The sequence below is a fragment of the Pholis gunnellus genome (assembly GCF_910591455.1).
Source record: "Pholis gunnellus genome assembly, chromosome: 9".
Classification (NCBI taxonomy): domain Eukaryota; kingdom Metazoa; phylum Chordata; class Actinopteri; order Perciformes; family Pholidae; genus Pholis; species Pholis gunnellus.
The window spans coordinates 821,471-1,109,828 of record NC_136535.1 but is presented as its reverse complement, the minus strand read 5'-3'; the positions used below and the strand labels follow the sequence as shown (position 1 = coordinate 1,109,828).

General features: G+C 41.8%; 2 protein-coding genes and 1 pseudogene across 4 annotated transcripts; 2 read left to right on the top strand and 1 right to left on the bottom strand.

Moving 5' to 3' along the window:
- Positions 1-83,610: 83,610 nt before the first annotated feature.
- Positions 83,611-206,004, top strand: fat3a (FAT atypical cadherin 3a; the record flags this gene model as incomplete). The annotated part of the gene is made up of 30 exons (XM_079166666.1): positions 83,611-86,920; positions 109,697-110,020; positions 130,722-130,783; positions 139,166-139,480; positions 140,045-140,255; positions 143,251-143,319; positions 145,255-145,394; positions 152,673-152,948; positions 153,481-153,691; positions 153,786-156,514; positions 156,635-158,006; positions 160,257-160,453; positions 160,624-160,777; positions 160,982-161,215; positions 162,911-163,303; positions 163,506-163,720; positions 167,794-167,931; positions 171,403-171,546; positions 172,202-172,399; positions 175,158-175,959; positions 189,686-189,820; positions 189,995-190,149; positions 190,759-190,998; positions 191,802-192,048; positions 196,018-196,171; positions 197,389-198,098; positions 199,076-199,189; positions 200,957-201,016; positions 202,284-202,319; positions 205,175-206,004. The coding sequence occupies 30 exons, from the start codon at positions 83,611-83,613 to the stop codon at positions 205,792-205,794; spliced, it is 13,965 nt and encodes a 4,654-aa protein (XP_079022792.1). The 3' UTR covers positions 205,795-206,004.
- A 23,460-nt stretch (positions 206,005-229,464) lies between these two features.
- On the bottom strand, positions 229,465-262,576 carry LOC306700866 (vascular endothelial zinc finger 1-like). 2 transcript variants are annotated; one of them, XM_079165997.1, is made up of 7 exons: positions 262,518-262,576; positions 245,752-246,506; positions 239,370-239,439; positions 238,954-239,122; positions 235,242-235,283; positions 234,542-234,607; positions 229,465-234,353 (listed from the first exon to the last, which is right to left on the bottom strand). In XM_079165997.1, the coding sequence occupies exons 1-7, from the start codon at positions 262,548-262,550 to the stop codon at positions 233,986-233,988; spliced, it is 1,503 nt and encodes a 500-aa protein (XP_079022123.1). In that variant the 5' UTR covers positions 262,551-262,576; the 3' UTR covers positions 229,465-233,985. The 2 variants fall into 2 exon arrangements, with proteins under 2 accessions (XP_079022123.1, XP_079022124.1); XM_079165998.1 differs by lacking the exon at positions 234,542-234,607.
- Positions 262,577-273,670: 11,094 nt separating this feature from the next.
- LOC306701459 (gap junction delta-2 protein-like) lies at positions 273,671-274,761 on the top strand (annotated as a pseudogene). The gene has a single exon. The product of its transcript is annotated as a gap junction delta-2 protein-like (transcript).
- The last annotated feature ends 13,597 nt before the right edge of the window (positions 274,762-288,358 follow it).

The window sequence follows — 288,358 nt, the reverse complement described above, 5'->3', positions numbered from 1 at the left end:
CCGCTATTTTAATTTTCAGCAGCCGCTGCATGAGTTTAGTCAGATCTTCCTCTCCGTTACTCCATCTTTTCCCCTCTTCTTTACTCTCTCTATGTCTTTCCTCTATCTGCAGTCGTAGATTTTTTCTGGCGCGTTCTTGTTTTCTTAATTCTTCTCCCTCTTCTTTACTATTCCTTTCATACCCTCTCTCTTCCTGCTCCACTATACTCAGCACGTCCGATAATGTCATTGCTTGTCTGTAGACACCATTGTTGTGCCTTGTGGTCTCTCTTTCTTCTTTTCTCTCTTTGCTCTGTCTATACACCTCCTTTTTCTCTCTCAGCACTTCCTGTCTTTGTCTTTCCAACACCCCTGCGGCCGAAGTTGATGTAAACATTATGCAGCCTAGGAGCGTTCCCTTACCTCTCAACTATCTCTATCCTATGGATCTCCTATTCTGTCTGTAGCCCTCACTGAGTGAAAAATCAAGTTTTTTCTCAAAATTAAAAAATTAAAATTCTGAATTAAATTAAATAAAAAATTCTGAATTAAAATAAAAAATTACAAATGTTGGAATCAAAGTCAAAATCAACTATGCAAGTTAAAACATTGAATCAAAGTTAACAAATATAGGATCAAATTGGATTAAAGCTGAAGTTAAAATATTGGATTAAAACCAAACTTACCATCTGAAGTTAAATTGTTGAATTTAAACTAATTACCAATCGAATTATCTACGGTAGTCTAAAATGCTATATTGATACTAAGCAACAATTGAAGTCACTATGCAAGTTAAAAGATTATAGAGTCACAAACAATGAATGCTGCAAGTTTATCACCGAAACACTTAATTGCAATTCATCTATCAATCCTCTAGATGGCGTACTTTCCTTCAACTATTTTCAGTTTCAAAACAATAGCTCATTCCAACCACTGGTGGCGTAGTTCTGCAGTTCTAAATCAACTTCGCCTCTGGGTAATGGAGTTTTCTGTAATTATCATGCAATTACTCATCCAAACCGCTAGATGGCGATGTTTACGGATTCTTCTTCTATGGTTTTTCAAAACATGTGTCTCGAACCAGCTCGCAGCTAGAGAACAATAGGCTAATGCTACAAGTTATGCTAACCGGCAACAACGTATCTCCAGCTTACGCACAAAGCACCGTATTTTAACTCTCTCAGCATGCTTGAGCATGAGTTCACACACATATTTCTGCTAGACCGTGCTTTGACTTCTCCACATGCACCGGTTATTTTATAATCTCCTCGTTTATCTAAATATCTATAGTAAGCTCCGGAGCAGGCCTTTAGCTCCCGGCTTCAAACAATTCATTCACACCGTACGTTACCCTTTCTTACAACACAACTTTCAACAACACTACAACATTTATCACAAAATACAGCTGTTACAAAACAAAATGCACAATTCGCCCCATTCATTACCTATTACCAACCCCCAAATTAGATTCCCCTGAACTCAGTCATACCAGCGTTTCGCGACAGCTAGCTTCCAACCAGTGGAGCTAACAAAAACGTGACCCGTTCTTTCGGCTTCTTAAGCTCGTATTCAATTTGTACCCTTCCCGTTAGAGTCGTCGTTTCACCGAAGATCACTCGACACTCAGAGCCGCTTATGCCACTCTATTAGCCCGTAGCTATATTAGCTTCTTCAAAGCTTGCGTTCTCTTGACGCTCCGTTCTTCTGGACGGACCGTACTTCTGGACGGACCTCACCGGTAGGATTTCGCAACAATATTTAGAGCCCGAAGCTCATAGAGTTAACAACACTAGTTAAATAAGTATTTCAGTTTGCAGATGCAATACATACAGTACTCTAAATTTGACTCCTCTCGTCTGGCTGTCCAAGGCGCCGGCCACGATACCTTCCCTAAGTTTTCCTATAACTACCTACACAGATTTTATTAAAAAGGTTCTGTTTACCTGTTTATATGTGGGCCCGGAAGGTATCGCCGTCAACGTCCTCGTTCAGTCCAGTCCAGGTCTGCTTGATGTCCTGCCGCGGTCGCCAAATTTGTTGAGGCTGGAACTTCACGAGAGGAGGTAGGCTGCAAACTTTCGCCGCTGCTGACTTCCAGCAACGGAGACTAATCAAAAACGAACTGGATCCACTTAAAAGTCAAAAATAGTATTTAATAAAAAGATAGCAGATACAACTGCAACCACGAAGGTAAACAATGCAAACTGATGCACTCAATTGCAACCTAATGTTTTACAAATGCAATCTGAAATACACCATGCATGGTAATGTTCTCGAGAACAGAGTCCACGTGCAATTTCACTCACAGGTCCGACCTGGCCGGGTTCTGAAAAACGAATATTGCCGAGAACTGAAACTTTCTCTCTCAAACATTCTTTTTATGTTCTTTGATGGGCGGAAAGCGTCCCACGCTGTCGCAAAACATAAAGGTCGTCATCCGGGGTCAGTGATTGGTTTCCGATTGATCTGACCCCTCCTCTATCGATCCGTTGCTCTTCTCAGTGGCTGGTTCCTTGTGACATCACCTCTGACATCACCTCTGACCTGGGACCGCATGGTTTTTCCCAGGAGTCCTCTCTGTTATATGGCCGTCTGCTTCCTCATCAGTTGTCTCCGGTTCTCCTCCTCCTTCCTTGGCCATTTGTCCAGCACCTCTGTGTCCCCTTTGATGTCTCTGAAAAGCCTTGCCTTGAATACCCTAACTTTCCCTGATGGCTATTCTTTACAGTGTTTAAATCCTCCAGTGTTTATGCATTCATGATTTCAATACGTCAATATACTGTAACATATAATATCCTTCATGTAAACATATTACAAACATAATTCATTCTTCAGCAAATATTTTGTGACTCTTACATATTTTACATTTTATTATTGTGACACTTCTATTCACCACTAAGGGTGCTACAAATTCTACTACTTCTTAATACTGTAATTCTCCACAGTACACGGTTAATTATTCACAAAAAAATCTCAGAATTATGATTATAAGGTACTTTTTTATTCTGATACCATAGTTCTCTCAGTCATAGTCTTGCAGTAGGTAACATATACATTGGAAAATTAAAGAAAGTACTTCTTTTACTGGAGTTATTTCAAGTGGGGGTCACCAATATTGCAAAAATGTAATTTCACAATTTATTTCAGGCAGATTCATGCCACCACTTAAGCTATATATTAGGGGTGTAACAATACACGTATTTGTATTGAACAATTCGTTTGAATAATACTAGTGCATTTGGAAAATGCAGAAGCTTAAATTGTGTTAAATATAATGTTCTCTCGGTGGAGCCACTGTGCTCAACATGGCAAACAACCCGACGTAACAAACACCGTGCTGTCTGACACTCCCACCAAGGAAGAACAACATTCTACTCTGGTGAGCCACATTTGTTCTGGGAGGCATGCTATGCTAAACTAGCTTAGTAGGAATACAAACTCCCTGTAGCGTTTAGGTAGCTGTTCCGTACTGCAGTGGTCCTCAACCTTTTTAAGTACCCCCTAACCAGCGCAAAGCATTTTGGGTTGAAAAAGAGATGCAATACACAGTGCTGTGCCATCAGTGTCTGATATATTAAACTGTCAACACTGAAGATTGCATTTTTTTTTTTTTGCATTTACATTTTAGTGAGAAACTTGTGCTTCACTGAGGATCTTTGTCAGTCTTGGTGGCAGGGAGGCAACTACTGTGATCAAGCTCTTCTCCAGGCACATTCTGTTTCTTTGCTTTATTTTGATCACAATCATTGCAGAGAAGAACAAAAATGTCCTCTCCTGTTGTTTTCCCCTCCAAAGTTTTGCAGAATAGTATGTGCTCATAAATGTCGTCAGTATCGATGTATCTCACAAAAGTAACAAGTTGTGCATTTCCACTGACATCTGTGGATTCATCCAGCCGGAGTGAAAAAGAGTCGCTAAGTTGTCCCACAACTTGCTCGACAATGTCTGTTCCCATTTTATCTACTCTGCGGCACACAGAGTCATTTGACAAAGGCACAATCTTTAATCTCTCCGCTGTGTTTGTGTCCAACATGGTCTCAGCCAGCACAACAGCGGCTAGAAGGAGCAGGTCTTCGGCTGTAGTGAATGGTTTCTTGGCTTTAGCTATGAGCAAAGACGCAGCATAAGAGGCCTCCAGGGCTTTGGCTGATGTCGTGGAGGCTTTCCGCATTGTGTCTTGAGATGACCTGAATTCAGAAAGTGTCCTCTTAAAAAACTCAGGTGGCTAACCAACATGACTTGAATGTTTTGTCTTGCAATGCCGCTGAAGATGTGCTGGCTTCATGCTACTGTTGGCTAATCTCTCCACACAGAAAAAACAAAGCCTTGGGTGGGTTGCAACTCGTGACATAAATCCCATTAAAACATATTCTTCTGAATACTGACGGCTCTGGTTTCACCTTCTTTGGCACTTGCCCCTCCATGTTTTCAGCAACATTGCTGCTACGCTTCAACCACGACTCCATTGTTTGAGTTTTCAAGGCAGCAGTGATTGACAGGTGATGACGGGTGGCGTGTGCCAGGTTGGGTCAAACCATCCTGGTATGGGGGAGACTCTGGGTTTTTAGGATAATGAAATTGAATAGCCTACTGAATATAAAATTCAGTTTATAAACTTACACTTATATTTTATTGAATATTTATTAAATAACTACTTCTAAAGGATTTTTCAATGGATGCTAATTTTAAATATATATTTTTTAAATCTCACGTACCCCCTGGAGTGCCTTCACGTACCCCCATTTGAGAACCACTGCTCTACTGATTCGAACAGCGATTGTTATATTTATAGCTGTGGATCTTCTCCACTGTGGCCTTCTTCTTCTCTGTTTTGAGAAACTTTTGAACATAACAAAAGCAGAGGCTGTACGAACATGCTTACTGTTATTGAGCCTCGTGACACTACTGCTTCACGAGCCCATTTCTCCAGACCACAATTCCTGCTTTGTAAGAAAACAAAAGCCTACACAAAGCTACCCGACTGTAACGACACATTATCTCATTACTGAATGGGAGATAAAGAGCTATGTTCTTCAGACACGCCCCCTTGAGAGTCTCACTAGCGAGGATTTGGCATTTTTGCTGTATTGAAAACATACCGAACCGTGGCACCACTGTGTCGTATTGAACTGAACCGAGAATTTTGTGAACCGTTACACCCCTAATATATATATATATATATGCAACGCATCACAAAACTCACGGTTCGGTTCAGATCACGGTTTTTGAATCACGGTTCGACGAAACATCAAAAGCTTCATAAACTGGCATTATGAACTTCTTACATATGTGTGGAACTAATTTGATGTTATTCTAATTTACCTACTAAGAGAAACAAGCCCCAATAGATGTTGTAATAGCTTTAGCCCGGTCTGATTCAGCCACAAACGCTTTCTTAAATGCCACGGTGATACCTTGTTGTTGATACCATCGCTGACAGACTGGGGTGGTGGTGCTTCAAACTGTATTGCCGTTGTCGTATGTCTTTCCTCTTGAGCCCGAGCGCCCCCATTTTTGGGGGCTCGTCGAAGAAAATGCACTTATCACGAACAAATATAATGGTATCGCACATCAAATTAAACATCAGAACCTGGGCTACAAGAATCTGTAGGCCGTTTGTACACGCTCCAAACACAACTCAAACACCAACTAAAAGAATTACCAAAATATCATATTCACATTTCGCCAGGAGTAAGCACACCCAGCACATTTCAGGATCTAGCGATCGAAGCTACATGCTAACAAAGAAACCGATATGACAGAAAGCAAGCAAATTCCTCACAGATTCCACACATATCCTCAATATCTCTCTCCGTCAAACCATCACCGAGATATGAGCCAACGAACACCAGCAACACAAATCGCTTTATCGCTTTACGATCAGCAAATGCTTCTTACCTTTGACGTTTTAATGAAGACAAAGCATTATTCCCGGCATTTTCATACAGATATCTGTTCAACGGATATCCTGTGTCTCACTGAAATCATTCAGTGGCTTCAGGGGGGCTATTCTGAGCAGGGGTGAGGATTTGACTTTCAGCGTATCGGATCGTACGCTTCACAATACACACAATACACAAAAGTGCCTTGTTGATTCTGACTGGCTAATTGTGCTGTCAGTCTTCTCCACGTGGGTATAGCTCAATTCTATTGTCTCTAACAATTCAAAAGAGGGATCATACACTGAAATCGACCAATGGGTTGCAGAGACATAGGCCTGCGTAATCACAGGGAGCTGAAATCCAGAAAAACTCCATTATGCAGAGACAGACAGGGCTCAGAGAGGTATAATCATCCTGTAAGGCAGGGGTCTCAAACTCAAGGCCCGCCACGTCACTTTATGTGGCCCGCGAATCCGCCAGCAAAAAAAAAAAAAAAGTAATAATAAAAAATTAAAAGTTAGACTTGATAATAAAAATATCCCCATAGTCGAAATTATGAGATAGAAAGTCAAATGAGATAGAAAGTCATAATTATGAGATAGAAAGTCAGAATTATGAGCTCTTTGGCTGGTTACTCTACATTTGAAATGGAAATGTATTGTGAGTACATTGAAGACGACTTTAAACGTGGCTTTACAACACATGAAATACTTCACGTAGGATTGTGCAAACGCACCCTTGAAAGGATTTTAAGCATTGAACAAAGTTATTGTAATAACTTGTGTTTGATATTTGTCTTTGCTATTTTCTTTAAAGTGTGATAGAGTAATGTGGGTTTCTTAACCCTAAATTAAAAGGATTTAAGTTATAACAGAAATGTGCTTAAATATATTTTTACATTTATATAACTGCATGTAGAATATTTTTACACTTGAATAAACAATAATCAAATGCAGAGACAGTTATTTATCAATATGTTAGGAGTAGTTATATTTACACAGTCTTACATTTACAACCGGCCCTTTGAGGGCGACCGTGATGCTGATGTGGCCCAGAGTGAAGATGAGTTTGAGACCCCTGCTGTAAGGGCTTTTTTTTTTTTTTTAGACAAACCTGAACATTTTTCATTTGTGCTGTGTGCCATCTTCATTTACTCTTAACCAGTAACATATATACTAATATTTACACATCTGAACAAATCTCACAAGTGTTCCCTTTATTATAACACCAACATTTTTCAAATAGACTTTGTGGTTGCAGAGATATACTCTTTTTAGTATGGGTATGCAATTTTCGAGCAGAGGCCTAAAAAATAGGTCCGTTTCAACGCCTACATACCGTAACGCTTGTGTCCACCACCCTCATCCTGTCATTATAAGTTACAGGGAACCCAAAATGCTCCCAAACTTGCTACTTAAATGATGCCAGGGGCTTCTGAAGTTCCTGCGCTCACCATGACTTTCACCGTTAAATGCTTTTAACACGCTCCGTTCACGTGCATCGATATTCGGGGACTTGTAAAACTTTATTACACACTATGATGAACTGAAAAAAAAAAAAAATAATATTCATGAGTGTGCCGAACCGTGAGGTGTGATCCGAACGGATCACAGATCGATCCGTGATCCGTTACACCACTAATATATATCTGTAGCAGGCATAATATACTGTATCTGACAGTGTACAGTATGATTGTCATGCTATGTGTTGGCTATGGTATGTGGTGTGGCGTGCATATGATTTAGCTACTTAGACGTCAAACCCTGACTAAACTGAGTGTAAAGCCTGTGTGTTATTATGGGACTTTTCTTAGCAGGTACAGATTCTAACTTGATCCATGCAAGATCAATGTCAAAGGAAAGGATACCAGATTAATATTTAACTAGCCTAAGGATAGCTAGCTTAGTAGTAGCTAAGGTTAGCGCTTGTTCTAGCAGACCTCTGCCAAACCAGCAGAACATCAGTTCAAAGTGACCTTTACCCAGCCTGGTTCTATGAGAGAAAATAACGGCAGAGTGAAACAGACATACTTGCTGTTCCAGGTAAACTGGTGGAAGCCATTGCCGTATGCTAGGTGTCCTCCAACCGCTCAACAGCCAGTACAACCAGTTACGTTTGTGAAGCAAAATTTTCACCTTCATGCTGCTTACAGGCTCTGCTATTTGCTAACAGTGGGTGTCTCATCATGCCCTGCTTTTATGCTTTTATTTTACACGTGGATTTTCAGAGGCTGAATTTGGGACCATTTTACAAAATTGCCCTTTCAAACAAGTATCCGTCCTTGTTTTTTTTGTCTTTCTGAGCAACCAGCAGTCCAAGCGGTCTGTACACTCAGTCCGTCATCTCTCCTACACCGCTGCTCACCTGACCATGCCAAACCTGGAAATGAAGCTCTGAATCCACCAGATCCAAATTAATTACTGCATCGGCCTTCAAAAGGAGCCCCTTTTTCTTTGGAAGCTGTCTAATCAGCCAGCAGAATAATTCAGAGTAAGCTCTTTGTCATGTTAAATCATGTCCACTGCAATTCATTTACTGTGTCAGATAAGCTGACATGGTGCCAGCAGTCCCTTCTTACGTCCACATGCACAGAAAGTTCTTGCCAGTGTGTGCAGAAAGCATCAATTAAACATTCCTTTCCCCCAAGCCACAGTGAATGCTGACACAACATTACTGCTGAATAATTGTACTTGTGTTATAATTGGAGAGTCATTATTGAAGCAGGCGTGTGTATTTGGAGACTGTAAGGTAACCTGTCCTTTCTCTGACGTGGAGGGCAGGACCCACAGCAGAGCTCCACCTGTCTTTATGTGTCTGATGTGAGCAGACAGCACAGCTCTTGTTCTGATCGCTCGCTATGCATGTGCATACAGCTAGAAGGCAGTTTAGGGATCCTGGAACCGGCCTGGAGGTGTCGAAAATTCAGCTGCAAGTCATCAATGAGCAGGAATGCGAGCTTACACGGTGTGAAGAGAAGTGGGGTCATACTGTCAAGTGGCCACATATTTTGACATTTTGAGCTTCTTGACTTTCCCCTCATTACCTAGTTATTTTTTACATGCCTTGCCACGTTTCACTAGCCACGTTTCACTAGTGTGACAGAGTGCAACGTGTTGCAGTGTGTACAGTGTGCCTTCATGCCCCTTTATGTCCCTTCATGTGGGCCGGGCACGGCCAGAGCAGATGGGTATTGAGCCCGTGGTTGGTGGGTTACTGTTAGCATGAGGGTCGGTAGAAATGGGAAGAGACGCCACACAAACAGCTGTTCACCGTTCGCTGCTGGCCTGTTGGCCGGCCGGTTCTCGTGTTAAAAATGTCTGCTTAATAATTTTTTTAAAACTGCGTTAATGCGCGATAAAATAATTGTCAGCATTAATTAATTAATGCAAGTTAACGCATTAACTTGCCCAGCACTAGTAAAAAGTTGAATAATATGATAATAATTTTATCGTCAGCCCTCTGCCTTTCCTACTATTTTGAGAGTGGTATGCTTTACTCTGAAATGATGCTGATATTCCAGTGAAATTAAAAAGTCCAGAAGGAAAAGCTGCATCTCAGTGGAGGAAGTCTCTCTGAGGCATCCTTTAGCGGCTAGCAGAGACTCTCATCACCCACTCAGTGAGATGCACGAAAACAGAGAGAGGGGCCTGCTAAATAAAATACAATTTCTACTATATACTATCTTTCTGCCTTCAGAAAAAGAGCTGTGGAGCAGAGCTGCTGCTAACAAACCGTGTGACATCGTGGGTCGGCTTGGTGATACAGTATGGGCCAAACTGCTTGTGAATTTGCCTCTTTTTCTTCTGAGCAGAGCTGTTTGTCAGCACCAACCGCCTAATCAATTTCTTCACCAATGGGCCGGCGCCTGCAGAGGCCCGATCCCTTCCTGCCTTTGATAGAGTCAGAGACCTTGTTGGCAGGAAATGGGAAAATTGCAATATTCTTATTCTTATCTGTGCAATATCCCCACCATAACCTTCTTCCACCTCTCAAAATGTGCAATATTCCCATAAACAGGTACTCATTCTCCATATTATGTTATTTATTATGTATAGTGTTTTTATACTTGTATATCCTTCTTCTATTTATAAAGTGTTTTTATCCTTACTTTTATCTTCACTATCTTCTAATGTTGATCCAGAGAGCTCTGCACAAATAATTCCAATGTACCTGGACTGTTGGTCTATGTGCAAATGGCAAATAAATAACCTTGAACCTTGAACCTTGAACCTTGAATTCTGTGTCAAAAGCGGAGCACAGTGGCGTTTTGTGGATCGATAGCTCATTAGGGAGCACTTGATGAGCTGGTATGGAAGGTAATTCAGATATGAACTGAGATATAAACTCTGTTGCTCCATTTGTCTTTTACTTCTTGACAAAATCAGAAAAAACAAACAATTTCAGTGATTGTTAAAGCATGTCTTCTCTTCACTCAACCATAGAGTTCATTGGTGTATGTGTGTGTGTGTGTCCAAACCTGAGGAGTAGAGATTGCCTAGTCAGCTCCTTTCACTCTTGAGTGTTGAGTTGGCTGGAGGTGTGTGTGAGAGAGATCAGTGACCTTTCATTGACTGTTTGATTGTCCATACTCCCCTCCCACGCTGGAATTCAGGTTTTAGACAGTGTCCCAACTAAAGAAAGGGAGCTAGGAGATCGGAAGCCTTTTGTCCCACACGTAACTCTTACCGTGCGCTGGGCTTTGGTGGGTGTTACTGAAGCTCTTTCATTTTGATCAGCATAAAAAAATATATAAATTAAAGAAAATTCAATTTAGAGATTCTGACATGTTACATTGAAACAGCTGATCATTTTCACAATAACTACAAAAGAGTGCAGCTGCAGCCTGATACCGGCTTGCAGAGAGCACAATAACCAGAAATCTTTGGTCATTGGTCAAGTTACCTGAGAAATGAACATTAATTATCCACAGCTGATATAATCTGGCTGGTGAGGTTTGTCATGTCAGTGTGCAGGAAAGGACGGAAAGGGCCATCTAAGAATAAGAAGCCTGCTACCTGAATGTTTTGCACAGTAGTCTTTGAGAGATTGATGGTTCAGCATATGCCATACACTGCTATGGGAACACAACCCGAGGAAGGGAGTAAGTGGTGGGTTTCTCTGTTTTTTTTAAAGACTTCATTGTATATAAAAACTAGAGCTCAGTTTTAGTCAGGAATCCTGTTATCAAACCAAGGGTCAAGTCCTACAGTCATGGTTCCTGGCTCACCACAAGCTCCTTCACAAGTTCTTTTTGGAGCAGGAACTATGTTACGTGGTAAACTGGCGTTTCTCTTGTTTTGACCAACTCTATTTATTTAAAACATGAGTTGCTTGTGTGTGGATGTTTGTAATGGGGGCAAATACTTACTTATATATATCTCTGTGCTGACGAGCACACACCAAATGATGACAAACAGGCATTAGTAAGCAGTAAGTAAGACGGATGGCACACACACAAACACACACATGCAGGCTCACATCCATCATGGCATTTGCAGTAATGGAAGTAAAAAGGGTTTAGCTTGACGTCCGATGGCCTTTATTGTTCAGTGGCCCGTCAGTTTTTTTCCTTCTTCTCTCTGTTTTTCAGAACAACCGGACCTCCTTTTTTATCTTTCTTTCCTCTCACTTCTTCCTCTCTCAGCCAGTCTGTATTTTGACTTTAGTTTGATATGACTTTGCACTTGTTATTGTTCTGCAGTGATTTGACTTTGTCTTTGTTTTGATTGTATTTCAATTTTATACGTTGTTCTACCTCACTCCTTCTTTTATGCGATATCGACTCTTTTCTAGCTGCTCACTGTTCTTGGTTTGGAACGTATGTGTATGAAAGAGCTAAAAAAAGGAATATGGTGAAAACAAGTTCAATTAATGCTGCAAGCAGCATTGATCGGGCCCTCACAACTTCACGCACGTCGAGGGTACTGGCATGACTGGTTGAATTAAACGGTATTTACTGGTACTGGTAGGACTCTGGGTGATGTGGCCATGCATTTCTGTGACCATCATACACTGCGTGCACGAGTTAGATGATATGAGCTATGAGCGCTACGGTCGGAGCTAGTTATCTTATGTGTATTGAGAGGGACCCCTAATCATGGTTATAACTTTATAACAACAATTAATAACCCACAACTAACGCTCTTTAACAGGGCAAAACACCACGACACAACAGTTTGTGACACATAAATCATTTGTAACACTAATAATTTTAATACGTTTAATAAAATTACACCACCGAACTGCATGCTGGATACAGTTCGCTAGCTAGCTAGCCCGCTAGCACAACAGTGCTAACAGCTGGGAGAGGCTCCGTCGCTACATTAACGAACAGAAAAGTGCGATGCAGGATGAACAAAGACAGACCGGAGATGCACCGATAGTAACGGTAACAGTAACGTTATTGCAAGTGAAACATATTGAAGCCAAAGGGTCAGACATCGCTTGAAGAGGCATTTGCTCGAGGCACTGCATATGACAAGAAAAGCAAGCGGTGGAGCAACATTACGAATGCAATAACGATCCAGCTCTGCAAGGACATGGTCCCGCTACAGTCGAGAAAGACAGGTTCAGAGCAATGATTTAAACACTGGACTCAAGGTACGTCTTACCGGGGCGACAATACTGCTATCCCAACATTATACGAACAAACGAGCAAACCCTATAGTAAGCAAAGCCTTTATACATGATGCCATTAAAATGTTTTTATATTCTATGAACTTCTGACAATAGAGTAAGTCACTATAAACCTATATAAAAACACAGTCACGGAAAAATTAAATACCGTGATATACCGTGAAACCGCCAGATTCTTAAAAAATACCGTGATACACATTTTTGGTCATACCGCCCAGCACTAGCATTCATTGTAACATTTAACCTGATTCTCATGTAGAAGCTCTGGACAGATCATTTATACTAATGCCCACTGACATGGTTTGAGAACCACTGTTATCTAACTTTTGCTCTCCAAGCATCTTAGTTTGCACATATTTAGATCAGAGAAGTCTTTTTCTCATGGTGTGCCCACAAACCCTTTTAAAGTGTTTGGACCGCTGTAATTATAGAATCCTGCTTACGTCCGTGGTTGCCAGTAGGTGGTGCTATGACTGAGTTAATATTGGCATGCTGAAAAATATTAAAATCATGACAGTAAGAAAGCATGTCAAGTTTGGGACAGTTTTGAGAAAGTACAGTTGAATTACAACAGAGGATGGCGAACTATGTAAAATGGCCGCCACACCAAGTCCATGTTGTTCAATGAAACCTCAAGCTTTTAGTAACTTGTAATCGCTAAGGTCTTTAGATTGTTCTGACCAAATTCTAAGCTGATCTGATTAGGAGGAGTTTGTTAAAGTAGAGCGCCTGGAAATTGTAAAAAATGACACTAGAAATTCATACAAAATTCAAAATGGCTGACTTCCGGTTGGGTTTAGAGCTTAGACCCCTAAGACCTTTTTTTAGTCTACATGTGATACACCTGCTTACCAAATTGTATACATCTAGGTGAAACGTACTGCGAGGGCTGCATCGTCGAAATATTGTAGGGAGCGCTATCGAGCCGATTTGCCACTCTGAAGCATTAAAATCACATTAGATAACTACATTCAGGATTTTAAATGTGTTTGACAAGTTTGGTTATGTTTTGAGCATTTCTAGCCCCTCAAAAACACTTTCGTTTTTCATGGCGAACAAAGCGTTGCCACGGCAACAGCTTTTCATGAAACAATAAGTTTTGAGTAACTTTTAATCACTTCGGTCTTTAGATTGTTCTGACCAAATTCTAAGCTGATCTGATTAATTCCCTAGGAAGAGTTCGTTAAAGTACAACATCTGGAAATGGGAAAAAGACCACGAGAAATTCGTACAAAATAAAAAATGGCTGCCTCCGGTTGGGTTTAGAGCATTACCTCAAGAGACTTTTTGTGTACGTTTACAATTTGATGTTGATCTGATTTACCTACTAAGAGAAACAAGCCAAAGGATAAAGACTTTAACTTACTGTTACCAGTAGGTGGCGCTATGACTATGATTCAAAATTGGCCTGCAGATGTCTTCAGGCCTGGAGTCTAATCAAACATGTGAAATCTGGTAAAGATCTGATGATGTGGAGTCGAGTTACATCAGTTTATTCGTTCATGGTGAAGCGAAGGATCGACATTCGCAGAGCCACCACGTCACCGCCCTTCGACAACTTCTTACAATCTTCACAATGAAGCATTATCAAGGTCTTAAGGCTTTTCTGACAACATTTGAGAGTTCCGGATGTTATGACATATGAGAGATTTGGAGCAGATTAGACAATGTACGGCAGAGTTACAACAACTTCCTTTTTCTTGGCGAATGGTGTTTTATTGCCGCCACGCCACGGATACATAGTACAATAACTTAAATTCTGGCTTGCGTGCCAAATTTCAAAAGTTTTCCAGTATCTAATTAGAATAACAATAGGTCCTCCGCTCCGACTGCGTCGGTGCTCGGGCCCTAATAAAAAACATTAGAATAACAATAGGTCCTCCCAGTGGTGGGCCGTGGATTTTATACCTGGGACTTCAGTGCTGTTCTACACTTCTAATAACCTCATGATGACGTCACAGCTATGGGTTATTATTTGTTTCGTGTAAAAGCCGCATATTCACATAACACTGCAACATTTGACAAATGAAATAAAATGTTACATGAAGTTCAACACCTAGCATACAAAACACAAAATGCAGAGTGCAGATACATGAATACGAGCATGACGGGACGCTGCGTCATTAACGGACAATATAGTCCAAATCAATGTAACACAATGACAAACTCACAAGAGCAGTCGCATATATTCGTATGACAACAAAGCAACAAATCAATCCAGCAGACCTGCAGCGGATCCACGCATTCCACCACACGAGCACGAGCCATTCAAATATTATTCATAAAAACGCCACGATAGACAAATGAACAGTAAACAAACGAACTTCACTTACCAAATGCTGTCTATCCTCCTTTCTTTGTTGACAAAGAGTTTAATCCCAGTACATCAGTTCCAGTAAGAAGTCCTTCTCGATTCAACCGGATCCGCCGCCGGTCAGTTGTCCGTGGTCCGCCGCTGTTCGGTCGTCGTCTTCGACCGACGTTCGGTTGTCCGTCTTCCGCGGCCGGTCGGTTGTCCGTTTTCCGCCGCCGTTCGGTCGTTGTCTTCGGCTGTGGACCGGCGAAGGGCGGGCAGCAGTTGTGGAGCTGTTTCCCTGCGAACGTGGTCGTTGAGTTGTAGATCCACTCGAGTCTCTCCAAAAGTACCGACGCTCAGTTAAAATGAAACACATTCACAGCCATAACATGTGCAACGCTTCTCCGACACTGCATACAAATCCTTTTTCTGGCTGGGTCAGGGCTGCTAGCTGTGGGGTCATTTCTTACTATGTCCAGTTTGTTCAGAAATGTCCTTCTTGAGAAAAGCGTTCCCAATAACTCCGCCACTAAATCCGTTTCTCCTCCTTCCGCCATTTCATATTAAAAAAACAAAGCTAGGTAAAATGTCTTTCAAATATTTCCACTTGAACTCTGTTTGCTACAACCAAAGCTCTGCTAGCAAGCATTATGTTTCGCGGGTACATAGTCACGTGCCCGCCCACTGACCAATCACAGCACACTCTGCACCTTACTGGCAGAGAGGCATCTGGACTCTGAGCTGCAGTAATGCTGACGTAACTGTAGGCCTGCAAACCGCTCTCGTGCGTCCATGAATCTCAAACTAAAGATCTGATTGGTTGAATCAACAATATCGTCCCCATTCAACTTAATCTGCACATGGAAGCACTGGTGAGTCTGCAGGCCTGGGGCCTCTCTTCTTACTAGAGACACAGAGGTGAAATCTGATTGGATAAAAGCTCTACTTAAAACAAGCTGCACTGGAAGCAGAGCAACTGAGGAGCACAGTAGCTGTGCAATGAGAAAATAAGATAATGGGAAAAATATTTTTATAAATTATAATACATATAAGAAAAAATTTAATGTATTTAAGAACAAATATTAAATTATAAAATAGCTATAACTTTGTGATTCTGTTTAGGCCAGCAGAGAAGGCTTTGCAGGCCCTGACGGCCCACCACTGGGTCCTCCACTCCGACTACATCGGTGCTCGGGCCCGAATAATAAAGTGAGTAGTTGGGGCAGTGTGGTGTGTGTGTGTGTGTGTGTGTGTGTGTGTGTGTGTGTGTGTGTGTGTGTGTGTGTGTGTGTGTGTGTGTGTGTGTGTGTGTGTGTGTGTGTGTGTGTGTGTGTGTGTGTGTGTGTGTGTGTGTGTGTGTGTGTGTGTGTGTCATGTGGATGGTACAGGTCTTGGTGGCTTTTCAAGACTAACTGAAAATGTAATTATTTTTTCTGAGATCAATATACAGTATACTATCTCCTTGGTGTTGGATTTGACCACAAGTCAAATACTTATTCGGTTGAGATTGTAGTTTGTAAAAATCACGGATTTTACAGTGACAGTGTTCTCTGTGAATGTTTCATCTGTCCTGTCATGAGGTGTGGACATGTTATAGATATTCTAGTTATGAAGTTGAATCAACAGCTGTTCAGTCCACTAACCAAAGAAGTTCCAGCTGTGGCTGCTGCTGGTGGAGATGGAAGGCTGCTGCCTGAGACTAGAGAGACCAGTGACTGAATTAGATGTGATCATTGCTTTCATTATTTTACACAGAAACAACCATAACTTATCTCAATGTGTGAAAGACACACAGCAAGTTTCCAACAAGTTTTCTTCAAACTACTTTCACCTGAAACGATGAGTGTGAAGAGACGCTCATTGTGTTTGTTTTCTAGAGTTTTGTGTGTTATCTGTTTTCCTTACTAGTGTTATTCAAGCATCAACATTTTTAAAATAGACCTTGTAGTTACAGAATTGTAGTCTCTTTTGTATGGGTTAAAATTTTCAAGAAGAGGCCTAAAAAAAGGCTTAGGGTCCAAGAGGTTTTAAACATTGTTCACATTTTAATTTTAAACACTGATTACATGTTTAAATTCAAACAATGTTTACATGTTTAAGTTTAAAGACTGTTCACATGTTGAAGTTGAAATGTTTAAAGACTGTTTTCATGTTTAAGTTTAAAGACTGTTTTCATGTTTAAGTTTAAAGACTGTTCACATGTTTAAGTTGAAATGTTTAAAGACTGTTTTCATGTTTAAGTTTAAAGACTGTTCACATGTTTAAGTTGAAATGTTTAAAGACTGTTTACATGTTTAAGTTTAAAGACTGTTTTCATGTTTAAGTTTAAAGACTGTTTTCATGTTTAAGTTTAAAGACTGTTCACATGTTTAAGTTGAAATGTTTAAAGACTGTTTACATGTTTAAGTTTAAAGACTGTTCACATGTTTAAGTTTAAAGACTGTTCACATATTTAAGTTGAAATGTTTAAAGACTGTTCACATGTTTAAGTTGAAATGTTTAAAGACTGTTTACATGTTTAAGTTTAAAGACTGTTTTCATGTTTAAGTTTAAAGACTGTTTTCATGTTTAAGTTTAAAGACTGTTCACATGTTTAAGTTGAAATGTTTAAAGACTGTTTACATGTTTAAGTTTAAAGACTGTTTTCATGTTTAAGTTTAAAGACTGTTCACATGTTTAAGTTGAAATGTTTAAAGACTGTTTACATGTTTAAGTTTAAAGACTGTTCACATGTTTAAGTTTAAACACTGTTTACATGTACTCTGCTGTGTTACAGAGAGCTAGTTATTCTAACAAGTACTGCTGGATTAGTATCTTTTACCACAGACATGCATCAGCGGAGTTGAAGGAATACTTTGCTTTATGTGAGCAGTTCGCACATGCTTTTGTTTTCCTCATGAATTTGGTTGCTTTTGTGTGTAAACTGTGAGTGAGTCATGAATCTGTGCAGCCCTGCAACCTGCCTCTGTGGCTGTGTAGCCTGAAGGCAGCTGCCCACAGATCAGAGAGGCTTGAGAGCAGGAGACCCAAGACCTGCCATTTTCTCTGTGTGTGTAGAGCTGTGTGAATGTGAAGCAGGGAGCTGGTTAATGTTAAAATGCCTGCTGGTCGTGTCTCAGTTTTCAGCTGCCTTGCATCAGTGCACCTCTCCTCAGTGTGTCCTCTTCCTTCTCATCCTTCTACAGACACAAGCAGCATGAGGTTTTCTATTGCTGCGCTACATCACTAGGTGTGATGGATTACGTGTGTGTGTGTGTGTGTGTGTGTGTGTGTGTGTGTGTGTGTGTGTGTGTGTGTGTGTGTGTGTGTGTGGGGGTGGGGGTGGGTGGGTGGGTGTGGGTGGGTGGATGAGACCCGATTGAAGCTGTAACCAGGCTATGTGACTTTTGCGTGGCTGGGCTCTGATAACGGTAATTACCCAGTGTTGGATTCTGTACATACTATGTGCTCGACTTCGCTATTGGCTGCTTCTGGACAACACAAACTCTCTCTCTTTCACACACGCACACACAGTATTAAGCTTTTTCTCCGACCCTTTTTCCATTTTCTACTCTGGCTGAAATAGGGCCAGCAGACCAAACCTTTAGATTTGTATAAAAACACTAATTGGTCTACAGTGACTGGGCCTGTCACAAAAATGAAATTGTCATTAGATTTAAAAGTGCTTAGGATCAGTGAAACTTTCCCATGTGGTTTATTGCGTTTAATATTAAAATGACACTGTATTGACAATTGACATATAAGAAGTGGACGTAGTCATCATGACGTCAACCATTGATTTGTGGACGTTTCGAAGCCTCAAATTCGGTTTTTGGCCGTCTCAATCTTGGATTTTTTTGCAACCACTGAACAGAAGTGACTGTACTTGGACGGTGGAGGAGTGAGGTGGAGACGCCTTATACAGATCTGGTAGTGGTAGAGACCTGTCTATCACAAGGTAGCCCCACCCTAAAGCATACCCTGCTTTATGGTCTGTTTGACTTTAAATGGACATCAGGCTGCCATAGTTTCATAATGAACTGAAAACTTTTTTAGCTACGGGTGGCCATCCACGAAGGGATTCAACTCGGCAGGTCAGGGACCTGATCCGTGAACTTAGTGCTCGCTGCGCCCTCTCTCCCTGCAGGGAGGAACAGGGCTCCTGTTGCGGCTGTCAGCTGGTTAGACTGTCCTCAGTGCAGGGGACTGCAGTAATGTCAGCAACTCACCCGACCCGTCTTGAAACACAGACCTCGTCTCATTTGCTTTTTGGGTGGGACTTTTTTGCCGTGTCTTCCCCAGTCGTATCCATACAACCAATGTGTTTATGATTAGATTGTTTACCAAAGCACAAAGTTCTTCATAGATCTAGCCTCTTCTAGACTTTCAGGGAACAGCTGGTTTCACGAAATTAGCAGACTTTATCTCTGTTGCATTCTTTAGCCATTATTACAGACAGACAGGTGTAGACACAGTATCTTCTGTGCCCCACATTCTGCAGAATGATCTTGTTGGAGGGCCATATAAATAGAACGCATAGCGGGCTGACTTCAGTATAAACTAAACCGACTTAGGATAAAACCTCCGCGACTTGCCCTAAGGACTAAAATCATTAGTGGAGCAGTAACATTACAAAGTGTAGAGAGCAGAGTAATTAGGTCAAATTGAACAACTTAATGTTTCATCCACATAATTGTGTCACAACGTGGGAAAGAATATTGATATCAGCAGATGAGTGACAACTTTATTCGGCTCATTTTATCTGTCTGTAAGCAGTGTAGCACTAAAGCATGGTGGAGTTAACTAGCGGAAGCTTAAATAGCTTGCTCACTAAAAAAAGAAGTATTTAATGCTACACTGGTTACAGAAAAGAGCTAAACAGCGGCAGTGCTGGTTCTAACGCTTCTTCAGCTCTGGAGACGGACAAGCTACCAAGCTAACTAGCCAGCCATCTGTCCCCGGAGCTGCGTCTGCTCTCTTCCCGGCGAGCAGCAACAGTGCTTTATGGCCCCACTGACATGGTTGTCACTTGTCACCATAACAACTAACAACAATCGCCATTTTCAATATACTAGTCCAGGGGTCGGCAACCTTTACTATCCAAAAAGCCATTTTGTCCTGTTTTCCACCAAATAAAATGTGTCTGGAGCCGCAAAGGCTATTTGATATTTTGATATCATAGCTTATAAAGTTTTGTATGTAGTTATATACAAAAACTATAGTTTGTTGTATTTATGAAATTATAGAACAAGAATAAAGACAATTATTTACATGTTATTGCTACTTTAGCTGTTATAACAATATCAAACTCTTATGAAGAGGAGAAATAAGTGTGTATTTTGGCCTACATTGAGGTCAATTAAACACAGAACTGTGCAGGCCTTGAGTCCTTCCCATATTAGTGGAAAATAACTGAATTAAATATAACTTATAGCTGCAGAAGTGAATCGAACACAGAACAATGCAGGTCTATTTGGGTCCTCCCCATGTTTGTGGAAAATATATTAAATAAAAAGTAGCCTACTTTGAAATAAATATAACATCTAGCTGCAGCCTAATATCTTAAAAAGAGTAAACGTAAAAAATAGGCCAGTTTGTATTTAAGTAAGACCAAAGTTCAGTGTGCTGCCATCCTCTTCTTTTTTTCCTCAGCCACCTACAGCCATCAACCGTCTCAGCTGAACATAAAAATACAACTACATCAGTTCAGGATCTAAAATAAATATTTCAATATAATTTTAAAAAATTTAATAAATAATAGCCTATTAAATGATAGTGTTCTCACCTGTTTAATGTGATTTTTGTTTCTGAACATCGCTGCAGAGTTTCTCTATTTCAGGGCTGTAAGATGTGACTTTGAGCTTCACACAGACTGCAGGCTGTCATCTGTGAGGCGGGAGCGATATTTCGATTTTATGTAGTTCATGCTTGAGAAAACCTGCTCGCATAAGTACATTGATCCACATTTGATGGACAGGACTCCAAATGCATACTTCTTCATGTTCATGTCAGGAATGGCATTCCAAGTTTGTCGGGTTTGAGGAGGTTTTCAATATCGCTCCATTTGTGCTCTCTAGCGAGGACGACCTTTTGACGGGTGACATCTTCGAGATCAGCTGTCAGGCTTTTGAACTTGGACACCCATAAGTCTTTATCAGCTATGTCCGCTAGTTCAATTTCCAGATCAGGTGGACTTACTCCCGGGAATGCGGACATGTTCAGCTGGGACGGGTTGATGTCCAGGGGTGTGACGGGGAAGGATAATGTGCTTTTTTTCCTCCCTGAACTCGCTGAATCTTTCCCCAAATGCAGCTTGCATTACGATAATTGCACGCTGTAAATACTCACAATTTATGTGATTTATTTTTTTCTCTGAACTCTCTCAGGGAGAGGAAGTGTGGCTCTTTTTACCTCTCTGGCAAACACTGTCATCTTGTGCTGAAATGTCAAAACATCCTCCAGCATCTGCAGAGGCGCGCCTCCCTTTCCCTGGAGACTTTTGTTCAGCATGTTTAAGTGACTTGTCATATCTACCACGAAGTGCAACAATCTGATCTCCCAGCGCATGCGTGCGCTGTCCAATTCTTCCAATAATGAACAGAACTGTCGGTGGTTTAACCCCTTTGACATTATTTTGTTCACTATCTGAATAACAAGGCTGATCACCTGCATACATTCCGGGGGAAATGTTTGAGCGCACAGTGCTTCCTGGTGTAAGATGCAGTGAAACAATATCAGCTTTCGATCCAGTGACTTCTGAAGTAAAGTCACAAATCCCTTCTGTGCTCCTCTCATACTGGGTGCCCCATCAGTAGCCACTGACACCATGCGGGTCATGTTTATTTCTTTAGCTTTTAAACAATTCACAACAGCCTCACAAATGCCCTCCCCCTGTGTTTGCCCTTTTAGCGGTATTAATTCAATGATTTCTTCCTGCGGCCCATCAGAGTTCATATATCTGCATAACAGTGCTGTCTGCTCAATGTCGTTTACATCTCTTGACTCATCACAGGTGATTGAGAATGCTGGAGCTGAATTGATCCCTGTCCTTAACGGACATATCTCTGATTTTGTTTTTGAAGTCTGAGAAAAGATGCTCAGATATTTTAATGAACGATTCTTTCATGTATTCTGTATTCTATTCTAGCAGCAGTAGTTGAGTTTGGAGACTTGATCCACTTCGTGAAAGTATATTAACTTTGCTCAGTGTTGAAGAAATCATTCAAGTCCAGTTCAGAAGTTGCTGTGGTGTTGTGAGTTGAATAAAGCATACTGGTGGTATACTGGTGACCTCACAGACACAGAGCAGATCTGAGCCGGTGAGTTGACCGAGAACAAATGAAGAAGAAGCATTTTATACAGGTAGCAGTGTTCAGACTGTATGTAAATACTGAAAGAAAAAAGTAAGGGGACTATGACCAGGCATAATGTGATTACAAGTGGAAACAAAGGAGAAGGGGGGGGGGGGGGGGGCATTAAAGGAAAGACACACAACAAAGGAGGAAGGGGGGGCATTCACATTAATACCTGCAAGAAGGACACACGGTGGCATTTTGTCAATTCAAGGGGCCGACACAGTAGGTGGCCTGAAGTAGCACCTAGGCGTCATTTGGTGAGGAGGTCTGGCCACCATGTGTATTCTTTTCACTCATCTCCAGCTTGATACTTTTCAGCAAATGCTGTGCTTGTTCTAGAAGTGTGTTTCAACATTACATTTTTTGTTGTTTGCTAATTTCTCGCCACATCAAGCATACAGGTAAGCCAGCATTGTTGGCAGTAAAACAAATGAATACGTCCACGCAGAACTAAACTCTCTATTTTCCTCCGTGACCTTTCTTTTTTTGGATTTATCCATTGACAGTTTACTGAGGGGGGAGGTCTGCAAATCATGAAAGGCGCTTGACAGCGACGTAATAGGATGTGATGCACATTTTAGTTGACAAATTCAAACATTTTTTGTATTCAATGACACAGTATCACCTCAAACTCCAAGATAAGTGGTGTTCGCTTTGAAAGATTATCCACTGTGCAAAAAATAAAATAAAAATCTTTTTAAGTTTATTTTTTTGTCAAAGCCTGAGGGAGCCGCAACAGAGGGGCTGAAGAGCCACATGCGTCTCCGGAGCCGCGGGTTGCCGACCCCTGCACTAGTCAAATGACCACGGACAACAGTTCAATGTCCGCTTTACTCGTAGTCTATTTCTATTGGGCAAACATTTGATGTTGGGCCCCTATTGACTCCAAACCTCCTATTTATTTTATATGCACCTTGTAGCTTCCAAGTTCCAACAAATTGTAGTGATAACTGCAGACTACTCGTGGCTTGATTATCTGCTCAGAGACAAGCCAGTACAGTGAACCAGTCAGTTTGTGGTCATTTGGTTCAACACAACTTTGCGCTACAGTTTTAAATTCAAAATAACCATACTTTATTTGGGGTAAATGAGTCTAATAAGAAAAAAATAATACTAGGTAAAGTTAACTCTGTATTGAGTCTGCATTAGGTCCCTCTGGCCTGTGTTACCTGGGTGTTATTCTAGCCTTCGGCCCCAAAAGAAAGTCAATGGTTCTTCGGTCTACAGAAAGAAAAAAAACATCTGGATTAGACAGATTGTCATGAAACTTGCTGCAGATATTATTGATTCACGGGATGAATTTGGTAACCTTGGAAACATATATTAAGCATATTAATACTTTTGGTTTATTAAATATTCAGTTTAAGACTGATACACTTTGTGATATTAGCACAATGACCCAATCTATGAAGAAACCCTTGAACCCGGGTTCTTAAGTGTCCTTAAGAGGACAATGAAACCTTTGCAGTTCTCTGCTTGTGCTCTGTATTTGTCCAGACCTCTGACCAGGAGAAAAGAGGATTTTCTTTTCTCTTTATATTCATCCATTTCTGTCTGTGCATTGGTGATTTTGAATGTCTTTGGAGAACAGAGATAAGGGCCGTCATACAGTCAAGGAAATGGAAATGAAAATAGTTTAGGGGCAATGACAGGCGGCGGAGACTTTTCAGTCTCACTACACCTTCAGATAGTAATATTTGACATATCATCTTTGTATTTTTCGAGATAGATGTGTGTGTGTGTGTGTGTGTGTGTGTGTGTGTGTGTGTAATTATATAAGGACTGTCATGTGAGCGCAGAGTATTTATCTTTAAATGCGGAGAAAGAGTAGCTACAGCTGAACAGGGTGATCAGCAGCTAAATCTTGGCATTCATCTTCATCTAATTTGCATAATGCCGGAAACACAACACATTTTTACTAAACGTATCCAACTGTTTCATCCTGTCAACCACAGCATCTTTAAATGAGACTCAAAGCTCTTGGGAACGACGGTGGTCTCGGTTGAATATTGAAAAGGGAAACCTGACATACAAGACAGGAGTTGTGACTTCTTTTCAAGATGAACTTCCATCTTTTCTTATCCTAGATCACTGCTCCTCCTCTCTTTTACAGTCATCACTGTTCCCTGTCAAGAAGCTGGTGTAGCGTTGCTCCCACTGATCCAGTTCAATTTGAAATCTGACAATAAATATTGTTCAATTGAACTTTCTTTATTTGATTTGACAGTCAGTTGTTGACTACATACCGATGTCTACTAGGCTACTTCAATAAATATGGCACTAAATCATAGTTACATTATTGTGATGTAAATGCTCTCTAACTGGACCTTGGTAATGTGTCCCTCTCATGATGAAGGTTGAGGTGACGTAGGTGCTGCTGCTTTCTTAGGTTCACGTCTTCCTCCATTTAGTCCAAACAAAGTGTGTGTTAGGGCTGCACGATTATGGCCAAAATCATAATCATGATTATTTTGATCAATATTGAGATCACGATTATTCATTAATTTTAGGGACAACATCTTTTTATTGCACTTTCACGTTTAAATGAACAAGAACACTGCTTCCACTTCCATTGTCGTGCTACATTCTGGCTAATGTACAAATCTGTGCATCAGACTGGTCCTTATCACAGTGCATCTCGTAGGAGGAAAATATAAATAAAATAGTATCAACACTTTTTACCCAAAATTAAATCAACAGAGCACTGCTTTCACTTCCATGTTGTGCTACATTCCAGCTAATGTACACGTCTTTGCATCAAAATAAAACTTATACGGTTCTGAAGAACCGTGTCTTGCTCCTGACATTTGATTTACTTTCACACGACACCCGTGACCGTCTGCTCTCTGTTCTGTTGTCTGTCTCTCCTCTTCTACTGATACCGGAGTCGACTGCAGACAGAACTTGTTTTGAGGCTGCTGCTGCAGGGTGCGCGCATGACACCTCCCACCTCGTTCTCCCCCTGGTGGTTGGCTGACTGTTAGTTGCAGAAGCGCTTGATTTGATATGTAGCAGAGCATTTTAAACATCAATATCGCTGACGATCATGCTCATTTAATCGGGGCAGCCAAAATCGTGATCGCGATTAAAATTCGATCTATTGTGCAGCCCTAATGTGTGTGTGTAGAAGTCTTCCTAGGAAAGAGCCCGCAGGCCGGGTGTGTCCTTCCTGTGTGATCGAACTAGGGCTGCAACTAACGATTATTTTAATAATCGATTAATCTGTCGATTATTTCTTCGATTAATTGATGAATCGGATAAAAAAACAAAGCATTAATTTCCAACCAAAAAAATCGCGTGATGCTGTGGCGCGATAGCCTATCAGCGTTGAGATGTTTCTCCTGTCATCACTGACGTCCTGCCGTTGTTGAATCAGGAAATTAATACTGTATCCGTCTGTGTTCACCCAGAGCTCTACGATCCCTCATATCAATAGAGACCGGACCAAACTATGTGTATAAATGTGTGTGTGTAAACCATATAGTGCAAACAATGAATAGACGCTGCCGTATTTACGTCTAGATGACGTTATCGTGAGTGTTGATGGAGCTGCTATAATGTTAGCATAGCCTAGCACCGATCGATCCGAGCTTCATTGATAAAACAAGTACAAATCGGCATCATTACGCAGTTATTTCGGAGTCCCTTTTTGTCGGTTTATTGCCGTTAAATCACAGCCAAATTAGTTTATTTTGTGTAGTAAACAGCCGATGTGTGGCTCGCTAGACACAGCGAGCTCGATGAAATCCACGGAGCTCCTCTGGACTATGTTATGAACCAGACATGACGGCGTTTAGTTCCCCGTGATATCTGGGACTTCCACAACACGTACTGAGCAGAAATAGAGGTTATTTTTCTACGGTTGATGGCGGACAGTTGAACGGCTTTCAGGCCCATAAGCCGCGCCCCCTCTCCGGCGAGTCCAGCGCGATTCACGCGAATGAACACAAATAGTCCCCGGCGGGGCGTCAAGCGCGCCTCGTTCATTGAGTTTGGTGTGAACACGGCATTATTGAGTGGCGTAATAATCGCGCGACACAACGAATCGATAATGAAATTCGTTGCCAACTCTTTTAATAATCGATTATTATTGATTTTATCAATTCGTTGTTGAACACACACAACACTAAGCTGCTGGGTCATCCGTGTCATTTATATTCAAATTGGAGTGCTTGACCCCTGAAGATCCCCCTGAAACAGCCCTCTCTCTGTGTCTCTGTGCCTCCATCTCTGTCTCTGTCTGAATGGATTCATCAAGCTGGAAGCTGTTTGTTCACATCCCACTGCCCTCATTAACATTTCACTGCCCCTCTCTCACTCCTTTTAGCGCAATTACACACTCATGCACACGCACACACATGCAGCCTGATGGTAACCATGGGCTGAGTGTCTGACAGGCAGTTGAACAACACTGCAGGGAGAGTTCCTGTCCTCCTCCTCTCTGTTTTACACTTGTCTACCACTAATCTCCACTGGAGCTGCTGGTAATGTCTGTACATTGCACTGTTGTTTATGCACAGCTAGTTATCTGTGACAATGACAAAACCATCTAGACAAAAAAAGTATTGTTCAGCACTCAAATTCATGTTTGATTGGACAACATCATGGATACATGACACAGCGATTTTTGATTTCAGTCCCAAAGAAACGTGTAGCCTGCAGGTCGTTCCCATCAGAGGCACATACAAATCACACTACCTAGCTAACAGGTAGGTCAGCAAGAATGATATCAAACAAGGAAAGTAATACAAGCAACAAACTGGGACCTTTGTAGTCATTCTAGCATGTAGAAGTAATGAGAACACAAAGTCTACATGGCTACGCTAGCTCCAAGCTAGGTGGTTGGACCCAGACACCAAGCCCCTTCGGAACAGGTAAAAGCATGTGAAAGCCTTTAGGACGAGTGGATGGTTTCCTTAGAGACATGTGGCCACCCGAACCTTACGTCGACATATGTGATTGTTGAACTTTTCATTCTGAAACCACGGGCATTCACTCACAATACCTTCGGGCCAAAAGAATGTAGTCCCTTTATTCAAACTAAAGACCTAAACAGCCAGAAGTAAAGAAATGGGCAGCGTTCACAGACTTTTACCCATGTAATGTATGTGGGACACACTATACAGTAAGATGTGTAAAGAGATCAGACAGAGAGCGTTTTAACAGATTTTTACATTTGTTTTCAATAAAAAAGCGCTTTGTGGGGCTTTTTTACTGAAGTGGCCTGAACCTCTCAAAATGAAAAACAATTCAACTCCGAGTGAAAAAGTACCCAACGTCATAAGCTTTTTTTTTTTCCTCATCGTGGGGAATTCTGCTGGATAAGCGGAGCCTCTGCTCTATGACTCTAATAAACCAGTTCCCCTAATCTTAACAGGAAACAGCAGGCCTGGAGGAAAACTAGAGCGCTACATTTATATTAGCTTTACCAGTAAGGCAATCAGGTAGCATACAGTTCATATGTTAAGCTAACGTTCGCACTCATTCAGTGGTTGCCTAACGACAATTTAAAGAAAAGACGCAGTAAACTGCAAAAAAAGCTGATGGGGCAACTAAAGGGCAGTGTGGTGCTGCCTTAGAGAGTTTAAGAGGCTGTTCACTCTGCCTGCAGGCTCAGATTCTTAGTTGTTAGTGCGGGGGAGTTTACAAGGAGGGACCAGGTCTGAAAATGTCCCCAAATAAGGACAAATGCCCACCTCAAGTTCTCAGAAGCAATGGGTGTTATCCTTCAAATTATTTGGCCCAAGATTTATCAGCATATGAGGAATGGAACCTATATATGAATTTCTAAAAAGAGCCCCTCCTCTTCTCGAAGATGGTTGGCTCCTCTACACACTCATCCAAACTCCCTGTGTTCCATTTTACTTCTGCACTGAGGAGGCTCTGTGTCCTTCAGTTTATTGCCCAGTTTACCAGGTGGTCCTCCATCTCTCTGTGGTGCTGCTTACATATTATCATGTGACGGTTAAACTCTCAAAGTTTGGCTTTTACATATATGTTCATCATCACTTCTAATTACTAACTAACTCCACCAGACTAACAGCTAACAGTTCTCTCTCTCCTCTCTCAACAGCAGCACAGTTCATCCTGATGAGCATCCACAGAGGGATGAAAAACCCTGCTGCTAGCTTACACACTATATCAGCAGTCACAGATGTGATTTGATCACATCAGAGTGTATTTTGTCAGTATGTTTCCCAGCATGCCGCTGCTAATTGGTTCTGACAGCCCACATCCACAGACTGCATGTAGAAGTCTGTTGGGAGGAAGGTCTGATGGCTGGTCTGAGGCTTTGGGTGCACATTCAGGAAGAGAAGAAGATAAATAGAAGATAAAGAGTGGGACTTGGTGGATTGGATAAATTGGCAATTTCTCAGCAGAGATTCTTGTGGAATAACAGAACAAAGTGAAGAACATATGTAGATAATAGAAAGAGAAGTCTATTTGGGCTCTTTTATTGGCTCCACAGTCCCAGCAGAGTAACACGGGTCTAGGCTACCATCTCTGTAGGAAACTTTGATTTGGAGATCGGATTTGCAGATTTAGGCTGTCACGTCTAGCTAATATGAAGGCTGAAGCGGCTGGCGACCACAGGGTAAGAGTCACAGGAAGAGGGGGGATACTGATAGGCCTGTTCTGGGTTAACACTCTATTTAGAGTGTGTCACTACCAATGCCCATTTAATTTCTCATTGGAAGCCTTGGTGTGTGGCTTGTTGGCCAAACAGTTTCACTGCTTCGTTAACAGTTAAACCTAAAAGCTTCTGTTTTCCTGACAAGGACCTTTTGTGAATAATGACTTTGAAATTAGCAACTATGGAAGTAGTGTGATGTTGTAGCACCTGCAGGACCTTTAAGGGAGGAGACGACTGCTTGAGTCCCATATCAACAGTGGTTTCTTTTTAACATAATTACAATGTTTCTCTAACATCAAGTGAGTAGTTTGACTAAAATTTCACCATATAGGTTGGAGATCAGAACATACTCATCATTTTTGCAATGCTCATATGCATTTTGGAAGGCATGTATCAACAATGTCACCCTTACTGTGAGGTTGCCTGATCAGACAACCCGTGTTGATTAGGTGGACAATGACAGAAGACCTGTTTTATTGTGCAGGTTGGGGGACCCCTGTTTCAGGGATCATGTGACTTACCAGATATCCAGCTCTAAATTGTGAGAATGTGAGTGCCATAAATACACGCTCTGAGAACGAAAATGCTTTATGAGGATACAGCAAGTTTTACAATCATGAAGTCATTTTCCCTGGTCCACTAACCCAGTTAAACACTCCACCGGAATTGTTACTCTTTACACTATCTTATATATTAATCTGGTACCTTTCTTCACATCGGCATAAAGGATTGTGCATTTGAACCGTTGACATGTGAATGGTACTGGAATCGTGAGGCCAGTGAAGATTCACACCTCTCATGTTCACTGCATACCAAATCAATCAGAGCTCACAAGGCCTTCTAAGTATCATATCACAGCTTACAGTATAGCAATTAAAAGTCTATTTTTCAAACAGTCTGGCGCACATGAAATGGACCGGGGCTTCATTACACCCCTTCCAGCTAGTTTCACGGAGAACAATAGCTCAGATAAAAACCCAGAATCCGCCAGCACGTTAGCGTGCCGTTCACTACCGAGCCTGTTTGTAACCGCTGCCAACCTTATCTTTACTTCACCTGTATGTCCTCTGCTCGGCTTTGTGTGGAAAGACTATGCCTGCACTCAGTGAAACACCAGAGGATATTAATGATGAGCAGGTGAAATTCAGCAGCAGTGCTTAGGAATGAATAACGGGCCGCATAATGTTTAAGTTATGACCTCTGACCTGCATACACCTCTGATGTGGACCTGTAGCCAATGAGAGAATCTCTGTGCGTGTGTGTGTAGTATTTAGGACTGTGATTGGGCTGTATGAAACAGAAGACATGGTGTGAGATTAGAAAGGACTCTGCCGTGTACCAGTGTGCGTGCAGCTCAGGAGTGCTAGCATCACTTGGCAGTGCTTTTATGTTTGGTCACATTGTAAATGTCGGCTCACTCAGCACTGCATGAATATTGACAGGGTGCTGCAGTGCGTCGCGGCTCTCCAGCTTGTCGTGGATGTTAAAACAGCCACTTAGCAACCGAGACGCTCCCAGCAGAGCAGGAGAGCCGGCTGACAGACACAGGCGGCCCGGCTGGGCCTCTCTCTAAAGCCTCACCACGCCACCAAACAGGAATGGATTAGCACCAGGGCCATGAATTATGCAGACAGAGGCCAAGTGAATGGGAGAAAGAGCGAGGAATGGTTTCAGTGTTGCCTAGTTCCTGATGCAAGCTAGTGTGGTAGATTGATTGATATTGCTTCTACATGAAAAAAATCACCAAGTATGCAGCTGTTTGTTGTTTGGGTCTTCCAGGACCCCTTTAAAAAAGTAATTTTATATTTATTGATAACAACGGCTGCTGTAAACCCTCTAAACTAACTACTATATGTCATTTCCATATAATTGTATATGGACAAGATGTATATAATTCAAAGTGGATGAAACCGTTTGATTACAGGTCACTGCGGTTACTTGGCTACCTGTCTGAATAGAACCCAGTGATGCATTCTGCTTTTCTTTTTCAGAGAGCATCTTTTTATGATCCAGACAGCCGCCAACATTTGTTTTTTTCTTCTCTGGCCAACTCACAGAATTTGCATTAATTGCTACAGTGCATTTGTGAGTGACTAACAGCTTGTTAGGACATTGATGATGCCAACTATAATTCATATTTCATCTTTTGAAAATGTCACTCTTTCAAATCATGATTTTGATAAAACCAATGGATTGTGTCTGTGTGGAGCAGTAGGACACAGTCTCTGTGCCCCCAACAAAGAAGAGAAAATAGTCCGTCTCAAGAAGCTGGTGTCATGTGTATCATTTGATCTCAAATAGGCTTTCAGATTGCTATAACAGTTGAGATATGGACAAAGGAAATATCAGGGTTTTAATGGAAAGAAAGCAGCAGAGCTAAACAGTGGACCTCATCAGATGAGGGTTCAGCTGCACTGTCCTCTGCAGAGAGTTCATCAGGCAGTGTGAGAAGCTGTCTGTCTGTTGGCTCATGTGGTGTGAATATTTACCCTGAGAGGCTGGCTGGACAAGCAAATTCGGTTTAGCCTCTCTATGGATCACATTCCCATAATGATCCAGTGCAGATATCATTCCATAATCTGCTGATCAAACTACATCTAGATGTCTGAAAAATGTCTCCAAAACCCTTGTTAATAGGCGTTGGAATGACTGTAGTTCACCGTGAAGCAGGTCCTATCTACACATCGAAGTACAGTTAATTATAAAACTATCTTTTAGATGTGTAAAACTACACATCTAAAACTCTCCGTTTTAACCAAATTTCACCACTTTTGACCTGCCTCATTAATCTAATGCTGTCATTTCTGAAATGTGTCTTCGAGAGATAGGCTGTGATTTCTGTAGTCTAGTGAGATGATAGTTTTCATTTCATTCTTCCATGTGTAACTGTTGTCTTGATGAATTTGTGAGCATGTCCATTTCCACAGCACTAGTTTCATCAGTACAGAGTCAACTCATATCTGCTGCTTTCACCTTCTCTATTGAGCACAAATGTCCATCATTTATGCTGATCTATTTTTCATCGCTGTTGAGATTCCAACAATGAGACGCAACACTTGCTGTGCAAATGTTTCACATTAAAAGTGAAACGTTTGAGAAACAATAGACTTCCTCCTTCCCTATCCTTGTTGTGTTCTGTATTTGTTACTAAGATAATTTCATGACTGTTTTATCTAAGAATTCATGGTACTTTGACAACCTTAGCTGACTGACTAGCAGTAGCTCATCTAGGTTTGCTACTATAAATTTGACACAACATACAGTACATACAGACAAGCTCTGTTTTGGCCTAACCTTCTACCAACCAGTGATCCCAACCGTCACCGGGTTCGGTTGAGATTGATTCTGAGCTGATGGCAGCAGATGAGGAGAAGTGCACCGCTGTGGACGAGTGGAGGGACACATTCTTCATGTAGAAGCTTCCTGCTCTTTGTTGAGACAAAGCGTGCAAACCAGCAGTACAGCAGCAGTGACTGTGGAATAAGAAGGAGCAGACACAGAGTGGGTGTGAGATATGAGCTGAAGCTACAGCCGTGTTCGTCCTTCAGCAGAGATCAGGGCCTGAAGGCTTTTTAGGATGCAAGCTCTGCAGTAGGACTGAGTGAGTGAATGGTGCTGAGCAGCGAGCTTTGATGTGAATCAACACTCTGCTACCGTGCCACAGTCAGGAGCGTGGCTGTGCATACTAAACACTGTCATCCTTCACTGCTGTCTGCGCACCACAGGTCACCTTTTCTCCAGTTAGGATCCTTACCAGGGTCTGCAGGAAAGCCAAAAGAAACTGCCTTCTCAATGGGGTTTGGAGGGAAAGACATTTTTGAAGATTGAAATGTGTGATTGATGTTGTCATTTGAAAAAAAATAATGTCTTGGTCTGGTTTAGTAAAACATCATGGTTTAACTCATGTTTTGATTTTAATAAGTTAAGAGTAAATTAAAATGAGTCAACGTCTCTTTAGTGAAAGTCCTGTGTTTGACACACACATCCACTCTGATGTAGTGCTGGGCGGTATGATATGAATTTTTCACACACCTTCATTCCGGGGTATAACTGCTGTGTGTCTTCAACAGGCAGCTAACTATACAGTCCACTGCTGTGGTTGGAGCTAGATGTCTTATGTGTATTGAGAGGGAGGGATCCCTAGTCATGGTCATAACTTTATAACACAACAATTAACAACCCACAACTAACGCTCTTTAACAGGGCAAAACACCACGACACAACAGACGCATAAACAATTTGTAACACTAATAACTATACAGTTATACAATTTCACCGGCGAACTGCATGCTGGGTACAGTTCACTAGCTAGCCTGCTAGCACAACAGTCTGCTAACAGCTGGGAGAGGCTCCGTCGCTCCAGTAACGTTACATTAAAGAACAGAACAGAGCGATGCAGGATGAACAAAGACAGACCGTAGATGCACCGATAGAGTCTGACACATATGCAACGCTGAGTACCGTAATATGTGTGGTATTTGTTATAAATGTACGTTGGTACATAGCGGGCGATAACAAGCTGTACTGGAGGGGCTTAGGACCCAGGGGAATGTAGGCGAAAACAGGAAAGAGATGGAAGACACCTCACACAAACAGCTGTTCACCGCTCGTCATGATCCTGTAGACCAGTGATTCTCAACTGGTGGGTCACCGCGGACCCGTTTTCAGTGGGTCGCAGGCCTTTGCCTTATGCAGCAGAGTTATTCGCGCTCCTTTCCAGTATTTACAGCACTTGTTCAGCGGTGCAGGAAAAACACAGACCAATGTGTTGTAAATCACGTCACATGATGCAGTTTAGCCAAACAAATAAGGGTATTCTGATACGTTTCCTGAGTCCAGTGCGATGTACCAACACCGTGACACAGGAGGGAGAGACAAGGAAAAACATCACAGAGCAGAATTCTTGTAATGTTAGATGTGAAAGTTAAATATCTGAATGAACTCTTCCAAGAATCAAATAGCTAAAAAGTTCAAAGTCCTTAACCTGTACTCTATAAACACTGTGTTAAAAATATCTGCTTAATAATTTAACGTGCAATAAAAAATACCATGAAACGCCTGATACATATTTTTGGTCATACCGCCCAGCACTACACACAATTAATCATAATGACCTATCCCCACCAAGTGTGTAGGTTGGCAGTCAGTGATTTGTTGGTGCTAAAACATGGTGTGGCTATTTCAGGCAAAGGACCAGAAGAATTGTTTTCAGTGTCAGTCAGCTCAGCCTCCATGCATCAGTAGGGAGACAGGATGAGCTCAGTAACATGTAGCTGAACATTCAGCCACAGATTTAGTGATTATCCGTGTGTTTCTCCTCTTCCAATGACTTCTGCTTTGCTTACTGCTGGCTGATTTCATTCGCAGCATTCTCTAATTTGACAGTAGCGAACAAGTCACTTTACAACCTTTAAGTCTTTAAAGTGTAATTTTTAGCAACTAAGAATGAAGAAAAAACATAATTTTTAGCTGGATGATCTATAACCTATTATTAAACAATCTTTTCGCACTAAATCATTATTAGAACTCTAGCAGTTTAAGTGCAAAGGATGAAACATATTTGGTACAAGATTATGAACAGAAGTTATAACAATTTGGTCAGATCACAATTATTGTACCAGGAATTTTGGAGTGCAGTTGTTTTTGTTATAAACCTTCATTTGAAGTGAAATGTAATCTTAATTCCAGTGTTGAACCTAAATCTAGAACTAAAGCTAAGGCCTTGAAGAAGTGCAGATGGAGAGTGTACTGAAGGGCTCAAATTCAAACTGGCTCTCACAGTGATCCCACACACACACACACACACACACACACTGTTGTTGACTCGTGTGAACTGGATGTGGAATGATGATGTCATTGCTAGACCGTTAACATGGTAAACGGGGGGGGTCCAGTCAGCCTTTGTCTGTTACTGACTGTTATTGCAGTTGGCAAGAGGGGTAGTGTTTGGATGCCGGAATGCTAGGCAGTGGTCTCTGGCCAAAAGGGTCCCGGGCATCCGCTGCCATGGTAACAACCACCCTCCCCCCCCTCGTCAGACCTCCATTTGTAGCTGTGGAAAGAAGGATAGAAGAGAAGGTGGAAAAAAGACAGGAGACTGATGAACAACTGATGGAGACAGAGGTAAAATAACGGTCTGTTTGTTAATCCTACTCAAACTGCACTGAGGCAGAGGTGTGTGTGTGTGTGTGCGCGGGGGGGGGGGGGGGGGGGGGGGGCGGGGGCATGGCAGTGTGAAGCTGTGTGGTAGCTCTAAATCTCAGGCAGTCTTTTTCTCAGCCACTGAACTGCCATTAATCTTGGATGTTTGCCTGTTTGTTTATAATGGATTATAAAGCGCTGGAACTAATGAGTTTTAGACCTGAACCCTGAGCTCACTCCAGCAAGGGAGTGGAGTGGGGGAGGAAGAGGAGGTGACCACAGACTGAGGGTCAGAAGCAGAGAGAGAGAGTGTACTAGGTGTGTAGTCGACTGTGTTTCTGCAGCTCTACACAGCAGAGGAGTGGAGGAGCTGCAGGTCTTCAGACAGGATGGAAAGAAGCACAGACATGAGAAGAGGAGGAGGACGCATTTGAACCAGCACAAGCCTGACTAAACAGGATTGCTCTGGATTTGCTGTGTGTATACCACACAGCCATTGTTTTGAATCAGAGCGTGACGGTTCAGTTGTTGCAACTCATTCACATCAACATTTATAAAGGACAAATCTCAAAATCTGTTTCAATCACAGCAGTCAGTGATTTCGCTCACATAGGTGAAGTACATTCATGCAGGGCTTTCGAGTTCAACCGTGGTAAACTTCTAACATTGATCATACATTTTCAGTAGCAAGTTAAGTGAGATAGCCCAGATGTCTGACTTCTTCCAACTCCACATGGGGGATCGTAAGGAAGCCCTGATGCAACACCAATTTGCAATTGATCAGTTGCAAGCTGCCTGGAAATTGTTGACCTTTCAGGGATCCAAAATGAGCAACTTAATCTTAGTGTCGTGGGACAACATGTATACATCACAGCTCCACCAGTATTCTAGCTCCACCCCATTGCGACATTCCGATGTTCCCCTCTGTGGTGTGACTAATATACATGCTTTTACCTAGAAAAGCACAGATTAAAATGATCTTGGCTGATTCCAATATCTGATTTTGCGTCAGATTGTATGGAAGTCTTTGAGAAAATGACTCTACTTCTCTCTTGATTTATTACCTGAGTAAACATTGTAAACATGAGTTTATGGTCTCAATCTCTAGTTTCAAGTCTTCTTCAATACAACATGATGTTCATTTAGTAAATGATGGTCCATTTAGAGTCAAATAGACCATAAAGCAGGATATGCTTTAGGGCGGGGCTGCTGTGATTGACAGGTCGTTGCCACTATGGCATCTCTACGTCACTCCTCCACATTCCAGATATGGTAACTTCCGTTCATCGGTTGGAAAAAAAAACATGGTCCATCCATCCATCCATTTTCCTCCGCTTATCCGGGGTCGGGTCGCGGTGGCAGCAGGCCAAGCAGGCTGACCCAGACTTCCCTCTCGCCCGCAACATTTTCCAGCTCATACTGGGGGATCGCTAGGCGTTCCCAGGCCAGCTGGGAGATATAATCCCTCCAGCGTGTTCTGGGTCTTCCCCGGGGTCTCCTCCCAGTTGGACGTGCCCGGAAAACCTCCAATGGGAGGCGTCCAGGAGGCATCCTAATTAGATGCCCGAACCACCTCAGCTGAATCCTTTCGATGCGAAGGAGTTCCCTCCTGATGTCCGAGCTCCTTACCCTATTTCTAAGGCTGAGCCCTGCCACCATACAGAGGAAACTCATTTCGGCCGCTTGTACCCGCGACCTTGTCCTTTCGGTCACGACCCAGAGTTCGTGACCATAGGTGAGGGTAGGAACGTAGACCGACCAGTAAATTGAGAGCTTTGCCTTCCGGCTCAGCTCTCTCTTCACCAAGACGGTCCGGTGCAGCGCCTGCTTTACTGTTGCAGCCGCACCGATCCGCCTGTCGATCTCCCGCTCCATCTTACCCTCACTCGTGAACAAGACCCCGAGATACTTAAACTCCTTCACTTGAGGTAGGCACTCCGTCCCCACCTGGAGGGAGCAATCCACCGGTTTCCGGCAGAGCACCATGGCCTCAGATTTGGAGGTGCTAACTCTCATCCCCGCCGCTTCACACTCGGCTGCAAACCGCCCCAGTGAATGCTGGAGGTCACGATCCGAGGAGGCCAACAGGACCACATCATCTGCAAACAGCAGAGAGGTGATCCCGAGACCCCCGAACCTGACGTTCTCCACCCCCCGGTTGCGCCGAGAAATCCTGTCCATGAAAGTCACGAACAGGACCGGTGACAAAGGGCAGCCCTGGCGGAGGCCAACACTCCACCAGGAACGTGTCTGACTTATTGCCGAGAATGCAGACACAGCTCTTACTGCAGTCGTACAGAGACCGCATTGCCCGTTGTAACGGGTCCGGCACCCCATACTCCCACAGCACCCCCCACAAGAACCCCCGAGGGACCCGGTCGAAAGCCTTCTCCAAGTCCACAAAACACATGTAGACTGATTGGGCAAACTCCCAGAACCCCCCCAGTAGTCTTGCGATGGTAAAGAGCTGGTCCGCTGTTCCACGGCCGGGACGGAATCCGCACTGCTCCTCTTGAATCCGAGGTTCGACAAACGGTCGGAGCCTCCTTTCCAGCACCCTGGCATAAGCTTTCCCCGGGAGGCTGAGTAGTGTGATACCCCGATAATTCAAGCTCTCCGGTCCCCCTTTCCGGTCCCCCTTTTTTTTTTTGGGAACCACCACCCCGGTCTGCCAGTCCATGGGCACTGATCCCGACCCCCATGCGACACTGAAGAGGCGTGTCAGCCAAGACAGCCCAACAGTGTCCAGCGCCTTCAGCATCTCAGGGCGGATCTCATCCACCCCCGGCGCCTTGCCACCAAGGAGCTTTTTGACTACCTTAGCGACCTCTGTCAGGGATATGGGTGAGCCCCCCAGGTCTTCAGGCGCTGCCTCCTCTGCAGAGGACATGTTGGTCGGGTTTAGGAGTTCCTCAAAGTGCTCTTTCCACCGCCCGACGATGTCCCCTGTCCGTGTCAACAGTTCCCCCCCCCCCCTGCTGAGAACAGCCTGGGGTAGGCCTTGCTTTCCCTTCCTGAGCCGTCGGATGGTTTGCCAGAACTTCCTTGAGGCCAACCGAAAGTCCTTCTCCATGGCCTCCCCGAACTCCTCCCATGCCCGAGTTTTAGCACCTGCGACCACCGCAGCTGCAGCCCTTCTAGCCTGCCGGTACCTCTCAGCTGCTTCAGGAGACCCCCGGGCCAGACAGGCCCTGAAGGCCTCCTTCTTCAGCTTGACGGCTTCCCTCACCTCCGGTGTCCACCACCGGGTTCTCGGGTTGCCGCCACGACAGGCACCGATGACCTTCCGGCCACAGTTCCTAGCGGCCGCGTCCACAATAGAGGCTTTGAACATGGTCCATTCGGATTCCATGTCCCCAACCTCCCTCGGAATGTGTGAGAAGTTCTTCCGGAGGTGGGAGTTAAAGACCTCCTGGACAGGGTCCTCCGCCAGATGTTCCCAGTTCACCCTCACTATACGTTTGGGCTTGCCGGGTCTTTCCAACCGGTTCCCCTTCCATCTGATCCAACTCACCACCAGATGGTGATCAGTTGACAGCTCTGCTCCTCTCTTCACCCGAGTGTCCAAGACATACGGCCGCAGATCAGATGATACGATTACAAAGTCGATCATTGATCTCCGGCCTAAGGTGTTCTGGCACCAGGTACACTTATGAGCCACCTTATGTTTGAACATGGTGTTCGTTATGGCCAAACCATGGCTAGCACAGAAGTCCAATAACAAGACACCACTCGGGTTCAGATCGGGCAAGCCGTTCCTCCCAATCACCCCCCGCCAGGTTTCTCCGTCATTGCCCACGTGAGCGTTGAAGTCCCCCAGGAGAACTATGGAGCCGGCAGGCGGCGCCCTTTCCAGGACCCCTCCCACCGACTCCAAGAAGGCCGGATACTCTGAACTGCTGTTTGGTGCATAAGCACAAACCACAGTCAGAGCCTTGCTCCCCGCAACCCGTAGGCGCATGGAGGCGACCCTCTCGTTCTCTGGGGAGAACTCCAACACAGCGGCGCTCAGCCGGGGGCTCGTGAGTATCCCCACTCCCGCCCGGCGCCTCTCACCTTGGGCAACTCCGGAAAAGGACAAAGTCCAACCCTTCTCCAGGAGCTTGCTTCCAGAGCCAGTACTGTGTGTGGAGGTGAGTCCAACTATATCTAGCTGGTATCGCTCCACCTCCTGCACCAGCTCCGGCTCTTTCCCCGCTAGCGAGGTGACGTTCCACGTCCCTGAAGCTAGTCTATGCTGCCGGCGATCGGCTCGCCCAGGCCTCCGGCCTGACCTACCGCCCGATTTGCATTGCACCCGACCCCGATGCTTGTCCCTGCGGGTGGTGGGTCCACAGGGTGGCTGCTCCATGTTGTTTCTTCAGCCTGAGCCCGACCGGGCCCCATGGGCGAAGGCCCGGCCACCAGACGCTCGCCGACGAGCTCCCGTCCTGGGTCTGGCTCTGGGAGGGTGCCCCGGTTTCCCTGGTCCGGGCGAGGTGGCTGAAGACCGTGGGCTGCTTATCATCAGGGTTCTTTTGAACCGCTCTTAATCTGGGCTCTCCCCTGAGACCTGTTTGCCTTGGGAGACCCTACCAGGGGCTACTGCCCCGGACAACATAGCTCCCAGGATCACTGAGCCACTCAAACTCCTCCACCACGTTAAGGTGGCGATTCGCGGAGGAGAATCATGGAAAAAAACATGGTGACCGCTATAATCCAAGATGGTGACGGCAAAATTGTCAAACCAATGAGAGACGTCAAGATGACTACGTCCACTTCTTATATACAAGCTATGGTTTCTTTCCCCACAAAAACTACATTTTCTGAGATTAAATTTGAGCACATCATGATGATCAGTGTTATAATTTACCTCTGATCAATACTTATTTTTAGAGTAGAGCTTGAAATTAACATAATCAAGTCATGCAACCTCTGTAGAGTTAGCTGTTAGCTCCATAACAAGCAGCCCTGTGCTAGGGAGAGACCATGCTTTGGCCACATGAGGTTGTGTTGAGGCCATTGAGGGTCTTCTGCATTTGGGCTACTGTCTGCGCTACAGGGACACAGAGCCGGTGTGTCATCCCGGTTAATGCTGCCTTGTGAAAAAAAGCTGGAGTCTATCGATAGATTCATTCATGGACTAATTGGAGAAATATGGGAGAATGAGTCATTAGTGGCAGCACTAGAGCTGTCAGAATATTGCTGGACCGCTCTGTTAAAACAGGTGAGCGCAACAGAAGAAACACTTTTTGACTGCAGTGAAAATAGCTTTTTAAAGTCTTAATGCCAACTAATCTTAAATAAAAATATGTGGGGAATTTTGGAAATGATTTCATCTTCACCTTTTGGGATTTTAATGCTACAACTGGGAAAGAAGGGCGACCCATGGAGCTCTGACCAGTAGCCAATGCATAACTGTGCTTAACAAGGCATCCAGAGAGGGAATAGTTATGAAACCATCTACATTTTTTACTTGCCTACTTGTGCTGTATAGAAAACACAAATTAATAAGTTATGAGCTAAGGATAAGTAAGACGTGTTCATAATAGCTGTAAGCAATTCAACAAAGCAAAGGTCAAAACGGCAGAGGAAGATTTCCTCAAATAAATTATTTGGCTCGGAGCTCTAACATCGACTCCTCTGCCACTCATCCATGCTCTTCAGCTCGTTTCCTGTTCTCCTCTCCGAAGTGCTTCTCAGCAACAAGAGCATGAACTAGGCTGGAAATTACCTCCCAGTTCCCAAAGTCTCCCCTGAAGGAAGACTATGGTCGCGAGCCATGAAACCATGATAGATCAACAGACATATACTGGTTCATTATTGTTCATCTCCATAGTGGGCATATATGATTCATGAAAGCCCTCCAAGAAGACAGTGACCACGGCAGATGGACACAGAGAAAAGCAGGACGTTCTGATAAAGATTGACACGGAAATCGTCCACCATTGTCAGGTGGTTGTAGGTTCATAATGAAAGCTACAGCAACTGGAGTGTTGCTTGCATGTCCTGTGGGAACATACTAGTGGACAAGGTTCCTTCTATGGATGATAGGATAATGATAAAACATTTCATATCCATGTTTTTATCCATGTTTACATTTGCATGCAACTTTACAGCTTTCAGAAAAATGTCAAACTCCTAGTAGTAAGTAATGAATAGCTGAACAGGAACAGGAAAGTAACTGACATGTGTCATGTACATATAACTCAAAGTCATGCCAATGTATCTAAAAAATTCCACTCAATAAAATGATAAGTATTATGACTGCAATGCACAATGAACACAATGTAAACCTCATTGTTAGGGAGAGAAATGTGATCCTTTAATAGAACATAAAGTCTTTGATCGAACCTCTAATCACCTCTATGTGAGTCACTTTGGATAAGAATATCTGCCAATGAATGAACAGTAATGTAGCTTTGGAAACGGGTGGATTTTCTTGACTTGACACACTGGAGGATCATTATCATAACCTCATTCTAAACAGCTCAGCTTTGATTAGACTCTCAGAGAAGTTATCAATGTGCTACATTTTCACAAAGTTTATTAACACTAGGAAGCTACAGCACGTATAACCCCAAATCCCTCATTTCATTAATTTACATTTTTCCTCACTGTTTAACAGTTTCACATATGGGCTCTGTGTGTTGCTGACATTAATGAAAGTATTCAAATCCAAGATGCCATTTTTGTTATGGCTGGACCGTTACAAATGGAAATATTCTAGAAGTCTGTTCACATTCCATAACATTGAGCCTGACATATTTGCTTTCTTTGGAAACTTTGAGATCTGGAGTTTCAACATTCTGCGGGTTTGAACAGTGCTCATCCGTGTTTGCTTTTGTGCTGATGGACCCCACTGGTGGATCCGGCATGGTCAAAGAGGTTACACAGAGAAAATCAAGGTTCAGGAATTTATGTTACTTCCAATTTGGTGTCCCCTACATATTTCCTCAGGCCACACTCTGTCAATCTCTTAACCAGTTAGAACGTATAGTATTTATGTGTAGTGAAAAGAGGCGGTCCTATCAGATGCCACTAGTCCTCTTCCTCTTTCTGCTCCAACCTGCTGGCTGCGTGAGAACAGCAGGGATTGATGGTGTTCTGGTTTTGTTGTATTGTGGTTGAGCGACTGAGGATTACCAAAGAGCCAATTCAATTCTTTGTGTCTTTGCTTCCAGGTTGCGTTCAGGTTTGAGAACAAAGAGAGTCTTTCTGATCTGGAATCTGTTTGTGTCATGTTACCTTGTTGCGGAGTGGGAAACATGATCTATGGGAGATGGAGGAGCCACATTGTTTGCAAATGACATGGATGCACACACACACACACACATACATGTACACACAGGGCACTTGAGATGGGGGTAAAAGTTTTTTTTTAACCTGCAGTGAAGTTCCTGTCCAGATGTTCCTGCTCAATTATCCTCTAAGAAAGCAGCTGTTTTTACAATTACAGTGTGTAAATGTATGCGTGCTAGTGCATATGCATGAATATAAGTTTTATTATTATGTCTGTACAACCTCAGGCGATTACTCAGAAACAGGAGCTTGGTCCTAACGATAGCAGACCTATAAATTCCTGCCTGATTCTGCTCGTGTTCCCTCTGTATCCTGCTCTCTCCCAATATCTTGTTCCTCTCTTCCCCTCCTGGCTTCTCACTCACTCCATCCATCTTACATCCAGTCAGTTGTCAGCTCGTCCCGGTTGGCCCCGTTCGTCTTGTCTCACCTTAACACATTGTGGCTGCTATGGCTTCAGGCTTCTCTTCTTCACCAAGTAGCCCAGTCAGAAATCCACCCACACTCAGGACTAAAATAGGCATTGAATACTCTCATGCTGTGGAGAGCAGCTGCAGTTTCTCAGTGAAGTCTGACAGTATTCAATACAGTACCTCTAAGTTCTAAAACACTACCGGCTTTCATGCTTTAATTCAGTGTTTGACATTAGAAATATGGGGATGTAGAGAGTATGTGCAAGCTCAGTGTTCGTCTGGGGACTCCAGCCAATCAGTGTTCTCCTCATGATCACAATAACCAGTCAATATTTTGCCATTTCCACTGCAACAATATACAGAAAGGTGACATTTGACTATTATTACAGGTTCCTTTTTTTTGTTTCTACTATTCCTCTTCGTTCCTGGAACTAAATGTGGGCACTGCTTAGGAGGTGATACTTAATGCAGTTCCATGTACTGTGAGGGATTGCCAGCAGGTCTTTGCATCACGATTATTCAAGCAAAATAAGCGCAAAACAAGGATGACTTCTTCCGCCATGCTGCATTCTTCCACCAAGCTTCATGAAGATCAGGCCAGTTTTTTCATGTGATCCTGCTGACAAACAGGCTAACAGATGAACAAACCAAACCCAAAACATAACCTCCTTGCCACTTTCAAACTGCTGGCTGGAGAAAAAATTGTAATATTCTTACTGTATTGGGAATGTTAACAATGATCAGAAATGCCATTATCAACCAGTATGTGTTTCTGCTCCAGCTACAAGGATATGCTCTCTCACAGTCTTCCCACTAGCTTCCAACTTGCAAACTGGCTGGCTGCACAGTGGTGGATGAGAGTCTTCCCTCAAATAGATGCACATTTTTGGCTCTGTAGTAATGACGGCATGCTCATCTTGTGCACATTGTAATCTGGTGACACCATGCTGTCTCCAATAAGCTATTGCCAGCTCATTAGGTAAAAGATTCACTAGTTGTCGTGAACATTGCTTGGCTAGTGAGTTTGCAAGTTGAGATAATGTTATTGAGCTTTCACTTGTTTTGTTGTTGCTGTTATATTGGAGAGACATATTTTGTAATTTAGTCATTTGGCAGGGCTCAACACTAACTTTAAAAAGTGTTTGCCAGGCCGGCAACCAGGCATCAGAAATATATTGAGGTAAAGAGATAAATCTATTTTAAGATTAGCATAGGAAATACATGAGTGGGTGTGTTCTTGTTTGTTGCTCAGTATGTGTCACTCATATCTGTTTATGTATGCGTGCAGTCTCCAATGCCTAAATTGATATCCATAGTGTTTGTGTTGTGTTTGTGAGGCATCTTAACAGCAGAGCGGCAAACTCCCAGAATGCATTATTCATGACATAAGATGGCACAAAGATGCAAATTAAGTCATGGAGAAATAAATCCTCTACCTACTTCAGCTAAGACTCAACACCTTTCTCTGCTCAATAATATTAGCCCTTCTGCTTTTCAAGGCCTTAACATGCAACACAGGAGGAGTCAAGGTTTAACACTTGACATGACATCTGATTCAAATGTGGTCAGATACACAAAGACATGTTGGGTCTAGATGGTAAAAACTCACTTGATTGACAGATGATGGACTGTCACCTTACAGTAAACAGATTTGTTGTTAAGAATAGAAGTCCTGCATCACAAGGTCTTCATGGCGTACAGAAGTCATTCTGAGATGTGTGCATTTCTGTTTGCTTTCGTACTAAAGTACTGAGTTCAGTTTAAATCTTGTCTAGAAACCTTTTTTGGTATTATGATGGACCGGGTTGGTTCCTGTAGGTGTTTTGATTCAGACTCGTCACAGTCTCAACCATCAGTTTTGCCTGTGATAGTCTTTGGTCTTGGCCTTTTGCTTTGCTGTCAGTTCACCATGCTTTAATCTCACAGCACTGTTCAGAGGGCTCAGCGGTAGAGCGGGTCATCCATGGTTCGACTCCTCCAGTCTACATGTCAAAATCAATTTTATAACATTTAACATTTACCATTCTAGTGTAACATACAAGTAAAGCTAGAGCTTATTTTCCATAGTAACATATATATAATGTAGGAATAGGGTTAGCAAAGGTGTATGTACTGCCATTGTACAAGTTCTCTGCTTCCCCAGATCCAGTATATTGCATCATTATGAACGTACACCACTGTGACCCGAACAAGCTCGCTCGGTTCCGAGATTCGGTTCCGAATGACGTAGAATGGACTTTTCATAAATAAATATTATTAATGCTACACACATGCTATATACCAAATTAACAAAGAAATTCTGAGCAACTTAATCATGTAAACCATTTTACACACTGCAAACACAATTATACACCATTATACTAACTATCTAAGAAGATTGTCCACAATATCACGTATTTTTCGCCATGAGTCGGCGAGCTTCGCACTCCGGAGAAGGCTACAAACAAAGAGCTAACAACTAGCATGGCCGCCCAATATGTCTAACAGCAAGAGAATTCGACCAAAAATCCAGAGATATCTTCATAATTTCTCTCCGTGAAACCTTTCTAGAGATACAAGCCAACAAGCACCTCAACACCAGCCCACTCAACAACAGAAACAACCGTGAAAGTTCCTTACTTTGAGAAGAATCTTGAAGAAAAAGGTCCATAATCCGTTCCCAGCTAAGCTACAGTGTTGCTATGCATGCCCTGTGTGTCTCTCTGTTTCCTGGTGAAAGGGGGGTCAACCTAACGTGTGGGACCCAGGGGAAGGAGGGCAGGCTTTTGGCGAATGGAATTTTACGCACGGGGTTGGAAGGCGTTTCTTCCATTTTTACGGGCTAACGACTCTGTCAATCAAAGTACAATGGAACAGCTGGAACACCTGGTTCCAAAATGATGACCTCACCTAAATTATCTGTACTGAAACCTCTCTAACTCTTTTATTCTTTACTTTATCAAAACCACGTTTTTTTTAGAGACTCCTGACCTGTTTTGCTATGATTTGGGAGAGTTTTTATGCTAGCCAGGGCCTCGTAAAAAAAAATATTAACAATAAAATTGCTTTTTTTTCAGGCAAACCTGACAATTTTCAATTTCAGCTGTGTGCCATCTTCATTTACTATTAACCAGTAACATATACACAATATTTACCCATCTGAACAAATCTCACAAGTGTTTCTGTTATTTAAAAAAAAAAAAGTATTCAAATAGATCTTGTAGTTAGAGATCTACACTCTCTTGTGTATGGGTATGCAATTTTCGAGCAGAGGCCTAAAAATAGGCTTAGGGTCCAACAAGTTAATCACATTTCAGTCTCACCATGAATAACAGGAAGAGACAGCATACAGAATATTGAAGGGCTATTGTCTTTCTGTCTCAAGCCTGGACTTGTCATAAATAGCTTGGATTCGACTGTTCTTGACTGCAGCTCTGGATATAATATGAACGTGAGAACACACACATATATGTGTAGATATAAACACATACAATGTCGTCACTGTGCTGTTGTTCTGGATAAGAATCAGAATCAGAACCGTTTATTGCCAAGTATGTTACACATACAAGGAATTTGACTTGGTGACTGGTGCATAACAATGATGATGACAATGAACAATGAACACAGTGCAATAATCAAGACATACGTTAAAAATAGAAAAATATTGAAATGTACCTGAATTTATTTCAGAAATGTTCTCCACTCCTCAGTCTGACCTGGGACATCCTGATCATCATGAAGCTTGTTTTATATTTTTGTCTGAGTACATTGATATTTCTCTTTGGCTAACGTCCAGATACAGTTGGGTTGTGGGAGTTGTCATCCAGTGGCGGGCCGTGCATTTTATACCTGGGCCTTCACTGCTGTCCTGCAGCTGAAACACAGCTACGGTTATTATTTGTTTCGTGCAAAAATGAAGCCAACACCTATAGATAGACTGCGTCTCCTCTCTTCTCTGACTGCAGCTGGGACTGCTGCGCGAGGCTTCTGTGAGAGTACCTGCCTGTGTGTGCTTTGGGGCGGCTCACAGCAGCACCCGCTGCTCGTTCACAAGAGTGCAGAACGTACGTGCTTTAACGTCAGAGTCTAAACACCACAAAAGTTTCCAACAACACCAGAACAAGTCGCTAGGTTTGTCGCTAGTAGCTTTTGACAAAAAAAGTCGCCATATTTAGTGAGAAAGTCGCCAAGTTGCCAACACTGGCACCGGCTAAATATGTCCCCAGAGCAACATTGAACATAACAATAGTTCCTATCACATATAAAACCAAACAAAAATCCATCTTCATAAAAGTTGTACAAATAATAATATTAAAGCTACTGCAGATGTAAAAACAAAAGCAGTTGACTTACCAGAGTTCACTATTTAGCTGCTGTTCCTCCTTTCTTTGTTAACAAAGAGTTTAATACCACGGTTGTTCAGTACATCCGTGCATTTTAGTTCCAGTAAGAAGTCCTTCTCGATTCATGGACGCCAGTGAAGACATTCGAGCCTCAGTTGTTTTTCTTGAATACGTTTTAATGTGTTTGAGGCTGAACATGTCGCTCCACAGAGGCAGCAGATATTGGGATTGTCACCGCCCAACATGACACGCTAGCCCACTGACCAATCACGTATGGCTAGGCCAGCTAGAAGGCTCTGACATGTCAAAGAATACGCTCAACATGTCAAACTAAAGATCTGATTGGTTGAAGACTATGACAATCAACAATATCGTCCCCATTCACTTAAACTGCACATGGATGCACTTGTGAGTCTGCAGGCCTGGGGCCTCTCTTCTTACCTAGAGACACAGAGGTGAAATCTGATTGGATAAAAGCTCTACTTAAAACAAGCTGCACTGGAAGCAGAGCAACTGAGGAGCACAGTAGCTGTGCAATGAGAAAATAAGATAATGGGGAAAATAATATATATAAATTATAATACATGTAGTGTATTTAAGAAAAATTATTAAATTATAAAATAGCTCTAACTTTGTGATTCTGTTTAGGCCAGCAGAGAAGGCCTTGCTGGCCCTGACGGCCCGCCACTGTTGTCATCAGACAAAATGATTTAGAGTGTGTTTATGCCATTAGTGTAAACTGTATTAATTTTACTGTGGACATGGTCTCCTGATCTGGCAGCAGCGCAGCTTCCATTCAGTCTCAAGCCTTAGCCTGTCCATGGAGTATCAGATTCAACACGTCTCGGCCAGCCTCTCCTGTTTTCATTGCCATGCTCTGGCAGAACAGATGAATTATTGAGGAACACATTGTTTATTGGCCTCAGGAAAAACAAAAGGCCTATCAGTGGAAACCCTGTAACTGATTACCCCAGTTTTAATTTCTAATCTGTCAATGCATGATGAGAGAAGTCATCTGGGTATGTGAGAGAGAAAGAAATATTTCTGTGCAGTTACAAAGGTCTATTGACTTTTTTTGTTTCTCTTTAAGAAAAAGCTGGTGAGCGTAAACCTGAGGTGACCGGTGGTGAGGTGGCCCTAAACGGTCCAAGAATTGTATATATTGGATATGACTGACCTCCTGAGACTCTTGTGGATCCAATGAGCCCCACTGTATTCACGTGTGATGATGTGAGTCCCCATAGTGGCCATTTCACATGGTCTTTCGTTTTTTTTAAACTTGTCCATCAATTTATTAAATGAGCTGCTGTGGCCTCTAGGATGATCACAGCCTCATGAAACTTTACAACCACAAACTTCAGACCGAGGGCATTCAGAGTATGTATGTCTTTCCTAGGTATAATAGAAGTTGAGCAGCTTCCAGAACAGAAGTGCTTGCCATCCAATCGTGGAAAAACGCTATTCTAGCAGAAATCTCCAAATCTGTAAAGTTTTTGATACCAAATCACAGCATGCCTTCTTCTATTGTGTTTCTCAAGGTCTTGTTGTCTAAATGTGGTATTTTGGAGGGACTTTTGATCATTTTAATCAATTCTCAAATGGTATTCATTGTTAAATTGATCACTAAATCTGTGGTCTTATGAAACATAAGTATGGCATCATATACTTCCATCATAATGTTCTAAACTGTTGAGGCTGAAGCTAGTGGAGGAATCGCAAGGCCGCTGCTGTGTTTACTTCTTTCTGCGCAGGCGCATCATAAAGTAACTCGATCCGGTCCAAATTCAAAACAGTATTTAATTAAACAATGACGACTGTAAACTGATGATGACAATTACAATCTATAATACACTATCGATAGTATGCATCTCGAGAGCAGAGACCACGTGCAACTCCCCTCACAGGCCCGACCAAGTCGGATCCTGCAAAGCGAACTACCATGGCCTGGCGCACGTCCTCGCAAACAGTCCTTTTATGTCCTTTGATGGTCGGAAAGTGTCCGAAATCTGTCGTAAAACACAAAGGCCGTCTTCTGGGGTCAGTGATTGGCTTCCAATCGCTCTGACGCCTCCTTCATCGATCCACTGCTCATCTCAATGGCTGGACCCCTTGTGACATCACCTCTGACATCACCTCTGACCTGCCCTCTGTCCTGCGGCCGCATGGTGTTTACCCAGGAGTCCTCTCTGTTATTTTATGGCCGTCTGCTTCCCTCCGTCGTCTCCGGTTCTCCTCCTCCTTCCTTGGCCATTTGTCCAGCACCTCTGTATCCCCTTTGATGTCTCTTCCTCATGGCTCAGAACTCCCTAACCTATGTGACTGTTCTTTGGTTCAACACTTCCAATGATTATGTTAAAAGACTCCTACAAGTAAACTTATTGCAAACATATAATATCTTCTATAAGTAAACATCCTGTAAACCTATAATACATTCCATAAGTAACTATATTGTGACTCTTAGCATAATTTACATTCTCATCATTGTGACAATTTCATTCACCACTAGGGGTGCTATAAATTCTACTAAATAATGCTTCTAATTCTTAAATTCTCCACAAAACCCTTTACACTTTCACAATTGATTTTAATAAATTAATAGATTTTTATTTATGACTAGAACCACTTGACACACAAAGCTGAGCTGTATCTCAAATTAATCTTCAGGTTCCCAGGTTTCGGATGTTCGCACTTTCTTTGGCATGCAACGTTAACCTGCTATCTCCCATTAAAGAGCCCCTGTCCCCCCTAATAAAGACAAAAAAGGGTCTCTCTTAGGGCTAATGTGCTTTCATGTTTACCAATATTATTCATTTATATGAGCTATTTTCTTCACATTAGTGAAGAGCAGGAGGCAACCTCCAATTCTGAAAAGTGAAGTCAATGCTGAAGTGTTAAAGCTGCATTCTCTCTAATGTCCATCAGGGGGCGACTCCTCTCACTTGATGAAAGGTTATTGTAGCATTTTGGTTGCATTAATTTCTACTTAGCTCCACCTTCTAGTGTCACTTCTGGTTGTAAAAAAACAACATGGCGACAGCTTAAAACCAAGATGATGACGTCCAAATTGCCGAACTCAAGGCTTCATAACATCTCTGGTAATTTACTGATGGCACTGATATCTTTTAAACAGAACACAGTATTATTTTTAGAAAATATTATTTGTTGCTGCCAATTTGATTTGTCTGAAGGTAAAGATACGGTTAATGTTTTTATTGGGTAGTTACAATAGCACTGCTAATTATTTAAATTAAAGCTAACAGGCAGTGTCGGGTATGACATCAAATTTGACTGAGTAAATACACAGGACAGTGAATATGACAGGTGTAAATCAGAGGAGAGGGATGCAGGCTGCTGAGGTGGCTATGCAGGCCAACACAGCACTGAGGTCATCCATTTGTGTGATTGGCTGCCTGCAGGGTTGCTGCAGCTTGTGATTGGTTGCTCATTTCCATGCTTGAGTCATCATCAGGATGGGAAATTTCAATGTCCTCACTATGTTAGCCTGCCTGTTCACTTCAACAGCTGCTTCTGCATAAGGCTCCTTATTATCATGCTTTTGCTCACTTTCTTGACATTTTTAGCATTAGGAATTATCCAACAGTGTATACAAAGTTTGGAACTTTCTCGGTTAACATAACCTTTGTCACTGCTTAATGTTTTCAAAATGAATTGCAGTTTGAGAGTGAACAGACACACACACACACACACACACACACACTGCAGCCTCGGTGGGTGTCGGTCATGATTTAATAAGTTTGCTGCCATTTTGGAATGTCAGCAAGAAGAATTTATTGCTAATTAGGTTGGAGGTGAACTTTTGACCTGCTAACCTCTGTGTGTGTGTGTGTATGCACAGCCAAAATGTCAGCTATACACAGGAGGAGGGAACACATGGTTCTATAAAGCAAACCAACGGCTGTTTAGCACCCCCAAACACACACACACACACCATTCATCTGAGCCCTGTAAAATGTAAATCCTGTGGTATGCCGTAGATATTGTGACCAGGCGTCTTGGGCGAGCTGTTATTAACGCTGCTCCCATCAGGAGTTTTGGAAGGGGGTCTATATACTGTATATCTAAGCCATTTCTCCACACTGGTCAACGTGTGTGTGTGTGTGTGTGTGTGTGTGTGTGTGTGTGTGTGTGTGTGTGTGTGTGTGTGTGTGTGTGTGTGTGTGTGTGTGTGTGTGTGTGTGTGTGTGTGTGTGTGTGTGTGTGTGTGTGTGTGTGTGTGTGTGTGTGTACCGGTCCACATGGGAGATATTCAAGTCAAATATTTTCTGTATTCATTGAGTTTAAGAACAATTGATTGGCAGGTTGAGAAAGAATGACATCATCATGAACGCTCAACATTTTATTTCCCTTTTGCTGGAGCCACGTCAGCAGCGGTCTTCAGTCTATATCAGTGTGTGTATCACCTGCTTGGCTTCAGAGGGGCTATACTTCAAACTTCATTCATAACATTGACATCCATGTGTAAATCAACACAGCAAGTCTACACAAATCAATGTTTCCCCTATATTCATTCTGCTGTGGTGTGTCACAGAGTGCACCGGGGCCGCAGCATAGACTCGCACAGAGTGCAGCAGAGCAGAGGGGAAGAAAACATTGTTGGTCAGATTGCAGTGCTTACTGCGTAGGATTATATCTGACTCCTGTAATCCAATTATTTCATTATTTTGTCCAAAAGTCAAAATTGATTTAAAAAAAGATGTAATCATTTACAAAATTCACAACATATTTAGATTGAATCCATATTTCTTGATATTTTGCCTAATAATATAAACATCACTGTGCTTGTGCTTCTGATACTTTGAGTGTGCACTCAAAAAGTTTCTTTTTATATTCATTTTGAATGTAGGACTTGGAGTGACTCTATAGTTACAGTGATGTATTGAATTGGTATTTCCGACTTAAGGATGGTATTAACGTTCCACCACTGCATACAGCCATGCTGACTTGGGTCATGACATGAATGCTCATGAATGCCCCCTCTATCATCCACGAGTCCTGTGAGCACTTTGTATTTCAAGAGAGGAACTTGACTAGTTTTGTTTTAGAGTATAGAGTATGGAGCCAGGATCCAGCGCCCATTTGAGGAAATGCAGGAACTTCAATCTTAAACTGTTCTTTTGTTCTGGCCTAAACACTTTATCAGACATCCCTCCTCCTCCTCCTCCTCCTCCTCCTCCTCCTCCTCCTCCTCCTCCTCCTCCTCCTCCTCATGTTTCACCTCCCCATCCTCCCCTTCTTGTTTTCTGTGTCTGCTGCCCAAGACCCCTGGGGACACTTGGAGGGACACGGTGGGGATAATGTTACACGGGGAGCCTAAAACTAATCCTTAACTGACACACACACACATAAGTCTTAAATGGATCAGAACTTCCAGAGCAGAACAAATGGGCCCGGTAGGAACAGAAGCAGAGGCGAGGGGAGGTCTGGAGCGAGCTGGAGCTCTCACGCTTATAGTGTATACTGCTCTGCTGGGACACACTCAAGCAGACGTACAGACACACACACACACGAGCCATAAGCACACACACCCACTGAAAAAAGGCCAGGTTGATTGGATTTAGTTTCCTATCGTGTGGGGTGGAGCAGAGGAACACACAACTGTTTTAGTGCTTGAGTTGAGGGCTCACACATACACACACATCCTCAAGCTGTCCCCCTGCCTTTCTTCTGAGCCACTGAAGTAAATGGTCTGTCAAAGTCAGTCTTATGCAATTATTTCTGCTTCTCTGCAATGCACCCACTCTGAAGTGTGTGGGTGTGGGTGTGTTAGATAAAGCGTATCTCCTCATATCGTAGCAGCACCCACGCCTCTCTGGTGAAAAATGAATCCTTTCTGCACCACTGAAACATAGCAAGTGTGAACCAAACCATGCACACAGACAGTAGCAGAGACAGTGTTTGTTAGAGGGAGCTGCAGAGCATGAATATGTATAAGGCTGAGCCAGATTCTCTCTGATTCAACACATGTATGGATCAGAACATTGCCTGAGTGTGTGTGGGATGCTGCTTATCCAGCTGCCAGATGACCGTGAGCACACATAGCACCTCTTCAGGCGGCGTCAAGGTCAAAGCTGCTATTTCACTCAGTCTGTGCATATGTGTGTGTGTGTCTATGTTTATATCACACAGTTAAATATGTGTGTGTGAGAGAGGGAGCTACTCATCTTATTAAGTATTAGGAGATAGCAGCGGTTGTCCTTGATGCTCAAGTATCTTGTCTCATAGAGCAAAGCCTTGGAGACACAGATATGGCTGCTCATTTGGTTTCATTCTGTGTATGTGTGTTTGATGAAGAAAGAGAGGAGGCCATCTCTCAGCTGTTATCTGTGAGGGGCTCTGCCGGAGGTGGTGTGTTGGAGCTACACCTCAGTCAAATAGTATTTTCTCTGAAAGAGTGTGTCAGAATCATTGCGGTGAATGCCGATCACATGAAAAAAGACAGTTCACCTTTGTTTTCAAATCCATGTCACAGGACAATTTGTCAACACTATCAACAGTCGCTATGACATATTTCTCAAGCATTCATACGTGTGTATTGGACCAGAGTTTCAAATCAAGTGTGTATACTGTATACACTAATCCCAGCCGGCCTACTCACATCAACATGATTGAGCTGCTCCTCCTGTCCAGATAACAACCTATCTTCTAAGTTTACAGCATTCTTTTCACCACGCTTCCCAAAGCAGCACTGACCAACTTCGTAATGTCAACTGCTCTGAGGATGAGGATGAACACATTTTTAGAAATTGGCATATTCAACTTTTTGTGAGATATATCAAAAACACATAAATCATAACTCATGAGTGTTTCAAACAACACAAAAAATAGGTGGTAATGTTAAGTATGAAAATCATGCTTTCAGTGAGCCACCCTTCATAATGTATGTCCCTGGGTGAAAGTAAGTTTTATTAATTCTGAAATCCAATGGTTCCCATTAGTTTCATAAATATGCACGACATCTAAATTTGTCATCATCTCTGTGTCAAACCTGCTGAATAAAAGCATTTATTTATACACACAATACACACCAGCAGTCTACCTGTCCAAGTGTCCCCTCATGACCTCTAAAGGCTGTGTCATCAGTGTGTGAATGTGTGTGGATGAGTGAATGTTGACATGTCGTGTGAAGCGATTTGAGTGGTTGCTAAGGCTTGAGAAGTGCTTTATAAACGCAGATAAAGATATTAGATTCGTTCATCTTCAGTCAATTCTCAGAGTGTCTTTAGTGTTTGGAAAACACTTTAGTTTAAGAAGGGCCTTAAGATGGATTTTATCTTCAGCTGAGTTTCAAGAAGCTTTTAGGAAATGAGACCTTGGTCAATATCCAACTGTAAACTAACTTCAACGACACACTGGGCTGGCTAAAACGTGTCTGGCTAGTGATTATCAAACTAACTTTCCAGTCTGGTGTTTGACTAGCAGCAAGCACGGCCAGAATCAAATGGTTCAAATGTCTGAAAAGTATTTGATGTTCTTAACAGAAGCTAAAACAAATGCAAACTGAATTAAAGCTGCAAGCAGCGATGTACGGGCCCTCGCATCCTCCCGCACGTCGGGGGTACTGGCGGGATGCCGGCAGAAGCGGCCATAAATATCTGCGACCATCAGACAGCGAGCCCACAAGTTCGACGTATTTTTAATGCTATTTTTATACTATCAAGTATAGACCACATCGTGTAAATCCAATTCAGTGTGTCACATAACGCTGTCTTCCTGTTGCCAGTAGGTGGCACTATGACTTTAAGTGGAAATTGGCTCATAGACATCCTCAGGCCATGACTATTATCAAGTATGGCAAGTTTGGGACAGATTTGAGCAAGTCCAGTGGAGTTACATCAGCTTGTTTAACGGTGAAGCACTTAAAATGGCCGCCATGCCACGGCTACGCCATTCCAGCAAACGTAAAACTTTTAGTAACTTTTGATTGCAACAGTCTTTAGATTATACTGACTAAATTTGAAGTGGATCTGACAAAGTCCCTAGGAGGAGTTTGTTACAGTATAGCGACTAGAAAGCATGGGAAAATTCACACAAAAATCAAAATGGCCAACTTTCCGTTAATTTTAGAGCATGGTCCCAAGACACTTTTTTTTAAATCTTCATGTGATACGTGCCTACCAAACTGCATACATGTAGGTCAAACGTAGCGCTGGGGCTGGGTTTTTGAATATTTGTAGGGGGCGCTATCGAGGCAATTTGAAAGGGTCAAGCCAAAAAGCCATATGAAATATTCATTTCCATCACCTATGACACCTGTGCAAAGTTCCAAGGCTTGTTGAGCATCCTAAGCCACAGAAAAATAAGCTTCATTTTTCATGGCGAATGACGCGTTGCCACGGCAGTAGCGTTTAACGACAACTCACAATATTCATGATGAAGCATCATCATGTCTTGCGGCTTACCTTACCAAATTTTAGACTGATCTGGGAAACTTCCTAGTCGGAATACATCAAAGTATAAAACTTGTCATTTCCTTTAAGCCAGTAGGTGGCGCTATGACGTTGTAAAAATGTTGGCATGGAGATGTGCTCAGGCCTGGACCAGCATCATGCAAAACAAGTTTGGGGCAGATTGAATAAAGTACCTTGTAGTTACAACAACTTCCTCTTTCATGGCGAACGGCACGAAATGTGCCTGACATGGGCGCCACATAAAACGAAGGTCGTTCAATGTCAGTACACCATTTCAGTAACTTTTCATCATTAATGTCTTTAGATCATCTTGACCAAATTTGAAGTTGATTGTATAAATTCTGTGGGGGGAGTTCGTTAAAGTACAATGCCTGAAAACAATGAAAAATGCCTAAAAATGCAAAGAAATGGGAGTATTACTGCATCGCCCCCTAGAGGTTGTATGGAATAAAAATGTGAAGGTATGTTACAGGACACAATGTGAACATATGCTACAGATTTCGTGATGATAAGCCACATGGTTTTGAAGTTATATATATTGCTGTAGAAGGCCAACTCCTCATGAAATTCATTGGTCCATATATTCTTAATGCAATAAGATATCAAGAAACTTCATAACTTTTGATGATATATATCCAATAATGATTCACAGCAAATTTGGTACCAATCAGACACGGGGTCTAGGAGAAGTGATTTTTTTTTTTTTTTACAAAATTAAAAATGGTGGAAAATTTTGGGAGGCGGAGCTTAGGGTCCCAAGAGGATTTTTTGTAGAGCTCATTCAGTTGCTCATGTCTGTAGAATCTTAAGTAATTTGGACATACGGGCTGTCGGGGCTTGCCTTTCCATTATCTAGGTGGCGCTAGCGAGTCATTTTGTATGCTCGAGCATTGGACCCATAAAATATCAAAATTTCCCGCAGTCCTGATATGCTCGCCAAATATGGGGAGGTTGGGGACATGTCACATACCCTTAAACGTTTTTTCATCATAGGGTATAATAATAATAATTCCTACAGATACAATAGGGACCTCACGGACCCGACGTTGTCGGTGCTCGGGCCCTAATTACACTATCGACAGCAAAACAAACATAATATTCCATGAAATATGAGGCCCCGTTCGGGCCACACGACAGACAGGGTATGGCTGCCCCATAGCCAGGAGGAGGTCTGAGGATCTTCTGCAATTCGAAGATCCTTTGTCCCGGCTGAGTCTCTCAAAAGTATCATGTTTCACATTTCTCAGCCAATCGATCAGCTCAGTGATTGGCCGAACCCTTTGGACTTCCGTCGGCCATCTTCTTGACCCATTCCTCCCTCCTTGAAGGCTGTGCTCAGAAACCTTTCAGTAACATCCCCCTCTCACTGATTTGTATTACTTTATGGCGGTGTCATGAATTCTCTGGTTTCTCTCACAGTGCACAATACATTCAGTAACTCCTTTTAGTTTAAACCTTCTACAAGTAAACATATTGTAACACATAATATCCATGCTAGGAGCTCTTTAAAACTTAAATCCCTCACAGTATGCCCCTTCTCTTTTCTCCGCATTGCACTGTTTCGATTATTATACTGTATAGTATTGCACCTACGTCTCAATGAACCCCTATCTGGACCCCACACCTCTTTGTATTTTTGTTTTGTGTATTGTTTTACTTACTTTGTTGTGTTCATGTTCCTATATGTTTGTTTTTCCCTGACTCAGTGTCTGCAGGTCCTGCTGTGGCATTTACACACACACACACATACACACACACAGACACACAGATGTTCAGTCTATATTAACACAATCAACATGTCATCTATCAAATTCTTAACCTGGAATATCCGTGGAATTGGTTCTCAGGCAAAAAAAATAAAAGTTCTGAATCATCTGGCTAAAGGCAGATATATGCTTACTACAAGAAACACACCTCTCAGAATCAGACCACAACACATTTAAATCACCACAATTCACTCACTCATTCTCGGCTCACTACAACACAAAACAAAGAGGAGTATGAATCAACAAAAAAGTTTGATTTATCCATAACTCCACTATCACCGATCCTGAAGGCCGTTTTATCATTATAAACATATCCATCAACAATAGTCCAGTCACAATCTGTAATGTTTATGGCCCTAACACTGATGACCCATCCTTTTTTCACAATTGTTTTTCATCCTTCTCAAACATTTGCAACTGCCCAGTCATAATAGGTGGCGATTTCAACACAGATATCGATCCATCAGTAGACAGATCTAAAATTTCAAATGATAAGCGTACCTGGTAATCCACATGAGCGATTTTGGTCTTGGCGATAGTTGGCGATTACAGCACCCAAACTCAAGAGAATACTCATTCTTCTCTCCAGTTCACCACTCATACTCACGCATTGACTTCTTCCTCAACAGCAATTCAATTATTCCTAATATTTCAGACTCAAAGATCCATCCCATCATTATCAGTGACCATGCTCCCATAACATTTATAAGGAACATAATTACCATACATAAACCTATCACTAGATGGCGCTTCAATACATCGCTTCTCAAAGACCCTCAGTTTGACAGTCTCATTAAAAAAGAGTGGGCGTCCTTCCTGGAAACAACTGATTCCCCAGAGTCATCACCAACCCTTCTGTGGCAAACATGGAAAGCAGTTTTAAGAGGAATAATCATCTCATTCTCCGTTTACAAAAAAAAGAAAGAAAAACAACAAGAAGCTGAACTAGAACAACAAATCAACCGACTCAATATTATTAATGCAAGTAATCCAACAGCAGAAACACAGAACGAATTAAAAAAGTACAAATTTCAGTTAAACAAAATTATAAATAATAAAACTCAATTCCTCATACACAGACTTAGACAAGAACATTTTCACCATAGCAATAAATCCGGTAAATATTTGGCAAATCAAATTAAATGAAATAAAGAAAAAGCAACAATCTCAATCATCAAGGACTCAGCAGGGAAGCCCACAAATTCACCTGATGAAATAAATAAAATCTTCAGAAGTTTTTATGCCAATCTATATTCATCTAAAAAGAAACCAAATCAAGAAGACATCAACTCATTTCTCAACAGCATTGATCTATCACAGCCTAATAAAGAACAAACCAACACACTTGATTCACCATTAACACAGGACAAACCTTTTACTGCCCTCAATCTTATGCCCAATAACAAAGCACCAGGTCCCGATGGCTTCCCCGCTGAGTTCTATAAACACTTCTGGTTCATTCTAGTCCACTCTTTAACAAAATGATAACTGAAATAAAACAAAATTTGCAATTTCCAGCTAACATGAACACAGCCAGTATATCACTCCTCCTCAAACCAAATAAAGATCCAACTCTTCCTTCTACTTACCGTCCCATTTCTCTCCTCAATGTAGATATTAAAATCATCACTAAGGCACTAACTCACAGATTACAAAAAGTCACTCCATCCATAATTCATCCAGATCAAACCGGCTTTATCAAAGGTAGACATTCATCCACACACACGCGCAGACTGTTTAATTTAATCAATTACTCATCATTACAACAAACTGGTACCATCATAGCCTCCTTAGATGCAGAAAAAGCCTTCGACAGAGTAAACTGGACATTTCTCATAAGCACATTACAAAAATTCTGTACACTTCACCTACAGCCACTGTCATCACCAATGGACAAACCTCACAAAGCTTCACACTGCACAGGGGGACCAGGCAAGGATGCCCACTCTCTCCCTCACTTTTCACCATTTTCATTGAACCGTTAGTTGCAGCCATTTGTCAGAACAGCTACATAAAAGGAATTCAAACACTCAACACCCATCACAAGATCAGCCTCTATGCAGATGATATATTGCTCTTCCTCCAAAACCCCTACTCATCACTACAGGAAACTATTAAAGTTATTGAATCATTCTCTAATATCTCTGACTACTCCATTAACTGGAACAAATCATCCATCCTTCCATTAGATAGTAACAGTTGGGATGGGGCAGCCCAAACACCACCTATCCCTTTTTGCACAGGTGTCATCACGTATTTAGGAATAAATATTTCCCCCAGGCTGTCAGAGCTGTTCACACTCAACTTCACTCCACTACTTAAAACAATAAATGACGACCTCCTCTGCTGGATGAAACTACCACTATCACTCATGGGCAGAATAGCTACAGTTAAAATGACCATAATTCCTAAAATAAATGACCTATTCACAATAATACCATCTCAACCCACCGACTCCTGGTTCAAATCTCTTGACTCAATCATTACTCAATTCTACTGGAAAAATAAGACACCAAGAATTAAACTGGCCACTTTCAACTTCAATACATCCTTAAATGGATCCACCCCAATCAACCAGACAACACATGGTTAGAGATAGAACAGACTTCTGATAGATTCAGATTTCAGACCTACCATTTTTCAGCCAATCTATCAAACGCCATCCTTGTTTCAAAACACCAACAATAGCAGAAATTGTCCTGTCCATCACTCCTGATGCTGACTTCTGGAACCAAATCTGCAATAACATCTACTTCATGACTACAAATGCCAATTTACAACTAATACAGTATAAAATACTTCACAGAATTCATTACACTGGGCAAAACATTTTTTTAATGGGACAAACCGCCGATTACTCCTCGTGGCCCTAACTATCGCCAAGAAAACTATCCTCATGAACTGGAAATCAAGGAATAACACACACATCACACACTGGAGAAACTTAATGATAGAATATATTTCAATGGAAAATCTAACCTCCTCCATCATATACAATACAACAGAACACCACTCCATCTGGTCATCCTTCACTACGTTTTTACAAACGTGACACCACCATCCTATTAATATTAAATCTGTATAGGTATATATATATATTTTTTAATGTATTTATTATTATTATTATTGCTTTTTGTTTCTGTTTTCTTGTTTTTCTTGCCTGACAACCAATTGAAACCCACCCACATGCACACGTACACGCACATACATATACAATGTATATGCACATACATATACAATTATATTTTAAATATATTATTTATAATGGGCCTGTTTTTGTTTTTTTCTATATACTATGAATCTATATAATAGCCTATTATATTTAATAGTAGTTACTATACAGGTGGAGCTGTTACCTTCATATTTATTCTGGTCTTCTATTTTTTTTTTCTGACGATGTTATATTATTTTTGTAATGTTGCTGTTATTACATATTATGATTATTATCACTATTATTATAATTGCTGTTATTATTATAAAAGAAGGGAAACAAATTATAATAAGAAGCTCTGTCGCTCTGACAACCTCTCAACCACTTTTTATTCTTTTTTTTATTGCTTTTTTCTTAATTAAATGAAAGAAATCAAAAATAAGAAATTTTTTTTATCATATTGTTTTAACCACAGCCTCCCCTGCGGTGTTCCGTCACGTCCCCAGCGGCTCGAGCTCAATCCGGGGCACTCAGATGGTTCCCTCTGGAATGGGTGGTATGGGGATGGAAGGCTGGGTCGCCGTTAATATATCACAAACATACACTACCGTTCAAAAGTTTGGGGTCACTTAGAAATGTCCTTATTTCTCAAAGAAAAGCACTGTTTCTTTCAATGAAGATAACATTAAATTAATCAGAAATACACTCTATACATTGTTAATGTGGTTAATGACTATTCTAGGTGGAAACATCTGGTTTTAAATGAAATATCTACATAGGAGTATAGAGGCCCATTTCCAGCAACTATCACTCCAGTGTTCTAATCGCCTTAGAAGACTAATTAATGATTAGAAAACCCTTGAAAACAGTTCTGCTGGTGAGAGAAGCTATAAAACTGGCCTTCCTTTGAGCTAGTTGAGTATCTGGAGCATCACATTTGTGGGTTGGATTATACTCTCAACATGGCCAGAAAAAGAGAACTTTCATGTGAAACTCGCCGTCTATTCTTGTTCTTAGAAATGAAGCTATTCCATGCGAGAAATTGCGAAGAAACTGAAAATTGACATGAAATTGTCTGGGTGACCCCAAACTTTTGAACGGTAGTGTGTATATATATATATACATATATATATATATATATATATAACTGACTGATAAGCCCCCTCAAAAGAACAGGCCCCCTCCCTAGGGTCTGGGAGCTGTTTCTTTAAAAGATAATAATAATTGGGCTCAAAACCGCATTGGGCCAGCCCCCTCATGAAAAGGTCTGGGGGCGACCAAAGCTGGACCGATCAGTCTTTAAACAAAAAGAGAAAAAATTAAAAAAAGAAGAAAATAATACAAACAATTCAATAACTACATAATATGTAGCTCGGCTGATCCTACTGTCCTGTTCTGCAGCTCCCTGACGGTGCCCTGGTGGTCGTGGTTTGCTGCCAGTGGGCGGGGCGATACTGTCCCTGACTTTGTTTACGTTAAAAGCACTTTCTTTTTCCGGACGTTATTATTTTATAATTTATGTAATTTTCCATCATTTATGTACTTTTTTATGGTTATTTCTTTCATCTCAAAAGGCTCAGGCACATGCATACACACACACACACACACCGTTCTCCCATACACTGACTATATGATTGCTGGCTTGACCAGCAAACATGTTGTTATGTTTATGTATTATCTCTTGACTTGCAATAAAAAATTATAAAAAATACAAAAACATGGCTTCTGCAGTAAAAGAAATACAACCAACCAAATATGTTTAGTATGAAAGCTAATTCTGGACTGAAAATGTTGCTCGTGAAGATAATCCAGTCTTTACTTCATAAGTCCTTTGATAGGATCTAGATCAGTGGTCACCAACCTTTTCAAGCCCAAGATCCCTGACCTCTGCCTTGGTGACCGGCAAGATCTACTTATTGAGGTGTTGAGAGAAAAAGACTGTCCAGACTGTACTTACAACTTGAGGCTTTTTATTTGGCCTAATTGTAATTGAATGAAATCAAACACTTTGGTCCAGCTTTCAAATTGATGTGACCAAGAACACACTAAATGACTTAATTTCAGTGCAACATACAAAGGAAATTATTTGTTAACCGCACACAATATAAACAAGAAAAAACACATCTGTCTGTGAGTGCCTTGTAGTTCAGCTCATAAGCACAGACAGCCAGTCTGAGGCAGTCTGTGAGGTGTCTGTCTCCTTACCTCCTTATCCCTCACTCCCTACCCTGGTGTTCTCATGTTTCCATACCTCCTCATCCCTCACTCCCTACATTGCTGTTCTCATGTTTCCTACCTCCTCATCCCTCACTCCCTAACTGTCCGTGCTGGATCTGTCCCCGTTGTTTTAAAAAGCTAAATAAGTTGTTAGCATGACATTCACAAACATATTGCTGGAGATCTAAAAGCCACATCTCATATATATTGTGGGGATTATGATTGTATAAGTGAGCACTACATCACAGCCACGTATAAAGAAATTCATTGAAGAAAATATATTTATGGAAAGATCGCAACAACCTGGATTCGAACCCTGTCGAGCAAAATAGTAATAGATTCAAAAACGGCCGCGCTACGCGATCCGCCACTTGCATCTTACATCGTGACGCGCATTTTCTTGTAAGTCATTGAGTATGTGCAGACCTCCACCCTCGGTAAACTATCGATGGATAAATCCAAAAGAAGAAAAGTCACGGAGGAAAATATAGTTTAATTCTGCGTGGACGTATTCATTTGCTTTCACTGCCAACGATGCTGGCTTACCTGAATGCTTGATATGTGGCGAGAAATTTGACATCAAATAGCTTTTGCGGCTCCAGACACATTTTATTTGGTGGAAAATAGGGCAAAATGGCTCTTTGGATAGTAACGGTTGCCGACCCCTGAGCTAGCCAAACCTGTCTGGTACTAGGTAGCTAGTAGAGAAGCTTCATGTTCTGCTTCCCTTTCCCGCTAGTCTGCTGTCTGATTGTGAGGTCAGGCTGATCTGGGATCAGCTCTTTAACTGCAGAATCTCCGCGAAACTTCTGCTCTCAAACGGGTCTTGGAGGAGCAGTGCTCGCCTGGCGCTCGCGCTTGCCTGTAGAGACTTCTCCTGACGAGAACGCGCAGCTTGGGGCCAAATCGTTTTGGCCCCACTCTGAATCTATTTGAGGACGCTGATTGGCTAAATTGTATGTCACTCATTTATATCTTTAATCAGCAATTGGCTAAACTGCTCCATAGACCCGCCTCGGTAGGGCCCACTAGCTGCGCGTTTTGAGACGTGAACACAAGCGGAGATGATGAGCAGACAAAATCCCCTTCAAAATAAAAGCACAGGATTTTCTTTTTCTTCTTTTTTTATTTTTTATTTTGGAGATCGACAGGGACCACTGATCTAGATGTATTTGTTGGAGTAACCATGACGTTTACTATAATAATACAGTATGTGGCTTTTCCACAACATTAGAAAAAAAGGTTTCCCATTATAGTGAAACCCCTATTAAGTTACTAAACTTTAACCGTTCAAACTGTAATCTGCAAAAGTAATCAACCACATGTTACATGTTACATGGTATAGAGTTTGCAGCTGTGGGCCTGCCTTTTCCTTCCCATTGAAAGCTGTTGTAGTTCCTGCCTTTTCCCACCAAGCCTCATGGTTTGATGGATGTCTGAGTCAGTAATTCACAAGGATGTTTTAATGTCGCAGGACATGAAAGCATGCAAATTGGAATATGTGGTCTACTTAGTAGGTCCATTATGTAGCAGTCAGTTAGCATTAGCTCCTTAAAGCTAATATGGCAGCCTGGTGGATCCAGTCTGACTCTGATTCTACTGTACAAAGGGAAACGTTAGAGCAGGATATTGATCAACTGAATACCTCACTTTATTTTCATTCAACTTTTCTTTTATCAGACTATTTCTGTTATAAATGGCTAGTCCTCTGATTTTACAAATTCAGATAAGTTTACCTGTCGTTAAAAGTACTACTCAGCCTGTGCAAACTAGAGAAGAAAGGTAACAGTTCTTGTAAAGAACTACAAAACTGTGTATTTCAGCAAGAATACAACCCAACATGCATGGTTGGACTACGACAAACAAATATCTTACCTGTCACTATCGATCGCACCACCATCTTCATGCTGCCCTGTGTTTATAGTACCAACATGCCTCTCCCTAAAAACACTAAAGCCATGTAGTTAGTATGAAATCAGGGATGATTAAGAGAGAGGAAACATAATCAATTGCACAATTGTATACGTCATTGTGATGAGCCAGTCTTTCCACAAGGAGACAGAGTTGTCCCAAAGTATCACGCCTAATGAGGATGTTTGATTTATCTAATATTTTTCTCTCTGCTCTCTACTCGGCAGGACACAACCTGTCAGCTGAGCTCACACACATTCATATAGAGCATGATACAGACCGACATATATCATACATCATATATCAGTGTCAGTTGAGAAAAAAAACTGAACCAACTGTTTTAAGGGCCAGTTGTGTCAGCCAGTCCAGCCCAGCCAACATGTAGGGAGAATACATTTTGGATGGAAGATAAAGAATGAATATTTACTCCATCCTTCTGCAATATCATTAGAATCAAATGGCATTGATCTTGACCCATAAAATAAAGCTTTCTATAATTAGTCATGCATAACAATGAACCCATGTTTACAGTAGTGTGTTCGGAGAGAGCAGGTTACCATCCTGTTGTAATATAGAGCTACAGGGCAGGAGAGACTGAGCAGACCTGCACTCTCTCTTTACATCTCCCCCTCCCAAAGCATTGTCCTCTGATCCGCCTCTCTCCCATCTCTCTCTCTGTCAGAGGGCTCTGCAGGGAAACAGGGGGGTTCTCATGTTCCACGGCAGCTGGATGGGGGAGGAGAGACAGTGTGTGCAACACTGCTTCATTCTCTGCTGCCATTTTGTCCTTGTAGCAGCACTATTAATATAGTGTGTGTGGGATTTCCCACATGATGCAGTGGTGTGGTTTGTGACTGCAGGGCTGACACACACCTCCTGGTAACCTCCTCTCTCTGGCTGGTAAACTGAACACTGGTTACCACAAAGACTGACGTACTTTTATGAATGGAAGATGATTCTACAATGCACAGTCAAATTATGATTGCATGGAACTTAAAGCACTCCATTTTCTATTCATCATTTGGTGAATGAATACAGAATTTGACATTTCTTTCTCAATTCCTGCTTTTTTAAGCAAAACGTTGCTTATTTATAGGATTCTCAGTTGCACAGAATTATTAAAAGAAAATGTATTCAGTATTTGGGCTATGTTTCCTAGAACCCGATGTAATGTCTTCAAGATATATTAAGTTACAGTGAGATAAAACAGAGAAAGTATGAACAAGCTGAAATGTTTGGCCATTGTGATTGATAAATCAGAATCATAAATCAGAATCAGCTTTATTGGCCATGTGTGTGTACGCATACAAGGAATTTGACTCCGTTTTTACATTGCTCTCAACGTACATACACAGCATATACAAATAAACAATAGAACGGAGGTTAGCATAAACATGTAACTACTATGTACAATGTACAATATCAATATATATCCAAAAGTATATATATGAACATAAAGAACAACAACAATGACAATGGAATTAAGGTAATAGTGCAAATGGAGGTAATAGTGCAGCATGACCGATGTTTCTGTTCATGAGAGTGACGGCCAGTGGAGAGAAGCTGTTCCTGTGTCTGGTGGTTTTGGCGTACAGAGCTCTGTAGCGCCTACCGGAGGGGAGGAGTTGGAACAGCTTGTGTCCAGGGTGTGAAGGGTCTGCAGTGATCTTTCCAGCCCGTTTCCTGACTCTGGAGGTGTACAAGTCCAGGATGGGGGGCAGGCTGGAACCAATGATTCCCTCTGCAGACCTGACAATCCGTTGTAGTCTGTTTCTGTCCTGTTTGGTGGCCGATCAAAACCACACAGTGATCGAGGAGCAGAGAACAGACTGGATGATGGTGGAGTAGAACAGAATCAGCAGCTCCTGAGGCAGGTTGTACTTCCTGAGCTGGCGCAGGAAGTACAACCTCTGCTGGGCCTTTTTCAAGATAGTGTCGATGTTGGAGGCCCACTTTAGATCCTGGGAGATTGTGGATCCCAGAAACCTGAAGGTCTCTACAGCAGACACAGTGCTGTTGAGTATGGTAAGGGGGGGGAGGGGATTTTGTAGGTGCTTGTTTGGTGTAAATTACTTAAACATTCATTTTCTAAATTGTAGAATTAAAATGTTGATTTGATAAACCAGTATTTTCATTGATATAACTCAGTTCTCGGACATCCTCTCTGTCTGATAGTTGATCATCAGCACCTCTGGTGTCCAGGTGTCAGACACAGGTCCATGTCCTTAATCTGCTTCTTCCTCTCTCTTGGCCGTCTGAGGCTGCGTTTACACCAGTGTGGTAGAAACATTCTGTTGGGTGCCTGTGCTGTGTGTGTAGCTGACCAGTCACTCTGGCTTTCTCTGGGATCATTTGAGATGTCCATACAGCTCATGAGCCATGACCATGCTGTGATTATAAAGTCATGATGAGGTCAGTTGGCTGTCTGTATGTCATGTTTCTTGTAGCAATACTGCCTTTTGGGTTGTTTCTAAAATATTTTCTTTGGTACTTTTGGTGTTCTGTGTTTCCTATGACATCACTGTGGACAGAGGTTTGTTGAAAAGTGGAAGCGCTGGTGTGGACACAAGTTGTTTTCATATGAAGACAGTGTAGACGAAGTGTGACTTTGTACCTGTCAGACCACACAAATGTCAAACTACCTTTGATAGAAACACATTGGTCAAAGAAATGAAAAGTTTGTATCCTGGTCATAGTTCAGTAATAAAATGCTAATATCCAGCAGAGTGTCTCACCTGTGCGGCTGCATGAAGTCACATTGGACAGCAGTTTGAGAAGCTGCTCCCTAACTGTTGATCATTTCAAGCACTCATTTGAGTTCAAATTAACAGGTTTTAATAATTGGTTTGTCTCAAAATTACATACATATTCTGCCAACCTCATTATAATGGTTAAGAGGAAGAAGGCTGCTTTTGAGAAAAATGCAGAGCCGTGTGACACAGTCCTCTAGTTGTTCCAGATATTCACAAAATCGGGCCAAAACTGGCCCATCAGATTTGACTTGGAACTGTCTGATTCAGCTACAGCCCCACAGAGAACAATGTTGTCATTACCTAAAGGAATAATGGCCAGATTGTATTGTTGAAACACCAGAATACTACCCTCTATTGGGTTCAGTGTACAGAGAATCAGTGTTAGATGTACAGTTTGTCAGTTGCAGTTCCAGTCCACACAGTTGTTTTGAGAGCAGCCGGATGGAAATGTGACCCTCCTCCTTTTCAACAATCCCATTGATTGTGTAAAGCCTCTAACGGCCCTCAATGGGGAGAGGGGGTGAGCTAACTCATGCTAATCAAGAACACACACAAACAACTAATTTCTGTGCCCCTCTGTAGGTCCTTAATATGTGTTTGTGTGTAGACGAGGATAAGAAGAAAAAAATACCCGGACGCCACACAGAGAGGAGCGAATGTGCGCAATGGCGAATGTACATAAATAACGTACCTCACTGGCTGCACACAACTGAGAGGGAAATGAGTCCACTTGAAACACGAAAGATGATCACTTGAAACTTGAAACTTACTTTACTGACTGACTGACTTATGACGCTTCGCGCCCTTCTGCTGTCACTGTGCCACGGTCAAACACGTCCCGGTACAACACAGCACGCAACAATAGTTCCCCCCCTTTTATACAAACAAAAAACCCATTCGCATTAAAAACATACCTTACAAATAACAACATGTAAACAAACATACTAAACAATGACATAAATAACCTTATGGCAGTTAATCGTGTGTTGACCACATTTATGGACCATGATCTAGTAAACCTTTACGTGTGAGTGTTGATTTTAAAGTGAATTTGATATGTGAGAGAGATAGAGAGCAAGACCTGCAGCGCTGTAACTAAGTCTGAAATATAAAACTTCTAAAACGTTCCACGAACTGTCTGTTTGAGTTTATAGAGGAAGATTTTAAGTATCAAACACGACCTTTCATTATTAAAGACTACTTTATTACTCTGTCATATTTTTTTTAACTAAGCAACCAATCTACTTCCTGTTTACATCGACACCCACACGCATGCCCAGTGTACGTGAAGAGTCACGTGATATTCGTTTTCAGGCCCTCTAGTCTGGACGGAGATCATTTCGAAAACGATGCTGAAATGCTGTGTGGACGGAGATTGTTTTCGTTTGATGTATGGATGTATCCTGAGTCTCCGAAATATATACTGCAGATAACACATACAAAGGCGTTGGAACAGAATCATTTACATAAAGTCTGGCATCGTTTGGTCCCGTTTCTTTGATCATTTGTTCTGTTAAGGGTCATTTTATCCTAATCTCGGAAGACGTCATGGTTGCAAATCAGTCTACGTAAATACTGACGTTCACAACAGAATTGCTATCGTCCCTTGACGCCAGGTCACAAGCAGATGCTAAGAAAAACAGCTGATATATCCATTAAGAAAGACAGCTAAGATACCTAATGAAAAACACAGCTGCGATAAAGGTTCACACAAAGACACAGACAATATAAAAGCAGCTGCCTAGATTTCAGTGGCTAAACAAAACATTATTTAAGTTTTTCCAACAGTAAAGAATAGAGACAAAAAACAGGAGCAAATGAAAGAAGATGAAAGGGAAAGACTGAGGAGGAAATACTAGATGGGAGGGAGGGGGAGGTGGAGCTTTGTGTGAGAAAAGGTAGGAGGAAGGATAAAGGAAGAAAAGAAAGAAGAAAGGAATGTGTGAGGAGCAGGGAGAAGTGATGGAACAAAGCTGACAATACAAGAGAGTAACGTGTGAGAGAGAGAGGGAGAGAGGGGGAGGGGGAGAGGGAGAGGAAGAGGAAGAATGTTGACAGAAGGAATTCTTCTTTTGTCTCTCTCACTGTACCAGCACTGACGAGCTGGCTGGCACCTCCCTATTGGAGAAAAAAACATTCCTGAATGTGATTGGTCAGCTGGGTCCAGCCCTCTCACAGATCTTCTCACATCCCAATATGAACCAGACTGTGTTGAATCTCTGCATTCTTTTTGACACAGTAGTCCAAGCAACAGAGAAAATGACACCAACAATTTCCCCTATTGCCTGAAAGTTGTTCTTGTGTAGCGGCTGCAGTGAGCATGGGTCTGTGGTTATTCACAGTGGTTCTGAATCGGATAATTTGATAAGGAAAAGAGCAGTTTTGTAGTTTGTGAGCACACTTACATTTTTGATGGGAGTTTCTCAGATGAATGAAGAGTGAATATCCAGACCGGTGTCTACTGTGCTGAGGACAACTATGTGATGGGAGGGAAGCTCTCCTCGCCTCACTGTTAATTGCTCATCCATTACTCAGAGCCAGATTACATACACACCATGGACACTGGAGAGCATTAACAGCTTAATGGATATGTGTGTGTGTGTGTGTGTGTGTGTGTGTGTGTGTGTGTGTGTGTGTGTGTGTGTGTGTGTGTGACATTTAATAATCATGGTGCAGGTCTGCATCCTGCTCTCTCATTTATTATATACAACCACTTGCTTTTGTCACTCTAGGGCTATATCCAGCTGATAGCACATTAGGCAGGAGCTGAGTGTGTGTTGCCCACTGCCAGTCTCATTAAGAAGGTGTCATTTACCTGAAACCACAGAGGCCAAAAGCCATTAAAACACGTAGTATCACATCCCTGAGCACACACTGTGTTAATACAAGGGCTGATTTTGCTACTCTGCTAAAATGGAGGAAGGGGGGCTCACTGTCACCCCTCACTCTGGTACCAAGCTAGCTCAGAAAGCATTAGAGCATTAATGAGGTACTGGAATTTTAGGACGATGCCAGTAGCGTTTATACATTTCTGATAATATCATATTGGTAATCGTTTTTAACATGAACACAATATGACAATACATTTTTTATAAGAATCTTAAAAGTAGTTATTAAATACTTTTTACATTTTACAGTTGGAATATGAACTTGTCAGTGCTCTCTGCTGGACAAGCTGTGTAATGAGGGGACTGTGGTAGAGCAGGGTCGTCCATCAATCAGAGGATCGGAGGTTCGACCCCTGGCAATCGGGATTGCCCCTTCACTTCTTCTTTGCTCTGTCTGCAGTTGCAGATTCTTTCTGGCGTCTTCCAGTTGTATTAATTCTTCTTCCTTTTTCTGTCTGCCCCTTTCATACTCTCTTTCTTCTTGCTCCACTATATTCAACACGTCCGATAATGTCATTGTTTGTCTGTAGACACCGTTGTTGTGCCTTGTGGTCTCTCTTTCTTCTTTTCAGTTTTTATTTTCTTCTTACTTTGTACAAGATTGCTTTGATTGAGGGTTTTTCCAAGGAGGGATTGGTTGTTCTTTGCTTCTTCTTCTCATACTGTGGGAGAAGGTCAGACTGCTCGTGTGTGTCTGTTGACAATGTTGGATAAACCGGTGTGTGGACAGGGTTGTCAGGTTCGGGAGTGGTGGTGGTCTTGTGGGGCCTGAAGTCTGTCACTCCTACTTTCAGGACCTCAGGGAGTCCCACAGTAGATGCAGGAGTGGTCGGGTCGACGGCCTTCCAGTAGGCGAGCAGCCGTTGAGTGTCTGCGCACCTCTTGTCTTCTCTGTTAAGGGCTGTTTTTCTGCCGTATCTGCTCATGCGACTGGCTCCTTCGTAATCTGCAGTGGCATCGTTTCTAGTCTTCACAGCCTCTCTCCACACTTTGTGTCTGTTTTCAGCTATGGGGGCCGTCACTGTTGGAAACCACTCATTCTTTTGCCATCTCTCCAGATATTTCTTCATTTTTTTCCATTCCTGTCCCCTGTCTTTGGGCTTCGTCTTATCCTCCATCCTTTCTCTTGGCTCTTCCCAGCATTTCTTGAGTGCTTAGTGTGATCATCATGCAGCCGAGGAGTGTTCACTGACCTCTCAGCTACCTCTATCCTATGGATCTCTATTCTGACTGTAGCTCTTTCAAACTTTGAACAAATCAATCAATAGTGAATTTCTAAAAAATCCAAACCCTAAATCAGGATTAAAAAAACTTGGAATTAAAACTATAATTAACTATTGTAGTTAAAATATTGGATCAAAACTAAACTTAACTGAAGTGTCGAATTGGAGATAAAATCAAGATTGAAGAAACACAATTAAAGCTATCAACGGAAGTCAAAAGCCCAATTAATATCAAACCAACACTGCCAATTAAAATGTTTAATCACAATCAACACCAACAATGAAAGTTAAAATACTGAATTAAAACTAAAACTACCAATCGAAGAAGCACAATTAATAAAATGATCTACGGTAGTCTAAAATGCTGAATTAAAACTAAAGTTAACAACTGAAGCTAAAATGTAGATCCAATTGATTATTGAGTCAAAAACAATGAATATTACAAGTTTATCACCAAAAACTCACTTTATTGTAATTGATCTACCAATCTACTGGGTGTCGTACTTTTATTTAACTATTTTGTAGTTCTAAAACAATTTCACCGCTAGGTTTTCTGGGTAGTGGAGTTTTCTGTAATTATCACGCAATTACTCATCCAACCACTAGGTGTGCGGAGTTCTCTTCTTCTTCTTCTATTGTTTTTAAACCAGATGTGGCCGGCAACAGCTTGTAGCTAATGCTAGCAGCTACCTCGTTCCGGCTTCTAACGCAACAAGCTAAGCTAACCGGCGAAAACGTCTCTTCAGTCAATTTACACAAAGCACCGTAGTTTTAACTCAATAGCATTTCACACACTTTATTAAACTAGTCCGGGCCGTGGCCTTCCACCACCGTACCGGATATTTTCTTTATTATCTACTCTTTTATTTAAAGCTAAACACCGGAGCTAACCTGTATGGCTCCGGCTCACCAGCATTCACGCCTTACTTCAACACAACGATCTTTCACAACGCTATTTTCAGCACTGCAACAATCATTTATCGCGAAGTACAACAGTTAATACAATGTACTATTATCCCTTTATTTCTTATTTATCCACCCCAGATTATAACCCCCTGAACTCAAGTCAATACCAGCACTTCGCGACAGCTAGCTGGACCTTTTCAGGGGAGAGCCGGGCTGCTGAACTTTCGCTGCTGCTAACTTTCTGCAGCGAAGTCACACCAAAAATGAACTGGATACGGCTTACAATCAAAAAGTATTTAATAAACAAGAGAAGCTAGAACAGTTGCAAACAGAATTACTCTATCGATATCAATATGTCCCGCGGGGCAGAGTCCTCACTTGCCCCACCTAATAGGCTAGCCCAGCTGGTCAACTACAGTGTGGTAACGGCGCGAACTGAAGCAAAAACCCTCTGGAACTATCCTATATTTAAAAGTCTCTCTCCAAAAGTTCAAATGTCCAGTATCAGCCTCTGTGATTGGCCGAAATTCAATAGCCCCCTCCTGGCTTTGGGAAGTTATCAGCTCATTGTTTGGTTGAAGTCGGCCAGACTCCTCCTGCTCTGTTGGTCATCTGTCCAACTCCTCTGTGTCCCCTTCCTGTCCATGGTGATGTCTCTGGTCCTCGACCTATTCCCTTATATGGTCGTGAAGAGCCTGTCCTCTGCATTCCTCACTCACCCTGTCTCCCCTGCTCTCTCTGCCTCATGGCTCAAAACCCCATCTACATTGAAGTAGATTGAACTTTGGTTCAATACTTCCAATGATTATGTTTAAGACTCCTTCAAGTAAACCTATTGTGAACATATAATATCTTCTATAAGTAAACATCCTGTAAACCTATAATACATTCCATAAGTAAATATATTGTGACTCTTAACATAATTTACATTCTTATCATTGTGACACTTTTATTCTACTAAATAATACTTTTAATACTTAAATTCTTCACACTAGACACTTGACCTCAAATTGCTCCTGTAGCTGTGCCTACGGTTTAAGAATGGGTATGAATGATAGAGTTCCGATGGGCAGGTGGCACCTTGCATGGTAGCCCTTGCCATCAGTGTATGAATGGGTGTGAATGGGTGAATGATGACATGTAGTGCTTGGCAACCGGTATACCGGTTTTAATTTCCCGTATGATATTCATTTTTTACACACCGTCATACCGTACATAGCCGCAACAACTCCTGTCACTCTTCAACAGGCAGCAGAATATATTGTTCGCCCCTGTGAGCGCTGTGGTCGGAGCTAGTTGTCTTATGTGTATTGAGAGGGACCCTAGTCATGGTTATAACTTTATAACACAATTAATAACACACAACTAACGCTCTTTAACAAAGCAAAACACCATGACACAACAGTTTGTGACACATAAACAATTTGTAACGCTAATAATTGTACATTTATAAAATTACACTGCCGAACGGCATGCTGGGTACAGCTTGCTAGCTAACCCGGTAGCACAACAGTCTGTTAACAGACGGGAGAGGCTCCGTTGCTACAGTTACATTACGATGCAGGATGAACAAAGAGAGACCGGAGATGCACCGATAGAGTCTGTGCCCAAGAGAAGAGCTGTACCGTCGGATCTGAGGCCATCAACCAGTAACGTTAGAGCGAGCGAAACAGTGAAGCCAAAGGGTCACACATCGCATGAAGAGGCATTTGCTCTTGGCACTGCATATGACAAGAAAAGTAAGCGGTGGAGCGACATTACAAACGCAATAACGATCCAGACAGTCGAGAAAGACGAGTTCAGAGCAATGACTAAAACACTGGATTCAAGGTACGTCTGACTGGGGCGACAATACTGCTATCCCAACATTATACGAACAAACGAGCAAACCCTCTAGTAAGCAAAGCCTTTATACATGATGCCATTAAAATGTTTTTATATTCTATGAACTTCTGACAGTAGAGTAAGCCACTATAAACCTATATAAAAACACAGTCAAGGAAAAAAAAAAATACTGTGATACAAATTTTTTGTCATACCGCCCAGCACTAATGACAAGTAGTGTGAAAGAGCTTTGAGTGGTCTGCAGACTAGAAAAACACTATACAAGTACAGTCCATTTACCATTTAATGACATTAGCGTTTCTAAATGCCCTCAAACTTTTGTCATTATAGTACTGCAGTTTGTCTTTACTTATGTGCCAGCATATACACTGATCTGTGACACTAATAATATTGGTCCTGTTCATGGAGTGGTCGGGCTAGGCCTTAGTTGACCATTCCAATTCATTAATTGTGTTTTATAAGATATCAAAGCCAAAGGAAAGAGGACAGGTTAACTTCAACAGTGTCTATACTGGCATTTGAAGAACAACTCCTCCTGTGCTTTATTGAGTGCCCTCTGGGCTTTGAAGTGATTTTTCTATCATCCTTTCACTCCTTCCACCAGACAAAAGACTAAAAGCCTTGTTTGCTCTGGGAGAACAGTGACCTCTTTGTGTTGTCTTCCATAATGTAACTTACAGTATATAGTGCATTTCAAGAGCAGAACAGCACACAGAATGGACTCCAGCTGACTGTGCTGTAGCAACAAAACTACTTGGTCATATTTATGCAGCAGAACTATGTGGTTAGATTTAGGCAACAAAGCCAGTGGTTAGGTTGAGGCAGCAAAACTATGTGGTTAGATTAAGGCAACAAAACTACTTAGTTAGGTTTAAGCAACAAAACTACTTGGTTAGGTTGAAGCAACAAAATTCATGGTTATGTTGAGGCAACAGAACTACTTTGTAAGTTTTAAACAAAAAAACTAACTGGTTGGGTTTAGGCAAAAAAATGACTTAATTAGGTTTAAGCAACACAACTACATGGTTAGGTTTAGGCAACGAAACGTATTGGTGAGATTTCAACAACAAAACTACTTTGTTAGGATTAGGCAACAAAAATATGTGGTTAGGTTAAGGCAACACAAGTATTTGGTTAGGTTTAGTTAATAACATCTTGGGCCCAAACGAGCCCCATTTGGGGTTCGCTCGGTTCCGAGCGAATGCATTTAGTGTCGTAGAATGTACTTTTCATCAATAAATATTATTAATGTTACACACATGCTATATACCGAATTAACGAAGAAATTCTGAGCAACTTAGTCATGTAAACCATTTTACACACTGCAAATACAATTATACACCATTATACTAACTAACTAAGAAGATTTTCCACAATATCACGTATTTTTCGCCATGAGTCGGCGAGCTTCGCACTCCGGAGAAGGCTACGAACAAAGAGCTAACAACTAGCATGGCCGTCCAATACGTCAAATACAAAGAGAATTCGACCACATATCCAGAGATATCTTCAGAATTTCTCTCTCCGTGAAAGCATTACAGAGATACAAGCCAACAAGCACCACAACACCAAGCCACTCAGCAGCAGAAAAATCGTGAAAGCTCCTTACTTTGAGAAGAATCATGAAGAAAAAGGTCCAATAATCCGCTCACCGCTAAACTACAGTGTCGCTATGTATATCCGGTGTTTTTTTAACTGTTTCCTGGTGAAAGGGGGGCTGAAACAGGCCTGGGGGACTGGCTAACGCTTCTGTAAATCAACAGCAGCTTACGCCTAGTGTCTCCCTGAGACTCTGACGTTTCGAAAACGGTGTCATAGTCTGAATTTGACCAATCATAGGCCCAGAAAGCACCACTCACACACATGAAGACTGCAGTCAGACGAGAATGGATCCATGGTTTACAGGCTTTGAGATGCCAAACTGCTGGATTTGGATGTTTGAACAATATTATTGATAAAACAAGTGAAATATATAGTTATATAGTATATAAAAGTACAATGGAACAGCTGGTTCCAAAATGATGACCTGGCCTAAATTCTCTGTACTGAAACCTCTCTCTCTAAATGTTTTGTTCTTTACTTTATCAAAGTAAAAATTTGCAGAGAGACTCCTGACCTGTCGTGCTATGATTTGGGAGAGTTTTTAGGCTAGCCAGGGCCTCAGGCGAACCTGACAATTTTCGATTTGAGCTGCCATCTTCATTTACTATTAACCAGAAACGTATACACAATATTTACCCATCTGAACAAATCTCACAAGTGTTTCTGTTATTAAAAAAACTAAAATTATTCAAATAGACCTTGTAGTTAGAGATCTACACTCTCTTGAGTATGAGTATGCAATTTTCCAGCAGAGGCCTAAAAATAGGCTTAGGGTTCAAGAGGGTGCTTGGTCGCCATGTGCCGAAGCAGTTTTGAAGGCTTCATTGCCTAATTTGTCGCCACATATTATGCAGAGCGGGCTTGGCGCATGAGAATTACCTGTCAGGATAAACCCATATTTTAAGTAGGAATCCTGATATTGTCTGTTAGATGAAGCTTGCTTTTTCTTGGAAGTTGTAGGCTCTTCTTCTGTCTCCTCAGTGGGCCTTTTCCCTTTTGCAAACAAGGTCTCTGAAGACATTTGTTTTTTACTCATTTTCGCTAGCTTTTGGACTTAATTCTTTAGGTAACGTATCACGTGACCGAGACAAGCGTCTTGACATGTGTCAAGAGGCACAGGCGCATGTCATTGGGAGAGAATCCGGTCATTTTTTTAAATAAAACATCTTTCAGACTCTGATAATCAATCAAATGAAAAAAATAAAAGTTATTTATTCTTTGCGACCCGGTATCAAATGACCCACGGAGCGGTACCGGTCTGCGGCCCGGTGGTTGGGGACCACTGCTGTAGATCATGAAAAGGCCAAAAAGGCCCAAAGTGATGCTCAGCCACCTGAACTAGCACCACTACTGTTATGCAGTGAATCACAGGGACTGCTTCCTGCCCTATTTGAATGCACTTATTAAAAGTGTGAAGGGGGCATTTTCAGGATAAAATGGTTGTCATCTGTCTTCAAAATTTGGCAGAGAATCCCAATTTTCTGAATCAGTCATTGGAAACAAAACAGTAGTTACAAAGTATTTAGTAAGGTCTTTACACAACACTATTGCAGCCATGGATTTGTGAATATATTTCCAACCAGGCAGTTTCAGCAAAGTCACCAGCATCACAATCTGCATGTAAGAGTGTAAGAGTGTATGATCTTGATGCAAGGTGTTGTTTGTTGTGGATTTATGAGCTTCCGTATAGTGTACAATATTTAAGCAAACAGTAACTTTTTTGGGATCGACTTTTTATAAATTAACAATTCCCAAATGGCCTTATCTTTAAACTGTGGGAAGAGCGAATTTGTGCATAAATGAACATTCCTGACAATCTATACTGCCATTTTCACATCACCTTATATTATCTTGAACAGGTCAACCAGACATACATCACTACTTTGTTTTATGCATTGGTTCTTGAAAACATACACACATGTTAAATACTTCTAAAATGAGACCAAATAAATGCATTTAGGAGTCAACAGGCTCTCTTTTTTCCTCTCATCCGGCAAACAAACAGAATGTGCGTTGGTGTTTCATATTCGATCAAATGTTTTAAGACTGTTACAATTATCAGAACAATACGAACATTCAGGCTCCCTCATGTGGCTCAAAGGTGAACTGTAAATATAAATGTTAAAGGAAAGACTATGGAAGAAGTTCTGCTAATTTATTTGGTGACCCTAATAAAATCTCCTGCGACCCACCGGTGGGAATGGCTACTATAGAGGACATTGTTTGGTTGTTAAAGAAGTATTTTCAGTACATTATTCTGTCAGCTCCACCCTATGTGTGTGTCCATGGGCTACTTTGTCAGTGTATGAGCAGGTAGCTAAGGCAAAATAGCTGTTCACCTATAGTTGTACATTTGCAGGGTCAGAGCCAGTGGCAGCTGTGGTGTGTCAGGGGTGTGGATGCTGCTGGTTGCTGTTTGCCACATAATTCAGGGCCAATCAGCCTGCAATGAAAAGCTAATGAGAGGGTGTTTAGAGCTGACAGTAAGTGGGGCTTCTCTGTGGAGAATGATAGTGTTTTTCTGTGTCGCTATCCCTTGTGGTGTGTGTGTGGCAAACATTTAGCAGACACAGGCTTGTGGGGTTTCCTTGTATATAAACAACATGACAATTATGCACTTAAGAAGAAGCATGAGAATTTAAATTATTTAAATTTCCTTTATTGTACAACAATACCAACACAGAGGCTCAAGACAAGACAAGACAGCCAACTGCATTACTCCTTTCAACCTGGACAAAGGCCGTGCAGACCAGATTTATTCCTTCTGTTCATATCTTTCACAGTGAAAACCTTCTTAACCAGAGGGAACTCAAATTCACTCAGACCAAATTTATGAACCCATAATCTAGTAAACTATTATGTGTACATGTTAATATTAAAGTAAATGTGATGTGTGTGAGAGAGATAGAGCAAGACCTGCAGCGTTGTAGCTAAGTCTGAAAAATAAAACTTCTCAAACATTCCAGAAAATGTGTCTTTTTGAGTTTATAGAGGAAGATCTTAAGTACCAAACACGACCTTTAATTCTTAAAGACTACTTTATTACTCTGTCGTATTTAAAAAAAATAATCAACCAATCTACTTCCTGTTTACACCGGTACCCACCCCCATGTCCAGTTTATGTGTATAGTCACGTGATATTCGTTTTCCAGCATTTTAGTCTGGACAGAGATCATTTCAGAGATTGGAGTTTTAAAACAAAAACGTATTAGTGTGGATGTAGCCTTAGAATCCTGGTTGTTGGTCCTCTGCCTGCCAGACGTACTACAGGAAGTAACGCTGGGTCAATAGAACCTGGTAGAATGATGTATGAATAACTGTATTAATCCGACTATTTAGCATATTCCTGTTGCCCCCCGCCCCTCCACCCCTGTGTAAAGGCCACACTAAAGAAAAAAGTGTTTTAGCAAGGATTTAAGACTTTTAAAAAAAAATCAGGATTATACAAGAGATACATTCAAGTCCTCATGTCATAGAATACATAGAATACGTTTCTTTAGACTCTACTTGGTGATGTCTTGGATTCTCTCTCATGCTGTATGGTGGTTTATTTCGTCTGGTTATGTCACATTTATTTCTACCAGACGTACGAGAACAGGTGTTGATCTCAACGCTTTCCTGATCCAATAAAAGGGATATAATTGGGCCCTAAATATTCTGGAGCTTCTCTCTGAACCTTACTGCATCACAGACTATCACTGTTTGGATTCCATTCGAAAGGTCAATGTCTTGGAAATGATCAGTGTTTTACACATTTTTTATTTCATCATCTTGAAACTGGAAAGAGTCGGGCATTACGCAGGATTAACAGAGTGGATGAGACTGCTTCAATTGTAGGGAACCAATGAAATAATCTCACACTGGCAGGTTGTTTTCCCTATTTCAAGAAAATAAAAATTGAGAACACAAAAATGACTGTTGTGAATGAATACAGAGAACTACAGACCACACATACTTGTACATGTTTTAGCACTGGTTTCCTTTAATTTCTCTGCTCTTTTACAAACAACAAATAGAAAGAAATGCATAGAAAAATCGACAACATGACGGTGTGCTTTGAAAATGAGCCGAATAGAGAACATATCATTAATAGAACATGGCTCAATATATGGAAACGTACTGGTGTGGTGTAAAAGAAAGCCATAAATATAAAAATGAAAACTTCATGTATTCCCTTGTGCTCCCACAAATTGTTTAGTTTCTCACCTCTATCTACATGCATTTACAACTCTCGCACACACACGCACACACACACACACACACATACACACTCTCGCAGTTTCCAAAACCTAAAAAGAGAAATGTGTTTACAGTCACACTTTAGAGAAAACACAGGCCGCAGAACAAATTTGCCACAGGGTGTGACCAAGCAGCTCCATCCTGCCGATGGCTCGGCTCTCTGGTAGAGAGTCCTTGTGAATACTGCTGTCCCCATTCTCAGCAGAACAGCACATCTGGTCCCTGTGCTTAATGTCAACCCACTGCACACTGCCCTCCAACCAGCCCTAAGGGCAAAGCTCTAATTATGGAGTATAGGAATGAGCTCTGATGGTCACAAGTATGTGTGTGTGTGTGTGTGTGTGTGTGTAGGTGTGTGTGTGTGTGTGTGTGTGTGTGTGTCAAACATATCACAGGACACTTTGCCCAGATGTGTGTTCTTGGTACTTCCAAATGTGGCTGCCTCTTGGGTATTATGTTGTATTGTATCAATTTAAAAATAACAGCAGGCTAAATTCAAGCTCTACAGTTGTAACAGCAGTGGTCAAACAGGCTGCTACAGTCTCATGAATGTTTTCACATGCCATTTTTTCTAGCATTCATGTATTAACAAGCACTATAAAGGGATGAATGGACTTCGACTTGTTGTTTGATCTTGTCGGTTGCATCTTAAGCAATACATTTTGAAAGTGAGCACATAGTAGCTGTTGGGACATCAACCTCTGATGGTTGCTTCACGTAGCCTTGCCTGGTATCCCATATGAATACCGATGAGATATAGGGGATCAAGCCTTTGAACCCAACTAACCCAATTTACAGGGTCATAAACTGGTGATTTTGGAACACACCAGTGGTGGATCACAAAGTTATAGCTATTTTATAATTTTTCATAAATACACTACATGTATCATAATTTATAAAAATATTTTTCCCATTATCTTATCTTCTCATTGCACAGCTACTGTCTTCCTCAGTTGCTCTGCTTCAGTGCAGCTTGTTTTAAGTAGAGCTTTTATCCAATCAGATTTCACCTCTGTGTCTCTAGGTAAGAAGAGAGGCCCCAGGCCTGCAGACTCACCAGTGAATCCGTTTGCAGTTTAAGTAAATGGGGACGATATTGTTGATTGTCATATTCTTCAACCAATCAGATCTTTAGTTTGAACGACACCATAGCAGGACAGGACACTTACAAGCTACGGTTGTTTTGAAAACTTTTGGAGAGACCCGAGTGGATTTACAACTCAACGAACACGTTCGCAGGAGGACCTCTGGCTGGAACTGAACTGAACCAATGTTCTGTATAACCGCGGTATTAAACTCTTTGTTAACAAAGAAAGGAGGATGGACTTTGTCTTTAAGTGAACAGCAGCTTTGGTAAATGAACTGCTTTTGTGTTTTTACATTTGTTCATTTGTCTATCGTGTCATTTTTATGATACGGTTGTTCCCTCTGATGTGAATAATATTTGAATGGCTCGTGTTCTTGTGTGTGGTGGAATACTGTTTTAGCGCTGCAGTGTTGCTGGATTGATGTGTCATGCTTTGTTGTCATATAAATATATGTGAGTTCTTGTGAGTTTGATCTTGTCATTGTGTTAATTACATTGATTCTGACTTGTCCGTTAATGACAAAGCATCCCGTCATTGCGGGGTTAGGGTCGGACATTTGATTCTCTGTTTATTTTAGTTTTGTTTTACAAAGCAAGAATGATGGTCTGGAGATATGGGGATTGTGTGACGACTGCTTTAACCCAGTTTGAATCGGTAAGGAACAGCTAAATGCTGTGGGGAGAGTGTAGCGTGTTTGCTGCTGTTGTTTTCCTGCTAAGCTAGTTTAGCGTCCCGTGTATAATGTTTTTCTTCCGGGGTCGGAGTGTCAGACAGCTGTCTGTTACGTCATGGTGGGTTGCCAGTTTGAGCAAAGTCCACCGAAAACATTATATTTCCCACAATTTAAGTTTCTGCATTTTCCAAACGCATAGTATTATTCAAACGTATTGTACGGTTTGTAAGCCTCGTACCGAACGGTTTAATACGAATACGTGTATTGTTACACCCCGAGAAACAAATAATAACCGTAGCTGTGGCGTCGTAATGAGATTATTAGGAGGTGGAACTGTAGTCGGACAGCACTGAAGGCCCAGGTATAAAATGCACGGCCCGCCACTGGAACACGCACATAGTGGTGGAATCAGCAGGATCTCTGATGTACTGAAAAAACATAAATGTCTGAAATCTGTTTTTGATGTTTAGACGCTTTCTTTAGGAGTAAATCTCGGGATTGCTGTGTGTCCATCAATGGTTACAGTGCAGACAGGACTGCTAGTTGCTAATGCAGCATGACCTTACCTAGTGCAGATTTATAATGCAGATAATATTATTCAACATTAGGTTAAACAATTCAGGTTGTTATATCTCTGGAACACTGTCCTCTATCCATTCACATACACACATCTGCAGAGTGGAAATACAGGCAAATAATCCAGATCATTTCAGGTCCCAGACATATAGTGACTGTGCCATGAGTCTGTAAGTGAAGAGTGAAAACAGAAAGAATTCAGCCAGGATTCAAATGGTTACTGCAGTGTCGATGCATCATTACTGGGCCTCCCTGCGAGTGCTAGGTTTTCAAAGGAGAGATGTACTGACCCAGTATGGCTGACTGAGACTCTGACACCCAACATAAAAGTCCTCTAAACCCCTGCACTGTCTGCCGTCACTGACTCAAGATGACACTGGGATGACAGTTTAAAGGTCATACAAAAACTGTAGTGTTTTTGGCGTTTCAATCGTTTGGACTCAAACCTTTATTCCCTGAATGACTGTTGGATTGCATTTAGATGCAGGCTTAAGCATCGGTTTGCTTTGTTTCAGATGAGTGGTTTTTGGTCACACTCGCAAAGCCAAATGTTTGTTTTTTTTGTCTGTGAGTCAGAAGTTAAAACTGGAGCAGTTCCTGTTTGAAACAAAAAAAAGGTTGTACTCTTGCAGGAGCTGTGTGTCTGTGAGTGTAACTGCGTGTATTGTTGAAAATGTGTAGATTTAGCTCTGCACTTCAGCAGTGTGTTATTATCAGTGCGCTCAGACACCGTCTGTCTTTTCCCACCCCATCTCTCCATCCCTTGTGGTGGAAAGTGCAGAGTCATCAAATTGCAGACCACTGTGGCACTCCTATGGCCACAACATGGCTTTCACTGGATCTGGCTTTTCTCCCAGAGCCTAGATTGGCACATATCTGTGGCTGCCTACTTTCAGAACACTTTTTTCTTAAAAAAGAGAACAAAATCTGAACACAGCAGCTAGTTGACTGTTTCAACCATAACTGTTTTGCATCTGGAGATATTACATGGTTTTGAGACACAGGGCTGGAGTTTTCATGTATTTCCGGAAATGAGTTATAATAGGGTCATGTGTGGCAGCCCAACATTTTGCCCTCTGCACTTATTTTCTTTAGTGTTTGTTTTGGTGATGTTACGCTTCTCTTCCTAGCCATTCAATTATTTTGTTCCTTCTCAAACCACCACTGGTTTTTCTTAAACTTGCAATTGACTGTTGATTGACTGATTGAGGCCACGCAAGGATGATGTAAGCCTTTCTTTTGGTTGCCCGGTAACTGTAGACACCCCCTTCCCTCCCCACTTCCAATCAATCTCTGTAGTCCAATGGACATAACAATATGGCTAAAATAAGTCTATGCTACATGTTGTAAATTCCCCGTGTAGCTAACCATTCTGTCCCCCTGTCTCTGTCTGTCTCTTTCTTTACAGGATGGAGGGATGATGGGATGGATGTAAAAATGGGCCAGTGGGCAGGGATGCGAGCCCCTCTCCTCGGCCTTGCCCTGCTGCTGCCGTTGCTGCTCTTCAAGCCACCACCCTGCTGCGGCCAGAACACCCAGGGTGGCCTTCAGGATGAACCTCACTTTGGCTTCACTCAGGCTGGCTATCATGCTACGGTTTACGAAAACTCAGCAGCACGCACCTATGGCAACAGTAAAGTTAAGATGGGCATCCACCTGGCCCAGCGCTCCTGGGAGATCCGCTACAGAATCACATCAGGTGATGATGAAGGTCTTTTCAAGGCAGAGGAGTACGTGCTGGGCGACTTCTGCTTCTTGCGCATAAGGACTAAAGGTGGCAACGCAGCTATCTTGAACCGAGAGATTCAGGATAATTATGTATTGACAGTAAAAGCCTCTGTCAAGGGAGAGAGCCTCCTAGAGACCTGGACTAAAGTCAGCATCCAGGTCTTGGATATGAATGACCTGCGACCCTTGTTCTCACCCACTACTTACTCCGTCACCATAGCGGAGAGCACTCCTCTCAGGACTAGCATAGCACAAGTTACCGCCACAGATGCAGATATTGGCTCCAATGGGGAGTTTTACTATTTTTTCAAGGAGAAAATTGAGCTATTTGCTGTACACCCAACCAGTGGAGTGGTTTCTCTCAGTGGAAAGCTAAATGTTGATGAGCAGAACCGGTACGACTTAGAAATCCTGGCAGTAGACCGTGGCATGAAGCTCTATGGAAATAATGGGGTCAGCAGCACAGCCAAACTTTTTGTCCATGTAGAGCGCGTGAATGAGCATGCCCCAGTCATGAATGTGGTCACCCACAGCCCCTCGGGGCTTGATAAAAACCCTGTTTATGCCATGGTCACTGTTGAAGACTTAGATGAAGGCTTAAATGGAGAAGTAGACTCAGTGGTCATTGTTGGTGGAGACCCTTCAGAGCAGTTTTTTGTAGAAAGATCTGTGGAAGGCGAGTTTGCTATAAAGGCCTCTGAGTCATTAAATTGGGAAACTTACCCTGATGGCTGTAACCTTACTTTGCAGGCTAAAGACAGGGGAGCCCCACAGAAGTTCTCTTCCGTCAAGGTTGTTCACATTATGGTCAAGAAACGGCAGACAGCAGAAGCTGCGTTTGAGCGGGAGGTTTATGATGTTAGTCTGAATGAAATTTCACCACCAGGCACGATTGTAGAGGCTGTCAAAATCAGGCCAGAGCCGGATGATGCAGAATATATCATGACACCGTCTGCAGATTCAGCTTTTTTTCAGATGAACACATTAACAGGCACAATCTCCACCACTCAGTGGTTCACTCAGGTGTCCCAGGATGTCTTTAATCTGGAGGTATTGGAAATAGATAGTGAGCTCAAAGTTAAAGTGCGGGTAACCATTCAAGATGCCAATGACAACCCACCAACATTTGATCAGGCCTCTTATGAGGTTTTGGTCAATGAAAGTGTACTTGTTGGTACCAATGTATTGATAGTTTCTGCAGTGGATGAGGATAAAGGAGAAAATGGATACATAACTTACAGCATTTCCAGCCTTCAGCCATTACCCTTCAAAATCAATCAGTTTTCTGGTATCATCAGCACCACTAAAGAGTTGGACTTTGAATCCTCATCAGAGAGTTTTGTATTTGTTGTCAGAGCATCTGACTGGGGGTCGCCTTACAGGCGAGAGAGTGAAGTCAATGTAACAATCCACCTGGAAAATGTAAATGACAACCAGCCATTGTTTGAGAAGGTAGCGTGTCAGGGTGTGATCTCCAGGGATTTCCCTGTGGATGAAGTGATTACCACAATGTCTGCGATTGACATAGATGAGTTGGAGCTAGTAAAATATAAGATAATTTCAGGGAACGAATGGGGGTACTTCGAACTCAACCCTGATTCAGGGGTCCTTTCACTGCAACATTCCCTTGCCACAGCCAGTCCAAAGAACGGTGTCTTTAGTCTTAAAATAACTGCAACAGATGGTGAGAACTTTTCTGATCCTATGTTTGTTAACATCTCTGTTGCTCATGGCAAATCTCCTCCCAAAAGTTTCAACTGTAAAGAGACAAGGGTAGCCCAAAAGTTAGCTGAGAAGTTACTCAAAAAGTCCAAAGCTAGCACCAAGCCCAAGATAGAGGAAGGTTTTATTGACCTTTTCTCTGTCAATCGGCAAACGCCCCAGTTCGACAAAGCTTTCCCCACAGATATTGCTGTACGGGAAGACCTAAAGATTGGTTCGAGTGTTTTCAAGGTCAATGCCTACGATGGTGACACAGGTTTCAACGGTCAGATTCTATACTCTATTTCAGATGGAAATTCTGACAGCTGTTATACCATTGACATGGAGACTGGCCTTATCAGTGTCTTCCTCCCTATGGACAGGGAAAAGAGGGATCGTTATCTCCTCAACCTAACTATCTATGACCTCGGCCTGCCACAAAAAACTGCCTGGCGTTTGCTTACTGTCTACATAGAGGATGCTAATGATAATGCACCCCAGTTTTTGCAAGAAGAAGGCTATAGAATTGTCATACCTGAGAACACTGCCATTGGTACCGATGTCATCCAGGTTGAGGCCACTGACAAAGACCTTGGACCTAATGGGGAGATTGTATACTCTGTTTTGACCAGCACCAGCCAGTTTGGTATCAACTGCAGCAATGGGATAGTGTATGTTGCTGGCCAACTAGACAGGGAGTTTGTTTCAGCTTTTAACCTGAAGATTGAGGCCCGGGACAAGGCACAGAAAGGGGGCCAGAGGTTTTCTGTGATCACTTTGAAAATCATATTAGAGGATGTGAATGACTGTCCCCCACTATTTATCCCCAATGTGTACAAAGCCAGGGCTCTGGAGGATCTTCCAGTAGGAACTGTTGTGGCATGGTTAGAAACCCAGGACCCAGATTTGGGGTTGGGAGGCCAGGTCCGGTACTCTCTAGCCAACGACTACAATGGATGGTTTGAGGTAGACAGGGCCAGCGGGGCTATTCGGCTGACAAAAGAGCTAGACTACGAGATCCAGCAGTTCTACAACCTCACTGTGAAGGCCAAAGACAAGGGAAGGCCTGTTTCTCTTCTCTCTGTCACCTTTGTAGAGGTGGAGGTCGTAGATGTGAACGAAAATCTCTACGCTCCATACTTTTCCCACTTTGCCTTGACAGGATTAGTTAAAGAGAATGCCCGGATTGGAACTACCCTCCTCCAAGTCATTGCTAACGATGATGATGCTGGCAGAGATGGAGAAATACAGTATTCCATTCATGATGGCAGTGGACTTGGACGATTTGCCATTGATGAAGAGACAGGTGAGTTTCTTTGAAAATTGTTACCCAGGGTTAAAAGTCACAAATTACGTTAACTCTCGCTACTGTGACAGTCGTATTATTGTGTATGTGTACTTTTTTTGAGTTTTTACAAGTTATTCTACTTCTACTCAGAGAAAGAACAAAAGCCACAAAAAATCATGATAAACTGTGTGAAAATGGAGAAAAAGCAAGGTGGCAGAGAAGAAGCTACTGGTGTGTCTGTGGTCACAGGAGGGCAGAGCTCCACATCCAGAGAGGTGACACTGCACTCAGCTGACATTATGTTAAAGATAAAAAATATTCTATATAATATAGGTGTACATTCAGTGGCTGAGTGTTGGGATGCACAAGACACAGATAGAAGTTCAGACAGATTACAACAAACTCAGGGATTTGTATAACTCACTGTACAGAGGAGGATGCCAACGACCTCTGCGTTTCCTAGAAACTAAGCCTTGTGTTTGTCACAGTACACGGTGTGTGAAAACTGGGCAGGCTCTCTTTTTTGCTCTAATGTGTGTGTTGGTGGGCTGCTGCTGCTGTGGCGTTTACGTTGTCTTTAGATCTCTATGTTGGCTGCCTGGGCGATGCTGCTTTCTGATGTTCAAGTGGCCGCAAATTTAATTAATGTAGCTTAAAAATGCTTGTCTCTTTTATTGTTGGTCAGTTTTGTCATTTTTTCTGGTTCCTACTTGTAAGGCTTTATTGAGGGAGGTGGTTGTGTCTTTATAAGTGATAATCAGTTGTATAGACAGACTGCAATTGTCTATTCTTGGTTTGTGCGACGTGATGTCCTGTTTACAGAGCTGGCTCTGTAAACGGGGCTTTTTTTCCGAGCACACACAGAATGGACAGCTATTGGACCGTGAGCAGGTATTCGCTGAATTTAACAGACAGTTGAACGGATTATAATCGCAGTGGAGGAAGAAATTCACAATTTGTTGAATTGGCAACGTATCCTATGTTATGCTATATTAGAATATTTGTTATAGTCTGAATACATCACCTGTCCCACACGAAAGGACAATAGTGGTCAATACAACATTTTGACTCATTATATATCAAACAAACACTAACACAGATACACACTATTACACACACACACACACACAGTCATTAACACGGTGAGGTTGTCCCAAGTGATGAACAGGAGCAGAATGGAGGGGAGGATTTATGACCCTTGTTAGCTGAGCCTTGGCAAGCCCCATAAATCAGCCTCAAGCTGCTGAGAAACACGACAAAACACAATTACAGCTTAAATTATTACAAACACACACACACACTGACCAGCTCTGCAAACCATAATTTTGAACATTTATTTTAATGAAAATGTCTTAATTTGGTCTTAGGGACGGGGCCTCGGTGGAAAGGGTGGAGCAAACAAGTGAAAACCACCATGGCTGACTGTGACAGACTGAGACTGCTGTCGAGCAAACAAACACACCTTAAACTCAGAAATATTTATTTAATATTGTCACATCAGTATTCTATGAATAGGAATTTTAAATAAATGTCCTTGCATTTTAGTTATCCTTTTAAAGTCCAACAGATACCATAGTCCTGAGGACTGATGGATATGGAGGTGAGGTTTTATCATTTAAAAAAAAGTCTTAGTTGGCAAAATGTTCTAGTTCTTATAGGCCAGCAAGTATTTATCAAGTTTCTGTGTGAGCTGACTGTACTGCAGACATCGTCATTTTTGTTTTAATAATGCACACTGTGACTGCAGCAGGTTGAAAATCACGGCATTCTGCAGCAATTTGAAGTGCTAAGTTATTGTCTTTACATTACACATTACACTTTTGGCATGGGGAATGGAGGTGTGGAGTAAATGCTGGGAAAATAGGCAGTGACTCTGCTGTCCTGACTTTAGAGCGAAAGAGCGGGGGGTCTCTTTATTAAGTGTGTATTTAGCACTCTGCATGTGTATAGTGTCTCAGTGTAGGTCTTTTTTTCTCTGATGTTTCATAACCTACCATAATGAGGTGGTGGGCGGCTTAATGCTGTTGTTGTGTGTTAATATAGATGTGTTGTAGTCGTGTCAGTAGCTGGCTTATCATTAGACACCCACCTTTACTTCCCACATACACACAGTTACCTTGAAAGCCTAACCTTTCCATGTCGTTATCCCGCCACTCTGTTCAGCAGGAAGCTCTTCACATCAAGACTCTTAATCACAGTGTCACTTCTCCCTGGGAACTGCTGTGTTTTGGGAGAGAAAGACAGAAAGGAGGAGGAGGTGAAGGAGAATTCATGGCTCCCAATTCTACAGTGATTCATTTCTAACAGGCGGGGAGGCCCGCAGCTTTGTTTTCCAACAAAACCAGCATTGTGGAGCCTTGAATGTGAAGCCAGGAGTTAACATAGAGGCAGATAGACATGGGCAAAGACACACACATGAAGAAACATTGTAAACATCAATTTAGTCATGTTATCAAAAGCACGAATAAAGAATGTATCTTTGTCGGCTTAATCAATGGATATTCAGTGATATCAGTGTCTCTAATGTCTGTTGAGAATAAATCTTCATAAATCCATTTTAAAATAATGACGGAATGGCGACCAGCCAAAGTCTATTTTGTCCTGCCACAGTTTCATAATAAACCAAAAATATTTTTCTCTGCAAGTGGGGAATGGAGCCCCCTGCTCCCGGCGCACCTGCAGCAATGTCGGCAACCCATCAGACCTGCCAGGAGACGCAGAGCCCATTTTTTTTACTTTTTTGTTGTTTCATCAGCATTCATATTTATACAATCAACGTGTTTATGATTACATTATTTACTAGACCTAAATAAACTTAAATAAAAACAAAATGATTGGAATCAAATGATACTAAAAGTACCAAAGGTAAATGTATACTCATTATGCAGAATGACCCATTTTAAATATTATATTTATGGTATTAATAGTATTAATATGTTAATCACTTCAATGTCCCTCTGAGATGCAGTGGACAAAAAATATAAAGTTACATGAAATAGAAATGCTACCTCAAATTTGCACTCAAGTACAGTACTTGAGTAGCCTAAATGTACTTAGTTACATTCCACCACTGCTAGAACACAACAGCGTGTGTGTGTCTGTGTGTGTGTGTGTTTATTTGGAGTAAGCAGCTGGAAATCATCATGACTTAGTGATATTTGGATGCCGTGTTGCTTACTGACCAGGAATAAACCAATATGGGCTTTTGGCTGATTTTAATATTAATGCCAATATTCATTTACTTTTAAATTCAAGGAAACAAATCTTGAGAGTAGCAGTGATTGCCTTCAAAACATCTTCAACGTCAACACGGCATTTCAGCATCGTTTTCGAGATGATCTCCGTCCAGACTAAAGCGCCTGAAAACGAATATCACGTGACTCCTCACGTACACTGGGCATGTGGGTGGGTGCCGGTGTAAACAGGAAGTATATTGGTTGGTTTAAGAAAATACGACAGAGTAGTAAAGTAGTCTTTAATAATGAACGGTCGTGTTTGATACTTAAGATCTTCTCTAAAATCTTCCTCTATGAACTCAAACAGACTCATTTCGTGGAAAGTTTTAGAAGTTTTATTTTTCTAGTTACAACAATGCGGGTCTTGCTCTCTCTCTCACACATCAAATTTACTTTAATATTAACACTTACACATAAAGGTTTACTAGATTATGATCCATAAATGTGGTTAACACACATCTCTCCCTCGTTTCCTCGGTTTCGTTGTTGTCTGTTCTCACTCGTAGCTCTGCTGGTGGCTGAAGTCTCTGTCGTACTGGAGAGCAATTCATGTTTTGTTACTTTATAGTTTGTGTGTGGACTTCACAATAGTTAAGAAATAATAACAATAATAAGAAAAGGAAAGTCCTCCATTTTGTGTCCGCCCTCCTCAAAGCCGCTAACCGTGACTTCCGACGTCTGCTCCGTAGGTCTGATAACGCCGCTCACTGATCGCTCCAATAACAGCTGCTTCCTCTGCAAAAATGCAGACTTTAACTGGACAACAGCTGCTAGTAAAGACAACAAGGTCAGCAACATCTGTAATCAGTTGTCCATGTTAAATTAACCTGGTAGTCGACCGATAATCAAGACTGTTGTTGTTTGTGATTTTCCGGAAAAGGGTCACGTGATAGGGTGTGACGAATCAGGGAAGGACACGTCATGGCTGCTAAGAACCAATCAAGTAGCAAACAGGTGATCGTTTCCAAAAGTATGCGTTTACGCCCTCCACACAACAAAGCAACTCTGGAGTTTTCAAACGTATCCGTCCTCAGGAGCGTTTCCAAACTCCTTCGTTTTCGGTGCTCGAAAACTCCGGCGTAGTGTGGACGCTCAGTGTAAACGTAGCAAAACATGTGCGTTTTCAAATGGAAACGGAGTAGTGTGGACGCGGCCTGAGTCTCTGTCCGCAGGACACTCACTAACGTTACGTTACAAGTAAGTGAAGTTCGAGTAGCTCATAGTGGAGTTTGTCTGATGTAACACATAACAGTTGTTTAGTAGTAGATAGTAGTAGATACATTTACCATATTTTGATATATATTGATATCAGGAGGATCGGATGAAAAAGCATCAGACCTTGACATGGGTGACCACTGTTTATTTAAAGTGTCCTACAAACAGTCAACACTGTTTTCTACATAACACTGTTATCTAACCCTTATCAAGTTTCTTTTTTTTTTCAAACCAACCTAAACCTTACCTTTAATGGTGACAGATCAGGAAACTCTCATATGAATATCTATATTCATTTTTTTCAAATCATGTTGTCCTGCCAAAAGGGGAGTCAGATCTAATATCTAATTTATATGGTGTGGACTGTATGTAGAATGTATAACGCTGTAGGTAATGCAATGGTTGCCGCTGCAAATTGAGTCAACGTGGACTCACTTGATCTCAGGCTTGATGAAGAGCCTCTGCAATCTGCATTGCTGAACTATAAATGGACATAGCAACCCTGATTCTGCTCAGTGTGAGTGTTTTTTATATTCTGTCTTTCAACAATATCTGTGTATGGTAACTACAGGTAAGATTAGAGAAAGATATGGTTCTGCTTAAGAAAAAGGTGAACATTAATCAATCTCCTGCATAAAATTCAGAAGATACATCCAACAACTTGACGTCCATAATCTAATAACCCATGTGCATTTAACTCGTACGGCGATCTACAGAAGCAGAAGAATAATCCAGCAGTAATCCGGGTCCAAGGCAGTAAATCAAGTGCACCGCTTTGATTTCATTGTCAGATATATCTAATAACATATATTTAACCAGGAAGTGGCTCCATTTTATATTTTATTTTTACCAATCCTTTTTTATGTTGGCTGCATCTCCTGCCTCTTTTGGGCTGAGGTTGGCCTGCTTGTGGCTAGCCTGTGGAGAACAGGGTTGGGCCTCTAGCTGCACACACACACACTCGCAGAGAGTAGAATGAAGGCTAGGTTTCCTGCTCTGAGGAGAAAAATAACATTGGTAATGATAACCTGCGGTTGCTCTCTCTACGGGGGCAGTTGACCAGATCATTCTCAAATTTGGTAAGGAAAGCCTGAACACATTGATGATGCATTATCATGAATATTGTGAGTTTTTGTTGAACAACGCAACATTCGCCATGAAAAAGAAACTGATGGCTTGGGATGCTCAAAAGTCATGGAACTTTGTATATGTGTTATAGTGATGGGAAGACATATTTTGTATGGGTTCTTGGCTAGGTTGTTGTAAATTGTGTCCATATATATAATATTTCAAAAGAGCAGCCCCAGCGCTACGTTTCAGGTAAATGTATGAAACTTGGTAGGCACATGTATCCCAAAAAAAGTCTCTTGGGACCATGCTCCAAACCATAGTCAGCCATTTTGATTTTTGTGTCATTTTTCCATAGATTTTGGCCTATTTCTAGTCGCTATACTTTAACGAGGGACTTTGTCAGATCCACTTTAAATTTTGTCAGTACAATGTGAAGACCATTGTGATTAAAAGATATCAAAAGCTTTACGTTTGATGGAATGGCTTAGCCGTAGCGGGCGGCTAGTTTCCGTGATTCCCCATCAAAAAAGCTGATGTAACTCAGCTGGACTTGTTCCAAACGGTCCCAAACGTCCCATGCTTGATAACACTCATGGCCTGAGGATGTCTATAAGCACATTTTCACTAATACTCATAGCGCCACCTGCTGGCGAAAGGAAATCTGCATTTTATGATAAACACCATCCGATTTACATGACTTTTACACAATGTGGTTTACATTTGACATAGAGCAACATAATGCATGTTTGCACGTGTTCTGTAGCGCCAGGCAGCGGATACAGGAAGCATTGGACTATTTGCAAAGCAACATTTCCAGCATCAGGCGGTCCACGCAGGAAAAATACGTCGGACTCGCGGATGCGCTGTCCGACGAACGCAGACGTTCTCGACCATGCAGGCCGGAGTCCCGCTGGCAGGAGGGGGAGGATGCCGTGTATTTTGTTGTTTATTGCTGAATTCTCAAAAAAGGTGTTTTTTTGTTGAACTCTGGACTATATTTTTCACAAATATTATTTTGGACTTGCCTGACAAGAACATGTTCTTTTGTCAAATGTGGCTTAAATTGTACCTCCAATACACTGAAATCTTGTTTCCATTGTCACTACTATTATTGCATGAGCATTTCTGTGCATTTGATCTGGTGGTTCAGATTCATTAGAAGTGGGTTCATGACAGAGTGTATGATACAGTGGTTCATGTATTCATTTGGAAGGTTGACCTTAGAAGAACTCAAACATTAAAATTGTTTGACGAAACTTGGGATGGCACCACAAGCAACTACAGGTAATCCGTTTCTTAAACTTCTTAGACCAGGGGTCTACACATTTTTCAGGCCAAGGACCCCCAAACTGATAGACAGATGGAGCAGGGGCCCCCTACTATATATATTGTATACAATTGTGTTTTATATTAAACTGGGCCTAGTACCATGTATAAACATTGTTATTGTACATTCAATACTAAGCTCTTAAAATAATACACAGGTTCATATACTCATGTTTTTATTTAAAACATGTGAAGGTACAGTGAGTAGGGTGGCCGTGCCACTGACATTTAGAAACATACCTTGTCAACTGATACCAATGTCAATATCAACATTGTCTGTCAATTGCATGATAATCATGCATACAAGCTATTCAAATTTCTATTTTAAACATAAATGTGGAAATGAAAAATGAGTGATGGCCTATTAGTGCCACTGCCATGCATAAACATACCTGTTATCTTGCATACAATACTGAACTATTACAATAATAGACATTCATGACATTCATGACATAATAGAGATTCATGTTTTTTGGTTGAGTTACAAAACGATCAATTTTTGCTCTTAACAATTTCCAAACACTAGGCATAATAATACACTGGCCTCAGTAGTTGGCTGTTGTGGATAGGAGCTGCAGTGTTTTAGCAGGAATATCTTGCAAAAATGATTGCACAAGGATTCGTGGGTGAAGTAAATGTCGTTGTTTTTTTGTGTCGCTGAATGTGTGCATTTCTGACTGAAAGATAACATCTTCTGCCTCCATTTATCTATTCGCTACAATATATTGGATTAATGTTAATGTGTATTTAAAGACATTCAAATTTGTGGGGGGAAATTGTGGGGGAAAAAAAATAAACAAAATATGAAAAATGGTCTAATCAAACAAAAATGTCACGACCCCCCTGCAGTTGAAGACAGGGGGTCATATGCACATTGCTTCAGGTATGCCAGTAGATGACGATAATGCTGGCAGTCTGTGTTCTTTAAGGTGTCAGTGAGACGTGGAATTCAGTTTTGAATAACGCATACATTTGTTTCAAAACTACTAGTTAGCAAACCGTTATCAAACTATTGTATCTATCTTGTACTGCAGGGAAAACAGTAGAATGGGCTGTGGTCACTAAACAAAGTGATCTACAGTAAAAGGCATGTGGACTTGCACATATTTATATTTCATTTTCCATGCTACGTCTTGCCAGATGAAGTTGTGTTGTGTTGCAGCAAACTTTGAGCCAGCTTTGGGTTGGTCTTGCGATGGATTTGTTGGATATGCTACAGGTCCCTGTCCTTGCCCAGGACCCTACAGGTGGACAGGTGTGCTTTACCATTATCATTTAAAGCTGACTATCACTTTAGCTGTAAAGGAGCCAGGTATTGATTACTGCAAGGACGCCTCAGAATCAAAACAGAAAATTAAACCAGTTTTACTTAATATTTCTAGTTCTGTAATTCCACTAATGGAAATTTAAACACTTGTACTTTCTGCACTCTAAATAATCAATGCACCCAGCCAGTTGTATCTGTGCTCTAAAACAGAGGGATCAAATGCAGGACAAAGGATCATTTCTCTTCTACATCCCCCTTAAATGTTCTCTCTGTAGTTCTCATCTCTGTCAGTGTTAGCACACACACTGCAGCCACATTCTGCCTTTATCCATCCTGATTGCTTCTCTTGTCTCTTTTTCCACAAGTGTGACTTTGTCTCGGTCATTTCATGCTGTGTTCGCACTACAAGTGACAAAGCTAAGAAACAGCCAGGTTACTACATTGTCGCTGAGTTGCCGTTGAATTGTTGCTCAAGCACTCATTGACATAGTTATGTCGTTAAAAAGCACTGGGAACTGAAAGAATACATTTTTATTGAATTCTTTTAGATGGGACAGACAAGGGGACCAGAAAGAATGAACAAAAACATGTGATTTGTTGACACTTCACATCATCGGAGCACTAAAAAAATAAATAAGGTCAGCTTGCCAACAATGATTATTAGAGTTTCACGCAGCAACAATTGTTGGGCGTCAGTTTGTAGCTATGTGTCACTGTCATTTAGCCTGTTGCTTTGTCACTCGTACTGTGAATGCAGCAGTGTGCCCTACCACCTAGTCCTCAGGTTTATTCATGTTGTGGGACAACTCCATTGAGAATGGTGAAAACAAGCTCCAGAGGGCAGCTGATTAGACAGACGTGAGGGTGCTGCATATCAGTGCTGCAGATAGTTAGCACTGATACGCACCTCAGCAGTATTAAAGGACAATTCTGGTTTCTTAAAAAAAAAACTCATATCGGTGATAACATCTCACACAGAAATAATGATCCTGTTTCAAATTAAAAACCTGCTTTGAGCTCCTGGATAGTTTTTAATGTGAACACCGGTGCAGGAAGTGTTGATGATAGCTTTACAGCCATGACGAAAAACTGAAAAGTAGAAGCCATTGGAATCTATTAACGAATGAGGAAAATATTTCTGTTGGAAATCGAAAGCGAGAGCAGCACAGTAGAATGACATATTCTACTGATGGATTTATTGTTGTGTAAATGTATATTATAATGAATGCATCAAAACAACAGGTCAACATGGACAAAGAGTTGAGTTGAGAGTGTTTACATTCTCTGCTTGTGTCTCACCTCTTTACATTTTGCAAGAAGTACATTCTACTCTGGGACAAACCCAGATCGGAGCGATGCCCTAAATTTGTCTGTTTTCTTAACACAGCAATTACAACACATTCTTTCAGACCAGCAATGGAACATTTTCTTGGCTTTACATTGAACAATCAATAGTTTAAAAACTAACCTAAACACCCAAAACATTCATTTTGTTTCCTTTGTATCCCTTTATCCCTGTGTTACAACATATTTACGTGTTCATCCCTCTGTTACAACATATTCATGTTCTTCCCAGTGTTAAAACATATTAACGTGTTTATCCCTATGTTACAACACATTAACGTATTCATCCCTGTATTACAACACATTAACGCATTCATCCCTGTGTTAGAACATATTACGCGTTCATCGCTGCATTACTCTTTCATGTTCTACTGTAATTCACCTGTCATAGTTTGATGTCTGACATTTCAGCCCCCCCCCCCTTCCACAGACACACACACTACACTGCAAATAATTATGGCAACAGATAATTAACATGGCAGCCACCAATCAGGGCATTTACCTTCAGAAAGTAGAGATGGAGGTCAAAAAAGATTTTAGCCAAGTTCCCATGAAGGGAGCTACCAGCACCTCACATTTGGACCCATCTGCAGAAGCTTCTTTAAACCATCACAGGGCCATTATGGTAGATCATGCCTTTCATTACCTGGCATGCCCTTTTCCGCCGTCCCTTTGTTGAGTTGGCTGAGTTTTATTGTTCTTTCTTCGTTATTTGCAATCTCCATTTTTGCAGAGCACCAAGAGAAGAGGAGGTGTATTTCATGTACCCACCTTTAACTTCACTCACCTGCTGTGTGCCTCTCCCTCATACTTATAGAGACTGCCCCTTTTTCCAGCACTTAATCGCTGTAAGGATAGTGGACTAATGAGGGTTTTACCTGTAGGGTCTCAGGTGCTAATCCCTGTTTGTGGCTTAAGGACTAGCCGAGGACTCATTATAGCCCTTAGACCGGCCAGTTTAATAGGAGTCTGATAAGGGCTCCCTGCTGCTCTTTTCTCACTAATATTCTTCTCACATTCTGACATGTCGGACCTTCTGACCTCTGATGCAGGACCTGCAGTTTGTTGAAGTTTAATGCTGGAGCTGCTGTCTCTTTCTCCTTTCTTTCTTTTCCTCTCTATCTCCTCCGCTGCCCCTCTCCTCTGGCCTTTCCTGAATGATGAATGAGGTAGCATGAATAAAAAGCTGACTGTGGTAGGGCGAGAGTGAAACAGGCTGAAGCAATCCCTCTACAGCCTGCATATTTGTCCTGAATGACTTTTCTGTCGACAACACACAACAGAAAAGAAGTATAGCATGACTGGAATAGAGTTGGAATAGGAGTCCAATGGACATTCCCATTCACATAGCAGGATCATCATAGTGGTTCACTTCCTTGTTAGAGTTGTAACAGTATACTACCATATTGAAATTGACAATTATCATATTGTGTACATTTGGTCATCTACTGAATGATAAAAAGGGATGTTGATTCATCTCTGCTTCGGCTACCGGCTCAGCAACACACTTTATGGCCAGCTGACTTCTGTCTCCATATTAACCCTTTTTTTTGACCCAGTCAAATGACCATGGAAAACAGTTCTCTCCTATTCTATTTCTATGGTTGACACTTCATGTGTACAGTAGAGCCCAAAACACAATATATCTGAAGCGAGATCAGATATGTCTACAATTACAGGCCAGATTGCTATGGAATAGCGGAGACCTATCACTCCGTCCCTCGTGCTGCACTGGGACTCTCTGACCACGTCATGGTCCATCTGATTCCTGCTTACAGGCAGAAATTAAAGCTCTGTAAACCTGTGGTGAGGAAATTCAAGCAGTGGACCAGTGAAGCCATGGAGGATCTTCGGCGTGCTTAGACTGTACAGACTGGGATGTTTTCAGGACTGCTACCAACAGTCTGGATGAGTACACAGAGGCTGTAACTTCATACATCAGCTTCTGTGAGGACAGCTGTGTTCCAACAAGCACCAGGGTGAGTTACAACAACGACAAACCCTGGTTTACAGCAGAACTCAGACAGCTAAGGCTGCACAAGGATCAGGCATTTAGGAGTGGGGACAAGGACTTGTACAAAGAGGCAAAATACAGGTTTAGCAAGGCGGTGAGAGACGCTAAACGACTGTACTCTGAGAAACTGCAACACCAGCTCTCAGCAAATGACTCTGCTTCTGTCTGGAGAGGCCTCAGACACCAACTACAAGCCTAAAACCTCCCACTCCATGAACGACCTATGTCTGGCAGACAAGCTGAACGAGTTCTACTGTAGATTTGAAAGACAATGGGACAGTCCTGACCCCACCCCCCCACGGCTCCATCAACCAGCCCCAGACCACCAGGCCCCCTCTCCCAGCTCAGCAGGGGCTCATGCCTCTGTATCACTCATTATGGACTTCAGCTCTGCTTTCAACACCATCATCCCGTCTTTGCTGCATGACAAGCTCTCTCAGCTGCACGTGCCCGACTCCACCTGCAAGTGGATCACAGACTTCCTGGCTGACAGGAAGCAGCACGTGAAGCTGGGAAAGAACACCTCAGCCTCCCGGACCATCAACACCAGTTCCCCCCAAGGCTGCGTTCTTTCCCCTCTGCTCTTCTCCCTGTACACCAACAGCTGCACCTCCAGTCACCAGTCCGTCAAGCTCCTGAAGTTTGCGGATGACACCACCCTCATTGTACTCATCTCTGGCGGGATGAGTCCACCTACAGGTGGGAGACTGACCATCTGGTGACCTGGTGCGGTCTGAACAACCTAGAGCTCAACGCTCTAAAGACAGTGGAGATGGTGGATTTCTGGAAGAACGTAGCCGCACCTGCAGAGGTGGTTCAACTGTAGTAGGACAGCACTGAAGGCCCAGGTATAAAATACACGGCCTGCCACTGAGTAATGGCCACTAGATTCAAAGTGATGACTACAGCCCAATAATGGCCTGGACAAACAGACATGGGGCTGTCAGGGAGGAAACGAGCATTGCAGTGTGTCAGAGTGGAAGAGAAATGTGTGCTAACATGCAAAGCTTTGATAATGAACACAGTGAACATTATACATACTAAACATCATTGAGAGGATGCTTACAGCCTCAAGCTTTGTTTATACTTGTGCATTGCATTGTAGCACAAGCCTCCGCAGATGATGAGCAAGCTATGAGCACGCATAAAGGCATTTATGCTCGTTGTTTGTTAGTTTTCACTGAAAAGCCAGAGGGCGTACAAACAAAACTTACTGTGTAAAATCAAGAAGACAACTAGTGTAACCAGCAAAACACCATAAACCAACCTCCTCAATGCCGAGGAGGAAGTATAATTACCTGTAAACTTATATCTCATATTCATGGACTACTTTATTGCCTTTATACATGTCCTGTAAAGAACTTGATGAACAATGAAACAAAGGTTGAATATCTTGTAAACAATTTGATTTGGCTGCAAAATATTTATTAAAATGTAAATTTTTAAGACCTCCTGTTTCTAAAGTCAAGCATCTAAAAACAAATTGTAAAATCTTTGTAATATCCTCAGACATCTTAATAGTGCTTTTATCAGTGAACTATTTGTGACAGTCACATGTGAAGAGCATGCGTCCAGTTAAAAAAATTCAGCGGTCCACCACCAAGCGCCTCGATCACTTCGCCCTAATTAGGTAATCTTCTCACACCGGCTTCACTACGTAAAGTATAAACCACACTTCACAAGGCCTTCTACCACACCAGGGAGACTCTCAGTCATGTTGGTCACGACTAAGACTCCTTGGTGTGGTCGAAGGCAGTGTTATTGTGTTGAGTGTTTGTATGCTTTTCAGTCTCTTAGACTCAAGTTCTGTGGACTGAAGCAGTAATCCCTGAAGTTGAATATGCTGATTTCAGACCAAGTCCAACCTCAACATGCTGTCTCACTCTTATTCAGATCTGCCACTTTCTTTTTGCTCCTTCACTTACCCAGTCACTCTTCATTTCCTGTCTCTACTGGGGATTGTTTTATTGCTGACAGGGAAACAGTGTGGTAAGGTTGAAATGTTCAGAAGAAAAGGCTTAGTTTGACCTGGTCAGCAGAGTATAGTGATGAAAAACAATTCCTGTGGTGAAGGACAGTTATCTTCCAAGTCTGCTGAATTGCTAAGGTTATTAAAAGGTGAAAGCAAAGATGGATGGTCATCTGGGTCAACTGAAGGGCCCAGGGTCCACACTGTTGGTTCAGCTAGGGCTGAACACCAAGGCACATGGGTGGAAATCTCAAATATCAACAATATAGCACCTGAATGTGAGAGAAGAAACAATAGTATAAGTGATGTAATCAATATATTTGGCCAATAGATGCCCTAGAGAAAAGGTTCACCTATAGGCTCAGAGCCCTGACTGACTGAGGCTAGAATGTTGTTAATCCTGGAACTTGTTACCATTATTAGCATTACAACAAAATCGTCTCGAGATGTCTTGCTTAAAAATGTGCGACCAATGTACATTCAAAGGTAACTAATGAAAGCATGATAAAAATGTAGCCTGGTCTGTTCGGTGTAAGTGGTGTGCATATGCATTGACCTGTCCAATCTAAAATAAAGGTCTGCAGTGTCTTTTGAATGTTTGCGTGGAAGAAAGTTTAAATGTATTTATCTTTAAGACCTGCATGTTCAATTTGATTTCATCAACCATTTTCTCTTCACGTATAGACCACCAGTTAAGGAGTGGTAGTTTAGGCAGGGTCCTCCTCACACTGATAATCTGTCCTCACTGTGTTCAGAGTTCAGAAGATTTGGGCAGTAGAGGGTCTTCAACATCACATACAATTTTGCTGCAGGTGAAGCAAGTTAGCCAGTCAGGTGACCCTCTAAACAAAGGTGTCCTCAAGGGAAGTCCATTGTCCAGTCATGTGTATAGAAAGGCCTATGAGAACGACAATGTAATCCACTTGAAATCACTATTGTGTACATCTTCAAAGATCAAACTGGTATTTGCATGTTGAAGCCCCACAAACCACACATTCTTTACATCAGCAGCATAAGCAGTGTGTATTGTTAATGCATTATCTTATGCTAGTGTCAAAACATACAATGACCAAACATGGATATGGGGAACAGAGTAAAAGTCAATACTGCAGTGAGTGGCTGACTTTGGGTAGATGCATCAACAGGAGTCTTTGTAACATATATACAGATAGAGTGACATTTGTGAACATTTACTGTTGGCTTCATCACAAGCTGTGGAGGAATAGTAATTGGACTATACTTGTACAGCGCTTTTCTAGTTATTCCGAGCAATCAAAGCACTTTCACACTACTTGTCATCATTCACACCCATTCATACACTGATGATAGGGTACCATGCCCACTATCAGGACTAACTAACATTCACACACACTCCGTAGGCACCAAGTGTCTTGCCCAAGGACACGTCGACATGCGACCAGCGGAGCCGTGGATCGAACCACCGATCCTTTGAGTGAAGGACGACCCTGCGCTCCAATAAGCCACAGTCGCCTCAATAGTGAAGTAGAAGAAACACTTTTAGTGGATGTGCTTGGCTGGTACTCATTTGGACATTATTAAAGGCTGAGTACAGAAACAACTCTAGTAGTCTATGCATTCTGAAGGCTCTCTCTCTCTTTCTCTCTCTCACACACACACACACACACACACACACACACACACACACACACACACACAGCGATACATTGGATGCTTTAGTCGGCATGCAGCAGGCAGCAATAAAAGACAGTGAGTGCCTGCCTAATGAATTACAAGGGGCCTCCTCTCCCTTGGATTAGTGCAAATGTTAATCACTGCCTTAATTAATCTACTCCTAATTCCCATTTAAGCCTGAGACTCACTTTGCCTGGCTTGTTGAAATGCACTTCCCCAGATACCCAGCCGCCTTCAGGCCAGTCAGGCTCCGGGGCCTCACACCTTACTGCAGGAGGAATAAGGGGTTAAGGAGGCTGAGCTCGTCTCATTTATTGGTCTCAATGTGTCATTTTGATGGACTTCTGCTTCAAAGCTACCTTTACAGGATGAAGTGATATGTCTTGAGCTGGTCATCTCTAGTGCAAAGTTTGCTCACTTCAACTGTTGCAGGTCTGCAGCATACACATCTCAGGAATTCTATGGCAACATCACAGGTTTAGAGTCTTGTCCCAGAACAGCTTTAGATGAAGAAGAAAGTCTGAGTTAAAAACTAAAATAATTGAATGTGTCATCATTCAATCAACAACCAATACACTTTTTACATGGATCCCATAGGTATAGAGCTATTTACCTGGGTAATACCAGTTTGCATGAATTGAGCCTCAACTCTAAGTTAGTATCGACCGATAGCACAGTTCCACAGGAAAATAGTCTGAAAGCCTTAGTCAGTGTCTGAAGCATTCAGATAAACCTGTGCTCATGAACTATGCCTGTATAGAAACCAAAATATGATGACAGATTGTACAACATGTTATGAAGCACCAAATTCTAATATTCCCATTTGCCTTTAAGGTCACTCAAACTCTGAGTTCTTGAATGAACCCTGTGCTGGGGGCCGGTCACACTAAAGGGCATCTTGTTCACTTTGTAGACAGTACCAGAAGGTTGTTCTGCTCAAGTACGCCACTGTAGCGCTATATCCATTGAGATTGTTCGATAAAGTAACAATTAGGAACTGAGTTCCAGCTAGGAGATGAAACGGAGACTGGCTGGTCTCTGCTGCAGCAGCTGTAATAGGATAGAGACTGGAGAGGCTAATAAGATATGGTACTGCTGTCTCAGATAGTACTTCTAGTGAATAGATGAGGAATGTTAAGGAACATTCGATTTGATAATAGGGGAGGTGTTCTGAATTGAATACAAATGTTAACATACTGTCCGTTGAAATGATAAGTCTAACCAGACGTATGAGAAACAGTTTGGAAAAATCACTTTCAACAAATACTTGGCAGGTGGTTGGCTAAACCACCTGCCAATCAAACTCTTTCTGAAACCAGTCGGGAGAAGAGCAATACAATTCTTTATATGGAGAAAAGCCTTCAGTGTTGTTGTTTCTCTTCTTTTAATGAAGAAATACTCTCCAGTTCTTATAGAACTGATGCTATTGTAGCATCTATGCTAACCTCTTTAGGAGACGTTGTTGTCGTTTAGAACAAACAGTTGCCTCTCTGTCTCATCACACACACCTAAGCCACGCCCCTAGCTGCCAGTAGCTCCTCACAGGACACTGATTGGTCCAGACACAAATGCATAAGTTGAAGCCTGACGAGATGGATTTTACAACTGGATGATACGGTTTCTTTTTTATAGATCACAGATTTATGCTGTGTTATGTCACATATGTTGACCAATAAATAACAGTACCGAAATCCCAAACGACTATTTTTGAGAGAATTTCTCAAAAATATAATTAGCTTTGTGTTCACAATACAGACTTGCTTCATCTCACAGCTTTACTGTGTGTCATTGGGTTTACTATTAAATTACATTCATTACATTATAACCAATGTCATTTCCACATGACATTACTTGTAAAAAGAGCTGCTGAGCTGTTGGTGTTCTGGGATACTTATCAATAATGTTAATATCATCCGAAATATTTGCTCTTACAGAGTGATATTGATTGATCTGCATTTGAAATGCACTGTGCTTGTTTGTAATGAAGACAAAGTCAAACACAGACAGTCAGTGTTTGTGGATATGAATGACATGACTGTTACATACTCACCATATTTGCTCAGCCTTCAGTAGTTTTGCTGCGGCAGTGTTTGTGCTCTGTGCTGAGAGGAAGTTCATTGCACAGCCAAGCAGATGGTTGCCCCCTGCTCTCCAGTGTGTTTTATGTCTAGCACTCCTGTGGCATTTGTAGTTAATTCCACACTCTAATTGGAGAGCAGGCTTGTAAGCAGGAGCTTAGGCTGTTAGAAGCGGTGCTGTAGCATGGTGCATAGCTGGTAATTGTAGTGCAGTCAGCGGGCCAGAGGGAGGCAGAGACGAATGAACACTGAGCCAGAGAGAACACAGCACAGGACAACTCTGAATTCATTACAGCTAACCTTGAACATTCTAATGTCCCACAGGCCAAAAACAATGAAGTTTGCCCTCATGTGAGTGCATGTGTATCAGAATATCGAGACAGATGCACACAGAGGCCACATTGTAGTCTGCATGGACCCCCCCCCGACACAACTACAACAAAGCAACAAACAAACATGGGGCACACCTCTACCGCTCACACCACCTTACAGCTCTGTCATTCACTGGGCCAGAACATGGATCAGGGGATCCTGATTATACCTGGACCCTGGCCTGGCCTCCTGCCGTGGTTTTGTCATATGCATTGAATGTGTTGTAACTCTGTTATGTTCATTCTGTACACATGACATCTATCACACTTCTGTTCATCCTGATAGAGGATCCTCCCTAAGATCTCTTCCTCTTTTCTCCCCGTTAAAGGCTTTTTTGGGGGAGTTTTTTCTGTTCTGATGTGAGGGTCCTGGGACAGAGGATGTCGTATGTGTACAGATTATAAAGCCCTCTGAGGCAAATTTGTGATTTGTGATTTTGGGCTATACAAAAATAAATTGAATTGAATTGAATTGAACATAGTCTCAGATAGGCTGAGAGCGGGATCATCTCTGCGTAACAGGACAGTAGATTAGATTATCACTGACCTCAGCCAGACCACAGCACATCCACAGTACACCTGAACAGACCCACATCCAATCATGAACGAAAGCCAACTAAACCACATACTATTAAAAATGCTACATATGGGAGGAAAGCAGCGTAGAAATGAACTAAGAAGAACTTAAGGACAAAATAAACTCACTGGAAACCAAGAAGGCCTGTGGTGTCTACAACATCCTAAATTAGATGATAAGAGTCACAGACCTCGTATTCAACTTAACTATTGTGAAACTCTTTAACCTCGTGTTTAGCTACAGGACCTTCCCCAATATGTGGAACCGAGGACTGATACCATCAGTCCACAAACGTGGAGACAAATTTGACCCCAATAACTACAGTGGGATCAGCAACCTCTAAAATTCTCTGTCTGATCCTCAACCACAGGTCTTACAAGTCCTTACTGTGTCCTCAGCAAATCACAAATGACTTCTCACCAAACTATTGTACAACAGACTACATTTCCATCCTCAGCAAACAACCAAATAAACACAACAATAGCAAATTATTGTCCTTATTTGTTGATTTAAAAAAAGGCTTCTATTACATTTGACTGTATAGTATCTGCTGTGAAAAACCTTTATTTGTGTACATAAAGTCAATGTACACAAATGTGCCCAAAGCTGGAGGGTAGATAGGGATGCAGCTTGAGGCCAACCCTCTGCAGTGTGGACATCAATGACCTTGAGAGGGCATTAGAACAGTGTACAGCTCCTGGCAGCAGCACACACACACTGAAGTCAGATGATCTGGTGCTCCTCTCTCCAGCTAAAGCAGGGCTCCTTGATCCTGTCCACAGTTCTGCAGAGCACAGTTAGGACGATACCCTCTAGTTATCCAAATTCAAAAGAGAGCTTTGAAATGTACCAAAATACACAAAGCAAATGTCGTCATACAACAATCCGTATGATTTCTGACCAAAAACGTAAACTATTAAATTCGGTTTTGGAAAAGATTGTAGTTTGGGTTCAAATAATTATGGAAGTGGCGTTACTAAAATATGGAAGTTACGTGGCGAATAAACTAACATTGATTTCTGGTTTCACATGGGAAACTCCATGGTGAAGGATATTTTTGTTTGTTGACTGACCTTTGAACTTCCTGCCAACTGACATCAAGACATCAGAGATTTGCATCCCACCGATTAGAAACACACCATGAGATTTTGAAAACACGACAGTGAAAAACTTACACCAATGTGCAAAACAAAAGCAGCAAGATATAAATCTTAAGAGCAAAAGCACAGCTATTCTCTTTGTAAGTTTCATTCTACACATTTGTCCTTACATATTTGATAACAATGCTGTAAAATACTTATTCTACGTACATTTTTGGTCTTTATTTCACACAGACAGGCAGACAGACAGACACAGACTTACAAACAGACAGACGCGCACACACACACACACACACACACACACACACACACAGACAAGTGCAAGCTTTGCAATAGGTTTTATTAGTTTGACTTAAAATTACACACTACTATCACAATTTTTCATCACATCAGGCAGGACTCACGTCTCAAGACGGTCACAGTACTGACACATAGAGACAGACAACCATTCATGCTCACATTCACACCAACGTCTACATCTTCATCAATTAAACGAAGCTGCATGTCTTTGGACTGTGGGAGGAAGACAGAGAACCCGGAGATAACCCACGCTGACATGGGGAGAACATACAGACTCTACACAAAGGGGCCGTCTATCCTAGACCCCTGATCTAGGATCCAATCTGGGTTCCTCATGCTCTGAGCCCACAGGGCTAGCAACCACACCACCGTACAGCCCAACTATTAACTAAAGTTGAATCGATTTTTATCAATTCATCACTCATCAATAATGGTTATTTAAAGTGTTAGCTGAATTTTCACCATGAGGAATAAAACAAAGACTTCTTAGTATTCTTATAATTGTTACAGCTCTTCATGTAGCTATTACTGTGTATAAAGGCCAGAGCTGTACAACCAACTATCTAAAGATACTCTGTATACAGGTCAGATTATTCTGTATCTCTAGGGATGCGATTAATGATCTGATTCACAAATATGTGAATATTAGGTTACTATTTTTTACAGAGTTGGTTTTATGTGTGTATTGTCAGTCTATATGAAGTTATTACAGTTGTCGAAAGGAAAGGACATTCTGAACATCTTATATGCCGCCCACAGTGGTAGATCACCGGCTCCGCTAGTCCATGTGTCCTTGAAAGAAAGAAATGTGACCCTGGGCTACTTAACCCCAAATTGCTCCCGCAGTCTGTTCCTGTGGTGTATGAATGTGTCTGAATGGTTCGAGTCCTGATGGGCAGGTGGCACTGCCATCAGTGTATGAATGTTTGTGAATGGGTGAATGATGACATATAGTGTTAAACCGCTTTGAGTGGTCGGAAGACGCTATACAAGTACAGTCCATTTATCATTTATAACACAGTGTGTATATTGCACTGCAACATATATGGAGAAGGCTGTGGGATATGGTTGACACTTTTGGGAAGAGCTAAGTAAGTAAACCTTGAGTCTTGAATATTCAGCGCAGTATATTGATTCCCAAAGATTTAATGTCCACGCTCAACATGAGTGTTATATATTAGCCATGATGACAGAAGTCGGATTGAAGTGATGGATGACAAAGTGTGCAGTCTTTGTTTTGTGTAGAAATGTTTTCTAGTTCAGCTAAACTAAGTTACTGAAATGAGTGTAAACCTTTTCAAAGTACAACATCAAGTCTACCACAAGTCTATGCCAGTATTTACGAGTTGGATTATGAACATATAAAGCTTATTATCATCTTGTAAAATATGAAGAATTGTTGTGGGTTAAATCTCCAAAGTCTTTCTAATTTATCATAGCAGCATAAAAATACCATCATACCACCATATTTTCAAAAGTCTGACCTGCCGATTCCAATTTTCTAATTAAGAACTAGAATTGACAGCAAGGCTCCAGACAAACTATTTTCACCAACATCCCCAAAAATAATTTCAACTGTCCTGTAGTCAGTGAAAACCGTCAAAAGTTACCAATGTTATACTTTTACTTTGTTATTGTCATCTACCGGGGTTATTTGCATAAAACACACTAATGAATAGGAAATAAATGATTGTATTTTTATTTAAATGGTTGCTCTGATAGAAAAAAAAAATCTTGGCATTAGTTTATAAGCTGCTTAGATCTGGTGAAGTTAAACAGCTCATAATTCATCCCTATTCTCTATTTATATTGCTGTGGAGACCTCTCCTTCAAACAACTGGATTCATTCAAGTTCCTCACCAGAAAAATCTACATTTTACAAGATGACATTTGAACACACGATAGCGTTATAATTTGCCTATGTCCAATGCTCAGTTTACTAAGTAGAGCTTGAATGCACCATAATGCAAGTCAGCAGCTCTGTTAACGTTAGCTATTAGCTATGTTAGCAGGACTGCTAGGGAGATACAGTACGCAGAGCCCTGGTCTGTTCCTGTTCAGTCAGTAGTACCACACAAATCCCTGTGAATCCCTGTGATTTTTACTTGAGTCCCGGTAAGCCTGTGCATTATAATGGCGCTGTAAAGTATATGCACTTAGCACCCACCACCACCACTGATATGCCCTCTCCTAGAGCCCTAAACATTGCTCCTGAATCGTCCCCTGTCTACAAGTGGTTTTGAGTATTTCAGTACCTGCTGGGGCCAGTGTGTAAAACTTGGGATTGTCTTTGGTCACCCGGAAGAACTAGTATTTGGGCTGTTGTTTTTGTTTTTGAGTCCAGAATCATTAATTTTGCTCGTGTAAAAACTGCTTTCACAGTAAACAGAGTAGACTGGGCGGAATCAGTTGAAAGTATAATGAAGTTACCGTGCAAGTAATTTGCTGCAGTAACTCAAAAACATGGATTTACAGAGAAGTTACTATTAAAATGCTCTTTAAGTACTTGATGTTACTCCCCACCACTGCTGAACACTGTAAATCTCCTGTCGGAAAAGCAAGTAGAACAGGTTGCCACCACTTCACTTCTCTTAATACACACACAAGTGTGTTTACTCCGGACAGGAGACAGTAATGGTGACATTATTGCTTGGGTTTGTCGTCATTTCTCCAGAGTCATCCTGGAATCTGCAGCAGCAACACTCTAAATCTAAATATCTTATGAGCTTCTCCACTAAAGCATAGAGACAAATGGGGTGGCTAAAAGCTTCACACTTATATGCTAAAGATACCTGTGTGTGTGTGTGTGTGTGTGTGTGTGTGTGTGTGTGTGTGTGTGTGTGTGTGTGTGTGTGTGTGTGTGTGTGTTAGCCTGCAGCATTCATGGGAAGAATACAGAAATGAAAGCTGGAAAACTAGGAGAATAACAATAGACAATCTGGCCGAGAGTGAAAGCAACTGAACCGGTATAAATATGAGGGACACATGAGGGAATAGGATGCAGGTGAGTCTGGGTGGGGAAAGTTAGGTGAAGGGAATGAGGTAACCTGGAGGGAGGGACTGGACCTGAAATGACAGGTCAAAACAAGGCATGACAGACTTGTATGGGTTGTAGCTGCTTGCAGTGATTGACTGTGAGCAAAACCATAGAAATAAGGGTGCGTACAGTACAGACAGTCCCTTACTTTCTCCAAGCCATGTCTGGATAATGAGAAATTAAACAGAGTTAAATACCCAGAAAGTAATTGCTCCGTTTGTCTCTTCCTCCACCAGGAGTGATCTACACTACGGATATGTTGGACCGCGAGACCAAGGACTCTTATTGGTTAACAGTGTATGCCAGCGACCACGGTGTTGTTCCCCAGTTTGCGACTATTGAGGTGTTCGTCCAGGTGGAGGATGTTAATGATAATGCCCCGCTGACCTCAGAGCCTCTGTACCGGCCCTCAGTGGCCGAGAACTCTCCACGGGATGTTTCTGTGATCCAGATCCAGGCCCAGGACCCTGATGCCTCACCCCCTGCAGCCGCTGACAGGCTCAACTACCGCATCATCAGTGGAAATCCACAGAACTTCTTCACTGTCAACACCCGCACTGGTGAGTAATAGTGTGTATGTCTGTGTGGGTGAAAGGCAATGTTGAGGTTGAGTAGAATGTTGACAAATGGCTGAAGATGATGAATTGTCCTTCTTTTAGATTGGGTGTCGGGTCAAAGTAGCTAACATGGGAGATGGTAGTTTCAGTCCAAGTGACTGTGTGGCTGTGTTGACAAAAAAATGTCAGGTTAAATTCTCTGGCCTGTTCAGATGAGATTTATTCACTGCGAAGTAGAGTCAGAAGTTCACAACAAAATTGTAGAATTCTCTCACTAACCAGAAAAGTACTAATAGCTAAGAAGGAAGGAAAAAGGACATCGAAAGTCAGCACCCAAGTTATGTATTCTTTGTCAGTCCCATGGGGTTCGTTGGCTCTGAGAGAGAGCCAACATGTACCCATGTTGGTTGTTCACATTCATTCATAATGATAATTTTGGGAAGTGTCTTTGGAGGAAGGCCTGAAGGGACAGGCTGTCAGTAATAAAGACATGGAGACTTTCTCTCTACATTTCCAGTCTGTTGGAGCTAGTGCTGCTAGCTACTTTCATTGGAAAAGAGTTGGCAACACTGAGCTAGGATTTTTGGTTGGATACTTTATTAAATCTAGCGTTTATTGCTAATTTCTCAAGATTACCAACCCTGTCTTTAAATCAGAATACATACATAAAGAATATGTACATCAATGACAAATAGTTTCTCTCAACACAGAGGTTACAGGAATAAAGAAGACAATATAAAAGAATACAGTGAATAAAACTAAGATGTTATCACAAAATATTATTATACTGTAAGGTATAACTTTGATCAGGTTGTTTTCTCTGATCCAGTGCAATGACACAACATATTAGTTGACAACTTTTGTGCCAATGATTAAGACGAGGTTTAAAGTACATAAAAGTAACATTTCAAAGCCTAAACTAAGATGAAATTCAACATTATAAAAGAATCTAGATAGTTTTGATGCAAAGTCTTCGAGTCTATTTACACTTCGTCATCTCATGCGTCCTGTATGATGAAATAGCTACCTGATCTTAAAAAATCCCAAGAGTAAATTATTGAAACCGTCAAACCACCTCCGGAGGAGTTATGAGACAACTTCTAGCCAGATGTTGAAAAGGTGTTCCTCCAAGGGCGTTTTCATGCCTGCCTTGTTTAATTCAGTTGAATCAAACACAGGACCGTTTGGTGCTGGTCATTTGGAGAGGTCGGACCAAATACGGGGACGAGACCTTGTTACAAACCAACTCTGGTTCCTCATCGTTTGTGGTCCCTCCATTGTTCGTTTTGTAACAGAAGTCTGCACTGCTTTTACTCTTTGTTTATTTCCCAAAGTTTTTCAGCATGTAAATTCGTACTCACGCATCACCAATTGTGGTCCGCTTCTTAATGCTGCCGTTTAACCCTAACGCAATCCAAACTCAAGGCAATATGTAACTGTCAGTGAGCAGTCTGGAAATTCTCACTGTCTGATATAATTGCAATGAAACCACTAAAGAGCAGGAGCTCTTCTTCGACAAACCAACCTTAAGTGTGTTAGTGAGGTGTTGTTCCACCACAAACCTCCAGAACTGCCTCAGGGCTGCTCGTCATTGATTATCTGTGAGTGTGGAACTCTGGAGGGATGAGCACTATTCTTTTAAAAGAAATTCCCTCATTTGGTGTTTTAATGATGGTAGTGGAGACAGCCCTGAAGACTAACTGAAACCTACCTAAACTGGATTCTCCACACATGAGTGTTTTCACCAACACACACACTGTGTAGTTATAGCAGTCAGAGGGGAGCACAAACCCAACTTGGTCAACAAATGGCTTACCCACCACCTGGAGTCCCACAGTATTCTCACCTCCGTGCAGTCTGGCTTTAGAACCTGCCATGGGTGTATCTCTGCAACATTTAAAGTGTTAAATGACATCATATGTGCCATCGATAGGAAAGAATACCGTGTGGCTGTGTTTGTTGACTTGGCAAAGGCCTTTGATTCTGTGGACCATATCATTCTGCTTGACAGGCTCAAGGATATAGGTCAATCAGAAGGTGGTCTGGCTTGGTTTAACAGCTATTTCTCTGGGCATGTACAATCTGTGAGAGCTGAGGGTTATCTGACCCACTGTCCCTGTCCGAGGATGTTCCTCAGGGGTCCATTCTAGGTCCAACCATATTCTATATCTACATAAATAATGTTGCTCACGCTGTAGGTGGCTCTCACATCCATTTGTATGCCAACGACACCACAAACTGCCTGCCCTCTCGAAATCTCCTCCCTGGATAGATCAGAACTCCAATTTGTGGATTCCTATCAGTACTTGGGTATCGGGCTAGGCCAGTGATTTTCAACCACTGTGCCGTGAGAGATCGTCAGGTGTGCTGTGGGGAAATGTCCAATTTCACTTAATTGTTATTATTGTATTATTTAGTTGCTGCTAGTGGTTTAACGGATCACGGATCGATCCGTGACCCGTACGGATCACCCCTCATGTTTTTTTTTTACAGTTTAATCATCAGTGTGAAATAAAGTTTTACTGCCGCTCACACTTTTTCAAGTAATAAGTCTCTAAATATCGAGTTGCTGGGAAAAGATATAAAGCATAAAGCAGTAGTGTATTCACGTGAATAGAGCAGGTTAAAGCATTTGACAGTGAAAGTGATGGCGAGCGGAGGAAATTCAGAAGCCCCCGGTGTCATTTAAGTCACGTTTGGCTTCCCTGTTACTAATGTCGGGATAAGGGTGGTGGACAAAACCGTTACGGTATGTAGGTGTTGTTCAACGAGAAAGACATACGACAACGGCAATACATCGGGCATGTCCACACATATGAAGCGCCACCATCCTTGTCTGTCAGCGACGGGGGCCAAGGCACCACAACAACAACAACAACAACAACAACAACTTATCACCGCAGCATTTAAGAAACGGTTTGTGTCAGAATCAGACCGGGCCAAAGCTATTACAACATTTATTGGGGTCTTTATTGCTGGGCCCTGTTCCTCGTACGTGGCTAACTGAGTTAGCCGGATAATTTTCAGGATGAGATTACATAAGTGAGGCTTTTCGGTTCCTCGAAGCAAGTTTGGAAAAATCACCATAGCAACACATCCATAAGCTTGAACCTGCTCCAGCGCAGGCTTGAGCTAGATCCGCTGGATAAGCTGCCACTCCCCCGGAAACAAATGTCAGCTCCCTTCCTCAGAGATCCATCGATGAGGAAGCGATATTCGTCAGATTAGCGTTTTATAGGGAGAGAGTTCTTCGAGATCGCCAAGATCCGTTATCACATCATGATGACTTCCTGTACGAGCGCTAGCGATTCTGCCAACAAGGAATCATTTATTTACAGACCTCCTCGAGCCGTACATTGAACACCACACGCCGCAGCCGAGCATCGACTGTCTCACAGACTGGACGCATCCTCGCGCTTTTATACGAGTGGTACATTTTTGTACAGTGTCGGCGATGCGGAGAACATCGGGAAAGCCGCTGCATGCCGTGCTGTTCCTAAAGTTTATTTAGCGCTTAAGAAACTTATGGATGTGTTCATTACATTACCATGGCACATGTTGTATTGACTCACCATTCTGAATAATGTGTTTGTATGGGGTCAGATCAGTCTCAATAATTGCAAATGCACACAGAAAGACTCACAAATGCGCACAGAACAATTCACAAATATATTCGATTTACAAATGCACACAGAAGGATTTACAAATACATTCCAATGCACACATAAATAAATTACGATTTATATAAATGTAAAAAAAAATCACAAATATATTTCTGCATTTGTATGTATTTGTTTGTGGATTTGTATGTATATATTTGTGGATCGCACTGCATTTCTTTGTGGATTGCTACACATTTGTTTGTGGGTTTTATGAGACTCCCCTGACGTCGCTGGATTCACAAATGCGTTTTTTTCAACATAGACCTATCTGTAGCCAATCAGATGTCAGCCTCCGGGGGGAAATGACAAGACCAGCTGGGTGTCATCGGCATAACAATGGTAGGAGAAGTTATGCGATGGAATAACAGAACCCAGAGATGTTGTGTAGAGCGAGAAGAGAAGCGGGCCCAGGACTGAACCTTGTAGAACCCCCGTAGTCAGCAAGCGTGGTTCCGACACGGCCCCCCTCCATGTCACCTGGTAGGATCGACCTGTCAGGTAGGATGCAAACAGGGAGAGTGCAGAGCCTGAGACGCCCATCCCCTCGAGGGTGGAGAGGACGATCTGGTGGTTCAGTGTCAAATGCTGCAGACAGGTCCAGGAGAATCAGGACAGAGGAGAGAGAGTTAGCTCTCGCAGCGTGAAGCGACTCAGTCACCGCAAGGAGGGCTGTCTCAGTCGAGTGACCCACTTTGAACCCAGACTGGTGGGGGTCCAAGAGGCTGTTCTGATGGAGATAGGAAGACAGTTGGTTAAATACAGCACGTTCAAGTGTTTTGGATTGAAAGGGTAGAAGAGAAACCGGTCTGAAGTTTTTGACATCAGAGGGGTCAAGTGATGGTTTCTTCAGAAGGGGGGTGACTCTGGCAGTCTTGAAAGCCGTGGGAAAGCATCCTGAAACAAGAGATGTGTTGATGAGGTGGGTGAGGAAAGGAAGGAGTTCAGTCGCAATAGACTGAAGAAGAGGGGAGGGGATTGGGTCAAGGGAGCACGTGGTGGGGCGGTTAGATGTAACAAGTTTAAGGACCTCATTAGGGGAGAGGGGGGCAAGATAGGGTAAGCTGGGGCATGGATAGGGAGAGGGGGGCTGAGAGAAGGAGGATCTGATAGCGTTTACCTTCTTGTCAAAGAAGTTGGTGAAATCGTCAGGGCGAAGGGAGGAAGTAGGAGGAGGGGGTGGTGGTTGGAGGAATGAAGAGAAAGTTTCAAAGAGTTTTTTAGGATTGGAAGCAGATGTTAGGGTTTTAGAGCAGAAGAAAGCAGCTTTAGCAGTAGATAGAGAGGAGGAGAAAGTGGAAAGAAGAGATTGGAAGTTAAGAAGGTCCTCGGGGAGTTTGCCTTTTCTCCATTTACGCTCAGCCTTTCTTAGACTCCGTCTATCAGTACGCACTGAGTCTGACAGCCATGGTGCAGGTGGGGTTGGCCGTGCAGGCCTGGAGGTGAAGGGACAGAGGTTGTCTAACAAAGAGGAAAGGCTGCTGAGAAGAAGATTAATGGCAGTATCAGGGGATAGGAGAGAGAAGGATTCAGGGTCAGGGAGAGCAGAGGTAACAGAAGAGGAAAATTCAGCCGGGGAGAGGGATCGAAGATGACTACGGGTAGAAACCATGTGGGTAGGTGGCGGACGTAAGGGGGAGAGGAGAGGGAGAGGGAGTAGGCCATGAAGTAGTGGTCAGAGAGCTGGAGGGGAGTGACAGAGAGGTTGGCAGTAAAACAGTGTCTAGTGAAGATAAGATCCAGCTGGTTGCCGGCCTTGTGGGTAGGAGGAGAAGAGGAGTGGTAAAGGTCAAAGGAGGAGAGGAGGGAAAGAAGAGGTTCTAACTTATCGGTCTGGATGTTGAAGTCGCCGAGCAGGATGAGTGCGGAGCCATCGTCATGGAAGTGCGAGACTAATGTGTCAAGCTCCTCCAGGAACTCACCAAGAGGGCCTGGTGGGCGATACACAACAGCAATGGTGAGCTTGACTGGATAAGTGACAGTAACAGCATGAAATTTCGACCAAACCATACCACCATCTGCTTCGTCACCGGTGTCCTTTCAACACTCATCACTGCAGCATGTACTCTTTAGTCAACTGGCCATCACTCCATACCCGCAGATTAATCCACTGGTATCGGTACATCTATAAAACTACGATTGGTAAAACCCCCACATATCTCCGCTCTCAGTAACAGTAACCGCAATTTACGCTCTAGCAATTTCATCAATATGGTCATTCCAAAAGTCTGCAGCCTTCGGACGTTTCTTGTTCCAGTTTGCTGCTCGAAGCGACTGGAGCTAGTTGCAAAAGAAGCTAAAACTCCACATCCTCATTCCGTTACCCTCTTTCAATAACTCATTACAAATGATAGTCTCTTGATTACTGCAACTGTTTCTGAGTTTGCATCTACCTGAACACTGTTTTTATATATTGTACATATTATGATGTTGTAATTTTTGTATAAGGTTGATTGAGATGTTTCTATGTTTTATTCATTTGTAACGAGATGCCTCCTGTTGCTGTCCTTCTGGCCAGGTCGTCATTGTATATGAGAACTGGTTCTCAATTGACTTATCTGGTTAAATAAAGGTAAAAAATATATATATATACTACTGAGTAGAAACAGAAATTAACACAATGATATTTGTGAGGACACAAATTCTAGTATATTCCTGTACCAAATCAGACATGGACATTTATCAATAAGTCCGTCTTTCTAACTTACACTGCACTGCACGCTAAAAAGGGAAAGAAATGGAAGGATAAAAAAAAATGCTACATTTGGATGAGAAGATGTACAGAGAGAGAACTCAGAGCTGTTGTTCTACACTAAAACCTGAAGATTAGACGATAAAATAATATCTACATCCCAGTTTACCAAGTGTAGTTGTTATAATTATCCCTCTCATTTGCACATGTGATGTTAACAGTCCTGAAAAATCATCAACAGTTCAAGTTTTCTGATGTTTCCTCATTACTGGCATTCAGTTAGGTGATTATAACACCACAGAACATACATCTAATTGGAGGGACTTGGAAATAATAGCATCTCTATCGTGTGAGTGGAATAAAGAGAAGGAGTAGAAGGCGGATGGATGCTGGGAGAAACAACTGCAACAAGGTCTGGGAACATTAACTTATACATCCCCCTCTGCACGCTGCCTCACACAGTTTGTTCTGCACGAACGTTGTGGGGTGGAGAGAGGGCAGATATAATTGGCTGTTGCTATTTTTATCTTTTCTTTAGTCAAGATCTCTTTCCTTAGAATTTGCAACTATTCCACCCATTCATCTCAAGCAACTACTCGTCTCTCTCTCTCTTTCTGAATTATTAAAGAGATTTTTGCTCTTCGCTTCTTTGTATTATCATCTTGTATTTCCTTATGTTCTCTCTTTCTGTCGTCCTCTCATGCTCTCTGATTTAACTGTAACTCTCCTTTCTTCTCTTGTTAGCTGTTTTCCAATGTTTTAATCCACGTGTCTGTGTCCTCTCTCTCTTCTTATGAAACTTTGATGAGAGACTGCAGATCATCCATAAGCCTGTAGCAATCTTCCTCTCTCATGACACTTTTGTTATTCTCTCTGTTTATTCCCTTAACACTGCTCCTCTAATTCTAAGCTCATTTCTCCTTCGGTGGTGTCATAGTTAAGTGACCCTCAGTGCACCCTTGCAGTACTTGACAAACTGTGGCAGCTATTTTTACCCAGGCTTTTGCACTTTGTTTGAGACAAATTATGGAAACACACAGCATAGAGTGAGGTTAGAGTCCAGCCATTGCTTACACACAGTGCATTATGTTTTTAGTCACAGTGGTACATATAGCTCACTGAAGAAATAAATTCCCCAGTGCTGCTGTTTTGACCGCGAAAGCTGTTAACTCATCGTAAAAAAAACTTCATCCAAAATAAAACTCTCCAACTACGTCTTGGTTAGTTTTTCTACTCTTCCAACAATCAGCAGCTCTGGTTTGGTGGAAATAAATCCTTACTTCACAGAGTAAGATGTGAAAACACAGTGTTTTCCCCTTGAATCTCTCTGCTGTCCTGCTTGTTCATCAGCTGCTCCACTGCAGCAGCTAGTTGGCAGCTCTCACTCTTTCTTCAGAGGCAGACCCTTAGATTAGAAAAATACAATACCTGCTGGTCTTCTTTTCCAGTTTATTTTCAGTATACTGAAGACGGTCTTCAGCACACCTCTGTCCCAGGGAGGAGGACAACTTTCACGCATAGTACACACACGCCTTGCTCTCTCTGGGCAACAGCGTCCAAAGAAAACTGCTGACATTCATTCAAGCGATGATATTGTTTCTGTCGGCATCAGAGGGCAAGTTGGTGTTTGCTCTCAGCAGCTCAGATTCTGGAGGGTTCCATCCAGCCATGTCCTCCCCACTGCAGCTGCAGCCTGGAGCCTCTTGCTGACGGAATATGGCTGAATATCTGAGTCAGCCAAAACACTGTAGACTGTACACTGTAAAGAATCCTCAGATGCATTGCGCCCCACAGCTACTAAAGCTGAGAGTAGCAGTAGTATTTCATTTTGCTAGATTGAAATTTAAGGGGTTAAATACGTCCTGACTGCGTGTGTCTCTAATATCTCTGCTTTAAACCAGCCTTATAGATACCCTTGTAGTAGAGGTAGATTAATCGAGGCCCGCCGCTATTAGAGAATTTACGGTAATATTTCTCCAGTCTCCTGTTACCTGCACAGAGTGAACCGGAGTAACCGGTGAGATTCCCAGGCAGGGACTCAAGAGGAAGAATTTTTCTCCCCTGCAGAGGAACTCACTATGTTCCTAAACAGGATAGGGTGAAATTCCAATAATTTTCCTTTTAACTTGCAGTCAACTGTTTTTTCTGCTCCAGGGCCCAGGTTGTTGCTAACGTTGGGATGAACCTTTACTTTACTCAGCAGTTGGCAAGCAAGATATAGAAACATGGCTTGGGTCTTGAGGAGCTGTAGCATATATTTCCTGACAAACTGTACATTGAAATTGCACATTAATTGCTACAATCACAGTTTTACTACTAACTTCACTCCTTTATTCTGCACTACTGAATTGAGAGTATGATTGAATGTCAATCTCTCTCGCTCAAACACACTCTTTCTATGCACATGCACTACACACTGTGCTATTCCTGAAGAAGCAACACATCTGTTATAGCAAAGCATTAGCAGGTTTAGCATGTAAACATTAAACATTGTAAGCATTAGCATGTAAACCCCCTCATAGGTTCCCCTCTATACTAAGGCACAATCAGTGGGATTTGTTGGTTGCGGTTTATAAACACAACATTTAAAATTGGCCCATCATCATATAGAGGTCGTCCTCTATATGATGATGTCGTACACCGCTATGATAACGTCTTGAACACAGAAAAAAAAGAAAATCTAGGCAGAGGGCAGGGTCTCTGCAGATACGGACATCGTCACACATTCTAATGGGTCAGAAGTGATGATTGAGAGGGATTCTATAATATTGTTTTAAGGAAAATCCTTGACTTAAGAAGCAAAATACTTGTATTACACACCACGTCTGAAAGTATGATATATATATTGTTGATCAACTTGCTCAACTCTTCATTAAGTGCATTCATTGTAACTGGTTTACAGTCTGCATTCTGCAGTAAGCTGACTTCATAAACATATAAGAACCTGCTTTCTACAATCAGGCTAGTGCAGGGGTCGGCAACCCGCGGCTCCGGAGCCGCATGCGGCTCTTCAGCCCCTCTGATGCGGCTCTCTGATAACGTCGCTGGACACGCCGCCAAAACCAAAAAATGTTTTAATAGTTTGTCAACTAAAATGTGCGCCACATCCTATTACGTCGCTGTCAAGCGCCTTTCCCTGCAGGTGGCTAATCATATATGATTTGCAGACCTCCGCCCTCGGTAAACTATTGTAAGCTATTATGTTGAGCACGTTAAGAGCTCTGTAGGAAGCAGAGTTCCTGTGTCTGTGTTTGGGGCTTTTATTGTGGAGGATGAGACGGAAAGAGAAAGAGGTTCTGGTGAAGTGTGAATAAAGGCAGATTACGGAGCTCCGTGTTTAATATTTTATTATTATCATAAAGTAATGGGCAACATTAACCCTCGGCTACACTATCAATGGATAAATCCAAAACAGGTAGCAATAAAATGTCAAGAATTGTCTTTATTCTTGTTCTATAATTTCACAAATACAACAAACTATAGTTTTTGTATCTATAATATAACTATATACAAAACTTTATAAGCTGTGGTATCAAATAGCTTCTGAGGCTCCAGAAACATTTTATTTGGTGAAAAATAGGACAAAATGGCTCTTTGGATGGTGAAGGTTGCCGACCCCTGGGTTAGGGCATTAGAAAAACATGGTGTCCTCAGCTAGATTTCTGCTGGAAAAGTGCTCAGTATTGGCCTGCATACACATAACTAGGTCTCTATGCCGCTGTGGGTAGGTGAGAAATGTGATTACTAACCTGTTTACAGTAAAAAAGGAACTATGTGAACACAATGGGAACACTTGGTCTGCTTTCCTGCATAATTTAATGTCTCCCAATAACCTGGTTTCATAGTGATAGAAGCTAGTGAATATACACTATTCTATCAAATAGAAATATTGTAGATATCTTATGCATCATAATGTGCATAATAATAAATAGATTTCCCCTAAACTCATGATAACAGATGTCCTTTAGACACCTGAATCTCAAAACCTGCTTAAATTCTTCTTTAACATAATCAATCAATCACTGAATCTAGCTTCACTTCCTTTCTGAGCTGGTTGAAGAAGAAAGAGCTCAGAGTGCTGGGCTGTCAATCTGTGGTAGAGCAAAGAACTGTGGGTTGGCAGAATTTCCTGATTTCCCAAACAATGGCCTTGTGCTGGGAGACAGGGAAGGAACCTTCATCAACAAGTAAGGTTACTGGAATTCCTGAATGGTACATTTACATATATTCTACATTCTGGGAAATAAAGGTGCCAAGTAGAATCATAAAGGGTTTTTCGACTTCCACATAGGAGAACCCTTTTAGTTCCTCTTCAAACCTTTCATAAAGGTTCCACCTGGATCTCTCTTCAACATAAAGGGTGTAGGGGGAGGGAAGCTTAATCTTACAAACAACCTTGAAAAACCCTTTCTTCATAAAAGGGTTCTTCAGAAGCAGATGGATCTGGGCAGAACCTCAGCTCTTCCTGAAGGCTTCACACTTCTATACAAGGTGAATCCCCAACATCATTACCTTGTACAGCGGAAAGTGGTTGGTGTGAATTGAGGCAGTTGGGGCATCACTTTGTGTCATTGACCTTTATAATCCTCTGCTGTCACCCGCCTCCTCTTTCTGTGTATGTTTACTCTGTAAGTAAATTGTCGGTATTGCGGAAGCCTTAAACCCTTCATTCATCACACAGGCTTCAGTAATCCTATCTATATGGTAATCAACACACACACACACACACACACACACACACACACACACACACACACACACACACACACATTGACTGATGTGTTCCATTGTGTGAGATTTGTGTTCCCATATATTTAAGTATTCCCACTTCATCACTGCTAGTCATTTCTCTATATCTTGTTCCCCTCGTCTTCTTCATGTGCCTCATCTCTTCTGTCTTCTCATGTACTAATAACTAAATCATGTAACAATATGCTGTCTCTTTTTTTAATCCTCAACATACCAACTCCCTTTTTTACATGTTTTATTTATCTAATGTCACTTCACATTGAGTTTTTACTCATAATTTACAAGTGAAACAGTTTTCAAACAAAGACCATTTATTTCAGCCACATAGTGCAACATTAAATGACTGAAAATGTTTGCCGGGTTAGCTGAATGCACTACATCAGTGGTCACCAACCTTTTTAAGCCCAAGATCCCTGACCTCTGCCTTGGTGACCGGCAAGATCTACTTATTGAAGCGTTGAGAGAAAAAGACTGTCCAGACTGTACTTACAACTTGAGGCTTTTTATTTGGTCTAATTGTAATTGAATGAAATCAAACACTTTGGTCCAGCTTTCAAATTGATGTGACCAAGAACACACTACATGACTTCATTTCAGTGCACCATAAAAAGGAAATTATTTGTTAACCGCACACAATATGAACAAGAAAAAACACATTTGCAATGAGGATGAACGACCAATATTAACTGTTGTATTTATCAACTGACGTTACAACACAACACTAACACAATTCTCAGTCAGTGCAACTAATGTAAGTGCAGTTCAGCTCTGTGTCCCATCACAATGCCATCAGAAGTCATGTGACTCAAGTCAGTGTGATGCTGTGACTGAACACTGTCTGTGAGTGCCTTGTAGTTCGGCTCATAAGCACAGACAGCCAGTCTGAGGCAGTCTGTGAGGTGTCTGTCTCCTTACCTCCTTATCCCTCACTCCCTACCCTGGTGTTCTCATGTTTCCTTACCTCCTCATCCCTCACTCCCTAACTGTCCGTGCTGGATCTGTCCCCGTTGTTTTAAAAAGCTAAATAAGTTGTTAGCATGACATTCACAAACATATTGCTGGAGATCTAAAAGCCACATCTCATATATATTGTGGGGATTACGATTGTATAAGTGAGCACTACATCACAGCCACGTATAAAGAAATACATTGAAGAAAATATATTTATGGGAAGATCGCATCAACCTGGATTCGAACCCTGTCGAGCAAAATAGTAATAGATTCAAAAACGGCCGCGCTACGCGATCCGCCACTTGCATCTTACATTGTAACGCGCATTTTCTTGTAAGTCATTGAGTATTTGCAGACCTCCACCCTCGGTAAACTATCGATGGATAAATCCAAAAGAAGAAAAGTCACGGAGGAAAATATAGTTTAATTCTGCGTGGACGTATTCATTTGCTTTCACTGCCAACGATGCTGGCTTACCTGAATGCTTGATATGTGGCGAGAAATTTGACATCAAATAGCTTTTGCGGCTCCAGACACATTTTATTTGGTGGAAAATAGGGCAAAATGGCTCTTTGGATAGTAACGGTTGCCGACCCCTGAGCTAGCCAAACCTGTCTGGTACTAGGTAGCTAGTAGAGAAGCTTCATGTTCTGCTTCCCTTTCCCGCTAGTCTGCTGTCTGATTGTGAGGTCAGGCTGATCTGGGATCAGCTCTTTAACTGCAGAATCTCCGCGAAACTTCTGCTCTCAAACGGGTCTTGGAGGAGCAGTGCTCGCCTGGCGCTCGCGCTCGCCTGTAGAGACTTCTCCTGACGAGAACGCGCAGCTTGGGGCCAAATCGTTTTGGCCCCACTCTGAATCTATCTGAGGACGCTGATTGGCTAAATTGTGTGTCACTCATTTATATCTTTAATCAGCAATTGGCTAAACTGCTCCATAGACCCGCCTCGGTAGGGCCCACTAGCTGCGCGTTTTGAGACGTGCAAACAAGCGGAGATGATGAGCAGACAGGCTGCAGACAAAATCCACTTCAAAATAAAAGCACAGGATTTTCTTTTTCTTCTTTTTTTATTTTTTATTTTGGAGATCGACAGGGAAAGTCTCCGAGATCGACCTGTCGATCGCGATCGACGGGTTGGCAACCACTGCACTACATGATCAGAGCTGATAGAGAGTCTGCATAGATGTACTTAGGTATTAGACATTTAAACAAACAGACCTGAGATCTATAGTAATACAACGGGAGCTTACTCGACCCTATTAAACCCACATTAATATAATATGGTCATTGCTCGGGTCTTGGATACCTTGGATATCTGCAAAACATCAGCAAGCGGCTAGATCTTCATATTTATACACTTCCTGACTCCCTGACATCCTGTAGCAAAGAAATAAGTCCCGGGGCAAACTGCCACGAAAATAAAATGTTTACATATTTCATTTGGCTCAGGAGATGCTTATAGTTCCCATAACTTCTTCATTATTATGATGAATTGTGTTTTGAAACAGGATGTTGATGCATGTCTTGAGAAAGTGGGGCATCAGTGTTAAGTGTAAACCAATGAGCTATTACTCATGAGGCAGTTTGAGAGCATGGGCTCTGTTTGTGATGATTTATTGGTTACTGCCCATTACAGCAGAAGGTCGCCTTTAGAACGCTTTAAAAGGACTTTTTAGAGACAAATGAAGGTGACAAATTATTTTCTAATGATCTTTCCAGGGAACTCCCGAAATTCTGATCTTGAGGTTTTCAGAGGGTCCTAAGGCTACATCCACACTACTACATTTTTGTTTTAAAACCGATATATTTTGCTACGTGTTGCTGACCTTGTTGTCTAAATTAGCAGCTGTTGAGCAGTTCAATTCTGCATCTTATAATTCTACTACTGGCTTAATGCCTAGGAGGCAAACTATTATTCGAGCGCTTTGTGTGCAGCGCTTCCATCGGCTTTACCAGCCCTAAAAAATGTAAATTTAAAAGCAAATTACAGTAGGACAAAGTCTTGGAGCAGTAGTTTAGACTTCATCCACTGGCCCAGTTGGAGCTTCTGTTTTCCAACAGTTTACTTAGAGTTCAGGATTAGTTCACTCTGATTTTACTGTTCTCTCTATGTGTTTTACTTCCAAAGTGATAACATAGATAAACAGCCAGCCAAACTCCTTTCAAGAGCCAGGAATGCGAGCGTGCTTGCTCCTTTATTGACTTCATACAGATTAAATCAGGTTGACAACGTTGAATCGGAGTGAAACCAGAAAAGAAAATACAAAACATCTTAATTGACTGCAATATGAATAACGGATAAATATAAACAGCCTTATAAACAGTCACTATTCTTAATCATTCAACACATGAAGAAAATAAAACACTTACAGCCATTGCTTTCTGAGGAATACAGACGGAGGATTACTGTGGATTAAACATGGGATGCCACACAGCGACAATGCTCCCTGCAGTTTACAGCTCTCAACTTCCTACTTCCTGCTTCTCACTTCCTGCTTCTCACTTCCTGCTTCATTACAAGTACAATTACAATTACACACCCTTTTATGCAGTTAGCTAACAACTAGCATGGCTGACGAATACATCAGCAAGAGAATTCGACCACGAATCCAGAGATATCTTCAGAATGTCTCTCCATGAAAGCATTACAGAGATACAAGCCAACAAGCACCACAACACCAAGCCACTCAACAGCAGAACAACCGTGAAAGCTCCTTACTTTGAGAAGAATCATGAAGAAAAAGGTCCAGCTAAGCTACACTGTTGCTATGTATATCCGGTGTTGTTTTACCTGTTTCCTGAAGAAAGGGGGGTCAGACAAGCCTGGGGGACCGGGTGGTATGAATTTGCGTTATCGGCCAATCGGTTTTTACGCACAGCGCAGGAAGGCGAATTTTGGATGTTTACTGGCTAATGATTCTGTCAATCAACAGCAGTTTACGCCCAGTGTCTCCCTGAGACTCTGACGTTCAAAAACGATGTCATAGTCTGAATTTGACCAATCATAGGCCCAGAAAGCACCACTCACACACATGAAGGCTGCAGTCAGACGAGAATGGATCCATGGTTTACAGGCTCTGAAAGGACCCTGGCTCTCAAATTGATGCCAAACTGCTGGATTTGGATGTTTGAACAATATTATTGATAAAACAAGTGAAATATATAGTTATTTAGTATACAAAAGTACAATGGAACAGCTGGAACAGCTGGTTCCAAAATGATGACCTCACCTAAATTCTCTGTACTGAAACCTCTATAAATGTTTTATTCTTTACTTTATCAAAGTGAAAATTTGCAGAGAAACCCCTGACCTGTTGTGCTATGATTTGGGATAGTTTTTAGGCTAGCCAGGGCCTCATACAAAAATAACAGGCAAACCTGACAATTTTCAATTTGAGCTGTGTGCCATCTTCATTTACTATTAACCAGTAACATATACACAATATTTACCCATCTGAACAAATCTCACAAGTGTTTCTGTTATTAAAAAAAAAAAATAGACCTTGTAGTTAGAGATCTACACTCTCTTGAGTATGGGTATGCAATTTTCAAGCAGAGGCCTAAAAATAGGCTTAGGGTTCACACCTCTCCAGCATATAAACATATTCAGGACAGAACACTGATTCAGGGTTAGTTTATTCAGAGTTCAGGGTTAATTTATTCAGAGTTCAGGGTTAGTTTATTCAGAGTTCAGGGTTAGTTTATTTAGAGTTCAGGGTTAGTTTATTCAGAGTTCAGGGTTAGTTTATTCAGAGTTCAGGGTTAGTTTATTCAGAGTTCAGGGTTAGTTTATTCAGAGTTCAGGGTTAGTTTATTCAGAGTTCAGGGTTAGTTTATTCAGAGTTCAGGGTTAGTTTATTCAGAGATCAGAGTTAATTTGTTAAAGCTGCTTTCTGGGCTTCTAATATTAGGCCCACTAACAGAGCTTTTGGTTTAAATCTTGGATCCCAGATAACTTTGGCACGATTTAATGTTTTGAGAGCATCTTTCATAATATTGACATTTGACGTCTATATCAACCTTTTTCCTGACTTGTTTGATCCAAAGATTTCCAATAACTCCACAGCGTTGTGAAGTCCAAAAGTTAAAAGTTGTTGAAAAAATGCACAGCATGTTTTTATCCAACAAAATATTCTGCTTCAATCCATATTTGTTAGCATTTAACCTCAACATTTTCACTGCGGTCAAAAAAATGTTTGCTCTCCCTCCACGCACACAAAAGGAAGCAGCACTGATGACTTATATTTATTAAAGAAAGTTGATTTATTAAAGAAAGACATCAACTCATTTTATAAAATGAATCACTTTATCCAAATTCATGATAGGATACATTGACAAGAAGCATAGGCCTATTGGATTAGAATTGCAGCCTTCACCTTTATTATTGATGCTTAATGAATAATGTGGGATTACTATTTACACATCATGGAGTGCTTTATGGGGTACAGGATAAAAAATGTTTTATTTAAATACTGACCTGACGTCTGTTACTAACGGTCAAAGGTTCGGGTCAGCCTAGTTAAGAGTAAAACGCAAGCACACATGTGCGTCTGCATGGCTGAGTAGTACTAATCAAACACAGATGTACATACATACACACATACAGATTTGTGGGACTATAAGTAAATGCTCACATGCACGTAAATGTGTTTGTCCTAATTAGTGTTTATTGGAGTCCAGCTAGTGAAATGCTAATGCAGACAGGACAGCTGCTGAGAACTAAACACTCATAATATGCAATGATGCAACATGATGATGCCGGAATGTTGTTGGTTTTTGTTAATTAGGTTTCTGTCAGGAGGGGGGAGGGGGGGTTATTTCACAACAGATGGTGTGTGTTTGTGTGGTGAGGTGAATGAATTGTGTGTGAGTTTACTCTAATTTTGCAATCTTTTCTTCAGCATCTAATTATAGAAGTGCAAGCATGTCTGTGTCTCAATGTGTGGGTGTTTTTATAATAACATGCACTGATGTCAGTCTTGATGTGTTTATTAGTGAGTGTGGGTGTGTATGTGTTACTGAGTGTGTGTGAGATGTTGTGGGTTTTTGTATGTGTGTATATTGTCATCTCTGACTTTGTGCTGTGACACAGCAGCTGGATGCATACAGAGAGACAGTAGCTAATAGACCCACTGTGCGTGTGTGTGTGTGTAGTTGTTGAGTGCTGTCACATCCTCTTCCTTGTTAAAGCTAATAAATTGGCACTAACAGATGCAGGAACTGGAGTCAGATGCTCCTGGCTTGTTAGCATGTCAGTCTGATGTCTAATGTAGCATAGAAGTTGTGTTCTCATTCATCAAAAGAAATGAGACAAAAGGAGAAAGTGAGCACTGTATCTGGTTTGTGGATGGCGTGCAGCAGGGATCTGGTGTGCGGCACAGCCGGTATGTTGATGGAAGTCAGGCGAAGGCGATCTACGACCCACAGCGGGCCTGATTGACTGTTCTCACAAACTATAGCTGGCTTGCTACGTCGCTAACACAGTAACACATGCGATAAGGGTCACTGACAATGCAAGTTTAAAGGCACAGGATTATATTAGAGTTCAATTGAAAAGAGAAAATTATGGGGTCATTGTTTATTAACTTTCTGAAGCTATTCTCAAACTTGTTAGTTACCGAGAAGACATCACTTGACGCCGCACCACCGTGATGTGTAGCAATAAGGACGGCTCATATTCCCCATCATGCCTGCCAAGGTTCTAGCGTATAGTGTATTTTAAGTTAGCTGTTTTATGTGTAATGTGTCTGCTCAGAACATGGTTCTGGCTTATGGCACTTGTCATTTTCTGCTGTTATATCCATTAGTGAGATGGCTGTTGCATTGTCCATCCATCCATTTGTATTGCTAATTGAAATCTCATTTCTTATCAATTAGCTGCATGTGACCTTAGGTGTTCTCTTTGGAGGGTGCCAATAATGTCTGACTGTGTTTAATGTGGTGGATTAATCAAGCCAGGCTATCATTACTGTTGGTCCTTTTCAGTCAGCAACCCATCTCTGCACTCTTCCCTCCACTCCTGTTGGGATCTGGCAGTAGCTGTCACGTTCTCTCAGGTTCAGCTAACGAGGGGGAGAGGAGACATAATCATAATGTTTGACACACACACACAGAGGTTATTAAATGACAGGCTTCATCACAAGCATTCCAGTTAGAATTCACTCTGTGCGGCTGTTATTTTGAAAGGCGGGGGGCTGGGTTGGTGAGAGGGGGGGGCACAATCATAATTTGACAGAATGGACTGAAAATCTCCAAGTCATGTGTGTGTGTGTGTGTGCGCGTGTCTCAGTGTCTCTGTGTGTTCATCAACTGCACTAATGAGCTCATATCAAACACCTGTGTGCTTGGGTGCATGTGTGTCACTGGTTGCCATGGTGATTGGAGCACCTGTGTGTTAGAGGCTAATTAAGAGAGATTAGACTATACAGTGATTTTCAACAAAACTACCTGTCAGACCTCTGGCCTTTATACCAAAACCATGAGCCCAATCAACACCATATGGGTACCATGAGAGAGATAAAACTCTGCCGAACGCGCTGATGTGGTTTCTATGTCCGTGGTGTTGAAAATGTGAGCTCCAGCGCAATGTACAAAACTGGTACCGTCTGCTTTCTTTGAGAAATGAGTGGTCAGATTTAACATGGAGTCTAATGGAGCAGCTGGTTGGAGTTCATGTCGCTCTACGGCTCTTTGAGCCAAACGTGTAAGTCCGTTGGACAAAAATTGTGGGACTCGGCGCAATTTGTTCGTAAAAGTCACACAGTCAATACTTTTCATGCACTGCTCCACTCTGACCGTGATGTCATCACTCTAGCACTTAATGAGCCGTGCAATACACACCCATTATGAAATCTGAAACGGACCCAAAATGCAATACACACAGTTTTACTGCCTTTGTGCTACAAAGCCACACTGAATTACTAAGTCTGATTGAAAATGTGAACGCTGAACTCTTGTAACCAGACGGCCTGCAGCTCATTTTCTGCCCCTGAAGTCTGTGTGATTGGCTGCAGAGTGTGTTCTCTGTGTCACAACATGGATTACTTTACGAGTCAGGTTATTCTAAAAGAACTAAAATCCCACGCTTAAATTCAATCGATCATCATGAATCGTTTTTAGTCACAAACCTGAAGGAATCCCATAATATTTGAATCTGGTAACAGGTATGTTACATCGTAGTCTTCATTGAAAGAAGCTGACTAAACAAACTTAGTCAGTCCATCTGGGATCAATTAAAGTATTCCACCTGGAATGACGTTCTACTGTCGTTCTACTGATGACACAGAAAAGGCATCTGGACAGAATGAGTAGAACTAAAAATGAATTTAGCAAAAGGTCAAAAATATAATCTCCCCTGGTTAAATGAGCATCATTGGAGGTTAATGAAGCAGAGACATAGCATTGAAGTCAGCTCTTCAAGCTTGTTTATTACATGATAACAAACAACATTTCACAAGTTGTGAAACAAAGAACTGAGACAGGCTAAAGATGGTTAAACTGATCAAAAAATCTGGAATATTAGCAAATTTGTTTAGGAAAATATTAAGATTAATAGAAGGAGGGTAAAGCAGGTCAACATTTGGTAATAAAGAAAAATGAAAAGTGATAGAAGATAAATAACCAATAGCTACAATCTTGAATAGACTCGGTACAGTATTTGCATTGTGGTGTGAGATTAAAAGGTTCTGAACCTGAAAAAAACAAGCTGTTTTCACAATTGAAAATGTCTTAGAATCTGCAGTAATACAAGTCCTTGATCTTAGTCAATAGTTGTCTTTAATATTGATTTGTTAAGAAATATAAGTTTATAACTTTAACTCATCAGATAAATCTATCAATAAAGCTTGTATTTATTATAGACCCATTAGTATCCTCCCAGTAGCTTCTAACATGTCATGTAAATGAAGCATCATTTAATAGACACAGCAAATAGATATTTTGTTAAATATATCAAAAGTTATCTTGATAAAAGTGGTGCTGTTGGAAGCATGATTTTAGATTTGACACAATCAATCCTAATGTTTTACTTTGAAATGTCTACATTTGATTCATCTGTTGATGCCCTGTACTGGATGAAATCCTTTAAAATAAGATATAACTATGTACTGGAGTCAGTGATGCGTGGTCCTCATATGCTAGTTGTACAATAGGGGTCGCCCAAGGGTCTATTTTAGGGCCAATCTTATTTTAATGTATATTAATGATCTTCCTCAAGTATGTTCAGATGTTAGCATCCAAGTGTAAGATGATGATACTATGATTTAAACTTATGCAAGATCTAAAGAACATGCCTCCGTCCTCTTCCTTTTTTAAAGCCCTCTTTATTATTCAAGCAGCAAGCTTGAATAATAAATACAGTCAATATTCAGTATTATAGAATACAGTCAGTCCAACATGTACCAACATTCAAAACACTGTGGCTCCCTCTCTTTCTTCCTCTCCCCTTCTCTCTTTCAATGTTAATAGAAAAAGCCATCGTGTCTGACACCTACAATTAATTACAATGTCACTTTGCTCATTTGGCTTACTGGCACCACGGTGTGTGTCTGTGTGTCTGTGTGTCTGTGTGTCTGTGTGTCTGTGTGTCTGTGTGTCTGTGTGTCTGTGTGTCTGTCTTTTATCTAATTGTTTTCTCTGCTGTTTTCTGTCTCAGGTCTGATCACCACAACCTCCAGGAAACTGGACCGTGAACAACAAACAGAACACGTTTTAGAGGTGAGGACATAGAGTGTGTGTGTGTGTGTGTGTGTGTGTGTGTGTGTGTGTGTGTGTGTGTGTGTGTGTGTGTGTGTGTGTGTGTGTGTGTGTGATAAGCGATACAGGACAAAGAATTAAAACATCAGTGTGATAGGGGCAGCAGAGGGTAGATGATAGACACAGCTCTGAAGGGTTTTTGCTTTGGTATTATTGTAAAAATATATATTATTTCAGTGATGAGCGATGACTCAATATTAAGCTTGTATCTCTCTAGTTTGTAAACTAGGCTGACAGCAGACACAACACTGAGAGGTTGAAATAATTTGTATTCAAGTCTGCAGTGTTGTGATTATGTGCCAGCACCAAATTCATCAAGCGCTGGTTATCGAATAGAACACATTCCTGTACTATGTCATGTAGTGAATGGCAGTCTTCTTTACCTCGTCTTTGATCAGGTAGTTGCTCATTTCTTTGAGAATGTTACCAATTTGATGCTGTTATTTATGTTGCATTATGTTCTCATATAGTTCCTTGTGTTTAGACAACATTCAACATCTGAAATTTAGTACATTCAAGTTCATATATATTTGCCAATGGAATGTGGTTTGCTCACCACGTCACCCAAGTATGGAACTACTGTAACATAATATACGTTTATTGTATATGGGGATACATGGAGTGGTTGGTGAGAATTCCACCTCGACTTAAAGGTTCAAGATCCGAGATAGTGAGCATTTAAATTGCTTCTCAACGACTCTCAACATGTTGGTGGAGCAAACTACATTGAAAGTACAGACAGAGCCCACAGTGTTAACCTGAGGGGGAACCGGTGGCTTGCTGAGCATAGTTAGTTATAGTTAGTTACTTATTTTACCCTAGTTACCTGTAATGTATGGAATACAATACATATCTCAACATTTCTCAGACTCTGAGCATGAAATCTCCACTTCGGTAGCACTTACACAACTTTCCAGATTCATTCCTATTTATATTCTGGAAGTTTATTCAGAGATTTGTTGATGTGTTTTTCCCTTTTCCAATGCAAGGGTTCAGAGACAGCATATTGTTAAGCCCTCGGAGACAAATTTGTGATTTGTGATATTAGGCTCTACAAATAAAATCAAATGGAATTGAATATATCGTTCATAGCGACATTTAAAGAACATGTTATTCCTTTTTTAATGGTCATTGTCAGTATTGGCTGGTTTATGTAGTGATATAAAGAGATATTGAAAATCCCCTCTGTAAAAACCTTTGACTCTAATGTGTCAGCAAAGTGAAAGAATGTTGAACCCTGCTTTGTAATGTTTGTGTGGTGAGTTTAGCACTCATTCAACATCTGAAATTTAGTACCTGCAAGTTCATATACGTATGCCCTTTGAAACAGTAGTTTGACAAAATCATGTTAAGTTGATCACTCACTAGCTTTTTTACTGAGTTTTCAACTGCATGCAGCTCACCACAATGGTGTCACAAGTGGAATTGAAGTTGAAAAGAAATAATGGTAAGAGAAATCCAAGCCATTGAGCAGACTCGCTGCAGCCTGGAGGGTCTGGCTGCATGGCTGAAGATGAAACTTGCCGGTGATGGACACCTTCTAGCCCGCACTAACAGCTTCAGCGTGCTGTTGCACTGATGACCCCTAGAGGCCAGGAACCTGACTACAGGAGAATACCTGCTGTCCACCGTCACTGAACGCCCTCTAGCAACCAGGACGACCACTGGCGGGACACACTGCTGCCAGTGACAGACTGAGCCGCTGCCCATGTCCTGTCCATGACATTCATGTCCTGTTGCCTACGAGCCTATACTACCTGGCTCCACGTCCAACCTGCTGAGCCCCATAGGGGCGCCTAGGACCCTAGCCAAGTTGCCCTGGTACAATGGAATGATGCCGCTAAAGTCGTTCCTCTCCCATATCAGATAAGCAACATGGCAGAGTGGCTGGGGTGACAAAGAAGCTTTACACCTGTCTTCTGGTGGTCAGCTTGAATTGGAGGTATATTATGGGATCTGCTTTTATATTGTATTATTACTGCGTGAACGGCACTCATCTGAGCAGCTGATTTATCTGTGGCACTATAACTGGGAAAAACTAACAATGGTCTTACATAAATCTAATTACGTTTGCCACAATTACAAAAAGGCAAGAATAATCACAAATTTCTCTCACCCTGCGGCAGTTTGCTTCGCTTTCTCTGGTATCTTCAGACCTGGTCGTCTTTTTCATAGAGGTTCTGCTTGAACCATTTTTCATCTCGTTCTCTCTCTCTCTCAGCGGGATGCTGAATCATCTTATCATCCACCGTTTGTAGCTGCAGGGGTCATTATTGCATCTTTGCCAGTTTAAAAAATTGCATCGCAGGTCATGTAAACGGCACAGGATGGCCGTAGTCAACGGGTCAGGAATACCAGACCAGAACAAGAGGCAGAACCGGCAGAGCAGCAAGGGAGACATCTCGCTTGCCGGATTCAGAGTTGTTCGTCACAGTTGTAGCGTGTTAGAAACAGAGTGAAAGAAGGAGCTTCTTCAGGTTCTTGCTACTCTGGCTGGATGTCCTCTCAGCCTGTGGAGATGTTTTGGACCGCAGTGGGCCTTCGAGCCTGCAGACGAACAGAACTGCCCCTCACTTCCCTTGGCCTGCTGGCCAGCCTCGAAAGTCCTGAGTAGAGAAGCATTTTTTCGGACTTATTCTTGCTATGATCTTCTAAGAAAGGGGTGCAGCGTTTAGCGCTCCCCCCTCTTGGAACAGACAGGATGGTGGTCTGTGAGCTTTAGTTGAGAGAAATATCGCAGGCAGACATGACAGGAAACTAGAATAATTGTATTGTTATCTCAACAACATTTTTTATTTATAAATTTAGATGATTTCAAATTTGGAGATTTTGGTAAACCTCAAGCTGGCACAATTAATATATAAAGGCACAATATTTAGTGAGTCAGTAACCTAAGAAAACTTGTGGATCTAGATAAAAAATATAAATCCAATAAACAGGGATTTACTAGGACAAGGTATTAGTGTGGATTCAAATTTTGGTTTAAGATCTCCGGGGATGTAAAAGATGCATATATGAAAATACCTACGTATGTATTTCAAGCAAACAAAATTTTGAAAAAGTATTTCAAATGGGAGACAAGGAGGGCAGATATATGTTGGTAAAGGGGAATATAGATGTGAGTCCTGTTACTCTGTTTAATATACTGTATATGCCCCTCCAGGAAGCGATCTAGGTTTTTTCCAGAAAATCACCAATAACACCAATATCATGAAACAGAAACAGAAGGACCCCTGATATGTGGGGGGGGACTTAAATATACACCAACAGCCAAAGTTATACTCCTCCAGTAGGAAGACTCACGAAAGGAAGTCCATATAAGAAAGTCAACACACTTTTTGAGGAAGTTGGTTTAATTGACATATGGAGAGACCTTTTCCCTAATAGACGGGATTATACTTATTATTATTAAAAAACACAAATTGAGTTTAGTGCAAGATACATTAGGGGAAATTAGAAGAATTAGGAATGAAATCAACAGTTTGACTACACAAGAAATCAAGAGAAACGTAATGCTTTTGAAACAGAGACGCTATGAAAGTGGATCCAAATCAATGAAAATACGAGCATGGAAATGGAAAATGAAGATGGCAGAAAACACAATTCACAGAATTAAGGATCCAAGAACAAAAGTGATAAAAAATCGACAAAGTGAAATTCAAAAATCTATACTCTAAAGTCCCAGGGGGAGATGTAACCCACATTGACAGCTTTCTAAATTCTCTAAAGTTGCCCACTTTAAATGAAGACCAAAATAGAAGGATGACGGCAGATATAACGGAAGATGAACTAAGATCTGTAATTAGGTTAGAATTAAGCAAGTCAAGATCAGATGGTTATACGAGTGGAATATGGAATTTAACAATGAGCTGATCCCTGTGATACTTCCCACACTGAACTGGGCTTTCAAACAGGCGCAAACGCCACCCAGCTGGAGAGAAGCAAGCATTTCAGCTATTCCCAAAGAAGGCAAGGATACCATGGAATGTTCTAAATATAGATTATAGATTATTCAATTCCATCAAGGCAAGACGATTAGAGGAGCTTTTACCCATGCTGATACACAATGATCAGACAGGGTTTATACAACAACAGCAAACACAAGATAATATACAAAGGACACTATACATTATGGATCATATCCAAAAAAATAAGATCCAAGCAATCGTGATAAGCGTAGATGCTGAAAAGGCTTTTCACTCTGGTAACTGGACTTTACTTTATAGAGTCCTTCACAGATTTGGTCTACATGAGACAATTATTCAAACTATTCAGGCATTATATAACAATCCCACCGCCAGGATTAAAATCAACTGATAATTATCAAACAATTTCAATCTAGAAAGAGGTACCAGACAGGGCTGTGCGTGGTCATCACTACTCTTCGCTTTATATTTGGAGCCGCTTGCTCAATACATCAGACAAAATGAAGATATTAGAGGAATTACTATTAAAGGGACGGAACGCAAATTGGCCTGCTACGCAGATGACATTTTGATCTACCTGGGGCAATCAACACACTTCAAAAATACAATTAAAAAATGCCTATGTGACAGGATCTTATTAAATTATGAATATAAAAGGATAGTCATATTTAAAGCTTTATCTACAGCTTAGCATGAGTATTTAAGTAAATTGAATTTGACTGAAATAGAAGTCTAACTTAATCACTGATGTGGATTATATCTCAAGGAATCAGTTTATGTCAAAGCACTCTTCCTATTACTAAACATATGTTAGCTCAGCATAACATGTCAATGTGTAGGTATGTTATTTTGCATCAAAACTCAGTTTTGTTAAGTCTTTTGTTAACAATTAGATATGTGTCTCTGTGTTTTCCTGCAGGAATGTAGATGTAGATGTCTCGTAAAAAAGGAGAGGTGGTGACATAAACCCGTGTAGGCTCAGCCCTTATGTGGGTGTTCTACTTCATAAATCAGTTTGACTGACACCAAGCTGTTGTGTCTTATCTGCTGTGAGTCTATCCAGGCATAGGGTAAATTGAGGGTCCAACCACTTAGTGACCTCGGGGTCCTGAGAGCAGTTTATTAGTTAACATTTTAAGGTTAAAGAATTTTTGTAATCGTTGTTATTATCACATTTCAGTTTTCATCATCTTTCCTTCTACGTTCACAACACAGGAAAATGTTCTAAGTGTGTAAAAACAACTAAATGTGGGCAGATAAGTCTGTAAGGATACCCACAAGAATTCAAAGAAAGCAAAACAGCAACTGGATCCACGATGATGAAGGCACGGTAAGCCTGAGAGAGCTGTCATAGTACTACTATATCAAACTAATACCGGCTGATCGTGTCTCCTCTTAGCCTAGCTTTAGTTTGTTAACTTAGCTAATGTCAAAGAGTAACATGCTGGGTGACATTGTTTTTCCCTTAACATGGTGGATGTAGCCACCATCCCTTTGTTTGGATTCTTTGGGGATCTTACAGACTTATCTGCCCACATTTGATTGTTTCAACACTTAGCTGGGATGCACAAGTCAAATGTTTGGACCACAAAAGCTAACTTTAAGTTGTCTGACAAGTTTACTACTTTCTCTTTCCACCCCGTTCCCGACCTCTGTATTACGCAAGAGTGTGCCCTCTTGGGGGCGGTCTCATGTGAATGGTTGAAAACGGAGGAGATATCTGATTGGTTACAGATAATCAGGCGATGTCAGGGAGTCTCAAAAAACCCACACACAAATGCAGTGAAGTTCACGCATAACAAGCAGTTTGTGACTGCAGGTTCAACAGTTTGAATGTACTAACATCGCCCCGCTAGATGAGCCTCTGACTGCTGGGATCATCACTAGTCGCTGTTCAGTCTGTTTCAACCTCCTGTCACAGCCTTTCAGTGTAACAGCTAAAGAGCAGGGTTTAAACACTGCTCTTTTTAAATTGATGGACTGTCCTTTAGACCCTCTTCATCTTCAGTGGTTTCAGCGACACAGAGTCTTGAGGTATGGCCGCTGGTGTTGGCTCTACAACAAATATATATAGAGACAACTACAATGCAAACTGTAAATGTTTGTGGGATGCTATGGAGACTTTCCTGAGGACAGATTTTCTACTGACGTTTTCCTTCTCTGCATTGGCAAGTTAGGAAGCTGAGACAATAGATCGGTTTATTATGGCAAAACTGTGTTATCTTTTCCACTTATTAAATAGATTTAATAACAGCAGGTGATTTGTGTTGCCAGTGTCTCATTTGAATACAATGATCGGCAGCAGCCATAGCTGGAACTTGTAAATCTGTTTTTCTTGACTTGATGTAAAATGGTTGATCAAAGCGGTATTTGAATAATATTGTGTCAATCAAAACGTTATTTAGAAACAAAACAATTTGAGTTTTCTTGGACATAGGTGAGCAGCTATGTAATGAAACTTTGATCTGCTCACCAAGGACCAGAGCACACTTAACGGACTGCAGTCAAGTGTGTCTGGATGTTGAATGTGTGGCCATCAATTATTTGTGTTGAATTTAATTCATTACTCAAGCAATAAAATGAACCGTGGCTCTGTTTTTTACAGTCTCTGAGGTTGCTTTCACAAGGAGCTTACATACCAAAAAACATTTTACAGAGTGAAGGGCATCACTTTTTTAATATTATATTTCATGACAAAGGCAGACAAACATGTTTTTCTCTTCCTCCTCCTCTCTCTTATTTCCTATGATTATGTTCTGGAAGGCAAAGGGGGGGCAAGCCATTGTAGGGAGAACTCTTTCTTCACAATCACTGCAGTTCCTCATGTCTGGCATTTTGTAAAATGACAGATGGTATGCTTAAATGAAGCCCGCCATGAGCACAGGGGAAATGAACTGCTGCTGTGTCGTGAATCTGTGACAAACCGAAAAGTGATTGCACTTCTGACAAAATGAATGGAAATTTAGGACAAAGGAGAAAAGCCTTATTGGTAGCTCTTATCGGCTAGCTCCACCTCACAGTGATTACCTTCTTTATCATTGTAGCAGCTACAGAAGGAGCTGTCAAAACATAGGAAGATAAATCCTTTCTTTTCATCGTATTAGTCAGAGACTGACATAATATAGCAGCAAATAGAATTTACACAGACTGGTGCTGAGGTTACCGTAGAATAGTGGAAGTGTTTTACGAAGTAATTTCAATCAGGAGAGACAAGTGAATGATTAGTAGTTCATTTATTATGACAGATGCTGCGTTAATGAGTTAGACAGAAATTCTTTGGTGCTTGAACTCAACGAGGAGATTAGTGATGGAGTTGTGATTGCCCTGAGCAACAATATAAATCCCCCCGTGGAGTCCAGACACTGGTGGTGATGGCTGATGAGGCTGATAGAATGATGAGTTGATGAAGATGATGAATCTACGAAGATTGGGCGGAGATGGGGAGGTGGAGGGTTGCGTAACAGCAGCTTGAACGTACTGAAGGTAGAGAGACAATCATATTTAAGAGAGACAGCAGCAAGATGATAGGCTAACCATGTCCTTGTGTCGTTGTGCTATTGGCTAGAGAGACCAGCTGATCTAGACAGCTGATCATGATTGACAGCCCCGAACAATAACAGCAAGGAAATACTGTGTGCCTGCATGAGGAGTGATGGCAGATGTATGGTAAATAAGCTATGGGCTTAGGCATGCAAGAGTATAGTCTTCCTGTCTGAACTTACGCTAGAGCTTCATTCCATTCTACTTCTTCTTTTTCCTTTTCGTCATGAATGTTCTAAATGGTTTCCCATTCTCTAAGTGGAAGTCTTCAGATGTTCAGTTTATAATTATATAAACCAGAGGAAAGCAGCCAGACAAGTGTTGAGTCTCTGCTTGAAAAACTAAAGATGTATTCATTATCAAAATAGTTGCAGATTCATTTCTGGCAGTTTACCAGTTCATCCATTTAATAATTGTTTCAGCTCTGCTTACTTGGTCCTACTTTTAGGTAAATGAGACACATCTAAAAGCAAAGGTGTTTCTATCTGTTCTGAATAGCTAGACTTCTTCCTGGCTGCATCCCACTTTGACCAAATGAATGCTCACCATAAAGAGTACTCCACCTGGACAGTGTTCATAATGTTCTAGTTGTTTAAATTCATACCATAATCAGATAACATTACTTTCAGGTGATCCACATCAACTGTCAATTTCAGGAAATGTCATGATTTACCTATTTTTTACCTTCAGATAGTCGAAAGTCAAGATCATTTACTCTGTTTCACCTGAAAGCACCATGATTTAAATCTCTGTGTCGTCAGACTGCCTGATTTGGGATTCAACCTGGCCTTGCGTCTTCAGATCCAGGATCCAGTCCCTGAGTTAGAACACATTTTCTTTGTATGTGTTTGAATTGAATCTCTCAATGCCCCTGCAGGTGCTGGTGTCGGATGGTGGTCCTAGTCCTAGGCAGAGTACAGTGTGGGTGATGGTTCAGGTCCTGGATGAAAACGACAACAAGCCCACATTTCCTGAGAAGGTCTACCAGGTCAAACTTCCAGAGAGAGAGCGTAGAAAGAAGGGCGAGCCCATCTATCGGGTGTTTGCCTACGACCGTGATGAAGGGCCCAACAGCGACCTCTCCTACAGCATCGTGGACGGAAACGAGGAAGGGAAGTTCTTTATCGACCCCAAGACTGCAGTTGTATCTTCACGCAAGGCCTTCACTGCAGGGAGCTACGACATTCTGACTGTATGCATACCTTCATCAATTATTAGGCATGACTGCCAACACGTTTTAGGACATCTAGAATGTTTGTTGAATTCTCATGCCTCTACATCTTAGGAATGCGTGGATTTTGGGTTTTCTCCTTATATTTGGCATTAATATCATTATGTTAAAAGTTGACTCTGTATGCATTCAGGCCACCTCTAAATTCATCCCAGTATCTTACAAATAACATCCATAACGGACAGTTCAGAGCTTCACAATTTACATGCCAATTCCAACATCCTCTGTAGCGAGGCAGACGGTCAGGATGAAGAGGTCGGGGGGGCTGATGGATGTGTAGCACATGCAGGAGACTGCACACTCTTGTAATAAATGTTCACGTTTCTTAACTGTCAAAAAACATTGGCCCCTGGAATGGACTTGCTAGTTTGGGTTTGGGGTTGCCAAATTTCCCTTCACATTGCATCAAAACAGGAATTTCAATACCCAGAAATATCCATGCATCTTTTTTTTCTGTATGCTATTTCAGTGTGGCTGACTTTTGGGTGAGCCTCTACTTTACAATCTAACTTCTGTGGTCTTCAGATCAAAGCGACAGACAACGGGCGTCCTCAGAAATCTTCCACAGCTCGCCTGCACATCGAGTGGATTCGTCGATCTCCTCCCTCAACTGTCCCAGTGCTCTTCGATGAGCCATTCTATAATTTCACTGTCATGGAGAATGACAAGGTGGCAGAGATTGTGGGTGTGGTGTCCCTGCAGCAGAGCTCCGCCCCCTTGTGGTTTGACGTCACAGGTAAAACCTCCCTATCCTCTTTCACTGTTGTGTGAGGTCGGGTGTGTGTTGGTGTTTGTATGAGGTGCAGCTCAGACACTGTGGCCTTGCTGCATGATCTGTTATGCTCTGCCCATCCCAGTCACCATGGTGACAGCTTCCCCGGCTGTCAGGTCTGTATATCCTGAAGGAAATGACAACAGTTGGCAGTCTATAGAGAACTCTTATGGATTGAATTCAGAATCAAACCTAAACAAAAGTATCTTCATGTTTCCTGAGACTCTTTTGTCAGAAAGACTTTCCTTTTAAGAGATTAAGTGTTATTTATAAGTATTATTCATGACTTATTCAGTTCCTTTCATAATGTCTCTGCTTAGAGGAGACACTGGCTAGCTCTCAATAAAGAACATTCAGACAGATTTTAAAGCCAGTGTGACATTCCCCTATAGATGGGAAATGCCCTACGTTGAGCACTTAAATCCCTTGGAGCTGTCAAAGTTCACTTTCACCCACTTGAACGGCTTAACGAGATTATGTCATGCCCAGTGCTCTAAACGCATTATATATGGTGACGATTCTGGTGTGTTAAAAGTGATTTAATAATTCTAATAATCAGTACTTTTTAATTCTAATTCCATTAGTTTTGTAATGCTATTCAATACTATATGTACACTGACAGTTCCCCAGCCATGATACATGCACTATGCGCTCAAGTCAGCCCACACTAGATGAACAAGTGGAGTTCCCACAATGCACCATTCATCTTTCCTTTTGTTGTCACTGAGCCGTGACAATCAGTGTGTATCCAGTTGGAGACACCTTCTGGCTCTCCATAGCTCCATCTCTGTCATTCATACTGTGTCTGTCCATCTCATCTCTCTCTCTCTCTCTCTCTCTCTCTCTCTCTCTGTCTGTCCATCTCATCTCTCTCTCTCTCTCTCTCTCTCTCTCACTGTCTGTCCATCTCATCTCTCTCTCTCTCGCTCTCTCTCTCTTACTGTCTGTCCATCTCATCTCTCTCTCTCTCTCTCTTACTGTGTCTGTCCATCTCATCTCATCTCTCATCTCTCTCTCTCTCTCTCTCTCTCTCTCTCTCTCTCTCTCTCTCTCTTACTGTCTGTCCATCTCATCTCTCTCTCTCTCTCTCTCTCTCTCTCTCTCTCTCTCTCTCTCTCTCACTGTCTGTCCATCTCATCTCTCTCTCTCTCGCTCTCTCTCTCTTACTGTCTGTCCATCTCATCTCTCTCTCTCTCGCTCTCTCTCTCTTACTGTCTGTCCATCTCATCTCTCTCTCTCTCTCTCTCTCTCTCTCTCTTACTGTCTGTCCATCTCATCTCTCTCTCTCTCTCTCTCTTACTGTGTCTGTCCATCTCATCTCATCTCTCATCTCTCTCTCTCTCTCTCTCTCTCTCTCTCTCTCTCTCTTACTGTCTGTCCATCTCATCTCTCTCTCTCTCTCTCTTACTGTGTATGTCCATCTCATCTCTCATCTCTCTCTCTCTCTCTCTCTCTTTTACTGTCTGTCCATCTCCTCTCTCTCGCTCTCTCTCTCTCTTACGGTGTCTATCCATCTCCTCTCTCTCTCTCTCTCTCGCTCTCTCTCTCTTTTACTGTGTCTGTCCATCTCTTCTCTCCCTTCTCTCTCTCTGTCTGTGCCCATCCCTTTGCAGACATTCTGTCTCACTTCTTCATTCATATTTTTTCATGTGTGTGCAGCCTTTCTGTGGGATCACAGCTGCATTTGATTTTTGCATAAATGAGGCAAAATGAATAAGCTTTGATTTGGTCAACCTCCCAGGAGCCATTTAGCATTTCACTGTAACACGTGACACTGTGCATAAATGTTATGTGTGTAAAACCAATAATGCAATATGCAGATCAAATTGACATATAAATACGAAAAATATATGTATGTACACATCTGGATTCCTGAATACTAATTACAATCACATTAATATGTGATTAATTCAATGTGATGATATTTATTATGCATGTAAAGCCTACATATACATATAATATTAAGTGTATATACACAGTTAAACATATCAGAATAACAATATTAGTGGCTTGGTCATGATGAAGCATTAGAGTATGTATTGAGAAAAAGCTCAAAGCATAAAGTATAAAATAACTGGAAATAATGTATCGTGAGAAAGAGCTGTGACGGGTTTTTATTTTGACATCATTGAATATTTGTTATTCTGAGACCTTAGTAAAGGGCAGGTCTTTGTCTCCTTATCAACAGATGACTAGTTTGGATTGTAAGAAACATTTTTGTCAACGTCAAAATTACAAAACAGGTTGCTTGTGATAACAGCTAAGTCCATTTTATACATAATGTTTATCAGTGGTCTCTCTGTCCAAAGAAACAAAGACCCCGCCGCAGCATCACAGGCAGAGTAGCTGACGTAAAGGACGAGAGAGTCCACGCAGGGAGGGACGCGGACCGGTCATTCATTTACTGTGAAAAACCAAAAGTAAACCATGACACTGTGATTCAGCCTTTAGTCAGACTATTGTTTTTAAAAGACACTATGCATGTGACGAGTGTATATTTATATGCTGTAAAAAAGTGATGCTAGAGGGGTAAGTGAAGATTCTTAGTTTGTAGCTTAATGCCACTGACCAAGCTGAGAATGTGTTGCAAATGAAACTCTTTCCTTTGGCATAAGTTGTAAAATGTTAGATATTGTTTGTCATGAACTTAAATTCACAAATATTAGCGTTAGTGTAGTTCAATCGTACGAGAACAATCTTTTCCTGGGACTAACTTCTTAATATGACAATATTAGTAATTCAGACTTTACTATGTTGTTTTTCAGTAGCCCATGTACCAATCATTTGACAGAGGTTCAGCTCATCAGAAGCAGTTGCTGTCCCCATCTTGTCTCATCAGTCTGTCTCCTCACCTTCTTTGCTCACTACGCCATCCTCCTGTCTTCCTCCCCCCAGCCTGTCTGTCCTTCCTGTCTCACCTTCTCTCTCCTCTCTCTCCTCAATGCTTCATGCCTGGAAGGTCCCAGGTCTTTCCGTGAGATGTTCTATATACTGCAGAGTGCTTGTGGCAGGAACTGTTCCTCAGAAGGTATCTCGTTTCCAACTTCCACTACCCCTGTTAGCTGTCATCCCTCTACTTCCTTTTCTTTATTTTCCTTTCCTTTTCCTTTTCAGTTTCCTTGTATTTGTCATTGATGCTCACCCCCCCCCCCCTGTGCTTCTTATCGATGCTGCTGACATATTCCTGTGTTTGGTGGGTTGGAGGCGGTTAGCCGATGGGGAATGAACCACAAAGCTCACCCGAGAAGACGAGTGTGTCTGAGACTGTGTTAGTGTTTATCCTGTGTCAATGTGTGTGGATATTTTTCACATTTATGGACTTAATTGCAGCCAAGTTTCATTGATGGGATGAGGGTTGGTAAAAAGATATCACTTAATTGTTTATTATCACTTACTTACATGACAGCCACAGAGAATAATTGATTCTAATTTGGCAAGAAGGAAGAAAATATTGTTACTTAAAGATATAAAACATTTATTTTATTTGTCTTAGTCCATGTTCTGTGGTGAGACAACTTTCCAGTTGAGCCTTTATGAACTTGGCTCAGAGAGGCAGAGGAAACCAATTTTAGAACAGAGCAGCTTGAACTCCAACTTAGGAAAACGTCAATTATTTTCCACATGTACTCTTGTGTCTGTTTGAACACCATTGTGCTCACTAAGGCTTCTTCGATTGATTGTGATCATACACTAATAAAAACCTATTAATTCATTTTTATTCCATTTCGCCCAGTAGATCCATGAAATGCTACAAACCGGCCTTTTAAGCTACTTACAAATGTTGAAAGTTGAACCCACAGTAATTAGTATCAATGAATCAATAAGCAGATTTAATACAGTATTCACTTCCATGTAAGATGCTATTGAACCCCAATCCGTTTTGTGAATGTGCATACAGTAGTGCTAGTAACATGCCACTCATCCTGAGACCACAGACCAGCAGACATTCTTTAGTCACAGCAGCTACAGAAGTTGAAGTTCTTGAATGAGTCTACCACTTCAGTCCAGTGCACTATTCATTTTGTCTAGACATGGGATAGATGTGTGCAGACTACCCCATCGATCTGGTAATCAAAGGGATCGGCCAGGCCATTTGAGAAGAGCTGCTTCACTGCAAGAACAGCTGGGCCATGGGCGTCTTCAAATGGGCTCAACAAACAGACAATCAGAGGACATAAAGGCACATGTTGCAGGGCACAACACACACACACACACGGTAAGCCTTGGCTGAGTGGTGGCGGGCTGATGCTGTGCTGAGGTCATGGATTTATTAGACAGAGATGCTGAGGAATCCCTTTGAGTCTGCTACACACATACAAACACACACATACTCACACACAATCATCACAGACACACACCAACATAGACATCCACTTAGACAGCCGATGGTGGCAGATTCTTTCTCTACAGAGGACACCCAGTGCAGCTCAGACTAAATTAAACGTTTCATTAAAAAACAAACAGAAGCTGATCAGACAAACACAAACACATATGGTGAACCTGTGTGGGCCGAATGTTTTAAATCCATTCACTACGTGTACAGAGCAGAGAGTAATAGAAAAACACGTTGTTGTTCATGCAGCTTGCATGGCCAGTGCTCATGCTTCACTGAAGTTGTGCTTTTCACTGTCGGTTTGCAAGAGTTTGAGGAGCTGGTGTGTGTGTGTGTGTGTGTGTGGGGGGGGGGGCTTCATCTTGTCAGCAGCCATCCCTCCCTCATCTATACCATCCCACACTCTGAAGAATATCAATGGAGAGCATGTGCAGCAATGGTCTCCAGTCATGTGCTGCTCAGGCGGAGTATACAGGCAAAACATAAAATGTACTGCTGGTTATGTCATATCCAAACTAATGTTTGGATATTTCAGCACATGGTTGCACATGAATGAAAACCATTGGTCCGTAAATAAATGTATGTCTTTATCACTGACACTGTCTGAACCTCCCTCCTCCCGTGGAGCAGGTGGGAACAGCGACAGCGTGTTTGACGTAGAGAAGGCTGTGGGCACCATCATCATCGCCAAGCCTCTGGATGCTGAGCAGCGTTCCTTCTACAACCTGACGGTGCAGGCCAGCGACGGCACCAACACTGCATACACACAGGTAACCTTTGTTCCATCGACCTTTCATTGTTTGCTGGTTTACAGTTATACCTTCTTATTGTTTTTGGAGCAATTCAAAATGCTAATGCACCAGATGTCACAAAGGAAGAGTTTACATAATTATTGGTTATTTGAGCAATACGTTACCTAACAGACATAAAACATATGTGGAAACACAGTCCATGAACCAAAATGACTGGATTACATTAGATACAAAGATTCCTCTGAACAGAGAATGAGCGGGGCAGATTCTTGTATCTTCAGTAGAAATGACACACAAGCAGCCCCATAGCAGCTGAGCTGGGAAAAGATAGTGGTAATGGAAGAGACGGTCTGGTTTTACACTCCAGTCACAAGGATTATCTTCAGAGATGCCACGACTAACAGCCTGGACAAACATCACAGCAGATAACATCTGTGTTTTTGAAATATGGAAAAGGGTGGCAGTGTATCAAGAAGACAGACAGCCACTGTCATTACAAATTGGGCTTTACATGCTATGAATCAGAATCAGAATTGTTTATTTTGCCAGAGTATGTTGCACATTCAAGGAGTTTTACATGGTTGATAGTGCATAACATCAACAAATAGAAACATATTAAAATGTGCAATAAAATATAAAATAGTGCACAGACAAACAGATAACAGTACTTGTTATGTACTTGTTCTATGCAGGGTTTTTAGGGATTATGTATGTATCTGCACATTGATTAGCACTTTACTCTAATTTAGCCACCTTTCCCATGTGGACCCGACATGTGTTAAGAAAAGGAGCTGAACAATATACAATACAGAAAGAGAAGTTCCAGTTGTGTATTTTATTGCCATGTAATGTAACCAGGCTCTTCCTCAGACTTCTAATAGATACAGAGAGTTGCAACTTGCTGCCAAAAATACTGTTTAAGAAAACCTGTTTCAATTATTTGATCAGGGCAAAGAATTTAAACTAGATTTTAATTTACGAGACGGGTTGGATTAGAATGTTCAAAATAATGTGGGATTTGAAAAGACACACTGTACATAGACACAAATACACAGACACACAAACACTCAAACACAGAGCATATGATATTAGCATTTTTAGCACGAACAATTGTTCTAACATGAAGAATGAGAGTGAGATGCCTATTATTCCCCCCACACAGACATGCACACACACACACACGCACTATTCATCTTGTCATTTTACTTACTGTCAATTTCCTACACTTAGTATTCAGACAGTGAAAAGGGGCGTATTCATGCATTCCGTTTGTATCCAGTCACATATTGTCTCTCTGTCATGTTGGCCCACACTCTGCTCATGCTGGTAGACTATGAGGCTCCCAGAAGTCATTTCCAAGTTGGTCACGCACACGCAGATTGTGTACAATCTTTTTATTTTTTGATCACTAAAATCTTCATTTTTAATTATATCTCACCCATTTAACTATTGTCCCCCAAAATATCTGATCCATAAAAGACTTCACATGCACTCTCCCCAGAGGAGAGTCCTTATGTTCTAAAGAAGTAGTAAAATAACAGCAAGCACACATTATGAATTTAATTAAATCAACCCTTATTCTGTCTCCCCCAAGAGTGATCTCAAGATAACGGGGTGTGTTGGCTAGTACTGTGCACCGTCTGTGTGGAGTCTGCATGTTCTCCCTGTGTCAGTGTGGGTTCTCCAGCTTCCTCCCACAGTCCAAAGACATGCAGCTTAGGTTAAATGATGACTCTAAATTGCCCGTAGGTGTGAATGTGAGTGTGACTGGTTGTCTGTCTCTACATGTCAGCCTTGAGATAGTCTGGCTAACTGTCCAGATGAACCCTGCCTTCGCCCATTAACAGCTGAGATCGGCTCTAGCCCCCCCCCCACGACCCTAAAGATAATGGTTGGATAATGACTATGATATGGAAATATAATGTAGTCTGTAATAAAACAGTATAACATATAGAATATAGAATATGGTTTTAGACAGATGGAGTTACTCAGGATCCCTTGCCATGAAATCCCTCTTGTTTCTGTTGAGAAAGCCTTTAATATTCTTATAGATATAAGAACCAGAATCAGCTTTATTGGCCATGTATGCGTACGCATACAAGGAATTTGACTCCGAAGGAACGCATCGTACCTTGAGCTGATTTTCTGGGTGAAAAACTCTGTAAATCCGCTTAAATCCTTTCGCTACATATGCGCCGGTCCCTCTCTTTCGTTTGAGAGTAAAATAGAGATAATCCAGGCATTTATGCATAGATAATCCTCCTTTTACTTTTCAGCAAATCATTTCGACACTCGGTCTGTTGCGCAACTCTTTTGGCGTTTTAGTGGCTAAAAAGTCTGTCAATCCCCTGACTGTCCGGCTCACTGCATTCTACACTCATTTCCGCATTCTTAGGCAAATAGGCTTAGAGGTTAAAAGGTTAAGTATAAAAAAAAAAGTACAATGGAACAGCTTGAACAGCTGGTTCCAAAATGACAATTTTGCTTCACTTCGCCTGACCTCTTTGTACTAAACCCTCTCTAACTTTTTTATGCTTCACTTTATCAAAGCCACATTTTTTTTAGAGACTGCTGACATGTTATGCTATGATTTGTGAGAGGTTTAAACTTTCACCTGCATCATTCAAAAGAGATAATCATGCTTTCAGTGCTTTTTTTTTCAGGCGAACCTGAAACTTTTCAATTTGAGCTGTGTGCCATTTTTATTTACACTTAACCAGTAACATATACACAATATTTACACATCTGAACAAATCTCACAAGTGTTTCCTGTATTATAACATCCAAATTATTAAAATAGACCTTGTAGTTACAGAATTACAGTCTTTTTAGTATGGGTATGCAATTTTTGAGCAGAGGCCTCAAAATAGGGCTAGGGTTAAAATGGTTAAAAGCAGATTTAAATAAATGAGTTTGAGAGCAGACAGGCAGCTCAGTTTGGAATGTATTCTAGTTTTAGATTTCTAGATTTTGGTGGATGTGCCGTACAGGATACTGTTGCAGTAGTCCAGTCGAGAGGTGATGACGATGTGGAGGAGAAGGAGAGGGAGGGGTGTAGACAGGCAATGTTTTTGAGATGAACGAAGCTGGTTTTTGTGATGTGATTGACATTCAAAGGGTTTGATCGAAAATGATATCAAGGTTACGGACATGTGTGGAAGCAGGAACAGTGGTGCCATCGATGCAGAGGGAGAAGTTGTGGTGGGATTTGTTTATTGATTTGGCTGATGATGAGCATTTCAGATTTGTCGCTGTTGAGTTTGAGAAAGTTGGCTTGCATCCAGGTCTTTTTATCTGTGAGGCAGTTGGTGATGGTGGAGTGGGTGGTGGGGCCTATGATGTCGCCAAGGAGGAGCACCGTGAAGGTCTTAAGATTCTGCTGATCAAATTGGATCTGTTCTCTCCTCAAGGAGATACGTTCCATAGCCCCTACCTCAAACAGCATATTGTCAAATGGCCTAAGACATCATTGTTTGTTTCCTTCGCAATTTACCATCACATAATCCAAGGGTTACACTAATCAAAATGGATCATATTCATTATTCATCCCATGGCCAAGGATACAGTTGGGACCCCTGGCACTTTTCTGCTTGGGCCCTTATAATAATAATCAGAGTGCTTGACCACAGAAATATGTCAACCAAAATCACTCAATAGCCTTATTCACTTTTATTCGCTGAACCTGTACAGTTCAATCCAATGTATTCATCTTTAACAATCCCATTTTACAATGCCTATAATGTTTTCGACACTTTGTTATAGGTGTTGGTGCAACGCTGTAGTCATTGTTGAGGCCATAGTCTGAGGTGTGTAATTATCAAACTGCTATAAAACTGTCAATATGATGCAATCTTAATTCACCCCTCTATGACACAGTGTTAAGACTTACGTGAAATCTTCACACGGATAGTATTTCAACTGGTGTCTGGGTTATAAAGCTCCCTGCTTTCTATAATTTTACCTTTTAGCCTGACCGAACAGAACTCATTCTTCACATAGCAGTTGCAATATTTTTGTTCACATACTCTACTCACACACACACACATATAGATACAGAACCACACACACCTGTATAAGAAGGGAAGAAGGCTCCCAGATGGAGAGTCAGCATGGCGTCATGCCGCCAGGGAATGTCTCCACAGTTGAGCAACAGAAGGCCGACTGATGCACCAGGGTTTAAATTTAGATTATTTGCCCGGCAGTGCTCAACTCAACTCCTGTCTACGATTCCCTTCGCTTCTCTTTGTGTTTTCTCTGGATAGGAATCAGTACAAATCTGACTCCTTTTTCTTGGTGTGTGTACAGTGCACATTTTCACTCTCCTCCCCCCCAGGTCCTACTCCTGCTGCTATTTTATACTTTGTAATCCTTACAGAGTTCAGTTGCTGTATTTCATCAGGGGTATAGTGAGCACAGTGGCTCAGTGGTGAAGAAGGTCTTGGGTGTCAATCTATTCCTTGATTTTTTGTTTTTTCCAAGTGTTTGAAACTTTCCACCTTTATTCCTGTTGTTTTCTGCCTCACCAAAAGACTCACAGATTAGACAGTATATAAAGCTCAAATTATACTTTGTGTCCACATAATTGCAAGGATCCGCGTGGAATTATGTCATCTGCCCATGTCTGTTGGGTGCCAGGTGGCTGTGTGCTGCCCAAAATGTAGGATCGCAGGGACTATACTGAGGATGGTACGTCCCGCATGTGTGAACAGGAAAAAGAGCTGCGTTGTGCGTCCACTGTCCACCCTGCTTTCCTTAGTTTTTTTATTTTATATAAAGTATTTCAGGACCTTTAATTGATTACTATTCGGTCATGTGATTTAGGTCATACAACGTGCTGTTCAACCATGTCTAAAGGTCAGAGTATTTCTACCCGTTCCAAATGTGCATGGCAGGGCAAAAAGCTTAATTGTAGCATCCTCCGGGCTGCATCAGACAGCCTCCCCGATCTCTCACAGAACGCTGTGTGTTTCTATGTCTTTGTGTGTTAACACAATGAGCTGAAAAAATGTGTATAATGGCGCACAGTTTCAGACTCTCTCTCCGCAGGGGCATTTATGTTGTGGCTGGTTAGGCTGTTCACACGTATAGTGATGGAAGGAGTAGTTGTGTGAAGAATGAAAACAGAGCGCCGGCAAGAGAGAGAAGTTCAGACACCACTGTTCACATAACCAATCCCTTTAGAATTTTGTGATCAAAATTAGAGCGTTTCAGATGTTGAAGGATCTGACAGGCTTTGTTTGAAGCCTACCAATGAATAGTAATAGAATAATAGAATAATAATTCAAAAATCTTTTGTGGGAACCTATGGAGGAAGAAACTTGGAACAAAGGCACAATTGGTAACGGTATCAAATACAGAGAAAGGGCTTTCTTACATACATGCAGCTGTAGCTACACCTTAATCTGCATGTAAGAGGACAACAGCTATGATTGGTCAGTTTTGCTTGTGTTTTCTCCTTTAAGTTCCTGATGCTCCTGGTGGTTGAGGACAGTGAAGTCAACATTAAGACTGTCTCTGCCTTTCCTCCTTGGTTTTCTTGACTCAAGCTGGGCTTCATCACCAGTCATCTGTGACTCAGGAACTTTCCATGAGTCATGACTTACACCAACCACATTTCAATCAGGAGAGACTTGTTTTATAATTTAACAATGATTTATTATACATGCATCAAATATGAAAAGTGCAAAGTCTTTGGCGATTGGACTCCATCATGAAGTACTATCACCGAGGGTAGGGATACTGAGGTCCAATAGGCCTAATCCCCCCTGGAGTCCAGACACTGGTAGTGGTGGTGAAAGAAGTTGCTGCAATCTGATGATGAATCAGGAGCATGGCTGTGATGCTGACTGGAGGTGACTGGGGTGGAGGAGGGTCACGTCTGCTTAACGCTGAAATGACAACTGACAGCAGCAGAGAGGAGAACACTTTTTAAAGTTTGACAGCAACGATATGATTGGCTCCAGGAGCCGGTGTGCAGTTGGCAGAATCTGGTTGGTTACTTAAAAGTGCACTCCCCCAATCAGCTGATAGAGTAATTACAAGGAGAGAGATTATGAGTGAGTGTCTTCCTGATTTGCCCTTGAGCTACATTACATTACAGCCATTTAGCAGACGCTTTTATCCAAAGTGACTTACAATTCAGATTCTATCACATTCTTGTGTCTTGCTCAAGGACACATCAACATGCGACTTGCCGGGGATCAAACCGCCAACCCTCTGATTGAAGGACGGCGGTGCTCTCCACTTAGCCACAGTCGCCCTACAAACACGATGCATGACTTCTCTGCAGTCTGCACCATGGCACACATTCATCTGTGTTCATTATTGTTCAGCATACACTCTGTTTCATATTCCACTGACAGGAAAGTTTGTTAAGTAAAATGATACAAATAGTGTTGTCAAGTAATCTTCTATTTCTTAACAAGCCTCCATCCATTATCTTAAACCGCTTATCCTGTTCAGGGTCATGGGGGGGCTGGAGTGGATTCCAGCTGACATTATGAATGATGACATGTAGTGTTAAAGCGCTTTGAGTGGTCGGAAAACTAGAAAAGTGCTATACAGGTAGAAGTCCATTTACCATTTACCATTAGGAGAAGGCAGGGTTCACCCTGGACAGGTCGCCAGACTATCACAGGCCTATTCCTTAACAGCATTAATTTATGTGTCAAAGTTGACTCATATATGAAACCACCATAGAAATGTACATTGCCTCTGCAAGTGAATAAACTGTTGCAGCAACTCCATTGACATAAAATGTTACTGTCATGAACTTTTCAAAGGGGCTGATGCAGCACCAACAGTGACATACCAAACAAAAGCATGAACTCGGGAAGACAGCTTAATCCTGTTATTTCCTGCTACTGTACAGAAATATCTGAATCCACTTAACCACTTCTGCCAACAGCCATTGTTGTGCAGGGATGATAACGGCTAAGAGGTTTGGACTAGACCCTCCACCTGTCTGTCCAGTGTTGTGTTTCTGGAAAGGTTTCAGTCATGGGGACGGAAAGACTGTGTTTCCTGAGAACAACCCAATTAAGTTCATATACAACTAATCAGAAATAGCTAATATGTTTTGTAGGAAATGTAATGTTGCCCACATTGGTTCATTTATATTCAAAATATCTGCAATATGTGCACTGCAGACAATAAATATTCATACTGAGAATATCTGCAAAATATCAGCTATTCTGCATGACAAACTTCTATCAAGAGCAGGATAATACAACTCAGTCAATGATGTCTTCTTTCCTCCTCTTCCTTTTCTATATGTAAATGCCCCTTGTGTTCCAGGTTCACATCACTGTTATGGACAACAACGACAACGCTCCCATCTTCTCCCAATCAACCTATGATGTCACTATGTCTGAAGACACTCCACCTGACACTGAGGTTGTCCAGGTTCTGGCATCGGACCGTGATGAGCATCACCGGCTGACCTATTCTCTGCAGAGCTCAATAGACCCAAGTAGCATGCGTCTCTTCCGCATCCACCCCATCCTAGGCATCATTTACACTGCTCAGAGGCTGGACCACGAGGCCTGTGCCCAGCACATCCTCACTGTCATTGTAAGTCTATGTCACTGTCTCTGCCAATGTCTGATATTTAGGGTCTTGTACTAACAGCTGTGGTTCTTTGATCTCCTCACTTTCCACGGAGGGGTCCCAGTCTTATCTGCATTGTTGTTGTACAAAAGACAATCCCGCATATTCCCGAGGACAAACAACAACTGTCCAAATGTTTCCAGGAAGAACTAATTGTAGTGTAACAGGCTAATTCCACAGGGGAATTTCATGGGCTAATACATTTCAATTTGTTTTCCAACTAATTAGGAGAGGAAAGAGGATACTTTTATACTGATCTGCTTATCCAGTATTAAACTACTAATATCAAAAATGTAAAATTTGTGCAAATATGTGTCAGAAAGGAAAGTGAAAGAGTAGGATTTCTGTTTTTGTGTTTGTTATACTTTGGACAATGATATCACTGGGCACATTTTAGATTTAACAGTTACATAATTATCAGATTTAGCTTTTACTTACTTTTCATTGTGACCATGGGGGATGACTTTTTTTGATTGTCTTTCTGTTGTCTCCACAGGTGAAGGACCAAGAGTTCCCATACAGGAAGAACCTGGCCCGTGTGCTAATAGAAGTGGAGGATATAAATGACCATGTACCCATCTTTACCAGTGCGCTGTATGAAGGCTCAGTCTATGAGTCAGCAGCAGTGGGATCAGCTGTGGTCCAGGTGACTGCCCTGGACAAAGACAAAGGCGTGAACGCTGAGCTACGCTACTCCATTGAAGCAGGTAGGCACCTCTGACAGCTTAATTCTTGAAATGGTAAATATTTACCCTTAAAAGAGCTACCACATTGTTTACATTGTATTTGATCTTCCAACAGGAAACACTGGAAATGCATTCCATATTGAACCAGTTTTGGGTATCATCACTGTTGCTTGTGACCTGGACTTGTCCAGCATAGGCCATTATGTTCTCACTGTGAGAGTCACTGACAATGGCTCCCCTCCCCTGTCCACCACCACTATAGTGCGCATTGCTGTCACCCTCTCTGACAATGCCGGCCCAAAGTTCCCTCAGCCTGAATACCAGGCTGAAATCACAGAGAAGGCCATGATGGGGACCTCCGTTACCACAGTCAGTGCAGTCAGCCAGTCCACCCTTACTTATGATATCAAGCAGGGCAACACAGATCATGTTTTTCAGTTAAATCAGTACAGTGGAGTCATTTCTACCCAAAAGCCTTTAGACTATGAGACTACAGCATCTTACACCTTGATAGTCCAGGCTACCAACATGGCTGGCATGGCTTCTAATGCTACTCTGTTAATTCAGGTAGTGGATGAGAACGATAACCCACCAGTTTTCCAGCAGCTTCGCTATCATGGCAGCATCAGCGAGGCAGCACCAGTCAACAGCGTGGTCTTGAACTCAGATGACTCACCTCTCGTAATCAAGGCCACTGATGCTGACCGCAACCAAAATGCTCTGTTAGTCTACCAGATTGTTGAGGACACTGCAAAGATATTCTTCACAGTGGACTCAGGTACTGGCTCCATCAGAACCATTGCTAATCTAGACCATGAGACATTTGACACGTTCCACTTCCACGTTCATGTGAGAGACAATGGCAAGCCACAGTTGACTGCAGACAGTCCAACAGAGGTCACAATACAAGTGATTGACACAAATGATTCACCACCTCGCTTCACCCAGAATGCCTATGAAACAGTTCTGTTACTCCCCACCTATATGGGAGTAGAAGTTTTGCAGGTTTCAGCCATAGACCCGGACAAAGATGTCCCTACAGAGCTCACCTACTCTCTGACTGATGGAGTACTGCAGCACTTTGCCATCAAACCTTCCAGTGGAGTTATTACAGTCAAACACAACAACTTCTCCAAAGAACGTTTCCGCTTCAGTGTCAAAGTTTCAGATGGGAAATTTTCCAGCACAGCTCTGGTGACCATTCTTGTTCGAGAGGCTCTGGATTCTGGTCTCAGCTTTACTCATAACCTTTACTCTTCATCCATTCAAGAGAATGTATCAAATATCACCAAAGTAGCTGTGGTCAATGCCGTGGGAAACCGTCTCAATGAACCATTGAAGTACACCTTGTTGAATGCTGGCACGAGCTTCACGATTCGTCCAACTTCTGGTGTAATTCAAACCACAGGTATACCCTTTGACCGTGAGGAGCGTGAGTTCTACGAACTGGTTGTTGAGGCAAGAAGGGAGCACGACCGTCTACACGTGGCCAGAGTTATGGTTCAAGTCCACGTTGAGGACATAAATGATAACGCCCCTGTGTTTGTTGGACTTCCTTATTATGCAGCTGTTCAAGTAGAAGCTGAGCCAGGATCACCCATTTTCAGGGTCATGGCAGTAGATGGTGACCAAGGGGTTAATGGAGAGGTTTCTTACTATCTCAAGGATGACCATAGTCACTTTGAGATCAACAAGCAGACAGGTGGTCTCAGCCTCAAGAGGGCTTTTGAGTCAGACTTGTCCAATATGGAATACCAGATGGTGATCAATGCCAGAGATGGTGGTTATCCACCTCTCTCAACTACTATAGAGTTCCCCATCACAGTAGTCAACAAAGCCATGCCTGTCTTTGACAAATCATTTTATTCTGTTTCTGTGAATGAGGATGTGGCTGTGCACACACCAATTCTTGGCATCAATGCCACTAGTCCTGAAGGTCAAAACATTATCTATACTATAGTTGATGGAGACCCATCTCTTCAGTTTGACATTGGTTTTGATACTGGAGTTATAAGCGTCATCCACTCTTTGGACTATGAAGCAACAGCATCTTACCACCTGACCATCAGAGCCACAGACTATCTGACTGGTGCCCGTGCTGAGGTTGACGTAGATGTGGTTGTCCAGGATGTAAATGATAACCCACCTATATTCCAGAAAATGTCCTACAGGGTAGTTTTGTCTGAAACAGCCATGATTGGAACTCCAGCACTTCAAGTCATTGCCACTGACAAAGACTCAGAGAAGAACAATGTTGTCCGCTACCAGATATTCTCAGATGTGCATAACAGCACAGACTACTTTCACATTGACAGTAGCAGTGGATTAATCCTGACAGCACGTATGCTAGACCATGAACTTGTCCAAAAGTATGACTTCATTGTCAGGGCCACCGATAATGGCTTCCCACCATTGAGTAGTGAAGTATCAGTCATAGTTGTAGTGAATGACATGAATGACAATCCACCAGTTTTCAATCAGCTACTGTATGAGGCCTATGTGAATGAGTTAGCACCAAAGGGTCACTTTGTTACCTGTGTCCATGCCTCAGATGCTGATAGCTCAGATTTTGAAAAGTTGGAATACAGCATTTTGTCAGGAAATGAAAGAATGAACTTTGTGATGGACAAAAATAAAGGAATCATCAAATTGTCCAGCCACCATAAGCAAAGAATGGAGCCTGTCTTCAGCCTCAATGTTTCAGTGTCTGATGGGGTGTTCACCAGCACTGCGCAGGTTCACATCAAGGTGTTGTGGGCCAACCTGTATAGTCCAGTGTTTGGACAGAATATGTATGAGACAGAGTTAAAAGAGAATGCTGCTGTGGGAACCAAAGTTATACAAGTAAGTGCTATTGAAATTAATTCAAATATGTTTTTGTGTTTGCATAATTTCGCACATTGATAATACAGTACGTAATTCTACATTTTCATGTCTGTATTATAAAACGTTTTTTAATTTCAGGTAAAGGCAACAGATGCAGACCCTGGAGTGTTGGGTCACATCATTTATTCCTTTGTTAATGATGTGGGCAAGGACCAATTCAGCATTGATGCAAATGGCCAGATCACCACTGTAGAAAAGCTTGATCGTGAGGACCCAGCCAATAAGGACATTGTTCTGACAGTGGCAGCCCAGGACCCAGGTGGACGGGTCTCTTACTGTACAGTACAAGTTACTCTGTCAGATGATAATGACAATGTCCCTTGCTTCCGTGCTACAGAGTACAGAGCTTCAGTCAAATCTGATGTGGCTAAAGGTTTTTTGGTGACACAGATTCAGGCTTATGATCCGGATGATGGCACTAACGCCAAAGTGACATATTCACTTTACAGTGAGGCTCATGTCCCTGTCGTGGACATTTTGGAGATAGACCCAGACAACGGTTGGATGGTAACTAAAGGCAGCTTCAGCCACTTGAGGAACTCTGTATTATCTTTTTTTGTAAAGGCTGTGGATGGAGGAAATCCAGTCCGGCACTCTCTAGTGTCTGTCTACATCCATGTACTTTCTCCAGATGCCTTCATTCCTTCCTTCAGCCAACATCAATACTTATTTAGCATGCCAGAGGACACCCCCATAGGTTCAGTCATAGGGACTGTGCGCCTCAACACTTCTCCTGGATATGCCTCGCTTTCTGCTACTTTTGCCCTGGTTAACGGAGAGACCGGAGAAAACAACCAAAATGTGGTGTTTGTGGTGGAAAAGGATACAGGTGTGATCAAGCTTGATAAGCTTTTGGACCATGAGGTGATAAAAGAATACCATTTGAAACTCACTGCCACTGTACAACAGGCTAAACTGGATTCTGTGACTTCTGTTAATGTTGAAGTCAAAGTGTTGGATCTAAATGACAACAAACCAGCGTTTGAGGCAAACTCCTATGAGGCCACAGTTATGGAAGGAATGTCAATTGGAACCAAAATCATTAAAGTCCAAGCACTAGACCCAGACTCAGGGGCCAATGGCCAGGTAACATACAGTCTTGGGACATTAATCCAGTCAGATGGGGACTTAGATACATTGGTTGACACCTTTAGCATTGACAGCAACACAGGCTGGATCTCCACACGCAAGGACTTGGACCATGAGACCAACCCATCCTACATATTCACGGTAGTAGCCTCAGACCTTGGAGAGACCCTATCTCTTTCCAGTACCACCACTGTGACCGTAGCAGTGTCAGACATCAATGACAACCCCCCCAGGTTCCTGGAGCAAAGCTACTTTGGTTCAGTTCAGGAGAGTGACCCGCCAGGCGAGGTGGTGGCTGTGCTGAACACCAGAGATGATGACAGCTCTGCCGTTAACCGTCAAGTCAGCTACCACATCACTAGTGAGTACCACTGTAAATATTTGTTATTGCACTGCAACTGTATCAGCAGACATTGATACTAGATTTCTGCGAAACCCTGGATTTTTTATCATCCAGTGCCAATGTTAATCTTCCAGTGCCAATGTTTTTATAGTTCTTGCTTTCCACAATATCTGTTCATGACCAAGAAAAAGATTTTTCCGGACACATCAATGGAGGTGTTTGTGGGTGAGGTGGTCTCTGAACACTCGTTCCCCCTTAATTTCTCCACTTACTTAGTCCTCTAGCAGTGACAGTGCATTCATAATGCAGCATTACACGAGTGTCACCATAATGTGTGTATGTTTATAGAAATCAAACTGGCTGTTTAAAAAATGTTTGACAATCAGTTGATCCCCAACCCTGGTTATCATTCAAAAATGGAAGTAGGTGACGCAATTTATTTATTTATAGAAGTTTTGTTAAAGTGAACTTGGCCAGCTTAATCATCAGGACTCATAATGAGGATATGGAGCTGTTGCTGTCTTTATTTCCACACATTTGTAATTTACACAATCCATATGTGCAGGTGGTGAATATGTGCCAGGTGAGGTGACTGGAGAAGGCAGAGTGTGTGACAGTCACTCTAAGGCACTCTAATCAGATAGCTGTTTTCAGGTTGTCTGTATACAGTAGGCTGTATCTATCTCTATTGAATGAAGCCATATTTAAATAAACCTCCTTGAAGTGAGAGTGGGCTTTGATTGGTGCGTGGCCGATTGGAAGCTATGATTCAATCGGCTGGCTGTCAGCTGGTTACAGCTGGGGCGTATAACTTCCGTGTCCTGCATGAACTTACGCTAGCTTCATTTGTGATAGAATCTGAATTGTAAGTCGCTTTGGATAAAAGTGTCTGCTAAATGACTGTAATGTGGAGAAACTGGTGTAGCGTGAGTCTTTCGCACCTAACACGGTGGTCACTCCATCGGCTGTCCCACCTGCGAGGATATGCGTTCCTCTTTGAGGTGTTGGAACAATACCTTCGGCCTTTTATCTCACCCCGTAGCTAAATAGTTAGGATTTCGGAATTAACTGTCTTTTTGAAAGTCTTTTACGGCTGCCCTAGGTGCTCTCAATGGGATGTAACCCTAACACCCAGTATATAATAGTTATGTACATCGTCTATACTTTACTATTGCCTATTGTGAACATTCTCACCATTTATGACTAACACTGCCAAGTCTTCACCCAGGGAACTCACCTTAAGCTCCTCTGCATGTTTCAGTCGTCACATCTTATCGCACCTTTAACGGACAGGGGAAGGACCAGAATACTTTGTTTAGCTTCAGACACTTACAAAATGCAAGGCTGTGTTTTTATTTCAGGTCTTCACACAATAATCACATACAACAATTGAAATTCAATGAAACAGTTACAGTGGCTACAGTATCTAATTTTAACACTCCTATTTTAATAAGTTCTCCTCTTTGTCAGCTTTCACTGATTTTGCTATGAGGTATAAGCCACTAGTTCCCCCCTTTTCTCCTCTCTGCTCCGCTCTGCTGTTCTCCTGTCAGTGCAGCTCTCAGTCAGCTCTCTGACATTCCTACTTTTTTGGGGGTCTATCCTTTTTATGCTGTCCTCTGATAGCAAAAGGGTCTTATTTGGGGTAAATAAAAGGGTCTTATTTTGCTCTATTCTAAGGGGGGTAAGACCCCTAAGGATCTAGTGGGGAAAAAGTCCATCTCTGAGGGGGTAAGTCCCCTAAAGGGTCTTCTGTTCCCTTTAGAGTGGGTAAGAAGTCTATCCCAATCTCTTGTTGGGGAGAAGCCCAAATCTCTCAGGTTTCCTGCTGCCTTTTATACTGATCTAAGGCTGGCACCTCCTCCAGTTCATGTGTCACTCACACACGAGTCCTCCTCTGTCTAGAGCTGACACAGGATGTAACTGGTTGTAACTGGTTTGATCCTGTTCAGAAGAGTAAGGATTCTAAAAGTTTGGAGTGACTATTTTATACAAGGCATCTATGCAGTTTATATGATTAATCACGTCCATCATAAAATAAAACAAGTTATATTATGATGGTTATAAAAAGTGTAAACAAGCTATATGTTGTGATGGTTATACTTTGAACTCAAAAAGGTTACAGGTTATAATAGCTATACTTTTATGCTTTCATACGTTTCTACGATCTTTCTACACAGGTCATAAAGTCCATGTATGCCTCCATGTCTGAAACCTTTTTCACTGATCCTGGATCTCACTGTGCCGGTCTCTCTGTGTGTTGTCCAGGTGGGAACTATCGTGGTGTGTTTGCGCTCGGTCTGGTTCAGGGTGAATGGAAGATGTATGTAAAGTGGCCACTGGACAGGGAGGAACGCAACCTCTACGTCATCAATGTCACTGCTAGCGATGGACTCTTTGTTTCCCAAGCAACGGTGGAGGTGACAGTGATAGACACCAATGACAACAGCCCCATCTGTGACCATGTGAGGAATAGAAGCGCATGTTCTTTTTTATTTATTTTTGGTTTGACATGCCATGTCCTTTATTTGACTTAGCTCACTGTAAATGTAGCCATTGTAGAAGCTGTACCAGCTTTTCACAGTGTAACTGTATTCTTTGTTTCTTTGCTGTGTGTGTACATGTGTGTCTGCAGGCTGTGTACACTGCCTCCATTTCAGAGGACCTCCCAGTAAACAGTGTGCTGCTGAGGATTGGAGCTACAGATGCTGATGTAGGCGTCAGTGCCTGGATCCAGTACTCCTTACATGGTCCTGGATCCCAGGACTTCAGCATTGACCCGGACACTGGTAAGCATGCAGAATGGCTTCTCTTGGAGCAACCAGTTTTTAGAGAGCTTGCAACAGTGAAATGGAGCCAGGCCACCAGCTTATCACAGCTTACACAGTTAGACGCACAGTTATTCCTTTGGATGCTGGAATTTGTGTGACTCTCTCGTGACACTGTATGGCTCCATCTCTTAATGTTTCACAAGTTGTTTTTAACCTGTCCAGGTGAAGTCAAGTCATCTATGAATCTTGATCATGAGATGACACCCTACTACCGGCTCGTTGCCCAGGCAACTGATGGTGGTGGACGATGGTGCCGTGCTGAGGTGCAACTGGCAGTAACTGATGTGAATGACAACCCACCCGTCTTCACCCTGTCACAGTACACTGCCAGTGTCTATGAAGACACCGCCACCAAAGCCCTGCTCACCCGCATTCAGGCCATAGACCCTGATGAAGGTGATACCACTATTACTATTACTACTACTACTGGTGGTACCACTGCTGTACGTTGTGCTTCAAATATTCTATGCTATGTTTTAGGGTTAAAATGGAAGCAGAGGCAGACACAAAGAGATCAGACAAGTAGAGAGAAGAGATCCCAAGTACAGAGAGAACAGAAAAAAGTGTATATAAATAATAATGTATAGTTTGTCTGTATACCCGTGCTCTCTTTGATGGTATTCTTGGTTTATCACATGAAAAGTGACAGAAGTAGTTCTTAGAAGAGGTGTATGCCCTGTCTACACATACAGATAGTTATCCAAACAGATATTTTTTAGGTCACTAAAACGGATATTTTGAAAATGTCTTCGTCTCTTTGTATCTGTGTGGACAGGATGTAAAACAGAGCGTTTGGGAAACGACGGCATCTCCCTAATTGGCGCATGCCCATTGTTGCGTTATGTAATGAGCATGCGCCAGAAACGATAACAGAGATGCTCGACCACTGGAATGTTGATGTGTTGTTGGCACTGCTTGGTCTAATGACTACTCTACATTTAAACTTTATATTACTGCACCACTTCACGGCCAAATGGCCACTGAGATGTAGTTTCGCCATAGCACTGTAAATAACATTTGTACAAATCAAAAAATAATAAGCTACTGCTTTACTATTGTTTACTATTTGTTTACAACGTCAAAGGTGAATAAGCTCACTGAGCATGCTCACGAATCTTCTTACATTACATTATTACATTACAGTCATTTAGCAGATGCTTTTATCCAAAGTGACTTACAATAAGTATATTCAACATCGGTATCCAAGAGAACTACTAGTCACCAGAAGTCATGAGTGCATCTCCTTTGTTAAACAAGTATCTAAGAGCATAGAGAGCAAACGTACAGTGCAGAAACAAACTAAAACAATAAGTGCAACAAACTAATATGAATACAATAAGTGCTAAGTGGAAGGCTAGTACTTCTAGAAGAGGTGAGTTTTCAGCCTGATGAAAGATGGGCAGTGTCTCTGCTGTAAAACAGCCGTGACCGGGTCGATGGGCCGCAGGGACCTCTGAGCGACGGGGGAACCGATCGCCCCGAGGCAGCAGAGTGAAGTGGTCGTGGAGAGGTGTAGGGCTTGACCATGGCCTGGAGATAGGAAGGAGCTGTTCCTTTCACTGCCCTGTAGGCTAGCACCAGAGTCTGAACCTGGATGCGAGCTCTTACAGGGAGCCAGTGTAGAGAACGGAGAAGGGAAGTTGTGTGGGAGAACTTGGGGCGATTGAACACCAGACGAGCTGCAGCTTTCTGGACAAGCTCCAGAGGTCTGATGGCCGATGCCGGGGCTCCGGCAAGTAGTGAGTTGCAGTAGTCCAGGCGGGAGATGACCAGAGCCTGGATTAGCACCTACGCTGTCTCATCAGTGAGGAAGGGGAGAATCCTCCTGATGTTGTACAGCAGGAATCTGCAGGAGCGTGTAACTGATGAAATGTTTGCTGAGAACGACAGCTGGTCATCCAGTTCTTCTCTGTTAATTGAGTTAACCGTTGACAAAGCTTTTATTGCCACCTACTGGCCCGGCGAGCGTTTGGAGTCGTTTATTGCGTTCTAGTCTGGACGGAGATATTTTGTAAAATCAAGGTTGTGTGGACAGAATTTTATTTTAATTTTTTTTGTAGCCTACCTGACACTCTTTTTCTGGCTTTACAGCAGGTCCAGGCCGTATGGTGGTCTACTCCCTGGCCGACTCTGCAGGAGGCTCCTTCTCTATCGATAAGTCCTCAGGCATCGTGGTCCTGGAACGCATTCTCGACCGCGAGGTCCAGCCGGCTTATCAGATAACAGTCCATGCGTCTGACCAGGGTTCACCGTTGGCCCTCTCCTCATCGGTCAATGTCACTATCACTGTGCTGGACATCAATGACAACCCACCTGTGTTTGAGCGCCGTGATCAGCTAGCGACAGTGCCGGAGGATGTAGGAGTGGGCACCGAGGTCCTGAGAATTTATGCTGCCAGCAAGGACATCGGGACCAATGCTGAGATCACTTACAGTATCCGATCAGGAAATGAGCATGGGAAGTTCCACATCCACCCACTGACCGGTGAGTGTGCTAACCACAGCTCTACACTTGTCATCCCTCATTTTATTCACACTTGATATTCATTATAACACGTTCCGTATTGTCGCACATATGAACACTGCAACCTTTAGAAATGTTTCTTTTCTTACATGCTATTTTGATATAAATTCTGTCTTTACTCAAATGCATATTTTTGTTCCCTCTCTCTCCTCATCTTGTTCAGGTGCCATTTTAGTTGCCCAGCCCCTGGACTATGAGACCTGCAGGGACTACTTTCTAACAGTGGAGGCTTGTGATGGCGGCACGCCACCATTGAGTGCAATTACGACAGTGAACATAAACCTGACAGATATCAATGACAACGCACCCATGTTCAGCTGTGACCTCTACGCTGCAGTGGTGTCAGAGGATGCTACCACTGGAGAGTCTGTAGTCCAGGTAGGTTCCAGTCAGAGTCACGTTTTGCCTGCATATATGTGAGGATGCCTGAGGCCATGTCCACACTACTACGTTTTCATTTTAAAATGCATATCTTTTGCTACGTTACACTGAGTGTCCACACGAGGCCGGAGTTTTAGAGCACCAAAAACGGATCAGTTTAAAAACGCTCCCGATAAATTTGAAAACTCCGGGGTTACCTGTTAATGTGGACGGGCGTAAATGCATCATTTTGGGAACGATGACTTAGACACCCGAGTTCGCTACTTGATTGGGTCTTAGCAGTCACAATGTGTCCTTCCCTGATTCGTCACGCCCCATCACCTTTTTCCGGAAGAACACAAACAACAGCCTTGATTATCGATCGACTACCAGATGTTAATTCAACATGGATAACTGATTACCAGCGTTGCTGATCTTGTTGTCTATACTAGCAGTTGTTGTGCAGTTAAGTTCTGCATTTTGTAATTCTACTACTGCCGACATGCGGAGGAAGCAGCTGGTATTGGAGCGATTAGTGAACAGCGTGTACATTATCTATGGTGCGGACGTCTGAAGTCACAGTTTGCGGCTTTCCTTTTCTTATTGATGCTTATTTTCTTCTGGACAACTATTGTGAAGTCCACAAAGAAACTGTGAAGGAACAAAAGCAGTAATTGCTCTCCAGTGCGTCAGAGACTTCAGTCACCAGCAGAGCAACGAGTGTGAGAGCAGACAACAATGGAACAGAGGAAATGAGTGAGAGAAGTGTGTTGACCAAATGTATTCAATTCAATACAATTTATTTTGTATCGCTCAAAATGACTGAGGGCTCAGAGGGCTTTACAATCTGTCCCGGGACCCTCACATCGGTACGACAAAGGAGGGATCCCTCTCAGGATGGACAGAAGTGTGATAGATGTCATGTGTACAGAATGAACAACATTACAGAGTTACAACCCATTCAATGCATATGACAGAAATTATTCATATAATGAGAGTAGTACGCATAGTAATGATGGAAACATTACGACTACTAATAATAACAGCAGCAGTGGATATAGTAGAATGATAATGATAATAAAGCAGTAATGGTATCGGCAATAGCAATGCGACTACTAATAAAATGATAGTAGCAGCGGGGGTCAGACCAGGGTCCAGATAGAACCACGATCCACAGAAACCTGTAAGGCGAGAAAGCACAAAGACTCCAGGGAAGAAGCAAAGTTAGTGAAGTGCATTGATGGGACATGAATTCATACAGAAATGTATTGACCCATAATCTAGTAAACTTTAATTTGTATGTGTTCATTTTGAAGTAAATTAGCTGTGTGTGAGAGAGATAGAGCAAGACCTGCAGCGCTGTAACTAAGTCTGAAAAATATAGCTTCTAAAAATGTCCACGAAATGTGTCTGTTCCAATTTATAGAGGAAGTTTTAGAGGAAGATCTAAGTATCAAGCACTATCTTTCATTTTTAAAAACTACTATAATACTCTGTCATATTTTTTGTAACAAAGCAACTAATCTACTTCCTGTTTACAACGGCACCAGTGTATGTGAATAGTCATGTGATAATCGTTTTCAGGCGTGCTAGTATGGACGGAAATTAATTCGCAAACGATCCTGAAACGCCGTGTGGACAGAGATCGTTTTTGTTTTAAAACACCGGCTTTAAACAAAAAGTATTATTGTGGATGTAGCCTTGACCGACTCTGTCAAAATGTCTGTATTTCTGTGACATTTGCTCTTAATACTCGTGATTTTCAGAGGCTAGATTGTAATGTTTTGGGAAATCCTCTGACCTTTTCTTTAGCACCACCACAATTTCCACCTTTCCACAAGAAATATCAAAATGTAATGTGCAGTTTCTTATGACATTCACTTAGCAAATTCCTGATCCCCAGAGGACGGACATTTCCATGTTGGACACTTCAACAGCTTTCCTGTAGAACCTTAGAGATAAGATATCCTTAAAAAGGCTGTAGCAAAGTCTTGGTTATGTTTGTTCCACTTGAAGAGCTTTAGATCTTTATGTCTTGTTGGGTTAGAGTTAGGGTTAGGGTTAGGGCCACCATGTTCTTGTGTTATAAGTTACTTGTTTTTCTTTGTAAAGAGAGATGGTGAGACTAGTGGCTTGTCTTCAGTGAAATGGCTCTGTTCAGTAGTACCCTTGAAATATTTGGCAAGACGTGAAAGGGGAGCTGTTTGTGTGTGAGATGCTGCAGCAGTGGTATACAGTGTCATCAGGGTGGATGTCATGTTCTTCAAGATTGCCCCCTCTGAGAGTCAAACAATGGCTTTGTGTGATGCTCTCATCAGCTCAGAGTTACTCATATTTACTGGTCTCTCAAGGTTTGACAGGATTCAGCAGTGTAAGCTTTTTATTGGTGAGCTTCACAGACAGTTGAGATGGACTCCTATTTTTAGAGACTTTGTGGGTTTGTGGGTCTATTTGCTTCCTATCTGTAAAAAAGTAATAATATGCTGAGATATGTTAAAAAATCTCTCACACAAATCTATTGCATCTTTCCCATCTCCCTCGACTTCCCCTTCTGTCAGCATTCAGATCCAACAAAAAAACAAATGAGACACATATCATATAGATTATTGTATATAGTATACATAGATAAGTATATAGTAAAACCAACAGTCTGTGAAAATAAAGATTTGTCTTTTCTTTTTATCAATGGAATAGAGAAAAGGCCTTAAATGTTGAACTAAAAGACCATATTCAGTCTTTACAAAGAAAATGAATTGTACGGGAAACAAATGGTAAATCAACTGTTATGGTGATAACTAATAAGCAGTTTAACTAACCAGTTAGTATTGGCTTTTAGGAGAAGATGACATTATTAAATCAAACAGCAGGTAAGAGGGCACTGTCTGTTTTTATCATCATGATCTTCTGTAATATAATAACTTAGAAGAGTGTGAAAAAATGTTTTGTTATTCAAATGATTAAGCTGAATGATGTTAAACCTAATGTGTGAATGACTGATACAATGAAATGTATCCAGTCATTCTCCTGGCATTTGTTGCCAGGAGCCGATCCCAGCTGTCATTGTGTGAAGGCAGGGTTCACCTGGACCGGTCGCCAGACTATCACGGGGCTGACACACAGAGACAGACAACCATTCACACTCACATTCACACCTATTCATTTAGAGTCATCAATAGAGAACCCACGCTGACACAGGGAGAACATGCAAACTCCACACAGAAGGCCCGTCTAGTCTGGGAATTGAACCCCAGCCCCTCTTGCTTTGAGGCGACACACCGTGCAACCTATTTGACTTTACTGCACAATGATAATGTAGCATTGCCAAAAAATGCATTTCCTAAACATGTTTTAACTTCCTCTAATTAGTTTCTAATCTTCTCACATGAATGAACTCTGATGGCTGCCTGACAGGTAATGAAGGAAAAGTACAGCATGCTTTGGAAAATGGAAAATTGAAAATGGCCAGCAGTGATGGAAAGAAAATGGTATTTTCAGAAAATGGGTTAAAACATACATAATTAATGCTACAAAGCAGCATAAATAGGCACTGCAACATACTGTAATATCTGTGAAATGTATTTGGCCATGAATTGTAATAGAAATCATCAAAATGCAGCGCAAACCCAGGCCTTTTGTTTCCAGAAGGGTCCTCTATATTAATAAACCAACGAAGCAAAGCAGCAGCTTGGATTATTAGTCACCCAGAATCACTGTAAAGTGCTGCTGATGACTGTTCAGCCTCATACTGTACTCTGTTAGTCTGTTCTACCCATCACACATATTCCAGTCACCTCAGAACTGTGTTTGGGTTGGTAAAGTTTGGATCAAGTCCAGCCAATATCACCTGAGCTTCATAAGGGACTTTATAAGGGACTCCAGTGCCATGCGCATATATAGCTGTGTGCCGGCAGAGGAGACATTTGGGACAGAGAAGGCTCGTATCTATACAGCTTATTAGGAATCTGTGATATATGGATGAAAAATATTTCATCCAGTTTGCTTTTGAAAAGCATTTGTGTCAGTATAGGACAGTGAAACAGTCACTCAGCCTGCAAGTGTGTGTGTGTGTGTGTGTGTGTGTGTGTTTTCAGCTGGTAGCAGAGGACGTTGACAGTCAGCTGAATGGCGCCATCCTCTACTCTGTTGTCAGTGGAGACCGAGACAGCCAGTTCTTCATTGACCCCCTCCGTGGGGTCATCAAGGTCAACAAGCCACTGGACCGTGAGACAGTGAGGACACACACACAAACACACACACTTCTAACTTCTAGAAATAGCATCAGTACCTCACAGTCACACTTGGTTGTAGCAAATTGTAGTAAATTACAGCTTTGTAACCTATAGTTAGGTCAGCATGAGATCAACTGTTAGCATTAAATATAGTGCAATATGTATATTAAACTAAAATAAAGGCTATAGCTTCTGTTCCATGAGCTCCACACACTGGAATCTTGGTTAAAGACATTTACAATTGCTCACACACTAAAATGACACATAAAGCACAATAATTGAGACTTTTTTCAACACAGTTCTCTACGTGGGAAACAGGAATTTAGTGACTTGTTCGTCTTTCAAAGCAGTGCCATTCAAAATGCAACACCCATGGACCAACTTATCAATCAGGATGTAAGCTCTATAAAAAGACCTGAGGTGAGTACCTGTTTGCAGCAACAATGGAAGCTCGTTTTCAACAACCTTTATTAGCACCTGTGATTCATGATTTCTCTTTGTCACCACAAATGATTTTTCTGTACAGTGTGAAATGCCCCCTTTGGAAATGCATTGATTCATGTACTTCTAATAATATCTGTAAAATATCAAACCCATTGTATATCATTAGAAGAGTAGAAATGTTGGACGTGTTTTCGATTGAGCACATCAGTGTGTAACTGGTTCAAACAGAGTCAGCATGAACCGTGTGTGTGCCATACGCTGACAACACTGGGTACATGAATATATTGATCAAAAGTACTTACTGCTCACTGATTTAAATATGTATTATAAAATCAATCAGTGTCAATGCATTTCCAAAGGGGGCATTTCACACTGTACAGAAAAATCATTTGTGGTGACAAAGAGAAATCATGAATCACAGGTGCTAATAAAGGTTGTTGAAAACGAGCTTCCATTGTTGCTGCAAACAGGTACTCACTCAGGTGTTTGGTCAGGTGACACCTGTTTTGGCCAATTGGTCCATGGGTGTTGCATTTTGAATGGCACTGCTTTGAAAGACAAACAAGTCACTAAATTCCTGTGTCTGATGTAGAGAACTGTGTTGAAAAAGTGACATATTTAATTGCTTTTTGGTACAAAGCAGAAAATGAGTTTTGGAGACTTGAGCTGAGGTTTTAATTTGAGGGTCAGTCTCAATAATTGTGCTTTATGTAATTTTAGTGCGTTGGCAGTTGAAAAATGTGTAACTGTAAAAACACTTGATTGCATATCATGATATTTATGTTGATGTGTATTCATTGTAAAATGTCTAATGTACATGTGTCTGCAACAAGCTAAAACAAAGCAGAGCTTCATTTTCTTTCAGCCTTAACGTTTATTAGTAACAGCTGATATAATCTGCAACCGGCAACAGCTGCAATTTTAACAGGTGGAAGCAACAGAGACCGTCTCCATGAATGTTCTGCACAGTACCCCTTGCTAATGCAAAGAGATTAAAATACATGATACAAGATTTGTCAATCTTGTAGCTCAGTGAACATGTATATTTTTTATTTGATATTATATCAACCTTAAACTGGAACCATAAGCAGCCAACACTAAGGTTATCTAGCTTAGGTGTGAGCTCTCATCGTTGCCCATCTTTGATGTAAAGAAGGAGCCTGCTGGCAGCTGATGATCTCACGCTGTAAAATGGATCCCTGACCAGATGGCAACTAATCACACTTGAACAGGAAGCACATGCACAAAGCAGCTCTGAGTATGAGCTCTTTAATATGCAGCAGGAATAAAGATGGAAGGCATGAGCAGCCCTGCCTGCCTCCCCTCCTCCTCTGAGTTCTTTTCTTCCTCATCTTCTGCTTCTTCCTCATCTCCTTCTCCTCCGCAGTGCTTGAAAACTTCAGAAGTGTTCATATGCCCATCATAAAGTATTCAAGAGTGCGGTGGATGAGCTGTCTGAACGTGCTCAGAGAGAGCAGGGCGCGTGTGGGATCAAAGCATTTGGCTGATGAAGTGTGTGTGGGGTTATCACACAGACTCTCTCTCTCTCTGTATGTGTCACTGTGTGCAGAGCTGATGTCTGTGTGTTAATACTACTATGTGCATGGGTGTGTTTTTTCCTTCTATTTTCTCCCCCTCTCTCTCTGCTAAGCAGGTCAGAGTTGTTTACTACTGACATGTATTTCTTCATATGTCTCAGGCAGCAGAATAATGTTTTCTTGCTGCCTTTGCATTTCTCCTCAGCATGCTTCATTAGCTTTTTATTATAAAGCAATATGAAGAAATATCCTGCAGCGGGTTTACAGCAGACTGAGAGTGTGTCCAGAGTCATCTCAGATCAAATCAAGAAGCCTTTTATCTTCATCTCAGTGCTGTTTTCTTGATATGTATCCAAGTGATGGTAGACAGACGACTTGATTAAGCGCCGGAGTGCCAGATTAAATATGATTACAAATTACCACCAGAACATTGGCAATCTGTCTGCTATATATAAATGCAAGAACAGTCGTTGTTTTGGGAACAAACTGTGAACACATTGACATAGTGTCATCTTTTAATATATAATGATATAGCTCAAATATGTCCTAGTTTTTTTCCATAATTTCTATGCAATGCAACATCGTACTCTCCAAGCTATATTTGCTAAGATTTGGTAAAATAGCAACATCATAAAACAAGTCATTCTGCAGTCAGAAGATCAGACTGGTTAGAAACAATCTCCAGGTTAGACAAACCACCAACGGTAAACATCCATCTGTGTACAGACTTCCACCTCGGATATGTACACACTGTTTTCCTGTGCAATGAGGGATTATTAGTGACATTGCAGGTGTGTCACTTTCAGTTTGACCTCCAGAACAACTGGTTCAGATTATGTGGATAAATAGTCACAGTGTCACCAGATCTCAGAGCTATTGGCTTATAGCCTACAGTGTATTTCAAATGATAAAGATAAAAATAAGGCTGAGTTCCAATGAACTGGAATCGTCCTGTAAAAGGAACTTTGACCATTTGTAAATTCCAGTGCGGACAGAACGTGAAAGGGAGACTGCGATTTAACAGAGCCTGGGCTTCTGGCTACAGCAGGCCCATGGTTGATGATTCTCAGTCACAGAAAGACATCAGCCCATTTATTCACAAGATGAATCTAAAAGGAAGACTATATGGCAATGTCATGAGCACATTGCCATCGTTAGATTTTCCTGTCCTTTACTGCCACCCTCAGGACAAAGTGTGCATTTTCACCACAAGGGAAGGCTATAAGAATAGTAAAATCATCATCCTGTTGTTGTCCAGCATTTTTAATGTGATCCTCTACAGCCTCATTTTTCACAAACATGAGGATCTACTGTGTGGTTGCTATCGGTGCGTCCAACCCCAGTTCAGAACTCTGTATTTTCTGGCTCAACTAACTGCCATGATAACTGAAATCCAGGCTTTCAGATTTGCCTTCAGAAGCCCATGGGGGACATCCTTTATATTTTGTGTTACTCTTCTATATATCTTCCATTGTGTCTGTCCTTCTAGGTTCTCAGCTACTCGTTGGCCATCAGAGCTCTGGACAGTGGAATCCCACCCATGTCCTCCACTGTGATGGTCAACATAGACATCTCTGACATCAATGACAACCCACCCACGTTCTCCCCGGCCAACCTCACTACTGTTATACAGGTAGACCTCATGATTGACATGATATTTACTGAAACATAAAGACAAGATGGACACTAGTCATTGGTGGCTCTTTTTGTTTGGTAAAAACAATCCCAACTGCAGTGGCAGCACACAAATCATGGCCCTGAACATAAGCTCAGCAGGCCATCCATAATCACACCTGTACAAATATCAGACTCAAATTCCACAGTCCTCATTCTGTAAAAAAAATGTATGCCAACGTTGATTTGGAACCAATGTGATGCTTCAATCATCTGAGTTAGACAAATCAAGGTGACATCATCCAAAGTGACAAAATTCCCTGGAAAGGGTTTGTGTGCTGAGCTGTAGTGGAGGGAAAGGAACACAAAGTGCAAGGAAACTGCAAGTGGAAACTACAAGAACAGAGCAAAATTGATTGAAGTCAACTAATTTGCATGACCATTTGTCTTGCCAACATGATTTCTTGGAGGAACTGACAGGTGGCAGTGGCAGGGTTAGGTAACAATACCAATGACTCGATGATATGCCCAGGAGCTAAGAATTCAACAAGGTTCTAAAAATGAAATGACCATTTAGTTTGATACATCATCTTGCCAAAACAGACATCATATTGTGACCATGAATAATGTATCCCCAACAGTTAGGTCTTTCTAATGGCGTGTCCCTCCCCCAGGAAAACAAGCCAATTGGCACCAACATCCTGCAGTTGTCTGTCAACGATCAGGACTCCTCACACAATGGCGAGCCCTTTGACTTCCGCATCGTGTCAGGAAACGAAGGCGGAGAGTTTGTGCTGGAGAAAGACGGAATGCTGGTGGCCAATCAAGTGTTCAGGAGGGACCTGGCAACTGAATATGCTATTATGATCCAGGTAGAGCAAACTCCTCGAGCATCACTTCAGTTTCAAAAATTGTGAATCCGTGAATGCTGTAAAATGAATAATTAGAAGTTTAAATAAGCTGTTCACAATGACCAATTAGCAAGAACTATCATGGCTTGTTCATTGTGGACAAATGGAAGCTCTCCCGATGCTTTATATGGCACTTTGGACGTTTTAATGGCTACAATTATTTGCACAATTATTATTGTATTAGTTTGTGTCATGGCCTTGCCCCCCTCACCATTACTTTCTGGTTATTATAATTTAAAACGCTTTGTGTGACTTTTAAACTCACCTACTTTCACCTAAAGTAGCTGCAGGGCGATACTCATTTTCGCCAATAGGTGGCAGTAGCGGATTTTGGTATGACTGGCACTGTAATTCTTGTCTAAAATAAGCAAACTAGACCAGAAAGGACAGTCGAGATCGCAGAAGCAGATATTCATCTGAGACTGTCTTGTTGTATTCACAGTACAATAAATTAATCTATTTATTTAGCAGGGACAATGCCCACCAATCAACAGTAGAACTGTAAGTGAGCCAGAGTGAGCCAGAGTGAGCCAGAGTGAGCCAGAGTGAGCCAGAGAGGCTCATTTCCATCTGTAGTCCCCGGCCAGATGTTTCAAGGCAGCCTAAAATAACTAAATATCAAATGGCAAAGGAATTCAAATTCATAGACAAACGGACTGCAATAGTATAGACAAAACCATTACACAGCAAAAGAAAAGTGTACGCCATTATAGCAGAGCAGACATAACAGGCTGCAGCATGCGTCAGGCAGAACAAACCTCCTACAGTACAACACATATAGAGTATAACACTGAAGCACATAACACACATCAAAATGGAAAATAGCAACACTGAACAAGACAAATGCACATATAGGTGAAACAGGCAGGACAGACAGTACATCAATGCTTGCATACCTGATTGGCAACAAGCCATTCTTTAAGGTTATGCTTGAATGTTTTGTACGTGTTGTGTGTGCGTATGTGTGGTGGCAGAGCATTCCACCAGTGAGCTGCCTTCACAGAGAATGTAGATTTGCTAAACGAGCTTGACCGATATGAAATGACACAATCACCTCTTGAAGCAGATCTAGTGATTCTGCTGCTTTGAGCGCTTTGTCTAATAAAATCACTAAGCGGAGGCGGGGCCATAACATGTAACATTTTAAAAACCAGACACACATCAATAAATTTAATGAGGTTCTCTCAACTCAGGATATGGTGCTTGGTGAGAATATTGCAGTGATGGTGACTTTTGGCTTTTTATCAAGTGTTTTTAGGGCTTGTTTATGGAGAATATGACTTAGATTTGAATGTTGTGCTGCTGGCTTGTGCCCAGCTGGTCCAGCAGTAGGTCAGATGGGGACAATCATCGCATTAAAATACAATTTTGCAGCCCGCATGGTTAGACAGTGTCTTACATATCTAAAATGTATGAGATTACATTTTAAGACCTTTGTCACATGTTTTACCTGTTTTTTAAAAGAGAGATTAGAATCAATAAAAATTCCTAAATATTTCAAATCTGACACTACCTGTAGCCTCTCACCAGCAACATAAACATCTGGCTCCGGTGACACTTTGTGAAGAACATACAAACAGTGTTTTTAACATTCAGGTGAAGGCAGGAATCTGCAAGCCATTTAGTTACATTTGTCATTGTGGACGTGAGTTTAAGTGCAGCTTGTTCTTTGTTCTTTGCGTGCACATAAATCACTGTATCGTCAGCGTACATTTGAATATCACACCCATCGCAGACACCCGGCAAATCATTAATGTATAAACTGAATAATAAAGGTCCCAAAACAGAACCCTGGGCTACTCCCATGTTCAATCTCAGAGTAGATGATGAAACATCACCCACTCTGACACACTGGGTTCTTCCTTCAAGGTAGGATTTCAGCAAGGCAAGAGGAAAAGTGTTTATTAATTAATTTATTAATTAATTGTGATTAACCGTATCAAAAGCCTTCTTGAGGTCTAGAAAAACTGCTGCTACTAGCCTTTATCCATTTTAAGCTTCACATTCTCTAAGAGGAAGCAGTTGGCTGTTTCATTCGAATGATTAGCCCTGTAACCAAACTGCATAGGATGCAGCTGATATGGAGAGCTGTTGAGATGTTTAATAAGTTGCTCTGCAACACATTTCTCAGCAATTTTGGAAACAGCAGGGAGAATACTGATTGGCCGATAATTGGAGACATCGGTTGAATCTCCTGACTTAAAAATGGGTGTTACTATGACTGATTTCCATCCTTTCGGAAACACACATTGCCTGAGAGATTTGTTGACAATGCTTGTGAATGGACATCGTCATCATTCAGTGTGTAACATTTACATAATGTCAAACTTTGGAATAATGGAAACTTTTGTATTCTTTTTTGTGGCAATACGGTTTCAGATTTGAGTGAAATTGACTGTGAAACAATATCTTCTTAGGGATGACATAATCCACCCGCTTTGTACCGTATACAAATGCTAATGTGAGGTTTCAGCAGTCTGAGTACAAATCAAGTGGATATCTTCCACAATCTGTCTGTTTTGTATAGAATTCCCTCTTTGTGTTTCCCAGTGTTTTACTGGCGTTTAGTGTGAATGCAGTCGACCATTGAAGTGAGTCATTTATCCTGTCATCTTTTATTTCCTTATCCCCATTTTCTTTTTAATGCATCTTCTCCATCTTTTCTAATAATCATCTTTTCTCTCCCTGTTCCTCCTCCTCCTCCTCCTCCTCCTCCCAGGTTACAGACTCGGGGAGTCCTCGTCTGTCCTCCTCCTCCATGCTGACAGTCAGGGTGATTGAGGAGAGCCTTCACCGGCCCGTGGCCTTTCCACTGGAGGTTCATATCGTCACTATGGAGGACGAGTTTCCAGGTGGTGTGATTGGCCAGCTGCATGCCACCGACGCTGACCCCTATGACGCGCTGACGTTTGGCCACGCCCCCCCAGCCCAGCGTAGTCTCTTTAAGATCAGTCCTCGTGATGGTAAGATCATCGCCCTGGGCGGGTTGGACGCAGGCAGGTACTCCCTCAACGCCAGCGTTAGCGATGGACGCTTTGCCGTACCCGTGCCTGTGAACGTGCACGTGGAGCAGGCGACACCGGAGATGCTGCGTGAGGCAGTTACTGTGCGCTTTGAGAGCGTGGCACCACAAGACTTTGTGGGGCTGCACCTGAAGAGCGTGTTGAAGGTTCTGCGGCAGGCCGCTGCATCGCAGCAGCGGGACACGCTGCACCTGCTCAGTCTGCAGCCAGTCGGTGGAACGCAACAACTGGACATGCTCGTTGCTGTGGAAACAGCAGCGGGTGGGTTCTACAAGGCGGCTTATCTCACCCAGAAACTGAGCGCATCACGCCGGCAGCTGGAGGAGGTCCTCAGAGTGTCGGCTATCCTAGATAAGAACTGCTCGGGACTGGAGTGTCGCGGGGCGCAGTGTGAACAGAGCATCATCCTGGACTCGCACAGCCTGGCTACGTACAGTACACCACGGGTCAGCTTTGTTTCACCACGCTTCCACCGGACCTCGCGCTGCACGTGCAACGGTGAGTGATAGTATTTTTTTATTTCGTGTGTTCCACATCCACACTATGTTTCCGTTTAAACCCAGGGTTTTCAGACGAAAACGAAATTATTTCCGTCCATTTTAACAGGCCTAAAAATCTGTAGATCACAGAAAGTATTACTATACTCTTCAATAAAAGGTTGTGCTTGATACTTAAGATTGTGGCCCACTGGGTTAAGAGGGTTGTCTGGTAACTGTTCGATCCTTGGCTGGGACGTGTCTTGTGTCGAAGTGTCCCTGAGAAAAACACTGAACCCCTAACGGCTCCATGGCCGCCTGTCATGGGCAGATCCCTGCTCCCTGGATGGGCCTTACCGGGATGAATACAGTATAATAAAAATGTTACTTTAAAATGAACACTTACAAATCAAAGTTTACTAGATTATGGGTGATTAAATGTGGTCGTTTCCTCGGTTGAACCAGTCGTCTGCAGCGCCACGATGACATTTTGAATCAACAGATTTAAAACAGCCGCCTATTTGTGTTGGAAAGCAGCACAATTCACTGACAGGGTGGTCACAAGTTGATCTGGCTGCTTTCAAGAGCGACTGCTGTCCTATGTCTCTAAATAATATTGACGTGTCCAGCGTGGTGTAACGGCACAGTTCCCGTTCTTCCAATCCTATTTTTCTACACAATGATGAGTTTACATCCTGTGGAAAGATTTGTTTACTTTTAAATGTGCTAGAGTTATTCTACGTGACACGTGTTTCCCCAAAACAGGCTCCAAAGACAATTCAGTGTTTTTACAAACTTTATTATTTTAATTACTACAGCACTATTACTATTGACACCAAAGGTACAATGCACTCAGTTGTGGCATTTTGTGCATGAAATGGAAACTTGGTATATATTCCATGACATAAAATGCACCCGTATTACACGAGAGAAGTTTAATGGGACAAGTTGCTTATCAAGTGTCATGCAATTGCATTTTGTGCATGAATGTGTAGCCGAGGGTTTATGTTGCGCATATACGTGAGGATAATAATACAAGAACCACAAGCTCCGTATTCAGCGCCAAGATGGCAGCGACTTTAATTCAACTCACACACTCCTTCACCCCCTCTCTCCTTCCGTCTCCTTCTTCACAATAAAAGCACAAACACATACAGGAACCCTGCTTCTTAACATACTCAACATAATAGCTTACATACCTCCCTTCCTCCATAAAGAAACGTCCCCATTTCTCAACATTAAGTGCAAAAACAAATCACATTTTCCAATCCCCGTAACATGTCTCTATAACACGACATTTGGCAGTAAAGAACATTATACATCCTTCCATCACCCAACTGCACAGCCTCCAGAAAATATGCCCCACTAATCCCAATAGACACCAGACATAGCTGATACCCCATAGCGTTGGACACACCATACATATACAGGACTGTCTCAGAAAATTAGAATATTGTGATAATCCCCATACGTGTGATTTAGTTTACTGAACCAAGCTGAGTGTTTTTCAAGGCTCAGGAAACCCTTGCAGGTGTTTCGAGTTAATTAGAAGATTCAAGTGATTAGTTGAATACCCTACTAGTATACTTTTTCATGATATTCTAATATTTAGAGATAGGATATTTGAGTTTTCTTAAGCTGTAAGCCATAATCAGCAATATTAAAAGAATAAAAGGCTTGCAATATTTCAGTTGATTTGTAATGAATCCAGAATGCATGACATTTTAGTTTTTTTAAATTGCATTACACAAAATAAAGAACTTTATCACAATATTCTAATTTTCTGAGACAGTCCTGTAAAGCAGTGGTCACCAACCTTTTCAAGCCCAAGATCCCTGACCTCTGCCTTGGTGACCGGCAAGATCTACTTATTGAGGTGTTGAGAGAAAAAGACTGTCCAGACTGTACTTACAACTTGAGGCTTTTTATTTGGCCTAATTGTAATTGAATGAAATCAAACACTTTGGTCCAGCTTTCAAATTGATGTGACCAAGAACTACATGACTTAATTTCAGTGCAACATAAAAAGGAAATTATTTGTTAACCGCACACAATATGAACAAGAAAAAACACATTTGCAATGAGGATGAACGACCAATATTAACTGTTGTATTTATCAACTGACGTTACAACACAACACTGACACAATTCTCAGTCAGTGCAACTAATGTAAGTGCAGTTCAGCTCTGTGTCCCATCACAATGCCATCAGAAGTCATGTGACTCAAGTCAGTGTGATGCTGTGACTGAACACTGTCTGTGAGTGCCTTGTAGTTCGGCTCATAAGCACAGACAGCCAGTCTGAGGCAGTCTGTGAGGTGTCTGTCTCCTTACCTCGTCCTCCCTCACTCCCTACCCTGGTGTTCTCATGTTTCCTTACCTCCTCCTCCCTCACTCCCTAACTGTCCGTGCTGGATCTGTCCCCGTTGTTTTAAAAAGCTAAATAAGTTATTAGCATGACTGCATCCAGCTAGCCAAACCTGTCTGGTACAGCTAGTAGAGAAGCTTCATGTTCTGCTTCTCTTTCCCGCTAGTCTGCTGTCTGATTGTGAGGTCAGGCTGATCTGGGATCAGCTCTTTAACTGCAGAATCTCCGCCAAAGTTGTCCTCTGAACTTTGGCTCAACTGCGCGTTCCTGACGAGAACGTGCAGCTTGGGGCCAAATCACTTTGGCCCCAAGCTGAATCTATTTGAGGACGCTGATTGGCTAAATTGTATGTCACTCATTTCTATCTTTAATCAGCAATTGGCTAAACTGCTTCATAGACCCGCCTCGGTGGCCCCACCAGCTACGCGCTCGGAGACGTGCACACAAGCGGAGAGCAGACAGGCTGCACACAAAATCCCCTTCAAAATAAAAGCACAGGATTTTGTTTTCTTTTTTGAATTTATTTTTATTTTATTTTGGAGAGCGACAGGGAAAGTCTCCGAGATCGACCTGTCGATCGCGATTGACGGGTTGGCGACCACTGATATAAAGCATGTGCTGCTACAATGAAGAAACATTTATCACTCAAAAATCAGTTAACGATAAGTGAAAAAGTCCTTTAAATATGCTGGTTGTCTCACAACTCTCTTTGAACGAGACAGTCTGTTGTGGTTCACTAGTGCCCGTAACCATAACAGTCTCTGTGCCACCAGTGACCCATGGCTCCTCCACCCTACAGACCTCCTCTAGCGACCCCTCGTCCTGCAGCGAAGGAGCATGGTAAGGAGAAGCTGGGAGGCTACTTGAAGAACCAGCAGGCCGTAGCAAGGTGTAAGGTTTCAGTCTGTCATAATGAACAACCTGCTCTGGTCCGTGGAGTTCCAGAGGACTGCCAATGCGATAGATGAGTCCCTGTTCTCCTTGAGAGTCCAACACAGCCAGGACCCTGTAGGGTCCCTTCCAGTGGGGAGCAAGTTTCATGCGGTCCTCCGTAGGATTATGCAGCCATACAAGGTCCCCTTCTCGATACGGCTGATGACGTGCCGTTCCATCATAATACAGTTTTTGTCTTTTAAAACAGCAAGGAGTGTAGTTAGTGGAAGCATGAACAGAGGTGTTATAGGCAAAAGCCAGCTGTTTCAGATACTCATCCCATTCACCTCCGCAGGCAAGCAGTGATTTGGCCAGTTGATCGATGAGAGTCCGATTAAATCTTTCGACCATGCCGTCGGATTTGGTATTATACGGTGTGGTGCGTGTCTTCTTAATCCCTAAATGTTGACACAGTCTTTGAACAACCCCCGCTTCGAACTGCCGGCCTTGGTCACTGTGAACAATTTCTGGAACGCCATGTACCAGCACGTAATCCTCAAACAGACACTGTGCTACTGATTGGGCTGTTTGATTAGGAAGAGCCTACAGGTTTACAAACTTGGAGAAGTAGTCTTCTACTACTAACACATATCTGTTGCCCTTAGCAGTCACTGGTAATTCAAGAATGTCCATTGCCACTCTCTGGAATGGTCGAGTTGCTTGGGACCCGCCCATTGGTGCCCGGTGCTTAAGCACAGGGGCTCTGCGGGTCTGACATGGGAGGCACTGCTCGCACCACTGTCGAATGTCTTTGAACATAAAGGGCCAATAACAAGTTTGCCTTGCTCATTCCCACACTCGTTCCACTGAGAAATGCGCCGCCACAGGGCCTCCATGAAGATGGTGCAGCACATCAGGGACAAGCGATGAGGACACGACCACTTGATACTGAGCACCCCCTGTGAGGGAGGAAGTCACTCTCCGGCAGAGTAGGCCATTCACCACAGAAAGACGAGGATATTCAGTCCATAACTTATGCAGCCACCTGGAGCTGCCTCTCATCTGCCCCCGAGGTGGTCGAGAATCCCTCCAATCCAACACCGTAGCAATATCTGGGTCGGCTTGTTGCAGTTCTTTCAGTCCAGTCCCATCATTAGAAAGTGCATGTATGAAAGACAGGTCATTTATCTCACTGTCCAGTTCCAACGGCTGCCCCCTTGTGATGAGGTCACAGGTCGGGAGGTTCACTGCAGATGGCGGTGTCAACAGACTGTCGGCTTGGGGAACACCTGACTCCCTGTCTGAGCCTACTGCATTCACCTCTGTGGCAATTTCTCGTGAGGCGTCATTCACCGTACCAGCCACAGGATCCTGCGGCCGCCGTGAGAGAGCATCAGCATTAGTATGCTGTTTTCCATCCTTGTGTTGAATGACTCAGTTGAAAGGATCCAGCTCCAATATCCACCGTGCTCTTCTTCCAGTGGGATCTTTGTCAATAGACATGCTGCGGAGGCCCAACAGAGGCTTATGATCAGTTATAACGGTGAAGGCCGCCACTCCGATGTAATGTCTGAATTGGCGTACAGCCCACACTATAGCCCACAGTTCTCTGTTAAACGTGGACCAGCACCTTTCGGTGGGAGTGAGCGACTGACTAGCATACACCACCACTCTCTCTAGTCCTTCCCTGTCTTGAGCCAACACGGCCCCCACTGCTTCCATGGAGGCATCTGTGTACACTTTAATTAAAAGGGATGTTGAAGTCAGGCATAGTGACAATCGGGGCCTCTGAAAGCACTCCTTTAAGATACTCAAAGGCCTCATCACATTCAGTGGTTCATTGGAACGGCGTGCCTTTACACGTCAGGTGGTGCAGAGGTGCTGCACGCTTGGCAAAGTCCTTCACAAAACGTCTATAGTAAGAGCATAAACCCACAAACGCTCTCACTTCAGTTGGATTCCGTGGTGTAGGCCATGTTCTGACCTTGTCAATGTTTCAAGGGTCTGGCTGTAGGCCGTGGCGAGAAACAACATGCCCCAGGAACACCACATGATCTTGAGCTAGGTGGCACTTTTTAGGGTTTAGTTTGAGACCTGCTGCTTGGATCCTGGAGAAAACTTCACGCAGACTGGAGAGATGACTCTCGAAGGTGGGGCTGTATATCAGAACATCATCGAGATACACCATACACACCTGCCATGGCAGCCCTCTTAGCACCAGCTCCGTCATCCGCTGAAACGTTGCAGGTGAGTTGGTGAGACCCATAGGCATCGACCGCCACTGGTAGAGGCCCCTGCCCGTCGTGAAGGCTGTTTTCTCTCTGTCTTCCTCAGCAACCTCAACCTGCCAGTAGCCATTAGAGAAATCTAATGTGCTAAACCACAGGGAGCCTGCTAACGCATCCAATGTATCATCCACCCTGGGAAGGGGATGACAGTCTTTCACCGTTACACTGTTCAAGCGACGGTAGTCAATGCAGAATCTCCACTCACCATTCTTCTTTTTTACGAGGACAGGCGATGCCCAGGGGCTGCAGCTCTCTTCAATTACCCCGTCAGCCAACAGGGCTGCCACCTGCCGGTCTATTTCTCCTCTCTTTTCTGCTGAAGTCCGGTAAGCGCGCTGTCGCTGGGGAGGATGATTGCCAGTTTTGATGCGATGTTGAATAAGCGTGCATTTGCCAGGCACTCCTCTGGATGTGCTGAATATCTCCTGGTGTTCTACTAGCAATGCAACCAATTGTGCCTTCTGCTGCTGACTAGTCGGAGACTCCTCCAGTGACACAAAAGGCACTTCAGTGGATGAGGTGGCGGAAACTGTCTCCACTGGGATCTGAGGGAGTGACACCAGCTCAGACTCATTCACAGAGGAAAAACTCCCCTAGATGCATGCCCTTTCTCAGTACCATGTCTTGATCTGTAGGATTTAACACACGGGCGTTAGTAACCCCATCCTTCACCAAAGTCACTGTGTGTGCAACGACACACTCACTTTTACTCCGGAGGTTAGGTGCTAAGTAGCCCACAAAGTCAGGCAGCTGGTCAATGGCTCCAACTAGACACACACACTGGCACCAGCATCTCGCTGAGGGGTGGCAATGTCATAGCAGTTGCGATTGAGACATTACAACACTCAGGAATCAAGTCTTTGCCACTCAAAAGTGGAATATCAGTGTCTCATAACTGCAGTCTGCCACGGGAAAAATCCAAGAGGGCATGATTAGGGACCAGAAAGTCCAGGCCCAGCAGTGCTGCTTGTGTAGACCCCCGAAGTACATAGAAAACATGCTGCCAGGATTCATTACCCAGATGTAGGGTGGTAGTTATGGTGCCCAATGTGTCCAGCATCTGGCCATTCACAGTACGTGCAGCAATAAAGTCCGAATTTATGGGCCGCTCGTGCGAAAATCAGCACTGATAAACGACTCTGTAGCCCCTGAGTCCACCAATATGTTGATTTCAGTCCCTTCAATGCTCCCCCTCACTTATGAGGTACTCTGTCGCTTTGTTGCATCTTGTATCGATGCATTATTGGCTGAGCCCATAGGTGTGGTAGCTGGTGTTTGGGCCTCAACATCAGCTACATTCCGTTTCCCGACTGATCGGCTGGGTCCTCTCTCTTGGGAGAGAGAAAACGTACTCCTCTCTTCCTCTGTGTTTCCTCATTAAAGGGGCCCCTGGTAGATCTAGGGCCCCTCCAAGTTGGAGAGCCGGCTCGGTTATCGTAAGGCGCCCGGTAATCCTGTTTTCCCCCGGGACCTCTTTCTGCTCCACTTTCCCGCCAGGCATGGTCAGGGGAACGTCCTCTCTGTTCCCCCCGCAGACGACGTGACTGGCAGCCCTGCTCCCCGCACACACACTGACACTGACCTCCACGCACTGAGTGAGAGGTTTTCCACTCGTCCTTCCAGCCACTGGATCTCAGTCGATTGTTTTCCTCTGCCATTCTCCTCATCTCTATCCTCATTTCTCTCATCTCTTCAGTAATTCTGTCCATCGTTCTGTACAAGCCCCCACTATCAGATATGGACTGTACCATTGGTGCTGTACCGCTTCCTGTAAGAGGCTGGCTCACATGGGTGTTGACATAGTCCATCTTTAGAGTCTCTGGCCATCGGCCAGCAATGACCAGGGCCTCCTCCAACTCAGTAGCCCCCTGCTCGTGACATTTAGCTCTCAGAACCGAATCGAGTCCAGCCAGAAATCTGCGAAATTTCTCCTCTCTGTGAGCTAGATCACCGTAGCCCGGGAATGCTTCTTGAACTAGCTTGCTTATATCTGCTGCATACACTTCCAAACTCTCACCTGGAGCACGGACACGGGCAGAGAGGTTCGCTCTGAAACAGTCCAGAAAATGTCTGTCCAAAAGCTTCCAGTAATTTCTCCTTTACTGCAGAATAGTCGGTCTGCACGGCCGCTGGCAGGCTATCCCACAGGTGAAAAGCAGCCTTGGTCAGCCGCGTTGGCAAGATCCTAGCCAGTTCGTAATTATAGTCACCTCCGCTGCCTCCTACCAGCGCCTTCACAGCTACTTCATACTGTCTGGACCAGCAGGGAAAACTTTGCTTTTCCTCTCCGGCAAAGGGCGGTGGAAGTTCAATCCTGACATTGCTGGCGAACGGCCGATCTCCGCGCCGCCCACTGTAGCCCAGCAGGTCGTCATCGAATGTCAACATTCTGTCATTTGTTTTGTTGTTTTTTGTTTTCACTCTCTGTGCTTACTATGGCGATGCAACATGAGATGGCCCCACACAGACGGATCTCCGACTCGTGCTAGCTGAACACTGTACACAGTTAAGCTAAGCGGGTGTTAGCAGTTAGCTACGTTAGCTAACTAGCTCAAACTTCGGTGAACTGTCTTCTTCACTTAGGTCTTCACTGGGTCTTTTCAGTAGGAAAGCAATCCCACCGCTGCCACTAATGTAGCTGAGGGTTTATGTTGCGCATATACATGAGGATAATAATAATATAAGAACCACAAGCTCCGTATTCAGCGCCAAGATGGCAGCGACTTTAATTCAACTCACAAACTCCTTCACCCCCTCTCTCCTTCCGTCTACTCCTTCACAATAAAAGCACAAACACATATACAGGAACCCTGCTTCTGAACATACTCAACATAATAGTTTACAAATGTAACATGTAACATTAGATTATTTAACTAAAATGTTTAATTGTGATTAATCGCATGATTTTCTGCGATTAATGGCATTGTTATGCGCAAAGTTCAATAATTTATTCAAAAGTAGTGTATCGCGCACTTTTATTTTAAAAGCACTCCTATATGAACAAAAGTGCATTAACATTTAGTTTGCAAACACTTTAAACAAATAAGGTGCTTTTTGACAGCAGTATTCTCTTTACACACTGTGACAGAACGCTGGAGACTGTGCGCGATGCAGGGGACGTGTTCAAAAGGCAGATGTCTCGCAGCAGCGATCATATTTCTTGCACTATATCTCAGTGTGCTGACTTTATGTGAAACGTTCCACTGCTGTGCAACATGCATACAATGTTCCGCACACGTTTCATCAAAATGTCTGTCTTCTGTTTTCACGACAGTCAGAGCATGTGAATGCAGCTCTACTGTTCATCAATATAATGCTGTAACTCTGAGATGATGATGATGATGGTTACCCAGCGATGTCCAGTGAGAGCAAAAGCTGGTGCACGTTGTAACGCCGTCGCTTTTGTAGTCCTCTTCTTTTCATACTCGTGTATTCTTCTTGTGATGGTGCGTCTTGAGGGAGGCTCATACGTGCCGTCATTCATTGCGATCCTAAGAACGTTCCTCAGATTGACATCTTCCACAATACTAATCAGCTGCAGTTTGTATCCACTTCTCTGTGGCATTTGTTAGCTTGTCTTGCATTTGTTTATCTATACTTCTCCCACACGCTGCATCAACATAGTCTGAAGACTTCCTCCACCATTTGTTTGGGTGATTTGCTGGCATCAACCAGCAAATCAAATATATATATATATATATATATATATATATTAGTGCTGGGCAAGTTAACGCGTTAATTAATTAACGCAGACAATTATTTTATCGCGCGTTAACGCATTTTTTTGTATTCATTATTAAACGGACATTTTTAACACAAGAATCGGGCAACGAGCGGTGAACTGCTGTGTTTGTGTGGCGTCACTTCCGTCTCTTCCTGCTGCTGCCGCTCTCCCCCCCCCACCGGGTGACACGCCCGGTCCGGAACCGTCGGTCCCTCCTGTCTCACACACACACGTACACGCGCACGCACGCGCACGCACGCGCGCGATCGTCTCGTTTCAGGATCGTAACAATATCAAAATGCATATTGTCGTGATTTTAAATAAACATATAAAGCACGTAAGAACAAACTGCTGTTAACTGCAACTCTTTATTAGCATAACTTCCACATGCACGTTACTGCCATGGTACAGACTACAGGTTCCATGCTTCACATACATTCCCCTGGGTCCTAAGCCCTTCCAAGTACAGTTCCTTATCACCCTCTATGTACCAACGTACATAACAAACACCACACATATTACAGTAATCAGCGTTGCATATGTGTCTGACCAAAATACCAAAAAAAGCAAAAAATAAATGATTCATTTAAATATTTTTTTTAGAGTTTTTAAAAATTAATCGCAGAACAATCGTGCAATTAATCGCGATTAAAAATGTTAATCGTTGCCCAGCACTAATATATGGGTCAATGACATGACGTGCATATTTTTGTGTCCGAGTCCACTATTTCCTTTTAAAATAATTGTATCAATTCATGACATATATCATTTCATTCTATAAAACCTATCCAGTTGTGATACATTTTCAGTACAATCAAATAATATATATTATTTTATGTTTTGGCACCTCAAGCCCTGAAAATGTCAGGCAATGCACCTGTCCTAGCAGATGAACAGACTAAGAAAACTATTAAAAAAAGGTATGTAAATGATTATAAAGTCAAAATAAAATACTATGGCATGCTTTTATTGTTGAAACGATTCAAATAAACCAATTTTTTACAAATACCAATAGTTTTAAGCTGTTGCGATAATTTAAAAACTTTTGTCCAGCAATTTGAATGTTCTCTAATGTCAGGGTGGCACAACTGTAAATATGGGACTTTTATTATGAAATTAAAGTGCAAAACAGTAAACAGGATATTGCATCATCAAGAGGACCTCAATTGACCTTTATAGCAGAGTGAAAATGTTTTTATATCTCTTTTGAATATTGATTAAAACAGCTACTTTCAACTTATAGGTAGAGCAGTTCACTTTCCATGTCGGGTGGTACAACCAATGTAAAACTAGAAAAATGTTATTTTATCATAAATGTCTTTATTCTATTTAAAATGTATATGTATGAAATTGTTAGCAAGAACAAAAGCTAACGCTAGTGTCCTAGTAGATGCCTGTTTAATTTAAAATAAGTTGCAAATGTCAGGTGGAGCAACCAGTCAATCAGGTGGTGCAACTGCAAAGTGTCACTTTATGATATTATATTTAAAGCTCTAACATTATATTAAAAAAAATTCAAAATTTGAACAGTGTTAAGTTAATTAAAGATATTATACACTTTCAAACTATTTTGATGATATTAATGAATATTTTTTAACTATTAAGGACGCCACTGTCAAGTAAAGCAAAATCAGCACGACACAGGGAGCAGACAGCAGGTCCTGTGTGGAGCGTGTGCAGAACGCTGCTACGATGAGGTAGAAGCTGCAACAGCCAGGGCGGAAGTGACTGTGATTTTGCCTATTCCAGTTATGTGCTAAACATGATTACTATGAAATATTTACTACTTTTACTTCAAAAGAGACTTTTACTTCAAAAGAGAAATAAAAATGCAAATTTTCTGCATATTTCCTGTGATTACTAATATTGTCAGGTTGCACAACTGATAAATGTCATGGTGGTGTGACTAGTTAAAATATTAATTTAAAGCAATAAATAATAGGTTAAAGTGAATTTTTGTTTGCTTAATATGATGTGAAGAACTATTGTATTGAATGTATTCATTTGTATATTTGTATTATTATGTTTAAATGTCAAAAATTTCAGTTTGAATAAATATTAGGAAAATATATATTTTTTTATTAATATGTGGTTGCGCCACCTGACATTTTATAGCCTGTCAAGTTAAAAAATACTTTAAAAAACTATTTAAAACACTATGAAAAGTTGGTTCACAACTTAGCCTTGTTTCACCACATTGTTCCGGACACAAAAATATGCATTACATCCATTTTGAAGATCATTTTAAAAATGACCTTTTTAGAAGCCTTATTTGTCAATGACCCATATATATATATATATATATATATATATATATATATATATGTATAAAATGCACGGCCCGCCACTGATATATATGTATGTATATATATCAGTGGCGGGCCGTGCATTTTATACATACATATATACAGGACTGTCTCAGAAAATTAGAATATTGTGATAAAGTTCTTTATTTTGTGTAATGCAATTTAAAAAAACAAAAATGTCATGCATTCTGGATTCATTACAAATCAACTGAAATATTGCAAGCCTTTTATTCTTTTAATATTGCTGATTATGGCTTACAGCTTAAGAAAACTCAAATATCCTATCTCTAAATATTAGAATATCATGAAAAAGTATACTAGTAGGGTATTCAACTAATCACTTGAATCTTCTAATTAACTCGAAACACCTGCAAGGGTTTCCTGAGCCTTGAAAAACACTCAGCTTGGTTCAGTAAACTAAATCACTCGTATGGGGATTATCACAATATTCAAATTTTCTGAGACAGTCCTGTATATATGTATGTATAAAATGCACGGCCCGCCACTGATATATATGTATATATATATCAGTGGCGGGCCGTGCATTTTATACCTGGTCCTTCTGTGCTGTCCTATGAGCCATCTCCTAATAACCTCATTATGACATCACAGCTATGGTTATTTGTTTCTAGGGGTGTAATAATACACGTATTCGTATTAAACCGTTCGGTACGAGGCTTACGAAACCGAACAATATGTTCGAATAATACTAGTGCATTTGGAAAATGCAGAAGCTTAAATTGTGGGAAATATAATGTTTTTGGTGGACTGCACTCATGTAGGAGACACCGGACTGTGTGACCTCTGAACCCGGAACAATAACAAAAAACAGCTGATGCAGTGGCACTGCACGTGTCTTCAGGGAGGCTAAGCGGGGAAACAACAGCCCGAACGGATTCAATTGTCAGGACAATAACCCCGCGCATGACGGGATGCTTCGTAAGTAACGGCCAATGCATATAGTCCAAATCAATGTAATTAACATAATGACAAGAACAAACTCACAAGAACCAGTCACATATATTTATATGACAAAGCAACAAATCAATCCAGAAACGCTGCAGCGCTAGAGCACGAGCCATTGATATTATTCATAAAAATGACATGATAGACAAATGAACACAGTAGATACGCTACTGCAGATATAAAAACACAAAAGCAGTTCACTAACCACAGCTGCTGTTCACTTAAGACAAAGTCCATCCTCCTTTCTTTGTTAACAAAGAGTTTAAATCCGTGGTTGTACAGAACATCGGTACGGTTCCAGTTTTTCTGGAAATGTCCTTCTCCAGCAATCCATTTCTCCTCCTTCAGCCATTGAGTGTTAAAAAAACACAGCTAGGTAAAAAAAAAGAATCTACACCAAGCTAAACGCTAAAAATGTCATAACTTCTCTTACATGTTTTAACTTGAACTCTTACTAAACACTAAGATTTGCTAGTTAGCTTTCTGTTTGTCAAAAGTCACGCTGGCCCACTGACCAATCACGGCGCACATTAATGCAGACGTACTTAGGAGGCTACCTGAGTACCACTGGCACGTCAAAGAATACGCCCAACATGTCAAACTAAAGATCTGATTGGTTGAAAACTATGACGATCAACAATATCGTCCCCATATACTTTAATCTGCAAAGTCTCTCTAGAGGACATCGGGCCTCTCTCCTTACATAGAGACATAGGGGCTGAATCTGATTGGATAAAAGCTCTCCTTAAAACAAGCTGTGCTGGAAGCAGAGCGACTGAGGAAGACAGGAGCTGTGCAATGAGAAAATAAGATAATGGGGAAAAAAATGATCATACATGTAGTGTATTTGTGAAAAATTATTAAATTATAAAATAGCTATAACTTTGTGATTCTGTTTAGGCCAGCAGGGAAGGCTTAGCTGGCCCTGACGGCCCACCACCGATATATGTATGTGTATACATACATATACATGTATGTATATGTATGTATGCATGTATATACATATAGGTGGTGTTTCTCTAAACCACACAGTCAGTTGAGTAAATGGTTCAAATGGTTTATTGATCTATCTATTCATTCAGTTAATTATATTTCAGTGCCGGTTTTCAGATCAATATTACATGTTGATAATGTTTCCTCTGTTTTTCTTTCAGTTCGTGTTCTTTATGGCAGTATGATAAGTGTATTTTCTCTCTGTCCTTGTGTGCGGGCGTGCGTTTACAGATGCCAATTGTGCTGTCCTGTCCGAACAGTGTGAGGACCAGCCGTGTCCAGCAGACATGCAATGTGTTTCAGTTGAGGCCACCAGAGGGCGCTACGCGTGTCAGTGTCCACCAGGCAAACTGGGAGAGTGTGCAGGTGAGTGAGAAAGAGAGGGAACACACTACATATTCAAGTCTGGGTGAATAGTTTTGATGTGTGAAAATAATACTTGCAACAACAACATTTTAATGTGCTTGCGATGTCATGAATACCTGCTCTGGAATGTGATTCATTAACCCATGTGTCTGTTTGTGTGGGGGGCGGGTCCAGGCCATTCGTCTCTGAGTTTCTCAGGAAACAGCTACATCAAGTACAGACTGTCTGAGCGGCTGCAGCCGGAGCTGAAAGTTAGCCTCAGGATCCGAACACTGCAAAGCAGAGGAATCATTATGTACACACACACTGAGCCCTGCACTGTGCTCAAGGTACATACACCAACACACACAGCAACAGCTGCTGCTCGGCTCTTTGTGGGCCCATCCTTTAAAAAACAAACACGTTGACAGAAATATGGTCTCATGCACCATATTAATGTTAAAGTTGTTATGTAATTATAAACTTCTATTTAGTTGTAATGATTAGATATATTTGACAGATATGTCAGACAACTAGACGACTCCTGAGAGATTTAGCAGTTGAAATGTAGACAGGCTAAGTAAAGAAACCCTGTAATAGTATATCAGTAGAACATTAACATTGTTTGATTAGACAGCAGTTTAAAAGATTTGCGATAAAGATCCTTTTGTATACGGTGGATGCCGTTTTGTCATTCGGTATGGTATTAATCAGACATTTTTGTTACTTTTCAGAACACTAACCAAATTCTGCAGTTAACATTTTGGAAAGCTGCAGAATCATGCTCGTTATGCACAGCTGCTAATGGAAGTTTGAATATACACTAGCTATGAAAGTGATCCTAACAAGGGATTTGAACTGTTTGAATGAGACTTCGATAGAAGACAAACAAGACAACTGTCATAAATGAACTGCCTGATTAGATATACTGTACAACATTAAAGCGTGTGTGTGTGTAGCTGGAGGAGGGGAAGCTGTGGTTCCAGCTGGCCTGTGGCCTTGGTGGTGGTGGCGACAGTCCCGACATGTTGGGCATCTCCGGCCGTCGTATCAATGATGGCAGCTGGCACACGGTGGCACTGGAGCTAAATCGCAACTTCAGCAGCCTGGCGCTGGATGACAGCTACGTTGAGCGACGACGTGGACAACCATTCATACAACCGCTTGCTCCGGACAGAACCATCTACTTTGGAGCACTGGTCAGTCAATGAGGAGCTGCAGCTATCACTGAGGTTTCAGATGGTCATATAAGGGAGAACAGCAGCGTGCATACCTACAAATCTAAAAAATAAATTAAAAATGAACATTTGTCAGCTTAAGCTGATAGATGACTTTCTAGTTGAAACGCATCTTTGTTTTCACTTCCAAATAACTGGTTGTGAAACTTGTGAAACTGGTCTGTGGTTGTAATGTCTATGAAAGAAAAAAACAGGTTGTAAAATGCATTTAACACAAATGCATTTTTAGTTTGCAGATAGAAATGCATAGAAACATGCACATTTCTATCTGCAAACTAAAAATGTAGGAGACCATTTACAGCTGTTTCTATTTACCATATGCTTTGCAAATGAAAGATGCGTTTCAGCTAGAATGTGATATTTATTTTTTAGAGCATGTATTACACATTGTGCTTAATAATTATCCAAAGTGGTAGGAGGTAGTTATGCCCTAATATTCCCTAATAATTAGCCTCACTAAAAGGCGTGTGCACTATATAGCCTACAAACTACTAATTCTACCACAGAATTTACACTGAACATTTTGATGAAAGCAATCAACTCCTTTAAAATGGATTTTGAGGAGAAACAAAATCAGTAAAATTGTAAAATGTAATGTTTAGTGAAAGGAAATGCATGACTTACCTGAGATTCCTCACAAATACTGTGTGCCTGTGTTCTTGGTTCATTTTCTTCTCTTCTTGTGAATAGCAGGTGGTCAGTCATCACATCTTGAGGCTGTCTTTGGAAGTTCATGTATTAATCTCTGACCCTTCTCTCCTCAGGTGCAGCACCCCAACTCTCGCAGCCTCGTGGACTCCCAGAAGGACCCGCGGGTGCTTGAGGGTTTCCAGGGCTGCCTAGACTCGGTCATGTTGAACAACAACGAGCTGCCGCTGCAGAACAAACGCTCGCGCTATGCGGAGGTGGTAGGACTGACGGAGCTGAAGCTGGGCTGCATCCTCTATCCTGACGCCTGCCTGCAGCAGCCCTGTCGCAATGGAGCCACCTGCACCAGCCTGCCTTCTGGGGGTGAGGAACAGGAATTATGTGCGCGACGAGATTACATACAAAGTCAATGCAAAGATGCGAATGGACCCGAGGAGATACAAAATCACACTACGCCATTCGCCTCTTTCGCGTTGTTGAAATATTTCAACTCGAGCAAAAAATTCGTGCAACGCTGTGTCTCGAAAGCCTATCAGCACTGAGATTCTCCTCTCATCATCCCTGACGTCCTGCTGTTGAATCAGAAATGGAGGTAAAAGCTCTACGGTACCTCATATTAGTAGAGACCGGACCAAACTGTGTATAAATTAGTGCTGGGCAACCATTACAATTTTTAATCGCATGATTTTTTTGCGATTAATGAAATTGTTATGGCAAAGTTCAATAATGAATTCAAAAGTAGTGTATTGTGCACTTTTATTTTAAAATAAAGTGCGCAATACACTTTTTCAATACACTTTATTTTAAAATAAAGTGTATTTATTTAAAAAATGTTTGAAACAAATAAGGTTATTTTTAACAGCAGTATTCCCTTTACACAGCAGCGATCATATTTCTTGCATCTGTGCTCAGTGTGCTGACTTTATGTGAAACGTTCCACTGCTGTGCAACATGCATACAATGTTCCGCACACGTTTCATCAAAATGTCTGTCTTCTGTCTTCATGACAGTCAGAGCATGTGAATGCAGCTCTACTGTTCATCAATATAATGCTGTAACTCCGAGGTGATGATGGTTACCCAGCGATGTCCAGTAGTCTCCAGTGAGGGCAACAGCTGGTGCACGTTGTAACGCCGTCGCTTTAGTCCTCTCCTTTTCATACAACTCGTGTATTCTTCTTGTGATGGTGCGTATTGAGGCTCATACATGCCGTCATTCATTGTGATCCTAAAGGTGCGTTCACACCAAACGCGACGCAAACGCACCTTGAGAACGTTTCTCAGGCCGACATCTTCCACAACACTAATCGGCTGCAGGTTGTAGCTATCCACTCTGCTGTGTTTATCTATACTTCTCCCACACGCTGCATCCAACGTAGTCTGCCGAAGACTTCCTCCAGCGTTGCCAGTGAGCAACGGACTTTCAAAATAATCATTTTAAAAAAATGCGTCAACGCACGATAAAATAATTGTCGCATAAATTAATGCATTAACGCGATAATAACGCGTTAACTTGCCCAGCACTAGTTTAAATACATTTGTACAAACTATATGGTACAAACAATAACAACGCTGCCGTATGGTGTTATTTTGAGTGTTGATGGAGCAGCTACAATGTTAGCATACTCTAGCACTGATCGAGCTCCATTCAAGTTGTTTGCCTGTCGTCTTGTAGACAGACCTGACTGCATGAATTCAGACTTTAAAAGAAAGTCTGCATCATTATGTAGCTATTTCTACATCCTGTATATCTGTTTATTGCAATTAAATCACAGCAACAAGATGTTGGGTTCCTACAGCTGTATTAAACCTGCTGACATGTGGCTAGCAAGAGACATTGAATACTCGGGATGATCCTCCTCCCTAACATGATATCTGGGACTTCCACAACATGTACAAGGCAGCAATCGTGGTTATTTTAGCCATGATTGATGAAACGATGTCTACATCGGGCTGAATCACTTTTTCAGTCCCCGCACCTGAAAAAGTGATTCAATGGTTTAAAAGAATGTGGTTGTATTATTGGCACATTTTTTTTCTTTGACAATTTAGTCAAAATGTATTGAAAGTGATTATTTTTTTGTTATTTAGAAATAATTGGAATAAGAGTTAAAAGTTGATAAGATAAAGATAAAGAGGTTTTTATTGTCATTGTAGTGATACAACGAAATTTGGTTTGGTAGCCCTCAGCCAAACAATATACAAGATAAAAATACACAAAAAGAATTCAAGAAACCTTACTAAAGATAAAAGTACACAAAAAGAATAGAAACGTTACGAAGTAATAATAAAATAAAGTTTGTGTAAACATTGTTTTGACAGTGCAAACTGTATAAAGTGTATCAGTAAAGTCAGTAGATTGTTCAAACCATGATCAGTGCTCATATGATTGGCTGACATGCCCCTCTTACCTAAAACATCTCTGAACTATGAAACTAAACCTTGATGGCTTAAGAAAGGGAATAATTGATATACAATAGTTTTGTATGTTGTATTTAATAAGTTAAATAATCTGAGGAACGGATCATGAAAGCCTCTGTGGTCTGTGTACACCCTGGGCCCACGGGAGAACCAGAACCAGGACTGAGCAGGGCAGACAGTCAGACCTGCTGCAGTGAGAGTCCAGGTTTCCTTACGGGACTCTGGTGCTCAGAAACTATACCACTGTCATCCACAGGGACCGCCACAATCACACAAAATGAATGTTCCTTATAGTAACTTCTAATGAACCTATTGTTCATGAAATTGTCTCATATCAAATTTGAAATTCATTTATAACACAGATCTGCAGTTTTTATTGTGTGTAGCCTTACTGCTGTACTAAGATTATAAGTACACTGAGTGACCAGAACATAGAAATGATTGTATACTTCAATCAAATCCAGGAATCACTTCTACACTGTGTCTTTTTAAGCCGAGTTTTCTATGAGACTGTATTGTAACTGAAGGAGTAGTTTTGCTCCTCTGTACACAGTATGTCATTTAAGAGGACTAAATATAAAACAAATACAATTAGTGTTTATTAGAGGGCTGGAAGGTGTTTCTATTTTTTGGCTTCTCAGAATACATTCTATTCATTTGACACAAACTTCTATCAAAATTCAACTTTGCTCATAGAATCCCAAACTTGATATGGATAAATACATTTCTAAGATGTTATATCTATTTCTATATTTACTGGTAATTCATTTTTTGACCACATTTGAACATGTCAAACACTCAAAGACTTTCATAACAATAATATATAGTTTGTCAGGTATAAAAATATTGAGTGATTTTAAAGGATCAGGCAGGTGTTGATGAGATCCTGTAAAAAGACCAAAACCAACAATGTATTAGTCTTTCAATACTTTGTGACTTCACTACCCTGTCTGTGTCTCTCAGCCCTTAATCCATTGGTTGGTAAACAGCTCACAAATCTATTGTCTCATTTTTTAAAAGGCTCAGTCATTTTCTAAACAGCTGCTACTTCTAACAAATGTTACTCGGGCAGGAGGAAATAGTGCATTTGGAAACATTTGGTGGTCTATTGAGTATTTCTGGCAGCTGCAGTCAAAATAAACTAGAGTGTGTGTGTTCATGGTGATGAAGGAACTCATTGATCTGTTTTAATGGCGCTTTATGGCTCATAGAAAGAAGAGATATCAAGTTTTGCTACACTCACTAATAGTGGAAGGTTGAGCGGGTCGCCCCTCATCGGTGTGTGAGTGATTAGTTAGTCCTGATGGGTAGGTGGCACCTTAGAGTGGTCGGAAGACTAGAAGAGCGCTACGCAAGTACAAGTCCATTTACCATTTGTAAGGTTCAGCTGTTCTAACAACTCCTGATTCAAGCCAGGCACTTTTCAGACAGAGCATATAAATCCAGACTCCTCTATCACCACTCAAAGAGAGAGAGAAGAGGACATCAAGAGGTTATTAAGGAAGACTTGTGATCAACAGCTGATGATAGAAATCCCCAACTACAGTGTCAGCACAGGTTACAGTAGCAGCAGGCCTTACTAAACACTGCTGGAAGACCTCCCACACGCCACATGTTCCTCATTTACACTGTAATGAGCAAAGCACCGTGGGAATTGCAGCAGCCCAGTGTTGTCATTTGCACAGCGCTGTGGAAATGTCAGTGTTTGACTCAGATGTATTGTGTTCACACAATGAAAAATGCTAATTCCTCAGCGTTTTCTTTTGTGATTTAAAGTCGTGTGTCAGACCCAATCCCTTGAGAGCATGTGTGTGTGTGTGATCTTTTTAAAGGGACGAGTGTGTTTGACTTGTGAACAGTGCACTGACTGCTCTGGATTCTTAATGAAGTGTATCTTCTGTCTGTCTGCCAGGATTCTCATGCAGCTGTCATCCCCTGTACACCGGAGGGCGCTGTGAGATGGAGATAACGGCGTGTGTTCCCAACCCATGTCAGAACGGTGGCATATGTAAGACCATCGGCAACGCCTTCCTCTGCAGCTGCAGGAGGGGCTTCAAGGGTCTGATGTGAGTTCCAGTTCAAACACACAAAGCTGAACTTAAGGACCTTAAAGGATTGATTCACCCACATTCTGAGTAAAATCTATTTTGTTTCATGCCTTTTGGTTTTATTTGTCCAGGTTTGGAAATATCTGTGTCCTTCCCAATACGAAGTTAGATTGTGCTGCTCATTGAAAGAGTCTGGAACTACTTTCTGCAGAAGAAATGATCCAGAGAAACAGAGAGACTGATTCTGGAAAAAGATATAAGTTTAAAAATAATCATGAAATCCCATGAAATGGTAAATGCACTGCGTTTATAAATCATTTTCCGGCCTTAGCGACAACGCAAAGCAGCATTTACCCATTCACACACATACTAAGTGCCACCTGCTCATCAGCAGCCATAAACATTCATACGCACAGCAATTCGGGTTCAGTATCTTGCAGGAGGACACTTTGACATGTAGACAGCAAACCTAACGGCTTTGTTAACTTTGGGCTCTCTAATATAATTTGAAATCGAGGTTTGTGGCTTTGGGGAGTTTGTAATGACTGAGCCACCGATTTGTAAATTAAAAAATCTAAGATCTTTTATAAAACTGGATGGATGAGCAAGTGTCCTTTCCAAAATCAAGAAGTAAACTTTTCATCGACATTATTTGCCCTCTCCCTCACACTCTCTGTAGGTGACTAACAGCAACTTTCAAATAGTCACCGAGAGGCTAAGTAGGGGAGATTAGACTTGCAGACGCGCTGGCTATGAATGATTTCCGGATCCAGTGGTTGAGTTTTGAGTGTTTATTTGTAAACAACAAACGTTGATTCTAGTAATAGTGCGTAATAGCGTGAACTAGCGGTCAACAAAAAATAAGGCTCCCTCTCTCACCCCCTCACCTTCCAATCCTGCAACTAAACCACTGAACAGCTGATATCCCCATTGCTTTCCTCAACACCACGTGACTCAATTACTGGAAGTGACCAAAAAAGGTATACAAAATGACACAGGCCATACCTGGCTCCTACACTCTCTTTAAAATAGTTTAAAGCTAAATTGCACTGGAAACTGCACACAACAGGGACTTCTTCTCCAATCTATCTGCAGTGCATCTCTTACTCTCTCACTCTCTGGCTGTTGTACAGCGATCCATCTGTGAGCAGGTAACTGAGCAGTCACAAGGTATTCATACACTATCATCTCACTCCAGATCTTTCTCCTCTTTCCTCCATCCCTCCATGCTGCAGCTGTGAGGAAGATGTGAACGAATGTGACCGCAGCAATCCAGAGGGTGAGTGTGAGAACGGTGGCGTCTGCGTCAACACTTATGGTTCCTTCTACTGCAACTGCACAGCAGGCTTCGTGGGCCAGCGCTGTGGTCTTCGGCCCGTTGTCGTCCCAGACATGCAGGCCGGTCACACTGTGGTCGGTAAAGAGGAGCTGATCGGAATTGCTGTGGTGCTTTTGGTCATTATCACCCTCATCATCCTCTTCATCGCTTTCCGAAAGAAGGTTTTCCAGAAGAGCTACTCTCGGAACAACCTGTCTCTGGTCCAGGACCCAGCCACTGCAGCACTCCTCAACAAGGCCAACGGTGTTCAATTTAAGACCCTACACTGCACACCAGGAGACCCTCTCAACCTGTACTCTGAGCCGGGGCTGGGGGCCACTGTAGTGGGAGGGGGTGGGATGATGGGACCTCCACAGGTCCCTGTGAGGCCCATGGCATACACGCCCTGTTTCCAAGGAGACCCGCGGTCCACGCTGGAGAAGATGGTGGACGGACGCGGTGTGGAGCATACCGAGATGAGCACCTTTCACCCAGAGTCACCAAGGATCCTGTCAGGAACCACCAGGAGGGGGGTGGTGGTGTGCAGTGTGGCCCCCAACCTGCCGCCAGTGTCGCCCTGTCGCTCAGACTGTGACTCCATACGCAAGAGCCCATGGGATGATGAGGGTGAGTGTGTGTGTGTTACTACCTGCTGATGGGAGAATATACAATTAGAATAAGTTAGAGTTAGTAAATTAGGGACAGTTTTTTGTGTCCTCTAGGGGAGCGTTGGCAGCAGTCTAGCAGCTCTGCGTTGGTATTTGGAAGGCTGCTGAAGTTAAATATTATACTGATTGATAACTACTGATTTATCACATTCATTCAAATGTCTTTGGACAGCTTTGTTCGTTAGGTGCCACTGTGTAACCTTATGTAGTGCAAAATAAAAGTTGTTAAAGCATGGACAGGGTCATCTAAATGAGATGTGGACCAGATACAATTCAGACTTCTTGTTTTAATTAACAAAAGTCAAAATGTAAATAAATTGAGCATGGAAGTTAGAGATGTCCTGATCAAGTTGTTCTGCCCAGTGCTACACCGTGGAAATGAGATAAGATAGAACTCAAAGATTCCTTGTGTTGAAGATCCTCCGTATACAAAGAAAAAGGAATTAAATACATGGCTGAAGACGATATGCAATGCTGCTTAAATACGTCTCTGGTGCATTGAAATAACAGCTGTAACATGCTTCATTTGGGAGAGTAATTACTGAATTCTTCAGAAACAAAGAAGTTAATTGAACATGAGATGAGACCCTTTGAGCTTAGATTATTTTGTTACTAATAAACAATATGGTTCAACATTATGTTTTGTTAATTTATGCATGCCAATGATTAATTTAAAACCCCCCCCCCCCCCCCAGGATGGACAGAAGTGTGATAGATGTCATGTGTACAGAATGAACAATATAGTCAGTCTATATGACAGAAATGAATCATTTAATGAAAGTAGTAAAAGTAGTAGTAGCACTAATACTATTATTAGTGCTACTACTAGTAATAGTAGCAGTATTAGTAACAGAAACGTGACTAATGATAATAATTTGACTAGGTTATATTAGAAGTAGTGGCCTCGTACCTCCTGACGTCCTCCTCTCCCATCAGGTAAGATGGTTGACATGGCAGAAGAAGTAACGTGTTTTTCTGGGAGCAACAAAAGCAGTAACTCTGAGGTCCAATCACTGAGCTCCTTCCAGTCTGACTCCTGTGATGATAACGGTAAGACATACACTTTGCACCTGCAGCAAGAGTGCTTCAGGGTTCTCAGAATACCCCAGTTTCTTGGTGTTTCTTTTCTTTTGAAATGCTTTGTTTGCTAGTGTGTTATTTGGTTCCACTGGGTGTCTCTCTCTTCTCTTCTGTACTCATTAGTATCCATGCAAAACCTGTGTTGTCCTTAAGACTGCCACATGAATATTAAAATAACCTACAATAATTACTTTTTCTGTTTTAAGGCCTAAACTTGATAAAATCTCTGAGAATTCACACCTGGCGACATGTTATATGTATATTTTTTTGCAGTGCCTGTCTAACCATTCTGTCCCCTGAGATTACCTTGAATGTGGATTTAGTGCCACTTCTGAGCACTGCTGAAATGTATTTACCCCCAAAGCGAGGAGAGTACAGTGGAAACTAAATTAGAATGTGTACATTGGCGACAGGTTAGGTTCTGTGTAGTTCTGTGTAGTTCTGTGTAGTTCCAGTAGTAGAAATGGCTGCTAGCTCCTGAGAAGACCTGCCAGTCTAGTCCAGTTAGAAGGTCTCTGAAAGCATTTGAGCAAACAATCAAGTAGCCATTGTTTAATGAATTGACCACACATTCAAAATCTAAATGGTAGATTTATTTTCAAAAAAATCTCAAAACTAAATTTGGAGACAAGATAACTGTTATAGAACAGAACAGAGCAGCACCATCTCAGGCTGTGCAGACTCTTGAATGTATTTTTGAGTTACTTAAACTTTGCTGTGGATATTCATTGTTTCCAGAGGATGAATCTCCTCTGGAATTAACTGATTTTAATCACCCCATGGTCTTTCCTCAGGTCAGATAGGAACTTTAGGTAACCTGAGTTGGGGCGATTTTAGCCAAGGACCTTTTTTATTATTCATTAACACATTAAGATTAGCAGATATGTTGTCTATTCTGTGCAACCACATATTGTGAGTGGAAGTGAGTGTTGCTGCCTCCAAAGGTTTCAGACATTTATGTTTGCATGTATTATCCACTTGCTGTTATTGCTGCAAAATCATGCAGGAATGTAATGTGAAAATGTATATTCAGGAATGAATATACATTTTCACAACTGTAAATCATAATGATATCACAACAGCTTTATTATAAACCTTCTTGAAGAAGCTAAGGGGTATAGACCGCTTCACAGTGTGCTGTTGGTCGTTGTGGCCTTTGTGCTGGAACTGTGTCTTTGATTTTGTGTTTCACTTTCATTGCATCGTCCTGTTCTCACTAGATTTTCTTTGCAAACCATTGTTTTACTTTTCAGAATGATCATCTTTCAAAAACGTTTTTTTTGCCCCTAATCATCAATTGATTAACTTTATGAACAATTAGCCATATAGATACTGTTGCCATATTCATTCCTGTTCTTGTTAAAGTCTGACTGGTGTCACCAGTGTCTGCGCTAAAATGACAAAAAGCAGTGGTGTTGTTGGTTTTTATCGTCTTTATTGTTTTCTTCTCACGTGGTTTTCTTTACATTTGTGAAGGTATTTATCTTTGTTTGGAAGTTTTATTTGCTAATTTAATTTCAACCTAAAGTATCTCCATATACAGTATATGAACAATGTTGTATGCAAATTGCCCCCAAACATCAAAATCAGCAAGAAGTCTTGACTGAGCCGGTCTGCAGACAGGACAGGTAGTGGGCAGCTAGAAGCAGTGCCACAGGTGTGACTAATGCCATGAAGAGCATTTTTCACTTTGGATGACTGTATTTCAAAACTTATCTCCTTTTCTTCCTCCACAAGCCTCCATAGTGACCGTCATTCGACTGGTCAATGATGCAGTCGACACAATCGAAAGTGAAGGTACCATGTCTTCTCCCCTTTGTGTCTCTCCTCTCACTCTTTTGTCTCAGTCTGGTCATCAGAGGTGTCTGCAGTTACTGTAAAGCAAAAAACACTCACTCTGTGTTACGTACTGCATCTTTCAGTAAGTAGACCCTTACATATAAATGAGCTCCCTATATTTAGACAGATTTATATTTATGTTCTCCTTTCTCACAGTGGTTAGTCAGTCCAACTCACTTCAAGTTTAGCTCTTCTTCTTCCATTATTTTTCCATAGAGCAGTGGTTGCTAACCGTGTTTCACTGATGACCTCAGTAAGTGATTTCAATGACGAGTGCCTCCATTTTACTCCCTCAAGTGATGTTAACCTTGAGTGGAGTGTTTGGTCTATGGCGGGTCATGGTTGGCCATCCGTGACACAGGTGGTTTCATTTATTGCTCTTTGTAAAAAGCTTTAACATTACAGTGGGCCTCTATCAATATTCTGTGTTACTTCAGCCTCTACCACTGTACTGGAAAGTAAAACTTGAACACTTTGATATGATTTGAACCATATTAAGACAATGACTTAATATCATACCAGTCTTCATACCAAAAACAACAAACAGGTTGTTTCTCAGTATGGGAGGCAAACCCTTTGTAAGGTCGACCATGCAGCCTCCTCACCATGTTAAATAGTGCACACATGCAAACAAAGTCAATAGAAAGAGGCGTGGTCACAAACAGACGCAGATTTGTTAGAGGTGCATTCATTCTTTGCAAACTTAGGCAAAGATACATCCGCACTAGCTTGAGCAAAAGATTCATGCTTATCCACTGCTCTATGAATGTACTTCATAAACATACAAAGACAAGAGAGAAAAGGACAAAATCCAGAGGGACTTAATAGAAAGAACTGGAGTTCCTAGTGGTGGCTGTGACACACACAGGCAGTCTCTATGACAACTACAGCTCCCATGAGCTCAGATGAGTTGTAGTTGTTGAAAAGTAGCAAAGCAGTCATTGTTTTCTGTGGGTAGAATGATGAGCTGCTTGTTAACACAGTTTCTGATTCAGTTTTCATCTGTTTCTCAGAATCAAAACAGCAGGAAGGACATTTTAGGGGGGAAATGTGAGCTATGATTGAAAATGTTAATAAAACAAAAGCATTTAGAGACTCACCCAAATTCCCATAGCACCTCCAACCTAAATGATCTTTGATCCTGTAAAATGACATTTAGAAAAGCAGACACTCATGATCCAATGCTAAAGGGCTCTATGTTATGTTGTTCTTTCCCGTCTGACAGTGTCAGTTATGGACCAAGGTCAAACCTACAGCAGAGGTGACTACCAGAGCCCCCCCCACCTACCTACCTACCCTCCTACCTACCCTCCTACCTACCCTCCTACCTACCCTCCTACCCTCCTACCTACCCTCCTACCTACCTTCTTCCATCTATCTTTTTCTCTATCTCTATCTATCTGCAGCAAGTAGACAAAATAACAATCACCCAATGAAAATAACTTTGTTAGTGGATTAACAGAATCTACATTTTAAAGCTTAAAAACATGGCTCATATTACGATGTACGTCAATTAGCTGCATTGTTGTCATTTTTTGGTCAAGACAGTCAGTGTATGTTTCGGTGTTCAATACATTGTTGTAGCCTGCTGTCACCAGGGCCTAATGATGAAGATGCTGGTAGATCAGTCTATATAGTATTTGGTCCAGAACGAGATGTCTCAACCAAATTTCCATTAAGTTCCACTTTGTTGACCTGATCTAGTGCCAGCATCAAGTTCAAATGTCCACTTTCACCGTTTGGTTTCATACTGTCAACAGGTGACAGTAATATGTTGAGAAATATAGTATTTCACCAGAAAAAGGCAGGCTAGAAAAATACCTGTAACTGGTTACTTTAAAAATGTTAAATCGGCTTCATCTCATGAGGAAGGAAAATCATTCAACTCAAGGATACACACAAGGCTTTGAGTTTGTTTACAGAAAACTCTGCAGGGCATCATTGGGCCTAAAGCTCCACTCCTCCATCCTTCTGCAGGAAAGCCAATCGCCCCTTAATATCAAATTTGCTGCACCTGCAACTACTCCAAGCAAACAGAAACCAACATCCAACTTCCACCTTGCCCCACCACCGGTAGCATCAAAACACTATCCACAACGCGCCTATAGTCCAGCAGTGACCCCAGATAATCTGCTTGAAAATCAAATCTGGAATCAGCACTTTTCATCTCTTATCTAGACTATCCTGACTGAAATGATTTTGTCTACCCCCTGTATCTTTCTACTTCTCTGTCATTGATTAATTCCACTGCTCATGCCCCTCTCCGGGTCAGAGATTTGTGTGCGTATGTATGATTTGATGTGATTTCCCACCCCTCCCACAGCTTGTTTGCCACTCTTTGTGTTGTGCTGAATTAGCAGCCCAGGGATGTCACTCTACCTCCTCCCCAACAACTGTTTGCCTGCAACTCTCATCTTACTGCATCCCACCATGTCACTTTGTTTGGATTTGTATTTCCAGCTCAGTGATGGTAACCAGTTGTTGCGTGATGAAGTTTTCACAGCCTCAGTCTTACAGCAGTGTGTGTTCTGCTTTCATGCATGGATGTCTTTTTGTTTGATTTGTCATTGCTTCACTCACCATTTGCTCTTAAATGAACTTTGCCTTCAGTTAAATTAATCTGCAGAGTTGTTGGTACATTGTCCTTTTGGTCAGAGGAACCTTTGTGATGAGATACAGCATTTATGCTATGTCAGTAGATTGTTGGCTGCAGTGCTCAATGCTAACACCTTAGCAGACCCCAACTGAGTCCCATTGCAGACAAATAAGAAATGCAAGCTGGCTTTGCTTGGAGGAGACAACCGATGTTTTGTAATGTTAGACTGTCGGATCCTCAAACCACTTCACTTCTTATGCTGCCTTGGGTCAGTCTTCATCAACTTGCAAAGTCAGAAAATCATGTGATGCTCTGTATTTACTATTTCTTTGCATTTTGGTGGACATTTATCATCAGTAGATGCTTCGCTAAAGCGCGACCAATTAAATGTAAGTCATTTACACCAAGCATAATTGGCTGTTGTTTGCAGTTTGAACATGATGAGTTTTGCAGTCGCATATACGTTATAACTTATGATATAATAATAGTAGTTATATGGGCTATTTGAGTGCAACTGTCTGATGGTTGATTTGACAGCACACATTAGTATTACAACCTAGTTTGTCTTCTTCCAAAATGAGCCATATGAGCATTTTCTGATCTGACGCCCCATGGCAGAATGACATATCCAATAATTGTTAGTTAATGCTTTGCAAAACAACCCAAAATAGCCAAAAATGATTCATATGACTGTTGTCTTATCTACCACCGGCTGTAGTTTAGTGAAGTTGATCAGGCACTAAAACACTGTAGATAAAGTTAGGGTACGATTGTGGTCTGCAGTCACCTATGTCACAATTAGACACCCAAATCTTCCACCACAGCCTCCTACCTCTATAACAATATCATACTACTTCTGCTTTTGCTTCTGAGACTGACCAGTCGTTATCTGCAAGACCACAATAGGTCACTTCTCAGGAAAACAAATGTTGAAATTAGAAAGAAAAACACAGCATGTGAGTATTCTGGTAATTGTAGTCTCGCTGCTGCAATGTGACACAGCTACTAAGCTGACGAAATATAAACGTTATCTTTGTATTCATACTACATTTTGAAGTATTTGCATGGAGTTTTTAAGTGGTACAGGGTGCATCGGAACCAACAATCCACTGATAATGATTTTTTTTTATCCCTTTGGTACATTGACCAATAGGAAAATGTACCAGATATTTGAAGTATCCTGTTAACATCCAGAATCCAATGTTGCTGTGTTTTTTGAACCTGTCAACATGGCTTGAGTGCTGCAAGTCTTCATGAACCTCAGCATGCTGTGACACCTGTGACCCCGACCCTCAAAGGCTCCTGTTGTGCATGACACATACCTTTTAAAGACCTAACATGTTTTTGGGAACAGGTTGTGCCTTGTCATGTACCTAACCTTCAACACCTCTGTATTGTTTATATTCCTGGTGCATAATAAGGCATCTCTGCTGCAAAGCTCCACATTGTGGAGACTACTTTGTTGTTGTCTTTTTTCACTGTCTAGATTGTTATTAACCATCTCCTCTTCTACTGTCCAGCATATCACTGGGACACATCTGACTGGATGCCGAGCACCAGGTTGTCAGACATTGAAGAGGCGCCAGGCTATGAGGCAGGTCCTGGCAGTGATGTAGCAGGCTCAGCCCCCCGCCTTGGAGGAAGCACCCGTGAACTGGAGTCAGACTACTACCTGGGAGGCTATGACATTGACAGCGACTACCCCCCTCCCCACGAAGAAGAGTTCTTGAGCCAAGACCAGCTGCCACCTCCGCTGCCCACAGTTGAGGACTATGCTGAGCCCTACACGCCACTGCCCACCAACCCACCAGTCTCCAAAGAAAGCACCCTGAGCTCTGGCAGCACCGGGCGTCCACACTTCCACCCCAGCCAATACTTGCCTCCCCACCAGCTGCCCGTTGGAGAGGCCCCCCACGGGGACTTCAGCTCTTCAATGAGTGGCGTAAGCCCAGGAAATGGGGACACTGATGACTCTGTGTCTCTAAATATGCGACTGTCTGTTGGTGCATCATCAGCCTCGGACATTTCCGCCCCCTGTGGGCTGGATGACTCTGAACATGGCAGCGACTTTAACAGTATGGACGAGCTTCGTCGCGGGGTGACTATCATCACTGACTCACAACAACAGACTGAGGTGTGATTGATTGACCAGTACAGGGATCCTATGGGATGTATAATTGATGAGAAGGAGCCAACCATCGAAGCAGATGAAAGGAGATAGAGTTATTACAGGAAGAAATGCTTTGTCAGCAATGCTAGATACAGCAATGCATTGTTATAGTTTACAACCATAGACTATAACAACGATTTTAGAACCATACATTTTTAACCACATTTCACAACAGGGCTCCCTCCCAAGTCTGTCCAGAAATGGCAATGTTGAGTTTTAGCATGATCGACAAACTCAGTGTGTTGTCCGTCCTGTCCCCGCTGTGCAGATCAATCAAAAGTGTCCTTCCTGTTTCATATAGGGGTCATTTGTAATGTGAAAAGAATGGAATAGAGAATGTGAATGAGAAAGGCTAATCCAAAAGAGATTGAAATGTACAGATGCAGTAGAGAATATTTGAAGAATTTCTCTACAAGTGAAAGGATTGTCTGGTTCCTGCTCCTTCGCAGAAGCCCATTGGACCAATTCTTTCTTATAATAAAAAAGGACATAAATCCCCATTTTCTTCCTTGGATTTGTAAACTTTGTAATGCTCCAAGACTGTACAGACTTTGTAAAATAGTATGACCTTACTGATGAATAAGTATTAAACAATGTTCTAGCCACATTTCAAAAAAACATGTATTTGTTTTAATGTGGAATGTGCTTGCTCCTTTCCCAAAAATAAATCAAACCACCCATCAAGCCATGACATTTTAACAATCATCTCACTAGCCCAGGGGTCGGCAACCTTCACCATCCAAAGAGCCATTTTGTCCTATTTTTCACCAAATAAAATGTTTCTGGAGCCTCAGAAGCTATTTGATACCACAGCTTATAAAGTTTTGTATATAGTTATATTATAGATACAAAAACTATAGTTTGTTGTATTTGTGAAATTATAGAACAAGAATAAAGACAATTCTTGACATTTTATTGCTACCTGTTTTGGATTTATCCATTGATAGTGTAGCCGAGGGTTAATGTTGCCCATTACTTTATGATAATAATATAATAATAAACACGGGGCTCCGTAATCTGCCTTTATTCACACTTCACCAGAACCTCTTTCTCTTTCCGTCTCATCCTCCACAATAAAAGCCCCAAACACAGACACAGGAACTCTGCTTCCTACAGAGCTCTTAACGTGCTCAACATAATAGCTTACAATAGTTTACCGAGGGCGGAGGTCTGCAAATCATATATGATTAGCCACCTGCAGGGAAAGGCGCTTGACAGCGACGTAATAGGATGTGGCGCACATTTTAGTTGACAAACTATTAAAACATTTTTTATTTGTGGCGGCGTGTCCAGCGACGTTATCAGAGAGCCGCATCAGAGGGGCTGAAGAGCCGCATGCGGCTCCGGAGCCGCGGGTTGCCGACCCCTGCACTAGCCCAAAGTGTTCAACGTGACCAAGCATTGACCTTCATGCTTTATATTTGTGTGCGGAAGCCAAGAACATTATTATCTTATATACAGATAAGGCACAGTACTTTTTTTTCACAGTATATTTAATTTGTAACCCCCAAAATGTTTTGAGGTGGTCAGCCAACTCTATCGGAGCGGATGAAATTTAAGTGGAAGTTTGATATAAATATGAAGATTGTCATCTTATCTCGTTACCAAATGTTATCAGCTGCTGTTAACAATAGTGGTTGACACATACATGTATATAGTGACCATTACTATTAAATGATTAAACAGTTCGATTTCGATCATTTTATCCGCCACTACAGAGTTGAAAACCTTTGGCAAAATAATTGACAAGCGCTAGCTTTCCACGTTTTATCTGGTTTAGCGCCATTTCCTTGATCTGTTAAATGTGACACCATTATTTGGGGAAAAGCCATGCTGAGCAGACACATTTTTAGCGGCACTTGATCCCGGTGTTTTCTGTTACTTTGTAGCATGTTCACCATGTCTTATCCAGGTCATGAATGGCTTAGTTAACATCTAGCCAACAGGGCAAACTGCACATGCAACTGCTTCAGATAGTCACTGTATTGTACTATAATCTGCCTGATCCACTCGGGCATGCAGCTCCTCTTTTCTTTGTAACAGATGTATGTTTAAATCTCTGTACAGTGTACATAGCTAGATTTTGTAGATATGTAATTGCAATCCTGAACTTCCTTTGAGTTTTTCTGTTGGACTGTTTGACGTAAATGTGGACACTAAGACTATGGAATATCAATTATCATTCCTCCTCTTCCACTGACTGACTGAATGCCATTTATATTAATATAGACACATTTTGCACTGTATTAAATCCAGACTTTACATCCCAGAATTTTCTTTTGTGAAAACATTTTTATGGTAATGAGGGAATCTTTTTGTACATTTCTTTCATCTGTAATGTTTTGATGACTTTCTAATGTTCAAAGACATTGAGCAGTGTCAACGTTATGTCCCCTTTCTGCAGAAAGTGAGTGGGTTTTGTTTTTACTGTTTTTTTTCCAATTCAGTGCAGAAAATAAAAAGGTTCTTATGCACCATGTCATTTGTCATCAATTCTGGGAAGGATCCATCCTGACAGATCATCACAGCTGTTCACTGGTTGTCATGTTTAATACCCCTTGATAGTTTGCTTAATAGAGATGAGTTTGGTAATGTATGGAAACTGGTTATTGTGAGAATGAACTGCTGGAGAATGCCAACAAAGTGTAAAGCTCTGACAGTTAAATAACATGGTCCCATTGTAGACTGACCAAACATCTGTGAGACTAAAGCATACTGTAAAAGTTCACATTCTATGCAAAATGCACTTTTTAATGGCTTTTCATCATAATTATGTTGCCCCGGTGTCTCTGGAGACCCCCAACGTATGAGAAAAGACCATCCTCTCTCCTTTTCCTCCTAATCTCTGAATATATTTGTACCAAAGAACCAGTCAGGCTTGCTTCCTTGTCCAGGATGGACAGGATGTGAAGATCCATTGCATTCACTTTATTTTTTACTGAAAATGTCCCCACAACAAATGGAAAACTCTTTCTGAACAAGGACTAGCAGCCTACACCGCAGGATTCACTACAAAACTGAGTGTTAATCACAATGACCCTTTCCATCAGTCTGATAAAAAAGGAAAGCATTTCACTGCTCACAATCACAAACACCTCTCTCCCTTTCTGAGCCTCATGTAGTCATGGCACATCCCACGGCCAGAGAAGCCCTTTCATAGGGCCAGGTCATAACCCACTCTCTTTAAGCTCATCCAGCGATTACTTTTCCCCAGACGTCACAAAAAATCCATGCACAAGCATCCCTTCATCCCAGCATCCTTTCCTCTTCTGTTGCTTCTACCTTTCCTGTCCCATTGCTTTCGGCCACCTTTGCTCCTCCCACCTTGATATTGGATGCCACAGCTGCACATACTGCTTCAATGATAGGGCTCCACAATGGAGTCATCTGCAAAAAATATTAATTTCCTCCTGTTTCTACATTGAAAATGTAGTTACCGGCAAGAATCTGTTGCGTATAAGTGTGAAAATGTTAGGTGGAGTTTTTAAGTAGTGCTGAAACTGAAATTAATTTACTCATTCACATGTAATTTTCACATCCCCAGGGAATAGCTAACTGCTCATGGTTCCATCGAACTCAAACAGCCCGCTCCAAGGAACTCACAACAGTCAAATTTGCCTTCTCTTTCTATTGCGACATTCTTTCCTGACCGCAGGCCAGAGTTGGGAGACTACTTGTCGCTGATCCTCAACCTGCCCTTGCGGTACGGTGGCAATGGTTTCCATACATATCATGTTCTTTTCGCATATCAAGACTCGTCACTTGCAGCAATACAACCAGGAAACATACTGGGGAACACTAGACCCCAAGCTGTTTTGTGGCATTTTCGCAGCTCGCTCTTCTTTACACGACTAAGTCACGTGCGATGGAGCATGCAAAACAGAACAAAAACTGTGGCACCAGTTCCTCTCCTCATGGAATGGCATCATCTTATTTTTAAACAACCACGTCACCAAGCCAGAAAATATCCAGCTTCTCACAACCACAGCCCCTTCCATCAGCTTCAGCAGCTTCTCCATTGGCAGGTGGTTGTCAGCCTTACTCCTCTCCACGATCTCCGAAATGTAGTCACTCGCCATTGCAGCCATTCTGTGGGGGCACGAAATTCCAAGAAGACCATCACATTGTCATCGATATAATGCAGTTCACGGAGAGGCTGACTCTGGTTTCGGCACAGCACCAGTTCATCATCTGAGCCTCCCACTTCCCAGGTTATTAAAACTCATTTTGTGACTCACTTTTGTTGGAGTTTGATTTATCATAATATCGCCATCAACTATATCTATTTGTTTAGATATATCTAAAACTCACATATATGACATCAGCATATTGAGAACTAGTGTGAATATAGTGTGGTCTGAATAGGTCAGTATACAGCCTGTTTGCCTTAAGAAACGATCAGAGTCTCTTGTAGAAAAACAACTGAGGGGGCGTAGCAGGTGCATAGTGAGACTGGCGTTCCTACTACACAGGCTGGCAGGCGTATGGTAAGACATGGAAAAGACAAGCGAAGGCCCTGGTGCTGTGAGAGGGAGAGCTGGTCTGAGATAAAAAGAGTTGAGTTATGCACCAGGGAAAAGGCTTTTAACTCCTACTAGAAAGATAAAGTTGACCATGACAGACTGGTACATGCAATACACACATTAGAAAACCATACAAACGTAACTCAAACCCACATGACAGGAAAGAAACTCACCTGTGATTTCAATGGAAAACAGAGGAAGAACTTAAAAGGGCAAATCCAGTGTCAGCCACACATAAACTATGTTGCATTGAACTCTGTCTGATTCCAGTGCTTTCTTCAAAGATCATCAGGACACCAATAGGTATTAAGTATAGAATAAAAATAGATTTCGGGATCAGTGGTGTAGACTTCATCAACTGGCCTAATCTGAACTTCTTTTCCACAACACTTTCTGGTTTTTTGTTCCAGAAATTCAAGCAATTGGCACCAGCCTCCGGCCATCTGCCCATGTTTTTCAGCCACAATCTTCCAGTTTTCCCTGCAACTGGAACATTAATCTCCACTTCACAAGATACTATCCTCAACAGTGTTGCTCCGCGAACACTGATCATATCTGACCGGATGAAATTGCTTAAAACCCTCCTGTTATGTTCGTTTCTTAGGTACAGCCATGATGTTCGCGGGTCAGTATGACCCGGTGCATGTTTAATCATCCAAAAGTTGTCAGAAACCAAGAAATCCTAATAAATATAGTTTGTACCTCATCACCAACACCATTACTAACAATTCAATCAGTATTTATTGGAATGGAGTTATTCACCCCTCCATAGATCATAGTTCAATGAGGATAACTCACTCGTTTTAATGAAAAATACATGTTCAAACTATTTTTTAGGTACATTGGAAAAACCTTGATGTAAATTACATTAGTCTACCATAACATGTATTTTTTTCTAATTTCTTTTTACATTTTGAAACTTCATTTTTTTCATTGGGTGATGTAAATAAATGGAGATGAGACACCTCTGCTGTTCAGGGTCATATTGACCCGCTCACTCAAAATCAAGCCAAATGAGTCATAAGGATTTGTATTGTATATATATATATATATTATATAGTATATATGTATATATATATATATTAATATATTTTAATTATATTATATTTTAATTAATATATTTTTCTCTTCGATCAAAAACTCCCTCACAACCACAACCTCCCCTGCGATGCTCCGTCCCATCCCCCTGCTAGGGCCTGGGCCTAGCCTGATGCTACTGCTAGGGCATTGTCTGTGTGTGGACTATTGGCTCTTGAACAGCAAGACCCGCAAGGACGCGTCCCCATTGCCACATATTGAAGAGTCCCTTGACACCTTGTCAGGGGCCCGCTGGTTTTCGACTCTGGACCTGGCTGCTGGGTACAACCAAGTACCAGTCCTAGAAAAGGACAAAATGAAGACTGCACCCCCTTTGGGCAGTTCGATTAGAACCGGATGCCAGGTCCAGAGATTAATGGAGAGGATCTTTGGAGATCAGCACTGTCAGTCGTTGTTACTGTACTTGGATGATGTTGTTGTTTTCTCTTCCACTGTAGCACAGCATGTGGAGCGTCTGGATGCCGTACTGGGCCGATTTCAGCAAGAGGGCCTCAAAGCTAAGTTGGAAAAGTGCTTCGACTTGGGCCACATCATATCCAGGGATGGTGTGTCCACAGACACTGGCAAGATAGGACTGGGTGCTGTGCTCTCACAAGAACAGGATGGTAAGGTTAGATCCATAGCTTATGCGAGCCGTGGCCTTAAGTCTACAGAGCGTAACATGAGCAACTACAGCTCTATGAAATTGGAGTTTCTGGCCCTCAAATGGGCCACGACTGAAACATTTTGAGATTACCTCTTGGGACCGAAATGTGTGGTGTATACGGACAATAACCCTCTAAGTCAGTGGTCGCCAACCCGTCGATCGCGATCGACAGGTCGATCTCGGAGACTTTCCCTGTCGCTCTCCAAAATAAAAAAAAAATTAAAAAAAAAATAAAAAAAAAATCCTGTGCTTTTATTTTGAAGGGGATTTTGTGTGCAGCCTGTCTGCTCATCATCTCCGCTTGTGTGCACGTCTCCGAGCGCGTAGCTGGTGGGGCCACCGAGGCGGGTCTATGAAGCAGTTTAGCCAATTGCTGATTAAAGATAGAAATGAGTGACATACAATTTAGCCAATCAGCTCAAATAGATTCAGCTTGGGGCCAAATCACTTTGGCCCCAAGCTGCGCGTTCTCGTCAGGAACGCGCAGTTGAGCCAAAGTTCAGAGGACAACTTTGACGGAGATTCTGCAGTTAAAGAGCTGATCCCAGATCAGCCTGACCTCACAATCAGACAGCAGACTAGCGGGAAAGAGAAGCAGAACATGAAGCTTCTCTACTAGCTGTACCAGACAGGTTTGGCTAGCTGGATGCAGTCATGCTAATAACTTATTTAGCTTTTTAAAACAACGGGGACAGATCCAGCACGGACAGTTAGGGAGTGAGGGAGGAGGAGGTAAGGAAACATGAGAACACCAGGGTAGGGAGTGAGGGAGGACGAGGTAAGGAGACAGACACCTCACAGACTGCCTCAGACTGGCTGTCTGTGCTTATGAGCCGAACTACAAGGCACTCACAGACAGTGTTCAGTCACAGCATCACACTGACTTGAGTCACATGACTTCTGATGGCATTGTGATGGGACACAGAGCTGAACTGCACTTACATTAGTTGCACTGACTGAGAATGTTGTCAGTGTTGTGTTGTAACGTCAGTTGATAAATACAACAGTTAATATTGGTCGTTCATCCTCATTGCAAATGTGTTTTTTCTTGTTCATATTGTGTGCGGTTAACAAATAATTTCCTTTTTATGGTGCACTGAAATTAAGTCATTTAGTGTGTTCTTGGTCACATCAATTTGAAAGCTGGACCAAAGTGTTTGATTTCATTCAATTACAATTAGGCCAAATAAAAAGCTGTCAAGTTGTAAGTACAGTCTGGACAGTCTTTTTCTCTCAACACCTCAATAAGTAGATCTTGCCGGTCACCAAGGCAGAGGTCAGGGATCTTGGGCTTAAAAAGGTTGGTGACCACTGCTCTAAGTCATCTATCCACAGCCAAGCTGGGTGCAACGGAACAGTGTTGGGCTGCACAACTTGCCGCCTTTGATTTCACCATCAAGTATGACCTGGTCGCAGTAATCAGAATGCAGATGCCTTTTCCCGGCAGCACCCAGTCAGTGGATCGGATTATGCAGCCTCTGGCATCCAAGTTCCAGAATCGCTCCAGCAAGCTATTGGAACCAATCAGGCTACACAGTCCACCATCTCAGTTTTCCCTTGCCACACTCAGTCTGACCTACATGTTTTACAGGAAGCAGACCCTATCATCAAGGAATTCCTGGGGTTTTGGACCAAAAGGAAGGGCCCTAATGCAGCTGAACGACGCCAGGCCTCCAAGGAAGCTCTTGTGCTGGTCAGACAGTGGGACCGGATGGTGCAACAAGATGGGGTGCTGAATCGCAGAATCTGACGCCCCAAGGGAGAAGAGGTTCTCCAGCTGGTGTTACCCATGTCGCTCAAGAGCCAGGTCCTGTATCAGCTACATCATGAACATGGACATCAAGGCATACAACGGACAACTGATTTGGTCCATCAGTGGTGCTACTGGCCTGGAATGCACGATGACATTAAGCAATGGTGTCTGGAGTGTGAACGTTGTCAGCTAGCTAAAAACACTCAACCGGCTACCTGCGCCAAGGTAGCTACAGTGGCCATGGTGCTGGTCAATGAGTGGTTCTGCAAGTTTGGTATGCCAAGTCGTATCCACTCTGACCAAGGCAGGAATTTTGAGAGCAATCTTATCCAACAGCTTTGCAGTATGTACGGCATTGAGAAAAGCCACACCACTCCCTAGCTGGTAATGGCCAATGTGAGCGGTTCAATCGCACCCTACACAACCTCCTATGCACCCTGCCAGTCACCAAGCAGAGGGATTGGTCGTGCTATCTGCCACAAGTGACTTTCTCTTACAACACCACAGCACATCAATCCACCGGTGAGCCTCCATTTTTCTTGATGTTTGGGCACCTGTCGATTTCCTTTTGGGCAGAGTTCAGGAACCTGTAGTTGGTGGTGCATATGACTGGATTGTGGAACACCAAACCCGGCTACGACATGCTTTTGAGGGTGCTACCAAGCACCTCAAGGCTACAGCTGCTCAGCATAAGAAATACTATGATCAACGTGTGGGAGATGTCCCCCTGCAAGAAGGTCAGTTGGTCTACCTCTGGGATGTTGGAGTCAGAGGCCATTATAAGATCCAAGACATCTGGAACTTGGTAGAGTACAAAGTGCTGAGGGCTCCAGCAGTTGGAGGATCGGTGTACACTATTGCCCTGATGAACCACCCTCACAAGGTAAAACATGTCCATCGTTCACTAATAAAAAGTAAATTGGCTCATGTGATTAACTGTCCTAGTGAGCCAACCCAAGAGATAAACCTCCTCCCGTAGATGAGTCTTCGCTGGATGGTGAATGGTTCGTGCAGGTTCCTGGACGTACAACTGCACCAGTCGATTGCCAACCAAATCTGCACGCTCATGCCTCTCTTCCATCAAATCCGCCCGAGGCAATGGTGCCAGCTTCTTCAAGTCAGCACCAGGCAAATCAACTACCGGGTACAGTCGAGGTTCTCCAAGGCAACAGGGAGGCATCCACGAGGACCACAAGTACCAATGCTGGGAGGCATCCTAACCTCCATCACCTACCACAGACAGCCGAGAGTAGGTCAATGGGGGCTACGAACACTCAGGTACCTGTGCCTAGCATTTCTGCCATTTTTAGGCCCTGGCAGTAGGTCCCAATCATCAGGACGACGATTCAAAGACTAGGGGGTGGATTGTAGTGGGGAATGCTCCCCAGAGAAGGAAGTGTAGGGTTGTGAAAGCAGCCCTTAGACTGGCTCCTCCCCCAATCAGTGCCAGCATATAAAAGGCACCTGTGGTCCTGGCCTCACTCCTTTATGGCCCCTGTCCTGGTGCTGTGGTGGCTCATGGTGGGTTTCAGACATTTTCTCCTCTTGTTGCCATCTGACTACTTACCCTAAATGTGAGGTGGTAAGTAGTCACAATCTTAACTTGTATTATTTTGCAGCATGGTGCACCATTTTAATCTCTGTTTATCATTTTCTAGGTTCACCTGCTGCGGTTTTGCTGCCTCCATTTTGCCTGTTTTGTTTGCTTGGGTTGCCTCCATTTTGCTTGCTTTGCTTCTGTTTTGCATGTTTTTCCTTTGTTCTGCATGTTTTGGCTGTTATTTGTTTTGATGATTTGTCACTGATTACTTTAATACATTTTCGACACTAATTTGTGCTGAAATGTTGGGTTTAATCTTATCCATTGATTTATAATGCGCATAGGTACAGATATATATATCGACAGAGGTCTGTCTGTGACATGATAACAAGGTCTAGCTATGTTGTGTAATCGTTTAATTCTGTCCTTAGTTGATCAGGTTTTATTTAGTGATTTATCAGAATCTGTAACGGGTTGTGTATGGACCCAATTGCAGCACACAGGATTCCAGGAACCGTTGGATTTTAATGTAAACTCAACAGGTACAGAGTGTTACAGCAACTTCCGTAAGCATACTGGAATGGGGACATTCCAGTGGCAGAGCTGGTCAGGGTGTTATGGGCATACTCCACCCACAGGAGCTGCTCGGACCAGGACGATAGATGCTCGGAGACCAAGCACCGTAAAGCCGTCTCCATCTCCTGGTTCTTGCGCGGGGTGATGTGAGACCGTCGATTTGTCCTGGTGAGTAATCTGGCGGCAGCGTTTTGGATGACCTGCAAACAGTTAAGAGCAGATACACTGAGTGATGAGAAAAGTGTGTTACAGTAGTCAATGCGTAAAGAGATAAATGCGTGTATGATCATCTCTAGTTCAGCGGTTGATATGAAAGATCTCAGTTTACTGATATTTCTTAGGTGGCAGAAACAGGATCTGGACAGCTGCTTAACATGGGAGTTGTAATGACTGACTTTAACCAATATCCATTTTATATCTTAAAGCCACTTTGGGGCGAACGGGAGAACTTGATCGGACGCGTGTTCCACAAACATTTCATTGTCCATTTCATTTCTTTCGTTCCGTTGATCCATTTATTCCGGTTGCATATTGACACCCTAACAGAACAACATAGGATACTTGACAGGATAATATATCACCTTGAAACTCTACGCTGACACGCCACATTGACACGATACCTTGACACGGCTCCTTTAGCTTCCCGTCCACACCACCTGGTTCTCATTACCAGGCACTTACCTATATGCACTTTTAGGTCAATGTGCCACCCACTGTTCAATGTCAGAACTACATACAAATTCACCTTGTGTTACCCTCAAAAACAAAAGAAAACAACAAAACCACATTATGGCTCCAACAGGGGTCAAACGACATGGATCGATTAAAGAAAATCCCTAGATTGCACAGGTTGCAATGGGCAGCAGAGGAGAGTGGACCAATACTCTGCTTGATCATAGGGACAAACTCATCTGGTGCAATAACTAGAACCTCCGTCTTATTGCCGTTAAGTTGTAAGCAGTTTTCTGCCTTCCAGTCTCTGATAGCATTGACACAGTCCAGGAGCCTAGTTAATGTGAAAGCCTCGCTGGGTTTGAATGTCAGATGGAGTTGGATACCATCTGCATATAAAGGATAGGCAACATTGTAACTTTTTATAATCTGTCCCAAAGGTAACAAGTAAAGGGAAAATAACAGAGGCCCCAGAACCCCCAGTAGTATCAGGGCCCTTGGAGGCTGCCCCCGAACACCTTGCGTAGCTCAGCAGAAAAAGCCAGGAACGAAGAGCAGGCTGGCGTGTGCCTCTCCCATTCAGCGGTGCCCCACAGTTGTGCCCTGCCTGTCAGGTGGTTGATGGTAAAGGGTACCTTAGCCTCTTCCAAGGCAAGAGGTAGAGGAGCTGAGATTGCCTGCTGGATTAGGACTGCTGTTAGCTGTTGGACCTGAGCGGCTAACGCAGCCAATGCCCGCTCGTGGACTGCTGCTGACTGACGTGTCTCAGCGGTGGTGTTGGCCATCAGCACCTCATACTGCTGGAGGATCCTCTCAAAACGGGACTGTGGTGAAGAGGTGTGCCCTGGGTCCATGACCGGCCAGATTGTACTGTAACGGGTTGTGTATGGACCCAATTGCAGCACACAGGATTCAAGGAACCGTTGGCTTTTAATGTAAACTCAACAGAGTGTACAGAGGTACAGAGTGTTACAGCAAAAGTCTCTGGCAGAGCAGCAGAAACAGCAGGCAGAATGATTCCAAGTCAGGAACAAAAGGCTGGTGAGTTTACCGGGAGTCAGGCGAGACGGGTAGATCAGGGGCAGGAAGGGTTGACAACAGGAAATCAGTCCGGGATAAAGCGCTGGAAAGTCTGGCATTGAAGAGCAAAGAACAATCTGGCAATGACTGTTTGAGAGGCAGGGGTCTATATAGTGGCTTGATTAGTGATCAGAGACAGGTGAGTTAATAGGTGAAGGGAGTTAGACAGATGAGGAGGGAGTGGCTGACAAGTAGAGTGAGCAAAACAACATCAGTGCCGGCATTGCAGGTTGAAATGGGGGAAATGCCATTGGAGTTGAGAAGAATACAGATAATGATGACTTATTGGGTCAGTCTACAAGGACATATCAACCATCCAAAAAGAAGTGAAATTGAGCCGTGCTGGGAACATGATAAAACGCCAACAAAGAGCTTTGGTTGGGTTGCTAAGGAGAAGGCTAGGGAACTAGGTATATTGAATAAGAGTTATTCTCCAGCAGTGGTGCTGCCAGCTGTTCCTCCTTGGATACTGCCACAGCCTGAAGTGGATCTTGGACTACTTGAACTGATGAGAGATGAATGTGGGGGGAAATGTGAGATCTTCAAGTCGTATATCAAGAGGAATTACTACAATTATATACAGATGGATCTAAAGACCCTATAACTGGAAGAACAGCAGCAGCAGCAGCAGTAATCCTAGAATTCCAGTATGAGTGTGGGAAAAGACTCAGTGATGACTTATCAGTGTTTACATGCGAGATGATGGCCATAGTTATTGCATTACAGTGGGTAGAGGACGTCAGGCCAGAGAGAGTTATAGCTTCAGACTCATGTGCAGTGCTAACAAGTTTGAAGTTTTGCCACTCCAGAAGCAGAGAGGATTTATTGTATAAAGTACTACAATCACTATTCAGAATCCATCAAATGGCAGTTAGTTTTGTGTGGGTCCCTGTTGGAGTCAAAGGCAATGAGGAGGCGGATAAAGCAGCAAAAGGGGCTCTGAAGAGTGGGAGAAATATCGTTGATGTAAATATAAGTAAGTCAGAAGCTAAAGTGGTGATTAAGGAACAAATCAAAAAGATATGGCAGACTGAATGGAATAAAGGGAGCAAAGGAAGATATCTGTTTAAAAATAAACTATTGGTTGGGAGTGCAGGATCTAGTGGACGAAATAGAAAAGAGGAGAGGGTTACGACAAGGCTAAGGAATGGCCATACTGGTCTTAACAGTTTCTATGTTATTAGAAAACATCATAATGGAAGGTGTGAGTTTTGTGAGGAAGAAGAAACTGTGGACCATGTGTTATTGTCATGCCAGAGGTACGAGGCAGCGAGAGAAGTTCTGAAAGGTGGTCTAAGAGAGATGGGAGAGGAAAATATAATTGATGTACTAAAGAAAGACTTTAGTGATAAATGTTGGAAGCTTCTTCTGGCATATTTAGAGGCAACAAGATTAATGAATAGAATTTGAGAATTATTTGTATTTTTATGTTTTGTTTTGTTTTGTTTTGTAGTAGAGAGTTTTTTTCCTTAAGTCCACACTTCAGATAAAGCTGTTTGCCAACCGCCATAAAAATCAAAAGAAGAAGAAGAAGTAGAGTGAGCAGGGTGTGGAGCTGAACTGTGACAGAATCAGGCTACATGTGCTGGCGGAGATTTTAGACTTTTTTCATGCTCTCTGGCTCGAAACAGATCCACAAATTCATGCTGCGTTTAAGTGCTGGTGGAAAACTATTAATAATAATCAGTGTGTGAAATACCCGGTGGCATTATGGGAGTCCAGACCTTCCGTATTTCTGATACTGATAATAATAATTTAAAGCTCAACAACAAATGATATGGTAAGGCGACAGTCCTCAGACTCTAAACAGATTTCAAAAAAAGATTGTTGGGGTATATTACATATTATTAGTATATGCTATTGTAATTATATATGCTATTGTAATTATAGCTGCCTCCCTCTGTGAGCACTGCCTGGTGCATGATGGGAGATTAATGAATAAAAATTGCCGCTGTCGCCCCAAAAATGATTTATGTTACATGGTGGCCGTCATCCTGGCAGAGGAGTCAAATAACTGCTTACAGGAGCAGTGGCAGCAAGCAGCATGAAGAAAAGGTTGAATATTGATTTCCCCTGAAACCTGTGCATCCTGCCATGGCAGCAGCACCTCAGCACTCCAACCTGGAACTCACAGTCTACCTGTTAGTGTACTGTCATGGGGTGTGGTGGAGGACTCAAAAGCAGACAGCCAGATGCAGTGTGAAACGTTTTTTAATGAATCACGAACAAGACAGGAATCTTTACCGGAACACAGCAGGGAATCCAAGGATTAGAAAAGAGACGAGGGGGGAAAACCCGGCAGGACAAGGCAGGGCAGGCCGACTGGGAAACTGGGAGCAGGAACACAACAGGAATCTTATAGGGACACGGCAGGGAATCCAAGGATGAGACGAGAGACGAGGCGGGAAATCCGGCAGGACGAGTGTTATGAAAAATTCACTCGAGCCGTGGTAACAATCATTAAACAGGACATTTATTCTTTGCAAAGAAGTAGACAGAGTTGATTCACATACAGTGTACATGGATCAAGGCTGCTCGGAGATCTGTCCCCGAGCCTCGGATATTTATACTAAGTAAACAACAGTCTCTCAGGCAATACGTCACGAAAGCATAACACACACGAATTGCCTTCATACAGCATATTCTAAGTATCTGGACACTTTCACAATTCGTTCTAGTGCAAAGTTCACTTTTATAATCAGAAGATGCCATGAAGTATTGACGCCGTCTACAACTTTATTTACCATTACAAGCAGTGCTGAGTGTTCTTTTGGATAGACTAAACAGCTGTGGCGCTTAATGTCAGAGGAAGTTCACACGAGGACAGGGTGCCATAAAAATGATCACATTAAGGACACCAGACTTTGTAAGCACACATTAGAAATTAGTCATTTAGATTTTGACACTAACAACGAGGCAGGGCAAGCAGACTGGGAAACCGGGAACAGGTCGAGCCAAACGGCCGGGTAGACGTGGCAATGATCTGGCACCGGAAAAGGGAGAGCAGGGGAGTATGTATAGTGGCTTGAACAGGTGAGCGGAGTTGTGCTGATGAGGAGGGAGCGCTTGATTAGTGATCAGAGGCAGGTGAAGGGAGTTAGGCTGATGATGAGGGAGTGGCTGACAAGTAGAGTGAGGAGGGTGTGGAGCTACAAACAGACACAAAGACACAGAACACAGAAAGCAAAGCCTCATCATAACAGTGTTCACACCTTACATGCCAATGCTCAGCACGTCAAAGGACAAGTTAGTCATGAATCAAGCTGTAAGAGTGTAATCGGTTGAAATAAACCATTACCAAATCTCAGTAGCATTTATAAAGAAATAAATACAAAAATTAAAATGCTTCACCAACGACATCTGCAGGGCAGGCAATAAAATGGTGGTGGTAGGCAGAGGAGGATGTGCTACTGCCCAGGGCGGTCCTCCTTCCAGTGGCAGCTGGTGGAACATTTTCTAGGTAGGGCTGTGCCACATCCAATCAATTTCAGCGAATATCCCAGTATGATTTAATGCAAAAAAAATTAAGGTATCAAACACGCATTACTACTTTGCAGTTAAATATTTAACATTTATTCTAACACGAAAAGAAGCATTAAATAATACACGTCAGGACCGCCGGTATTGTCCTTGTCCATGATGCAGATTTGGTCGAAGCACTCGTCAATATAGTCTTCCAGATGGTCCAGTTCGATTGTTATTGTAGTCCAGTTTTGAGTAAAATAGATGATGGGTGAAGGGGAACAGAAAGGGTTTTAAGTCCGATGAGAAAGTTTGTTTCTCGTCTAGTCTCGTGAGAATTACGCTCCGTGCATGATCCATGTTTGACTGACTCATATTGGGTTACAAAAAGTATTTTTGGGTGCTACAGAAAATCTTTTTTTTGTCACCCTCACAGGCAATTCAGTATAATATATATATATCATATAATAATATTCAGTATAATATAAAACACACATATATATGTATAATAGAAAATGTATTTATTGAGATGCCCCTATGGACCTTGTTTGTTGGGGAAACCAATAGGGAGGTAAAGATCAGGAGAAGTAAACATGAAGTGTAATTAGGAATAATGGTATTAAATGAAGCTATGATGAGTTTTCACTGTTAATTTACCATCTCTATTAAATGTTGATGCCTCCATGACCAAGTTAAGCAGATGAGACTGAGGACAACTATGTAGAAGAAAAGATGTTCACTTTGCCTAATATGTATCTTGACAGAGTTCTCATGTGTGCCCTGGTGTTCTCATGTTTCCTTACCTCCTCCTCCCTCACTCCCTAACTGTCCGTGCTGGATCTGTCCCCGGTGTTTTAAAAAGCTAAATAAGTTATTAGCATGACATCATCCAGCTAGCCAAACCTGTCTGGCACAGCTACTACAGAAGCTTCATGTTCTGCTTCCCTTTCCCGCTAGTCTGCTGTCTGATTGTGAGGTCAGGCTGATCTGGGATCAGCTCCTTCACCTGCAGTTTCTCCGGCAAACTTCTCCTCTCAAACGGGTCTTGGAGGAGCAGTTTTCGCTCTCGTGCTCGCCTGTAGAGACTAGTCCTGACAAGGACGCGCATCTTAAGGGCGATACAAATTTCGCCTCATGGTGAATGTATTTCAGGACGCTGATTGGCTAAATTCTATGTCATACATTTATATCTTAATCAGCAATTGGCTAAACTGCTTCACTATGGGCAATTTTTCCACAGCCCCAGAGCTGCTGAGACATGCAGACAGGCGGAGAGGACGTGCAGGAAAAGCATACATTTTGCGCAGATATCATATTTTACACATATTACTGGGTTCATTACATATTTCAAAAACACAAATATTGACAATTTGTATAATTTATTATTATTTTTATTTTTTATTTTCTGTGGCTCAAGGAGGGCCGGCGCCCTAGTGCCCTCTATGGGCCAGCCTCCACTGCCTCCTTCTATATTCATTTTTTTCATGCTAATCTGTGAATGGCCAAAACACATAAATTGACGGACCAAGGGAGGATAAATTATACATTATTGACATTGCGTTGATCAATCTTCAATTCTATACCAAGGACTGCACGGTGGTGTAGTGGCTAGCACTGTGGTTTCAGTACTGGGCGGCACCTGCAGGGTGAGGAGTTTGCATGTTCTCCCTGTGTCAGCGTGGGTTCTCTCCGGGTTCTCTCTGGGTTCTCCTGCCTCCCACAGTCCAAATTTAGACATGCAGTTTAATGGATTATTCTAAATTCCCCGTGTGTATGTGAGTGTGAATGGTTGTCTGTCTCTGTAAGAGCCAGTTTGTATTCTTAACATTTTTTTTTGTATTTTATGTTTGTTGCAAAAGTATGTGTGTTATGCCCTTTAGAATGTTTACCATATAATAGAGGTAATTAGTAAATTAGTAATTGGTCATGTTGTAAAATGTGCTTAAAATGTGTGTTTTTGCCCTATTAAGATAAAGGCTCCTCTATTCTGTCCTGCTATTGGATAATATTTGGTTGACTCCTTTAAGTAGGTTTTCAATGCTAGTTAGGTTTTGATGAAGCAGGATGTGGAGCAACAATTTTTCTGACCGCAGAAGACCGCAGATTATAGACTTTTAGTTATAGCCAGCAGAAGGTCAATGTTTTAGTACTCCAGTTATTACATAAGGACTTTGTTTATTTTTTGTTTACATGGAATAAAACTACTTTTAACTACGAGCGACGAGCCTCATCCTTGGACAGCTAACAAGACAAGTTTAGCCTGCAAGAGGACATGGTGGTCTACGCGAGTCAGAACCCTTTACATCCTGCAAGAAGTGGCCAAGAAGGACGGTAAAATAAGCTGCCACTACAGTCTCTATGTGTTGGTCCTGCAATAGTCTGACACCCTGTCCAGGGTGCCCCCTGCCTTCACCCAATGTCAGCTTGGATTGGCTTCAGCGATTAAAGATAATATTGTACAAGATTAACTGGCAGTAGCAGTACCAGGCTACTTGCTTTAGCCAGTGCAACAGATAGCTTGTTGTAGCAGCCCTGAAGGAGCCTTTTAGCAGTCCATCTGCCATCCAGTCCTAGGTGGTCTGAGTGCAGGGGCATGTCGAGCAGCCAAACGGCACCTTAGTCTTGCCGTGGGTCCAGTCTGAGGCAGTGAGGACTGAGACAATGAGGCCTAAGGCTGCGCCAGCAGCACATAGCTCACCATCCGCTGCCTGGCAGTGTCCAGACGCTGCCGCACACCCCGGGTAGTCTTGGGCCTGTGCTGCAGCACCCCGATCACCTATAGGACTGAATCTGGTATGGGCGAGTGACTGCTGCAAGGGCAGCAGTTTACTGACAGGCTACTAGTGACATGTGAGGTTCATTATCACCCAGAGCCTGCAGTTATTGTTTTTAAGAATTCTTGTAGGTCATCATTTTACTGCTTATTTTTTTGTAGAACATAAGAAAGTAGAGATAGGTAGCCAACTATTGTAGGAATAATAGTGATATTATTAATATGGCACTTAACAAACTTAAGTACAAAGTGCTTTCCATTTTATTTTATGTAAAACAATGTACAGAATAAAAAAGAAGGAACCCATGTAAGGCCCCCCCCCCCCCCCCCCCATATGGCATACATTAATTAGAAACATAACCCAAACAGATTGGAGGTGTAAAATAAGAGACATAACTAAGCACAATTTGAAAATGCCTTGGGTTGGTTTTCCTTCTGTCCTGCATATTTATTTTTGACTCATGTAACCAGTTAAGAAAGTTTTTCCTGCAGGTGAAAGTCTGGGGATTTTTGTCTTTTCATATTAATGATGAAGCAGATTTAGTATTCAGACAGTGTAGAAGGCTGTTTTCCAAGTGAACTCTGAAAAAATTGTCTAAGTTTTTCTCACAATGAAAACTAAACATTAACTGTAAGAAATTTACAGTCGTAAAGTGATGGTGTAGAAAAAGTATTTAACATAATTTCAAATAACCACAGAAGCATCTGCCACACTGATAAACACACATCAGCAGTGGCTTATGGATGTGCCCCAGTTAATGTAACTTTTTGTATCCACCCTCTGTGATTCAACCTTCTTTGATATCACTGTATTGTTAAATTCATTAAAAAGTTTAAAAGTTTAAAAAGACAATCTGTTACAGCTACAGCTGTGTAGGTGCATCATAACAAAAAGAAACACAAACATACAAATGTAAACTTGCTGAACTGTAGAGGTATAGACTATAATTACACTAGAAGAGGAGGCTAAACACCATCCATCCATTTTCATTTTCTAAACCCCTTATCCGATAACATTGTTTGGCTCACAATAGACGGTCAAAATCGATGCAGCAAAAACATTGCTATCATCGTTTCAATTCCACATACATTTTTGTCAAAACGTGGTGTAGCCTGAAGCAGCTGGCCACAAGCAGAGATGAGGAGCAGCCTACAGAGTTCTTGAACACACAATATTTTTTAAACTTTCTTCAGCCCGAATTGATGCTGACTGAAGTGACGTGAGCCAATTGATCAGACTTCACACAGCTCCCTCTGGAGGTTTCTCTACTTTTTTTGACATACGTTGCCAAGGGCTTGAGCCTGTCCCAGCACGCATTCAGGCAAGATGAAGGGTACACCCTGAACAAGTCACCTGTCTTTAACAACTTTGAACCAAACGCAACATTATATAGACGACAGAATTATTTCCTTTTCTCCTTAAACTTGGAATATATCTGTTATAGCAGAGGGTCCCACTGCAGATAGAACCTGTACACTTTTACCATTTTGAAAATCAGTGCTACTGTCTATTTCTTCTCCACTGTTGTTGGATTGAACACAGCTCTCACACTATTCTGCTCCATTCTCAATTATTATAATTTTGCCATTCTTTGACATCTATGTTCTTCTGTAATGTTTGTCATAGAAGTTATTACATATTCTTAAGGAGATGTTTGCTAATACTTCTTAATTCTAACACGTTTCAGTGATTTTATGTAACATAAGTATTCAAATTTATAATGGCAGTCAATGTGGACCGATGGTCACTGGGTCGATTCCCGTCTCAGTAAAAACATAATGCAATAAGTAATTGTTTAACACACAGCAGACTGTGGGGCAGGTCGATTTTTCTTGAAGTAATATAACTTTATTCTCATAATATTACAACTTTTCTCAAAATTTGCACACATTTCTTTTTATTTTATTTTGGAGAGCGACAGGGAAAGTCTCCGAGATCGACCTGTCGATCGCGATCGACGGGTTGGCGACCACTGCTATAGATGGACATCTGACATCATGGAGAGCCCGTTCTCATTCACAGGGTGTCCTAACACTTTGTCACGGCACCCAACACACAAGATATTCTTTAGTGTCTGTATGAGACGCAGCAGGCTTTCAGTTAACTACAATGTGAACCTTGATACAGGACTTTCAACCAGGAGGCCAGTGTTCATGTCCCAAAGTGTTGAGTTGTTTTGAAGTTATGTTTTCCTTACTTATGTTACGTTGTTTTTACTTAGATTACGTCCTTATTTTAAGAACCAACTAACCTCACTTAGTAGTTTTGATGCCTAAACCTAAGCAAGTGTTTTTATTTGAATTCCCAACATTAACCACGTGCTCACTGAGACCATAGTGGAACGCCATAGGATACACAGCGTTTCCTCTGCAGTCCTCAGGCTTCGCTCCTCCAGAAGCATTTTAGGAATTGAGACGGCTCTCAAAATGGAATGCTAAGATCGATATCTGGGTCACAAGCCGGAAGATTGAGGAGTGAGGAATCAAAGGGCACAACATTTGGAAGTGAGAAAGATCTTCAAACTCAAAAATATTTTGTATTGTTGTAAAAGATGTACTGCTGAAATATCTTCAATTCATCACTTTTTTGTGCCAGCAAATGTGTAAACTGACAGTCCTAATAAGCACACCATCTGAAACAGGACAAATACAGTGGGTACGGAAAGTATTCAGACCCCTTTACATTTTTCACTCTTTGTTTCATTGCAGCCATTTGCTAAAATCAAAAAAGTTCATTTTATTTCTCATTAATGTACACTCAGCACCCCATCTTGACAGAAAAAAACAGAAATGTAGAAATTTTTGCAAATTTTTTATTTTTTTATTTTTATTAAAAAAGAAAAACTGAAATATCACATGGTCATAAGTATTCAGACCCTTTGCTGTGACACTCATATTTAACTCACATGCTGTCCATTTCTTCTGATCCTCCTTGAGATGGTTCTACTCCTTCATTGGAGTCCAGCTGTGTTTAATTAAACTGATTGGACTTGATTAGGAAAGGCACACACCTGTCTATATAAGACCTTACAGCTCACAGTGCATGTCAGAGCAAATGAGAATCATGAGGTCGAAGGAACTGCCCAAGGAGCTCAGAGACAGAATTGTGGCAAGGCACAGATCTGGCCAAGGTCACAAAAGAATTTCTGCAGCACTCAAGGTTCCTAAGAGCACAGTGGCCTCCATAATCCTTAAATGGAAGAAGTTTGGGACGACCAGAACTCTTCCTAGACCTGGCCGTCCAGCCAAACTGAGCAATCGTGGGAGAAGAGCCTTGGTGAGAGCGGTAAAGAAGAACCCAAAGATCACTGTGGCTGAGCTCCAGAGATGCAGTAGGGAGATGGGAGAAAGTTCCACAAGGTCAACTATCACTGCAGCCCTCCACCAGTTGGGGCTTTATGGCAGAGTGGCCCTAAGACATATGAAAGCCCGCATAGAGTTTGCCAAAAAACACATGAAGGACTCCCAGACTATGAGAAATAAGATTCTCTGGTCTGATGAGACCAAGATTGAACTTTTTGGTGTTAATTCTAAGCGGTATGTGTGGAGAAAACCAGGCACTGCTCATCACCTGCCCAATACAATCCCAACAGTGAAACATGGTGGTGGCAGCATCATGCTATGGGGGGGGGGTTCAGCTGCAGGGACAGGACGACTGGTTGCAATTGAAGGAAAGATGAATGCGGCCAAGTACAGAGATATCCTGGAAGAAAACCTCTTCCAGAGTGCTCTGGACCTCAGACTGGGCTGAAGGTTCACCTTCCAACAAGACAATGACCCTAAGCACACAGCTAAAATAACAAAGGAGTGGCTTCGGAACAACTCTGTGACCATTCTTGACTGGCCCAGCCAGAGCCCTGACCTAAACCCAATTGAGCATCTCTGGAGAGACCTGAAAATGGCTGTCCACCAACGTTCACCATCCAACCTGACGGAACTGGAGAGGATCTGCAAGGAAGAATGGCAGAGGATCCCCAAATCCAGGTGTGAAAAACTTGTTGCATCATTCCCAAGAAGACTCATGGTTGTACTAGCTCAAAAGGGTGTTTCTACTCAATACTGAGCAAAGGGTCTGAATACTTATGACCATGTGATATTTCAGTTTTTCTTTGTTAATAAATTTGCAAAAGTTTCTACATTTCTGTTTTTTTCTGTCAAGATGGGGTGCTGAGTGTACATTAATGAGAAATAAAATGAACTTTTTTTGATTTGAAACAGTGAAAATGTAAAGGGGTCTGAATACTTTCCGTACCCACTGTATGTCTACATTTATTTTGATTGTTTGAGAAGTGAAATTTGAGAGGCTCATAAGTGGGAAACGTTTGTGCAAAGTAATTTTGACATTTGTATGGTTTCTGTAGCTGAAAGTATGCAGAATAAGTTTGTGAATGCTGCTGAATCAGCTTTCACAAAATGAGTACTTAAAGACAACCAAAACCCTCCAGATGCTTCACTAACAGCAAGATACGAAAGTATCCAATCCCCAAAAGCTGAGGCCTTTGGAATAGACAGCATCTTCAACAAAATGTTCAAAATTTCTGACCCTAAATTAAAATTGGCTATACTTTGTTACTGTATATTTACCAGTTTGCACTTTTCCTGACATTTTAAATAAAGCTTCAATAACAGTGATTTATACAAATTGGAGATAAAAAAAACCTAAATAATTATTGCAGAATCTGTGAATATAGATCGTTTTGGTTCGAGTTGCCTCGTTTTGGAGATAAGTCTGCCTTCTCTCCAATCCACTATTCTGTAATATTTCCTTTCAACCATTGTTTCTACTTGAAACTGCTCACAAGGTCTGGGGATTATCTTCAGTAACTGGGTCATGATTTCAGACATATCTGTTCAGTTTTTTCAGATGTAACTTTTTGGCACTTTGTGCACCACAAGCAGTCCACCATCTAGTTCCATTATATTGGAGGGAAGGCAGACATCTCTACAGCCGATATCTCCAAAACTAAAACAATCTAGATTGATAAATAGCACTAGATGTAAGAGGGAAAATATGCATTTTTGATTCTGGGCTGAGCTGTCCCTTTAAGAAAATAAGCTTTCTGTGACTTGCTTACTGTGCTTCTGTTATTCATTAAACAACAGTTTAATGAATAATAGAACCGACAGAGCTGGGCGTTACCCTACATGGCCAAAACTATCTGATCAGGCCCAGTTCTGTTGGTAATCCACTTCCTGCCACAGGTGTTGGATGGGGTTGAGGTCAGGCTCCGAGCAGGACAATCAAGTTCTTCCACACCAAACTGGGAAAATCATTTCTTCGTGGACCGTTTTTTGTGCAAAGGCATGTTGAAACAGCTTAGGGACCTAACCCAAATCAGAAAAAAATTGCTCTAGGCCAAACAGACAAGCATGTGGAAAATTAGGTCCACACACAATACAGAATGGTGTCAGTAAACTAGATTCCTTTATTCCTTTACATTGCACAGCATCAAATCTTTGCTCATTCAGGTGTCAGTTAACCACTGAATGTCAAAAAAAGACACTTCACACAGCACATCACATTTTCCAAGTTTAATAGTTAAAGAATGAAAAAAACACCGAAATGTTTTTGTCGTCACATACAGACCATGGTTTGGCACAAAATCCCCCACAATCCACTCCAATAAGCAAAGTCACAGAGGCACTTTCATCATGAGCAGGCCAACTGTGAGCCAGTGAGCCGGTGAAGACACTGAGGAGTCTAGAGATAAGAAACATCCAGAAAGACCGGGGACTTCAGCAACCATCTCAGCCTCCTAGAAACCTTGACTAAAGCCAGGAAAAGCAACTAAAAGCAGAAAGGAGTACAGCTCTCCTGATCTAGGGGAGTGTCTTGAGTGCAGGGGAGTCGGTCCAGAGATTCAGCTGAGATGGAGAGGATTGACTTTCCTCTGAGACTCAGCATGGACAGTCCAAAATTATGCTTTATTGTTTTCCTTTTATTTAGACAAACCCAAATAAAAGGCACATAAAACATTGCGCATATCTTTACATAATTATTCTCAATGGACATACATTTAAAAAAAATGTAGGAATGTTTTACCTTTCTGCTAATCAGAAAGCCTAGCCTTCGTATATACAAAAATTACCATTGTTAATGTTCTAATACAAAAAGATTTATAAAAGGTTATTTTGTCTTGCATGTGTCTGTCATAACTAACATGTCCTCTGAACTACATGGTTTGTACAAAGATATACATTCATTTGCCTTCACATCTGCCAAATTCATCATACAAACTTCACAGAAAAATTAAAATAAAAATAATCTTCCAAATCATTATTTGGCCAAATAATGTTTTTCACATTAGGTTGAAGTCAAATTAAAAAAAAATTAAACTAAATAGTTAAATGTCATTGATACATCTACACAACCTTGACCCAAATAAAAAGTTGTTCCTGAAGTACCAGAACTTCACTCAGGTTTTAAAAAGAATGAACTCATCACAACATAGTTTGGGCCCTCTGAAGGCTTCCCTCACAAACTATTCCATCACACAGCACATCTAGAGGAGGAAGCGTCAACGTGTGGAAAAGTCTTGCAAAAATATTTCAGGCACACTTGTTTACGGCAACTGGAGAAGGACAAATGACATCACACACTTCCTTTCATCCTAATTTTTTTTAGTGTTTTCTTTTCATAAAAAGTCACCAGCCTTCTAATAATGGTTGTTGAACTCAAACCTACACTGGACAAGCTCCGTCATCCACACGGAACATTGAAAAAAATAAAATAAAAAGTACAGATGGTAAATGAATCAAATTCCAAGATCATAATGCCATTACACATGATAACATTTCCCTTGGTGGACTGTGTTGGCATGCACACAATGAAACTAAGGGGCCGCCATCTGGGCAGCCATTGTGCAGAGGTGGCCAGGTGAACTGTAATCATTGACTCATTCCACCAAAGTGAAATGCCCCTCTAAGTACCACTCTTCTGTAGTGTGCACACCCTACAGTCTGCTGCCAGTGCTTCAGAGTTCCTGCACTGAAAAAGTCCCTTAACTACAAACAGGCTTCACGTCTACAAACTAATTCACTTGTGTTCCTCAAGACTCACTCCACCAGGGAACCGTGGGACATAATCAGATATTGCCAACACTGCGCCGCTAAACAAAATATAAACAAGAGCCATGCCGCTGCACTGACTGACATGTTCCTTCAATGAGAACAGAGCACTGCTGATCCTCAAAGAACCCTGTGGCTTCAGGTTTAGTCTCTGAGGAGGCGCACCATGTGGGGCAGAGGACAGGAATCAACTGCTCTTAGTGTTCATGTCAATGAAGATGGTATGGCTCCTCAATGCGTTTTCAATTGGTTTTGGATAACAAAAGAATTCTATGGTATTGGAGGCATAAGGTGTGTCAAACCGTAGCTACACAGATATTAGTTAGTAATATTAGTAGCTTTTTGGCCTTTTCATGGGATTTGTTGACAACTTAAAGCAACACAAGCATTATCCGTTAATTAGTCTCTGATGGTTTCTCTCTCCTCGGATGGATGGCCACTTCAGTGGTGATATAGTTCTTGCATTGCTAGCTATGGTAAGTAGAGATGCTCCCTCTCCCACAGATAAAAGGCAATAAAATAGTGTTTCATATTTACAAAGAAATGACCAGTGTGTGAAAAGCTGAACATGGTTTAAAAGACTATTCTCAGTAACCTTCCTGAGTTTGTGTGACAGTGACGGGGATCCTATACCTGCTAAAGTAAACATACCACAGGTCAACTGTGGAGTAGATTCTAACGAGCCACTGGGACCTCTACAGTTAAAATGTCTTCAGTAATCAAAATTTCTGATTATTTGACCTTTGATAATACTGCCATTTTAAGGGACATGCTTTCAGTACGAGATATTTCCTCTTAGCTGGCTTCAACTGGCATGATATAAATACATACAAAAATTCTAAAACAGCTGTGACCGATAGACTTGTGTAGAGTATCCAGCAGTGTCGACTGACTGCAAGTTTAAAACAGACATGGGGGGTAAACAGAGGCTAAACTCACTCTCTCCAAATGGAAGCTTTGTATTTTGAGATTAAACTTTAAAATACATAAACTATCAAATACTGATAAGTCCACTAAAATAACAGAAAGAAATATGCCTTAAGAGGAAGCATTTAAGAATATGGCAATACACTTTAATTCAAGGAGCTGTTTACCAAAGCCTAAAGGTCTAGTAAGGCCTCACATTTCACCCAGATTTGAAGTCAGATGCCCAGTTGAAGAAATCGTTAAGTAGCCACTTTTAAGAGGCTCGTCCTTCAGCAGCTAAATACCGATGAAAAAATTGTGGAACAGGGCTCTGAAAGCTGCCTCTCCAAAGAATATTATGTGTTTAAGGCCAACACTGCTGCAACGAGCTGGCTCACCCTCAACTATCTGTCACCATACAACAAACTACCCTAGTGTGAAAGGGGGGGGGGGGTCAAGGGATTAAAATAAAAAAACATGGGCGACAATGCAGCAGCTGGTATTGTAATAACTGCCAAATAATTTTACACCAAAGTGGAAGCAAATACTCTTTTGGTTAAAAAGTATAATGAAACCTGTTCCTGTGTACTACTAGTAATGCCAACAATTTAACATTAATATACACATTATCACATATTAAAAATAGGAGAAATATTATTGCAATGATAATAATGGGTATTGTTGGCTTCTGATAAAAAATGAGTCAGGCAGACAGGGGGAAGACAGCCCCACCTGAGGCGCCAATTTCATTACTCTGGGTTTCCAAAAGGAGAATTTAAGTTTCCTATGATGGTCAAAATGCCGTTTAAAGGTTTTCCCCATATCTTTTAAAATATAACATTTAGGGGAAAACACGATACTTAGAAAATCTTTGGCATAAAATATTATGTACACGGAATATCTGCACAAAATGACGTTTATCTGAGCCTGAAGACTCTTCACCTTGAAGAAGTAATCTGGACCTCAGGACCATTTGCTAGCTATTTTTCGGCGCTTTCAACTATATTTCATGGTCTTTATCAGCTGGTGGAGATTGGAGGCCACTCACATGCGTGAACAGACACAGTGGTATTAATTCTCCTCCCTCCATAGGATCTCCTGTTATCACACAACTGGAGTTCCATTCTTGGATCACACATTGACCGCTCTAGACCTGATGAACACTGAAATGTGGTTGATAACAGATAAAAATGAATGAAGATTTTTTTGTCAAACCAGTTTATCTGTTCATATTTGAGAATGACATGGCCCTCGGAAACCCAACTAGTAGGAATGAGAAAGACTTGACCGACAACAAACTACGGCAGTGAGTAACACCATGGACTAGGGCTGAGCGATGCGATATGATATATTTGAGACGACAATAACTTGATATTTGTTAGAAATGTTGGCGTTTACACTGAGGTATCTCTCCATTTTGGTATATTAGGCCAGTGTGGGCAATGTCGCATATCTATGAGCAGGACTGCTTTATGGTAATATTTTGATTTACAGAAGTTTTGCATCAATGTGATGAAGTACCTTGATTTGTCAAGAAATAAATTCACTGGGTTAGCTAAGAACAGAAAGTCCCATCTGGTATCAATAAAACCTTTCTCTATTACATTTCTAGAAATGTCCTATATTACAATATCTAAAATAAAATAAAATAAGATCAAACTCATACTATGATAGACAGGTGTTTCCCATCCCTAAAGATGACCATTCATCTGACAGACTCTAAAACGTATCTCACTTTACTATGTTGTATGTTGGCTAATACTCTGCAATGAATGACTGTAAGCACTCAAAACTATTATTTTTCTATCATGATTACGGATATTTGAAATATTTTTTCTCCTATAAATACAAACAAAATTCAAAATTTACAAATTATGCAGTAATCACTCCTGCAAGTAACAATCATTGGTTACTATCTATGTGGTTGAATTACATCAGTTATTACCTTTTCAAGTTTAAAACACTATCAACCCATCAAAGGGGCAGTTTTGCTAAGATTTGACAGGCTCATCCATTATTAGGCAGTTAAAACATTATCGGCTCTTACATAGACTACGAGAAGCTCTACCAAGGAGGGGAGGAAGGCAGAACTTGCGATAGAAAAGGCATGCTCTCCATGGACCTCATGGCAATGTTGAGTGGCCCGGTGATATTCATGGTCATGGGAGTGGTGATGGCCACCGGGTGGACGATATTCATGTGTGCCGTTGTGGGGATGTTGACGGAGGCCAGGTTCACAGGGCCAGTGATGGTGACGGGGTGCTGCAGGTTGACCTGTGACGTGATGTTGACCGTACTGGTGCCGATGTTCATCTGAGCAGCGATGGTGACGGGATTGCTGGCAATGCCACCGCGATTCAGGGCCGAGGTTATTGCTGCCGCGTTGGTGACCGGCGTCGTAGTGGCCGAGTTGTTGTGCACAGTGTTGCCATCTGTTTTAAAAAAAGACAGATAAGGGTAGAGTTAGGGCTGGTCAACCTTGTGGAAATATACTACTCCTCCAAAACAGGGAAAGTCAACAGCCCTCTCAGCTCCTTGGCTGTTAAGCTGGGTCACTGAAAATGTCAATACACCATTAATGCATTATGTCAACTGTGGTAATATTGTTGAAGAAACCTACCTTTGTGAGAGTTGTCAATTAGGACTTGGAAGGAGTTATTTAAAATCTCTCCTACCGTCAACTCACCTGAGGGGTAAATTCAAAAAGCAGGATCAATAGACTAACCAGCTAACTGTCCATTAGTTTGAATTCAGAACTTTCATTTGAAACAGTAACACATTATGAAGGACAACTTAAACTCTGTGTATGCCTAAGGCTGGATGCACACTATACTGCAGGACTGCCAATTTGACCATCCCAGCTGAGTTCAGGGCCAGTACATCACAGGGTCATCATCAACTTGTCTCACCTATGCTGTGAGGTGGCTAGCTCGCAGCTGGGTCAGTTATGACACTATTTCAACTGGGATATCATATTTTTTGTTATTATTATTGTTCTATTTGAAGAGTAGGTAAATAAAAAGCCGGTCAATCTGGTCAAAGTCAGGACAGAATGGACAGCCGAGTAGTGCAAGATGACCTCTGATGGTCAGGTAGTGTTTATGGTCCAGTGTGTGGTTCATTAAATGATCTACTGATCCTGCTTCATGAAATTTAACCTTATATTAGCAGAACTAAGAACCTTAATTACAACAGTCCTCAGAGAAAAGAAATGCTTCTGTACTTGTGTGACATGGTGCGTGAAGAAAAACTGGCCACTTATATTTTGCAGAGGTTAGAATTCAGTACTTCGGGGTTTCTGCTACTAGCTACTGGATTACCTTTTCGTGGCCCTGAGTGGTTCCACTGCCAGTCACTTATGCCTATTCAGAAATACAGACACATATAGGGTTACAAGAGCACAGGGCAGCAGTGCCATCATCTGGGAGTCAGCTTCAACATGGTTAACTTGTGTGTATGTGGCGTAGGAATGGGGTGTTAAATACTTAACATTTATCATGGGCTTCATATATATATATATATACAGGACTGTCTCAGAAAATTAGAATATTGTGATAATCCCCATACGTGTGATTTAGTTTACTGAACCAAGCTGAGTGTTTTTCAAGGCTCAGGAAACCCTTGCAGGTGTTTCGAGTTAATTAGACGATTCAAGTGATTAGTTGAATACCCTACTAGTATACTTTTTCATGATATTCTAATATTTAGAGATAGGATATTTGAGTTTTCTTAAGCTGTAAGCCATAATCAGCAATATTAAAAGAATAAAAGGCTTGCAATATTTCAGTTGATTTGTAATGAATCCAGAATGCATGACATTTTAGTTTTTTTAATTGCATTACACAAAATAAAGAACTTTATCACAATATTCTAATTTACAACAGTCCTGTATATATATATAGACACGCACACACACACACATTAATTAGTTTATCGTAGCTTATTCCTGACATCTAATACATCTTCTCCTTTTAAGTGGTAGGCCACTTTCATTAAGTTGGGGATACACAAAAGACGGATAAAAAAAAATTGGTTACAATGGTAGCAGCAGAGACAGACTTGTTGTCCTCAGTATGGGTCAAGCTCCAAAATTGCTGAATCATACAATTCCTGTAATGCAGCTGAATAACATCTTTAACACCCACACCCCCAGGCTTGGCATTACACTTGTTTGTACAATAGCTAAACGTACTTGTCTGAAATGGAAAATGTAGGCATATTAATAGATTTAAAAAAATCAATGGACAATTTGACAAAAAAAAGCCAAAATTTGAAATGTTAAAACTTGACTTTGTTACTATGATCTATGCTGGGTATTTGCATAAACACAATTAAAATGACTAGGAAATAACTGAATGTATTTTTATTTAAAGATTTGCTTTGATTAAACACGTTTTGGGGCATTAGTAGTTTAAGTATTATAAGCTGCTTAGAGCTTGAATTTCTTATTTATATTGCTATGAGAAACTCTCCCTCAAACAACTGGATTAATTCAAGTTTATCGCCAAATACTTAATTTCACAAAATGAAATTGAACACATCATGATTTGGTAATATACCTTTGCCCAATGCTCATTTTTACTGTTTAGACCAGGGGTCTTCAACGTTTTTCAGGCCAAGGACCCCCAAGCTGATAGAGAGATGGAGCCCCGACTATATATATATATATATATATATACATACATACATACATACATACATATACACTACCGTTCAAAAGTTTGAGGTCACCCAGACAATTACGTGTCAATTTTCAGTTTCTTCGCAATTTCTCGCATAAGAACAAGAATAGACTGGCGAGTTTCACATGAAAGTTCTCTTTTTCTGGCCATGTTGAGAGTATAATCCAACCCACAAATGTGATGCTCCAGATACTCAACTAGCTCAAAGGAAGGCCAGTTTTATAGCTTCTCTCACCAGCAGAACGGTTTTCAGCTGTGCTAACATATTTTCACAAGGGTTTTCTAATCATCAATTAGTCTTCTAAGGCGATTAGAACACTGGAGTGATAGTTGCTGGGCCTCTATACACCTATGTAGATATTTCATTAAAAACCAGACGTTTCCACCTAGAATAGTCATTAACCACATTAACAATGTATAGAGTGTATTTCTGATTAATTTAATGTTATCTTCATTGAAAGAAACAGTGCTTTTCTTTGAGAAATAAGGACATTTCTAAGTGACCCCAAACTTTTGAACGGTAGTGTGTGTATATATATATATATATATTGTATAAAATCGTGTTTTATATTAAACTGGGCCTAGTGCCATGTATAAACATTAGTGCTGGTCAAGTTAACGCATTATTATCGCGCTAACGCATTCATTAATTAACGCCGACAATTATTTTATCGCGCATTAATGCAGTTTTTTTTTTATTATTAAGCGGACATTTTTAACCCAAGAAATGGCCAGCGAGCGGTGAACAGCTGTGTTTGTGTGGTGTCACTTCCTGCTGCTGCTGCCTGCTTTTTAAAGTCGTTTTGTTTGTAATATGTATAATAAGCATATCATTTAGTTATCGCTACTGAGAATTTAAAAAAACATGAAGTGGATAGGTTTGCAGTTTTCAAGGTGTATATTTCAAATTGCATTTATTACACACATGAAGATAAAGTTGTGAACACCGGCTGAATATCTATTATCAGAATCATTATAACTGTATTATAACTGCTACTGTGTAAAGGGAATACTGCTGTTAAACAGAACCTTATTTGTTTAAAGTGTTTGCAAACCAAATGTTATTGCACTTTTGTCCATATAGCAGTACTTTTAAAATAAAAGTGCGCAATACACTACTTTTGAATTCATTATTGAACTTTGCGCATAACAATGCGATTAATCGCAAACAAATCATGCAATTAATCGCGATTAAAAATTGTAATCGTTGCCCAGCACTAATAAACATACCTTGTTATTGTACATTCAATACTAAGCTTTGGAAATAATACACAGTTTCATATATTCATGTTTTTATTTTAACATATGCAAGGTACAGTGAGTAGGGTGGCCGTGCCACTGCCATTTAGAAACATACCTTGTCAACTGATACCAATGTCAATATCAACATTGTCTGTCAATTGCATGATAATCATGCATACAAGCTATTCAAATTGACGTTTTTACTTTAAACATAAATGTGGAAACAAAAAAAGAGTGATGGCCTATTAGTGCCACTACCATGCATAAACATACCTGTTATCTTGCATACAATACTGAACTATTACAATAATGGACAGATTCATGTTTGGGAAAAAAGAAAATTTAAAGAAAAAAGACCTGTTGAAGACCTCTGGTTTAGAGGTTGAATGCACCGTAATCAAAGTGAATGGAACATGCACACATTAGCTCTTTGCACTGTAATAGGCAGGACTCCTATGGAGCGAGACTCTAAGCATCGTGCATGGGGATGAATTACGGAGTTCAAACCCAATGGTTGCAACGGGATGCTCCGCATGAAAAAACGCAACGGCAGCAGAGTTTTACTCAACACACTCTGCCTGAAAAGAACACTTGTATCCATCAGCTTTATCTGACTTGTATTCAGTAAGGGTGATAGGACACTTATAAAGTCATAACTATTGGGTAATTGGAATGGTCATCATGCCCTGAACAGTTTTTCAGAAGCCTGCTCCTCGTAAAAAGTGTGAAGACTGCAGTTCTACTACACAAACTGCAGACACAAAAATTGCTTTTACAGGTTTAAAACTTAAAAAACACATTTCAACTTGAAAGCTGATGTCAGATCAGTTAGGGCACTAACTGAAGGAACAACTGACTTCTGGAGCAGCCATTGATAGTGTGTAGCCCAGGTCCACTGTATCAATCACAGCTGAATGAGTGGGGTATTGACAGAAACCCCCAATCAGTATAATGACAAATAATGTATCCAATATGTCAATGGTTTGGGAAGTCTCCATATGTGTGGCTGGGCTGTTGTCACAGTTTTGCCAGCGATTAAGTGTTAAACTGAAAAGGTGGAGTAAGTAGTGAGGAGCTTTACGAGAAGTAAAAGGACACTCTTGCCTACCTTTATTGTTACATGGGTTGCTGAAGCTGGCCTGGCCGTGCGTCTTGAGGTGACTTGTGATGTAGGCAGCACTTAGCATTTTGCCACAGATGTTGCAGGTCACTTTGCCTTCATGCCTGATCATGTGGGAGCGCAGACGGTCTTTGGTAGCGAAGGCGGAGGTACAGGCCTGGGACAGAAACCAGTGAATATTGTTTTTTAGCTCTTAACACATGAGGAACCTGACCATGTGACTAGAATGCTTTCATCAACAACAGACAAAAGTAAGCTCTTTGCTTGCAAAAAAGTAAAACATTTATGATGCTTTTTGTTACAGACAAAAGCACATACAGGAAAACACTAAAGTGAAATATCAAAATGTGCGTATAGGTGAGCATTTTTGCTTTTTGCAGAGGACACTGAGTGATGACTCTTACCGTTACTTGGCACTTAAATGGCCTCTCTGAGGAATGGACATGCTTGACATGACAGCTTAGGTGATCCGGTCTGCAGGGTGAGATGAAGACAAGGAAGAAAATTGAAATCCTTTGGCTTTACTAGTGGCATCCTTTCATTGACATAAGAGATTAGGGCAGTGTAATATAGACACATTTCAGTCATGATGTTGACCACATCAGATTAGTTTGACAGATGTGACACAATCAGCAGTTCATCTAATATTTATACCACTATAATATATACTACTCAGATGGTAGCAGCAGGCTGTCTTAGGTCAACTACCTTGACTAATCTTTTGAATACTTTGTTTTGAACAATGCTTGTTGACGGGAAGGGTTGTTAATAATTAAAGACTGCACACTTAATGCACTTATATTGACAGTTCTCACCAAATTGATATAAATCAGCATTTCATCACTAAAAATGGCTCAAAACGCCATCTACCATTTTAAATTAACCCTAATCTTCAAGGCCAATTCTGAGACAGAGTCAAATAGGGATGGTATCGTTAGGTTTTATCCATAACACTACTCTTATTAGGGCCTGTTTTTATTCTAATGTTTATTATTATTATCGTACCACTTTTGTCGCAAAAAGGAGGTTCTTGGGATACTGGTAAGATTTTGAAATTGGCACACAAGCCAGTCAGGGTGAACATTACAGTCTGATTGGGGTGTCCAGCTGCGGGATGAAAAATTGGCTCGATAGCGCCCCCTTTTGAGTAGACCTAGCTGTATGAAATTTGGTAGGTATGTGTAACTTGATAGGACGTACAAAAGATCCTCTTGGAATTTTTTACTAAACCAAACAGGAAGTCAGCCATTTTGAATTTTATGACGTTTTTTGACCATTTCAAGACGCCGTACTTTAACGAACTTCTCCTAGAGATTTGACCCGATTGACTTCAGATTTGGTCAGTATGCTCTTGAGACCGTGGCAGTGAAAAGTTACTCAAAGATCAAAAAGTTATCGAACTATGTATCCGTGGCAGCAAAAAAACACCATTCCCCATGAAACAGGAAGTTGTAACTCGGGGGTACGTTGTCTAATCTGTGGCAAATCTCTCATACGTCATAACATCCTGACCCTGAACACATCTATGGGACAATTTAGAATCATAGTAATAGCATCACCTAGTGGCGACAGGAAGTTGTAGGTTGTATACTTTTACATCCTGCTCCTCACAGATTAATCAGGTCCCTCTCAAATGTTGTCAGAAAAGCCTAAAGACGTTCATAATGCTTCATTGTGAAGATTGTAAGAAGTTGTTGAAGGGCGGCAACGTGGCAGCTCGGCGAATTTCGATCCTTCACCATGAATGAATAAACTGATGTAACTCGACTCCACATCATCAGATCTTTACCAGATTTCACATGTTTGATTAGACTCCAGGCCTGAAGACATCTGCAGGCCAATTTTGAATCATAGTCATAGCACCACCTACTGGTAACAGTAAGTTAAAGTCTTTATTTTTTGGCTTGTTTCTCTTAATAGGTAAATCAGATCGACATCAAATTAGTTCCACACAAATATAAGAAGTTCATAATGCCAGTTCATGAAGCTTTTGATGTTTCGTGAAAAGCCGTTGCTTCGGCATGAAAAATTAAGGTGTTTTTGAGGGGCTAAAAATGCTCAAAACATAATCAAACTTGTCAAACACATTTAAACTCCTGAATGTAGTTATCTGATGTGATTTTTTATGCTTCAGAGTGGCAAGTCGGCTCGATAGCGCCCCCTACAATATTTCGACGATGCAGCCCTCACAGTACGTTTCACCTAGATGTATAAAATTTGGTAAGCAGATGTATCACGGAAGTCAGCCATTTTGAATTTTGTATTAATTTGTCGTGTTTTGTTTTGCAATTTCAGGGTGCTCTACTTTAACAAACTCCTCCTAGGGAATTAATCGGATCAACTTAGAATTTCGGCAGAACAATCTGAAGACCTTTGTGATTAAAAGTTACTAAAAGATTGAGGTATCATCGAAAGACATGGATGTGGTGTGGCAGCCATTTTACATGGTTCGCCATCATCCATCAAGCTGTTGTAACTCGAATGTACAAATGCTTGATGACTGTCATAACTTTAGGACTTCTGCATGCCAATATGAACTCAGTCATAGCGCCACCTACTGATAACCCAGTGGCGGGCCGTGCATTTTATACCTGGGCCTTCAGTGCTGTCTTACTACAGTTGAACCACCTCCTAATAACCTCATTATTACGCCACAGCTACGGTTATTTGTTTATAGGGGTGTAACAATACACGTATTCGTATTAAACCGTTCGGTACGAGGCTTACGGACCGAACAATATGTTTGAATAATACTAGTGCATTTGGAAAATGCAAAAGCTTAAATTGTGGGAAATATGTTTTTAGTGGACTGCGCTCAAGTAGGAGACAACGGGCTGTGTGACCTCTGAACCCGGAACAAAAAACAAACAAAACACAGCTGAGGCACCGCACACGTGTTCTGGGAGGCTACGCTAAACTAGCTTAGCAGGAAAACAACAGCAGCACACAAGCTATGAACTCTCACCGCAGAGTTTAGGTAGCTGTTCCCTACTGATTCAAACAGCGCTAAAGCAATCGCCACACAATCCCCATTTCTCCAGACCATAATTCTTGCTTTGTAAAAGAAAACAGCCCAAACAGATTCAATTGTTCGGACAATAACTCTGCGCATGATGGTATGCTTCGTAATTAACGGACAATGCATATAGTCCAAATCAATATAATTAACACAATGACAACAACAAACACAGGAACCAGTCACATATATTCATATGACAACAAAGCATGACAAATCAATCCAGCAGACCTGCAGCGGAACATGCATTCTGCTTCACAGTCGAGGGCCATTCAGATATTAGATGTAAAAACAAACGCAGTTCACTTACCAAATGCTGTTCAATTAAAGACAAACTCCATCCTCCTTTCTTCATTGACAAAGAGTTTAATCCCACAAAAAACAAAGCTAGGTAAAAAAATAAATAATCTACACCAAGCAAAATGCTAAAAATGTCATAATTTCTTCCATATCTTTCTATTTGAACTCTTACTACTCCAACTAAATTCTGCTGGCTTCCTTAAGTTTCACAACAGTCACATGCTCGTCCACTGACCAATAACAGTGCACGCTGCACCTTACTGCAGAGCTGCACCTTAATACTGAGCTGCACGTTAATGCTGACGTACTTGTAGGCCAGCTAGAAGGCTCTGGCACGTCAAAGAATACGGCCAACATGTCAAAATAAAGATCTGATTGGTTGAAGACTATGACAATCAACAATATCGTCCCCATTTACTTAAACTGCAAAGGCATTCACTTGTGAGTCTGAAGGCTTCGGGCCTCTCTTCTTACTTAGAGACAGCATAGAGGTGAAATCTGATTGGATAAAAGCTCTACTTAAAACAAGCTGCTCTGGAAGCAGAGCAACTGATGAAGACAGTAGCTGTGCAATTAGAAAATAAGATAATGGGAAAAATATTTTTATAAATTATAATACATGTAGTGTATTTATGAAAAATTATTAAATTATAAAATAGCTATAACTTTGTGATTCTGTTTACACCAGCAGAGAAAGCTTTGCTGGACCTGACGGCCCACCACTGTGATAACCATGGCCGTAAGCAGGATTCTATAATAACAGCGTTCCAAACACTGAATTTATTGAAAGGCTTCGTGGGCACATCACCAGAAAAAGACTTCTCTGATCTAAATATGTGCAAACTAAGATGTATGGAGAGCAAAAATTGGATGAAAAAGGTTTCCAAATCGCACTTGTATGTGGAGTTTTCATTAATAGTAAATATTATTGTTTTTGTTCTTTTTGGAGCGTGAAGTTTGTTTAATAAAATCAAACTGCACCCAGCTTAATTTATATGATAGATTATTCTACATTGGCTCACCTTTTTGGCTTAAATGTATTTCTTTACAAAAATATGTTTTTTTTTATACATGGAACTATACATTCTCCCATTTCTCCTCGACTCTTCCAAATTGTAGGTCACTCGGCAGTGATTGTCAGAGCTTTCTGAACAAACAAACTTTTACTTTGACAGTCTGTCATGTTACAAACACTGAAGCGCATTCACACACATTCCGTTTTTTTGTTGATTTTTACAGGCTTACAGTTATGATTGTATTTGGAGGTACACTCAAAACATTCAAGACTAAAGACCTGGCAAAATACTGTTCTTCATCGATACTCCTTACCAGTACTGTTCTCTATCGATACTCTTCATCGGTGCGGTTCTTTATCGATACTCTTCATCGGTGCGGTTCTTTATCGATACTCTTCATCGGTGTGGTTTTTTATCGATACTCTCATTGGTACGGTTCTTTATCGATACTTCTCATTGGTAAGGTTCTTTATCAATACTCTTATCGGTACGGTTCTTTATCGATACTCCTGCTGGCTCAGAGAGCTCAGGTCAAGGCTGCAGAGTGATAATGCTTCACACTAAAATGCTAAAAAGTACCGATAACGGAACCAATAAGATAGCAGATTATCAATACTCATCTCTTTCATAATTTGACAAAATGACAAAAAACTAAATGGCAGACTTCCGGTATGGTTTGGAGCATGGTCCCAAGAGACTTTTTTAAAAGTCTCAATGTGATACATGTTCCGACCAAGTTTCATACATTTACCTGAAACGTAGCACTGGGGCTGCTCTTTTGAAATATTGTAGGGGGCGCTATGGAGACAATTTACAACAACCAAGCCAAGAACCCATACAAAATATGTCTTCCCATCACTTATGACACATGTACAAAGTTCCATTACTTTTTTAGCATCCCAAGCCACTGAACCATCAGCTTCTCTTTCATGGCGAATGATGCGTTGCCACGGCAACAGCGTTCAACAAAAACTCACAATATTCATGATAATGCATCATCAATGTGTTCAGGCTTTCCTTACCAAATTTGAGACTGATCTGGTCAACTGTCTAGGAGGAGTAAATAAAAGTATAAAATGTGACATTTCTTTTTGCCAGTAGGTGGTGCTATGAGTTATTGAAAATGTTGGCATTGATGTATGCTCAGGCTTGAAGTATTATCATGCATATGTAATTTTTTGCAGATTAAATAATGTACCTTGGAGTTATAAGGTATGGACCAATAAACGTTTTAGGGACGTGGCTTATATATCAATACACATAACTTCTCAACCATTTGTCCTAGAATCACCAAATTTGCAAAGATACATCGCATACTGTAACATACCCTGACATTTTCATTTCATTCAACCACTAGGGGGCGCTTCAGTAAACCCGCCATGTTGTGTTTTTCTGTCACTTTTCGAAGTTTTCAGCCTTTGTATTTTAACGAACTCCTCCTACAGAATTAATAGGATCAACCTCAAATTTGGTCAGGATGCTCTTCAGACCTTTGTGATGAAAAGTTATCAAATTCGTGAGTTTTCATGGAAGAACCTTGATTTGGTGGCCATTTTGCCTCATTTGGCATGAACAATAAAGTTGTTAGAAATGCTAAGAGATATCAAAAGGCTTTCAATAACTTTTGATGATGTAGATCCAATAATGATTCAGAGCAAATTTAGTAGCAATCGGAATCAGCGTGTAGGAGGAGTTCATAAAAATGTTTTTCACAAAATTCAAAATGGCGGAAAATCTAGGAAGGCGGAGTTTAGGGGTCTGAGAGGCTTTTTTGTAGAGCTAGAGGAGCTGGACATGCGTGTTGAATTTCAAGTCAATCGAACATACTGGCCGAGGGGCGTCGCCGGTCCAACTGGTAGGGGGCGCTAGAGAGCCATTTTTTTACACACACAAATATGCAACCTATATCAGATGGCTATATTCACCAGGCTGACAAGTGTGCAAAATTTGGTGAGTTTTAGAGTACGGCAAGTCCCCCAAATATGCGCCCGATGTACTATGTGTATTTAAATTTAAATAGGGCCTTCACGGCGCGATGTTGTGGGTTGCTCGGGCCCTAATAAAAATTCCACACAAATTATCAGTGAATTCTTTCAACAGCAAGATTGATAATCAAACAACACCATTTTACAGGTAACTGTAATTTCAGACCAGACTTCCAGCCTTTATTGTAAAATCATTTGCTGAATACACACAATGAATTATTTTAGATTTAAACAAATTTTACATTAACGGATAAGTATCGGCTGAAAAGAAGCTGATCGAAAACGGATCCTTTCTTTGTCCACCTCAACCTGATAGTGTTGCAGAGCTGCTCCCTTTACGACCACTACACTGCACGCATTTAGGACACAGTGAAAATAAGTGAAAACAACATTACACTGATTTGCTCCACTCCTCTCTTTCCATTAACAAATATCAGCAGTCAGGTTAAAATAAATGATGTCCACATACCTGGAGAAGCCCTTCCCACAGACAGAGCAGATGTAAGGCTTGTGAACTCCACCATCATGGGAGCGGACATGGTATGTCATGCGATCCTTCCTCTTAAACCTCTGCTGGCAGATGGGACACTCAAACGGCTTCTCATCAGAGTGCGACAGCTTGTGGCGGTTGAGGTGGTAAACATCTCTGAAGGCCTTACCACACATGTCGCAACCGTGATTCTTTTTCACTGGTTTGGGGGGTTTCTTAGGGATGCTCTGCTGCTGTTGGTGTTGCATTGGGGTCATGATGCTGGTGCTTGTGGATGTGGACGTGGTAGCTGTAGTCAGGATACCAGCTATAGTAGTAATGTATGAAGGGTTTCCACTGTTCTCACGTGGTACAGTGGATATGAGCGGCACCATGGTGGGGGCTGTTTGTGTCTTCTTAGGCCGCGAAACCATCTTAATCCCAGTGTGGCAAGACTCATGCCGCCGGAGGTGGTAGCTGTCCCGGAAAGCCTTGTTGCAGTAGCCACAGATGAAGGGTGTCTTTGATTTAGGCTCCTTTTTTACCACAGCAACTAGAGGCCCTCCACCACCTCCTCCCCCAGTCCCACTAGCCACATTGTCTTTAAGAAGTTCTGCAGCACTGACGGGGGGTTTCTGGTCCAAGGGAATGGGCAGCACTGGTTTCTGATCAGGTGGTTCTGTTCCAGAACTGAGCAAGGGTAAGAGGCTGTTCCCGGCTACTTGGTGCTGGTGATGCAGAGCCTCATTGGCCTGCTGTAATGAGAAAGATGGAGCCATGTAAAATGATGTTAATACACATCCTCAAACCACATTTAAAGTTAAGGACCAATAGAGTGGGAAGGGGGGAGTGTTTCTGCTCCAAAAGAGTAAAATATTGGCTATCAGGAGAGCAGATAAAGTTCATGGAAGTCTCTTGGTTTCAACATACTCTATCCACAAGGGCTACCAACATTTAGTCAATTCGTCGACTAATAGGTCGTTTTGGTCTAGGTCGACTAAGATCTCTTTAGTCCTGTACTTGTTCTTTAGGCTCTTTTCATGTTGAATTACTTATTTCCAAGAAACAAATGAGCCCATCTTTGGTAATCAGAAGATTTAAAGTGGTGCTTTTGCATGATTATTTGAGGAGAAACTCCACACATTTTTAAAGTCTGTCGATAAAATCAAGTTAGTGAGTCAAAGAATTTCTTTGATTGAGGAAAGCCCTACTCTCCACAGATATACAAAACACTGACACTATACGAAATAATTAACAAATGAAAGCTGTGATGCAGACTTTACTCAACATTAACGCTTGCCTGGGGCAAGTAAACTCTGTGCTCGGGCAGGTGGAATGCCTCATGCAGTTGTACGATCGGGAAGGTGAAAAGTAAATGTGATCTATTCGAGGTACTCAACATTATCAGCTGTTAATCAGTAAAAAATGTGCGATTGACAAATCGGCATTAATGCTTTCTAAAATAAAATTAAATGAGCTCCACCTTTACCAGCTGCAAGATTAAGTGATTATCATATTAGTACATCAGTGATGTAGGCCTACCATAAATATATTATTGGATATGGGCATCTACATAATGAGTATACTTTAGTAAAAAAATGTGATGCCAATAGTTTTGGACTTCTACTTAAGCTACATTTTGAATGCAGGACTTTTACTTTAAGTATTCTGAATTCTAGTAAATAACTTAATCATAAACACATTGGTTGTGTATGGGTTGTATAAATATGAATGATGATGACACAGCAAAGAAGTTGCACTCACGAAGCACTGTAAATGAGATGGGCTCCATGTTTTAAGAGGGTACTGAGGACAGTCACGCCAAGAACACGGAACTCCCGTCGCTCCCCGCAGACACAAGCCACTTTCATGTTCAGAGCCCAACTGGTGCCGGTCACTGTCCACTGTGGAGGAGACGCGCATGGGGAGAGCCAAACCAGCCTACCCATTGAGTGTAGAAATATTTTCCGTTCATTATGAAACTGTGGCAGGACAGAATAGACTTGGTGGTCCTCAAGAGTCTAGGTAATAAAGGGAAACACTGCGTGTTCACAGCAATATGAAATAGATATCGGCGAGGGAATTACGACCCGTTTAACTTCCTCACACTAGCTCGAAGCAGCTCATAATACATCATTAAAACTACTAATGCCAAGCTTCTGTAGACTTGGTGATTGTCTTGGTTAGTCTTTCCACTGTTCAACAGTTTTGATGAGATTTCTTCCGAGTTTGAACGAGGTGCGTTTTACAATGATTCATGTGGTAAAATTGCCAAGTCTGGCAATGAAGTCTTGTGGTTTTGAGGAGAGCATATCAATTGATGTTTTGTACAGCAGGGCTGGGCGATATGACGATATACTGTCAAATGAAATGAAAATGTCTATTATGTTTTTGTTCGATATCGTTTCTATCGTGATGTCAGCAAAATTTAGGTCATTTGGTCGATTCTTTACGTTCTTTGCATGTGGGAGCTAGAGCACAGCGAAGCTGGAGAGAACAGCTGTTTTGCTTCGAGAGGGCACAACATGCAGAAGCTTTGTCAGACTCAGCCCAGCCAAACCAAGGAGAGCTCGTACCAAAGTCAGACACGGACCAGAAAACCATGTTCTGCAAAGTTTGCCACACATCGGCCCCCACTACAAGCATATTTAGAATGGGGACCGATGACAGAATACAGAAAAGCGTTAACAGTGTTTGTGGCCACATGTAGAAACAGTACCTCTGTTGTACTACATACATACAACAGTTAACAGATAAATCAAATCTATGGAGAAGCAGTGCACACACCCAGACAACACAGACATGTAAATGAATGGTTGATGTTAGCACACGACTTGTCCATCACTTGTATATTGCTTTTACACCGAATGTGAACAAAGCAGGTATAAAAGTAGAACAAAACTTCTCTCCACAGCTAACCTCTGTTATCATAATCAACTCAATATCTTAATCAGCGGGGTTATGTTGGACTTACATGAAGTTGATTCAGACCATGGAGTGTATCCATTAATATGGGCCTTGATGATAGCTACCTGTCCTGTAAAATGCTGCATTTATCAGCTGAATTACATTTGCTACACATTTTTATTTAGATATAGGTGAGGCCTAGATTTATTTAATTAGTTAATAAGTTCATTTTGCACTGAAGTTCTGAATAAAATACTCCGTACTTTTCGTTTGTCAAGTTTTTCAAATCACACGAGAGTATACATAAATAGGCTTTACAATGAAGTTATTTCATAGACAATTTATTGAATTACCAGGAGCATGCTATATCGTGATAAATGTCGTTATTATTGCATCGATACATGAATGCCAAGTATCAAAAATATATTACATGAACTATATCCTTTTGTATTTCAATTAGGGATGTCGGGATTAACCGTTTTGTAATAACTGGGAATATATAAATCCCAGTTTAATAACCATAAAAATGAAGAGGCTGTGATATCCATGGTGTCCTGATTCCTGCATTGAGACACATTGTGTGTATGTGTGGGAGTCGTGCCACACCTGAAAACATGTAAACATTTCAGAGGGAACCAACACTCCAGCCTTATTAAAGTGCCATTAAATCGGCAGTGGGAGTATTTTGGATATAAAATGGCCAGGGAGTCCATGGATTTAACCATCAGAGTGTAAAAAACGTTTTACTGCAGAATATTTAGTAAAAATATCTGGAGATCGGCATTACGGCTTTCTAGCTGCTAGTCTGATAATAACACATTATGAGCAACAGATCCGTGTTAAAGTCAGCAGGAGAACTAGCAACGTTAGCAACATGAACAGCAACAGCAGTTATAGAGGAGGACAAAGGTGTCAAACTAATTTTCACTCAGGGCCACATCAGCATTATGGATTCCCTCAAAGGGCCGGTTGTAACTGTAAGACTGTATAAATGTAACTACTCCCTAAGATATTGTTAAATAACTCTCTGCGTTTGATTATTGTTTATTCAAGTGTAAAAATATTGTACATGCAGTTGTATAAATGTAAGCACATTTCTTATTATAATATAAATCCTGTCTAGCGGCAGGATGCCGTCATTTCGCGGGTGACAAAGTCTACATGCATTGTGGGAGATGTAGTTTATGGTCACTGTACACTGTAAAGCAGCATAGACTTCAATTTTAAGACAATCATACGCCTTTTATATGGAAGCCCATTTCTGGCAGCAACATTTTTTTTTAACAAAAAAATATGAAAAGTTAAGATTTGATAATAAAAATATTCCCATGCCACTTTCGGTGCATCCATCTGTAACCATGACACTGACCAGATGTTTCCAGTTGTTGTTCAATGAAGGTTGCTACCTCAGCCACATCGGTTTTATTCTTTCTACGCCAGAGCTGCTTCTTGCTTAAAATCCTTTCACGGGTAAGTTTGCCGAGTACAACCCCACGTGAGATATTTCATGTGTTGTAAAGCCACGTTTAAAGTAGTCTTCAATTCACTCACAATCCATTTCTATGTCAAATGTAGGGTAACCTATGAAGAGCTGCTTCTATGACTGTTGTGTTAAAGTATCTTAGAATTTAGACTTTCTATTTATGATATTAAAAGTGATACTTTCTATCTCGTAGTTATGACTTTCTATCATAATTTCGACCATGGGGATATTATTATTTGCAAGTCTAATTAGGGCCCGACGTAGTCGGAGCGGAGGACCTTTTATTCTTCTAATGTTTATTATTAGGGCCCGAGCACCAACGTAGTCGGAGCGGAGGACCTATTGTTCTTCTTATGTTTATTATTATTAGGGCCCGAGCACAGACTTAGTCGGAGCGGAGGACCTATTGTTCTTCTAATGTTTATTAGGGCCCGAGCACCAACGTAGTCGGAGCGGGGGACCTATTGTTATTCTAATGTTTATTATTATTAGGGCCCGAGCACAGACTTAGTCGGAGCGGAGGACCTATTGTTCTTCTAATGTTTATTAGGGCCCGAGCACCAACGTAGTCGGAGCGGAGGACCTATTGTTCTTCTTATGTTTATTATTATTAGGGCCCGAGCACAGACTTAGTCGGAGCGGAGGACCTATTGTTCTTCTAATGTTTATTAGGGCCCGAGCACCAACGTAGTCGGAGCGGAGGACCTATTGTTCTTCTTATGTTTATTATTATTAGGGCCCGAGCACAGACTTAGTCGGAGCGGAGGACCTATTGTTCTTCTAATGTTTATTAGGGCCCGAGCACCAACGTAGTCGGAGCGGGGGACCTATTGTTATTCTAATGTTTATTATTATCATCGTACCGCTTTCATCGCGAAAAGGAGGTGCTTGGGGTACTGGTAAGATCTTGAAATTTGGCAAGCAAGGCAGTCGTGGCGACAATTGCAGTCTGATTGGGGTGTCCAGCTGCGGTATGACATATTGGCTCGATAGCACCCCCTATTGAGTAGCCCCAGCATTGGGTTTCACTTAGCTATATGAAATTTGGTAGGTATGTGTAGCGTGATGGGACATACAAAAAATTCTCTTGGGAGTTATTCATTAAACTAAACGGGAAGTCAGCCATTTCAAGGCGCCATACTTTAACCAACCCTAATACTGATTGACTTTGGTCAGTATGCTCTTAAAATCTTGGCAGTGAAAAGCTACTCAAAAGATCAAAAAGTTATCAAACTATGTAGGCGTGGCGGCAAAAAAACACTATTCGCCATGAAACAGGAAGTTGTTGTAACTCGGCCGTACATTGTCTAATGTGCTCCAAATCTCTCATATGTCATAACATCCTGACCCAGAACACATCTATATGACAATTTAGAATCATAGTAATAGCGCCACTTAGTGGCAACAGGAAGTTATAGGTTGTGTATTTTGACATCCTGCTCCTCACAGATTAATCAGATCCCTCTCAAATTTGATCAGAAAAGCCTTAAAACCTTGATAATGCTTCATTGTAAAGATTGTAAGAATTTGTAAAAGGGTGGCGACCTGACGGCTCGGCAAATTTCGATCCTTCGCCATGAAAGAATAAACTGATGTAACTCAACTTCACATTGTCAGATCTTTTCCAGATTTCACATGTTTGATTAGACTACAGTCTTGAAGACATCTAAAGGCCAATAATACATAATGTATAATAGTCATAGCGCCACCTACTGGTAACAGGAAGTTAAAGTCTATACTTTGGCTTGTTTCTCTTAGTAGGTAAATCAGATCAACATCAAATTAGTTCATTATGCCAGTTCATGATGCTTTTGATGTTTCGTTAAACGCCGTTGCCGTGGCAACGCAGTCTTTGCCGTGAAAAAAGGTGCTTTTGAGAGGCTAAAAATGCTTGAAACATAAGCAAACTTGGCATACACATTTAAAGCCCAAACTTTAGTTACATATTATGGTTTTAATGCTTCAGAGTGGCAATTCGGCTCGATAGCACCCCCTACAAAATTTCGACGAAGCAGCCCTTGCAGTACATTTCACATAGATTTACAAAATTTGGTAGGCACATGTATCATATTTGGACTTAAAACAAAGTCTCTTGGGGTCTATGCTCTAAACCAGTGATTTTCAACTGGTGGGTTGGCCTTTACCTGGGAAAAAATATATATTTTTCTCATTTTCTAACTAGAAATTTGTGTGCAGCGACTTTATCTGTGGTTATTAAACCACTTCTTTCAGCTCTATTCTCTGTTAACATCATTGTTGGTCAGTGCAGTGAATTCACGTGTTAGGATTCTGATCATATTGGGCTCTTAGGTTTATTTTCTGTCTTCATTTCAGATGTGACTTGGTACGTTTGCTCAAAAGAGTTATGCTTTGTCTCGTAGTGGCACTTCACATTACCGCTTTTAATTATTGTCACGGTCTCTGAACATATGAGACAGATTGGTTTTAAACTGTCCGTAGGAAGAATTAACCTATAAGAGTCTGTCCATTCTTGGTTAATCTGGTTCCTCTGACCACTTTCCTCTTTTTGGAGAACGTCATGTGAAATAACTTTTCCAACTCACATAATTCTCCTACTCTTCGTTCTCTTTCCTCGTGTCTCCCCTGTGTGTGTAAATCTCACTAGAGTCAGGAAAGGATGAAAAAGGATGAAAAAGCTGCGCCCGTTAAAATTGAAGCGCTCTGTCAAAATGAAATCGGTGCAAATTAAATTTTAGGTCCTGGGTGCGGATACATCGGCATCAGTATCCTATTAGTGACCCCTGGTTTACACTGACAACAGGACAGTTGAAATATTATTTTGGAGCCTTGCTGTCAATTATAGTTATCAGAAAAGGAAATTTTAATTTGAAAAATCTGAATCGTACAAAACTGAAATCTGTGCATCTCTAGTTAATAGCTTTAGAGTTGTTTGTACTGTTAATAAAAGCATTAAATATGTCAGTTTATACTTATACTTTACTTTATATGTCACAGTTTTAACATGCTTTTATGCAAGAAAGTAACTGTTTGGATTCCCAATATGTGGTCAGTTTATCCAAATAACGAATTTGCTGCGAGCTTCTACGGGGTGCCTTAAACCGGCCCTGCCGTCGCTTAAGCATACGTAAAGCTTTGTCTATACTATAGCGCAAACCTCCGCAGATGGCGCACAAGCTCCGAGTGTGCACCGAGGCATTTATGCTCAATGCACTGTTCGTTGCATTATTCTCTGAAACTTGGAAGGGTTTACAAACAGTGGCGGCTGGCCAATAGAGGGCCATGGGGCCTGGCCCCACCTTGAGCCACAAAAAAAAAATAATAAATTATACAAATTGTCAATATTTTTGTTTTTGAACTATGGAATGTACCCAGTAATATGTGTAAAATATATCATATAAAATATAAAATATATGCTTTTCCTGCTCATCCTCTCCGCCTGTGTGCATAACATGTCTCAGAACGTGCAGCTAGGGGGACCAAACGAATTTGGCCGAAAAGAGGCGGGTCTATGAAGCAGTTTAGCCAATTGCTGATTAAAGATATAAATGAGTGACATACAATTTAGCCAATCAGTGTCCTCAAATAGATTCAGCTTGGGGCCAAACCGATTTGGCCCAAAGCTGCGCGTTGTCGTCAGGAGAAGCCTCTACAGGCGAGCGTGAGCACCAGCGCGAGCACTATTCCTCCAAGGCCCGTTTGAGAGGAGAAGTTTGGCGGATATTCTGCAGGCCAAAGAGCTGATCCCAGATCAGCCTGACCTCACAATCAGACAGCAGACTAGTGGGAAAGGGAAGCAGAACATGAAGCTTCTCTAGTAGCTGTACACCAGACAGGTTTGGCTAGCTGGATGCAGTCATGCTAATAATGTATTTAGCTTTTTAAAACAACGGGGACAGATTAAAAATGTTAATCGTTGCCCAGCACTAATATATATACAGTGCATTGCATAAGTATTCACCCCCCTTGGACTTTTCTACATTTTGTCATGGTATAACCAGATTCAAATTTATTTCATTGGGATTTTGTGTAACGGACCAACACAAAATAGTCCATCATCTGGAAGTCAGGGGAAAGTTTACATGGATTTCAAAATTATTTACAAAAAAAAAAATCTGAAAAGTGTTGAGTGCATATGTATTCACCCCCTTTACTGTAAAACCCCTAACAAAGATCTGGTGTGACCAATTGCCTTCAAAAGTCACATAACGGCGGAGCTCCGCCCTGATCCGCTCGCGCGCGCGCACACCTCCACCAGCATATGTCAATGACCCCCCCCCCCCGCTGACAACCGGCCCTTTGGGGGCAACCATGATGCTGATGCGGCCCCAGAGCAACAATGAGTTTGACACCCCTGATGTAGACCAAGGAGCGCACCAAACAGGTCAGGGATAAAGTTGTGGCGAAGTATGAAGCAGGCTGAGGTTATAAAAAAATATCCCAAGCTTTGAACATCTCACGGAACACCATAAAATCCATCATCAGAAAATGGAAAGAATATGGCACAACCGCAAACCTACCAAGAGAAGGCTGTCCACCCAAACTGACAAACCGGACAAGGAGAAAATTAATCAGAGGAGCAACCAAGAGGCCCATGGTAACTCTGGAGGAGTTGCAAAGATCCACAGCTGAGGTCAACCATTAGTCGTGTACTCTACAAATCTGGCCTTTATGGAAGAGTGGCAAGACGAAAGCCGTTGTTAAAAGTGAACCACAAGCCATGTGGGAGACACAGCAAATATGTGGAAGAAGGTGCTCTGGCCAGATGAGACCAAAATTGAACTTTTGGGCCTCAATGCAAAACGCTATGTTTGGCGGAATCCCAACACTGCCCATCACCCCGAGCACACCATCCCAACAGTGAAACATGGGGGTGGTAGCATCATGCTGTGGGGATGCTTCTCTTCAGCAGCTACAGGGAAACTGGTCAGAATTAAGGGAAAGATGGATGGAGCCAAATACAGGGCAATCCTTGAAGAAAATCTGATGCAGTCTGCAAAAGACTTCGAGACTGGGGCGGAGGTTCATCTTCCAGCAGGACAATGGCCATAAACATACAGCCAGATCTACAATGGAATGGTTTAGATCAAAGCACGTTAATGTCTTAAAATGGCCCAGTCAAAGCCCAGACCTAGATCCAATTAAGAATCTATGGCAAGATTTGAAAATTGCTGTTCACAGACGGTCTCCATCCAATCTGACTGAGCTTCAGCTGTTTTGCCAAGAAGAATGGATGAACATTTCCATCTCTAGATGTGCAAAGCTGGTAGAGACATACCCCAACAGACTTGCAGCTGTAATTGCAGTGAACGTTTTTTTTTTTACCAAGTATTGACTCAGGAGGGTGAATACATATGCACTGAACACTTTTCAGATTTTTATTTGTAAAGAATTTTGAAATCCATGTAAACTTTCCCCTGACTTCCAGATGATGGACTATTTTGTGTTGGTCCATTACACAAAATCCCAATGAAATAAATTTGAATCTGTGGTTATACCATGACAAAATGTAGAAAAGTCCAAGGGGGGTGAATACTTATGCAAGGCACTGTATGTATGTATGTATGTATGTATGTATGTATGTATATATATATATTATATATATATATTATATATATATAATATATATATATATAGAGAGAGAGTAGCGCTGGGCGGGTATATTTCCACGTACCATATGAATTTTCCACATACCGTCATACCGGTGCATAGCCATTGCTGACAGTCTTCAACAGGAAACAACCGGAAAGAATAGCTGTGGAGCTAGTTAGATTATCTGTATTGAGACGGATCCCTAGTCATGGTCATAACTGTATAACTTTATAACAATTAACAACCCACAACTAACGCTCTTTAACAGAGCAAAACACCACAACACAACAGTCTGTGACACATAAACAATTTGTAACACTAATAATTGTACATTTATAAACTTTCACCGCCGAACTGCATGCTGGGTACAGCTCACTCGCCTGCTAGCACAACAGTCTGCTAACAGCTGGGAGAGGCTCTGTCCTCCAGTAACGTTACATTACAGAACAGCGATGCAGGATAAACATAGACAGACCGGAGATGCACCGATAGAGTTTGACACATATGCAACGCTGATTACGTGTAATATGTGTGGTATTTGTTAGAAATGTACGTTGGTACATTACGTTGGTACGTAGAGGGTGATACGAAGCTGTACTTGGAGGGGCTTAGGACCCAGGGGAATGTAGGTGAAGGAAGCCGAAAGAGACGGAAGACACGCCACACAAACAGCTGTTCACCGCTCGTCACGATCCTGTAGAACAGATTCTCAACTGGTGGGTAGTCGCGGACCCGTTTTCAGTGGGTCGCGGGCCTTTGCCTTAAAGCAGCGGAGTTATTCACGCTCCTTTCCAGCATTTACGGCACTTATTCAGCGGCGCAGGAAAAACACAGGCCAATGCGTTGTAAATCACGTCACGTGATGCAGTTTAGCCAATCAGATTAGGGTATTTTGATACGTTTCCTTACTCCAGTGAGATGTACCCACACCGTGACACAGGGAGGAGAGACAATGAAAGACATCATAGGGCAGATCTCATGTGAATCCATATGTGTAAGTTAAATATCTGAGGTCGATTATACCAATTTAAATTGCTAAAAAGACTGCTTTCCCAAACCAGTACTGTGAAAACATTGAGATCAAAGTATTTCTTTTCCACACACTTTAACTCATGGTGAGGAGTTCGAAAAGAATACCGTGATATACCGTGGTGGTTTTGGTATACCGCCCAGCACTAATATATAGGATATTATTGTAATGTTCCGGACCTTTGCCCGAGGAGATTTTCTCAATCTGGACCTTTTGGAATTTGAATTAATACCCCTGGTGTAGACCGTCAACAGTTCAAAGCGTTATACTTGATTGCATTCATTTCTTTTTTTAAAAGGGCCTACATTTTTCTATTTCAGAAGTAAGTTGGGCTATTGACTAAAACAGAGGTCTCCAATAGGGGGTCCGCGACCCCTAGGGGGTCTGCAGAGGTACTGCAGGGGGTCTGCGAAATGTTTGGTTGATTAGACAACTTTTTTTTTTTCAAAACATGAATCTGTCCATTATTTTAATAGTTCAGTATTGTATGCAAGATAACAGGTATGTTTATGCATGGCAGTGGCACTAATAGGCCATCACTCATTTTTGTTTCCACATTTATGTTTAAAATAAAAATGTCAATTTGAATAGCTTGTATGCATGATTATCATGCAATTGACAGACAATGTTGATATTGACATTGGTATCAGTTGACAAGGTATGTTTCTAAATGGCAGTGGCACGGCCACCCTACTCACTGTACCTTCACATGTTTAAAATAAAAACATGAATATATGAACCTGTGTATTATTTGAATAGCTTAGTATTAAATGCACAATAAAGAGGTATGTTTGTAAATGGCACTAGGCCCAGTTTAATATAAAACACAATTGTATACAATATATATAGTCGGGGGTCCCTGCTCCATCTGTCTATCAGTTTGGGGGTCCTTGGCCTGAAAAACATTGAAGACCCCTGGACTAAAACATCTCAGCGACTTGCCCGAAAAAAAAGCTTAAAGTCAAACCCTGATGGGATACGTTCTCAGGGGAAAGGGTCATCGTTTGGTAATAAATATGCTAATAAATCCAAACTGGCAAAGGAGACAGATTGAAGTATCAATGGTGATTTTTTGAGGAGAAAGTAAAGACCTCAACATGCTCCTGAGCTAACTCTAAATGCACATCTACTGGATAGGTGGATGTGCATTTAGAGTCAACAGCGTCTAATACGTCGTCACATACGTAAAAAAAAGGTAAAAACAGCTTTAGCAATGTAGGGTTTGTCGGAGGTCAATTCTAATTGAATGGGATGATAAAGGATTAAAAACACTCAATATGTTGATCATGGGAAATTTCCATTTTTGGTATAATCATGAATATCATCACGGGTGACTTGAAAAAGCTGTCTGGCACTCCATCATGGTAAATAAGTGGATAAAATAGCCAGATTTTTTTAATTACAAGAATTACCCTAAAAGAAAGAACAAGCTCACAATATTTTTACATTTACCCATTATTTATGCAGGGGGACCTTACGATTACGTCATTTAAGTTTTTTTTTACTAAAACTGATGTTTACTAAAAAGATGCGTTTCCCATCTGTGATGAAATTTAAATATTTATTTCTAATCCAAATGTAAGGTATAGGGATTTCAATTATGTTTTAGTGCTATTTTGAGTTTTAACCATTATTTGATGATTAGCAGCATAATATTGGGAATCGCAATTATTTTGGCCAGAATAATCGAGAAATAAAATCGGCCCATGTCTACAGGTGAACCTAATACGGCAGTAACTCATGACATAATACAACATTTTTTTTAAACATACAGTACATTAGCAGATTCTAACCATTAAACATGGTTAGAGTATTCTAGCTTAAGTCTCAACCCATAGGAAGCAGTTCAGCATTGGATTCAGCGTGCTTTCATCCTTGTAGATTAATTCCAAACTAAACTAAATTAGTTTGGTGAAGGATGGTGGGGCAGGTGTTCTGTAGAAGGATACATCAAATTAGAAAATTGTGCATCTGAAAGTTTGAAAAGCCAAAACAACAAAAATGATGTAGAAAATAAGTAATTGAAGTAATATAGAGCAATGACAGCCACAGAAAACGTAACCCAAGAGCAGAAAAAAAAACGTGTCGGGAGGACATCTTAAGTCTGCAGCTGCTGGCAGGCATTGTCCAATTGGTCATGGCAGATCCCCAATGGGATAGGACGAACAGAAGGTGGGGGCTTGCAAGAATATTTTGGCCAAGGAGAAAGCAGAGACTCACATTGTAACCACCAACTTTACAACATGTCAACCCAGAGATGTGGTGATTGAGACCGCCTTGTTCTTTTCTGTAATCACCATTGGGCCGGGTTAAAGACCTGACCCATGGCTTTTCAGGTTCAGCCAAGCATCCCAACTCGGTCAGCCAGGAGGGGGGTCTGAGGGAGCCAGGACAGGATCCCGAGTGCTGCTTTTTTCCCCACTGTGTTCTTTTATGAATGACACACATCCAAGCACTGATGCACTATTTTGGGGGGGGGGGGGGGGGGGGGGGGGGGGGGGGGGGCTGCTGCCGGCCCTGTCCCTACTTAGTGAAGGCGGCCACGCTATGTGTTTTAGTGTGGTTGAAAGAGCTGGGGGCCGTCACAGGGTGTCGACTCGCTTTTATATCCGCCACACTGTAGCAGCACTCAGACTACAATCATTACTGCAATTAGCATTTCTCCTACCATATGTGTATGCAAGTCAAAGACAGCCAAATGCTCCTTCTCTTTCTCAGCAAGAACAGCCTGCTGTTCTATCACGCTGCTCTGATGATTTTGATACAAATCTGTTTTGAAGGATGAGGTCCCTTCCAAGATAAAAAGTACCGGAAAAGTGAGGGGATGAAAATTAACAAGAAATAGTACTAATAAAACTAAAACAAGTCCTTGTTTGTTTTTTCCCCAAAAAACAAACAATGACTTGTTAGAATTCTAAAATGCATTTTCTTCTTTTTTCTGTCATTAAAATAGCTAAAGATTACCTGGTGTATGGTTTTACCATGACAGAGTCTCATTTGATAGAATGCTACCATGTCTGTAAATGAGTGATGCTGTATTATACTGCCTTTTAATCATCTCCATACAATTCTCAGATGATGCCACTTCTTACTAAACACTAAATTCAATTTGCTTTAGATTTTTTGTTCCATGGGATTTCTTTAGTCTATTGCTTAGCTATTACTGTGCTGCCAAATATGTTTGTTATGAATATAAAAAGGGCACAAAACAGAAATAATCTTAGAATATGGCAGGAGTTAGGATATAAACTGGGCCTTCCGCAGAGTGCAGCATGACAGGAAGTCCAACCCCTTCAAACCGCCAAAATCATTACAATGCTTAGAGAACAATAACAAGTTAATTACAATGCTGCCTCATTAGATGCTTCATCACATGAGGTGAACCAAGTGGACCTTTCATAATAAACCTCCTAATAGTCTCCTTGTCTCTTACACACTACCTCCAGGTACTCTGGCCTTGTCTGCCATTAAACCAAACTGTCCTGATTACAAACAGTAACCACTACCAGCCGTACCTCTTTAGCAGTGGAGCAAGTTAGCAGCCTACACACATTGTTAGCGTTGTTATACAAGTATCACAAATACCATGGCAACTGAAGCGTCCTGATATCAACCACTGTGAGTGTCTATGGGCTGTAAACCAGTGTCCTGCACTCAGACAGTAGGAAGTGCAAAAATCATACTCTTTTCAATTTCAGATAGTGAATGGAAAAATACTTTGGGAATGGGTTGTAATCGATATCAACAGTCCTATTTTTGATAGAATAGGGAATGGCCAGTGGATCATTTCCAACACTAGGCAGGACAAGAAACATAAGAGAGTACTTACAAGTAGAAACCAGGTTAATAACATTTGTTGACTTGCTGTCACATTTGTGTATTATGTTAGCAAGTGATGTATTGCATTGACTTTAAAAAATCAAACAAGCCATCAGCATTTAAGAATAACCAACAAGATAGTTGTGACAATAGTGAGACAGTCAAATCCTTAAGATTAAGACAACATATTTAAGGCCATCACATTTTGGTATTTGTGCAAGGCAAATGATTCACTGTTTCGTCAAAATAAAAGTCTCACCTTACTTATGACATTTAACTTTAGATGTGATCAGGCTTACAAAAAATAGTTCACACCAATTGTAATTGAACCTATTAAATGCATCTCCAAACAAAAGCAGAAGATATCTGCATAAGAAAAAAACATCAGCCTGTTATTCCTAATAATGTCAATAGTAATAGTGCCCGTCAAAGCTGCAAGATGAGTACAAAACTCTACCAGTGAGGTTAGGCTAGATGTTATTTGAATTAATACACTGGATACTGAAACTATGTTGATGCTCATTGGCTCTGGTGCAATGTTTTCTTCCCCACTGCAGCAATGACACATTGTAAACCATGCTATAACTCGGATCTCACAACACAATTCTTAGCACTAAGATGTGTATGACATCCAGGGAACTGCAACACACAATTGCTACATGCTGTAATCACAATATCAAATATGTGGAAGTAAAATTGTGTTAACATTTGACAGTATTTGCCAAAAAAATAAATCAAGATTGCAGATACTTTTCCCAGTCAGTTGGCGATAGATACTCTTGTACTGCACAAAAGCCTCAGCTATGCAATAGATAGGTTATACTAGATTGATAATATGCAGAGCAGCTAACGTTACTGAACGTCAGGAGCAGGACTTCAACAACTAAAAACTGTATTAACACAAATGACAATTAAAAGGCTGACTTACTCAGCAAATACGTAAATATTCGAGTAGCTCTCGTAACCTCCACCTATAGTTTCATATATTACGTTCACTAAGCAGCTCTGTATTCTCATAAAGCCTCCGCTCCTTGAACACTTTACAGTGTTTCGTTACTTGCACACCAATCGTAATGCAAAGCCATGAATGCAACATCTAAGATAACGTACTTGGTTTACAGGATGTGTTTCGAACAAATGAGTGACTTCCCACGATTTAGAAAAGTTCTTAAGACAAGTTGCACATCCTAAACAATGTTAAAAACAAAAGGCCCAATCAAACGTTTAAGTTCACATGGTCGCTGGCGTAAAGAAGTGTCGGGTCAATGGTGACTTAAACGCTAACGTAATTTGCATTCTTGTTTGCAAACCGTAGCCAAAAGTTTGCAGTCTTTAGTGTGGTTTATAGTCGCTGCTGTCCGCGTGCTAGGAACCCTCACATTCAGTGTTAGCGTTAGCCAATTTCTAGTTAACAGACGGGTGAGACATTATGGTGTAACGTTAACATCATCAAAAAAAACCTGCAGTTACCTTACTCAATCTTCATAATTAAGTTTGGGACTCACATTAAGTCACTGCCTTTGAGGCGACGATTGCTGTAAGACAGACCCGGGTTAGCCAATTAGCTTAGCAAACCGAAATGCAACAGCAGTAGCTCGACCCACTAGCTAATTTGCGCGCATCAACAGCAGCAATTAGCTTCACGTCGATTTTGAGTGAATAGAGACAAACATCAGACTGTGCAGTGATATGGAGTTCAGAACATTTAACCGAAACCACTATGGCCTCGGGGATTCTCCGTAGATCAGACACAGCCGGAGGTCTTGGGTTCGATAAAGCTAGTTAGCAGTTTGCTACAGCAACCCACACAGCGAGGCTAGCTAGCAGCTAATGCTAACACCTTTGTTTTGCTTGGCTAACTAATTCATTTCAAAAAGTGAAATGAAAATATCTGGCTACGGCATTTCGAAAACGCGTGGGCAGTTTCTCAGACTACTGTGGCATTGTGCTACTTACTTGGAATAAAAACGTACTCCAGCTCGGTTCCATTGCAACACTTAGGCTAACATCTGCAGGAAACCTACAAGGGATCTACAACAAAGCAGCTAAACATGGCAGCTACAACTTCCTGTAACCCCCAGGGCTGAACCAAGTCCATTGGACTTTTTTCTGGATGTTACAATCTCCAATTCCATTACAAACCCCTTTCATGAGTCACAACTGTCAGAGAAAAATACTGTTTCACAATTTAAACGTAATGCTCTTTCAATTCAATTCAATTCGTTAATCATCAAACATACATTATATTGTCTCATAAAATAATTAATTTCATAAATACAAATGTAAGAATCGCGTTATGGACTATAATATAGTAGGAGTAATAATAATACTCAATTAGGTCTTAAGAAATACTTAAATAGGTATGCTGTCCATTTAGTGAAAAATAAGTAAAACCCCAAGAAATAAAGGTTTCAACTTCAAACAAAAGAGCAAACAGCAGGCACGCCCGTAGAGGAACAGGAGTATAGGTAATATAGTTATATAGGTAAAGTAAAGGTAAGAAGGCTATAGCTTTCATGTTCGTTTATGTAAAAATATGAAGTTAAGTTTGAATATTTCTTAAGAAATTCTCTTGTCTAACTTAATTTTTCAGCACTTCTGCTGCAACTAAGAATTATTCCCATTATCAATGAATCTGCTGATTATTTTCTTGATTCATTCTTTTGTCTATAAAATGAGTCAAAGTGTTTGTTGTATTGTGAAAGCAACTGCACAAAACTCGTATCTATCATGTAGACTATGACAAAAAAATAAGCATCAAATTCAATAACCCCATCACACTGGCATCTCTCCACCACACAAACAAAAACTCAAAATGCCAAAAATGTGAATCATGTTTATATATCAAATCTAAATCTATTATTGAACACAATAAAACAATCAGTAATGGGACTGAAACAGAAGCAATGTTGTTACAATTCAACATAAAAATAAATAAATACTGTTTACTGTTACAGTTTTAGTATTAACAGTCTCAGTTTCATACCTGAAACAAGGTAGCTGTCTTCGAAACGCTGTCTCTGTCGCAGCAGTTGCGGCCCACATAGATCAGCTGGGGGGGAAGGTACCCCGGTGAGTCGGTGCTGCCTCATCAATATGGATTGGTGGGGGGGTACCTACAGAGATTCAGCTCACCGATGAGCCTAGACCTCTTATGTCCCTTGAAAACAGCACCTGATCGATCCATTGCTGCTGCTTGACAGTGAGAGCTGCCTGCCAGGACTCAGGCAGCAGTTGGTGAGATAACAACAAAAACACACAGGACATTTTAACATCTGAGGACAGCAGTTGATGAGCAGTGACACCTGAGGCCTCATATGTTTGACAGACAGCCATACCTCAATACTGCCAGCAGGTGGTGGGGGAGGGAGGAAGGCTGGACCGGGCAAGTCCTCCTGTTCCTCCAAGGCGAGGACCTGAGACGCTGCAGGCAGCAGTAGGGAGTCGGCGACTCTGCAGGCTGGTCCATGACGAGTGCTACTGGGAGTTGTCTTGGTCCAGTGTGGCCCCATGAGTGAGAGGCACACAATCAGCCAAGCTGCATATAAAAACTACAGCAGCACAGAAGAAGAAGAGAGAAGGTGAGGATGAGACAACATGACGATAACAACATATTAGACATGTTGAGTGAGGAAGCAGTGTTACTCAGGTGACTAGGGAAAGCATGGTGAAGAAAATGTTACTCTACAGATGCACACATTAGTAATGTTTTGACAGGTGATTGGCTGGCAGGTGGGTTAGTGATCTAAGATGTGTATCAGGCAGACATGAGATAGTTTTTTATTCAACCCAAACTTACACATTGTCTCCTCTCCCCCTTTGGTTAAAGAAACATTTTAAAGCAAAATAAAGGGTCAACAATGAATTCTGTTATTAACAAATTGTCACATGAATATCACTTTACTCTCTATTTACACTTCTCTAATTCAACAACCGCCTTGCCCAGATTTTCATTGGAAGGCTCCTCTGATGACCTGGAGGAGGACAGAGCTGGTCTCAGGGCTGAAGTGGGAGGCTGTAATCACACGATGAGAGAGAAGAAACACGGAAAACACAAGAATTACTATAAAGTTGAACTAACTGTATTTAATTTAGACTGAACTTGCTATCTTCGGAGGTAGTTGACAAATCTGTACAATCAGACATTTTTTCACATGATTCTTTTCATTGATGTTGTACAGCAACTATGATATAATCCAAAAGTAATAAAAATGAACCTGATATTTTTGAGGTCCTCAGACTACAGGCTCTGCAGGGTCTCAAATTGGAAGTCCCTGAAGACAACAAGGGCCTGTCCCTCCGGACCGGGTTGGAGGGACTTCACCCTCGCCTCTTTAAATGCCTGGTGGAACCTCACTGCCTTCCCGGGTGAAGGTGTACTGCAAGTTCACAAAGGGAGGTTAAAACGGTCACCACGTCATTCTCCAAGAGCCAGTGGAAAGTCTTGCCCTGGTGCTGAGGGTCGCCACTCTTCGAGGGCCCAGGCCTTCGTATCCACTTTTTTGCCCTGTAAGGAGCTCAAGGCCGGAGAGGCCTTGAGCAGAACGGCCATGTTCCATCTAAACAGAAAAAATGAACATCAGCAGAATACTGCAAATGAAGAAAGCTGGTTGCTAACAAGAAAAGTAACATTTAAAAGGTCCTAGCGCATTGCTAACTCTAATGATACATTACAACTTCACTGGACAGTTGAATTACGTGCATATGGATGACATTTTTTTCTTGGCTCTACATGAATAATCATTGGAGATATGTTTATACGATACAGATAACATTATTTCAGTGGTGGGCCGTCAGGGCCTGCAAAGCCTTCTCTGCTGGCCCAAACATAATCACAAAGTTATAGCTATTTTATAATTTAATAATTTTTCTTAAATACACTACATGCATTATAATTTATAAAAATATTTTTCCCATTATCTTGTTTTCTCATTGCACAGCTACTGTGCTCCTCAGTTGCTCTGCTTCCAGTGCAGCTTGTTTTAAGTAGAGCTTTATCCAATCAGATTTCACCTCTGTGTCTCTAGGTAGAAGAGAGGCCCCAGGCCTTCAGACTCACAAGTGCATCCATGTGCAGTTTAAGTGAATGGGGACGATATTGTTGATTGACATAGTGTTCAACCAATCAGATCTTTAGTTTGACATGTTGGGCGTATTCTTTGACGTGTCAGAGCCTTCTAGCTCGCCTAGCCATACGTGATTGGTCAGTGGGCTAGCGTGACATGTTGGGGCGGTGACAATCCCAATATCTGCTGCCTCTGTGGAACGGACATTTTCAGCCCTCAAACGCATTAAAACATATTCAAGAAATACAACGGTGGAGGCTCGACTGTCTTCACTGGCGTCCATGAATCGAGAAGGACTTCTTACTGGAACTAAAACACACGGATGTACTGAACAACGGTAGGATTAAACTATTTATTAACAAAGAAAGGAGGGTGGACTTTGTCTTTAAGTGAACAGCAGCTTTGGTAAGTTAACTGCTTTTGTTTTTACATCTGCATTAGCTTTAATATACTTGTTTATATATTATCATTTGTACAACTTGTTTTTATGAAGATGGATTTTTGTTTGCTTTTATATGTGATAGGAACTATTGTTATGTCCAATGTTGCTCTTGGGACACATTTAGTCGGTGCACAGCAACAAGAAGACACGTGAAGCGGCAGAAGTCTATATACTACGCGCAAAGTGTTAAAGTTAAAGTGTTAAAGTTAAGTTTAAGTTAAAGTCTTTAATTTGGACCCGAGCGAGCCCCATTTGGGGTTCAGAGCGAGATTTTTAATCGAAGAGAGCGTCGTAGAAAGCAAAGTTCATAAAGAAATTTAAAAAAGAAATACAATTTTTTTCTTTTTATTTTATCGAAAAAAGTCTCCTTAATGTAATCACGTTAACCATTTTACACACTGCAAACACCATTATAAACTATTCTACTAACTAACTAAGAAGATTCGCCACAATATCATGCATTTGACGCCACAGCCGGCGAGCCAACAACTCAGAGAATGCTTCGTAAATCTCGGCCATAGCGTCTCCCCCGGCATATCACACAGCTAAGAGCATTAGCTCTTCACACAGAGTTCAACGGTACCGTCCAAATTACTCTCCGTCAAAGCGTTCAGGAGTTACAGCCAACAAGCCACAGAAAGCACAACTCCCACACTGCGAAATATTAGAACTGTATCATACCTTGAGTCGGTTTTGAGGGCCAAAATGGTGAAATCCTCAATTATTCCTTATTAGTATTGTCTTTGTCTGCTAAGTGTGTACGTCTGGAACTTAAAATGGCGTTTCTTCGTTCATCTGAGCCAAAATGGTGGTCAGAATGCCGGCGGCGAATCATACAGGGGGCTTGGGGCTTGGGGGCTGACCACGGCACGGTTTTGGAGTTTTATTGGCTGAAAATTCTGTCAATCACTTCATGTTTCATGTTTCAATTCCCATTGAGCACCCGGTTGTAACGAGTGGTCACATGACAAGATCCGCCCGGCAGAGCCTGAGCAAGCGCTCCAGACAAACAGACAGAGACGAGGAAAATGCATCCAGGAGAGATATGAGAGGTCAAAAGGGGTCAGAATGGGTCAGAATGATGCCAAACAGCTCTGTTAGGATATATTGTACAATATGAGTGATAAACAAAGTGAAATATATAGTTAAATAGTATATAAAAGTACAATGGAACAGCTGAATTTGGCATGTTTGTTTTTAGATAAACACCTATAACTGGGGTTTGCTTCACTTTATTTACACCAAATCTTTTTGTGAGGCACCTGCACCCTTTGTGCTATGAATTGGGAATGTTTTAAGCTAGCCAGGGCCTCATTTAATAAATTACAGTGCTTTTTCTTCAGACGAACTTGGGAATTTTCCCTGTTTGCTGTGTTCAGTCTTCAGCTAATATTAACCAGTAACATATACACAATATTTACAAATCTCACAATCCCCAGTGTTATTCAAGCATCAACATTTTTAAAATAGACCTTGTAGTTACAGAATTGTAGTCTCTTTTGTATGGGTTAAAATTTTCGAGAAGAGGCCTAAAAAAAGGCTTAGGGTTCAAGAGGTTTTAAGTGATTATCTTTGAAGATTCATGTGTTTTCAAGTGGACTCATTTTCCCTCTCGGTGTTGACAGACGAATAAATCCGTCACTAACAAGAACTTCCGTGTTGTGTATTTCCTGGAGGGAGTGATCGTAGCGTTACTACTGTGTTCATGTGTCTGTGGTGTATATTGTTCTGTCTGATGTGAATAATATTAGAATGGCTCGTGCTCTTCAGTGTGCGGTGGAATGCGTGTTTTAGCGCTGCAGTTGTTTTTAATGCATTGTCCGTTAATGACGCAGCATCCCGTGCGCGTATTCATGTAACGTTATCTGCACTCTGCAGTTAGTGTATTTATAGGTGTTGAGCTTCATTTTTACACAAAACAAATAATAACCGTAGCTGTGGCGTCATAATGAGGTTCGGTGGTGAAGGCCCAGGTATAAAATGCACGGCCCACCACTGCTATACACAGACACAGACAGCTATCCGATGCAAGTATCAGAGCTCACTGGAGTCACCACACTGACTGTCACACACTCTGTCTTCTCCAGTCACCTCACCTGGCAAATTGATCGATTGCTACATTTCTATTCTACATTAGAGTATATTAAAATTATACTTTAAGTACATACAATGAAGTATACTTAAAGTAAGTCTACTAAGTATAGCCATGATTACAATTTTTTTTAAAAAGGATTAAAAAGGGTGCTAGTGTGATGTACTCCCTATGTTCTTGGTATACTAATTATATATCATTAGTGCTATTTAAAATATACTAAAATGCAATTAAGTGTACTTGACTGTACACTTTTGAGACACCATTAAGATGCCCTTTTAGTGTTAAGTATATCTTCAGTAGCACTAATGAAATATTATTAGTATACTAAGTGCATTTTGAGTAGAGCCGAATTAGCACACTTTCAGAACATTAATTAAGTGCTCATGGAAATGAACACTTAAGTTATACTAAGTTTACTTAAACTAAGTGTACATCAGTGTACTTTTTTAACTTGGATGCTGGATTTGAACATGTTTGAGGCATCATCTAAAACAAAGGGCATGTAGAATTTATTTTTCCCTAACTTTTTTATCTTTGCTAACCTTTCGAACTGGCTAAATACTGAACCTTTGCATAAGCCTGCATTGTGTCCTCTTTCTAGCTTGTTCCATAAGCTTTTTGTTTGAACAGCAGTTCAGAAAAGGAACACCCTCCAATCCCCCTATTTTGTTGTTTGGAATTTTTGTTGCACTGTTTCCAGCCTTTGTAGCCACATAGCACAATGTCAGTTTCAGATAGAGTGGCTCAATATGTGTGGTCAGGCCATTCTCTCTTACTACGCTCAACAGGATTCTTTTCATCAACGCTTTAAGTTTAAATGCAGCCATGCAAACTGCATGGCAAAGGCTACTTTGTAAGGATTTATTCTGTCAAGTTTACATTAAGGTGAGTTCAACTTGTATTCAGCTACCCTTCATTTGTATATTGTCCTTGTCTTTGTCTATCTGTCTGAAAAAGGAATAAGATTGGAAAAGTTACAAATTCACACATCTTTATACATGCACATAAGTATCTGTGTTTTAGCTAACAGAGGATATCCTCAGTCATCTTTCTGGGATTTTGGGAACTTGAAGTTCAGTTTTTATGATTGAAAGCTTTACATAACAAGTTTTTCAAAGGCAGATCCCAATATATTTTCAATCAAGTACCTTTGAATTGAAAACTTGTTAGATTTGGAAATATATAAATAAATGAATACAATTCCACAACAGAATTGAATTCCCGCCAAGATGAACAAAAGTATTTAATATAATCTATAAGAACAATGCATGGAAATTCTGTGAAAACTGTTTTGAATTGATAATTAATAAAGCGGGATTAGAGAGGATTAACAGAGCAGTTTGACAAAAGAAATACAAAGTGGAAGTTGAGAATGAACCCAGTTTGGTTTGTAATCACAGCTGTATTTATCTCTCTGCTCCATTTAGCTCCCATCTGATCAGTCACGGAAGATAAAGGACAATACAATTTATCACATCACCCGTATCTTTCATCTCACTGTGCAGATCATAATTACATCCACTATCATCTTAGTCTTGTGTTTAGTGACTGACTACTACATAACTTGGGTTGAGGACCAACATGTGATGCCATGTGATTGCTCACAATCCACGGTACCTTAGTACAGTGGCGGGAAGTCAGGGCCTGCAAAGCCTTCTCTGCTGGCCTAAACAGAATCACAAAGTTATAGCTATTTTATAATTTAATATTTTTTCTTAAATACATTTGATTTTTTCTTATATGTATTATAATTTATAAAAATATTTTTCCCATTATCTTATTTTCTCATTGCACAGCTACTGTGCTCCTCAGTTGCTCTTTTTCCAGTGCAGCTTGTTTTAAGTAGAGCTTTATCCAATCAGATTTCACCTCTGTGTCTCTAGGTAAGTAGAGAGGCCCGAGGCCTGCAGACTCACCCAGTGCTTCCATGTGCAGTTTAAGTTGAATGGGGACGATACTGTTGATTGACATATTCTTCAACCAATCAGATCTTTAGTTTGAGATTCATGGACGCACCAGAGCGGTTTGCAGGCCTATAGTTACGTCAGCATTACTGCAGCTCAGAGTCCAGATGCCTCTCTGCGCAAGGTGCAGAGTGTGCTGTGATTGGTCAGTAGGCGGGCACGTGACTATGTGCCCCCAAAACATAATGCTTGCTAGCAGAGCTTTGGTTGTAGCAGACAGAGTTCAAGTGGAAATATTTGAAAGACATTTTACCTAGCTTTGTTTTTTTAATATGAAATGGCGTCAGGAGAATCCTCCGCGAATTGCCACCTTACCGTGGTGGAGGAGTTTGCGTGGCTCAGTGATCCTGGGAGCTATGTTGTCCGGGGCAGTAGCCCCTGGTAGGGTCTCCCAAGGCAAACAGGTCTCAGGGGAGAGCCCAGACTAAGAGCGGTTCAAAAGAACCCCAATGATAAGCAGCCCACGGACTTCAGCCACCTCGCCCGGAGCCAGACCCAGGAGGGGAGCTCGTCGGCGAGCGTCTGGTGGCCGGGCCTTCGCCCATGGGGCCCGGTCGGGCTCAGCCCGAAGAAACAACATGGAGCAGCCACCCTGTGGACCCACCACCCGCAGGGACAAGCATCGGGGTCGGGTGCAATGCAGACCGGGCGGCAGGTCAGGCCGGAGGCCTGGGCGAGCCGATTACCGGCAGCATAGACTAGCTCTAGGGACGTGGAACGTCACCTCACTAGCGGGGAAAGAGCCGGAGCTGGTGCAGGAGGTGGAGCGATACCAGCTAGATATAGTTGGACTCACCTCCACACACAGTACTGGCTCTGGAACCAAGCTCCTGGAGAAGGGTTGGACTTTGTCCTTTTCCGGAGTTGCCCAAGGTGAGAGGCGCCGGGCGGGAGTGGGGATACTCACGAGCCCCCGGCTGAGCGCCGCTGTGTTGGAGTTCTCCCCAGAGTACGAGAGGGTCGCCTCCATGCGCCTACGGGTTGCGGGGAGCAAGGCTCTGACTGTGGTTTGTGCTTATGCACCAAACAGCAGTTCAGAGTATCCGGCCTTCTTGGAGTCGGTGGGAGGGGTCCTGGAAAGGGCGCCGCCTGCCGACTCCATAGTTCTCCTGGGGGACTTCAACGCGCACGTGGGCAATGATGGAGAAACCTGGCGGGGGGTGATTGGGAGGAACGGCTTGCCCGATCTGAACCCGAGTGGTGTCTCGTTATTGGACTTCTGTGCTAGCCATGGTTTGGCCATAACGAACACCATGTTCGAACATAAGGTGGTTCATAAGTGTACCTGGTACCAGAACACCTTAGGCCGGAGATCAATGATCGACTTTGTAATCGTATCATCTGATCTGCGGCCGTATGTCTTGGACACTCGGGTGAAGAGAGGAGCAGAGCTGTCAAATGATCACCATCTGGTGGTGAGTTGGATCAGATGGCAGGGGAACCGGTTGGAAAGACCCGGCAAGCCCAAACGTATAGTGAGGGTGAACTGGGAACATCTGGCGGAGGACCCTGTCCGGGAGGTCTTTAACTCCCACCTCCGGAAGAACTTCTCACTCCAGGTGGGGACGGAGTGCCTATCTCAAGTGAAGGAGTTTAAGTATCTCGGGGTCTTGTTCACGAGTGAGGGTAAGATGGAGCGGGAGATCGACAGGCGGATCGGTGCGGCTGCATTAGTAAAGCAGGTGCTGCACCGGACCGTCTTGGTGAAGAGAGAGCTGAGCCGGAAGGCAAAGCTCTCAATTTACTGGTCGGTCTACGTTCCTACCCTCACCTATGGTGATGAACTCTGGGTCGTGACCGAAAGGACAAGGTCGCGGGTACAAGTGGCCGAAATGAGTTTCCTCCGTAGGGTGGCCGGGCTCAGCCTTAGAGATAGGGTAAGGAGCTCGGACATCAGGAGGGAACTTGGAGTCGAGCCGCTACTCCTTCGCATCGAGAGGAGTCAGCTGAGGTGGTTCGGGCATCTGATTAGGATGCCTCCTGGACGCCTCCCACTGGAGGTTTTCTGGGCATGTCCAACTGGGAAGAGACCCCGGGGAAGACCCAGAACACGCTGGAGGGATTATATCTCCCAGCTGGCCTGGGAACGCCTCGGGATCCCCCAGTATGAGCTGGAAAATGTTGCGGGCGAGAGGGAAGTCTGGGTCAGCCTGCTTGGCCTGCTGCCACCGCGACCCAACCCCGGATAAGCGGAGGAAAATGGATGCATGGATGGCATCAGGAGGAGAAACGGATTTAGTGGCGGAGTTACTGGGAACGCTTTTCTCAAGGACATTTCTGAACAAACTGGACAGTAAGAAACGACCCCACAGCTAGCAGCCCTGACCCAGACAGGAAAAGGATTTATATGCAGCGTCAGAGAAGCGTTGCACATGTTATGGCTGTGAATGTGTTTCATTTTAACTGAGCGTCGGTACTTTTGGAGAGACTCGAGTGGATCTACAACTCAACGACCACGTTCGCAGGGAAACAGCTCCACAACCGCGGCCCGCCCTTCGCCGGTCCATGGCCGAAGACGACCACCGAACGGCTGCGGAAGACAGACAACCGACCTGCCGCGGAAGACGGACAACCGACCGGCGGCGGAAGACCGACGATGACCCGGCGAAATACAACTGTGGAGGCTCGACTGGCGTCCATGAATGGAGAAGGACTTCTTACTGGAACTGATGTACTGGGATTAAACTCTTTGTCAACAAAGAAAGGAGGATAGACAGCATTTGGTAAGTGAACTTCGTTTGTTTACCTCTACTGTTCATTTGTCTATCGTGGCATTTTTATGAATAATATTTGAATGGCTCGTGCTAGTGTGGTGGAATGCGTGGATCCGCTGCAGGTCTGCTGGATTGATTTGTTGCTTTGTTGTCATACGAATATATGCGACTGCTCTTGTGAGTTTGTCATTGTGTTACATTGATTTGGACTGTATTGTCCGTTAATGACGCAGCGTCCCGTCATGCTCGCATTCATGTAACTGCATTTCGTGTTTTGTATGCTAGGTGTTGAACTTCATGTAATATTTTATTTCATTTGTCAAATGTTGCAGTGTTATGTGAATATGCGGCTTTTACACGAAACAAATAATAACCCGTAGCTGTGACGTCATAATGAGGTTATTAGAAGTGTCGAACAGCACTGAAGGCCCAGGTATAAAATCCACAGCCCGCCACTGCCTTAGTAATACCTTAGTTTCTGTCGGAGTACACCAGCTAGCTTCTCAACCAGGATATGATGTTTACCAGAATACTATTATGCAAATATTTCTTTAACAGTTTTATTACCAGAGTTAGCCGATAGCTGTGGTGGTGGAATGGCGCTCTGCTACTCCCCATTCAAAATACTGCATGCTGAGGCAGGCACATCTGTAACTGCTCATTGAATGTTCGCGACTATATTTAAAAAAGAAAAAAGCAATTAAACTGGTTTACAGTGGGATGGGTGGCATGACAGAAAAGGTTTGAGAAGCACTGATGTACACTGACGTGTCCTATTATTAATAACATTGTTGACATAACCTTTTACTTTCTCTCTAAGGTTACGCCATGGGTGACTGGTCCATACTTGGCCGCTTCCTTTCTGAGGTCCAAAACCACTCTACAGTGATAGGCAAGATCTGGCTCACCATGCTGCTTATTTTCCGTATCCTGCTGGTGGCCTTGGTGGGTGACGCCGTCTACAGCGATGAGCAGTCCAAGTTCACCTGTAACACCCAGCAGCCTGGATGCAACAACGTCTGTTATGACACCTTTGCTCCTGTTTCACATATTCGGTTCTGGGTCTTTCAAATTGTGCTGGTCTCCACCCCATCCATCTTCTACATAGTTTTTGTTCTGCATAAGATTGCCAAGGATCAAAAGCTGGATGACCAAAGGGAACAGATAGTAGCCCAGAGGCCTCCCCAACAGAGATGTGGGCACATAAGAAAGGATGGCATGGAGGCCTTGAGGGTCGACATGCCCACCTACTGTCCTTACAGGGAGGAATGGGATGCGAGGGAGAGGGAAGGAGTAGAACAAAGCTCTCTGGAGGAGGATTGTGGCAAAGTAGGAGAGGACCCTACCCAGCAGTCCAACCAGGTTCTGCTCATCTACATTCTTCATGTGTTACTACGATCTGTCATGGAGATCACCTTTCTGGTGGGCCAATACTTCTTGTTCGGGTTCGAGGTGCCTAACCTGTACCGCTGTGAGACCTACCCTTGCCCCACTCGTACAGACTGCTTTGTGTCACGTGCCACTGAGAAAACCATCTTCTTGAACTTTATGTTCAGCATCAGCTTGGGCTGCTTCGTGCTCAACATAGCAGAACTCCACTACCTGGGCTGGGTCTACATTTTCCGCATCCTCTGCTCAGCCTGCTCCACCTGCAGCAGTCATGAAGAGGGGCACCGTCAGACTGTACCCAAACCATAACCCCCTCCTGCTGCAGCTAAGGCATTCTCTGAGGCGCCAGTTGGTTCTGCAGAGCCCCAGAGAAAACTGGGGGTTTGCTCACACATGCCCCGGCTATCTCCTTTGAGACAGACTCAACAGTGGAATGCACCTCCAAGAGAAGTCCCGAAAGGAGAGACAAAGTGAAGGTCACGCTGGCCAACATGGCCAGGCTGGGACGGACTAAGAAGTCTTGGCTATGATGGTGGTATTTTTCTGTAATGCCATTTAATTTATGAAAAGAGGCTGAGAAAGGGGCCTCACAGGCCTGAAATGCACCCTTCATGAACTTTTAATGTCAACGTATTTGAGCTATCAAGGTCAGTTTCATTTATTAGCAGGTGATTTATTTTCATAGTTTACTGTTAGTATACAAGAAATAAATGTGTTGTTTTGTACTTGCAGGAAACAATGCAATGATTGTGTGGAATGGATATTAAACTTCACAAAGATGACGCCAAAAGAAGTAGTGGAAACTCCAGAGTTCTGTTTTTCATTTTGTCATTCCAGTTTGTCTGGCAATTTTTGTAACTTACCAAAGCCAAATATATTCATACCTCCTTGACGCAGCAATTTTCAGATGGGTGCCGAGAGGAAAATAGGCTGGGTTTGAACTTTTCTCTCAGCAATTTTTTTCATTCTTTACACTCTTCATTCAACCAACTGTAATGCCGTGTTAATGCGTTAATCGCGTCATTAGCACCGCCGGTCTCGCCGGGGACCATTTGTGTTCATTCGCGTGAATCGCGCTGGACGCGCCTGAGAGGGGGCGTGGCTTATCGCCCTGAAACTGTCAACTGTTCAACTGTCTGCCATCAACCATGGGAAAAATAACCTGGATTGCTGCTTAGTACGTGTTGTGGAAGTCCCAGATATCACACGAAACTAAATGTCGTCTTGGCTGGGTTCATAACATCATCCGGAATAGCTCCGTGGATTTTATCGAGCTGTATTCACTGTGTCTAGCAAGCCACATGTCGGCTGGTTTACTACAGCTGTATGCACACAAAATAAACTGATTTGGCTGTGATTTAACTGCAATAAACTGACAAAAAGGGACTCCGAAATAACTATTTAATGATGCCGATTTGTAAAAAGTCTGAATTCATGTTTTGTTAGTTCTCCACAAGACGACAAGCAAATTACTTTTAAAATACTTGCTTTCTCAATGGAGCTCGGATCGATCGGTGCTAGGCTATGCTAATATTGTAGCAGCTCCATCAACATTCAACATAATGTCACATAGACGTAAATACGGCAGTATCTATTCATTGTTTGTACCATATGGTTTACACGCACACATTTATACACATAGTTTGGTCCGGTCTCTACTAATATGAGGTATCGTAGAGCTCTGGGTGAACACAGACGGCTACAGTATTTATTTCCTTATTCAACAACGGCAGGACGTCAGTGATGACAGGAGGAGCATCTCAATGCTGACAGGCTATTGCGCCACAGCGCCACGCCATTTTTTTCGGTGAAGTTCAAAAATTTCAACTCACGTGTTTGGGGCGTTTTGGCGTTTGGCGCGACTTCACCCAAATTTGCGCAGCGCCATCGCAAATTCACGTCACTCGTCTCATCACATCTGTGCATAGACTTTTGTATGTAATCTAATTTGGGAGCATTTCGATTGCCTCTAAATGGCTCTCAACATGGCAAAGGCTAGCTGGCAGCTCACAGTGCTAACAGTGTTGACCTGAGGGGGAACAGGAGGGTGGTTGCTATACGCTTCTACAACGACCCTTATCAGCTATAACTGCCGTATTAGAGCAGAGCAGAGCCGTGGCTGTGAGCTAACTAGTGGGGAACGCGCACGTGCACTAACATGCACTAAAAGCCCTCTGCGAGCCGGCTTTGTGAACAAAGCAAGGAGAAGTTCCTTTAATCATTGATTGTCAAATCACTATCACTAAATCCCAAATCACTAAAATGTTGTCGCAAAGATTTACTCATTGTTTTGTTGTACAAGAAACTGTTTGACCAGCACCCACAGTTTGAACGTGTTGCAGCTTTTACAGTGTTTCACTATCTTGCTGTTTGAGGATTCAGGTATTTTAAAATGTGTGCTGAGTTTGTACGTTGGTGCCAGATTGTTCTTTCTTTTTAGATTGAGTGGGTTTTGGGACAGACACATGAATCATTCACTTTTATTTCTTTACCAGTGTTGCACCCCCTGCAAAGGGGGGATAAATAATCATCAGAGTGATATGATGTTTTTTCTCAGCAAGAACCTTACTGCAATTCAGTTTGTACAAAAATACAATCATTGACACAGGAAGAGATTTACAGGAGAGTAGAGAGTGCATACGCTATTTATGTTAAACACTATTCAAAGTATTACTTGAGATATTTTCCCGAGCACAAACTAGCTTAAACTCAGTACTGTTAAAACTATCTTAAAGTGCATAAAACATATTATACAGATAAAACAAATAAAATATCACTACTAAATATTACCGTCTGTGTACATGTGAATTCACAAAATGGTTCACCGTCAACACGTAGGAATTCACGTAAGTTACACACACTACAGTACTCTCGGTAAAACGTAGCTCTAAAGTAGGGCTGCACAATCAATCGAATTTTAATCGCGATCACGATTTTGGCTGCCACAATTAAATGAGCATGATCGTCAGCGATATTGACGTTTAAAATGCTCTGCTACATATCAAATCAAGCGCTTCCTCAACTAAGAGTCAGCCAACCACCAGGGGGAGAACAAGGTGGGAGGAGTCATGTGCGCGAAGAAGTAGAAGAGTAGAGAGAAGGGAGCTTGAAGGAGTACTTTTGCTTAATTTATTTACACGCCAGCATGTCACGTCAGTCACTACATGGTCGCGTGTTTACAATTCCCCTGCTCTCTGTATCGCGCACGGCGCCGTGTTCCGCCCGATCCCCCCCCTCAAAAAAAAAACTGTTAATAGGGAAAACACTGAAAAGAATTAATGAATAATTGTGATAAATAATTGTGATCTCAATATTGATCAAAATAATCGTGATTATGATTTTGGCCATAATCGTGCAGCCCTACTCTAAAGTACCCAAAAATGTAACAACATTCTCTTAAAACGTATGACATGTTAGCAGATTCTAACATGTTAACGCTGTTTAAAATCCACAACATACCTGAAAAAGGGGGATAAATAATCACGAGAATGATATGTTTTTCCTCAGCAAGAACTTTACTGCAATGAGGAAAAGATCGCGGTTTCCCGAGATATGTGGGTGGAGACCAAAGCAATAGATCTCAGACTCAAGATCAAGACCAGATCACAGTTTGACACTACATATCTCAAACTACACAATTCAGAACAAAGCAAACGATGCAAGAAAACACAATCTTATTATTTCAACCACGTATTCATGTGTGATGAGTTTTAACTCGTGGTTTCAGTAAATCGTTAAGTTATCTATGAATGATCCTCTCAATCACATCAAATTCAACACAATAGACCATGACATTACTATTTTCCTTAACTTATAAAAGTGCATGTTTTCCAACTTGTCACACGCATTAAATAACACATTTACTGAGATGTTTCTCGATAATGTGGAATTCCATTGATGGCGGTGCATTTAAGAATTTTGAACAAATTAATTTGATTTGTTTAGTGTTGTGATTATGGAGCCTGGACTGTACCATGGAAAAATGATTTTACAGATATTTATTTGAACATTGTAATTATTTTCTTGGCCTCCTCTAGACTCAGATGTGATAATGAGGATATCTGCTCTCCATTTTGTCATAGACAAGTTCTTTACATTTCTAGTAACTAATAGCTTGAAAAAGCTGTATTCAGTTCAAAGCTGATGTAACCCTTTCACCATCAGCTATTACTGCGGTAATTACAGCCACAACAACGTAATAGAGAGATAACATGTCTAGAGTGCTTAGGATTAGGGTACTAAATTAACAATTACTGGTACAAAAAGGGAAGATCGGTAATTTAGCAATAAATGCAGGGATACGGCTGTGCAACTTTATATTCACAAGCAACAAAACCCCTCTCGTTGTATGCTCCCATGCTGACAGTGAGTTCCTCTTGCTCTCCCTCCCTATGTTCCCGTCTCTCTGACCCTTTGGCCAAATCCCAATGTCCCCCTTACGGACTCACGGACTGTGAGGCGCGCTCCCGCGAAGTCCGTGAGGGTTTAGGGCTTTCCCACTGTCAAATCATCAAGTGTTTGAGGGCTCTCTCGCAGACATTTTGAGCCCTTAATGAACCCTTTCCGCATGTCAGCATGCTGACTTAGCCTAAGGGAATTCCCCACAAATCATTGCAATGTGACGTTAAACACGGGGTAACCAGTGGATGCATGGAGACGTAAAAAAAAAAGGTAAACAAAGAGGACGGCTCACGTGTGTTCAGCCTGGAGTATTACATTTACACAGAAACATTAAGGGTTAAAAATGGAACAAAAAATAAACATGAAATCAGAGAATATTTATTTATTTATTCATCAAATATTAGATTTTGTCATTGAAGCTGTTTTGACAAAAACGAGTAAATAGATTATATGAACTTACCTCTCATCTTGTGAGGAAAGAGTCTGGAAGACGTTCAAATCAGGGAGTACAAAGTATAAAATAAATACCCACAATTATACATCATATTTGTTGTCGTTTTCATGGTAATGTGATATGTTGCAGCAAAGTGCTGTCCCGTTCATATTTACACCATCTCAAGCCCTCACAGTCTCTCACACTCGACGGCCAAATCCCAATGTCCCCCTAAACCCTCAAACCCTGAACCCTCAAGGACTTACTGACGTCACCTGGTAAGTGGTTGAGTAAGATGCAAAATCAACTCTTCTGCACCCTATACCCAAAATTGAAGTGTTTCAATGGACGTGGCCGTCGGCCAGGGAGCCGTTGCCCTTGGCGCCGAGGCCAGGGAGCGGTTGCCCTTGGCGACGAGGCTGTCGGCCAGGGAGCCGTTGCTTTCAACAACTTTCAGATGGACAGTTGATGCCTCAACATCCACTCCCTTGGTTTCCAGTGCCACTGAAATAAAGGCATTCTATTAATAAACAATTAAAATTAAAAAATTGAGTGATGTTCAACTTCTCTAGACCTTTACAGTGCTGTGAGAATTCTGTGTTCATAGACTTAAAGCAAACACTTGCTCTCAATATTTGAGCCTTAAAGAGCTAAAATATATATATGTTTTACTCCAACACCACAGTAAGTATATTAAACTCTTACATTGTCCGATGATAAATACTCAACAACTCAGTGGTGGGCCGTCAGGGCCAGCTAAGCCTTCCCTGCTGGCCTAAACAGAATCACAAAGTTATAGCTATTGTATAACTTTATCATTTTTCACAAATACACTACATGTATTATAATTTGTTTTCCCATAAGCTTATTTTCTCAGTGCACAGCTCCTGTCTTCCTCAGTCGCTCTGCTTCCAGCACAGCTTGTTTTAAGGAGAGCTTTTATCCAATCAGATTCAGCCCCTATTTAAATCAGGGGTCTCAAACTCAAGGCCCGCGGGCCGAATCCGGCCCACCACGTCATTTTATGTGGTCAGTGGTCGAGCACGTGACTAATGTGAAATTTAAGGAAGTCTGTCTTCTGTCTTCATGACAGTCAGAGCATGTGAATGCAGCTCTACTGTTCATCAATATAATGCTGTAACTCCGAGGTGATGATGGTTACCCAGCGATGTCCAGTAGTCTCCAGTGAGAGCAACAGCTGGTGCACGTTGTAACGCCGTCGCTTTAGTCCTCTCCTTTTCATACAACTCGTGTGTTCTTCTTGTGATGGTGCGTCTTGAGGCTCATACATGCCGTCATTCATTGTGATCCTAAAGGTGCGTTCACACCAAACGCGACGCAAACGCACCTTGAGAACGTTTCTCAGGCCGACATCTTCCACAACACTAATCGGCTGCAGTTTGTCTCCACTTCTCTGTGGCATTTGTTAGCTTGTCTTGCTTTTGTTTATCTATACTTCTCCCACACGCTGCATCAACGTAGTCTGAAGACTTCCTCCACCGCTGCCAGTGAGCAACCAATGTGACCGAGCGCCTGGGTTTGTGTATGAGGTGCACTTATAAGACTGTAATTAGAGAATTACTTCTCATAGTAAGAGTTATATGGTATCTGGGCTTATTTTAGGTCATTTAGTGTGTTATTCCTTTATCTTGTTTTGTTAAGTTACTGTAGCGTTTAGAAAGTGTTATTTCACAAGCATCGCGGGCCGCCGAGTCCCGTTATACTGTGTATTCCCTGCTGTAACTGTGTTGCATTAGATCAGTCACTGCTAGTGGATTTGAAGATTGTGATCTTATTAGTTTGAAGACCAAGACCACGGCGGCCGAACCTCGATTCGCCGACCGGGTTTCTATGGAGCTAAATCCAGGTCAAACGTTGTGTTCATTTGAAAAAAAAATCGGAACCTGAAAGTTCAAGTTGTGGTCTTGAACATTGAAAAATACAGAAAAATGTCTCCCTCTCTTCCTACTAACACGCACACACATAGTTAGATACATACTGATTTAGTTGACCATCTCAGACACGTGGGTATGAAATCTATTGTCTCAACCCACATTGTGCGTCGATCCACGTGGTTACATACGTACTGTTGAGGCTGAAGTTTCTGGAGGAATCGCAAGGCCGCCGCCGTGTTTACTTCTTACTGCGCAGGCGCATCAAAAGGTAACTCGATCCGGTCCAAATTCAAAACAGTATTTAATTAAACGATAACAACTGTAAACTGATGCTGACAATTACAATCTAAAATACACTATCGATAGTATGCATCTCGAGAGCAGAGACCACGTGCAACTCCACTCACAGGTCCGACCTAGCCGGGTTGCTGAAAAACGGAACTCTGCCGTGGCCTAAAGAAACTCCCTAAAACATTGTTCTTTATACTCCTGAAAGTCGGAAAGTGTCAAAGCTGTCCCAAAACGTTGGAAACAGATGTCCGGGCCAATCAGTGATTGGCTGTAGTCGCTTTGTTCCCTCCTTGTATCGATCCGTCATCGCTCCGCTTTCTGGCAGGACTCCTGATAAGCCCTCGTGGGTCATCTTGACCAGTTCTTCTGCGACCACTTCCTGTCTCTAGCCCTCGACCTATTCCCTTATATGGTCGTGAAAAGCCTGCCCCCTGCATTCCTCACTCATCCTTATCTTCCCTGCACTCAGTCTCATGGCTCAGAACCCCCTAACTATGTGACTGTACTTTGTTTCAATACTTCCAATGATTATGTTTAAAACTCCTTCAAGTAAACTTATTGCAAACATATAATATCTTCTATAAGTAAACATCCTGTAAACCTATAATACATTCCATTAGTAAATATATTGTGACTCTTAACATAATTTACATTCTTATCATTGTGAAACTTTTATGCACCACTAGGGGTGTTATTAATTCTACTACTAATACTTTTTAATACTGCAATTCTCCACAGTAGCCACCTCCCCCTATTTTGTCGTAGTTCTTTAGACTCCGCCATCTTGTTTGTAGGCCCACAGGGCACGCCCCGCTTGAGATTACCCCCCACCACAGTCTGAGTAGTTTGCTCCTCCTATACACACATACACCCCCCATACACATACACATACATGTACATACACATATATCCTCACACCACGTTTGTTCACTTGACTTTAGGTATTCAACATATAATTCTGTGATAGTGTTTGTTGGCTTTTGATATTTGATTTGATCATTTATTATTTGGATTTAATAAACTTATATTTTAAAGAGCAGTCTTCTGTGATTACTCATGTATATGTGTGTAATAACAGCTGGATGTAGTGGCCTGTGCTCGATTTCAACCTTCACTGTTCGCTCTGAGTGTAGAACAGTACTTTGACTGTGGACATTCTGAGTGGACACTAATTTATGAGACTCAATATATAGTTTGGTTATCGGTCCCTTTTCACAGGGTGGTGCCCCATTATTATTAGTAATTGCTAATGAACTTATTGATGTTACTAACTCCATTGATTCCCTAATAACCAAACACGCTCCATTTTCGTTCCTAACAGTGGCTAATTCCATAGCAATCCACCTGATAGTTGTTGAGATTTACTTGTCCTGACAGTTTACCATACCATGATATTGTGTTTTATATCTTATACTTTAAGGACTGTATGATGAAAACCACAGGTTATACTACTCATTCAGTCTATACAACATTGGTACACACTTATCAATGAGTCAGGCAATTCACATGAAAATGTTGACTCTGATAATACTGTAGATTTATCCTAATGATACAGTATTATTGTCCTCGGGAGCGTTTTCAAACTCCTCCATTTTCGGTGCTCGAAAACGCCGGCGTAGTGTGGACGCACAGTGTAAACGTAAAACAACGTATGCATTTTCAAATGTAAACGTAGTAGTGTGGACATGGCCCAAGACTAGCCGTTCTCTAGATGCATCACACATGTATATCACACCCCTTAAGACGCCAAAATCAAAAAGGTTTAAGCAGCGTATGGTTGATACAGATACATGGTTTATGTCAGGGGTCGGCAACCCGCGGCTCCGGAGCCACATGCGGCTCTTCGGCCCCTCTGTTGCGGCTCCCTGAGTCCTCCGTCCACACGGCGTTTAAGCATCGTTTTCGAGATGATCTCCGTCCAGACTTAAACGCCTGAAAACGAATATCACGTGACTATTCACGTACACTGGGCATGCAGTGGGTGGCGGTGTTACGTCCTACTGGTTTTCAAACCTACTGGTTTCCTTCCGTGCGTGTGTGTTCGCGTAACAGCAGCAGCTGTTTTCTGCCTCTGTTGTCAGATTTGTCAAACATTCACAAACATATTGCTGGAGATCTAAAAGCCACATCTCATATATTTTGCGGGGATTACGATTGTATAAGTGAGCACTACACCACAGCCACGTATGAAGAAATACATTGAAGAAAATATATTTATGAAAGATCGCATCAACCTGGATTCAAACTCTGTCGAGCAAAATAGTAATATATTCAAAAACGGCCGCACGACGCGATCCACCATTTGCAGCTTACTTCGCTGTCTAGCGCCTTTCCCTGCAGGTGGCTGATCATGATTTGCAGACCGCCCCCCTCGGTAAACTATCAATGGATAAATCCAAAAACAGAAAAGTCACGGAGGAAAATAGAGAGTTTAATTCTGCGTGGACGTATTCATTTGCTTTCATTGCCAACGATGCTGGCTTACCTGTATGCTTGATATGTGGCGAGAACTTTGCAAACAACAAAATATGTAATGTTGAAAGACGCTTCTAGAACAAACACACAGCATTAGCTGAAAGTATCATGATGGAGATGAGCGACAAAGAGCGATTCCTCAACTGCTGCAGCAAAGTCTCCTCTTCAGAAGAATTTGATATTATTATAACAAGTAAAATAGCAATAAAATGTCAACAAGTGTCTTTATTCTTGTTCTATAATTTCACAAATACAACAAACTATAGTTTTTGTATATATATTATAACTATATATACAACTTTATAAACTGTGACATCAAATCATTTTTGCGGCTCCAGACAAATTTTATTTGGTGTAAAATAGATCAAAATGTCTCTTTGGAGAGTGAAGGCTGCCGACCCCTGGTTTATGTGAACCATTTCAAACTTATATAGATATATATTTATGTATTTCTGTACACCTATGACATAATGATTGTATTGTTTTCCCACTGTACTGTGCAGCTTCGAATTTATATTCGTTTGTTGTTGTTATTTGTATTCCTTGAAATAATGAATAAATGATTGTCATTGCATCAGCATGGCAAAAGACTACGCCAAGATCCTGAGAAAGAAGGTGCAGGACGCTCCCTGCTCCAAAGAACTCAGTCCAGAAGAGGTGTTAGAAGTTGTTCCCAGAGTCCTGCAGGGCTTCTGGGTGTTTTCACCTCGTCCCCTCTTAAATATGCGTTCCCCCAAACTCAGCAAAATGTCAAAGGCTGTTTTGGATAAAGTCTCCGAAACTCTCCCCAGTGTGAAGCATCAGGCCACCTTCTCCCACTCCATCAGGGATGACATGGTCCTGTCTATCCTAACAAAGATCACACAGGCGCACCCACACGGTATCTTGGTGCACAGGGTCAAGAGCTTCGCACCAGTGCTGCTGAGTGACATCTGACCCCTGCTGTTGAACCTCCTGTGACCACTCTAGTCGAGGAAGATTTGAACCTGGCTGGAACTGAGGAGCTGCTAACACCCAGTCCAGAGACACACTCTGGCACCTCCACCAGTTTCTCCGACACCCCCTGCTGAACCTCCATCTATTATTGATGTTCATGACAGGGAGAATGTAAATGACAAACCTTGCTTGGAGATTCACTCAGAACCCACCAAAGACCTAGACTCTGCTATGAGTCCATCGCCTTCTGAACCTGGAATTATTGCTGCAGTCCAGGACGGCTTGATCACCTGCCTGGATGAAAGAAATCAGCCAACTTCCAGTCCAGAGAGAAACTCTGCTAAGGTGTCCCTTTCACCACCTCCTCCGACATCCCATACTGAAACTCCTTGCAGTAGCGATGTCCAGGGCTGGAAGGATGTACATTAAAAGCCAATCCTTGAGGATGGGCCAAACTCACCAGCGAGCCAGCTTCTGCCGCTGTTCCAGCTTCACCTCCTCTTGAACCAGTGGTTATTGTTACAGTGTCAGAAGACGACACAAAGAAAAAGAAGAGAGGTCAGGACTTCTTCTGCCGGCTCTTAAAAAAATTGTGCTATTGTTGTAAATGATTGTCTTTGAATATTTAATGCATATAAAATAACACAAGAGGGCGCTATCCGGTTGATTTTGGGCTTTGCTCTAAAAAGCCACCTCACTCGTTGTCATTTCTCAGTTCAGAGGTGGGCAGAGAAAGACAATTCCAACAGCAGCTGCAGCCGGTGTTGCATCAGCTGCTGTACCAGGTAAGAGAGACGAGAGGAAAAAAACAAGGATTCCTATTAATCTCCCATCAAATCACATTTGTTCTCTTGTTCATGGCCCAACTTTGCGGAGACGGAAGATATCCAGTGTTAAGCACCCAGGATTCACAGAACCGTGTTTACATTCATAACTTTCTATTTTGTATCTCTCATTTATATTTAAGTGTTCTTAATAAGATCCAGATTCGACTTTGGGAGTGTCTGTTACGGATCAGCAGCTGTATGTTATGTAAGCTCAGGCTCTAATCAGAATCAGATTCAGAATAGAAGTTTATGCCAAGTACGTTACACATACAAGGAATTTAACTTGGTGATTGGTGCAACAGTAAAACAGTGCAATAGTATGACATCATTTAAAATAGAAAAACCGAACATTTACAATAATATGGTAAACAAACAAAAGTATGTTAAAACAAGTATATTATTAAGTATATATTAAAAGAGAAAAGATGTGCAAAAGTAAGAAATTGTCCTGGGGATGTAGTGTCTGAGTCAGTGGGGGTCCCGGGCCTTATTGATGAACCCAACAGCAGATGGTAAGAATCTGTATTTGTTGTGTGAGGTCTTGGTCCTGATGGACAGCAGCCTCCTGCCAGAGGGAAGGGACTTGAACAGTTTGTGTCCAGGATTGAGAGGGGTCGGCTACAATCTTTCTTTGCAGCTTCAGAGTCCTGGAAGCAAATATGTCGTGGAAGGACAGCATATTGCAGCCAGTCACCCTCTCGGCAGAGTGAATGACACGGATGGAGGAGCTGAGGATGGACTCAACGATGGTAGTGAAGAAGCGCACCATCATTGTCTTTGGCAGGTTGAACATCCTCTGCTGAGTCCATGGTGATGGAGCTGACTTGAGGTCCTGGGATATGATGGAGCCCAGGAAGCGGAAGGACTCCACAGCGTCGACGGGGGAGTCACACAGGGTGATAGGGGCAGATTTGAAAATCCACAACCATCTCCACTGTCTTTAGAGCGTTGAGCTCTAGGTTGTTCAGACCGCACCAGGTCACCAGATGGTCAGTCTCCCACCTGTAGGTGGACTCATCCCGCCAGAGATGAGTCCAATGAGGGTGGTGTCATCCGCAAACTTCAGGAGCTTGACGGACTGTAGGAATATACAGTGCTTTATATATTCATATGTATTATATTTACTAAGTTATCCTTCTGTAATTGTTTTAAAATATATTTTATTATTATTTATTCTCATATCTCTGAATATTTTAACAGGGTCAAAATACATTAAATGCCTTGCTGTTTAATAGTTTTATTAAAAGTGAAATAGTAAGACACTAAATAGCTTACTTTGTCAGGTGAATATTATTATTATTACAATCATTATTTATTATTATTATAACTAACGTTGCTGTTGTTGATGTTATTATATAAGTGTTATAAATTGTTAGTAATAGTGTCTTATTTTTCCACATACGATTTAAGAATTCAATCTTATTACAACATTAATGAATAATTGTTTAATTATTTGGGGCTTTTACATTGCAACAACTTGTATTTCTAGCTGAAGCGATCCCAAACTATTATTTGTGTGTGACTGTGTTTACACCAATGATCTAGGGACAAAATATGTTAACACAGCACAGTGACATTACAGCAACTCTACAAGATTAACTTGATGTTTTATTGGGGTTTACATGCAGTTATAGTTAAAGTCATAGTAAGTCAAATGTCAGCCCAAATACTTATGTCTTACTGTGCCATAACTATTCGAAACAGGGCCGTAGCTACGGTTTAGAAATGAGTGAGGTCAAGAACCAAGTAGACAAACATCCTGAAAGCGCACAGCTTCTCTCAGGCTCACCTATGAAGGGTTTCAAACGTCCGTCATTAAACCAGAGTCCTACGTAACAACTGTCCACTCAATGTGTCGGTCCCTGTGTCTTCTTCGTTTGATGTCTCTGAGCCAAGTCCAGCCCTCTGAGGGATTTCTGCTTTTTGTTTTTTAAGATCTATGTCCTGATCGGGCATCACAAAGCTGTTCTCTCAGGGCATGAAATACTTTATATTGGAGCAATAGATCGGTTTGTTGAAAAAAGTAAATTCAAATAACACTTAATATTCATACTTAATAGAAATACTTAACAGGAAGATGTGCGGAGTGATACTTATCTGAATTCATGTGTTGAGCAACACCATCAGTGTCACAAATTCCATTTCATCTGAGATTCTTTTCATCCTGTCTGTTTCTCTAACTCTGCTGTCGTTTCAGGTCTTGCTATTCTCACCCTGTCATCATCACTCATTCCCCTCACCTGGTCCTCCACGCCCATCTCACCTGCAGCTCATTCCCTCATTAGTCCCTCACTGTTTAGGTCCGTTCACTAGCACTTGATCCCGGCCAGATTGTCTTGTGTGTTACTGCCGAGCTCTCCAGCGTTATCCTCGTTACTATTCGTGCTCGGCCTGTTCAGACCCTGCCTGCCTGCCTGGATTCTCTGCCTGCCCCTTGTTGGATTTGTTTGCCTTATTGACTGACCTCCCGGTTTGACCCTGCTTGAACACTAGTAAACCAAACTGTACTTGTACTCTGTGTGTGTCGTGCTTTTGAGTTCCCGTAATCCTTACAATCAGTTGTTATTCTGACAAATTGACAGAAGATACTAAGGTTAAGACTCTCTCTCTAATCTCTTTACAGTCTACTGATAATGTAATGAGTCATGAAAACAAAACCCAAAACCACACTGAACAAGGTGAAGTCCCCCGGTGCTGCCGACTTCCATTAGTTGGCCACTTGTGACAAATAAATTGTGCTTCAATCCAGGTACAGTCTACAGCAGTCCATCGTGGTCAAATTAAAAGTCCTCCCGGTGCAGCAGATGCCTAAAAAAACTGGATAAATCATTTCTTCAAAGCAGTGGATCCACTGGATGTTTGACAGTAG

What these genes read in the sequence shown, in the direction of transcription:
- LOC306700866 (XM_079165997.1), bottom strand. Translation starts at nt 262,550, where the DNA reads ATGGAACCGAGCTGGAGTACGTTTTTATTCCAA. An exon ending in GGAGTACGTTTTTATTCCAA is followed by an intron (nt 246,507 to 262,517) that starts GTAAGTAGCACA and finishes TTCTCATTACAG; the next exon opens with CAGGCCAATGAGGCTCTGCA. An exon ending in CCACTCAGGGCCACGAAAAG is followed by an intron (nt 234,608 to 235,241) that starts GTAATCCAGTAG and finishes TTTACCCCTCAG; the next exon opens with GTGAGTTGACGGTAGGAGAG.